At 38.8% G+C, this 288,358-nt stretch overlaps 6 protein-coding genes, 2 non-coding genes and 1 pseudogene across 28 annotated transcripts in view; 3 read left to right on the forward strand and 6 right to left on the reverse strand.

The window, feature by feature from the left end:
• Positions 1 to 9,993, reverse strand: part of ADAM23 (ADAM metallopeptidase domain 23) — a 127,387-nt gene extending 117,394 nt beyond the window's left edge. For 4 of the 5 annotated variants that reach the window (XR_009155479.1, XR_009155478.1, XM_058186321.1 and 1 more), the window contains exons 1-2: positions 7,779 to 9,993; positions 6,261 to 6,487 (exon numbers count right to left, since the gene is read on the reverse strand). Coding sequence is in view for 3 of the 5 variants with exons in the window: in XM_058186321.1 (XP_058042304.1) it covers positions 6,261 to 6,487; positions 7,779 to 7,971 (420 nt within the window). In the remaining 2 variants the exon portion in view is untranslated. The remainder of the gene's footprint in view (positions 1 to 6,260; positions 6,488 to 7,778) is intronic. The other variant, XM_058186344.1, reaches the window with a different exon arrangement.
• Positions 9,994 to 14,821: 4,828 nt separating this feature from the next.
• ZDBF2 (zinc finger DBF-type containing 2) lies at positions 14,822 to 43,168 on the reverse strand. Of its 8 annotated transcripts, none has more exons than XM_058186469.1 (7): positions 43,123 to 43,151; positions 37,516 to 39,383; positions 36,312 to 36,363; positions 36,116 to 36,167; positions 33,419 to 33,524; positions 31,482 to 31,609; positions 14,822 to 25,429 (listed from the first exon to the last, which is right to left on the reverse strand). In XM_058186469.1, the coding sequence occupies exons 3-7, from the start codon at positions 36,361 to 36,363 to the stop codon at positions 22,723 to 22,725; spliced, it is 3,045 nt and encodes a 1,014-aa protein (XP_058042452.1). In that variant the 5' UTR covers positions 37,516 to 39,383; positions 43,123 to 43,151; the 3' UTR covers positions 14,822 to 22,722. The 8 variants fall into 8 exon arrangements, with proteins under 8 accessions (XP_058042452.1, XP_058042444.1, XP_058042434.1 ...); XM_058186461.1 differs by lacking the exon at positions 43,123 to 43,151 and adding an exon at positions 39,628 to 43,116; XM_058186451.1 differs by lacking the exon at positions 37,516 to 39,383 and having other exon boundaries at positions 43,123 to 43,168.
• Positions 43,169 to 53,763: 10,595 nt separating this feature from the next.
• CMKLR2 (chemerin chemokine-like receptor 2) lies at positions 53,764 to 69,480 on the forward strand. Of its 8 annotated transcripts, none has more exons than XM_058186577.1 (3): positions 53,764 to 54,127; positions 58,158 to 58,199; positions 67,575 to 69,480. In XM_058186577.1, exon 3 carries the CDS (start codon positions 67,605 to 67,607, stop codon positions 68,685 to 68,687), a length of 1,083 nt encoding a protein of 360 aa, XP_058042560.1. In that variant the 5' UTR covers positions 53,764 to 54,127; positions 58,158 to 58,199; positions 67,575 to 67,604; the 3' UTR covers positions 68,688 to 69,480. The 8 variants fall into 8 exon arrangements, with proteins under 8 accessions (XP_058042560.1, XP_058042542.1, XP_058042552.1 ...); XM_058186569.1 differs by lacking the exon at positions 53,764 to 54,127 and adding an exon at positions 55,488 to 55,825; XM_058186581.1 differs by lacking the exon at positions 53,764 to 54,127 and adding an exon at positions 55,889 to 56,079.
• Positions 69,481 to 78,878: 9,398 nt separating this feature from the next.
• Positions 78,879 to 91,178, reverse strand: EEF1B2 (eukaryotic translation elongation factor 1 beta 2). The gene is made up of 6 exons (XM_058186620.1): positions 91,011 to 91,178; positions 89,787 to 89,909; positions 88,214 to 88,337; positions 85,848 to 85,914; positions 84,985 to 85,110; positions 78,879 to 79,072 (listed from the first exon to the last, which is right to left on the reverse strand). The coding sequence occupies exons 1-6, from the start codon at positions 91,088 to 91,090 to the stop codon at positions 78,918 to 78,920; spliced, it is 675 nt and encodes a 224-aa protein (XP_058042603.1). The 5' UTR covers positions 91,091 to 91,178; the 3' UTR covers positions 78,879 to 78,917.
• Positions 85,442 to 85,575, reverse strand: LOC131189391 (small nucleolar RNA SNORA41). Its single transcript, XR_009153005.1, has one exon. It is a non-coding gene; the product is annotated as a small nucleolar RNA SNORA41 (small nucleolar RNA).
• On the reverse strand, positions 85,983 to 86,058 carry LOC131189378 (small nucleolar RNA SNORD51). The gene has a single exon (XR_009152992.1). It is a non-coding gene; the product is annotated as a small nucleolar RNA SNORD51 (small nucleolar RNA).
• Positions 91,179 to 91,315: 137 nt separating the features above from the next.
• Positions 91,316 to 125,218, forward strand: NDUFS1 (NADH:ubiquinone oxidoreductase core subunit S1). 3 transcript variants are annotated; one of them, XM_058186520.1, is made up of 19 exons: positions 91,316 to 91,449; positions 98,219 to 98,286; positions 100,228 to 100,319; positions 105,700 to 105,807; positions 106,951 to 107,027; positions 107,302 to 107,383; positions 107,475 to 107,605; positions 109,320 to 109,509; positions 110,404 to 110,534; positions 113,860 to 113,974; positions 114,830 to 114,975; positions 117,069 to 117,197; positions 117,969 to 118,098; positions 118,199 to 118,359; positions 119,616 to 119,770; positions 121,147 to 121,322; positions 123,618 to 123,756; positions 124,106 to 124,174; positions 124,887 to 125,218. In XM_058186520.1, exons 2-19 carry the CDS (start codon positions 98,223 to 98,225, stop codon positions 124,976 to 124,978), a joined length of 2,187 nt encoding a protein of 728 aa, XP_058042503.1. In that variant the 5' UTR covers positions 91,316 to 91,449; positions 98,219 to 98,222; the 3' UTR covers positions 124,979 to 125,218. The 3 variants fall into 3 exon arrangements, with proteins under 3 accessions (XP_058042503.1, XP_058042512.1, XP_058042520.1); XM_058186529.1 differs by lacking the exon at positions 91,316 to 91,449 and adding an exon at positions 97,328 to 97,352; XM_058186537.1 differs by lacking the exon at positions 91,316 to 91,449 and adding an exon at positions 103,326 to 103,419 and having other exon boundaries at positions 98,253 to 98,286.
• Positions 125,219 to 129,583: 4,365 nt separating this feature from the next.
• Positions 129,584 to 184,319, forward strand: INO80D (INO80 complex subunit D). Its single transcript, XM_058186509.1, has 11 exons — positions 129,584 to 137,956; positions 149,293 to 149,390; positions 149,482 to 149,728; positions 155,101 to 155,852; positions 156,347 to 156,455; positions 162,360 to 162,584; positions 164,425 to 164,528; positions 167,672 to 167,805; positions 169,062 to 169,279; positions 171,675 to 171,832; positions 173,244 to 184,319. Exons 3-11 carry the CDS (start codon positions 149,511 to 149,513, stop codon positions 174,413 to 174,415), a joined length of 3,090 nt encoding a protein of 1,029 aa, XP_058042492.1. The 5' UTR covers positions 129,584 to 137,956; positions 149,293 to 149,390; positions 149,482 to 149,510; the 3' UTR covers positions 174,416 to 184,319.
• A 66,722-nt stretch (positions 184,320 to 251,041) lies between these two features.
• Positions 251,042 to 251,417, reverse strand: LOC131189066 (small ribosomal subunit protein eS24-like; annotated as a pseudogene).
• Between the last annotated feature and the right edge of the window lie 36,941 nt (positions 251,418 to 288,358).

Genomic DNA, 288,358 nt, shown 5'->3' on the forward strand with positions numbered 1-288,358 from the left:
TAGATATTATTGTTAGAAAAGGATTTTGATACATCTCATTTGATGCAAAATGTTCTCTTTGGCCCTTGAGTCTCTCAGCTAGTTTTGTGACTAAAGTGGGACTAGAATTCATGATGTCCCAGTTTCTATCCCAGTGTATTAATCACAACTCCAAGCTAGCCCTCTAAGATTAATTCATAGACAGTAAATGGCCTATGAAACCTGACATTTAGTATTCCATCACCTCCCTCTGTATATATGTATGCATATCATAATATATGTAAAAACATGTGAGAATTCTCAAAATTGTTTCTATCTTCCAACAAGCTTGGATACAACCTGAAAAATATTTTCTTAAAGATACTAATACTAATCAATATGTATCAAACTCTTCTTGGACTATGCCTTAAGGGAGTGGCTGGATTTGCTTATCCTAGCTAAGCCTTACATATGGTTTGGGTATAGCATATTGCACAGATCTAGCTAATGTGGTTTGCAAAAGTGTATGGCTTAGCATGTAAATGATCCTCTAAACCAAGGTGATGGCTCACCTTTTTGGTGCCGAGTGCCAAAAGCATTCATGACACACACATCCCAGTGCCCCACTCCCCGCACGTGTGTGCGCAACCCCTGTGTGAACCCTGCGCATGCAAGCACAACCCCCACATGCATGTGCAACTCCCCACATGCATGCGTAACCCCCCTATACTTTCCACCCCCACGGATGTGCGCATGCCACCCATGTGCACCCCGCACCCCGTGCATGCACACGTGTCCCACATGCGCCCCACCCCCTGCACATGCACGGCAGAGACCTGAAAACCAGCTGGCCGGCAGGAGGCATGCATGCACGTGCATACGTGGCGAAGCTGAGCTGGGGCGACAGCTCGCATGCCCACAGAGAGGTTTCTGCGTGCCACCTGTGCCATAGGTTCGCCCTCACAGTTCTAAACTCTTCTGAAGCAGTCTTAACCATATAAATTTATACTGGCTAGATATCATATCATCCCTTTATATCCCTGATATGATGATACCTTTATTAAACCAACTCAATGCTTCAAAATTGAAAACTTCCAACTTTAAAGTTATTCAAATCCTTCATTCAGCAAATCAGTAGCCAAAAAATAGGGAGGCAGAAATGAATACATTCTATGGTTCAGTAGCTATGCAGTTTCTAAATGATAAAAAAGAGAAATACCCAGGAATGCCTAAGCATCTTATATGCAGATAAAGTTTCATAGATCTTTCCTCTATTTTAAAATAATATTTGATGCTAAAATAATATTGGAATTAGCAGATTCCTAAAGGGAAAGCGTACTAAGGTTCCCAAGGGCTCACTTTGCATGCAAGCAGAACTATTGTGATGAACCCACTGGACACATTAGAAGCTGATAACTTGCCCAACAATGTATGGAGTCTAACTGATCCCTTATATATTTCCTTTAAGTAAAACTATTACAACTACAATTTTCCACATCCCTCCTGAAAAATGAAGAGTCATTAAGGAGTTTTACCTCTGAACTAGAACTAGCACTATTCTATCTCTTTGCTTCCTTATGACCCTCAGTAACAGGCAGCCATTAAGGAGTGTGAACCTCCAAGTAAATATAAGACAGTTCTCTCAAAAGTCAGAATGAAATTCAGTTCTTCAGGAATCTTTGATTCAAGATTCTATCACTGTTCCATTCACATTCCTATCTGCCATGTTGTCTATGGAGATTCTCAGTCATCCAAGTCATGGTTGTCCCAAAGGTGCTTTTTGAAGAGGCAACTAGATTTTCTGTTTTTTCTTTGAACACATTTTGCTTCTCATCCTAGAAGCTTCTTCAAGGAACTCTGAGAGTTGAAGAAGCTTCTTGGTTGAGAAGCGAAACATCTTCAAAGAAAAACTAGAAAGTCCATTTGCCTCTTCAAAAAAGCACCTTTGGGACTATCTGGCATGTTGCACCTCAGGCTTGTTGTTGGAATGTGATTCTAGAATTTCCATTGATCTCTCCTTTCCAACTTCCACCAGCTCCTCCTCATTAAAGTCAGAGAGTGGGTTATTTTTCAGGATTGAAATCATGACTCATTAAAACAGTCATTCAGATAAGTAGAGAAGCCCACAAAGAATAGGGATGTGATTCAAGGTGTTAAGAGTAAGTATTGATACTCAAAAAAGGAACTAAATGATATGAATTATTTCTCCAGGTTAGGAGGAATGAAGTTTCACCCTATGGGCAAACATCCAGTACTAAATACCTGTGTCTCAGTAGTATCCTTGCTCCCTCCAAGAACTGGAAAGGGCATTCAAGGGATGCCCTGCAAAGAGATTTTTGTTACATAAAAATGGAATGACAAATGAAGTTTGTTTATTAAATTTATTTATTAAGTTTATAAGCCATCCATCATGCCTAGGAAGAGTGAGATGAATGCTTTGCCCTGTAGTCAACAATGACTAGTGGAATAAACATTGCAGGGACTCCTTCCTTCCTTCCTTCCTTCCTTCCTTCCTTCCTTCCTCCCTCCCTCCCTCCCTCCCTCCTTCCTTCCCTTCCTTTTCACTCAGAGGTGACTTTCCTCCAGAATAGTGCATTAGCAGAAAACTTTTATCTGACACATATTTAGAGTTGCTTAACTCTGTCAAGCACTTTCTGCTAAATTAGGCTCCACTGACCACTCCTGTTGTCCTACCTCGATTAAAAGCTCTTAGAACTTAGTTAATCATACTATCCTCTTTCCATGTACAGAAGTCTTGGCATGTAATTAATTTAACAATTATATTAATCATATATTCTGATTGTCAGTTGCCACATTGAAAGCTACGCTCCAGATAATGAGTATTAACAATGCTGTGAGCTGGATTATTCTAGTTAACTTTCCCAAGACAATTTCATACGGTTTCTATACAGCAGGACTATGAAGTTAAAACATGGAAAATGCAGCAAAATATTGCAGTATTATGTCTTCCTTTTCAGCCAGTCAGGGATCTTTCCTGGATATATGCCTTTTTTCTTCTTCTTTATATTTACATTGGGTCTCATGATCAATTGCTCTTCCCTCCCCCATTTTTCTCCTAAATCATTAATGTAAAACTTTAAACGTGCAAGTACTTTTCCTCTATATGGATAATGCTTTTTTGGCTATATAAGGATTAACATTTGGAATACTTGCTATTAAAAGATGTAACAATTACTTCAAACGTTTTAGCTGCATTGGCAAAGCTAGATACTATTATATTCTTAATGCAGGCAGAATTAGTAACAATTATATTCTCAGTGCAGTAATTAATTACAGAAATACAAAAAAGCACTTGAAAGAGCTGCCTCCTTCCCTCCCTTGATGGGTAGAGGAAGGACACATAACTTGGGAAATGAGCAGTGCTATCCACAATAATTCTTATTTTTTTCATGATAGTAACAGCAAAGACCATACTGGAATAAGGAGGTGGAATTGCTGCAATTGCACTAATATAGCTACCAAGTATATACCAGAGAACATGAGAAACAGTATCTGTTTAATTCCAGGAATGAATTATACCTTGTCTGAATAACTTTCCCACAAAACTAAGCACTTAGTTACATTATTTTACTAATTATCTATTCCTCTTCATATATCTTGTACAAAATCATCATCTTTCATAAGAGGTGGGACCTTTTAGCTAACAAAATACCTGTATTTTCTTATTTCAGATAATGCTTTACACACAGTTGTGTGTTCAAAGGAACACACAACCGTGTTGTGCAGGCACTGGGTTCAAATCAACCTTGCACCACCTCTATTTATACAGGTAGTCCTCAACTTACAACCACAATTGAGCCCAAAATTTTTCGTTAAATGAGATATTTGTAAAATGAATTTTGTCCCATTTCACGACAGTTGTTAAGTGAATCACTGCAGCTGTTAACTGAATCTGGTTTCCCCACTGACTTTGTTTGTCAGGAAGTCGTAAAAGATGATCACAGGACCTTGGGACACAGCAATCATCATCATTATTATTATTATTATTTATTTGATTTTTATACCACCCTTCTCCCGAAGGACTCAGGGCGGTGTACAGGCAAAAGTAAAAAACAGACAATACAATATTCAATTTAAAATGCAAGTTAAAAAACTTATTATAATTAGCCTAAAAACTTTAAAATATATAAAAAACCAAAACCCCATTTAAAATTAGTAATAAGAAATTTAAAATCGATAAAACTTAAGCCAGCCCCGCGCGAGTGAAAAGATGTGTCTTCAGTTCGCGGCGAAAGGTCCGAAGGTCGGGTATTTGGCGTAAACCCGGGGGAAGCTCGTTCCAGAGTGTGGGAGCCCCCACACAGAAGGACCTTCCCCTGGGGGTCGCCAGCCGACATTGCTTGGCGGACGGCACCCTGAGAAGTCCCTCTCTGTGAGAGCATACGGGTCGGTGGGAGGCATGCGGTAACAGCAGGCGGTCCCGTAAGTACCCAGGCCCTAAGCCATGGAGCGCTTTAAAGGTCATAACCAAAACATAAATATAAACCAGTTGCAAAGCATCTGAGTTTTGAACACATGACCATGGGGATGCTGCAAAAGTTGTAGCTATAAAAAATGGTCATGTCAGTTTTTTCAGTGCTGTTGTAACTTTGAATGGTCACTAAATGAACTACTGTAATTTGAGGACTACCTGTATTCCTTCCTAAAAAGTCACTTCCAAAGGCTGCATTCTAGAGCTGTGTTCACTGAAACATAAGAGTCTATAGTAAGAAGAGAAAAATAATCTGGAAAGATCAAAGCAGCACAGACTCTTGAGAATGTCCTTCAAGTATACTGTCACTCTGGATTTGTCATTAACATTTATATGATCAATAGATATTAATTTCATGTTCTACAGTGTTGGTCCTGTAGAGATACTGCATATACCACTGGGAATGCCCTGTTTTCTTTATCTGACAATAGTTTCTTATGTTTCATCAGAAACAGCTGCCAAAGGTCTCCTGAGCTTCAAAATAATGGGTCAGGTGGCACACAGACTTCACTCCTTTGCTTACTGAACTGATTAATAAATTAAAAAATCAATTTTCTGTAACTGTCCATCTTGCCAAAGTCATGCATTTCTTTGGATAGATCTGTTTTGGAATAAGCCATATTAGTCCAAGAGTTATGAGTTAATATCAAGTATGATTCAATGAAAAGCACATCAAATTATCAATGATTTTAAAAACTCTTGGTTTTTAATTTGCATTAATAATATTATTTTAAAAATTAAGACGTTTCCTGTCTATTAAGAATGCATGTGGTTGGGTTTTCAATCCCAAACTAACCATAATTGTGTCCAATAACAATGTAACATATTTATATAATACAACATTGAGAAATAGCTATTTGACTACTGAAATACTACCTTTAGAGAGGAAATGGAACATCTATAAAAGTACTGCAATACATGATCTCATATCATAACAAGAGGGACAAATCACATTTGGCCTAATTATTACTTTGGGAAGAGATCAATAAAAATAAGACTCTAATACATAACATAAAATCACAACAGAGTAAATTCTAAACAGTCTTCTAAATTGCTCTCTTAGTAAGTTCACTCATATTGCTTTTCTCTACATATATAAGAACTTTGCAGGTCTTGATACAGCTAAGGTTAATCATTTAAACATACGACTGAAGCAATGACACAAGTGAATCGTAACTTATTTAAGTGTCATTGTTTTAAATATGGTTTAGGTTTTATTTATGGTTTAAATATGACTTAAGTTTAGCTACCGTTGTTTCCCTGAAAATAAGACATTCTCTTATATTTTTTGGAACCTTGAAATAAGCGTTTGGCCTTATTGCCATGCGCTCAAAAGACCGATTGGGCTTATTATCAGGGGATGTCTTATTTTGGGGGAAACAGGGTACATGAAGATGCAGTTTGTGTGTGGGGTGGTGGTGGTGGTACATACAGTTTATACACATCTACTAAAGATAAAGAATTTGGATCCATAACACATCAAGATCTCCTATACCTGTCACATGAAAGGTATTATTTACCATGCCCTTTCTCTAGTTCAAGTAAGTTGGTTAAAATGAAGTGGGGGGAAAATCTAATCCTCTAAAGATAATAGAAATTCAGGTTATATTCCTTTGTTTTATCTACAGTTCTGATACTAAGCTTCACAACTAACTGACAGCCATTCCTGGCACCTAAAGCCAATGCAGCAATAATATTACAGAGGTATTACCAATCTGCTGAATAGACATTCTTAAAGTAAGACAATCCCTCAAGGGACAGGACTATTTTGAGAGACTGTACTGGATGTTCCTTTTTTTAAAATTCTTACCTTACTGTGTTTTTGCTGGTATCTTGTCCTAGTATCCAAAATATGGTAGGGACTTTCAGAGTCTTTGTTCAAATAATAAATAAGTCTTGAAGGCAATGTGATTTCTTTTTGGAATGCACTGCTATAATTGTTATTTTTGCTACTACTATTGTTAGTCTGTTGAAATGCAGTGTCCTCATTTGCCAGTATGGTTTCTGTTTTTTCCAAAGTTTCATTCCAATGGATAGCTAGGGAAGACAGATAGGTCTACATTAAACCACAGAGGAACCGAACACTTTAAATAGGATGCTTTAAATTCTGTTAATTTTCCTTCAAAAGGATAATATTATTCCAATGATTTCAATATGACTTATTAAAACATTTCCCAGTATGGTATTTAGGAAAGCAATACAAAGTATTACAGTACTGCAGAAAGAATGACAAAAAATATTGGGTATTTAATACAATGTATTTTACATAATAATCAAAATGTTTAAAAAATCATTTTTCAGAAGGGAAGTTCTTTTAATGAGATCCCAAACACCATGACTCTTGTCAGTTTTCCTCAGAAATATTGATCAAAATCTGTGAATCAGCAAACTTCTCACAAATGGAATTCATGTGTCCATTGAAAATCAATCAATTCCCTTTACATAAGGACCACTTCTCACAAACTGTAAGAATGCAAATTCTAAGTATAGTTATTATACAAAATTATTTCAAGAAATTCAATTAGATTACTTTCAAAATAAACATTTAAGTGCTAGAGATCATGCAGAAGAAAATACATATTTCTTCATGCTTAAGAGTTCTCTTCACAGGGAGTTCTTTTTTCCATTTGTATATTATGTATGAGTTCTCAACTCAATTCTAAATATCTTTCCCTAAACAGAAACCCCACTTACTCTGCTTCAGATACTTCTTAAATAAGAGCCACAAAAAAAATGAGCATTCTGACAACCTGCCAAGAACATTTTGCTGCATCAGCACCTTTTGAGATCACATCTTGCCCATCATCATCATGTGCCCGAGTTTGCACCATATATCTATTATACACCAATAAAGAATCTTCAACATGAGAATAGGAAGTTTTCCTCTCTCTTCCTTTTCCAAACCCACGAAGGAAAAGAAAGAAGAAGAATTCGGTTGCAGTCACGATTAACAATTTGCTGCAGATGATGAAACAAAATGCTATCCTCGGGATAGAAACCAGTCAACGAATATTCTGGGGAAGCAGGTGTATGCACGTACTTATGGGTGGTGAAAGATCACGAAAGCTTCTCACTACAGAGAGCAAAAGACCGGGTGCTCTATGAGGTCTGTCACGAGCAGAAGACAGGGGAAATTAGGGGCTCCAAAGGGACACCGGGAAAGAGAAAATAACTAGATAACGGGCTTTGCTATTTATCTGCATTGGCATGTAACTCGAAAGGCAGCAAATAGCAGGTCGAAGGAGAAGAGGGCTGACTTCCCAAACACCATACACTGCGGAGGAAGGAGGGGAGATTCCAGCCCATTTCCCCCCCCCACCGCACTCACCGGTGTCCGCAATGACCCCCCAGCTCTCTGGGCGTCCACAGCAGAGCAGCAGGAACGCCAAAAGGAAACGGCGGAAGAAGCCGAGCAGAGGTAGCCGCGCCAGGCAGGCTGAGAAGGGAGCGTTAGAGGATCGGCGGTGCCGGCAGCTGCCAGAGAAGGGCTGCCGCAGAGAACTTCTGCCAGGCGGCTTCATGGCTCATAGCTTTGCGGGAGGGGGGGGGCAGGGCGGGCGGTGGTGAAGGGAGTCGCCTGCCTCGTCGGAATTGTGAGGAGCAGCGTGGGGAGTCGGGGGGGGGAGAGCGGCGGCACTGCCCCCTTCCCCCTGGAAGAAAGCGGCGGTCGAGCGGTCACGCAACGGCGGTCGCGGCACTTCTGTCCTCACATTGCTGGAGGCGAAGGGAAGACGCGGCGCAGTGACTCCGCTTTTTTGTTCCGCTGCTGCCGCTGCCTCCAGCGCGACACCTTCCTACCGCCTCCGCTCCATTATCTGCGGGCGCCCCTCCTGGGAAGAGCAGAAGCAAACCTCGGCGCCGCCTTCTTCCTCCTGCTGCTGCTGTTCCTGCTGCTGCTGCTGCTGCTGCTGCGGGCTGGGCTGACAGTCGCTCGCGCTCTTCTCGCCCTCTCTGCCATTCACCTTTCAATGCCCCGCGCACTGCACAGGATGACGTCGAGACCCGGCCACAGTCTTCCTCCCCCGGCAGCTGCAGCCCCTGCCGTCACGGGGCGGAGGGGGGGGGAAAGGGGGAGGGCACAGTTAAAAGAGCGCGCATGCGGGGGGGACGGGGACAGATGCTTCCTCCGGCTCTTGAGAGGACCTGACCGGGACGGGCGTGGCGTGGCGTGGCGTGGCGTGGCACGGCGGGGGCGGCGTTAGACCTAAGAGGCGAGCGAGAATAGCGCGGAAGGGACTAGCAGGTGTCGTGATGCAGCATCTCGGGCTCGGGAAGGGGACGAGCGGCGCGGCCCTCGGAGCTGCATGCGGCGTTCCGCCCGCTTCTTACCCGTGCAATTCTTGTCCCGACGTCCTCTCCCTTCGAGATTTGCTGCAGTGGCAAAGCCAAAAAGGCGGGGAGGGCTAGAAGGGACCTGCATTAATTTAACAGCTGAGATGGTCTCGAATCGTGCTGCTTCCGCCACTTCTCGGGACCATCAGTTACCAGATGTCGTTTTTCACTTGCAGTTGGCTCCTGCCTCTCCAGCCATGTACTGGGTCTTTCTCCTGAGTAGTTTCTGGCCGGTGAATAAATACTGTAATTACGAATAGATACCGCAAGCCTTGCTTAATGTCATTAGTGAACGAGAGGGCTGGACTGTAGAGGTAGCTGCTTTTTTTTAAAAAAAAAAAGGTCTAAAGAATGATTATAGGAGGGAGAAATGATTACGATGCAATCACCCTGGTATAAAAGTATTTATATGACTTCCCTTGCTGAAACTGTGATCTTCCTGACAACTTTTTTGTATCTCTTGTCATTCAGGCATTCTCTGAGACCCAATGAACATCATTTCAGGAGCTTGTAAGCAACTGCTTCTCTGTTTTTGCAAACTTGTGCTGCCGTCTTCATGGAAAGGATATTTCTAGTTACCTTGTTTTCTGACAGCCCTTTTGACTGTTTTTGATTTTTCCAAGTATCAGGTTTTTCTCCAGTGACTTTGTATTTACCTGTCACCTATTTAAGCTTTAGCATCAGTAGTAGTGCTTCCAGTGGTTTTATTTCATCTAGTTTTGAATGGTTTGTTCTTTTTGCTTGTTCTTCAATAAACTTACTCTGCACAACTCAAAAGGAATTTTTTTTCCCAGATTTGGCTTTTTTTAAAATGATCCAGATTTCACAGCAGCCACAGGCTTGGCGACAGAACCTGTTGGTCCATAAGACATTTCTTCACTTAAATGTTTTGTCTAATTTCTTGTCTCCCGAGCTATCTATTTCATGGCAATAGTCACCCTCTCTGTCTATTCTTGTAGCCTAGGAAGTTTGTTACTCTTGTAATTTCTTCACTTATTTGTATTGGATTAGTATCACCAGCCTCAGTGGAGAGGAGGGATCAAAACAAGCATGATGGCAGCTGTAATCAGAGCCCTGGCCTTTTTGTGTGTTAACATTAAATGAAGTTTTTTTTTTTAAAAAAAGGTGGGGCTTCAACTATCATCTTGCTGTATTAATCTTTTCTGCAGATGCTGCTGGTTAGCATTGTCCAGCTAACAGCTTCATATTTTTATTGTGCAGGAATTCAGTTTCTAAGCTCACTTTAATCTTCAGCAAGAAACTCCTTAAGTCTTCTTCATTACTACTTTAGATACCCTCAGGATTTTTGATCTTTCTCCGTAATTCCAGTTTCTATTTCTCATAGTATATTTTGCCAATAAATGTCACACAATACAATCTTCACACTGTCCTTTCCCAGTTTGAACCACAGTTGCTCTAAATTCTGTTCTAACGGCTGCTTTCTGCAACGCCTTCAACTGTCAATGAGATAAAGGATATCTACATTTTTGTAGCCACAGATTAAAAATGTCTTTGCATAACAAAAATAAATGGGCTTTTTTAACTGCCCTGCATTTTTCATTTGTCCTTGGATATTAGCAATGTGATTTTGGGTGAATCGGGCCTGGCACCAACCTGAGTTTTTTTTTGCTTTAGGGATTTGCATTTTGTTTTAACATGTTTACTCAGAAATAAATTCTACTTATTTCAGTTGTGTTCAGTCCCGGCCTACATTTATTAAAAATATGTTTTCTAGTCCTCTTCCTAACAAACAGGAAGCAGCAGGTGAAGCTAAGCAAGATCACATCAAATACCTGTACAATTAGCACAGGGGCCCCCCAAGGCTGTGTGCTCTCCCCACTTCTCTTCTCTCTGTATACCAATGACTGCATCTCCAATGATCCATCTGTTAAGCTACTGAAGTTCGCAGATGACACAACAGTGATTGGTCTCATTCGAGACAATGACGAATCCGCATATAGATGAGAGGTTAAACGACTAGCCTTGTGGTGCAACCAAAACAATCTGGAACTGAACACACTCAAAATCGTAGAAATGGTGGTAGACTTTAGGAGAAACCCTTCCATACTTCTACCTCTCACAATACTTGACAACACAGTATCAACAGTAGAAACCTTCAAATTTCTAGGTTCTATCATATCGCAAGATCTAAAATGGACAGCTAACATCAAAAACATCATTAAAAAAGGACAACAAAGAATGTTCTTTCTGCGCCAACTCAGTAAGCTCAAACTGCCCAAGGAGCTGCTGATTCAGTTCTACAGAGGAATTATTGAGTCTGTCATTTGCACCTCTATAACTGTCTGGTTCGGTTCTGCAACCCAACAAGAAAAACACAGACTTCAGAGGATAATTAGAACTGCAGAAAAAATAATTGCTACCAACCTGCCTTCCATTGAGGACCTGTATACTGCACGAATCAAGAAGAGGGCCGTGAAAATATTTACAGACCCCTCGCATCCTGGACATAAACTGTTTCAACTCCTACCCTCAAAACGACGCTATAGAGCACTGCACACCAGAACAACTAGACACAAGAACAGTTTTTTCCCGAAGGCCATCACTCTGCTAAACAAATAATTCCATCAACACTGTCAGACTATTTACTGAATCTGCACTACTATTAATCTTCTCATAGTTCCCATCACCAATCTCTTTCCATTTATGACTGTATGACTATAACTTGTTGCTGGCAATCCTTATGATTTATATTGATATATTGACCATCAATTGTGTTGTAAATGTTGTACCTTGATGAATGTATCTTTTCTTTTATGTACACTGAAAGCATATGCACCAAGACAAATTCCTTGTGTGTCCAATCACACTTGGCCAATAAAAATTCTATTCTATTCTATTCTATTCTATTCTATTCTATTCTATTCTTTAAGCCTTTTCCAGCCTGCAGTTTGGAACCTTCATCATATCTAGGACCATTCTTTTAATTTTCCCTCTGTTAAGTTTTGCTTAACATCCAACTGACACTAGAAACTTGGTGAAGTTAAACTGTTCAATATTACTTTTGAAATATGGACTTCTGAATGTCATTTTAATATTTTTGATTCTCTTAAGATTTAACAAAAGTTATATGCAATAATAGAAGATGCATTATGGCTCACTTTGCCCGCTCCACTAATCAGATCTTAACGCATTATGATGATGAAAATTACAATTGTCATTGGGAAGAATTTCTATGGTAAAAATGAATTGCCTAGAATGTTGTTCTCATTTCAGACAATACCTTTTAGAGAATTGATTCACTGTTTAAACAATGGTGAAAACATCCAATCTTGCCCTCTCTTCCTTTATTTATTTATTTATTTATTTATTTGATTTTTTTTATACCGCCCTTCTCCCAAAGGACTCAGGGCAGTTTACAGCCAATGGAGGGATACAGGAAAAGGGTTTCTAGATCTTTCAGTTGAATGGATTAGGCCAGATGGATCTCTTCCCATGAGAGAAGAGCATAGTCTCCTGGTGTTTCCCCACCAAAAATTGAGGCCAATGGTCCTTCCCTTACTCCTTTCTTGCCAAGTTTAACTTCCCTATAAGAATACCTATACATTTCATCTTTTCAGCACAAAAAGTGGGGGATGGCAAGGTTGTACATTGATTAAGTCTTAATCTTTCTGTCATTACTTATTCAGGGATTCCTAATGCAAATTGCCTCTTTCAGAGATGGCCATCCCCTGAAGACCATTACTTATGAATAAATTCTATTGATTGAGTAGGCAAAGTGTACCTGTATGCGGAAATGGATTGCTATCAGTTAAACTACGATCAAAGATTCCAAAATATATGAATTTATGCTGATTAAGGAATAATGCAGATGTTCATGATCTAAGATGAAGTACTTCTGCTTATAAAAAAAAACAGTTAACTATGTTGGGCCCTGCTTATGAGCTATGCAGTGAATGATATAATTTAATTGAAAATCTCAAGACATTCAGTTGTATTGACAAAAGAATCAGGAGGTTACATTTGTGAAATATGATTCTTGTAAACTTACGTTTTGTTGATTTATTGTCCTGCATCAGCTGAAGAACTCACTTTTAATAGGTGATATAAACAGTTTCATGACAATTTTAATATTTTGGACAGAGAATGAAAAAATGGTCTATCTACGTATACAGCTGGAATGCAGATATTCTATGCATTCACTTTATTCAGAAATTTATACTCATGCTTAATATCCATATATTTTGTATGTTTATTCTTCCTATCCTCAGAACCATTCTTGCAGAAACTCCTCTGTATAGTAATAAGGATTGTCATTATGCTCATCTAACATAAACATCATTAGTGATAAAGCCACTTGTTTCTCACTTTTTGCACCTGGTTGCTGGTAATTTTTTTTTTCTATCCACAGGCTGCTGATCAGTAAGCATTAAGAAATAATGTACCTACTCTGGTGACAAAGTGGGGATTTAAAGATCCACAGCATGTCTATTTGCCATGTTCTTATATAGCAATTTATTAATCTTGGCTATGAATATCAGTGCCGGGCAGAAAAATAAAATAAAATAATATTATCAGCAATAATAACCTTAGAGTAAAAGAAAAAACTCAGTCATCATTGTACTAACAATTTAAGGCATATTATCTGAAAATACAGTTGGTAGTAGTTTAGTCCTACAGTTGAACAAGTATGTTTGAGTGTGGGAGCAAGGGATATTTCTCCGTAGAGTTGCACAAATTCTCTTTTAAAGGAGAAGAATGTTGGTAGTTAAAATAAGCCACTCAACATCAAAGTTGAGAAACCTTTAAAAATAATCATTTATCATATAGTTGAAGAGGATATCAAAATTTAATGTTTGTGCCACCATTATATACATATTAAGTTTAAATTGAGAGCTTGTTAATTAAAACTGTTAATGTGGTTTCAAAGCCTAGTATTTCTTACTATTAGCAGTCTTTTATGTTCTCAATAATTCATTAATTAAATGGAAGTGAGTTGTGATTGCTTTGTCCTAATGTCTTAACTGCAGAAACCATGAAGTTCTGGAAGGAAACTTCAAAACCAGCTACAATCTGAATTAAAATATTATATGAATGGTAATTAGACACAAACATTAAAAAATTGCTAACATTTTTTAAAAGACGTAAACACACTAAATCTCACTGTTATATTTCTTCATGCTAAAAATACACTATACTCTAACCATTATTGCTAGCATGTCTTCACTTCATTCTAAACATGGAATCCATTAGTCTAGTCATGAAATGATTAAAAATATATTGTCTTATCCCAATAGGTAGCCCAGATGAGGAAATCAACTCCACAGAAAGGCATGCAAGTATTCTTATTATTAAGATTAGTTAGAAAACAGAATCTTGCAAATCTGATTGTGCCATATTTCTCTTTCTTCTACTCCAGTGAATTAAAGAAGGATCTGCCTGAGTCATTACCAAATATTATTTTGATACTCAGGACTTCAAAAATGTTTTCTTAAGTAACAGTTTTGCACAGCAAAGTCAACCACCTTACTCTCTGCAATATAGTTACAGGTTTTCCACAGTGTTGTCATTCACATTAACTTTTGAAGAATTGCTAAATAGGAAAGAAGACTCCCCGTTCAGATTCTGCCTATCATTTTTATCTAATTTGGTGTGACTTCATACCCCAATTTATTTTCACTATTAATTCCTATGTACCATTTGTCTCCTACATACATGTCTTATCAGCGACATATGAAACCTTGCCTCAATCACTCAATTCTCCTGAACAATGTGTATATTTTTCCTACTAAAGATCTCTGTTGATATTTTAGACTTGCCAGCAACTAGAGGTGTGCAAAAAGCACTCATCCTGTTTCAGCAACCTGGAGGTCTGGAAACACCAGATAGCTTATTCTAGGTCACCCTGTGCTAATCATACCATATATGTTGCCCAAATGTAGAAGAGATTTTGGTTAAAAGACTGTTGGTTTTTTTATTGATTTATTGCAAAAACATATTTGCACATCATGTGCAAAAACATACTGATTTATGTGTAAAAAACTTTTACATTTTTATTTTTCAACAAAATGGGATTAAAACCTGGCCGTAGGTTTGTATGAGAACAAAGTAGGACAATTTTAACTGAAAGTAGAGGTTTTGGATCTTTCTAGGCATCTTGAAAACTAGGTATCCTGCAGAAAACAGAAGTTCTTACACTGATTCATAGAAGTAGGGGGATAAGAGCCTCTCGCTGAGGAAGAGTGAGATATCTTAAGAAGAAAAGGCGCTGGTACTTGTTTCAGCAAAGAATCTGTTAAGTGACTGAATCTTTTTTAAGGGATTACAGTGGCTCACCTTGAGAAAAACAAACATTGATACAAAATGGTGAGGAAAAAAGTATCAGTAGGATACCAGATGGTATTTATTCTTATTTATGGAATACTGCTTGTTCTCTAGGTATGATAGCTAATCTATTTTGGTTCAACAGATCTAGCACAGCTGTTTTGTCAACATTTCCCGCTAGAGGATTAAAGAAAAATGCTTAGTTTGAGTAGTGCATACTGTCATCATTTTTCTGGTTCTCTAGATCAGAACATCTGAGTAAGGAAAACAGGAAAATAGCATGCAGAAGGCTTGGGCTCAGAAAAAGATATTACTTTCAAATGCTGTGCAGGAACAGACTCTTCTATTCATTGCCAAACAATAGATTAAAAAAAAACAGTGGTACAGGAGGTGGCCTCATTTCTTGGATGAGATTAAATGATCCCCCACATTCTTTTCCATCATTGTGTTTTATATTAATGAATAATGGAAAGATTTGTTTTTTTACTAGTTTCCTGCAGTGCTGCTCTTTGCAATCTATCTAGAATCAATCATTAGAATTAAAATACAGCAAAAGAAACTGCTTTAAACTCATCCTATCTTTGTATGTGTAAGAAAAGAGTTTCAGTCAAAATAGCATATATATCTAAAATCTTGCTCTATGAGATGGTTGCAGATTTATTACATAAATTCCTAACATCCCCAAAGCTTCAACCAAAAACTATCTACCATTGACCTCACCCCATTCCTAAGAGGTCTGTAAGGGGTGTGCATAAGAGCACAAGCGTGCCTACCGTTCCTGTCCTATTGTTTCCTTTCATTATATCCAATTAATATAGTTATTACATACACATACTTATATATATGCTTATACATTGTATAGTTATTTCATGCTTATGCTTATATATACTGTGTGACAAAATAAATAAATAAAAAAAACCTCTGTAATTTGAGGTAAGTATTATGGTTCACGAGAAATACTGTAGGAGAAAGACCTGCAATTATTTTAGAAAATGGAAATCACAGAATTATTCCAATTGCTTATGTTTGCCCAAGTTCTCCTAATCCAAGTTATGTTTATTGCTTTTTCAGATAGAATTTGCTGCTGACATCAACAATTTAAGGAAGGCTAGGGTGAGATTTGTGGCTATACCATACTTTGTAGATGTAATAAACAAACAAAGAAAACAAAATCAAAGCTCTCTAGGGATTTTTTAAAATTCTCCTGTGCTCCAACGTTGTCTGACAGGCTATAGCCTAATAAAGAAGTTACCTCAATGTTTGAAATGTTTCACAGTAATTCCAGTTCTATGGCAAATACTTCTTGCTTTACAGAATAGGCCAAGTCCATTCTGTGGCCGACAAATAATTGAAGACTTATTATCAAATCCTGTCTTCAGCCAACCATTTAGAAGAAAAATATCATTTTTAAAAATTAGAACTCCATCTTATTTCTTAGCTTTAGCCCTAAATTTTTTAAAAAAAAGATAAACAGTGCAGTAAAATTCAACCCGTACATGCAAAAGTTAAATGGGGAGGTGTGGAAATAATTCAAACACATATTAATTATACCTTAATATTCTTCCCACACATTAATATAAATATATGAGATAAAACAATTATGATTCTCCTGGACAGCATAAGAGATGAAATCAAACCACATATTTGAGAAAGCTTTATCTCTAACTTGACCAGAGCATAGCTGAAGAATGTAGGTCAGTTTCTCAGCTGCTATGATAAGCCAAACATTTTGGTATCAAAGGACCAACATCACAGATTTATCTTCCTAATGTTTAGCTATGGACATTCTGGTTGCATTCAATAAAAATACCACTACATTTTAGTGTTAAGATGCTGAAAATATATTTATCAAAGCAAGTTGTAGACACAAGTTAATTCTTTGATTTTTAGTTTTACCAATAACCCAAAATACCCCAGACTAGAAGAAAAATTCAGACATGATCACAACAAGTGAAAATAAGTTCCATTTTCTTCACCATTCCAAAAAGCTTTCGGGCATGTTATTTTAAAAATAATCATATATCATCTACTGAATAGTTCAAGATAATTTTCTTTAATTTGGGCTGAGGATGATGACACTGATTTCCATATTTTATTCTACCCTTGAAATGTTTTCCCCATGTCATTTTCAAACAAATTAGAGCTGAAGTATTTTTTTCTGGGACAATATTATATAATTTAGAGATAACTTTTCCAGGTTAATCTGAATGAGTCAATAACCGTTTCAAAGTTTGTCTATGGTCTCTTGCTTGAGTGTTTATTTTTGAATTAAGAAGGATCTAAACTGTAACTGAAATAGCTGAGCACATTCTGAAGTTAACTAATCACTTCTAATTTAATATATCAAAGTCTTCAGCGTGTATAGTTTCTGATTGAACTTGGTTTATAACATGTACATATACAGAGAATTTAGGACAGCTAAAAATAGAAGTAAAGGTAACAAAAGGTTGCTACTCTTTTTACCCATTGCATTCAGATTTTAAAATTAGCACTCCAAAAAAGATTATAAAAAGCTCAAAATCTTTTGAGTGTCTGGTAGGAATCAGCAATTTTAAGTATCTGGTGATATTCTTCAGTGACTTCGATTTCAAGTCAGATTTTGATTTTCACTTCTACTAATAATCATTTGATTTTTTTTGTGAGTGGAAAGCCTCATGATAAAAACATAAATTTGGAATTCAAACTCTACCACTCTGCGGATACTGCAACATTCGTAAAATGGTCATAAGTCACTTTTTTTCAGTGCCATTGTAACTTTGAATGGTCACTAAAGGAACTATTGTAAATTGAGGACTACTTGTATTACTAAAATGCATAAATGAAATGAAACAAATCTGTAATGTTGCAGCTAAGTAATTTTTAATTTTAACTGCATTACTTTTAGAGCACCTGTTATTGAACCCATTCTCCTAAACAGGATCATAACAGTCACCTAAGGCAAATGTTAAGAGTGGTTTAAGTCGGACGCTGATTCTAAGAAATAAAGTGTCTGTACTTTAAATATTAAAGATAACTTCAGTATATAACTGAATTTTACAGTATCTGGCAAAATAAAGTGCCATTTCATTCAGTGTGTAAAGCAATGATGTAATATGAGTAATTGGGGTGTACTCACAAATACCCTTCTCATCCATTTATTTATTCATTAAATTTATGTGCCATCTATCTTGTCCAGAGATGATTTTGATGAAACTGAAATAAATTCAGTTCAATTTAACTTCAAGCGTGTTTCCTCAGGACAAAAATGCTTCAATTTTACTGGTGCCAGGATGTTAACAACTATAGTATATTTGCAGCTAAGTGGCTAGGTTCCCTTGTAATAAATATATAAAATCCTCTAGAATCCTAGGTATATAAACATTGTCTATTAACCGTACTACCGATGTAGCTCTTTGCAGCTCTTCTAATGTAACTGACAATCTGCCTGTACTCTTTTTTTGGTATGGAGACTATACAGGTAGTCCTAAACTTGCAATAGTTCATTTAGTGATCTTTCAAAGTTGCAATGACAATGAAAAAAGTGACTTATGAACAATTTTCAGTTACCTTTGCAGCATCCCCATGTTCATATGATCAGAATTCAGATGCTTGGCAACCAGTTCATACTTATGACCATTGCAGTGTCCCAAAGTCATGTGATCACCTTTTGCCACCTTCTGATAAGCAAAGTCAATGGGGAAGCCAGATTCACTTAACAATAGTGTTACTAACTTATCAACTGCAGGGATTCACTTAACATCTGTGGCAAGAAAGGTCGTAAAATGGGGCAAAACTCACTTAACAAATGTTTCACTTAACAACATAAATTTTGGGTTCAGTTGCCATTGTAAGTTGAGGAGAACCTGTAATTAGCTGCAGTTATTATACATACCAACAACTTTATTAATGAATACAAGTGAAATCAAACAAGTTTTATTCATTTAGTAAATAAAGAGAAACAATAAAAATCAAGAAGTTAGAATGGAAAATCATTGCAAAGAGGGAGCCCTCATTTTTAATAATAGAACAAGAAGTTAAGACTGGTAAAACCAGCATTCTTCTGTTAATAAATTGCACAAAGGGTGAAAAATATGAAAAAATTATTTTGATCTATATTGATGGTAACTATTTGTGAAAATGTTGCTATTATTAAAAAGATGGCATTTCAACTTTGTTTAATCTATTATTTGCTGTATTATTTTGAAAATAACATATAGAAGTTTTGTTTTGCTCCCATTTTCCTCTAGAAGACATGTGAAGTGAAACCTTTAAAGCTTTTCTCAATCTGAATTTATTTGCAAAAATGTAATTGGGGAAATGGTTCCCTTGGGTACCCTGTAGATTCAATAGCGAGTCCTTCCAGTGGCAATGAGTCTTAGAACTGATGGCAATCTTTCAGTGAGCTCTTAAACAGTATCCTTTATGTTAGGATCCTAGAGATATCGGTTTAAAATCTCAGTTCTGACATTTAAATAAGAATGGATGAATCTACCATTTTGGTCTGTTCAGTTTCTATTTTCCAAATTATAAATTATCTTTCACCTTTCTACTACAGTTGGGTAAATGTAACAAAAGAACAGAACATTGATTTTAGTTTTTGTACATGTCTAGTGTTGAGATTTTTTTAGTGTTACATGCTTACTTTTTCCTTAACATAATTTAAAAGCTCTTTTCTTCTACATGCACTATATTGTGTACATTTTAATTTTCAAACTGCATTGCAATACCATGAAAAATAAATGCTGTACTGAGGTTAGTGGCATCAGTCTATAAAATTTGAATCAAACAAATTACTCTTCCATTCCTAAATTCAACACGTATTCATGCAGCATTGATAAAATATTCATTAAAACATTTCTATGGCTGCTCTCCTCTTCTTTGAAGCGAATCATTCATATAATATTCATTGTCAGAGAAGGAAAGGGGGCTTCTGTGTGCACGATGACAACTGTATCTTTCTTACATCCACAAGAGTCGTAAAATCCCCCAGGTATATGTATTCCAAAATTACTTGTTGCAATGTGAGGAGATGTAATTTAAGTCTGCTTAGAAGCTTTTGAGGCACAAATTCAGAGGTTCAGTCTGAAACCAGATGCTGGAAAGTAATTGTCTAGTATATGAGAGGATGGGGTAGGCACAATGTGGGGAATGAATAGCAAAATAAATAAATAAATACAATTAAGACGTATACAGAAGCCAACCTCCTAACATTTCAAAGTCTTGAAAGCCAATAAAAATATGAAACCGTGTTAGTCCTTAGTTAGAACACACGACAGGTATGCCCATGGCACAGGCACAGGAAATCATCTCGATGTTTACACAGTACGTTTTGGATTCTGATTTATTTATTAAAATGTTGAGCATTCCACATACTGTAATTGTATAAGATAATAAGTTAAAAACCTATCCATAAAACCAATGAACTGATAAAATACAGTTTTAACCAAAATATATTCTCTCCAACATTCACTTTACCAAGCATACACCATAATCTTAAACCCAGAAGTGAGGCATTTTCAAAAGTAATAGTTACAGACTTTTCAATTCTGCACAATTTTCTCCAAAAGTATATTCCAAGCTCTTTACAATTCAAAAAAATAAGATGTTAGACTTTTTCCTCTTTTAAAGAAAATATATAAATATATGATAATTATCCAATTTTTTTAAATATAGCCATTTTTTAAATATTCTGTTTTTAAAATGGCACTCTGTTTGAGGAACTAATTTATAAATCAAACACAAACATACAAATATTTTAAAAAATGTTTTAACATTAGACAGCCTGTGCCTTGTGCATCCTGAGGTTGGGAAAAATGGGAGCATTAAGAAAGCAGGATATATAGAAATATGTACAATTTTAGAATTGGAGAAGACAAGACAATGTACTCTGTCAGAATATTCACAAAAACTTACAGAACAGAATGTAAAAAATCAGCATGTTAGCTAAAATGACATTGCTACTAATCATAAATGCACCAGTGAAAATTTGCATATAAACACAAAAACTGTTGAAAAAAACTTTTGCAATAAAACTTTTATCAGGTAACTTGGTTATAAAATTATCAACTAAAGAATTTTTGTTTAAATACGTTTGTATTAGCATAGTATATGTCTGGGGCACCCATGATTACTATGTTACAACAGTTGGTGGTGATAGTATGCTGGAAGTAATATCCAGTATAACATTCCAAACATTTGAAATGTTTGAACAAAATAGTCGTTTTCATGTAAATACCTGTTGGAATTCTCAGAAAACAGAAATTCAATCAATCCAGATGGAGAATTTTTATAATATTATTTTATACAGGTAGTCCTTGACTTATGGCCACAATCGAGTACAAAATTTCTGTTGTTAAGGGGGAGATTTGTTAAGTGAGTTTCGCCCCATTTTACCACTTTTCTTGCCTCAGTTGTTAAGTGAATCACTGCAGTTGATAAATTAGTAACGTGGCTGTTAACTAAATCTAGCTTCCTCATTGACATTGCTTGTCAAAAGGTCACAAAAGGTGATCACAAGACCTCAGGATACAGCAACTGTGATAAATACGAACCAAGCAGCTGAATTTTGATCACATGATCATGGGGGTGCTGCAAAGGTGGTAACTGGAAAAACGGTCATGTCACTTTTTTCAGTGCTATTGTAACTTTGAATGGTCCCTAAAATGTTCTAAGTCGAGAATTACCTGTATTTAGAGTAACATATAACTGTTAGAAAAATGTTTTAACAAACATATTTATGCAAGCCAAAATAAAATAAAATAAAGTATTTACCTTTTTAAAAATTAAAGTTGGAAATCTATTTTAAACATGAAGTAGCATTTTTCAGAAACTTGCTTATATATTGAAATTACTTTAAAATGCTTTCACAACTATATTGTGAGATGAAACTAGGTAGTAATGCATTCTAAGGGCAGATTATGTGTAGAAATATTGCTTATACACAGCAATCTTGATTAACCATTCTGTATGATCTTAAAAATCAATTGTTCTTCCAGAAAAAGTAAAAAAAATCAAAAGAAAAAGAAAAAAAAACCTTTTTCAACAACAGCTTCATTCTAGAAGGACATCTGATACTTTTCAGCAGGTAACAAATATAGGCAGAATGATTTTGCATTTGTGATCTGAATTTAAAATACAATCACTGCATGATATCCAAATTTAGATTCCAGATAAGGTAAAGTTACTTCTTCAAATGCAATGCATACATCCTAAAACTCCATGTGCAATTTCTGAAAAACTGGTTCTACACAAGAGGAAATTGACAATCTTAACAAACAGCAGGAGTGCCCATTTAGTTCCACACTGCTTTGGGATGAGTTTTGACATTGCTTATTTTACCAACAAGATATCAAAGCCAAGCTTCATGTAAAAGATAAACTTTTTTCAATGACTGACACTGGTTTTACAAGGGAAAACAATGCTCTGCTTGAGAAAAATATATAGCAAACTGCATAACTGAGCTTTTACTGCTTAGAAATAGTTTTAACTCAACATGTAATATGCAGAACACTCACAAAGTAGCAAGATGAACTACTTCTTGACTAAGCTTACTGTTTGACCTTGAAATTGTTCCATTACTAATTCTGATGTATTATCTTGAAAAGCCATTCCCACTTTTTTCTCCCTTTGCAGCTCTCTTAAAGACAATCCCAAAGCAAATTTATATGATCTGAGCAACATTATTTCACAGTGCAAAAAAGATTCTTGTCTCTGGCCACTTCCCATGTCTTCACTTTGGAAGAAGTCCTTACAGAGGCTCTCTGCCTTTTTTCTGGAACACCCATTGCAGCTGCAGTGTTCAAAAATGTTCTTTTTGACTTCCTTGACACTGCCAACTTTTTAATGTCAGCTTTTTTTTTCTGAAGATGCTTTTTTATGGTAGTGTTCTTTGAGTGGTGCATGAGACTAGATGATTTAAGAGTACAAGATTTTTTTTTAATCTTTCCTTCTATTTGCTGAGTTGTACTTCTGGCTGGTTGTTTTCTACTGCCTTTCTTAACAAGGTCATGTTTGATAAAAATTAGCTCTGAAGTTTTTTTCGGAAACCCTGATTCTCTACTATTGATTTTTTTCCTCTGCCATGTTTTCTTTGGATTGTCTCTTTCTAAACAATCAGCAGTATGGGACTTCAAGGGACATTTGACTCTTTTCCTCTTAAATGGATTGAATTGAAAGTCACCTTCCTGTTGTGATTGATGTGACTTCAACGGTGAAATAAATAAGCGTTTACAGCATTTCTCTGAACAGTTATAGACCAAGCATTCTGATTTTTCGGATGAAATAGAAGGGTCTTCTGACTTATGATGATTTGAATTCCTATCATTCTTCTTAACACGGTCAAGCAAGAGAGATGCCGCATGGTTGTCTGGGGAATTGAAGGGTTTTGGTATATATTGGATATCAGCTTGTTTCTTCCTGTTTCCATCAAAGTTGAGGTTCCTGAATAGCTGTCGAACATGTGCTGGCTTCTTTGTTTTCCCCCCAGCTATGCATTTGGGAGGTGTTTTTAAAATTCGATTCGTCAGAGGATCATAATACTTAATAGAGGTTTGTTTGTACTTGTACCTTACAGAATCTTTGCTATCTGTAGAATTGTGACTTTTAATTTTGGGAATCTCTTCAGCCTTGTTCCTACATTGTTTCATCTCTGGACATGAAAGAACATAGACTAGTGTTTGTGGCTGTAAAGGGCTCATGATTTTGGTATAAGATTTAGGAAGCTTAAGAGCACATAATCTAGTTTTCATGGTAGGTGTTTTCTCATTCTCGGACCAAAGGAGGTTGGCCATCTGATCTTGTAGCTGATAGTCCTTCCTAATTATTTTTTGCTTTACTACCGGATAGTGTATTAAACTTGTTTGTGTGCCACGGCTAACCTTGACTACTTGGCATCTTGAGGCAAGGCGGCAAATTCTTTTTTTGGGATTCTTCAGGGGCTTTGGAACATGTATTTCTGAAGTTGCAGATAAGTTACTGAAGTCAGGACCATCACTTAGCCCATCAGTAAGTTCTGGAAGCCCTTTAGTGGGTCCAGCCTCTGTTCTGTTAGGTGCAACGACATTGATCCTCTCACCAGTCTTTTGAGGTTTTTTTCTCGGTGTACGATGAGCCAAGGGTTCAGTATCAAAATGGCAGCGGAAGCGGCCTTCTCTAAAATCCCGCACAAGTGCTTCAATTTTCATATCATCTTCGTACATGATCTGAGACCAGGTTTTTCCTACAAAGGAAGGAGGCACATGAGGCAGAGCTGGAAGAACTGGTTCTTTATTTTGAATTGAAATATCTTTTTCTGCTTCTGCTATTTGCTGCACTGAAACATTTTTAAAAATGGAGCTGAGTTGGGTCCCATAGTTTTCATCTTGTAGATTTACTTTAACTTCTTTCAGAAGTTCTAGATTTTTAGCAGCTGACTTGGATAGGTTTGCTTGTGAATCAACAGCTGCGTCACAATCAAAACTCATATCTGAACCATGCAGACTACTTTGATCCAAAAGTGACAGAATATTTACACAGGAATTTGTATCTTCTCCTCTGCAAGGCAACTCTTTGGGAGGAGGTTCATAACAATATTTCAAAATGACCTGTTCAATTATTTCATTTATAGAACTTTCAGCACTTGTGCACAAATGTTCTTTTTGTCTTGGTAATTGGGGAGCTGCTTGAAAATTCAGGGAATTGCTGGTGCCCACAGGTTTTCTTGCATTCCTGAGACAGAGGTTAATCTGAGTTTCATCCTGAGATTCTAAGTCATCTTGTTTTAAAAAAAGTTGACCTGAGATTAAAGAGCTGCCTTTATTATAGACAGGACTCTCATGAAAATATGAAACAGTTTTTGACAGGACTGGCTGTAAAACAAGATTTTTCTTTGAATTCAAAAATCCATCTTGGTTGCATATATCTTGGGTAGCTTGTTCACATATGTCCTCTGCTTTTACTGGATAGCTAATATTTTTTGAAAGTCTGTGAGGAGTGGATGGTACCTGGCTAACAGGTAATGGATCGGGTAAAACATCCCTAGCTGTAAATGAGACTTTCTGACCACTAGTCCCAAAAACTGTGACTTTTTGACTACTATTTTCAGTCAAAAGGTTTGTTGGACCAAGATTATTTACACTACTGGCAATATCCAGATTTTGTTGTGAAGCTCCTAGTTTGGAATGTTGTCCTCTTCCCAGAGTCTGGATAGGTAGAAGTTCTACAGAAGCCTCCTTCTGCTTTTCATGGCTCTGGGAAATAAGGCAGCCTGACTCAGCAGTGAATCCACTGTCAATGTTTGGATTTTCCACCCTGCTTGTCTGTCTCTCCTTCTGTTTGACTTCCATTGAAACAGCCGCCCCATCTTTTGCAAGAAGCTGGGAGTTGAATGGCATGTCATCGTAAGTTGGTCTAGGGAAAGGGAAAAAATTACACATCAATATTATAAATTACTGAACATTAAAGCAGAATGTGCAACTAAGAGATGAAAAGCCAGGAGAGTTAATAACACTTTAATGGTCCTATTACAGTAATATGACTAGCAGTACAGATGCAAACCAAACTGGCTTATAAACCACTCAGGAATGTACAAGTTTGAGCTCTGAATTTCATGGATTCATATGATGTTTAAATCCCACTGCTATATAATGGTGAGGCATGATAGGGAACTTTCAACATTCTGCATTATTGGGGAGATGGCACCATGATCTGCATAATTATTTTTTGTGTCAAATTTTTCAATCACAATAGTTAATATGTTCTGAGATACAAAAATCATGGTTCCTGTCTGGGTCCACATAAGACACCCATAAACTAACCAGATTAGTTGAAATGGCATGACACAGAAATCTGCAAATTAATCAACTACATTATAGATAAATCTATTATAAATGTATAAAAACCAAAAGAAAACGATCCTTCCATTCTCACTTGCATTTGTGTACAAAAATGTTTTTCAATTCATGACCTGTCTTTTCTGTTAACTAAATTGTGTCATTTCTGTCAACAGTCATTCCACTACAGGATACCATGGGATTTTAATTTTTAAAATCCTTAGTAAGTCAATTCTGCTGCTGCACTTCTACTCTTCAATGGTAATATAGTCCTTGCCCTATAATCATTTATTCAGTCACCAAAGTTATGAAAGTGATGAAAAAATAGATTTACGACAGTCCTCGGAGGTCTGGCTGTTCCAGCAGTCCCCCACCCCACCCTATGTGATGATTGGTACTGGGATACTTGGCAATCCATATGCACTCATGACTGATTGCCAAGGATCGCGCAATCACATGATGGTCATTTGCAACCTTTCCTGCCGACTTCCTCAGAAAATCAAAGCTTGCCCCACCTTGTGTTTGCACTGTGCTGGTCTATGACCCTTGCCACACTTCCCTTGCACCCTCACGTATCCCCTCACATCCTCCCAAATCTCTATGCACCCCACTCTTTTGCACCCCCCCAGACCCACACAGAGCCTCTTGTGCAATCCTACATACCCTTCCTGAGTTGAACAGTGCCACTTGCACAACCCCCTGCACCCTCCTCGAGCTGCATGGCCCTTCTCATATACCTCTAAGCATCCTCCATGCCAGCCACAGTACCTCTCGCGACACTTTTGATGACCCTCCTGTCTCATATGGTGCCTCTTGTGCACTTTTCTTGAGCCTCCCACAGACATCTTTACACCTCAACTTGTGCAGCACTCTTGTGCACACTCTCCAACCTGTGCAGTGTTGTTTTTTTTAATTTGCATTTATATCCCGCCCTTCTCCAAAGACTCAGGGCGGCTTACACTATGTCAGGCAATAGTCTTCATCCAATTGTATACTATATACAAAGTCAACTTATTGCCCCCCAAGAATCTGGGTCCTCATTTTACCTACCTTATAAAGGATGGAAGGCTGAGTCAACCTTGGGCCTGGTGGGACTTGAACCTGCAATATTGCAGGCAGTTGCTGTTAATAACAGGCTGCATTAGCCTGATGAGCCACCAGAGGCCCTTTTTAACACACTCCCATGCACCCTCTCACTCCCTTTTGCATCTGATACCTCCACTTTGGTTGTAGAGAGCCAGCAGGAAGTTGTCTCGCTTAGTGAATGTGGGATTTATTTAATAATGGAAACTGGGACTGTAGAGATTGCCAGTCCCAACTGTAGTTTAAGTTGTGGACAACCTATTTTTGTGAATAAATTATTACAATTAAATTTTAAGATTCTAGAGAAAAAATCAGTAAACATAAAATGTTAAAGATAATGTGAAAAATGTTACTATATGTATACACAAACACAGACACATCTATTCTTGTTGCCTCTTGAAATCTGCTCGATATACTGAATTTAAAAACCCGCTATATAAAACTGCAGCCGTCAGAAATATTTTCCACACCATCAGTATAGCACACCATATAAAAGCTCGAAGTTTTTTAAAAAAATCCTCCTTTAGTCGCCTAACTTTTATAAATAATATATCAAGTACCAGAGCAAAATACTATTTCAGTCATTAAAATAACCCATTCAGTGGCTGGTTGCTGCACGTTATTAATAGCCCAATGTTCATGTCAACTGAAGAATTAAATAGTAAGAAATACCAATAGTATCCTCAGAATCAATGCTCAAACAGAATTTTATGAATAGATTTTGAAAGGCAACTTAAAGCACTGAATCCTCACTTCCCAATTAATATTCCACAAAATGATTTAAGTTCAGTACAAAGTAACTCTAGTCCAGGTGAGGGTTGCAATTTGCCAGTTACATAATGGTGTGATGGAAACATGACAGAGATGAGTGGTGGTGGGGGGAGGGATAAAGGTTAACCTGGAAATCTCACTCACGTCACAGAAGAGAACGCAATACCTTCTTCCCCACGCATCTGCCATACCAACCTCTAATAGATGACTCCAGAGCTTAGCTTGGTCATTCAGCAAGTCCATCTCCTACCTTTAGAAAGGACTCGTCTCTCCCTCTATATAGCATTCTTCTCCATTTTCTGTAATTTTGCAATAATAGAGGGTGTAGATCTAACCAGGCTTGGAATTAATTTACTTCAGTGATCATAATATTGTTAAACAATATGTCCAATTTTGGCCGGGATAGCTCAGGCTGTTAAGAAGCCTGTTATTAGAACACAGTAGCCTGCAATTACTGCAGATTCAAGCCCGGCCCAAGGTTGACTCAGCCTTCCATCCTTTATAAGGTAGGTAAAATGAGGACCCAGATTGTTGGGGGGGCAATAAGTTGACTTTATAAAAAATATATACAAATAGAATGAGACTATTGCCTTATACACTGTAAGCCGCCCTGAGTCTTCGGAGAAGGGCGGGATATAAATGTAAACAAAAATAATAATAATAATAATGAGTTGCTGCAAAACAGAACTTACAATTTCCCTTGAAGGAAACCCATGAAATTTATATCAGGCTTATTTCTTACTATGATTAGAATCACTTATCAAATAAGTCAGGGTTAGGGCACTCTGCTATATAAAGAAAGGCAACTATTTATCACAATGGCCATTATCTGAATATCATGCTAAGCAGTTCACTTTTAGTGAGATATGAACCAACTTAGTGTTGTGGTCCGCCAGCAGCCTGCAACTGAGTCAGACAGTGATGAGGCTGAGGTGAGGCCAGGGCCATTGGGGAGTGAGGTATGGACTCCAGAGCCTCCAGACACTGATAGTAGTGAGGCAGAGGAACAGGAGGAGCCTGTTCTTAATGCACGCATGAGAAGAGCTGCCAGAAGGCAAGAGCTGCTCAAGCAAAAAGGACAACTCGGGAGCAGGGCAAAGTGATGATTGGCTCTTCCCACAAGGCTTAAAACAGACCAGCAACGGAGTTTGAGCTTTGCTGGAAAACAAGGTTGATAGCTTCGTCTACGTTTTGCATTTATTTTTGTGACTTTTGAACATTTGACAAGAAAGGCCTTTGGCAGTTTGCCTAATTGGACCAAAGTTTGTTATAGGACTGAGGAATTTGTGTTGGGAGGAATTTGTTTTAATTTGATTTAAATGACGCTGGGAATGAAGTAATTCTCAGCTGTTTGAATAAAGTTTGTTTGTTCTTTTCATGGACTGAGTTTCCTACTATCTACTTGGGCCTGGGTCACAACACTTAGCCTCTTCCTGGAAGACAAAGTCTTCTCCTCTTCTGAAGTTTAGTGCTTTCATTTCCACTTTTGTTAATGGAATTAGGAATTATTATTATACATGATCACATTAAACAAGCCAGCTTTAGAAATAAAACAGCTTGAAATTACTACAGTTTCATTCCAGTTACCATAAATAGAAATGGAAGTAAATGGAGGAAGGAAAATTATGCAAAGCCAGTAGGTTATGCTTATTCATATTGCACCAAAGCTTGGTTGACTATATCTCTACTGTTTTAAAGTAGGGATGTCAATCTGTTGTTCACAAATCTTCTAAAAGTTGCTATAAAATTTTAATTTTTATATGACCAAGTGGGGAAAAATTATATGGAGGGAATTGTAATAATGTATTTAATTTAACACTTGTCCTGGCACCACTTAGTTTTTGCAATGCAATTGCTAGCACATCTCTTAAGTGAAATCAATTATTGACACATGGCACTCAATACATAACTTCATACCATATACATCTTTTCTGACATTTATGTTACTATTAATTTAGAAAATAGTTAATAATATTGATTATATATGACAAACGTCAAATTCAGTGATAGTACATTCAGAACAAAGACACTAAATCTACTGTATTAATTAAACTAAGCCTTAACTATCACATCAGCATTTTATATTTGCAACTGCAAATGTCTTACTTTATAACTTTATTTTTTAGATCAAATTTTATTCCCTTCTCTTTCTCATTTTTTTCACTTTTTATTTTAGTTTTCATATATTCATGGACTGAAACAGATATGTAAATGCTCCTAGGTTTTTCAAATCCCAGTTGGTTTGTTTACTTGGAGTGAGTAGCAAATATTGAAAATATTCCCTCTGAGCCTGTAAAGAATGCACCTACAGTAAAGTGTTGGCTTAGCAACTAAAGCATCTCTGATTGAAAGTGTCTGCGTAGTGATTCCTCCAAATTAGAGGAATGGCTTTGCTCTAAACATCAGCACCATGTGATATTCAAATGGTTTCTTGACAAGCTTCAAATTTATTGCAATAGGAATATCCAAAGAGTAATTTTTCAGATGCCCAGGTCATGGAAGACTTTTTCCCTCAATCATATATTCCTTCGGAATATTTGAAATGCCATCCATATTTCAACAGCATCACCAACAAACAATGTTCTTTCTGGATTGCTTTTTAAGAATATGAACGTAAGCTCTGATATATTGATATCTTTCATATGACCAACCTAATTTTAAGTACTTTGGGTAAAACTTTTTATTAATTGCCAAGTTGTTGCTTAAATTGTTCAAACACAACCTTTTTTTCAATTTCATGGGGAAGATCTAATTTATAACCATCGGCTTTCTAACACAAAACTGAAGCAAAATGGTCATTAGAATAGCAATTTGTAGCTGGCAAGAAGACACAAGTCTTGGGTAAGTGCTAGGGAGGCGACTTGGTAAGGGAAGGGTGCTTCAGGCACATGCTACAGAGTTCAAGATCCTTGAGATCTCATACTCCACAGCAGGCTCCTTGGGGAAAAAAAGCAACCCGCGATTAGAGAGTACAGGAAACTCTCTTTCTGAACAAATCTTCTCTTTCCAATAATTGAACACACTGCATTTATCCTCCCTTCAACCTTCCTTCCCCATGTTGTCTGAATTAGCTGGTTCCCTCCCTTGCTTGGCCCAGCTCAACTGCATAAGGAAAAAACAAAAACAATGTTATCTAGATGATGTCTTCACACAAGGGAATTTAGTCAGTAGTTAAATCAGGCATTCAATCTGTCATTTGAACAGGCTGAAGAAGCATTTCATTCCAGAATATGAATTATTATTAATTCATAATAATTAATGTTTATAAGATTATAATTGTAGACTTCCAATGCAAAGGTGGCGGGCACTAGTCTCTGCAGTCACTAGGAGTTGAGCACAATTTAATGGTACTTATCTAACATGATGCGTCCATGATTTTTTCCAGGAAATTGCTATATTATCATCAGTGATAGCTTTATTATAATGACATCAGATCCTACGTTTTCTGATTAGGCATTTAAATAATTCAGCATATATGTGGCTAAAGGCATTAAAAACAGATGCTATAGTTTCTCCCTCCTCATCAAAATAGAAAAAAGGTATTTCTTTGGAGTAATGCATTTACTGACAATGAAAGCAAAATTAATGAGCACAAAACCACAACAGGTTCAATTTAGAGTTTTCTCAATTCTTTTACAACTTTTTTTCCAAGTTGCCTCCAGGTACAAATGTATTTCAGCTGGCCCAACAGGCTGCCAATTTAATACATTTCTACTTTAATATACTGGTTTGTATCATCAAATATTCAGATAGTTTAATGCATTGAATGGTTTTACCTGTTGTCGTGGTATCTAGAGGGATGATGTTGCAGAACATCTTGCAGGAAACGCTCCATCAAGCTACTTGTACCCATGCGATTTCTACAGTAACTGACAAAATGTCTGTGCTGGGAACTATATACATGCTGAAGATAAAGAGAAAAGGGAAAAAGAAAAGGGAAAAGTCAAACTATTTACTAAGTCTGCACTACTATTAATCTTCTCATCGTTCCTATCACCCATCTCCTTCCACTTATGACTGTATGACTGTAACTTTGTTGCTTATATCCATATGATTTATATTGACTGTTTCCTAATATGTTTGGATTGCTTATTTGTACCCTATACAAATAGGTACCCTATATCATTAAGTGTTGTACCTTATGATTCTTGACGAACATATCTTTTCTTTAATGTACACTGAGAGCATATGCACCAAGACAAATTCCTTGAGTGTCCAATCACACTTGGCCAATAAAATTCTTTCTAGTCTAAGAGACAAAAATAAATTCCAGTAATTGCAATTACAAAAGATTATAAGAAAAAATAATACTTTAAGAGTGATATTATTTGATGTCATGGAACTTAGAAACACTGGTCAAAAACCAACTGCAGCAGATAAACTAAGGACAAGACACCAAAAAAGAAAAAGAAAAAGAAAAAATGAAAACAATCCTACCCTATTTATGGGGAAAAAATAGCAGCAGTACCACAGTGTAAAATTTGGTTGTTAAAGAAGAATAAAAAGAATCATTTTTGTACCTCTGGTAATCGTAATCCCAATTCTCTAAGCATATTTGCCACATTTCATAGATTTTGCTCTTCAACACTAAACTACGTTACAAGCAAGTAAAGTAGGTAGTTCATCAGGAAAACCTAACAACAGCCTTTCCTGTAAGCCATCTTCCTACAAGAATCCCAAGCCCCTCTTGCTTATGGATCCTACTTGTCACTTCTTCAAAGAAAGGGGCTTGTAAAGATCCATATTTCAAAGGCAAAATGTGAACTGGGCATTTGAGAATTTTCACACACATCTACTGGCAACTGCTTAGTTTAGAACTCACTTGACACTCTCAGGAAAACATGGGTCTGATTCAAGGAAATGCTGATAGATGTGTCATACATGTCAACTTGTGCACCAAATCACCATTTTCCCTTCAAATATAGTCTTACAGGAAAGAAAGCGTCTTCTACGGATGAAAGGATTTGCAAGAGGGTAAGTCCATTTTAGACTGTCATAATAGAAGTGATACAGAAAAGAGAAAATTAAGATTTGTTTAAGTGAGGGACATTCCTCTTATCATAGCTAATGTACATATTTGGAATTTTTATTTGACTAACTATGCCTTTCTCAAGCCAATAACTTCAACACCTATAAGTTAAAAATACAAATGTAACCGCAAGTTTAGAAGGAACTTTGCTTTGATTTTTTTTAGAACTACTCTAGAAGACCAAGGCAATTTTTCTAGGATCTCTGAGAATTTTGAAAGCATACTGTGGATGCTCTCACAAAATTACTGTGATTGAAGTGCTTGTGTTCCTACAAGTGACTGTCATAATAGAAGTAAACAGTCATATGACAAACATTTAATCTGTTTAATTTTCCATTACTTTCTAGGTCTACCATATGATATTTAATGCTTCAGTGAATCTTTGGAAGGGGGTAATGGAAATAACTCAGAACAAAACACTGATCTGCAGCCATTTTTCCCTCCAGAAGTCATTTCCTTTTTGGGAGTGCAGAAGAATTCTAGAAAATAAAGATGGTATGAGGTTGTGCTTTGCAGCATGCATTTTTTTTTAAATTCAAGGATGGGGGAACGGGAAGAGAGTTTGGAGGCTACAAGGGAGATTTCCATGAGCAGTTTGTTTCTATAGGGAAAGCCTTAAAAAAGGAACTATTAAACCCTTTAGTGAGGTTTCCATATTCCAGAGTTAAATTTTTATTTGAATACCTGTTCCAGATTGCTGTAGGGTGCATGGCAACAGTTGCAGTAACCTTGTCTGTTCTGCATAACAGGTAGTTCAGTCTTTGACAGCTCTAATCCTTGTTTATTTAAACTGAAAAATATAAATTTTGATATAATTTATTTTCAGAGAGAATTATAAAGCATAGTAAATGAAACTAACTGCAGAGGAGGTTCCATTATTTAGAAATATCTACTGTATTAAAGAGTAAGGCTTGTGGGAATTTTCATTAGTTGTGTGATAGCAACACCAGGCATATGAGGCCAGTTAAATAATTTCTGTCAGTTTGAAACATGTGTGATGTGTTTCAAACTAACAGAAATTATGTAACTGGCCTCATATGTGTGATGGGGCCTCGGTGGCTCACATGGTAAGACGCTGGGCCTACGCACCACTGAGCTTGGCAGCTCGATTCCTGTGAGTGAATAAACTGTGTAGGGACAAGAAAGGAGCCTCCCCCAACTGCCTACCAGCATTCAGGCATCCCATGGGTAAAGATAACACCGCCTGAAAAATTCCTTTCACAAAGGCAGCTAGCCCCCTCAGTGATCCCTGCCTAACATGTGCCTTACGCTAAAAAGAAAAAAAAAGTGTGATGATGCCATTGTTCAAATGACACTGCGTGCAAATTCCATCATATAAAGGTTTGATGAAATGAGGTGTTGCATGCTCAGGTATTAAAAGGTGTTAGTGTACTATTACAACAGTACACTACTGTTATTACATTTTTCAATAGCCCAACAAAATTAATCAGATCTCACTGAATGTGCTGTAGAAGTTGCAGATGTATTTACATTCTTCTCAAATTAGAAGTTTATTTTAATTTCTACTTATATTATTTATACCTAATGCAAAAATTAAAATCAGCAAAACACCAAAATGAATTAAAAGACAATGAAAACCAGACAAAATACAAAAAAGATAACATATTTAAATAAATATTACACTGGATAAGAGAAGGAACCCCTCTCTTAAACAGAAAACTTGTTAATCAGTTTGTGAAATCTACCATATGAAATACCTGACACATACACACACAAAACTGGGAGTTTCACAGTTTAAATGTGGCCACTGAGAACCTCTCCTCTTCTAAATCATGCTGTTGCCACAGCCTAGAGAAAGGCCTCTACACTTTAGAATTTAGTAAAGCTGGTCTGGGGTGAGGCAGTCCATAAATTATCCTGAATCTAGTCTTTTTAGACTAGCTTTAAGAATCATCACCAATATTTTAAATTTGCCCATCATTAGTATTTTAAATTTGATAGTATTATTCCTTTCCTTAGTGAAGCATTGTGCATTCTTTGTACTCTTTTGACTAGATCTCCCCTAGCGGTCTTAAATTACTCAGAAAAGACAAATATGCATGCTAATTAATCTTGTGCTACAAACAATCTTATTTATATCTTCAAACAGTATAAACTGAAACTTTCCCACAAGGAATGGTCAAATAGATTTCATACATGCATTTGTCCATTACAGCAAATGAATCCAAGTTAAAGCAAATGCAACTGATTTTATCCCTAATATTTCACAGAAAGGTCACAGTGGACAACTGAGTAACCTGAAGTAGATTTTCATGTAATAGACATTTAAAAGGAGAATACCTCTGCTGCATTATTCTTCAAATGCAGTGATAGTGGCAAAATATAATTTCTTCGCCATACTCAGAACCAAGACATCTAACTTACATTTGTTTAGATTTGACCAACTTTTTCATCATCACTCTAGACTCAGCCCTGCTGTTTTATTGTCCTGAGTTTCTAGTAAAAACATCGTACTTTATTATCTACATAATTATAAAAAGTACAAGGAGTGATTATGACAACTATTCAAATTGTTTGCCTATGCTAGACAATGGTCCACCACTGAAAAGCATCACCTTTAATCAGGCAGAGGGAAGTTACTAACACAATAATGAAAAGCTTGGAAGACAAGTACAGCACACTTGCTGTTATAGCTCCTGTTTGACATTCATGATTACAGAAGAATCCACAGGAGGGTGACATATTTAAACAATTTGTGGGAGGGCTCACCATTTTATTATGTTTTTTCTTTACCATTCACTAACTTCCAAGTATCTTTGAAGTGGAGGACCAAGACAAAAAGAATACAAATTATCTAATCCATAATTCAACATCTCCTAGGACACAATCACCAAGGCAGTCGTTCTAAAATGCAACCGAACAAAATTTCACACCAGCGTAAGATTGAGTATTCTAGAGAAACAAACTTTAATAAAGGCAAAGTTCCAGAACAATTCATCCATCATAATTCCCCCTTTCCTTATGTTTACAAACAAAAATTTTATATGAATAAAAGCAACCATTCTCCTTTATGCTAATTAGCTCACATGAAACAGATTAAATCAACAACTACCACCCTTTCAACTGAGAAAACAAAACAGAAAATGCAACAAAATATTTAGACTTTTGATTGCCAGCTACACTGTCCTCCATCAGAAATACAGGACATAAACAAATTAATTAATAAAATTAATTCATCTATTTGCTATGAAAATGATTTTAAAATCACCATAAACATGATTATCTATCTGGTCAGATTAACCTAAAAAGATTTAACATTCCTAATTCTGCTAAATGAAACTTATTTTTGTATACTTTTTACTCATAATTTCTTTTCATTGTCTTCTCGAGATTGTTGATTCTACATGAAACTAAACTTACCTACTATTGCTGTCCTGCAATAAGGAACCTTCATTAACTTTCTTTTCCATACCTGAATGAAAAAAAATTGAAATAGAACATCAGTCTACATTCTTACTTCCCAGGTTTCATTTATCTTTCAGAACAGTAAAATTCATTTCAACAGATGCTGGAGATGTCATTTTTTACGTTCCTTCTTGTTGAAGAAGAGGCTTACCTTGTGCTGAACTAGCATTGGCTTCATCAGCTTGCTTATTATGATCAAACATCTGTAAAACAAAACAGTACAAAATGCTGAACATTAATATGTTATAATTTCAGGCTGAAACTAAACCACAGGACAGAGTTTTCCCTCCATTATATAACACTGTTGCTATAGAAGTTACATTAGTTGCTAATTTATACTACCACTGATGATGTTACCTAGTTTGGGTAATGACACATCTGCAAGAAAGCAGCCAAGCTCAGACAGCACCAAGGACCCCTCATTTCAACTCTGAGCTACAATATTGTCCTTTATTTATTTATTTATTTTATTTTATTTATTTATTTATTTAGATTTTTATACCGCCCTTCTCCCGAAGGACTCAGGGCAGTGAACAGCCAAATAAAAACAACTAGTACATAGACAAGCTTAAAAACATATTAAAAACTAATTATAAACTGGCCAAATTTAAAATTAACACTAAAATAAACAGTCCTAAAACCCCTCTTAAAATTATTACTAATTTTTTACAGTGTCACAATTGAGAGTGTTTTAACAAACTGTATCGCTGTTTGGTTTGATGGCAGCAGTGCCTCAGGTAGACAGTCCATACATAAGAGTGGTATGGACAGCTGAGATGATTATAGGAAGCTTGCTTCCTGCTATTCAGGATACTAATTATAAGCGCCAGGGTGGATTTGATTTAAATCACTAGTAAAAAAAAGGCTTGATTTAAATCAACTCAATTTAAATCATAATTTTTAAAGACTGTCATCTCTGTCCCACAGTGGCTTCCCCTCAGAGCTGCTGTTGAGTTACTGACATTCCCATTCACTTTAATGGGACGGTTGTTGATGCAGTGACACAACAAGGTGAGGGACATGGCGGGCAGCAGGTGAGTGGAAGCCCGCTAACAGGCACTGCCATGATGGATCTGAAATGACAGGTGCTCTTTAAATTAAGGACTCATTCTTGCTGATAGTTAGAATCTTTAATATTATTATTTGCAAACAAAATGAAGGTTTCCTATTCAGAATAATTTTTCAGGTTAGTAAAACAGCGATATCAGAGCCAATTTTAGGTTAATAGGTTAATCACACATAATTGGAGAACTACTCAAATTCTTTTATTTAATTAGAACAATAACATTATATTACATATTCTTGTATTTGCTTAAACATCAATGTTTAGTAGCTGAAATGCATAAACAAAATACCTTTGAAAAAACAAACAAAAGAACTTAAATTGAATATATCAGCTGGGTCCACATAAAAAAAACTTCAAACATGGTCTTCTGCAGCTCACTCATTTTCATCTTTGTTCTCTTGTTTGTTCATGATTAGGAAAAGAAAAAGAAGCTTTCCTGCTTTATCAGACCCCAAATGATTTCTGAGTTTAAAGTGAACAAGTCCAAAGAAAGAATATTCTGTCAATGCCAGTAGAAGTGGCCACTGTGGTTAAAAGTGAAATCATTACTTCAATACTTTCTGAATCCAAGTGCTTAAATGACTTCCACCAGTTCACTGGTGAAACTTTCTCATCAGCAAACATATATTTCTTGAATGGTTCCCCCTTAGCTCTGAAGTTCATTATAGTTGGCACTAGATATGGATAATTGCTGGATACCTGTGCCATGGCTGATTCCTCTTCTTCAGCACTTAAGGTTTGACCCTGGTACTGGATATTGATGTTTGCGAGAAAATGAGTTGGAGACAGTGCTTGTTCTATTCGCTTTTTAAAATCTTGTAATTTCTGCTTGTCAGTGTGTAATTCTGTTTTTAAGTGCTCTCACTCAGTTCCTTCCAAATTTCAACAGCATCAGCAATAAACCAACTATTTTTCTGGATTTTGTTTAAAGTGTCAGGGCTCCTATGGATGCCCTAATTAAATCATGATCCTCCCCCTCCAGCCACTGTGGGTTCCCATGGAGTCGACCTCAGCGTATCAGTTGGAATGTGCTTTGTTTTGACTAAGATACCAGTTCCTTGATGCAGCTGCAAAGTTTGTTTTCCCATCTCCCTTGCCTATGGCAACTTGAGAGCAGGCTTTGCGAGTTGACATAAAGCTTCAGAAATAGGTGCTCAGCATATGTTCAACATTTCTCTTAAGCCCATGTTGAGGATTTTTGCTGTGAAAGTGCCATCTATTTTTTTCTCAATTTTGCTCACAAATGGTCATCAGAATAGGCCAGTTTTTTATATATTGTTCAGAACAGTCCACTACAAAGTTCCATCTAACATCTTGTGGGAGCGTTAGCTTGGTTCCACCCGTTATCTTCAGATCTGATGCTGCAAAATGATTGTTATGGAAGTATTTAGCAATTTCAACATTACTCTTTATTTCTGGGACACAGAGGCTAGGAGGTGCATCAAATGAGCACTACAACCATATGTTATTAGCTTGGTAGTTTCTCCATGTTGTTCTAAATGTATTCTCATTTTGGACACATTTGCCACATTGTCTTTGACCAAACTGCATACTTGACATTTGAATTTTTTTCCGCATGTTATAACTTTTGCTGCTATGTCTTCTAAGTATGCTGCTGTGTGTGCATTTCCTGAAATATCAATTGTTTCTGCAAGGAATACATTCCCCTCTTCTGTTGTTATACAACACATACAATAAGATCCTTATGGACATTACTTCACCCATCAAGACTCAGGTTAGCAATTTTACCTTCTAGACTTGTTGCGCATTGCATAATTTCTTCATCATATACTTTATCCAGCAGTTTCCCTACAACATCTAATCTACTTGGTGGACTGTATCCTGGTCTCAGTGATTGAATCATATTAACAAAGTGTGGGTTTTCAAGCAAATGGAAAGAAGAGTTTGTTGCATAAACAAACCAAGTAATTTTTTCATCAATTAACTCTTTTTCTAATTTGCTGGTTTTTATCACAAACTTATCCATGGTGGTGGTTCCGGATGGTTTTTTTCTTTTAGGTGATATATTGCGGATATGTGTAAATGATGTGACTGATGCACCATCCTGGAGAGATAACTCTGAAACTGTAGAACAAGAGGATGGCGATTTAGAAAGTGGATAGTTTCCAGAATCTTTTATGTTGATGGTGGTTTCACCTAAACAAAAAAGTCAATGCTGTTATTTTATTATTTAAACCATGAATGCTTATTGTGAATTTCTCATTGTATTCACACACAGTACAACCTAAAAGGGAATATTCACATATTTCAACTCATTAGTTCTTTTTTAGCAATTGTATGCAGTGCCATGCAGTAACAATAGCAGATATATATTATTGCTTTAGCATACCAATACCCCATGGCAGTCTAAAAAATATGGTGAAATAAAAAGTATACCAACCTGAAGGTCCTGCCTCTTCAAACATGGTCCTTTCATCACAGCACTTCTCATGATATTATTTCATTCAGGCCACCAGGCCTTGCATCTCTTTGTTGCATTGCTGCATTTTGCATGCATACCTGCTTTACCCCCATACCTGCTTCACTCATAGGTAGAGGAACATCATTAAAATATTCCCAAACTGGGTCTCTTTTACGGCCTACTGCCATTTTGCTCCTCAAGGGAGGAATAAAGCACTTCAAGCTACATGCCGAAAGATCACAAGATTTAGAAGCTGCTTAGAAGGTTTCACTTTCATTTTTACTGCTTGCCCTTCCTCCTCACACTTAGAGCTTGATGGTACAGATGCATTTCTCTTCAAATAATCATACAGTTTGTAGTGTACATAGATTTGTAAAACAATGGGATAAAGGAATATTCCTGAACTGTTTTATGATTTATCTCATGGTTACTGTGAAATTGTGTGAATGCATCAATGCAGTGTATGTTACCTCAGCTTGCAGAGCTTGGATTCATTGAATAAGTTTACAAAAAATGTAAATATTGCAGAATATACAGCCTCGTGTTACATAACTAAGCTCCATTTCATGCTGAATAAACTAAATTATTAATGTACCTTAAATAGAAAACTACCTTTAGATAGATTTTTACTCCAAAAGCGTTTTATTAACATAAATTTGATAAAAATAAAAATAAAATCTGATTTAAATTTTTAAAAATCCACTTTTTTATTTTTAAAAAATCATCAATTTTTATCCACCCTGATAAGTGCTATGTGCTTAGAGCTCAAAGCATTGTTAGAGACCCCACACACCCACTTTACAGTCTTGTTTCTGTTTTTCCCCTCTGGGAGGAGGTTTCGAAGTATATCTAGCAGGACTACCAGATTCTGTAACAGCTTATTTCCCTATGCCATCCATCTGGTAAACTTGCAAGATTCATTTTTCTCGCCATGTACATGTATACATCCAAACTAGACTGTGTTGTTTCTCTGTGTCATATATGTGGATATATGCATAATTTTGTAATTATTTATTTTGTCATGTTTATGTAGTGTATGTTGGAGGTAGTGACCCTTTGAGAGCTGTATACAATGAAATTTCATTTTAATGTATGCCAATTAGCGTACATTCAAAATGACAATAAAGTTATTCTAAGTCTAAGTCTAGTTTATTTTCAGTGTAATCCAAGGTGCTTGTTAAACCCTAGGCATTCAATTCAGGTGAATAGAGATTACCTGCCAAAGGCAGTAGCAGAATGGACACAGAATGAGGCATTCTTGGTGCCTGCTCCTCTCCTTTAAGACAAGAATGGTCCCCTCTCTTACAGTCTTCTGGAGAATAGTTTAGAGCTAGCTTTACTGGACTTGTCTTTTAATGATTAAGCAGGAGAGAAAGATCCATGCCATTATTGTTTTATTATCACTGATGGTTGTACAGTTGATTGCGTTACTATACAATCTAGGCAGCTATAAAAACATACCTTTTGTTTATGTGACTGTCTAGACCAGTGATGGCTAACCTTTTCTGGACCTAGTACCCAAAGTGGGCAAAGCAGGGCCTGATTTAGAGAGGCCTTTAGAGGATTTAGGAAGTGGAATGGAATCTTTAACCATCTGCTTTTTGCCCATTAAAGGTTAGGGCAAAAAATGGGGGTGGGGTTAAGGTTCTCTTCCCTGAAACTCTCTAAATATAAAATACAGTAAAATAAAATGCCCAAATTTTGGTCCTACCTATTCTAAGGATGCATGTTTTACCTGCTCTACTATAATCTTTAGAGCATGATGGGTGATGGCTGTAAAAAAAGGGGAAACAAGTTACCCAATTATTATTACAAAACTCAAGTTCAGGACTGGGTATTCTTGAACAAGAACAGTTCTGCTTGAAGCTTAGGAAACACTTGTATAAACTTGAGAATTTTGTTTTCGTACAGTGCAATATATCATGTGAAAATATATTTTGAACCCAAACTTAAAATGATTCCTAACACATATCATTACTCTATGTTTTATTTTGAGTCTCTTTATACTCTTAAAATTCTATCGAAGGTTTATGGCACCACTTCAAACAACTGGAGACATGTTAACATGTATGTTTCACACAAGTCAAAAAATTCATATTTGAAATTACTTCATCTCTGTTCTTGATGTATTTTCCCATGGTTAATTGATTTAGGATTTAACTAAATTATCTCACCACACAATAAGTCAAAAGTGCCCTGGCTGTTTACATAATAGAGCTACAATTTAGTATAGTATTTTAAGCTAGTGTGTTGTATATAGAAAGTTCCATACAACTTATTTATAGCCTGTTTATCTGATACAATTTCATACATGCTCATTTCTTCATATGAACTGGAGTGGCTCCTATAAGCATCTACACAGAATAATTCAATAATAATTGAATAATGTCATGTAAAACCATACAACGCCAACAATACCTATGCCCAAGATATCCCACCTTACCCACTGGAATGAAAGTCAACTGAAAGCACCTCCTTTATGAAAGGGACACAGAAATAAATAAGAAAAAGGATGTAAATAGAAATTAGAATGATGGAAATGGGATGTAAACAGGCAGGCTGAAACTCTTTTCAATATTATACCAATTTCTAGGTAAAGATCTGTACTGGGGTGTTTACGATAGTTACATAAGCCTCCACTAATATGCCAAATCTTAGGTATAGGTATTTTATATTTTATATTTTATATGGCCTATTAAAATATTTAATCTGTTCCCTGCTGAGCAGAAAGGTAGACTCAAAAACATAAATGGCTGCTCTGTGGTTCTATGAAACCTACTCAAGTGAGTTGATTTTAGTATTTGGGTGGCATCATGGTTTACAGGTTAGCCTGGTGTCCAACTCTGCCTTATTCAACAGATAATTAGCCCAGCCATGCGAACACAGCCAATTTTTTCCAAAAGTTGGTGCAAATCTAAAACCAACGGTTACGAATGACCATAGCGCAAAAGAAGCTGCAGAGCTCTCATTAAAGGACACTGGCTGGTTCATACAGCATGCTAAGCCGTGGCCGATCACAACTGGTCAAACTACCTCTGTCGGGATGGTCACCCAACACTTAAGCCAAACCGAAATATAGATCGCATTACAGCTTAGCCTAAACCAGGACGTGTTTCGAGACAACGTTCATAAGCAGGAGCTGAAGGGAAATTGGGGTAAGAAAATGAGGGGCTCGGGTGCACGCGGAACTCCCCCACGCCCGCCCCACGGAGAGTAACATCTACGACTTCAGCGGTTGAACTCTCAGAGCAGACATTACACGGGGGTGTGGGGGTGGGGTGGGATGGGGGGGGGGAGTGAAAGGGTGCGCGCGCGCGCTCCGGAAGCAGCCAAGAAGCTCCGCCCCTAGGCGCGTGCATGGAAGGAAGCGACGGCATCGGGGTAATCTAACCGCTACTCTTTTCTTTTCCTCTATACCGCCGATTTAAGCGCCCGACCTAAATTGCCTGCCGCCCTGCTACGTTTGTTTCTTACCTCCATTGCGCTTCCCCCTCCCCCTTCACTGATTCAAAAGTGTCAAAAGAAAAAAAAAAGCACAACCGCAATTTCCTCTTCCGGGTTATCGGGAAGACACTCACTCAATATTCCTAGAGAGGCGCAGAAGGAATTTACATACAGTACTATTCCGCGTGGCTGGTGAGGAGCATCAAGCGCGTGCCGTCCGGACGCGTGGTTGGAAACTGCCACAAGACGAGCCGAAACGGTTACCCTAATAGCCGTTAGGGAGAAAGGAGCAGCGGTGCCTTCTGTGTCCCCAGACACCCGAATTGGTCCGAGAGGACTTCTTTTTGCCACTGTGGAAAGGGGTGTGGTTTGCACGGAAGAAGCTCGGCCGTGCTCGGCTAACCTTTTGGGGTTTACACAGTACAGCAGCTAAACCGTAGTTCACCAAACGCCCCTTGCAAAATTACAAAACATCCCGCCTTTTCTTTTCTTTGCCAGGTGTGTGACCTGGTTGGTGTATCGGCAGGAGACTGTAGAGAAGGAAGGGAGCGGTGAGCTCTCCCAGCTGCATCGCCTCGCACTTTCGGCTCCTCTTAACAGTTCCTGGTTCAGTTTGGAGATAAGCCTAGAACAGGGGTGTCAAACTCCATTTCATTGAGGGCTGCATCAAGGTTGTGTTTGACCTGGGGAGGGGGGGGCAGCTCGACGTCACTCGTTTCGGGTGTGCCTGTGGTGGCCCAGGCAGAGCTGGGGGGGATCCATTGTCTCCAGCAGAGGAAGGCAAGACGAGGGAGAGCTCGCTATCCCTATCAGGCCATGCTTATGACCCCCGGAGAGCAGCACAGGCTGTCCAGAGCCCTAGGCAGGTGAGGGCAAGTGCCCAGCTCGGCCCTCGCGCTCCCAGGGCACCGGGACCGCCCAGCCCAGTCCTGCTTCCCTGAGGGGGTGCCCGGCTGTGCTTACCACCACCTGGAGGCTGCTGCTGTTCGCGCTCTTCTTAGCCAGATTGCTCATGGTGTGTGCAGGAGGGCAAAGTGTGTGCATCAGAGGGAGGCCCACTCCCTCTCCACGCAAGGGGATCTGGCTTTGTAACCAAAGCATCCTCAGCGATAGGATGGGAGACCACCAGGAGAGGTCAGAAGGGGACAAGGGCAGCATGTGGCCAAGTACTAAGGCAGGACTTCCCTCAAAGACCTTCCCTTTCTCATTATTTATTCCTTCCTTCCTCCCTCCCTCCCTTTCTTTTTCTCTTTTTCATTCCCTTTTCATTTTCCTTCTTCCTTCCCCTTTCCTTCTTTTTTCTTCCTTGCTGTCTTCCCATCTTTTCTTTGTCTTTCCTCTTTCCCTTTCTCCTTTCTTGTCCCTTTTGGATGCTCAAATGCAAAAGGGAAACATTTCTCGATGCCTCCTTCCCTTGTGATCAAATGGCACTTTTGCTAGTAGTTTGTTTTGCCAGCACTCTGTTGTGTCTGCGTCCCCTGAGCTGGCCTCTTGCCAGAAAGTGACTCGGAAAGTGAGGGGGAAGGGCCATCAGGACTTACCACTGGAGCACCAGCTTCCCTGGCTCAGCTCCAGGAGCCAGAGGCAGGCCAGGTGGAGGAGATAAGGAGGCCTCTGTCCCCTGACTCTTCCCCCCCTGGCCACGCCTCCAGACCTGGCTGATGGCAATCAGGCCTGGCTGGACCCTAGGTTTCGTAGGCAGGAGAGGCGGGAAAAACAGAAGCAGGGGTGGGGCAGGCCTAGGAAGTGCTGAGTCACGGAGCCACACCATGGCTCAGTATAAAAGCAGCCCTGCTCCGTGACGAGCAAAAATTGAGCTGAACTATTTGATTCGTGGAGAAGTGAGCTGAACTCTTTGACTCTTGGAGAATTGAGCTGAACATTCGGCCTGGACTGCTGACTTCCTGGTTGCCTGGCAACCCCAAGATAAAAGGGAGACTTTGGCAGGCAGCTGCAGATTCCCTGCCAGGACTGATAGCAGCCGTGAACTCAATTACTGGCTCGTTTAGCCAGCTCGTGTGGCTGAGGCCGGGAGGGGACAAAACACACTCTGCCAGCGAAAACGGACCTCGGGAGGGGCGATTTTTGGCTGCAATGGCCTCCGACAGCACGCTGCCATTCGCCACCATGTATTTAATTCCTACAATACTTTAATTGTGATCGATTACAGAAAAGCTTTGACTATGTAGAACCCAATAAGCTATTGGGGGGGAGGGTTTGATCTTAGTGTCCCAATTCTGATCAGACTTCTCAGATCACTGCACACTGATCAGGAGACAACAGTGAGACTCTTTATGGTGACACATTGGTGCAGGATCAGTAAAAAAGTTAGACAGGGATGTATCTTATCACCATGTTCAATCTCTATGTACATTAATCACCCAGTGTGAGAAAACATGCAAAGGGAACAGAATGGCTTGCTAAATTCTGAGTGGCACAAATGTTTGGAAATTGTTTACTTTTCAGTTGTCATGTCAAGGAAGGAAGAGAAATTGAACACATGGTGACACCATAAGCATTTCTTTTGAGATCACTTATAATGCCCTTATGACAGTGATGGCTAACCTTTTTCTCGTCATGTGCTGAAAGCACATGCACGCGTGACCTCCACACATGTGCACGCGATCCCCTGCACATCCCAAAATCAGCTGGCTGGTGGGAGGCCCATGTGGTGGTGCTGAGCTGGGTGACAGCTCACATGCCCGCAGAAAGGCCTCCATGTCCCAGCTGTAGCACACGTGCCATAGGTTCACTATCACAGTCTTATGACTTTGCTAAATCATGAGTGTTTCTGTAAATCATACAATATGCTTTTAAAAAATTTTAAATTTTTCTGTCTAGACTCTAGAGCAGGGGTGTCAAACTCACAACGGACATTACGTGACGTTTTGCAACTTTTTCCCCTTTGCTAAACCAGGGATGGGCATGGCCAGCACGTGACGCATCCAGGCCATGGGCTGTGAGTTTGACACCTGTTCTAGAGGAACTTAATTTCATCTTTTACAGCAAGAATTTACACTGCCTGTAGAATTTTATGGCTAGTACAGAGGCAGAGAATGTAATATAAACTGTGTGTCAAGAGGTCTGACTTGCAGACAATTTATACTTGTTAATGGGCTGCTTATTACTAAAAATGGTGGATGATGTTCTCCTTCCTCAAGCCAACAAAGTATTAAAGCTGTGCATTTTTAAGATGCATCTGTTTTCAGTTGTTCATGAAAATATGTGGTTTCAATGGTTTGTCAGCTGAAGGAAGGAAAACATCATCCACCATTTTTAGTAATAGGCAGCCCATTCATAAATTCCAACACATGCAACTTTTAGTTAAAGGCAGACTTGGGGATGGATCTTGATCTTAACATAGGGACTTCCTGTATGTGTTCTGTAGTTGGATAAATAATCATACAAACAGAAAGGCGTCTTTTGCAATGGGTTTACTCTCCTCTAGAAGTTATTACAACACTTTACAAGAAAAAGGGAAACTCAAATTCCTCCAAGGAAGATAAAAGCTATGGAAGGAGCTTTCCCATATGCAGTCCATAAAACCAGAATAATACTGGTCCCACTACATACCAAAATCAGAGCAAAATTACAGACGATGTTCCAATGTAGAGTTATTAAAACATTCAAAGAAATGCTATAGGTCACAAATGCATAAATCTGAAATAGCCAAAGCAAGCTGTGAAAAGAATGATAAATCCTTTCTGTGGATGATCTATGATTTGCAGGTGCTTGAGTAGTCTTGTTGCTACCAGTGGTAGCAACAGAATCACTGACATCTAGGTTATGTCAAAGTCATTACTGTACATTTAGTATATTGTTGGCTAGACATATTTTTCTTTAAAAAATAAATTCTCAAATGCTTGTGTTCTTATAATGCCTAGTATCTATTTCAATATTCATAAATGATTATTTCAGTTACAGTCTTACTGAGGCTGAACACGATCATTCTGAACTACAATCAGTGCATATCAGAAACTGAACTAAATCAAATATTTGTGTTAGAAAAAGCTCTATATCTAGGATGTGATATAAATAAACATGGAATGAGCCAAAAGACAAAGATATAGAAGTTATGTCAGGAATTAACCTCCCTAAATCTGCTGCTGAACTAAGAAAACATTTAAGCATGGTGCAATTTCTTGGATGGTTTTGTATTACAATTGGCAGAAGTCCTGCATTCTTTAAATGAAATGCTCAAAACAGACACTATCTGTCACTAAGGACATGAATAAGTTGTTGTCAGGTGTATAAACAATGTTTAACCACATCCTCAGTTTGTGATAATCACTAGTGTATTATTATGAGTGCTGATGTTGGCAACTGTGTAATAGAGTGTAAGTTCACTAATGAGAATTGAAGCCAATAGCATATTGTTCCCAATCCAGAAATATGATGTGCCCAAGTTGCAAAAGCATGACTCACAGTAATGTAGCCATGTGAATGATTGATGGACTAAAGTTCTTCCAATTTTATGCAAACTAGAGTTGTGCACATTTAAAATGATTTGAAAGAAATGCAGTGCTTCTGTATTACTAATTAGACAACTATGTCTTTTTTCCAAACTTTTCTATTAACTTGGGAAAAAAGGTAGATACGCCTACTGTAATTAATAAGAGAATTGCTGGACACGTGAAAGATTCAAAGCACTTTTACAAAATAATTTTCAAAATGTACATAAACCTCATTCAGACAATAAGCCATTTGTTTCCCAGAGAATGACAGAGATGGGGTACAGGTATCAGTAATATACCAAACATTTTTCTTCCAGATTATGATTTGTAAGCTCTTACTTCATTCAGCCAAAACACTTGTTTGAACAGCTAAAAGGATAGTAGATGACCAGGCAAAGAAGATCAAACAAATCTGGAAAGAGTATACTGAAATTCTGCACAGTAAAGAATATCCAAGACATCTTTAAAAGATACTCTCTATTTACTAAAATCTCTAGTGCCATAATATGAAATGCAGTCTGTACTCGGGGCATTCCAAGTTGGAAGTCCATAGGAATTATTGGAATTTCTACAGAAGTCTGGCAAGCAACAGAAGAATTAGTAAAATTGGCTAACCAAATGATGGCAGCAAATCTGGAGAATAATGGTGAAAACAGATTGGAAAAGGTCAATCTATATAACAATACAGAAGTAAGAAAATTTAACAGAGTAAAATTACAGTATTCTTAAATTCACACATAAGCAATAAAATGGTTAGGATCATCCAATGCAGATTAGAAAACTATACGGAAAAGGATGTGCTATGGATGGCTTTAGAACAGGCCAAGGAAAGCAAGACAAAAAAGCCAAAGAATACCAAAAAGAAATATGATAACACATAATCAGGCAGATTCTATTCAACTTTTAAAAGTGGAAAGTCACATGACAGTATGACATGACTCAAAGCCTTTTTCTAATTAGTTTCTTCAGTGTAATGCCATTGCATCTGACCCACAACTATATTATTGAGCTTCATATAAAATGCTTGTCCCTCACATATACGCTACAGTCCTTCCACATAAATCCTTCCTTCCATATAAGACCAGTTGCTCTAACATCTGTAGTTATGAAAACCTTGAAAGGCTAGTGCTGTCCCACTTGGAAAACCATCACGGATCTGCTGTTAGTCCCCCTGCAATTTGCATACCGAGCAAATAGATCAACAGATGATGCTGTTAATTTGACCGCACTACATCCTACAACATCTTGAATCTCCAAAGACCTACACAAGGGTCCTGTTTATAGACTTTAGTTCAGCATTCAACACCATCATTCCAGACATTCTTCTAACTAAGCTAAACCAGCTAATGGTACCCGAACACACTTGTAAATTGATCATAAGCTACCTAACAAACAGGAAGCAGCAGGTGAAACTAAGCAGAATCACATCAGATACCTGTACAATTAACACAGCACTCACCCCCCAAAGGCTATGTGCCCTCTCCACTTCTCTCTCTATACCAATGACCGCGTCTCAAATGATCCATCTGTTACACTACTGAATTTCGCAGATGAAACAATAGTGATCAGTTTCATTCGAGACAATAATGAATCCAGACAGGAGGTTGAACAACTAGCCTCATGGTGCAACCAGAACAATCTGGAACTGAACACACTCAAAACCGTAGAAATGATGGTGGACTTTAGGAGAAACCCTCACATACTACCACTTCTTACAATACTAGACAACACAGTATCAACAGTAGAGACCAAATTTCTAGGTTCTACCCTATCTCATGACCTAAAGTGGACACCCAACATCAAAAATGTCATCAAAAACGCACAACAAAGAATGTTCTTTCTGCACCAACTCAGAAAGCTCAAATTGCCCAAGGAGCTGCTGATACAGTTCTACAGAGGAATTATTGAGTCTGTCATTTGCACCTCTATAACTGTGTGGTTTGGTTTTGCAATCCAACAAGACAAACACAGACTTCAGAGGATAATTACTGCAGAAAAAACAATTGCTACCAACCTGCCTTCCGTTGAGGACCTGTATACTGCACAAGTCAAAAAGAGGGCTGTGAAAATATTTACAGACCCCTTGCATCCTGGACATAAACTGTTTCAACTCCTATCCTCAAAACGACGCTATAGAGCAGGGGTCTCCAACCTTGGCAACTTTAAGACTTGTGGACTTCAACTCCCAGAATTTCTCAGCCAGCAAAACTGGCTGAGGAATTCTGGGAGTTGAAGTCCACAAGTCTTAAAGTTGCCAAGGTTGGAGACCCCTGCTATAGAGCACTGCACACCAGAACAACTAGACACAACAACAGTTTTTCCCCGAACACCATCACTCTGCTAAACAGTCTGCATTACTATTAATCTTCTCATCGTTCCTATCACCCATCTCCTCCCACTTCTGATTGTATGACTGTAAATTTGTTGCTGGTATCCTTAAGATTTATATTGATTATTTTCTTATGACTATCATTAAGTGTTGTACCTTATGATTCTTGACAAATATATCTTTTCTTTTATGTACACCAAGAGTGTATGCACCAAGACAAATTCCTTGTGTGTCCAATTACACTTGGCCAATAAAGAATTCTATTCTATTCTATAACCCATTTTTCTCAGAATGAAACATTTAAAAATATATACAGGCACATTCTATTTGCTGATGGAATTATTATTCCAGTTCAGTTGCAACACATGGGTAATATATATACTTCATTATGTCCATTCAGTTATCACTAAGTCATGAGCGCATGGTGGTCTGGTTCAGCCAATGTTTTAAAATCAGTGGAAGCAAGTTACAATGTTTAGCTAAAGAAAAAAACCTCAATTAAAAAAAATCATTGATTATGCCAGATATATCCTGAAAGAAAATTATAATGATAATTTATTAAATTGGAATGGTAAGTATTTAACATTATAGGTTATTTTCACTGACCTGTTTTCAAGTCATTTTGTCTAAAGTCTATCATACAATGGATCCTTGACCAAAATGTTATCTTGGATCTTAATTGCAAATTAAAAGAACTATAACTGATAATCTTACATGAGCAATCTCAGGGACACCTCAATCCTCCATTGTCCATATCAAAGGAGCACAATTAGGCAAAAACAAATCCATTTGCAACTAGTTCCAGAGCAACAGCAGTCTTCATAGAAGCAAGTTAAGGCCAGAGAAGGAAAGCACTTCTTTCAGCTTCATTCCTGTTCCATTCATCTCTACAACTCAAATGGTTTGGATTTTTGGTTTATTCTGTTTTGGTTTGATTTTTGCAGGTGAGGATAAATGCAAGCACACTCAGTGGAATCAATGTAATGTTATTGGTTAGATTTTCAAACTGTTATAATCTTATGACTCTCCTTGGTTTACAGAAATGAAAACAACCATAATAAGATGTTTATAGCACACAGTATATATTGTATATTTTATGATATGTATTATAACATATACAACATATTTTAACACATTATAAGTCTCTTTAAATCCAATGATTCTATGAAATATGATTATGAGATTATTTTCTTTTAATCCCAAATTATACATTGGAGAAATTAAAGTATATATCTGATTGGCTGATTGGTTTGTAAGATTTATAAGCCACTCAAACAAACAGCAAGAAAAACATACAGTTTTTGGCCCTTCAGATGTTGCTGGTATATAATTCTCACCATTGGCTGGACAACTGTTTTCCCCCCACCTCTTATTCCAACCTAGGATATGTTACTCTATGGCTTACTTTTCATGTCTCAGTAGACTGGTCTTTCTGCCAGTTATCATTTATTAAAGAAGCCACACCTTGCAGATGTTCCAGAAAATTATTCACAGCTTTAGTATTTCATTTTTTTAAGAAGCCAAGTGAAAACATGCCTGGCATTATATTGTGTTTTATGACACAGAAGAAAGCATTAGCTGGACATTTTTAAAATTACTTTCCATTTTATATGTCCCTGAAGGTTAATTTGAGCACTTAGGTCAGTATTTCAGCTGCAAATGGCTTAGCCTTGCTTCCTTTGATATACAGATTACATGCCAGGCAGTTTAAAATTATAAGTAAAAAAGCAAGTCCTTCAAGTTAATCTAAGCCATTAATTAATTGTTGATTAATGCTAAGAGTTAAAATGCCAGCAAACTGATGCTTATAAGAGAGAAGCTTGAACGGTGCTCCAAATCATAGTGTTACGTGGTCATACTGCTGAAAGGTAATTTGATTATCTTTTGATACTAAAGGGACGTGGAGACTACTTTTATATCTGTAACTCATTGACAACCTTGCTGTCTACATAGACCTGTCATGTTTATAAATATTCAAACCAAGGACTGCAAAAAGTAAATTTGGAGACTAAAAGTCTGTACAGGGAAACCTGGAGCTTGACTGGGTGGGGTGGACTAGCCTTATAATGAATGGCACCTGGAGAATTGGATGGAGTGATGGGGTTTCAGCTGAGACAATAATTTGAAGGCAGCAAAGCAATACCAAAACACCTAATTTGCTCCTATCAAATGGTCCTCCAGAGCAGGGGTCTCCACCCTTGGCAACTTTAAGACTTGTGGACTTCAACTCCCAGAATTCCTCAGCCAGCAAAGCTGACTGAGGAATTCTGGGAGCTGAAGTCCACAAGTCTTAAAGTTGCCAAGGGTGGAGACTCCTGCTCCAGAGTTCTATTGGGAAACTGGTCTCCCTATGATCTGTGCCCCATACAGTTTGACCATATTCAGATTTCCATGGAATTGGGAATTCATTGTACATAAATAACCTATGACTAATGGTTAGTCCATCAGTCCTTTATTTTGATCATTTAATTTGGTCAAATTTGCATTCAAAATTAAAGCTTAAATTATATCATTTTAAGACATAAGAATAAATGGAGTTTATGTTGCTAGCACAAATGAAGATAAAATTATCATCTCAATCAACTGATATATAATTTCAAAATCAATTATGAATACAAGTATACAAATCTGTAAGATGTATACTATTACATAAAATTACATTCAATGCTAAATGTCTAAATATAGTTAAGATATGATTAAAATAGTATATAAAGTCACTAAATTTGTAAAATCTATAAATATTTCAAACCTAGTATCAAGGTGTGACTAAAACACTTCAGGGTAGAAATTTAGATAGCACATAGAAAGGGATGATAGGAAATCTAAAGACTGGATGGTCATTGCCTTAATCAGCCAAATGGCTTCAATGCCTAAAAATGTAAATTGTGGCAAATAGTAAATAGTAAGGGGCGTGCATAAGAGCACAAACATGCCTACTGTTCCTGTCCTATTGTTTCCTTTCATTATATCCAATTAATATAGTTTTTACATACTTATTCTTATATATATGCTTATATGTTATATAGTTACTTTCATGCTTATGCTTATATATACTGTTGTGACAAAATAAATAAATAAAATAAAAATAAATAAATAAATAAAATAAAAATAAATAGGTATATAACATACTGTACAAAATAACATCTACCTTTGTAACTCTTAAAAGCCATCCTTGAGTACTTTTAACAGTAACTGTTAAAAGCCATCCTTATATACACTATAACAATTTTTTCTACTTTTAAAAAGAACTTAATTATGCATGCCCACTCTCACTAATTACGTGATAAGAAGCTTCCAAGCCTCTGTGCTATTTGAGTTTGAGCCTGGTTTCTTTTGGAGGCTTAGGAGACCTAGTAGTGTTTTGCGGAAGTTGTGCACATCAGGCTTAGAAACAAGGTCTGCCTATCTTTATATGAGCAATTCCCTTTGAATGATATTTTGTGTGACACGTTGGTGTGTGCTTTCTTGTATCAGTGTCATATTTAACACTTTTTAAAATACATATTTATAGTGACTGTAATAAGTTACAGATGAGAAAGTTCTAGGGCTTGAAATACTGCTTTGTTAAAAGCTCTGCCATTGCCAGCAATTATATCTGACTTCTTGATCTAAAATGGCTGAAATGGAAGAAACTCTGTTGATCAAGTTTGCTGTTTACTTCTGAGTTATTTTATAATGGAAGGTTTCCCAAGGCTTTTCAGAATCTCAGCCAACCGTACTGAAAACTGCTTTCATGAATTTGATGTTGATCCCAAATTTCAAACCCTTATTATCAGAGTATAACATGTGTACAATGAGATTGGCTGAACCTCTCATGATGCCATTTCCTTAGAGGGTTGTTGTTCTTGCATTTGTAGAACACAGTTTAGCAGAAGTGACTATAGATTACAGTTCACAACAACAACAAAATAATCTTGAAAATGGTCAATGGTCGCCAGGAACAAACACCTTGCAGTGACCCACATTATTTCTGTTGGTCAGATGGTTTCAGTTAGTTAGTGTTACATAAGAGCCAAGAATAGTGTCACTCAAATATTTGCCAAACTGATGATTTGTAAGATATGCAGACAACTTTTTTCTTTTATTCAGAATATAATATTGACTGCTTCAGCACTGTTTTTTCTAAAGAGGCCAGGAAAGAGGAAATTAAAATAATCCCTGCAACAAGTACAAAGAATTGTGATGATGAAAAAAATAATTAGAACAGCAGAAGAGGTTTAACTTTCTATTAAGGAGCCATCTGTTCTTTTAGGTAAGTGGGTTTTAAATTTAATAAGTTTAAATTTAATATATTAATGTTAATTTAGATTCTGTACTCAGTGAGTATATTGCCCTGAGGGAACATAATCTTTTGATGTTTCTAGGTGGGGAGTAAATCACATTGAGCAGAGTAAGATGTATTTCGGAGTAAACTTGTCTAGGATTGTGCTATCTCTACACACTATGAACTAAAGCAATCTCAGCTATAGTCGTAGATGTTTCTATGTAAAGCCAATTCTCACTGAAATCGTTTGGATTTGTTCCTAAATAAATATGTAAAGGATTGTAACTGAAGGATGTGAACATGCATTACATTCTTCTTCCCCTACTATCTCTTCTATTGCCAATTTCTGAATCCATAATCTGTATTTTTTTAATTTTAAAATATGCTCTTCGTTTATGAACTTCATTTATGAACTGCTATGATAGACCTTTTTGCTATTTTGATGCTACACACACAGTTTGAAAATCCTGTTATTACATGGTAATGATATGATTGATATTTGTATGATGCTGTGGGAGAAAAAACAGTATATACTGCAAATCTGTGACATGAACTTCCTTTCCTGAAAAATTCACTGATTAATCTGAAACAATGTGGATTTATTCTTGGAAATCTATTTTCCTTTCATTATAAATGCGCAGTCTTACTTCTGGAAAGATATAAATAACTAATAGCACTAACATTTTTAAAATGATCATCTTTTCTAAATGATGCCTTTTTAAAATATCAGAACTAAGCCTGGTTCTCTCCTGTTTTCAGTGCTTCAGGTTTGGGGATCAATGATCATGCAACCATCTACTCCTTTTAGGACTTTGCAAAAGTTGTGACTCCAGCTGAAATGTTACAATAAATAGAATTTGCTGAAAGGTCATGTTGCCAATAGTAGGATTTGAATAACAACAAAATATTTAATGCATTTAGGTTTGCAATTTTCTTCCAGCTATTTTGCAGCCCTTTATTATATTGAACATTTATTTTGTTTTAGCTAATATTTTCATTATTGGCAAATATGTTAACACTTGTATTGCTTTTGCAATTTTTATTTAAAAATTAATTTATAGTGTTTTTTATTTGTGTGTATATATATGTGTGCTCTAGTTAACTAAAAATAATACCTTTTCTGCTTACATCTATACAAGAAGATTATTGTAAACTTGTTGGAATGTGGTTATCAAAGTTGATAAAATTTGTTCTACCTTATCTTGCCAAGTGGGTGGATTGCGTAAAGCTCAAGATAACTTTTTGTGCTTATCATGTTAGAAGAGGCTTATTATTTCAAGATTTCATTTTAAACCTTAACACTGAAAACTCCTTAGCTGTATAGGTTTTTTTTTAGCTACTTGGTATATTCAATTCTGTGTGTTTTTCTTATTTGATATATGGCTATATATATAGTACGGCCTGACTTTAGTTGCAGGATACTGAAACATTTTTGTTTCATCTGAATAAACCTCTTGAAGGTTATTTTTGCTTGTCCATAATTGTTAGGATTGTGTAATTTGCCAGCACCCACCCCATCCCAGGGGAATGCCAACTTTGCCAAAAGAAAAAGCTATCCAGATTTCTTTCTGGCAATGTAGCATGTTGTGAACTAAAGAAGGGCCAGTCTTCTGCTGTTGAAAGAGCTCTAACAGGAACACATTTATTTTTAAACATTTTCCTGGAGTGATACCAGCACCAAAGCAGGTATGTTTGCATTGTTTTTGCTGATGTTGTATGTCTCTGTGTTGAGTCATTCAGAAGGATCAAGCATATAGCTGCAGACTGATGTAGTTTAGACAATGGATTATTTTTGTGCATAATATCCACAGACACATAACAAAGGAAATGACCATGAAAAGAAAGAAAGAAACATATTTACAGAGAAGAGAGTTTTCTCCTGAAGATACTTCTATGATAGATTCTAAAGAAAGCAACAGATCATCAGAACTCTGGAAAAAGTAATGTCAACATTTGTAGAAATTGCACCAAGTTATATACATTTGCCTGTTTATATTGCTTTGGAAATTATGAGCTCTTTCAGACCTTGCCTTTGCTTGCTAATATATAGAGTATATTAAAAAAAATACACAGAATCAATGTTCTGTGTCTTATGGTCTTGAGATCAAGACTATTATGTTGGTTGTTTCCAGTCGGTGGGGGTGGGGGTGGGGGTGGGGGTATGCGGTATGCATTACTGAATATTTTTGCAATTAGATCGTGTTTTTTTATGTATGCAAGTAGAGTTCCATTTCAGAAGCAAAATATATAAATTGTGCATTTACAGGAAATTTGTGAGGAATACTCCTGATTGTTAAGTGTTGTATCTACAGCAGAAAGTACACTTTTATTAGACCTGTTTGAAGCTGGGCTTCTTTGAAATTCAGCATAGCCAAGCATATATAGTAACTGGAAAAATTATTTTGCATGTAATTTTTTTATTTTTAAAAGACAGTACATATGGTAGACTCTCTGAGAACGCAGCCTATACTTTGATGTTGATACAGACTATATTTTGATGCATTCTTATTTGAGTAAAGTTCTACTGAATTAAATTACAATGGACCAATTTCTTTTTTTAAAAAGCAGAATTCTGCTCAATAAAATGTGTTGTGAATACATCTAGTACTTGTTTAAGAAGGTGTCCCTTTCTGCTAACAAGCTCCTGAATATTTTAGTTTTCATATAGTATTAACATATACTTTATTCTACAGTTAGATTTCTCTGATTTAAAGAGAAAGTTGGTGCAATCAACATAAGGCATTGTTCACATAATGTAGATACATTTCAGTCTGGTTTCAAGATGGGATTTAGTACTGAGACAGTTTTGGTGGAGTTTGTTGATGACCCGTGATAATCCCAGATAGTCAGGAAAACTCAAGAACTTAGAGAACATTTTAATACAGTTCACTGAGCGGACTACTTTTCTCCCCAAAAGAAGAATGTCTAACTCTTTCATCATTTATTATCCATTTTATTATATCTTTATACAAAATAATTACCATACAGTTTACAATGTAGAGGTTTTAAAATCCAGGATTCTTTTTTAAGTCACCAGGTCCGAATGCCATTAAAACAGCCTCAGAATAACTACCATCCTATTTGTAGTAAAGCCATACTTACTTATTTCTGGAAACCCAATAGATGTTATCGTTTAATTGAAGGGACTTGGGAGTATACCAACTCTGCAAGATCGAATTGGCCAGGCAAATACTATGGGAGACAATCAGTCCTTCAAGTAACCAAGTCCTATGCCACATAGGATTTTATAGATAATAACCAGCACCTTGAACAGCAACTGGAAACAAACCGGCAACCAGTTCAATTTGAGAAGCAGAAATGTTACATGGGCATAATGAGGCATACCCACCACTGCCCAGACATTGCATCCTGGACCAATGGAAGCTTCTGGGTGATCTTCAAGAACCCTGTGTAGAGCTCATTGCAATAATCAAGCCATGAATGGACTGGGGCATGTGTGACTGTCTGAAGCACCGTACAATCTAGAAAAGGATGAAACTGGCAAGCTGATTAAGCTCTATTAAAGGCCTTCCTTGCCACATTAAGCAAGAGTTTTGAGTCCAGGAAAACCCCCAAGTTGTATATCACCTTTGAATGGAGAAGTATAACCCCCATCCAAAGGTCACACTTCTCCATGAAGTAACTCCAGATCTGCATGGCCCAAATACCCACAGCCGTTTGATCTTAGTAGGATTGAGTGGAAGATGGTTCCTGCTCCCTTTGTTGAAGAGTTAGTGGTGCTACATTGAGTGTCTATGTGTGCATGTGTGTGTGTGTGTGTATTTGTGTGATAAAGAGAGAGAGAAAGAGATTTCGTCTCCATATGAATACCAAGAGACGGAATGATTCATTTGGCTAGGATTTTCTTGCTGTGGAATAACAGTGCAAAATATGAAGCTATTTCTCATTTTATTGAGGAAGTGCTTCCACCTTTCCTGTTGCTAAAGTGGAATCTGAACAGTAAAAGAAGAATGAAGAACCAGGAGAACATAATCTAATGAATTCTATTCTATTTTAGGGAGATTTTCAGGTGCCTTTTCCACCCAGCAGAATTAAAGTGGTAAGTGCCTTCTTCCCCAACCTCCATCTCTCAGTTTCTTTGTATGCTTTTGTTTGTTTTAATCTTTGTGATCTCGGACAAAGCCCTTTTCTTTCAGATGAAGACGCTTCAGCAGCTTTGAGTTTTGAGAAGCACTGCTTTTCTCATTTCCCCAGATGAGAAACTTGTTGGTTTTCTGTGATGTCATACTAGAGATTGGGGGCAAGTGCTTTCTTGTTTTAAATTATCCTTGAAAATAGAAAGCCAGAACAAGAGACAAAGAGCTGGTGTTCTCTTTATCTCTCTACCAGCTGTCTGAAATAATATGGTTTATTTTACCGCACCCTCATTAGCTTCCTTTTATGGAATCTAAATAGGTGAAATTTTCTTAACTTTGCAATGAGATCAGGAGATCAGGACTTTCTTTCTCATTCCCAGGTTATCCCCTTTTGTTTGCTATCACAATTAGTGAGCTACAGAAGAAACAATAAAGCAGAGAGGATATAAGGGCCAGAAAAAGGGGGAGGAAACCATGGAGAGTTACACAATGTAGAATAATCTTGTCTCTCAATTTAAAAGTGGATTTAAAGTTGTAAAGTATTGGAAGAAATGTCCATCTGGGTTCAGTTCCAAGTGGGAAGAAAGACACTGGAAACAAGAAGACTGTTTGGAAAGATAGTTTAATGGTGGACAGGACCACATGGTTTGAGGTCCTGGGCAAAAAAAGCACATGGGTGAGAGAGGGAGAGGTAGAGGGAGAGAGGGAGAGATTTATACCCTCTGTTGGGCTTTGAACTTGCTTCCTGTTCCTGTGTAAGAAATGTAACTCTGATTGGTTGTCAGACTCCCATGGGGCCAGGTTGAATATTGCTGGGTGATGATGTAATGAAGGGTCTTTGGGCAATTCCTATTATGGCTTAATGGCTTAGTCCTGGTTTGGATCTTGAGTGAGGGCTAATCCTATCACCCTGGAGCTGAAGGTCTTTTGTGTTGTAGATAAGCTGGCCCAGCCTTTGCCTTGTAGATAGGTTGGCACTAAAATATCTGCTGGTGGGGCAGGGAGCTGAGGCTCTGAGTCTGTCTTTAGAAACATGTTTCTCCTTTAGGGAAAATATAATATTCTCCTTTTTAATATTTCCTAGAATATTTCATTCTTCTAGGAGAGGGGTGCTAACTTCCTACAAAAGGGAATCTCTGTATGTTTTGAAGACTGAAAAGCATTTGGAATATGGTTTAAAAGAGAAGTTGTGTCATTGTCAACATCCTGCTTTTTTTAAATTTGTAGCTGATTCCCTGCTTGAATGTGCTATAACTGGCAGAGTAATCATTAAAAATAACAAAAGTGTCCTCCTTGCAAGAAGCTGCACTAACAAGGTATCCTTTGCTTATCCTTTACTACTTATTGTGAGGCAAATCCTATTGTGGGTAGGAATAAAATATAGAATAATAGAGTTGGAAGGGACCTTGGAGGTCTTTCAATCCGCTGCTTAAGCAGGAAGCACTATTCCCTTTCAGACAAGTGACTGTCAAGTCTCTTCTTAAAAGTCTCCAGTGATGGAGCACCTACAACTTCTGAAGGCAAGTTGTTCCATTGGTTGATTGCTGTCACAGTTAGGAAATTTCTCCTTAGTTCTAGGTTGCTTTTCTACTTGGTTAGTTTCCATCAATTGTTTCTTGCCTTGCCTTTTGGTGCTTTGGAAAATAGCTTGATCTCCTTGTCTTTCTAGGAGTCCCTCAAATATTGGAACACTGCTATCATTTCTCCTCTAGTCCTTCTTTTCATTAGACTAGACATACCCAATTTTTGTAACTGTTCTTCATACGTTGTAGCCTCCAACCCCCTAATCATTCTTTTTGCTCTTCTCTGCACTGTTTTCAGGGTCTCAACATCTTTTTTGTATTCTTCACTAGGCTATAAATCCCCTATTTACAATTTATAAAATTTAATTTAAATTTATAAATTTACAATCTACAGTCAAGCTTTGTCTTTCATTATTCTTAGCTACAGTGCTTTATGGGCCATCTAGTTATTGTTTTCATCTTTTAGTCACTATTATAGATATTACCTTCTTTTCATCCATGTTATTCTCATGACAGAAAGAACCAGAATAATGATTGTGTTAGATTAGGTTTAGCTTCATACATACATACCCATCACACTGTTTTCTTTCAGGATAAGCAACTTTATACAACACACAGAAAGTAAGTAATAAATAGTAAGTCAAAGATATTAAAATATAAAATAAAAAAGGAAATATAGCTAAATCTAATTTATACCAACATGATTCACTTTATCTTTCCATATATACCTTTCTACTCTTGTCAATCATTTTTGCTTTCTCCATATTCATACAGCTTTTATATTGCCTTTTTATTCTTAAACTTTCACCTATCTTTTTAAAGATTTCAGTTGTATGCAGCCATAATTTTCTCACTCTTCTCTTTCAATGCATTTGCTCTTCCTTTATATATTTGTTCTACAATTCAATTTCCATTCTGTCTGCATGACCAAACCATCCCAATGTACTTTTCTCATCTCACTCATTTACTTTGATATTCAGTTTTACATTTATTTAATATTAGTTCATTCTTGATTCTATCTCATTTTACTACAAACTATTTTCAGTAACCCATTCTAAGTGCACCCAATTTTTAAGTTCTCCACTCTTACTTCCTTTTAACAAAGTGAGGAGACATGCTTATGCACTGCCTTTTCCATTCTTCCTACATAGATCCCTCATATGTTTTCTCTATCCATTTTCCCATCTTTAATGAACATTCTAATTACATACTGAGTGTGTCACCATTTATATTTGACTTGCAATGGTACACTCTGTATTCCTTGTCAAATTACACAATTGCTTTAGTACTCAATTCTCAAGCAGGAGAACATCTTGCTATTTTTGAAGGTTTGCCAGTTCTTTACTTTCTTCTAACTTTTAAGAATTACTTCCATTGATTGCCAGTTGTGACTAGAATATATCAATACTTTAGGGATTGTAGCTAGAATTCGTTTAATCTAAATCGGTAGATTTCTGATACGGGGCTCATATATCCCACTAACGATTTTTAAAATATACAGTAAAAAAAAAAAGAATTAAAACTTAGCCCAATTAATAAACACAGACTTACTTTACCAGTACAAGAAAGCAACACCACAATGAATTGTCTTCCCTTAAAAGTGATCCTCCATTTAATAGCCAAAAGAAATGTAGATGGTTTATTTACTGTGGTGTTCCTCATACATTAGGCTCATGCCCTGGTATATACAGACCCCAATGAAGCAAACTGAGGCAGGAGAGGATCATTTAATTATGATTTATTCAGAATGTTTTAATAAAAAGGAGTCCTTTTCAAAGAGGGAACTCTAAGACCCAACTTATATTTTCTGTTATAGTTAGGGCACCAAGGGAAATTACAAAAGACAAAAGGATCCTCCCTCTTGCATAGAAAATCAGTTACGTGAAGTTAAGCATGTGACATATAATACCACATATGTTCATTTGAGTGAACTCTAAAGGACTTGTGAGCGTAACATTTAGGAAGTTAATGGGGGAAAAGTCATAAGATTATTTAGAGACCATGAAGAAGCAAACCAGATCTCAATCAACACTAAAGAGTTCTCTATCTTATTAGAAAACAAACTACAAACATTTTATTAAGACAAACATAATCCTATCCTAGCCTGATCTGAAGAGGAAAGACAGTTTATCTTGCAGTTTAGGAATATTAGAAAGTATCATTCATTCAATCCATACATACATACAGTAACAGAGGAAAGAATTTTCTACATTTCAGTATGCAATAATTTGATAATTTAAAAAGAAAAATAAATTAAAGTAAAAACAGGAAAAGAAGCCCTGAACCAAATTTTGCTTCAGTATTAGAAAATATATCAGTTTGCATTATCCAAAATTTGGATGCACTCCAACTGCCTAGGATTGTGCTTTATATCTATAAGATTGTACCTAATGGAAATTCTTTTCTCAAATATCAGATATTTGGAAATGTGTAGGAAAATATAGGGGAAACCACATGAGAAAATAATGTGCATATTTGTGTTTGTATATATGCATTTATATATGCATGTTTGTGATCCAAATGCCTGCCCTTGGGGCTAAAACATTGAAAATATAGACAAAATGGCAACAAGGCTGAGCTTCTTGCTAAGAATAGCAAATATTTTTTATTTAAAGTGACCAGTCGATTTTATTTTCACTGAAAATAACATTTATTCATTTTGACCCCAAAACTGTTTCCAACTGCAGCTGTTTAAATGACTTGCTCATTTTTACAATTTTTTTTCATGACTCATATGGGTGGTGCTGGTGCTTTGCGTAGAATTTACCCTCTTGGGAAGAATTACATGACATAGCTTGCATCCTGGACAAAATGTCACATTTTGAAAATACTTTCAAAAGTTATCTTTACCACAAAGCCATATACTCTCTTTGCTAAACAACATTCTTTAGCTTAATGCTAACATTTGAAAGAAAAAGTTTAATCTTCCATTTGGTTAGAAGATGCAGATAATGCAAGCTCAGTCTTAAAGCCAATATTGAGGAGAACAGATGAAGGAAAGAAAGACTGGAGATGAATGGGGAAAGTTGGCATTTGACATCCTTGGTGCCTTTAAATATGTTGAGGTAGGACTCCCGTTTATCCTACCGACATGGATATGACCATGCTGGCTTGGGATGATAACAATAGCAGAATGCATTTAGAGTCTATGCTGCTAGGTAAACTAGATTCACAGATGATGGCACTGGTATATTATATATAAATGTTATATTAATTCCATCTATATAACTGAGGAGATGTTCAAGAATACAGTTTCGAAAAGACAGCCGTTTTATGATCTTGAACGGTCACAGAAATGAAATAGTATCATATATAAATATGTGGACTAAAAAGTCCATAGCTGCACTGCTGGTGAGATCATGGAGTTCTGTGTTAAGTCAAAGACAGGATCAGCACAACGTTCAGAAATCTTTGTTCATTAAGATGCTGCATTTTCACTTAAATAAAGGCAAGGACTGCCACCCTTTTTTCTTCTAAGCCAGCAAGTGTGATTCTTCCTTTGCTCTTGCTCACCTTCTCAGTGGTACTGATGGAGGATTTGCAGTAGTTTGCAAGTCGGTCGTCAGTCTTGCTTGTTCTTTGTGCTTCAGGAAAGCTCCTTTTCCCTCTATGTACCAAAAAAGTGCTACTTGTACTTAAAATTATTAAAAATTCACCAATCTGTGTGCTCAGGACAAGCCGGGGGGGTGGGGGAGAGATTAGTGATGTTATCAGCATCAACTAGGCTATTCTGTGCATTGCTTCTACTGCAAATTTGCAAAACTTATAAGTTTATTGCTATGGGGGAAAAAGTCTGTTCCATGAATCAAAGAGAGAACATTTTAAAATAGCCCTGTTTCTGAAATTAAGCTTTGTTTGCAACTGAAGTTAATATTGACAGTGTGAAGAAATCTTCTAGTGGTGTTAATAGAATGGAGCAGGAGTGGCAGGACCATAGAATAAGAGGATATTCCTCATATTCCTAAGAGGACCATAAGGGGCGTGCATAAGAGCACAAACGTGCCTACCATTCCCTGTCCTATTGTTTTTCTTTTCTTCTTCCTATATATATATGCCTATACCTCCTAATATTTACTCATATATATGTTTATATACTATATAATCTTTTTGTATGATACTTATATATATTGTTGTGACAAAATAAATAAATAAAATAAATAAATAAATAAAAGGTTAAATTCCTCCCTGTGTGTTCCTGTGACTTGATCTGGCTAATTCCCTTCTTCACACTGAGGCTGATAAACTCAGGACATTATAACCACTTGGATGGTTTTTATTGTAAATTGACGAAATCTTGAAAGTCTTCAACAGCAGTTTTTCAGATCAAGTTATACTTGGTGTAATAAAGGCTGAGCTCCTCTAAGTTGATTATGTTTCCTACCTTCCTCTGTAATGGTCCTCCTCTTTGTTCTCAGAGTCTACTACACGTTCAGTCACACAGTAATGCATTCTGCCCAGCCTAAAGGCAGGTACTGATTTAAAAAAAAACATACCTACTATTCAGTTTGTGGCGTATTTGTTAAAAAGAAGAAAGGGGAGAAAAAAAATGTTAAAAATGTATTTATTCACTTCACTTGACTTTTTTCCTCAGGGCATTAAAAGTCAGAATCAAGTCAGGTGATTTAACCAGCTGAGTTGAACAGCAAATATGCTAAAAATATGTTCCTCTTATGTGGGGATCGTTTATTGCCAGGCTATATTCATAATGCAGACCAATGTACTGTAAGTAATATCTAAAATCTTGCCACTGTGAATAAAATGAAAGTATGTCAAGCTGGTTTTATTATTGATGTTTCCAACATAATTTACAAAATTGCCCTATAAAGTATTCCTCTCAATTCAGCAAGCTGTTCTTGCACATGCTGTTCTAAGTACATCTGCATTGCATGTTTTGATTATTTAGCAATGAAGTTAATTAAACTTAATGAGGTTGAGTGGCATATAGAAATTTTCAGTTGTATGATTCTAAATGCTTTCAGTGGGATGCATGACATCTCAAAAGCTGTTCTTCAGCTTCATCATTGAGTTAAATAGGTTTTATTTCCCAGATAGTTTGCATAAAGTTGTCCTAATCAAATAGAAGAGGATCCTTACAATTTAAAAATATATACTTCTATTGTATACAAATACAAATTATTTTAGAGATGGGAGCAACTGTGTTAAAGCGAGCAAAGCTGTAGCTCCTTTTTATGCTATGGTTTGTACTTATGTGGAAACCGTGTTTTGTTTTCACACATGCCCTGTGATTTTAAAATTAAGAAAACCATTCCTTTCACCCTGTAGGCTTTCAATTAAAAACATACATATTGTGTCAAAACGCACACCAAATTGTTTGGATAAAGGTGCCCATAATGGCCGTACATCCGAAAAAAAGGGCTTAGGAGATGAGGCACCGTTCACAGTGGGAATAAATAAATGCACATTATTTTCCCTGAAAAGTCTCCAGCATAGAAAAGGTGATATTTGGTTATAGCCTTTAAAAAGATATTGTAAAAAGTTATTTATTATTATTTATTTTATTTTATTTATTATATTTGTATACCGCCCTTATATTTGTATACCGCCCTTAACGTATGTTTTAATGACATGGTGTTCATAAAATATCAAACATGAGAGTTCCATAGCATTTTTCTATCTGACTTTCTATCAGGAGAGTTCTGTGGAAGGGAAAGTATTGTGGCAATTAATATATTATAAAGAAACATCTCTTCGTAATATATTGTTTCATTTTCCCAGATGGTAAAGAATTTCTATTTTAAACAATGTTGCTTTCTGACCATTTCAGTGTTTTTCCATGCTTTATCACTTTCGATTTCTCTTATAGGTTTTTGTAGGACAGCACCCTGTAGGTATTGACTCAAACACTTTTAACAAGCAATAGCCAAGCCAAGCTTCCCAACTCTTAAGAAGTGCTATGTTTTTTCATCTTGCGGTTTTTAGTGCAGGGGTTTCAGTAGTGCAGTTCTGTTTTTCCATATACATTGTTGTGACTTTAAGTCTGTTTTTTGACTCCTGGACAAGTACCTGCAGTTTTCTTGGGAAGATTCCAGAAATGCTTTGTCATTGCCTCCTTCCTAGGGCTTAGAGGGAATAACTGGTCCAAGGTAATCCAGCTGACTTTGTGCCCAAGGTGGAACTAGAATTCTAGAACTCAGAGTTTCCTGGTTTCTAGCCTAATGTCTTAACCACAACACCACATATTTTACAGAAAGGATGGACTTTCTCATGCATAGCTGTATTCTACTTAATGATACTTTGTGACTCTCAGAAGTGGGTCAATTCATATCTCACACCAACCCACAGATCAAGAAATAGAAACTACAAGCTGCATCCATTATGACTGGTTTAGTGGATGTGTGAACCAGTGGTGGGTTTCTAAATTTTTTACTACCGGTTCTGTGGGCGTGACATGGCTTGGTGGGTGTGGCAGGGGAAGGATACTGTAAAATCTCCATTCCCACCCCACTCCAGGGGAAGGTTACTATAAAATCCCCATTTCCTCCCAATCAGCTGGGACTCGGGAGGCAGAGAATAGATGAGGGTGGGGCCAGGGGTGAAATGCTCCCAGTTCGGACCGGATTGCATGATCCAGTAGCGATGATGGCGGGTTGTTCAGAGAACCAGTAGCAAAAATCCCTGCCCCCCCCCATGCCCAGCTGAGCCGTGTGATCAACATAGTTTTTTTTAAGTTTTAAAAGTAAAAAAAAAAGCCTCTGATGATCGCGTGGTTCAGCTGGGTGCTAGCCAAAAAATGGGGGGTAGGGTCCATTTTTCCTCAAGCAGCCTTCCCTGAAGCCCGCTAGCCAAAAAACAGGGTGTGTGGGGGGTTTCGTTTTTAGAGAGAAAGAGAAAGGAGGGAGGGAGGAAGGGAAGGAAAAAGGAGAGGAAGGAAGGACTAGGCACTAGACGCAGCTTCAGAGGATAATCCAGGGCTGGAAGGGACCTGGAGGTCATCTAGTCCAACCCTGCTCCAGCAGGACATTGTGAGTTTCTGTCTTTTGATCCCCCAGTCACATGGTTACATAGCCATGCCCACCCAGTCACATGATCCCCTCACTAAGCCACACCCATCAAGCCATACCCATGGAACTGGTAGCAAAAAAAATTAGATTTCACCCCTGGGCAGGGCCAGTCAGAGGTGGTATTTACCAGTTCTCCAAACTACTCAAAATTTCTGCTATCGGTTCTCCAGAACTGGTCAGAACCTGCTGAAACTCACTTCTGCTGTGAATCCTGTCAACATCACAGAGAACATTGGGGGAAAAGCCCTGAAAGGAGAGATAGGCAGATTCTGTGACAGCTATTCTGTCTGTTTTTTTTTATTACTTTTTTTTTCTCCAGATACAATGGATTACAACATCCATTTATAGAAGTGCCAATGAGATGCAAAGCAAAGTGTTTCTGGGAAATATATACAATGATGATAACAATAGCAACAATAATAATTCAAATCCTAAGCAGAAGTCATTGGCATAAAACTCTTTCCTCAATTGGACTCATGCTTCCAAGGTACAAGAAATCTTCATTGCCCTTGGACAAAACATTAGATACGATCATGAACATGAGGTGGTCTAAATGAACTGTGTCCTGTATTGTTATGTTGGTTATAGTTGGTGCAATGATACCTTGCTGTTTCTTGATACACTGCATTCCCATATCTTTTAAATGAGACTCCATCTACCATGCAGATTATTTGAAAACTGCTGTACAAGGTTGAATAATGGAGCAGCATTTGTAAGCCTATAGATACCAGCAAGTTGCTTGAAAGTACCACTGTTATACTTGTAACTAGCTGCTCTATCCCTTTTCCTCCAGATCCAAGTTCCCAGGAGACAGAGTGTGGTCATGTCATCAGCTGACTTCCTGTACCAAGATAACTTTACTGAATACTTTGAAGATTATGAGGAAGATGAGCCACTTCAGGCCCAGGCCTACCTCAGTCATGCTCGAATTGCTTCTCTTGTGCTACAGATGATGGCTTTTCTCTTAGGAGTACCTGGCAATGCAATAGTTATTTGGATCATGGGCTTCAAATGGAATAAGACAGTTACATCCATCTGGTTCCTCAACTTGGCAATTGCAGACTTAATCTTTGTTTTGTTCTTGCCCCTATATATTGCATATATCATCATGGGCTTCCACTGGCCTTTTGGGAAATGGTTGTGCAAAGCAAATGCTTTTATTGCCTTGCTCAACATGTTTGCCAGTGTCTTCTTCCTGACAGCAATCAGCATCGATCGTTATGTCCATCTGATCCACCCTGCCTTCTCCTATAGGCATCGGACACTTGGGAATGCCTGTATCCTGGTTTTACTCATTTGGATTTTGGCTACAGTTCTTGGAAGCCCAGCACTGTATTTCAAAGACACACTTATATTACCCCAAAATGTCACCATATGCTATTACAACTTTCACCATAATTTGGATATTATTTTATTCAGACATCACACACTTACATGGATAAAATTCATTTGTGGCTATCTCTTTCCACTTTTAACTATGATTGTTTGTTATTCCTTTCTGGTCAGCCAAGTTAAAAAAAGTACAGTGTTAACCTCCAGCAGGCTGTTCTGGACTATTCTTGCGGTGGTAGTGGTTTTTTTTATTTGCTGGACCCCATATCAAATATTTAGCATTCTGGAACTGGCAGCTCATCATAACATCTCTTTGCATGATTTGCTTGAAAATGCCATGCCTCTTTCGATTGGCTTGGCCTTCATTAATAGTTGCCTGAATCCTATCCTTTATGTCCTTCTCAGTAAGAAGCTCTCATCCTGCTTTAGTGTGACATTCTCAGAGTTGGTCAAACACACCCTGTGGGAAGTCAGCCGATCTGCTACAGTGAGCGATCACGGTCAGAATTCCCTGAGTCTGCAGTTGACTGAAGTCCCAGTGATAGAACACCCTCTGGAGGAAATTTTGCAGTGACTGCATTCCTCTATGTAAATTAAATTCAGTTTAGCACCAGATTAATATACAGTATGGCTGGATACAAATAAGTAGACAAGCATGGTAGATAAGCTTTTTACAAATTCTGTTAAAATCTCTGATTTCTGACAGAGCTCTGAGAACATATATGACTCTTTTGATTCCTGCCTCAACTCTAATCAGTCAAATAGGGATGAACATTAATGCAGCTTAGAACAACGTAAATGTACGACTGAAGGCCCCAACATATCGCTTGCGGGTATGATAACTCAAAGCTTCTGCAATTAGACTTTTTCACTAATTATTCTTTAGGAGTTATAGGGGAGTAATTTCAGATTGGAAAAGTAGAGCAATATAGAATAATCTTTGCTTTTCTATTGGTTTCAACTTTGTGAACTTTTCTAGGGTGAGGCTAAAAATGTTAGCAAGAGAAACACATCAAGAAGAAAAGAGACATTCTGTATCATAGTATTGTCTTATTTTTATCATTCCTCAAAAATAAAAAAAGGTATCAGTGGGGAATTCAGGGCAGACTAATAGTCCTGTTCTATATATGTATGAGAAAGTGTTATGATAAATATTGTCTCTTATGCTATCTAAAATGCACAGTGTTACAATATTTATAGTAATATGGTACAGTACTACATCATAGTACTATACTAATACAGTACTATATTTGCCATGCTTGTAGTACGGATGAAAATGTACAATGTAAGCACAATTTGATCTCTTCTTTTGTTACTGTTGTTGCTTGGATATAGGCATTTACATATATTAAAGCACTTTTCTGTTATTGCTTTTAAGGTGGTACCTGAATTTGTAATCTTGCTTACAAGGTATCTCAATGATTAACATTGCTAATTATGTTACATATCACTAGAGCTGCATACAGAGGTGGTATTCAGCAGGTACTGACCAGTTCTGGAGAACCGGTAGCGGAAATTTTGAGTAGTTCGGTGAACCAATAAATACCACTTCTGACTGGCCCCACCCCCCAATCTATTCTCTGCCTCCTGAATCCCAGCTGATGGGGAGGAAATGGGGATTTTACAGTAATCTCCCCCTGGAGTGGTGAGGGAATGGAGATTTTACAGTATCCTTCCCCTGCCACGCCCACCAAGCCACGCCCACGGAACCGGTAGTCAAAATTTTTTTAATCCCACCACTGGCTGCTAACATTTTTCAGGGCAACCTATGATTAAAATGAGACATTTATACATGAGGTTTATGGGCCATTAAAAGGTTTACATGCACAGAAATCTATGTGAGAATTTGTATTTTAAGAAGGAAGGAGTATGCTAGTATCTTTTGTCATAAAACAGAAGGAAAATGGTATTTATAAATAAAGGGGGCTTTTAAAGCTCGAAGAATAATAAAATAGATAAGATGTAATCATAAACATTAGAAAATAGTTTACAATGCCACTACCACTTATGATTTTCTTATAGCACTGTGAAATTTCTTTAGATGAAGCCCCTCCCCGATTCACTGGATAATTTTTGCCTTTATTCCACATCTGTTGGACCTTTCTTTTGAGGCCATTCCAATTCTAACGTTGCTCCTACTATGAAAATGTTCCAATACAATTCAAAACAGTCCTGAAGACATGTTCACCACTGTGGAGTTCGAACTACTGAGAACATGCATGAAACATCATTAGCCAGTCAGTGCGTGCCGCCATCTGATCAAAGGAGAATGTTGACTTTAGCCAGTCTTCTGCTACAAGCTACTCCAGAGTCCAGAACAACAATATTCCCTCTCTCTTCCACACGTTGAATAAAAGAAATAAAATAAATTGCCAATGTCTTCTTTCCCATCATGCTTTCAGTACACGCGTTTGTTTGGCTACAAGCATTAACAGTCAGCTGTTATAACACAACAGTAAAAGAACAGTATTAGGCATTTTACACTTAGATGGTTCTCTCAGTGGTTGAAATGGAGAAAGAGGAGGAAGAGAGACGAACAAGATGCTGAAGCTCTACTAAGAGGAGTTGCCTGTGGTCCAGAAGCTAGGGTTAGGTAATATCAGAATTCTGGGCAATGAAAAAGCGGAGCACCCACAAGCTCCGCTGAGACATAATGTGGCAAGCAATATACCAGCTTTGTCCAGTTTTAAATAAGCTGCCACTGAGTTGCTCCTCTGCCAGACTCAATCCTTATATGATACGAGAACAAGTTTCAAAATGTGATAAAGCCTTCATGTGGAAGAGCCCTTCTTTTGTTCACCAGTAATTTGCTTACTTGGCAACTCTTCCTTCAGTATATGCCACACATACAAAAAGGGATAGAAATTTGATCTCATGGTGATGGCTACCATATCAACTCTTCTTTTTACCATCCTCTTGCAGGTGATCTATGTGCTCTTTGCCTCTTGGCTTTATTGCAGGAAGAATAATAGAAGAGGTACTGATGTCATCAGGACTTCATTGCTTAGGATTGCATCAGGGGTGGGTTCTACTTACCTTTACTACAGGTTCGCAACGGGAGCATGCACGGAGAGAACCAGGAGCAACCCACCACTGGATTGCATCCTATGTGCCCAGAACCATATTTCCATCCCATTTGTAAAAATAACTTTTATGTGTGCATTTTTTCCATATTTTATTTCGTGGAGAAGCATGGTACAAAAATGTCTGGAAATTTCCATTGTTAACCCAATCACTGCAGTTGTTAAGGAAATCATGCAGCTGATAAGCAAATCTGTCTCCTCCATTGACTTTGCTTGTTTGAAGCTGGATGGGAAGGTTATAAATGATGATCACATAAATTGGGACAGTGCAATTAGTACATGCCAGTTGCCAAGCACACAAATCTTGATCTTGTGACCATGGGGATGCTCCAATGGTCATAATGTGAAAACCATTTATAAGTCATTCTTTTGTAATGTTCAATGGTCACTAAACAAATTTTTAAAGTTGAGGAATACTTGCATGCTGTCTGTTCATTCTAGGATGCAGTTATGTTCCCCAGTTTATTATGGTTTGGTTGTCTTGTTTTCCTTAATTAATTTTAGACTGATCTAAGAAATATTTCAACAGATCAGTTTCTATTTTTTCATTTTATAGCAAGATATCCATGTTCAAATAAGCATGACTACAATTACATATTTTTTTGCTCCCAAATTCCATTTTCCTGAAGAATATATACCGAGAATGCATGTATAATTATAATTATCCTTGCAATTGTCCTTGAATAGAGTGGAACGATAATAAATCCATGACTGAGACACGATGACTTTGCCAAAACAAATCATTACTCAGAATGGCAAATGACATTGAAGCATAAGAATGTCTTTTGAAAATCTTAGATGCTTTGACCACCTACCAAGTTGGATGATCACATTCTATTATTGATGACAGATGTTTTAGTCCAACACCCAGAAACCCACATTTGGAAGTGGCTGGATTAGATTAACATCTGTCATCAGTGCCTGAACTCAACATCACTACAAGATGACTTGATGGATTATGATAAAACATGATATGATTCCAATCCTAACCTAGGCTTCCTCAATCTAGTATCTTTCAGATACGTTGAGACTACAACTCCTAGACTTTCTCTGTTAATTCATCATATTCTATCTTCTATAGATCATCCAGATAGCTATGAATTTCATCATAGGGTATTCAGTTTTGAGAGATTCTATGCATTTGAATGCACATTTAAGCAAAGAGACATAATGGTAGAGGAGTTGTTCCAGAGCCCTTCCTTTCCATCCATAGTATGATTGCCTCCCTAGTTATATACCATTTGAGTTAACTCTATCAATTGATCCTTAGTGGACTGCTAGCAGAAAGCTTTGGAAAGAGTCAAATAGCTTACTCATTCCTTAAATCTAAAAAAAAAAATCATTGGTGTCAATGTCAAACAATTTTATCCCCAATCATATTGAAAGTATTGTTAACCACTTATTTTATGTCTTCCTGTTAAGAGATCCATAAGTTTATATAGTTTGCTGGGATAGATATCTTCTTTGAGATTTTTTTTTTTGCTGTTTCAGGTCTCGGGGGAGGGGGGGTACAGGGGAGGAAGCCAACAAAATGCTGAAGCAGAGGTATTGCACCTGCTTTTCCACGTGATTCAACTCAGCACTTTTTTTTTTTAGAAAAACACCTAGGATGCTAACTTCCAACCCTCTCTGTCTCAAAGTAAGATTTTTTCAGCAATGTGCAGATGCAGTAATTAAAAATAACGTGCAAACCAAGCAGTTTAAAGTCTCTTTCCACAAAGCAGTCAATTTACATTGTTGTTCAGCACTAAAGGATTATATTGTGTATTATGTGGTACACAAAATTACAGGGTATGGTTTTTGTTTTAAATTTGATTACTATTTTAATTCCAAATTATAAATTTGGGAAGTTCTACACTGCTCAGAGTCAGTATGATTATATGGTCTATAAACCATACAAGTAAGTAAGTAAGTAAGTGAATGAATGGCTATATTCACCAATTCCGAAAGAACAAAGTTTACTTTCATTTTGATTTTGCCAAGGTTCAAGTTGCCAAACCTAATGGTAAAAGGGGAAACAAACCCCAGCTTTAAGAACATCCAAACAACCCTGTGAGTAGTTTTGGAGACAGCACTGACCATCTCATTGCACAAACAGAAGAGAGCTAACCTGTCACAACACCATGAAGCAGACATAAGCCTGGACTAGAATTGGTCTTTTAGATAGGATGTTTACTTGCAACCATTTCAAAGTGGCAGTTCCCCATCTATAATAGTAACAACAATACTGCAGAATAGAAGAGAAAGAATTGGAGAAAATCACAAAATACAAAGTCATGCAAAGAAAACAACTAGGCCAAAAGAAGATAGTACCAATACTAATAGGCCCCTCGGGTGCAATCACAAAACAATTGGAGCACCACTTGAACACCATTGACAAAATCACTGACAATTGCAAAAGGCAGCTTTTGGAACAACTCACTTCCTGTGATCCCAGGTTCTCGGGAAGGACTTGATAGGTGGATAAAAATGCCAAATCTGGTCTGAACATCTGGCTGATTATGCGACAAACTATAATACTTCATTGACTACCCATTAGGGCCTATTGGAATAGTTCACCATCTATGCCTTCCTTTCTCTACGGCCATCTAAATAGTTTAATGATTGAGTGGACATGCAAATTCAAGTCTGGCTTCCTTGATTGAATACAAATTGTTGAAATGCTGGGTTGATTTTGATTTAGCTGGCTGAGGCAAGGAGGAGGAGGTAGTGTTTGCTTCATGTAGACAACCATTGAGGTCTTTGAGAACAGATACCTATCCTAATGAGCCATGAACAAGTATGGAATTTTAAAATAGCTAAAGGCTAGAAGGAAAAGACTGCACACTAATTGGTATTGACTGTAAACTAACAGGAGGATTAATCTATCCCACCTAGGACAAAGTCTGCAGTCAAATGATACTGTCTTTTCTTTTTTAAACAAAGTCTTGTTATTTAAGATTTCAAATTCTCTTAGCTAACAGGGTATGAATAAGATTTAGATGGAGATACTGAATTTTCTCCTCAGGGCAACTTTCAGATTTCTTATGTTTATAGAACAGAAAGGCTGGGATTTTTTTCAAGCCAAATGATTTACCACTGAACATTTGTGAACATTGGAACATTTGTGCCTTTAATTTCAATCACTTGTTTTGCTTTCAGTCATTGAGAAACTTTATACTTGGATTAATATACAACAATTTTAAATTTATTGGATTTGAAATGTTCCAATGAAAATGCAGTTGCAGTACAGAGAACCTTTATCAAAAGAGTGTGCTCAATTATAATGTATTTGGAACCACCTAGGTATAAGAGCAGCAGTGGAATCACAATCTCTACCTGCAGAAAGTAAAGATGATGACTTTGATGGAGATGTGCAGAAAGTTAAACAGTCTGAACTATAATTCCAGAATTATTGAGGTAGTATTCAGAAGTATCTCGGGCAAACACCACCCTAATTCACTGGAGTATAAGGAAGAGAAGAGCTCAGACTTGCAAGATTCTGTTATTATAGCCAATTTCAATAAAAGTAATTTTAGCTTCCCTATGAAGTTGATTTCTTTGTGTATCTATAGGGCTGACACCACCTGTCTGATCACAACATTTGAAGTTCAGCTATCCAGTGTAAGATTTGGGTCCAGGAAACCATCCGCAACCAAACTCTTCTAATGTATCTAATCAGATGTGACATTAATTATATAATTAGTTCAACAACACTGGGGATGGGGTGGGGAATACAAGCTTAACTAGCAGGCCCCCAACAATTCCCCAATAAATACTTAATATTGACTGTCACCAATCAAGATGAATTTGCTGATACTGTTTTGTCTATTTAACTGTGGAGTTCTACATCTTCGAATTTCTTGCTAAATGTCCAGAAGCAGGTAATTTAATATAACTTCTACCTACCTCGAAATAGAAGAGACAGCTGAGTAACCATGTAGACTTGTGTGTGGGGAAAATTATACAGCAAGTTCTTTTTAAGCCAAAACTGTAAAATGGAACGCAGGGCTGCATAAAACAGATGTTTTTTGACTGCAAAGCACTGCATCCTAAGTGTTCCAGCAAAATGATTCAGATCGACTTGGCAGAAAAAAATGTGAGCCAATATGTGTGTTCCGTTTCATCAAAACAAAACTTGAAACAGGATTTCAGTGTTTCACCCTGGGGCAGGTGTCAGCAACCTGCTCTTTGGGCCCTCTGCTGTGGTTCCATTGGGTGATCCCACCACTGTTTGGCCCCACCCTTCCCAGTCACTCCTTGCCTAGCCTGAGAAGATAAGGGCGATGGTGGGGGATGGAGAAGCGGTCAAGGTTGATTCTGCAGTGCCTCACTCTTACTGGAGCTTCTTCTGGCCCTTGCTGGTGCTGGGTGTGCCTCAGTTGCTTGGGGAGACGCGCAACCTGCTCTCCACCCTGAGTCTTTGGCTTGTGGCATTACTCTGCTAGAGGAGTAAAGCTCAGAGGAGCAGGGAAAGGGGGCTGACCCTGGAAAGAGGGGGGAGATAGAAGGGAAGAGACACACACAGGCAGAGAGAAATAGAGAAGGGGGGAGAGATGGAGGCGAAGATAGAGAGGGAGAGATACGGGGGGGGGGGGAAAGATATATAGAGAGAGGGGGAGAGGGAGATGTCAAAAGGGTTTTGTGGTTCGTGTTTTTTAACAACTGGTTCTCTGTTCTAGTGACTGGCTGGGTAGGCATGGCAAGGGGTGGTGATCATGTGACTGGGTGGGAGTGAGTGACATCGAGCTTGCCACACCCACACAAGTTTTGTGGCTCCCCGTGTGTTCTTTTCTGTGAGAAACAGGTCCAAATGGCTTGAGTGTTTTAAGGTTGTAGACCTCGGCCCTGGGGGCTTGCACACAAATCCAGGCAGCCAGTATCAGCAGGAAAGATATAGAAAGCTGGAGCTTTGTTGCCCAAATTTTCTAGCTCTAGCTTTCCTTGAACTCAGTAGTACAATATTATTTGCCCTGTGTATACTATATGCTAAATGAAGGGAACATAGATTACTAGTAGAATGTCTGGGTTTTGAGTCTTTTTCAAAAGAAAGAAAAGTCCTTTCCAATCAGTTACATCCTCTAGAGCAGGGGTGTCCAAACTACGGCCCGCGGGCCAACTGCGGCCCACGGGTCAGTTTTTATTGGCCCGCAGCAAATTCTGAAAATATAATTGAATATGGCCCGCCGCCTTCACCATTCTGCGCTGTTGCAAAGAGGGTTGGGGCAGTTCAGCCGCCGAGCAGCAGGGGGAGCTCGCGCAGCAACGGAAAGGTGGCGCCTGCGTAGCTGCGCCGCCAAAATGGGCGACTCTGAGGATGAATTTCGGTGGCGGGATCCGCTGGAGCGGCGGCGGGGGGAAGCGGTGCGCGGGATAGGCACAGGCGCTGCTCCCGCCGCCGCCCCGTCCATCCCCCCGGAGTGCGGACTGAAGCGAGGCGGTGCCCCTCGGCTGCCCGGGAGGAAGAGGCAGCGGGAGGCGGACGGAGAGCCGCTGGTGGTTCCGGCCAAGTTCCGCTCGGAGGCCGGGCCAGGCGGGAGGCGGCCCAGGGCTGGTGAGTCAGGCGGGAGGCGGGGAGTGGGGGAAGAGGCTGAGGGATCGCCGCCTGGGAGCCACTGACTGCCACCTGCTCTCCGCCTAGAGGCGAAGGGCCACGGAGGCCGCCGCCCCGCTGCTGCTTCAAGGGCCGGAGGACGCCAGCCGCGGACTCAAGGTCCGGGCGGCCCTACTGCTTTTTGAGGCCCCGGCCGCGCCCCGCACGCCCCCGCTCCCCACCAGCTGCTGCAAAAGGGCCCCGGGTAATGCGAGGGCGGGCTGGCTGTGGGAGCTGAGCTGCTGACGGGCACCCGGCCGTAGCTCCTTGGGAGGCCGATCAGGTGCGTGGCTGCGGCGGCGTCGGGCTCTTCTCCGGGTCCTCCTTCCCTTGGGGGCAGCTGAGCCGTCGCTCTTTGCGGCGTTTCTGTCCCCGGAGCATCCCGAGGCCGAGTTCGCCTTCAATCCAAATATTACATTAAAAATCAACATAACACAAACACACACGTACACAAACATAGAGATACACATGCACATATATATAACTCACACACATATAGTATACTTAAGCCTAAACTGTGCATAGGGACTACCCAGACGGCTGAAAAAAGTGATTTCTGACAGGTTCTCACACTTTTGACTGGTCCTCACACGTACAACTATCTTTACATTTTGCACCCTATCTTGTAACCGTGGTGAAGAGAAGCAGTTGTGAAATGAGTGATATGGTTGTTAAAAATGCTGCAATGGGCATAAATGTGAGGATGGTCATAAGTGTGAGGACTGGTCAAAAATTACTTTTTTTAGCCCTCTGAGTAGTTTCTATGCCCATAGCCACATCCACTCAGTCACGAGCAGTTAGCCACGCCCACCAGTCACATGACCACCAAGCCACACCCCAAAATAAGCCACGCCCATTCGCCGCCCCCCCCCCCCCCCCGCGGCCCGGGCCTTTGCTTATTTTTCTGTATTTGGCCCTCACTCAAAAAAGTTTGGACACCCCTGCTCTAGAGACTAAGACATCCAGGCAGAAAGTATTCAATTCCAGTCAATCCATTAAGTTGTTTTTAAACTGTTTTAAAATATTTTGCTTATGCTCAACCTTACCCCAAAAGAATACGGAATATGGATTTCTCCTTCACTCAAAGATTCATCTGCAGTGGAGATTTCTGCATTGGGGAGGGGGGGCAAGAGAGAGAAGGCTGTTCAGGACCGAGGCCCACACAAGGACCAAATTCAAATCAATCCTTGCCTGTCTGGATGCCAATATTTACATCTTAAATGTAAAGTACATTAACAGAACAAAGAAGTAATCTTGAGTCATACTTGCATCCTTGCTCAGAAAATTCTTTTTGCACTTTCAGTGCCAAAGGGATAGACTGAAGAAATGCAGTAAACAGACCTCAAAGCAACACTTTCAAACATAGCTTTGCACCAAAGCATACCACAAACTGCTTCAGCAAGATCCAAAAGAGCATACATCCCTAAGATTAGGACGCCAACTAGTAAAGCATTTAAAAAAAAAAGCAAGCCACTCAAAGGCTCCATGGACAGACATAAATGGATGCAATGCTCAAAAGGCAAAGATGAACAAACACCATTAAAGAAGCAGAAGCAGCCAACCAACCAGCCTTCCATCAGTTTTCAAATGCATTCCAAATCAAAAACTCTAAAGGTACCTATCAATAGCATAGAAGACAATAACTAAACTTATGCTAGCTTGTGGGACTGAGGTGTTCATGTGTCATGATAATTATGGAGCTTTCAGAGTCATTATGAAATAGCTGATGATCCAATTGCATAGTGGGTTTAAGTGAATTCTCCTTAGATGGTTCATACATACTATTAAATCTGAGGGGAGTCTTATGAAATAAGCCATCCTCTGCTGTTCACCCATCTAACTTTTTAAACTCCTCCATTTCAGTGCTTTCAATGTCAGAGCAACTCACTATGTCAGGTAAAAAACTATTCAATTAATTAGAGGGGATTTGGTTCACCAGTGTAAAATCACAACTTGGAATTCCTTCCAAGATAAGAGTGGGACTACGGTAGAACCACCTTCTATCTCTGAAGCGAAGAATTCAAATTACAATATTTCCTTTTAGCCTACAAATTTCAATTGAAAACTCAATTTTTTAAAGTCAAATAGCTGAAGACAATAAATCACAACATTTCTGCTGCTATAGTTTTATTCCAGAAGCTACCACAACTTAAATTTTGTTGAAAGCTGCCACATCCATTGATTGTACATAATCTTCGAATGCAGTGATCTTCTCTTCCAACATATCAGTTCCAACTTTATCATCTTCAACTACACATTGAATTTGAAGTTTCTTTATTCCATAACCAACTGGAACTAGTTTGGCTAGAAAGATAATAAAACAACTGTTAAAACTGGTAATCTACTCTATGTTTATCCCCTATAATAGCTATTCAGTGTGGATAATGTGTAGAAGCAAGCATTCAGGAACTTGAATTACAGCTCCACTCATACAGAGACCCCCCTGAAATATAGCAACTAAGAAGTGAATTTAAAAGGGGGGAACTTAGATAGTCCCTGACATTCATCATTTTATAGGAGGACTCTAGCAGCACTCTATTTAGTTATGTCTTTTAATAAAATGTGTTAGTCTGGAAAAGTGCCACCAAGCTGATTTATGGCAATAATTTATTGCTATAAATGATGACTGTTGTAGAGACACAACCTTTGTCCTACAACATTCATCATTTAAGTTTCAAATGCTGTAGTAAACTTAGGTAATTTTCCTTCTTGGAACCTTTTAATAAACGTAAGTGCATTGAAGACATATGCAGGAGCAGCAATAAGCAATAAACCCAATTTAAGGTAACGTGCTAATGGCATTGTTGTTTGCAAGGAGGTAGGGTAGTCTGGTAAATTTAAAAGCTGTTTCCGTGTCGGTAGATATATACATTGTGCAAAAACAATGGAGAGATGAAGAGAATGATACTAGTTCACATACATCTCCTATCAGGTGCAAAGATAACTTTTATTTAAGAGGTTCTGTAGGGAAAAATAGGAACACGGTGGCTCAGTGGTTAAGATGCTGAGCTTGTCGATCGAAAGGTCGGCAGTTCAGCAGTTTGAATCCCTAGTGCCGCGTAACGGGGTGAGTTCCTGTTACTTGTCCCAGCTTCTGCCAACCTAGCAGTTCGAAAGCACGTAAAAAATTTAAGTAGAAAAATAGGGACCATCTTTGGTGGGAAGATAAGAGTGTTCTGTGTGCCTTTGGCGTTTAGTCATGCTGGCCACATGACCACAGAGACATCTTTGGATTGCGCTGGCTCTTGGGCTTTGAAACGGAGATGAGCACCGCCACCTAGAGTCAGGAACAACTAGCACATATGTGCGAGGGGAACCTTTATCTTTACCTTTTTTATAGGAAAAAATAATTTATTTATTTATTTATTTTATTTATTTTATTTTGTCACAACAATATATGTAGGTATCATACAAAAGATTATATAGTATATAACCACATATATGAGTAAATATAAGGAGGTATAAGCACATATATATATAGGAAGAAGAAAAGAAAAAAAACAATAGGACAGGAACGGTAGGCACGTTTGTGCGCTTATGCACGCCCCTTATGGTCCTCTTAGGAATGGGGTGAGGTCAATAGTAGAAAGTTTTTGGATAAAACTTTTAGGATTATGGGAAGAGACCACAGAGTCAGGTAAAGTATTCCAAGCACTGATGATTCTGTTACAGAAGTCATATTTTCTGCAATCTAGATTAAAGCGGTTGACATTAAGTTTAAATCTATTAGTTGCTCTAGTATTATTGCAATTAAAGCTGAAGTAGTCTTTGACAGGAAGGACATTACAATAGATGATTCTGTGAGTTAAACTTAGGTCTTGTCGAAGGCGACGGAGTTCCAAGTTTTCTAAGCCTAGGATTTCAAGTCTGGTGGGATAGGGTATTTTATTGGTTTCAGAGGAATGGAGAACTCTTCTTGTAAAATATTTCTGGACACGTTCAATTGTATTGATGTCAGAGATGTGGTGAGGGTTCCAAACAGGTGAGCTGTATTCTAGAATTGGTCTAGCAAATGTTTTATATGCTCTGGTTAGTAGTGTGGTGTTTTTGGAAAAGAAGCTACGCAAAATTAGGTTTACAACTCTTAGAGCTTTTTTTGCTATGTAGTTGCAGTGGGCTTTGGCACTTAGATCATTTGACATGAAAACTCCAAGGTCTTTAACGGGATGGGGGTCGTCTGTAAGGTAATGTCCATCTAGTATGTACTTAGTTTTGGGGTCTTTTTCCTATATGTAAGACTGAGCATTTGCTGGTTGAAATTTGGAGCTGCCAATTTTTAGACCAAGCAGTTAGATGATCAAGGTCGTTCTGAATGATAGAAGTATTGTCTGTGGTGTTGAATAGTTTGACATCATCAGCAAAGAGAACACAATTACTTGAGATGTGGTCTCAAAGATCATTAATGTATAGTATAAAGAGTGTTGGTCCAAAGACGCTGCCTTGAGGAACGCCACTCTTGACAGGAACAGGATTTGATAAAGCATTGCCAATTTTGATCACATGTTGTCTGTTAGACAGAAAAGCAGATATCCATTTGTGGAGGGTCCTGAGATGCCATAGGATGTTAGTTTTAGGGGAAGTTTATCGCATACTACTGAGTCAAAAGCTTTGCAGAAGTCTATGTAGATTGCATCTATTGATTTGCCTTGATCTAGATTTGAAGTCCATATGTTTTGCAGTGGAGAAGTTGTAAGTTACATGATAATTTTTTCCTGAAACCAAATTGTTTGTTGGAGAGTAGGTTGTTAGTTTCTAAGTGTGAGGTAATGGATTGGTTGATGATAGATTCCATGACTTTGCAGGTGACGCAGCAAAGGGAGATCGGTCTGTAGTTTTCGACTAAGCTGGGGTCTCCTTTTTTGAAGATAGGGATGACTGTGGCTAGTGACCAAAGTTTGGGAAGAGAACTGGTAGTGAAAGCTTTATCAAAGATAATACTTAGGGGTTCTGCTATATTAATGGAAAGTTTTTTTAAGAAGTATGCACATAGTCCATCGGGTCCAATAGAAAGCGATGGTTTTAAGTTGTGAAGAGCTTTTCCAACGTTGTCTTCTGTGAAATCTATATGAGTTAAATCATCATAGTCATTGCTGGTTCGTTTGTGGAATGTCGGATATGTGTTATCGGAGTTAACAAAAACTGAGCCAAAGAAAATGTTGAAGAGGTTTGCTTTGACTGTTTCGTCATTGCATTCTTTGTTGTTAGAATCTTTTAGTGGTGGGATGGATCTTGAGTCTTTAAGTTTATTGTTGACAAAATTATAAAAGGCACGATTGGAATGTGTGCAGAAGGTTCTCTTCTTGCTTGGTGTGGTAATTTGTGCATTCAGTTTTATTTGGTTGCATATGTTTCTGTAGCGGTTTTGAAATTTGTAACATAGCCTTTTTGTTTCTTTTCCAGAGGATTTTTTTGATTGAAGCTTTTTATTGATATGGGTAGTTTGTTTTCTTGGTCATGGTAGTCATTTGTGGTACATATAGTTTAATGACTCTATTGATTTCAAGTAGGAAGACTCTATAGTGGTTTTCAGCGGTTATGCAGGTTGCAAACAGATTTTGCCAGTCCAGAAATGAAAGATCGTTGTTTATAAGGTCGAATTGGCTTTTTGAAGTTGTAGTTGGGAGTACTGTTATGACGATTTAAGTATGGACGTATATTGAGACGAAAATCAATCATGCAGTGGTCACTGTTGGAAAAAGGTTCTTTAATTTGTAGTCCGTAAATTGAGTTTGAATTGTTGCAGAAGATGACGTCAAGGCAGTTGTTGAGTCTTGTATTGTTAGTTACAAGTTGTTCAAGACCTAGGTTTGTAACAGCGTTGTATAGTGTAGTATGGATTGGGTCAGTTGAACATTCATTAGTTGTCCAGTTAATGAGAGGTAGATTTAGGTCACCCAGGAAGATGAGAGGATATGGGCAAGAGGTAGCCCATGTTAGCATTGAGGTTAGCATATTTGCATGGGTAATGTCATAGTCAGGGGCTCTGTAGCATAGTAAGAATCGAAGAGTAGTGTCAAGGGATAGGTCGCATACTATAGTTTCAGGAAAAGAGTTTATGTGCTACTTGGATATTTTTTAGATTCAGTGACTTTTTGTAAAAGATAGCCACTCCACCACCTCTTCGGTTTTCACGATCTGATCGATAGACTTGATATTCTTTGTTTGAGATAATGGAGTCAGGAAGGGATGAGTTCAGCCATGTTTCACAAACAAAAATGATATCAAATGTGCCACTGTTTAATAAGAGGATCAATTCAGGTAATTTGCTTCTTGCATTTATCAATTTGCATTTGAGATCTGAAGTGATTGGTGTTGAAGAGGTAAGGGGCGTGCATACCTAGTTTTGGACGTTAGTAGGTTGGGGGTTGTGTACAACAGACGGTTGTATAGATGGTTGGATGGTAGTTTGGTTGTTGGATGGATGATTAGATGTCTGGTTGGGTGGATTGTTGGATGAAAATTATATAATTATATATTTATTATAAATTATAATTATAAATATATAATATTTATAATTATATATATATATATATATATATATATATATATATATATATATATATATATATATATATATATATATATATAATTATATATATTATATAAAAATATAGAGGTGAAAATTCACCTCTATATGCATCTCAGACTCTCAAAGAAGATGTGATAAGGTACTGTAAATTACAGGGCCATCAGAATTCAATGACCTAGTTTAGGAGCTCTGGTGGCGACCTAGTCTAGGAGCTCTGGTGGCGACCTAGTCTAGGAGCTCTGGTGGCGACCTAGTCTAGGAGCTCTGGTGGCGACCTAGTCTAGGAGCTCTGGTGGCGACCTAGTCTAGGAGCTCTGGTGGCGACCTAGTCTAGGAGCTCTGGTGGTGCAGTGGTTAGAGTGCAATATTGCAGGCAAACTTTCCGACAGCCTGAGTTCGATTTTGACAAGACTCAAGGTTAACTTAGCCTTCCATCCTTCTGAGGTCAGTAAAATGGAGACTCAGGTTCTTAGGAGCAATATGCAAATAATGCTGACATTATAAACCACCCAGTGTGCTGTGAAGCACTATGGGTGGTATATAAGTCTAAATACTATTAGTCCACAACAAGGCCAAAATTCCATTTTGGGGTACTCAGTAAGAAATTTGACTGGCTCTACTACACCAGTTCTCAACAATAAGCCCATGATTTTGTGAAATGGAAACAATAAACTCTATGAACTTTTGGGGACGTGATTTAAGAAGCAATTCAACTATACATAGATCTTATGCTTATTACTCTAAAAGTCATATTTTTTCTATCTCCAAGTGATTACTTACAAGATCCCCAGACTAAGCCATCAGCCTGAATGCTTCGGACACACTCCTCCAATTTGGACATATCTGTCTCATCGTCCCAAGGTTTTACATCTAATAAAATGGATGACTTGGCAACCAGTGCTGGTTCTAGAATGAGACTTGAGAACGTCCAAGACACTTCCAATCTTACACGGGAGAAAACCCGAACAACCAAAGACCTCTCTCTCTCTCTCTCTCTCTCTCTATATATATATATATATATATATATATACACACACACACACACACACATAAAAATAATAAATATATATATAATTATAAATTATATAATTATATATATTATATAAAAATATAGAGGTGAAAATTCACCTCTATATGCATCTCAGACTCTCAAAGAAGATGTGATAAGGTACTGTAAATTACAGGGGCCATCAGAATTCAATGACCTAGTTTAGGAGCTCTGGTGGCGACCTAGTCTAGGAGCTCTGGTGGTGCAGTGGTTAGAATGCAATATTGCAGGCAAACTTTCCGACAGCCTGAGTTCGATTTTGACAAGACTCAAGGTTAACTTAGCCTTCCATCCTTCTGAGGTCAGTAAAATGAAGACTCAGATTCTTAGGAGCAATATGCAAATAATGCTGACATTATAAACCACCCAGTGTGTGCTGTGAAGCACTATGGGTGGTATATAAGTCTAAATACTATTAGTCCACAACAAGGCCAAAATTCCATTTTGGGGTACTCAGTAAGAAATTTGACTGGCTCTACTACACCAGTTCTCAACAATAAGCCCATGATTTTGTGAAATGGAAACAATAAACTCTATGAACTTTTGGGGACATGATTTAAGAAGCAATTCAACTATACATAGATCTTATGCTTATTACTCTAAAAGTCATATTTTTTCTATCTCCAAGTGATTACTTACAAGATCCCCAGACTAAGCCATCAGCCTGAATGCTTCGGACACACTCCTCCAATTTGGACATATCTGTCTCATCGTCCCAAGGTTTTACATCTAATAAAATGGATGACTTGGCAACCAGTGCTGGTTCTAGAGAAACCAAAGAATAACTCAATAAAAGCAGGTTGTTTTACATAATTTCAAGAAGTTCTAGCAATTGCCAAAGTAGTGCAAGATTGGAAGATGTGGAGAGACCTGGTCCAGAGAATTGCCAAGAGTCAGACATGACTGAATGGATAACATCATCATAGCAACTGTATTGTAACAAATTTCCTTACACAACCTAATGATAGTATTCAAAAAAATGTTATTGTTTCTACTTAGAAAAAAGCTAAAAGTATCACACACTAAATATTTAAAACTTCTCAACTGCAAAATAAGATTAAATTTATTCAGCACAGGAGAAGAATACAAGATATGATATTGTTCGTTACACCAAAACTCTCTTCTCCTGGTTGGGAAAGGAGCATTCTGCAAGCGTAACGGCTATTTTCCCACAGTTGGAATCCTGCAACTGCTACAGCACAGAACAGTTTCAGGCCAGTACCTGTGGAATCACATATTTGCTATGAAATCAGTATTTTACCATTGACAGAAAAACACCTAATTTAAGCAGGATGTTGTACTACTTCTATAGTCCTGGGAATTTATCTTCACCTGTATTCAGACATTTGAACTGTAATGACAGACTTCAAATCAAAGCAATACCTGCAGTAAGAAATATATCTGTAATACTTATACGCAGTGATTTTAGATAGATTTTGGTTAATCTAGGAAATAATTCAGACTAAGTAAATTTAAGGAGTGCTGAAGGGCTAATAACTTACTTTTGGCCTTCTTTGATTCATACTGAGCAAGCCGTTCCTCCCTTAACTTTTTTGCTTCTTCGCTTTCCTGAAGAAATGAAGAAACAAAGTTAAATAAAATAAAGCAATTATTTCCTTATCAAGCTCAAACTCAACTGGATCTTTCAGAAAAACAAATCATCATAATTTCAGACGAAAGATAGTGATTTGGTTTTATTCATCATGTCATCAATTTAAAGCTTTAAAAACGATATTTTAATATTAAAACACCATCTACAGACAACTTTAATATGCATTACAGAATATAAGGTAAAGCCTCCCCTCAAGTGGGGCATGATTCCTGATTTCATGGTTACTACTACATGTCCACAGTTCTCTTGACAAAAACACAAAACTGCTTTGCAACTGCTATCTTCTAGAACATTTTTTATTTGTTTTCCCAGTCTAGACTACTGCCCTAGGCTTTCCCAGAAGTCATCCATACAAAATTTACTGTGATTTAAGCCTACTTAGCTTTTTTAAAAGTCAGTAAAGGTTGGAAAGATTGTGCTATCTACCATAGTTTTACAGAGTAAAGCATTATCTAATGATTTCTTAGGTTTATACCAAGTGTTTCCACTAAAATATAGCACACAGACAAAAAAGGCTAACATTAATATACAATAAATTCAAAAATAAGATAAAATTAACGTAACTGCAAATCTTAAGTTACAACACAACCCATCAATTAAATGGCTAAATAAAAGATTGAATTATTTTGCAAAGTTAAAGGGTTTATTTTTCATAGTCTAAAATCACCTATTAGGGAAAAACTGTTGCCCAATATGATCACTTGGAACCAGCTATTACCATAAATTATTGTTCAAATGTACTCATATCTGTCATTATTTTGTAGTGAAGGAACAGCTTAGGATCTAAAAGACTTCTCAAAACGAGCATAATCCTTTTATTGATATATAAGAAACAAAATATTCTGGATACAACGAAATTCTAACAACTTCAACGATTACCAAAGGCCCAGATTTATCAGGTAACCCCAAAAGACACTATGGCCAAATTGCATTGAAGGCCACAGAAAGTTCCAAAACGAATAAAGCCACATTCCAATGCACCACTCTTTTCATTCACCAAACAAATTTTTATTTCACATCCTTGTTTAAATCCCAAATGAAATTGATTTAGACACTCAAGTATATCTGAGATACAATTGCAAAGCTACCTTCTTGGTCGTATTAGACCACAGTATATGGTATTTACATTTAGCATATTAATTACTAAATTCTACTGGGTCAGTGGAAAGCTTTTTTAATAACCATAAAGCAGTAACAGGGCCAGTTCCATTTTCATTGTTAGGAATGATTTAAAAACTAGCAACGCTAATTTCCTTCCAAATCTTATATCCCTTTGCAAGATATAGGATCTGAAAGGAATCTCAATAAGATAAACTGACTCGGTTCAAAACTGTAGGCCAAATCTGCCAGATAATGTCAAATTACTAAGTCTTCTTTGCAGCGCCCTCATCTCCAGCTCCAAGTGGACTCTGTAGTGTGTTTGTCTCTAAACTAAGTGGAAACAATGTGTCCATTTTGCTCCAGTGCCCTCACTCTCAGTTAAATGAAGGAATGACCTGGCTCTATTGGGAGTTCATGCTGCTTAGAAAAAGCAAGCCTGAGTTATGTGAGATAATTTATATTGGTTGTGGCTTCAATTGTAAGATGAAAAAGTTACATTTTTTTCTTAAATAACTGAGATAGTTATTAGGAGCCATTTGGCTCTTGAGGTGAAACATTTTTCCTCACACACCATCCCTACAGAATTTCATGTTGGCAGCCAGTCTAAGGCTATCAAGAGAATGGTCCTTCTATAGAAGAGAGTATTTGTAACTATGTGGTCCTCTGTGCTCTCTGAGCTTGTCTGTTTTTTTGCAGAGGTATCACTACACTACTAGCATCATCATTGGTAGTAGGAAATAGGGTTTGCTCTCATTTAAATTGATCTTTCTATGCAATAGATTTTACACACAACAGTTCCTCCTTCAGACCACCAACCAACTGAAAAGAATTCCAAATCAACCGTGTACCTTGCTTCACACATGGGGCTGATATGATTTAGGGTTAGATGTGATTGTAATGGCAAACAGAAAATATTAAGCTGGGCAACCTCTGAAGGAACTTTGAAATCCTTCAACTAAGAAGCTAAATATATTCCATTACAATTCTGTTATGTGCAAGCTAGCCCAACTGGGCAGTATTGTAGATAGTACAATAAACACAGTGTTTAAACCATTTAATCTTAACTGCATTATATTCTATTACATAATTCAATTAACTTCATGCTGCTTTTTATGTAAGCCCCACACAAAATTAACAGGAAGAAGCTTGGGGTACCTCATCTTCATCAGAACCAAAAAGGTCAATGTCATCTTCATCTTTGTTATCTCCACCTGTGCCTGTACTGTCTTCAACATCTGCAGGGCCATATTTTCCCAAAGCTTTCTTCACACCAGGCAGACTAGAAAACAGACGGCATTTAATTGTTGACCATAAATTCCTATTACTTCAATGTGGTCCAGAATAAAGCTGTAGAAGTGCAGCCTCCCTTTGCCAACCAATTAACAGCTGTCCTTAAACATACTGACATTTCAAAGGTAGATGCCAACTTCATAGGCACCTGATGCCCTGCAGGCAAACTGCAATTTAAATGGTTACTTATAATGTATCTCCAGCACAGGTTTGAGCATCAGTAAGTGAGACTTGCTGTCATTGATTCAGCTAACATTGCCAGGTGCCTTCAGAGGTTTTTATTTATTACTAAATATAAAATCAGATTAAATAACATTTTCTGAAATTGGGAATTTTCTAAATCTACTTACATAAGATTTAGTTTATGTGGATTATGAAAGCTTGTTTTAAAGTGTAAGCACTCCATTTCTTGTATAGGTAATCCTTGACTTATAATCATTTAACAGAAAATGTCAGTTTGCCAGAAAAATCAGTTATGATCTAAATTTGAACTTACAACTGTCACCCTAGTCCTGCAATCATGTGATTACACTTCAGGCATTTGACAGATAGTTTGCAATTATGTTTTTTGCTGGGTTTTGGCAAAAAATGACATTGGTTAAGTTGGATTCCTACTTGCAACAAGTGATTCAATTTATGACAACTGAAAAAATAGTTGTAAAACTGAGTCATGTGATGACTTATGACTGCAACAACTTACAACAGAAATTCTGATCCCAATTAAGAACTACCTGAAAGTTTATAATGCAATTTGTTCAATGGCATTCATCAGGACAAGTGAATTACAAATTTAAAACTACCCAGTTATATAAATACTAATATAGAGATCTTACTTTCTTAGAAATACAGAATGGTGAATTTTATATTAATGGCTACTATACAAAAGTGGGAAATATTTAAGTTTCATTTTGTTCAGAGAAAAACATATTCAGGTGAGCAAGCAGGCAAGGTTCATGCATGTTGTCGTCTTTTTCTCTTTGGAACTCTCCATCTTTCCAGTGCCTTCTCCCACCCAGAATCATTTTTGATAGCGAGATGGGCAATATATAGCCTATCTCAATGCCTTTTCTCCCTTGTCACAATCTCAGTATGATACACTCCAAGGAATCTCCATATTCCCAAATCTTCCCTTCTCTCCCTCCCCTTATCCACCAATATCCCTGGTCTTTTCCCCATTCCTCTCCCAAACTACTTCTGCCTGGATTAAAATAGCCCTGGTGTTCTGATCTAGACCAGAAGAGTCCAACATCTACATTTTTGGAAACATGGACCATCCTCGGCAGCTTCCTATGCAAAGAATATTTTCCATATCCCCATTGGAGAAATACCTCAAACTCTAGATTTCTGAAAAAAAAATTATATTTCTGTGATCTTCATCTGAAACACAAACTGTAGGCAGACCAGAAACAGAAATGCAAATAGCAGAAATGAGCCTCACCTTGCTTTTTGTTTTTCATAAGATTTAATGTGGTTGTACCACCGGAGGGCATGGTATAACTCGGAAGGAGGGGATGAACCAACTGCTTCAAATACAGCAACATCTGCCTGCGATGGAATATACCTGCAGGAAACATAATCATGAATTTTAATTAGCAAAGCCACTTTAACTTACCAAAGTCTGTACCATAATAACTATAAATTAAACACCAATCGTATGGATTCTATAGTAGCTTTGCAACTTTCACTTTTGGGAAAATTACAGTGGCTGAACTTGTTAACAGTTGACACTAGGTGGCTCTTCAGATGCAACTGTCTGATGGGAACTAGCAGACCTTTCCCTTTCATATCCAGTTCACTAACGTTTGAATAGAGCAACTCTGTCCTGGGGTTAAATTGTGACCTTCAGATCTGGTTCTTTACTAGGATGGATTGACCACAGCCATAATGTATGTTCATACTGAAGTAGATGGATTAAAAGAAAAGAGGAGCAGGAATTCCTTGTCAAAAGCAATAATTTGAAGTTGCAGCTTCATTTATATCTGACATACCTAGGTATGTGTGTTTGTGTATTAAATCTACCAATTAACCTCGAATAAAAATTGTTCTGTGCCACTGACAACTCAGGCTCACAAACTAGTTTCAATTCCCCCCTTCATTCCATAATGTTTCATTAGCTATAATCAAACTAGCTAATTGCAAAGTTCATTTCCAACACAACCTCATTTAACAAAATAGACCTGACATCTTCCATAGGACCTTTTGAGATGCAGAAGATTTCGACCGAAATCCCTGCTGGGCGGTCTTTCATTAGCCAATTCATTCCCTTCGTGGAGCACGTTCTCAGCAATAAAATAACCTCAGGTTTTCGAACAACGAAACCAAGGTAAGGTAGATAAAAAACATGTTGAACGTTGCAGGGATGATGGCGATGAGAATGATGTTGAATTTGTTATAATGCAACTACGGCCCTTGCCTTCGATATTTTTATAAACGAGTGGTAAGAAGAAACGCCCGCTCTTTTACTCTTTATCTGATCGCATGGTGGCTATTAAAGCTCCCAGCCAGGCCTCACCGCAGGGACCCTCCCCCAACTTTACTTGGGAAAGCGTGTCAACGAAGGGCCTACAACGCCGAGAGCGAGCGGAGAAAGAAACGCTTTTCTCATAGGTTTCCCTCGCACAGCAAGACAAGACGCCAGAAAGCTGCTGTCTGGGCCCCTCACCCCTCGATGTAACTTTTATCTGCCAAGAAGGAGTTCAGGAGCTGCAGGCCGGAGGCAGATTTCAGGTCCCCAAATCCCATGATGGCGCCGAAGTTGTCAGTTGCAATGGGAGGAAGAAAAACCTCCAGCCGGCAACGTCCCACCAGCACACCGCCGACCCAAAGAGGACGCGTCTCTTCTCTGCGGCGCTTATATACACCACAACGGATCCTTCCGCACGTACTTCCTTAGCGATAATATCCTTCCGCCGCGCACGCCCCTCGTTTTTCCCCTCTGCCCTCCAGAGAAAGTCGCGCGCGTTTTCCGGCCGGTTTTTCCTGGCGGCCGGAAATTACCGAGCGTCTCGCGGAAATTGCCGACGGCACCGCCATTATTTTGCTGGAGAGAGTGTTAGAGGGGAGTTCTGTTTTGAGGTCGAGGAGCCTCCCCGGCCGCGGAGGTAACAAGGGGGGAAAAAACGGTGGCGGGCGGTTGGTCGAGCGAGCGAGAAGGCAGTCCCTTAAGGAGGGCTTCCTCCGGGCGCTGCGAAGGAGGAGGCGGGAGGGGCTTGACGGGGACGCCCTTGACCGAGGTCTACCACCTTTGTGGACTTGCTTTGTTTTCTTTTTGCCGCCCCTCCCGCTGCCAGTGGAGAACTCCGTCCTTCCTCTCACCTGCGCGGTCTCCTCCTCCATTGGTCTGTAAACGCAACGGGGCCCCTTCAGGGAGCCTTCGGTGCAAACCGGGTTCCTAAGCGCGTATGAAGTGTTATCATCACGTGGCAAGGAGCGCGCAGGAACCCCAGAAGGTTAGAAAGGACGGAGAGGTCGCGGGGATGTGCAAGTGCAGTTCAGCTCATCGAGCTCCGTCTGATTCCTTGTTAATTCAATACGCGTGGTGTAGGGCAAGTCTACGAATCAGTTTAATATCTTGATTTTAAAAAAAATACACATTCAGCAATCTAGCTTTAAGGCTTCCAGTGAAGCCCGCCCCCCGTAATGTTACCGTACTGTTCTTGCGAGAGTCACCGTGCGATCTTGGTAACGTTTGTGCGTATGTTTAATTAGATTTTGGTTTTAGCGTGTTCGGTGTTACAATAGCAAATGTTATCCGTCCTGGCTCCTGAAGGCTGCAGCTTTTAAAACCAAAGTTGCATTCATTTTGCACCGAGGTTGCTGGACTGTTTACCATATGTAGCTACCTAAGATTGCACGGTTGCCCCCGGAAGTGTGCTGCAGTCTGTTGACAACCAAGCTTCTTTCCATTAGAAATGTTTATTGGCAGTGCTTATGCGACTTGCTCAGGACTGACATTTACCTGGGGATGTTAGTAATAATTGCCATCGAGTAACAGGTCCTATTATTTTATATTAAGTAACAATTACAAAGCCTTTCTTAACATTTTTTCAGTAGCAGAACAGAAGTTTGAAAGGGGTGCCATTTAATTAAACTGAATCCAATACTGTTTGAATTGAAACTATAGATACTGCTTATGTTAATAAACATAACATATTTAAAATTCCTTGTATTTTATAAAAGTTGCAAACAAAATCAATAGTTGTAAATACTCAGTTTCACCCACTTGTTAAAAGTCTGGGTGCCTTCTCTTGCTCACGAATTCCTGATTCTTAAAATTTAGGAATTCATAGGACATGGTGTTAGCTGAAAAATATATCTCTGAATAGAGATTTGGATTTAAGATTTTTGGCTCAGTTTCAGAACAACTGAAGATTTCAAACCATCAAATCTATATAAAAAGGTTGAGCTGCAGTCTATAAATTGATTGTGATCTAGAGGATATTGCTATGAAAGTGTTAGCTATTCCTATTGGGACAATCTTAAAATCATTGTTTGGATTGTAGTGTATTTTAACTATATATGCTCACAGTACCTTGCTATTATTAAAAAGACACTTGTGATGTGTAAAGTACAGTGAAAAAATGATTAACAGAGTTGGAAGGGATCTTGTAGGTCATCTAGTCCAACCCCTGCCCAAGCAGGAGACCCTACACCATTTCTGACAAATGGCAGTCCAATCTCTTCCTGAAAGCTTCCAGTGATGTAACTCCCACAATTTCCAAAGGCAAGCTGTTCCATTAGTTGATCTCACTATCAGAAAATTTCTTCTTATTTCCTGGTTGAATCTTTCCTTGTTCAGTTTCCATCCATTATTCCTTGTCTGGCCTTCAGGTGCTTTGGAAAATAGTTTGACCCCTTCCTCTCTGTTGCAGCCCCTCAAATAGCTATTGTATCTTCCCTGTCCTTCTCTTCACTAGACTAGCCCTGCCAATTCCTGTAACCGTTCTTTATATGTTTTAGTCTCCAGTCCCCTTATCATCCTGGTTGCTCTTCTCTGCACTTTTTCTAGAATCTCAACATTTTTTATAGTATGGTGACCAAAACTGGATGCAGTACTCTGGGTGTGCTCTTACTAAGGCTTTATAGAGTGGTATTAGTACCTCACTTGATCTTGATTGTATCCCTCTGTTAATGCAATTTAGGTTTGCATTAGCTTTTTTGGCTGCCACTGCACACTTCTGGCTCATATTTAGCTGGTTGTCCACTAAGACTCTCATGATTTCTCTCACAGTTACTATTAAGTCTAGTTTCACCCAGTCTATATGTTTATGTTTGGTTTTTCTTGCCTAAATGTAGAACTTTACTTTTCTCTACATCGAATTTCATTTTGTTGGATAGGGCCCAGTGCTCAAGTCTGTCAAGATCCATCTGGATCTTGAGCCTATCTTCTAGGGTGTTAGCTATTCCTATACTAGGGTGTTAGTATTATCTGCAAATTTGGTAAGTTCCCCTTCTATTCCCTCATCTAAATCATTTATGAAGATATTGAAGAATACTGGACCTAAGATGGAATCTTGTGGTACCCCACTGCTTATTTCCCTCCATGTAGACTTAGACCCATTAAGGACTACTCACTGAGTATGGTTTGTCAGCCAGTTGCGAATCCATCTGGTGGTGATGCTGTCTATCCCACTTTTTCTAGAATCTCAACATTTTTTATAGTATGGTGACCAAAACTGGATGCAGTACTCTGGGTGTGCTCTTACTAAGGCTTTATAGAGTGGTATTAGTACCTCACTTGATCTTGATTGTATCCCTCTGTTAATGCAATTTAGGATTGCATTGGCTTTTTTGGCTGCCACTGCATACTTCTGGCTCATATTTAGCTGGTTGTCCACTAAGACTCTCATGATTTCTCTCACAGTTACTATTAAGTCTAGTTTCACCCAGTCTATATGTTTATTTTTGGTTTTTCTTGCCTAAATGTAGAACTTTACTTTTCTCTACATCGAATTTCATTTTGTTAGATAGGGCCCAGTGCTCAAGTCTGTCAAGATCCATCTGGATCTTGAGCCTATCTTCTAGGGTGTTAGCTATTCCTATACTAGGGTGTTAGTATTATCTGCAAATTTGGTAAGTTCCCCTTCTATTCCCTCATCTAAATCATTTATGAAGATATTGAAGAATACTGGACCTAAGATGGAATCTTGTGGTACCCCACTGCTTATTTCCCTCCATGTAGACTTAGACCCATTAAGGACTACTCACTGAGTATGGTTTGTCAGCCAGTTGCGAATCCATCTGGTGGTGATGCTGTCTATCCCACTTTTTTCTAGCTTTCCAAGAAGTAGGTTGTGGTCTACTTTGTCGAATGCCTTGCTGAAGTCTAAGTATATTATGTCCACAGTATTTCACTGTTCTATTAATTTAGTCACTATGTTGAAGAATGAAGTAAGATTGGTTTGACATGATCTGTTTTTAACAAGCCAGTGCTGACTGCTAGTTATTACTCTTCTTGTTTTTAGATGTTGGCAGATCTGTTTTTTTATTATCTTTTCCAGTAACTTCCTGGGTATTGATGTTAGGTTGATTCGTCTGTAGTTTCCTGGGTCTGTTTTTTCCCCCTTTTTTGAAGATGGGAACCACATCAGCTCTTTTCCAGTCCTCTGGTAAGTTCCCTGATGCTTCAGAATGTTTGAAAGATGTAGTACAGTGGTTCTGAGATGACATCTGCCAGCTTCTTTAGAACTCTGGGATGTAATCCATCAGGTCCTGGTGATTTGTATTCATCAAGATCAGACAGGTGTTCTCTTGCTATTTTTTTGCTTATTTTAACTTTTATTTCTAGTCTGTCTTTGGTTGGTTGGGCTATAGTTTCTTTTTGTGTGAAGACCGAAGCAAAGAATGAGTTAAGCAGCTCTGCTTTCTCTCTGTTGCCTGTTACTTCCTTGCCATCTTCTCTCTTTAGTGGACTGACTGTTTCCTTGATTTTTTTCTTGTTATTTATATGTTGGAAGAAACTTTATTTAATTATCTTTGACTTTTGTTGCAAGTCTTTGTTCATTCTGAGCCTTTGCTTTCCTGACTTCGTCTTTGCAGATTCTGACTATCTGCTGATATTCTGCCTTAATTGTGTGTCTCTCTTACCATTTTTTTGTACTTGTCCTTTTTGTCTTTCAATTTGTCAGAGAGATTTTTTTGCAGCCATGCTGGTTTCTTCTTGGATTTCTTGTTTTTCTTTCTCAGTGGTATTGTGCTGGTCTGGGCTTTTATGATCATACTTTTCAGAGCTTCCCAAGATCCTTGAGTTGTTTTCCCTTTTAGCAGGGGGAGCTAGGGTGTCTGGAATTCTGAGGACTAGTCATAACTTCCATTCAGTGCTTGTTGTAACTTCAAACACTCATAAGTCTAGGAATTGTCATAATTTGTATCCTTGCCTCTAGCCATACCTCATACAGCATTCTTTGCTAATGGTAAGAACACAATGCCATTTGCATTGGTATTGTATCCTTACCATTCATTTTGGATACATTTTGGCCTATTTGCCATAAAAACAACCAAAATTCAGTTTTATCCCAACATGCTTACATTAATAATATGCAAGCTAGGATGTCTATTCTAAAGAATATCTTGCAAGCCAATGTACTGTTGCCCATGTCCCACCAATTATGAGGTTTATGTAGGAATGCTCAGGACTGAGTTTGTATCTGTTTGTATACACATGCATATATGGAGAACCAGTTGAGTACTGGTTAAGGCACCATGTTAGGAACCAGGAGACTGGGAATTCTACTCCTACTTCAGGCACAAAGCTACATAGGTGCCTTTGGGCCAGTGACTTTTTCTCAGTGTTAGAAAGCAATGACAAACCAGTTCAAAAATATTGAAACTTGCAGGGACCTTTAAGCTGATGTTCCAGGAAAGACAGAAAGTTCTGTTGGAAGATATTGAAAAGATTCTCAAAGAAAGAGAGAGATATGAAATATATATATACTGTTATATATATAAAACACAAGACATACTATGAAATGGGATATGGGCAGTTATATTGGCAATGTTACAGAAGTGGTTTGCCTGGATTTTTTTTTAAAATCCTAATTTAGTCATATATAAATTGTAAGAAGAGCAGTATAGTAGGTTGAAGTTGGCCATTGTGAAAAAGAAACTCCTGGACTAAGATTGGCCTCAGCTTCAGGCAGCAGGGATATTCTTAAGACTTTATGTTGTAAAAATGAAATCTACACTATTTTATTATTATAGTTCTTAATTCTAAAAAAAATTCAAATTGTATCAAATAACTAAAACAGTGATTATAGAATTCTTGATAAGTGAATACATTGTGATTTAAATAATTGAACTTTCCTGGCTAGTGATGCTTATATTTAAATTGATTTGATTTAGATTTACATTTAGTTTTTGCATTCTTCTTCTTTTGCATTCTGTTTAACCATTTTTATTCTCTATATTGGTATAATTGAAAACTTCAACTTTCATTTTAGGTCAAAGTCAATACACAATGTGAAGTGGGAATAATGCAAAAATATTGGGATTAATTTAAATATGACCTGGGGGATTAGTTTCAGATTTTCATGGTAATTTTTTTTTTAAATCTATCATCTATATAACGATTTTCACTGTAAATATAATGACTGGTAAAATTGAAGAATAAATGATGCTTATAGCTTAGTTCATTAGGCGACTATCAGGTTGCTGAAAAGCTTTCATTTATTATTAGGTTTTTATATGTAAGCTGGATTGGAAATGGATAAGCGGACATCCCAAGCTAAATAGGCTAATACAGGCTAATAAGTAAATTTATTGATTAATGAAGTCACTATGAAAGGCTTCCTGTGATGATGATGATGATGATTCCTTCCTTCCTTCCTTCCTTCCTTCCTTCCTTCCTTCCTTCCTTCCTTCCTTCCTTCCCCCCCCTCTCTACTTTCCTTCCTTCCTTCCTTTCCCCCCCTCTCTCCATACATACATGTCTTATTTATAGTGAAATCAAAGGACAAATTTGTGTACCCCTCCCCCATCCTCTAAATAAGGCTTGAAGGAATTTTTGGTAAGAAACAGTTTCTATTTTCTCATGTTTTCATAATAGACTGATCTTTTTTCTACTGATTTAAGAACTGGGGCCTATACTCAGTTCCGTTAAGGAGTTTGAACTATTGCATTGTTTGTTGGCTCAAAAATTGCAGTGTACTTAAAGCAGATTAAGAAACCTTTGTATCCATGCACCCTTTTGAGAACTTTGCATTTTATTCTTTAGAGTAAACAGAATAAGCAGTGGTAAAGACAGGCTTCTTTATTCCTCTCCTTAATTATTTGCCTCAGATATTACTCTGATGTTGCACCAGATTCTCTCTGTTGAATGATTTGTTTATAGGTAATAGTCCAGGGAGTTTCTGGGTTGTAAGAGATATGACAATAAATGATGGTATGGTTTTTCTGTACATTATTGGATTGTCTTTGTGAGCATCCCCATGGGATTCAGAGAGAAGACTGATGTATAAACTTGTGGCAAGTGTCAGAAATGACACAGCATGTCCTATTAACTCCAGATGACTGTTTTTCACACTTATGACTATTGTGGCATCAGATACTTGGCAGCTGATTTCTATTTATGATGGTTGCAGTGTTCCAGGATCATGTGATCACCTTTTTCGACCTTCTGACAAGCAAAGTCAATGAGGAAGCCAGATTCACTTAACAAGTGTGTTACTAACTTACCAACTGCAGTGATTTATTTAACAAGTATGCCAAGAAAGATCATAAACTGAGCACTACCTGTATATATCCCCATATCTGTTCCATGGTATTCAAATTGCCATTATAAGTTTGAATTAAACTTAGGTTCTCACAATTTTAAATTATAAAGCTATTGCTTGAACTTCCTCTTATAGGGCTTTTCCTAAAATTTATTTTCAGCACTATGTTGCGACTCCCTGCTATCCACAAGACTCTCGTTGGTGTTACCCGGACTACTACAGGATGCGGTAAGTTGACTTTCTATTCAGATCCTCTATATGATGATTCTCCATGTTAATTTTCATTATTGAGTTTGCTAATATCATATTTTTTCATGGGTTCTATTATTGATAGAATCAGCGATTCCAAAATGTAATTGTTGCTTTCTTTCTTGGATTTGGCAACCCTCGGCCCATCCCAGCACCTCTCTAGTGTTAGGATTCAATTACAAAATGTTGCTCCTTGAAATAAGTGATGATGTGTATTCTCAAAGCCTGGTTTAGTGTACACTAGTTTGTAGACGTACATTCAGTTTCTCAATTTGGACATACTACTTGATTCATTCTTGGTCTGGACACTCGTGCTTATTTATTTGTTCAAGATATTAGCTCCAGTCCTTTGTCAAATGAAAATTTGGACTACTACCAGCTTATAGCTATTTTTGAAACATTAAGAATATTGAAACCAGTTCCAGAGAGCTGAAATTGTTGCAGTGGTTTCCAAGCTACTATTTATTATAATTAAGGGTAGTGATTTTATCTCTTTCATTTTGCATAATTTTTGTATGATAGGTTGATGAGAGATCTGACTTGGCATGTATTACTGAGAGCTTGGGGGTGCAGAAGGAGGAGTCTCTTGGAAACGTGCATATCTGGATTTTGAGTGCAGCATCAGCCAAGATCCCAGGGCAGGTGTGATGGAGTAGTTATGGTTATTCAGGATAGTTTGTTGGTGTTAGTCCCATCAGACACAGAAATCATTTCCATAAGAAGATTATGAAATCTTGACAGAATCTTGCAAATCTATCTTTGCTGTACCTCCTCTCCTTTCTTACAATCCCATGAATTAGGTGTCTAACTTACAAATGTTATCTGTCTGTTATGGTCTTAAGAATTTTCCCCCCCCTGTCACTTTGAGCTCGCGAATCTTCATGAAGGTTGTCTGCCTTAGTCTCTACAGATGGCTTTCAGGGACATTGCTCAGAGGTAACCAGATGTGATAATGATATTACCCAGCTATACATCTCTGCCCTGGGTCAACCAAGTGATAATGCTGGAGTGTATGGAAACTATAGGATCTCAATGTCTCAAAGCTATAAAGCCTGGATGGAGAAGAACACATTTTAATTCAACCCTAGAAAGACTGAGTAGCTCTAGGTTTTAGGCTCTCCTGGATCCAGTGACTTTTCTGCTTTAATTTTGGAACAGTGGCTTGTCCAGGAAGTTTTTGCAATTACGTGTGCCAATTTTTCCTAAATCAGGAGGCAGTGCTCACAACCACTTGCAACTTGGTCGCCTCCTGAGGATTAGTGTAACACACTACACAGGAATAATTTTGAAAATCATCTGGAAACTTCAAATGGTCTAGAATATGACAGCACAACAATTATCTCATTATGCCCATGTCACATCTTTGTGAACTGCACTGGGTCTCAATTTGCTTCTGGGTGCTGTTAAGTGTACTGATTATTACCTATAAAGCCCTGGTAGATGTGGGACAAGATATCTGAGATATCTTACAACCATCATCTCTACTCATCCCATTAAATCAGGCTGGAGGGGCATACTCTGAGTCCCATCGATCAGAGACTGTTGTCTAGGGAAGCTCCCAAAGTAGGCCTTTTCTATTATAGTATCTGCCCTCTGGTACACCATTCCCCTCACACTGAGATCTAGCTGGCACTAACTGAGCTAGTATTTCAGAGTTTTAAAGCTTTAAAAACATGGCTATTGTCTCAGATATGAAACACAGGAGGTTGGGATGGGTGACAATTAGATGGCTGCTATGGTTATGGTTTTTATTGTGACTTTAAAAAAAATGGTTAGTCACTTAGAGTTGCTGCTTTTGAAATGGATGGCCATATAAATGTATTGAAATAAAATAAATGATACATAATAACACATACTTAAAAGATGAAATTGATTATTAATTATTGCATTAAATAATTATCTAATTCTGTTTTATTCAAGCGCGCACCACTTCTACAGCGGCTAGCAACCTGATAGAAGTTTTTGTTGATGGTCATTCTGTTTTGGTGCCTCCAGGAACCACAGTTCTTCAGGTAGAATGAATTTATGCTCTGCATAACCCTATGTAAATATTTGTATTGTTTCATTCTTTTAAATGTTGCACACATACACAATCCTTACCAAGATTTGTGACACCAAATTTTGGTGTATTACAGTTCACCTCTCCAGATTGATGAAATAAATACTTGTTCTTGGTTGTTTTTTTAGTATTTGATGTATGTAGCCAGGGAAGTCTATAATCAGGGTGGATAAAATAAAAAAAAGCAGATTTTTTTTTGTTTAAATAGGATTTTTAAAATTTAAATTGGATTTGTTTTTATTTTTATCAAATTTATTTTAATAAAATGCTTTTGGAGTAAAAATCTATCTAAAGATAGTTTTCTATCACCACAGTGGGCAAACTAGCTTTGCATCAGCTGGCTAGCAGCGATGAAATATAATCCCCTATTATAGGTTTGGACGGCAAACATACCAATACTCTCCCGTCCTCTTTTCCCCATAAACACTCCCTGAGATGAATTGGACTGAAAGAGAGTGATTAGTCCAAAGTTATCCATCAGTTTTCTTGTCTCAGGAACTAGAACTCAAGTCTCCTGGTTTTTAGGCCAATACCTTAAACCCTACACCAAACTGACTCTCAGTCTTATAATTGGGTGAGAAGGAAGAGTGAGGAGAGAAGATAGTAAAAAGTGAGAGAGAAAATTAAATAAAGTTAAGGAGATAATTACTTACAGATTGTTAGGTTTTACAACAGTTGAGCATAATAAAGACTTTTGAATTGCTCAATTGATTTAACACATGTAATACAATAAGAACCTTTTGTCTCTATGAAATAGATTTATAATTATTTAATTATAAATTTATATTACAATATTATTTATTACAATTATATATTGTTAGGATAACAGTCCTTCTAAAACAGTTTACAAGCAATTGAAACAATTTAAAAGAAGTGCAATATATTTTTTAAAAAATGAAACTTACAGGAATTTTCCCAAGGGAGAGTTAGTGAAAAATGGTGAGAAGTGGGCACAGGGAAGAGACCGAGTGACCAAACTTCTATAGGGATCTCGGCCTTTTTCCATTCAGGGATCTTTCCCACAAGACAATTAGTGTTAAAAATAATGTTGAACCTCCGAATAAATTTTAGCTCAGATATTTCATCATTATATCTGAACCTGTTATCTCTTTGCTCAAGGATCACCAGCTTCAGATTGCTAATATAATGTACTGGAGAAGTGAAAATATTGTCCCACTATTTTTTTTAAATAGTATCATTTACTTTTGCTCCGTTGAGATCCTGTTTCTGTTTATGACACACCCAACTAAAATGCTTTGTTATAGGACGTTTATATAAAAAAATATTTTTTTGCACTTGTGTCGAAGGCACCAAGGCTCTTCCAAGTTGAAAGGATTAGCCTATATGACAAAATTACTAGTAGTAATCAGTTTGTTTCAAGTACAAATTGTGCTTATGTAGCCATTAATAAGTTATTTTGCATTGTCCATAGAATTACCTTGTTTCAAGTTAGTGTAGGATGAAAGTTTCTGATTCGGTTAAAATTAATGCTCTTTTATAATGGTCCAGTAGGTTAAAATTAAAACTTCAAGCTGAGCTTGGTTCTTGATGATGTCATGGACATCTTCATTTATTTCATTCTTTTATTGTTAATAGCACAGTATGGAAATGATATTTTGCCAACAGTACAGAAGAGTTGCCTTTTTTGGGATATTTCCCAACTTTCCAATAAGATATTTTCTGTAGTCCCCATCTAGCTGATCTGTTCCTGTTTAACTTCCAATATTGACAGTTCTTGCCTTTTGCTTTTAAGTGATTGTCCTTCAAATATTCCATATCTTAAAAAGGTTTTAGATAAGGTTGTACTCGACATCTTTCATATCTTAAGTTTTTTAGTAAGAAAAAACTAAAATGTTCCATTTTCAGGAAATAACTATGCCTAGGCAGCTGTGACTCTCACCCTTCATTTTTATTGTGAAGGAGGCAAATGTTAAATGTTATTTTACTGTAATTACTTGAAAAACTATAGGCTTTTTAAAAAAAGATGTGGGGCTCCTAGCATCTTAACAGATGGTACTATAACTCTGGAATTTGTAGTTTTTATTTACTTATTTCCTTTTAGCATCATTTAGGAGTATCTCTGCATACGTGATTAATCTGTATTAATCTACTGGTAAAAATTACTTGATACTGCGCAATTATTTTTGTGCTATCCTCTGGTCTTTCAATAAATTTATGTTAATTAGATAATTTAGTACAAAGTAAATATGTACCTTTCGATGATCAGTCAATATGTCTCAAGCATATTTCAAACAGGTTTTTATTTATGCCATTTGATTATTCCAAACCACTGTGTAGCTTTAATATTAATGAAACATAATATATGGTATAATTATTGGAAGGCACATAGGAAAGAGTATCTATTGCTTTAAAACTTGGTCCTTGTGATTCAAACAATGGTTTGATGTTGCTGGATTTACACATTGTGCTAATGTAAGTGAATTCTTGGTTCTGTTTTACCGTGTTGGATGGTTTATAAGTTATGATTTATGATTTAATGTGCATGTGAATTGGCACACCATTTTAAACTGTAACTTGTATGAGAGAATAAAATTAATTTTATAGTGAAAAAAATGTTTTGTAATTTTTAAATGTATAGGCATATTCTGCAAAAATGTATTTCTTGATATAGAGAATTATTAGAAGTAAAAATGTTTGTAAATTAACTTTGACTTCAAGATTTTTTATGTATATATCTATGAAGGGAAGTAGTAATTACTCTTTTCTGCATATATTTTGGGAAGTTTTTGATGTTCAAAAATAAACCTGTTGCATTTAAACATTCAGCAACAATCATGAGCTGAGTTATTTTATTTTTAACATACTAGTTTCTCTTTTTCTTTGTCCCATATTCTTCCTCTAAACTTTTTGCGAATTTTATTTTCAATTGTCCTTTATCTGTAGTTTTTATTTTTGCCACTTCTACAAATAAGGAGAAAGCACAATTTCTTTAATACAGCAACAGAGATAAAGCAGCTTCTTCCATGGCTGATCTGCAGAAGGGGAGTATTATGCAGTTGCCATCCAGAGTTGCATCTCTTCTCTGAATTTAGGTGAGAATCGAGGGAAGAGAGCAACAAAAAATAACTCTCCTTTGGGTCAAGCCAAACAATCTGGTGACTTCATCTATACTGTCATGTAGTTTTGTTGACAATGTCAAACAGCAAATTTCTTTACACACACACAGACACAGACACAGAATGCAGATTTTATATAAATCCTGATTGAGCATTTATTTCTATAGTCTGACATTTTGAATGAACTTAGGTGTTCATATAATGCTATCATCTTAAGCAACAAATTTTTTTTCCTGTGTATTGTATAAAATTCTTAGTACTGAAAAAACAATGTGACAGAAAAGACAATCAAGGAAATTCTAATAGCTTCCCTGACTCTGTGTGTGTGTGTGTTTATGTGTGTAAGTGTGTTTATGTGTGTGAGGGGGGGGAGGGGAGAGAGAGAGGGAGAGAGAGAGAGAGAGAGAGAGAGAGAGAGAGAGGCATCACATTTGCCAATTCTTTAGATGGTATTGGCCTTTATATGCATTGATTCTTCTCAAGAACCTAGGATGTCATAATGTGTCAGTGTAGTACATGTGCAGTTGACAAAAGGCGATGGAAATTTTTGTTAAAGTGCAGATTTTTAAAGTGCTGTCCAATATTTTTTGGTATGCTACCCAGTGTACAGATAACCACTGGGACCATCATGGTCAGTTTTGCTGTAATATTTCAATTTAAGTTTTCTGATCTTGATACTTTGTGATCTTCTCCAGTTGTTTAATTCTATTCTACTGTCTCCTGATATCGCTACAAGAATTATCCACACTTTCTTCTTTTTAACTACAGTTAAAACTGGTGAGATATGAGCTGAGACTTATTAGTTTACATTCAGAAGTCCACAGTATTTTAACTTGCTCATTTTCAACTACTTTTTCAATTCAGTGTTCCCAATTTTTCGTTACTGGCACATGATAATTTTGACAGATGTTCCATAACACAGCAACTATGTTATGTTATTATTTGTAATCAGTTTGCGATTTTACACAAGCTAAGTATATGATGTACTATTTCTTCTGTCTTTTTGCACAATCTGCACTTTGAATCATTTGACAATTATTTGATATTAATATCTAATGCAGGGGTGAAATGCTCCTGGTTCGGACCGGCTCGCGGGATCCGGTAGCAATGGCGGCTGCTGGTTCGGAGGACCGGTAGCAAAAATCCCTGGGCCCGCCTCCACTGCCTCTGCTGATCCGCACCATCAGTAGAGGTTTTTTAAAAAAAAAACTTTTAAAAGCCGGTTTTTCTTCAGCCGAAACATGCCTTTAAAAGTAAAAAAAAAGCCTTTGAGGATCCCGCCTCTCAGCTGAGATCGGCAGAGTCTTTAAACTTTAAAAAAAAATTTTTTTAAGTCTCCTCTGGAAATCTCACCTGAGTTCCTCATCAGCAGAACCTTACTTGTACTCTTACTACATGTTTTCTACAAGTAAGAGTAGAGATTCTAAGGCACTTACCTGATTACTAATGAACTCATGGCTTTTTTCCCAGCCCCAAAAGCAGTTTCGCTTTCAGCCCAGACAGAATCAATTGCTTAGCTAATCTTTTTCCTCAGTGATCAACTAATGCTGGCTGGCTTTGCTGGCTGAGGAACTCTGGGAATTGAAGTCCACAATAAAATAAAATAAAATAAAATATTTGTGCAGCTTTCTGAGATTTGGTGTGTTTCTGTAGTGTTTCACTCTAACTACACAAACACACAAAATCTCAGAAAGCTGTATGTGGCATTTTGTGTGTGTGTGTGTGTCAGTTGTGTTATGTGTGTCTAAAGTGTGAAAGTTGGTTTTTGAGCTTTTTGTGGCTGTGTGACGTGTGAAGTGCAGCTGCTTTTACATTGTGTGTGAGTCAGTTGTGTTGTGTGTGTGTAAAGTGTGAAAGTTGGTTTTTGGTACCTCTTATTGTTTTTTATACTTTGTTTATTATTTTTATTATTTATTGTTATTGGCCATGCCCACCCAGTCATCTGACCACCAAGCCACGCCCACCACTTAAGCCACGCCCACAGAACCGGTAGGGAAAATTTTTAGATTTCACCCCTGATCTAATGTGAGGACAGCAGTATAAAAGCCTACTCTGGTCTGGAAGGTACATTCTAAAGTTTAGAGTGTCTACTATAACTTTGTTATAGTTGTATTTTTTATAGAAGATTGAATTTATTATCGCAAGCCAACTGCAAAAAATGAAAGCAAAGAAAAAAGCTACATTTAGGAATGTTGTTTTTTATAGAAAAGCATACAACTTACACCTTGACATTCTCTCATTTTGTTTCATCTCTAGGCCTGTGAAAAGGTTGGAATGCAAATTCCTCGCTTTTGCTATCATGACAGATTGTCTGTGGCTGGAAATTGCAGGATGTGTCTTGTGGAGATAGAGAAAGCCCCCAAGGTATTTGTATAAATATATTTTCTTGAAATTGAAAAAAAGATTGAGGTATAGAATTTTTGATACATCTATCACCAGCAGTTGCTTTCTGATATGTTAAATGTTGAGTTTTCCTGAAATCTATTCACAAAAATTTAACTATACCATGTGTCCCTGACAATAAGACCCTATCTTATATTTTTTGAACCCTGAAATAAGTGCTTGGCCTTATTGCCATGCACTCAAAAGCACAATTGGGCTTACTATCAGGGGATGTCTTATTTGGGGGAAAACCAGGTACATGTTTGCTTAAATTACTTCAAAAGTTGCAATGGGCCTTTAATTTATTATTATGATTGAGAAAACCCAGTTCCCATGTAAAGAAAGATTCTCAAGAGTATTATGAGGTGTGCAGAATACAAACTTTTTTCATGTAGTGTATGATTAGAATTAACAGTCAGTAGCAAAGGTCCAAATCCTGTCCTTCCTTACTTGCAGAACATAAGGGTGTTGTAGGTTTCCCTGGCATTACTTGTTATTGACCAAAATCAGATGATTTTAGAAAGGCCATAAACAAAGCAAAAAAGCCATTGCTATCACTGCTTTTGTTGTTCCTGCTTTTCCTGCATTTTGCCTTTTGATGTGACAGTTTTGGTTAATCATTGTATAACCACTGTTAGACCTGCTCTCATATATATTTGACTTTAATATTGGATTGTAAAGCTTTTTTGTCAGCAGACTTTGTTAAATTGTGTGTTTTGTTTTTTATTTATAGCTATCCATTACACAGGCAATCTTCAGTTTTAATGTTATGGGAATGAGAAATCCTATCCAGTTTCTTTACAATAGTCCTTCCTACTTTATTCTGGTATACTTACTTCAACTAAAAATCTTTTTGTGCTGCATTTAAAAAAAAATTTGGTCAGAAAGGAAATATGCAAGATTCCTTCAATATTTTGGTTACTATTTTTAAAGCTCTTGAGACTTTACAAAGTTTCTTTGAAGAGCGGCTGACCAGAATGTTCAACAATATTCAAATCTGATAGCACAGTGGAGTTATATAGAATATTGGCCGTAAAACACCATTATGTTAAATTATTGACATTGTGTAAGCATATACAGTATGTTCACAGATACATTAGTGAAATATCCTTGTAATGGTTGCAGCCGGTTGCTGCTTGTGCCATGCCAGTCATGAAGGGTTGGAACATTCTGACAAATTCTGAGAAGTCCAGGAAAGCAAGGTAAGCTACCTCTTACTGCAAGCAGTTCTCTGCTGGCTTACATGGAAGAGCTGTCTTTGTATATTCTTAATATATTAGAATAATTTCAGAGAATTGGATTTCTCCCATTTTTTCATTCTCCATTAAAAAAGAAAATTCAATTTTTAAGAGGAAGGGGATATACTGTTGTTAGCAATAGTAAATAATTTATTTGTATTTCATATAATTTTCCAATGTTTTAGTATTAACTATCATATTGAAATCATATTTGTTTTTAAACATGGATCTACAACAGAGAAGGTGTAATGGAGTTCTTGTTGGCTAACCATCCATTGGACTGTCCCATTTGTGATCAAGGAGGGGAATGCGACCTTCAGGTATTATTCCCTAGGATATTTTTAAAATACTATTTGAAGAAAACTGTTTCTCAGCCACATGAGTTGGTTTGCTTTTGTTAATTATCTTTAGGATCAGTCAATGATGTTTGGCAGTGATAGGAGCAGATTTCTGGAAAGCAAACGTGCAGTTGAAGACAAGAATATTGGTCCTCTTGTAAAAACTATCATGACCCGATGTATACAATGTACTCGCTGCATCAGGTAACTGCTGGGTACACCAACAGACTATAATATGCTTTGTGAATAGGGGAAACCCATACATCAGTATGTAATAACATTATAAATTTTTTTTACCAGGCACAGACATTCAAATGCATAAATAGACTTGTTTTCGGATCAGACTAAGAAGACAATAGTCATCATTTGTTCAGATGAACAGTGAGGTTTCTGGTCCTTTTTTATATTTAGTTATGATTCTTATTAGAACCATTGGCCGACAATGATATAACATTAAGTGCAAGTAGCACTTGCAGAGTTTATTAACTCATATGTCCTTTAGAACATCATGTTGCATTGCTACCTAGGACTATTGATTGAATAGCTATTAATCAAATGCCACTTGTACAGAAGAAAAAAAAGAGTTGTATATAGCAGGCCCTGGGCTAGGAGCAGCTCTGAAAGTTAAGGGTTGTTTTTTTAATGTGTGAGTTTTAATATTCTGACTTTCTAACCCTTAATTCCTCCCCAAATAAGAAAAAAAATGCTTCCATGTTTAGGGAAATTCAGGATTTTAAAGGGATGCTAGGCTTAAAATACACATTGTATTTTTAAAACATGCCAAAATGCAAATAACGTTTTTTAGAAGTTTAGCTCTGCTCATTTCCAGGGAAGGCTCTAGTACTATTAGCTGTGAATGGAATGCTGAGAAGGGGTTTGCAAACTGCTACTACAGCCAAAGGCTTTGGAAGCAGTTTTGGAGCGTCTGCAGAGGTTGCTACCCAATGCAGTAATTTTTACTATGGCAGAAGAGAAATGATTAAATACATAAAGTGTTAATCATATTAATGGTATTGGATGAATATACTTTAATTTTTTATACATTTTGCAGCTTGTCTCCTAGCATACTGCTCAAAAATTAGTGGGTTCCTCAGCCAAAAAAAGATCTTATGTGATGATCGTCAAATAAAGAAGTCCTCATTTAGTAACTGCTTAGATTAGTGATGGTTCGCAGTTACCACAGTGATAAAAAAGTAACTTTGTGACCAATCCTCACATTTATGACCTTCACAGTGAAATGCAGCGTTGAAACCAAACTGTCATCTGGAACTTCCCATCTATACTTCAAATAAGCTCCATTTTACGCGTTTGTCGAAGTAAAATTTGAAGAACTTCAAATGTAGCCATAGAAAACAATGGAAAGATTGTTTCACTGTACAAAATAGTCTCTTTTCTATTTTACATTTCAGATCCCAAGAATAGATTCATGTTGAATAGTGTGCAGAAAATTTGACAGAAGAAGAAGAATCCCACTATTGAAGTTTTCCTTCATTTTCCTCATAAGCTTTGTTTATTTACATATGAGGAGCCTGATTGATAATCTTATTCTGCATAGTAGATTTGCTATATAGTCTGCAGAGTTCCTAGTGTGGATAGGTTACTTCAGCCTATGCACAACTAGCACTCTGAACTAGGCCTAGACACCCAGCATATCAATACAGCTAGTATAGAAATGATATTATGTTGATTACTTAGTTTTTGGAAAGCAGTAAAATTCATAAGTTTCATACCAGTTGAAGCTTCTGAACATTTTTAAAAAGCATTATCATGAAGAACACATTATAGTGGCTTTGATTGGATGTAAGAGAGTATGAATGACGGTAGAAATGTGAATTTTTTCTAGCTTTCGAATCAGCTGGTTCTGATACAATCTGTGGTAACCTTCTGTGCCTTATATGTTTATGTTTGTCTTTACCAGATTTGCAAGTGAAATTGCAGGAGTTGATGATTTAGGAACCACAGGAAGAGGAAATGAGATGCAAGTTGGCACTTACATTGAAAAAATGTTTATGTCTGAATTATCAGGCAACATAATTGATATTTGTCCAGTGGGTGCCCTTACCTCCAAACCTTATGCTTTTACTGCTCGACCCTGGGAAACAAGGCAGGTATCTTTGCTGATATTTAAAAGATGATATTACATTTTATAGTGTCTGTCTTTTATTAAATGCCAGATAACAAGGTTAATCTTTGAACCTTGTATCCTCTTTGAATATTTTTTTTAATTTGAATTTATATCCCGCCCTTCTCCGAAGACTCAGGGCGGCTTACACTGTGTTAAGCAATAGTCTTCATCCATTTGTATATTATATACAAAGTCAACTTTTATTGCCCCCAACAATCTGGGTCCTCATTTTACCTACCTTTTAAAGGATGGAAGGCTGAGTCAGCCTTGGGCCTGGTGGGACTTGAACTTGCAGTAATTGCAAGCAGCTGTGTTAATAACAGACTGCTTAGTCTGTTGAGCCACCAGAGGCCCTGGTGAATATTGCAAAAATCCCAATAAAAATGAGCTAATACAGAAAAATTTCTTGCGGAGTAGGGATTATATAGGGAGGTTTTTCTTTTTAACTGAGAAAAGCAGTTAAATTGGAAGAATTTGTATAATATTAGTTCTTTTAGAACAATATATGGTTAATATATGTGATGACATTAATAATATTATTGTTATATTACATGAACCCTCTTGGAAGTAAAACACTCATCACTTACTATTTTGTTTGGATGTATCCATTTCCTTAGGATACAGCCCAGAAGAAAGAGGGAGGAGAAAGAAAGGAGAATTGAGACAGTAATGAAACAAAGGGCAGCCTTATGCAAAGCTATGTCTTGAATAGTTTCTATTTCTGGCTGTTAGTTTCTAGGGTAAAACAAGGGCAGGCATGGGCAATATTGCTGATCCGTGACCACGGTTGTTGCAAACGTAGTATATGACTTAAGATCTATTATTAAAAATTAATAATGCAATTACTCAACTAGTTTGTGTGCTTTCTTTTAGGAAGACAGAGTCTATTGATGTTCTTGATGCAGTAGGAAGCAATATTGTGATAAGCACACGAACTGGAGAAGTGATGAGAATTTTGCCAAGATTACATGAGGATATCAATGAGGAATGGATCTCTGATAAAACAAGGTATATTTTATAATTTACTTTCATCTCATAAAAATGTATATATTTTTATTTTTTATAATATGTGCTGGAAGTTTGAATGGGTTTTAGAACTATTTCTAAAATGATACTTTCTGGGGTGCATGGAAATAGCATAAAAATCGGTTTCTATAATCTGGATCATAAAGGTATTATTAGTCAAAGAAACATCACTGTTTCATTGAAATTATTCAAAGTTGGCTGTGGTCAGCAGGGTTGTTCGTAAAATGTTTAAAACAATTTTTAAGTTGGAAAAATTTTAAGATTATCTTTTTGTGGTGCTTTATTACTTATACTGGCATTTTGACTATAGATGAATAAAAACTGTTAGTGAATATAACAAAATAAGAGAGATGGCTAAATTATTTGATGAGAGAGAGAGAGATCAATAACTATATATTAGTGAATGGAAACCCCTTATAGATTTCTGCTGCAAAAAGAGGAAAATGAACTTGTGATTTATGAGTTTGATGATTAGAAAGGATAGTTTATTGAAAAAAGGAAATTACGATGTAACATTAGAAAGAGGGGATAAAGTATAAAATATCTATAACTTTTTAGAAGATCGGAAGCCATTTCTTTAGTACTTTTTTTCCCCTTCTCTTCCCCTTTTTATTTTTTTACTTTTTTTATTCTGCTTTAATTCAAGGTTTGTACTATTTTTAATTCTATTGAAAAACTTGAAAATATTTTTCAAAAAGAAAAACTATTTGTCATAAACCTGCATCTTCAAATGTTTGCTAAATTTGATCATTAACACCTGCTTCCAATATTTTCCCCCAAACAAATGTGAAGCTGACAGGCCTGTTATTTCCTAGTTCTCCCTGTGAGCCATTTTTAAAAATTGGAATTACATTGGCCATCTGCCAGCCCTCAACAGAGGCCGATCATAGGAGACATGTTGCATATTTTAGTTAGATGATCCCCAGTTTCAACTTTTAAGTTCCTTAATAACCCTTGGGTGAATACCATAAGGCCTTGGTAATTGGTTGATGTTCAGGCTTTTAGCACTTCTCTATTCATCACTATTGAGCTCAGTTCAGCTGATCCCTTCCCTGAAAACAAGAGATCATGATTAGGGATCTTCCCCTATTTTTCTCCTATGAAGGCAGAAGCAAAGAATTATTTCAGATTCTCTGCAATTTCCTGTTCTCCTCTTAGCGAAAGATTCCTTTTTCATCCATGTGGCCAATAGCTTCCCTGGCTAGATTCCTGCTTCTGGTATATTTGAAGAATCTTATATTACCTGTATTCAGAATTTTGGTAAAAAATCCTCATTATTATTATTTAGCCTCCCTTATTGTCATTTTGCATTTCTTTTGCTGAATTTATATTCCTTTTTATTTTCTTCATTAAGGCAAGTTTCCACTTTCTAATTGAAAGCTTTCTTTACACTGTCAGTTAACTTTAGAGGCCTCTGCTTGGATTTTGGAGCCAGTTTTTTAAAAGTAAGCTTTATTTATTAATACAGATATAGACATGAGAATAGATAGAAATACATGTTCATTTTCCTCTTTTGAAAAGTACATCAACGGTACTCTGCTTGTTGTATAAGTAGTCCTCAACTTATGATCACAACTGACCCCAAATTTTCCATTGGTAAGCAAAACAGTTACCGTATTTGTCAGAGTATAAGACATACCTTTTTCCCACCTAAAAGGGGGTGAAAATTTGGGTGTGTCTTATACACCGAATATAGCCCCTCCCACCCACTGATCCCCACCCTTTGGCCTCTGCCTCTGAGCATTTTACCTCCTTGCAGCAAGCAGCAAGAAGAAACAGCCCATTTCAGCTTCAGCAGAGCCTGATTAGAACAAGTTGATTGTCCCCGACTCTCAGCTGAGATTCTCAGCAGCAGAGGCCCGCACAGCAATAGGCAATGGCAATCCCTGCAGCCTCTGCTGCTTGCTGCAAGGAGGTAAATTGCTGGGAGCAGATTTTTTTTCTTGTGCTAATCAAGCTATGCTGAAAATGAAATTAAAGCAGGCTGTTGGCTGCTTGCTGCAATGAGCCAAAATTGCTTGGGAGGCAGAGGCAGATTTCTCACCAAAAAAGGTAGGTGCGTCTTATACTCCAAAAGATACGGTAAGTGAGGTTTCCACCCCATTTACATTTTTAAATGTATCACTGCAGTGCTTAAGTTAGTAACCCAGTTGTTCAGTGAATCTGGCTTCCCCATTGGCTTTGCTTGTCAGAAGGTCATAAAAAGTAATCACATGATCTCGGGACACTGCAACCGTGTAAGTTGCAGTGTATCCAAAACATGTCAGTTGTTAAGCATCTGAAATTTGATTATGTAACTACGGAGATGCTGCAGTGGTTATAAGTGTAAAAAATGGTCGTAAGTCACTTTTCCAGTGCCATTTGTGACTGAACAGACACTAAACAAATGCTTGTAAATTGAGGAATACTTGTATTGTTATATATTAAACTCTTAGTTTAATCCCTTTATTTTATTTAAAAGAAAGATGTATTTAAAAACAGATATTACCCATGGAAGAACAAGTAATTACTGAAATTATTTATTACTATACTTATTACTATAGATAAAAGGTATTAAGTATATTAAATTGTTTTGATACCATATAACCAGTATAAATTTAAAATTATCCCCACTATTTTTATTATAAATATTGAAAATCATGGTATTTTTAATGTGTTCTTGCATTGTACCGAATAAAAAATAAAAAATAAATGTGATTTCATTTTGAATTTGATCTCTAAAGGATATGTATATCTTTCCAATACTTATAAATTTGAAACTGATGGGCAGATTATTTTTTAATAGACTTCCATACTTTTATCAAGCTTCTTCTTATCTGCTTTTTTTAAGTTTATATCCTCATTTGTGCCCCTGTATCATAAGTATCTGTGGAGCTAATTAGCTGGGCCAGCTCCTTCCCATATTGACATTCTGCTATTCAGGGATTTAATCTATTCAGCTAACACACAGCTTGCTCTATGTGATATTTGGAAGAGAAAAGTTGCTTCTATCATTCAATTCCTATTTTTGAAATCCCACATAATTCTGTAGAACTTAATATGATATTGCCTCTTTCAATGTTTATTTATTGCACTCTCAGTTAGTTTGAGTACATATATTTCTCTCATTGATTTCTGAGCACTACTTAACAGTAGGTCTAATATTGCCCCCTCCCTTATGACCAACTGCTCTAGGATGTGGTCATTTATTGATACTATAGAGAAGTAAATTTTGTGCTGAAAAAGTTTACAAAGTTAGCAGTGGTATTGGTAGATATGTATTTCAGCTTCAGTTGCTTCTATAATCAATTTTAACTTTGCTTTTCAGATTTGCTTATGATGGCCTGAAACGTCAGCGACTTATTGAGCCAATGATAAAAAATAAAGAAGGGCTGTTCACTTATGTACCTTGGGAAGAAGCCTTGAGCTATGTAGCAACTGCGGTAAGCAAATGGACTTGATAGACTATTTAACACCACTTCTAAACTTGATACACATTTACTTATGAATTCTTATACTTTGAGGAATGCTACTTTTCACACTTCAAAACAAGGAGCTTATTTATTTAATTTATATGACTATTTGCATGTTTTGAGTGGCATATGCAGTTTTAAAACACAAGTAATAATCACAGTCTTCTTCCATTCATAACAATTAAAAGCTACATTAAAAAACACAATAATAAACAATGGCTACATACAGTGTAACTATTTAACAGACTCCACACTTCCAAGGGGTTCCCAAATCCAATGGCGCATCAACGTTTTATGGGCCTTCCAAAAGACCGGCATGTTGGTTGGGGCCAATTTCACTATGCGTCTGTGTGGTGGTGGGGAACTAATGTTCCAGAAGATAGGCAGAGATAGGCAGATAGCCATGGCAGAGAAAAGGCTCTTTTTCTTGAACCCATCAAGGGAAGCTCCTGGGCCAATGGAACCAGCAACATGCTCCTTCTGCTGAAACTAATGGGACTGATAGATGAAATTGAGGAGAGGCAGTCCATCAAACAACCTGGCCTGATGACATGTAGGGCTTTAAAAGCCATTTTGTATTATGTCTTGTGGTTAAATTGATAATATAAAAGTATTTGTGCATCATAGATTTAAAAAGCCCTTTTGTCTCAGATCTCAGAACCAATTTATATTTATCACTGCAGAGGTGCAGCTTTGCAACTGTATGATATCTCTGTTTTATGATAATTATTTTGTTTCCCTGAGTTATCTTAGGAAAAATAAATTTAAAAAAAAGTACAGTGGTGACCTAATGATTGTTTTGTGGTATTTTGTTTCCTGCTGCAGCTTCAGGGGAGTCAAGGTAATGAAGTAGCTGCAATTGCAGGAGGATTAGTGGATGCAGAAGCACTAGTATCACTCAAAGACTTGCTGAATAGAATTAACTCTGATAATATGTGTACTGAAGAGGTTTTCCCTACTGCAGGAGCTGGGTAAGAAAATGTAACTAGAGTGATCCCAGTAAAAGAAATGGTAATGGAATATGTTGAGAGAACTTGGGAAGATTAGAAATTTGGACAGTAAATGAAATTCATGTAGGTTCCTCCAGTCCTTATCCCTAAAGGCTTCTAAATAGTCTACATCTAGCATTAAATCCATAGTTCATAATTGGAAGCATATTATAAAAATTGAAAAACCCTTTTTCTAGAAAAAAGGTAAACATGCTTCTTGTTGTTTACTGGCTGATAAAACAGCTACCCCAATACCTGGATGAAGCCGTCTATCTAGACCCGTTCCAGTCCGGCTTCCGACCCGGGTACAGCACGGAGACAGCTTTGGTCGCATTGGTGGATGATCTCTGGAGGGCCAGGGACAGGGGTTATTCCTCTGCCCTGGTCCTATTAGACCTCTCAGCGGCTTTTGATACCATCGACCATGGTATCTTGCTGCGCCGGTTGGGGGGATTGGGAGTGGGAGGCACCGTGTATCGGTGGTTCTCCTCCTGTCTCTCTGACCGGTCGTAGACGGTGTTGACAGGGGGGCAGAGGTCGACTGCGAGGGACCTCACTTGTGGGGTGCCGCAGGGGTCGATTCTCTCGCCCCTTCTGTTCAACATCTATATGAAGCCGTTGGGTGAGATCATCAGTGGCTTTGGGGTGAGATACCAGCTGTACGCTGATGACACCCAGCTGTACTTTTCCACCCCAGGCCACCCCAATGAAGCTGTTGAAGTGCTGTCCCGATGCGTGGAAGCTGTACGGGTCTGGATGGGGAGAAACAGGCTCAAGCTTAATCCCTCCAAGACGGAGTGGCTGTGGATGCCGGCACCCCGATTCAGTCAGCTGCAGCCGCGGCTGACTGTTGGAGGCAAATTATTGGCCCCAAAGGATAGGGTGCGCAACTTAGGTGTCCTCCTGGATGAACGGCTGTCGTTTGAAGATCATTTGACGGCCGTCTCCAGGGGGGCCTTCCACCAGGTTCGCCTGGTTCGGCAGTTGTGCCCCTTCCTTGATCGGGATGCCTTGTGCACGGTCACTCATGCGCTCGTTACCTCTCGCTTGGATTATTGTAATGCTCTCTACATGGGGCTCCCCTTGAAGTGCACTCGGAGGCTTCAGTTAGTCCAGAATGCAGCTGCGCGGGTGATAGAGGGAGCTCCGCGTAGCTCCCATATAACACCGCTCCTGCGCAGACTGCACTGGCTACCTGTGGCCTTTCGAGTGCACTTTAAGGTTTTGGTTACTACCTTTAAAGCGCTCCATGGCTTAGGGCCTGGGTACTTACGGGACCGCCTGCTGTTACCATATGCCTCCCACCGACCCGTACGCTCTCACAGAGAGGGACTTCTCAGGGTGCCGTCCACCAAGCAATGTCGGCTGGCGGCCCCCAGGGGAAGGTCCTTCTCTGTGGGGGCTCCCACACTCTGGAACGAACTTCCCCCGGGTTTACGCCAAATACCTGACCTTCGGACATTCTGTCGCGAACTGAAGACACATCTTTTTATTCGCGCGGGGCTGGCTTAAATTGAATTTTATTAAATTTTAAATTTTATAAACTAATTTTAAATGGGGTTTTTAGTTCATTGTATACTTTTCAGGCCAATTTTAAAATAAGTTTTTTAATTGCATTTTAAATTGTATATTGTACTATCTGTTTTATTTTTGCCTGTACACCGCCCTGAGTCCTTCGGGAGAAGGGCGGTATAAAAATCAAATAAATAAATAAATAAATAAATAAATAAAATAAAGAAGAAATTAAGATTGGTACTGTGCAGATATAGTAGTTCGTAAATGTTACTTTTAAGTGTCAAAGCTGTATTTGAGTCCTGATGACACAGTGGTTAGAATGTAGTATTGCAGGCTAATTCTGCCCATAGCCTGGAGTTTGACCCTGACGGGGCTCGAGGTTGACTCAGCCTTCCATCCTTGTGCTAAAATGAGGACCACATTGTTGGGGGCAATATGCTGATATTTGTAAACATCTGTAAAGCACTATGGAGGATGGAAGTCTTATTGCTATTGTTATTCCTATTGGAGTGCTATATCACAATTATATTGTTTATGATTGTTTGTGCATTCTATTATAGAACAGACCTGCGGTCTAATTACTTACTTAATGCCAAGATTGCAGGAATAGAAGAGGCAGATTTCCTACTTCTGGTTGGCACCAATCCACGCTTTGAAGCACCATTATTCAATGCAAAAATTAGAAAAAGGTTTGTTAACTTGTAGTGAAATTGATTTTCTTTCTGTGGATTGGGAGGTACATTGTAAGAGGTACATTCTTTTTATCATTTTTATCTTGAACATAAACATGATCATAGAATCAGAGCTGAAAATAATTCTATAAGTTTCTAGTCCAACCTCCTGCTTAAGACTATTCAAACTCCACTTGAGCATGTAGCATAGAAGGTAATTGTGTTTGCCAGTATGTCAGTGGCTGACATAAGATTTTGACATATGATGGGGATTGTATGATTCTTTTATATTCTTTAATGCAGTTTCCCCAAACTAGCTGCCCTCTACATGTTTTGGCTTCTAGAAGTCTTAACCATGGCCATGTAGCCAGAGAATTCTAAGATACATCTGGAAGCTGGCTACATTGGAGGCAGCTGGGCTGACAAACAGTATCCCTTAAGCCTGTAATGCCAAGGGGGCTTTTTTTTTTTAATACAAACGGATGCAAATAGGCACATTTCAAAGATAAAATGCTATTTCCAGTATAAGAATCATTTGTTGCAAAAGGAATGGACCCCTGCCTGAAGGTCCACTTGTTTCTGCATGTGCATTGTACTTAGTTTTTCTTTTGGGAGAGAAATAATGCTAAACTATGGAATGTGCTCCCTGAGTTCCTAGGTTCCCTGCTGCTTAGAAGGAATTCAGAAACTTCTGTAGATAGGCAGAAAAGTACAAAAATAAACTCATTCCATATAGCTTGCCTATATATTAGAAGACCTTACATATTTTTATGCTTACTCCTCTTTCAGCTGGCTACATAATGAGCTAAAAGTGGCTCTCGTCGGCAGCCCAGTCGATTTGACCTACACTTATGAGCATCTGGGAGATTCCCCACAGATACTATTAGACATTGCTTCTGAGAAGCATCCATTCAGCAAGGTACTTTAAATAATAAACTCTGGTTTTATCTCTAACTTTTCTTACAAAATTACAAACTATGGAGTGATTTTTCACTCTCATTTCTCATTATTTATAAAAGGTCCTGAACCAGGCAAAAAAGCCAATAGTGGTGGTGGGCAGTGCAGCACTGCAGCGTGATGATGGAGCAGCCATTCATTCAGCCATTTCAAATATTGCACAGAATATTAGGACAAAAAGTGGAGTAGATATTGACTGGAAAATTATGAACATTCTTCATAGGTTTGTCCAAGCTCATTTACTAGTTTGATTTCTATCTCTTATACTAGAGTCATAAAAATTTCTACCATAAAGTTGTTTGTTTATGTACAATTATTTTTATACTGCTTACCCAAGTGGTTTACAACTCTAAAACAATAAAAATTGCAATAAAAGGAGTTGCCAATAAAAACCATAATAGTTTATATGGCCAAGCTCCCCATTAAAATACTGATAATCTCTTATAGTGCTTTCTTCGTTGAAAGCTCTGTGAAAAGGCATGATTGCAACTGCTTTCCCAAAAGATAATAGGACTGTGACCAAGCTCATCCTGGCTATGTTCTCAAAGGAACAAAGACCTAATCTTCAGCCTGGAAGCAAACCAGCAACCAATGCAATTCCTATAATACTAATGTCACTATGATGTATTTTCAGACTTGAAAGATTTTGTAAAGGGAACCTTTCAATAAAGGTAAAACTGGTATCTGGGTCTGCTTCTTCTCTGGACAAAAAGGCTGACAACTACTCTGGAGCCAGATGGCTTCTAAACAAATAATACGGTAGCTTTGTTTTGTAGGGTTCTTTTTGAACCTATTCTGTTTCAGCTACACTCTTGAGTCGCTAGGCACTGGGTCAGGACTTCCTTGTTAACTACAGCCATCTGGCTAAATTATAAAATAGAATTTTAAAAAATGAACAGATTATTAAAATTACTGATTTCCCACTGGGGTGAATAAATTACAGTAAATTGGGCTTAGCTAAAATGCCTAATAATATACTTTGAATACATTTAGAATGATCTGAACATTTTTTTAAGAACTGAAGATGATTGAACTCTTCATATAAACTACACTTCTAAATTACATGTTTGACATACATTTTAATGTATTAAGCTCGAGTCTAGAAAGTAGATAATGTAATTAGAATAAGCTTTGTCTTTGAGGCTTTTAGGATATTTCATGGCTATGGATCTGAACAAGTAATCCATACCTTTCAAAATTTTTGAGATACAAAAATCTATTTGGAGAGAAGTTATACTTAGTTGAAAGGGAATGTCAAAGTTTCCATTAACTCATTTTGTTGGGTCCTTTTCCAAAATGCTTTTACCAAAGATAGTAAAACAAACCAGATATAGGAAGCTTTGTTCTTTTCAATAAGACATGGTTCTGCAAAATAGGAAATTGTTCAAAAATATGCGTACCTTATGGTCAAGTGTCAAAGGGTTTAGGGCTTATCAAGTTTGAGAATGCTGGCTGAAACAATAATCTCTTCCTCTACAGAGTGGCAAGCCAAGTAGCTGCTCTTGACCTAGGTTACAAACCAGGAGTAGATGGTATCAGGAAGAACCCGCCTAAAGTACTCTATCTCTTAGGGGCTGATGCAGGTTGTATTACCCGACAAGATTTGCCTAAGGATTGCCTTATCATTTATCAGGGTAAGTAATATCACTGCAGTACTTTGCTTTGCATTTGACTTAGCAATAAGCTAAATCTGTGTCTGATGTGCATTCCAACACTACTATGGATGATAGATACATATAAATTACTGTTTTGAATAAAACAATGTATATTTCAAAAGTTCTGTTTTGAAAACTTGTCTCAGTGGCATAATTTTGAGGGTTCTGTTACAAATATGGCAATTGAATTTTGATTGATAGTTCTGCTTTTTAAAAAAGAACTGGGATATATATATATTTAAAGAAAACAATTATTTGTTTTCTTTAAAACAACAAACACAGGAGTTGAGACCAGTCATGTCACTTCTGTTTTTGGTTTAATTTTTTTTTTATTGAAAAAGTTTTACAATTTTTTCCCCCCATACATCCCCCCTCCCCCCAATTCTAACCCTTCCCCTCCCTCTTTCCCCCATCCCCTCCCCCCCTTGACTTCCCAGAGCAAATACAGGGTATCTAATAATCATAAACTAAAATATGCTAATTAACATAAACTCCCATCCCTCTTTTTGAACCTCAACTCCCCTTTTCCATAAAAAAGAAGAAAAAGGAAAATATTAATACTAATACAATTACATTCCATTCATTTAAAACCTATTTAGTATTTTGTTATTTCAATCCAATATTTTTTTAAAAAAAACAAACCATCTCCATTATATATATCTTTCAAAAATAATCTTTCAAATATGCTGATAATTCTACCTTCTTATCTAAGTCCATTAAGTTTAAAGTCCAATCTTCTATAATAAACAATATCCCATATTCCAATGTTGTAATATCAAAAAAATATTCCTCAGTATACCTTATAATCCATCATATTTGTATATCCATCATACATAATAATAAACATCATCTTTTCTTATATAATTTTAACATTTACCTCATATTTTTCCCCATATTCCCCATACTATAAATTTCTAAACATTTTACATCCCATTTATCATACAATCCATAACTAATTATATTTCTTATCCCTACACAATATTACACTATCAAAGGGTTTCAATATATCTTATATTCCCTCAAATTGTCCGGATAAATAGTAGTATACAGTATAGCATGAATTTAGAATAAATGGATCTGTTGGAAATCTATGAAACTGGAGATTTGTTGCATGAATTATTTGAATTCATTTTTAAGTGGACGCATAATGTACATGTAATATTAAGTCAGAATTAAATATTAAAGACTTCTATTTCAAAAGCGGCGTCTTGAAAAGAACCACTCAAACTTTGCAATACTTATATTAACAGAAAGGTTGTAGCTAAAGAAATAAGTGAGTTGCAAAATTACAAAGCCTAATATAAAGTTCAGTGAGAAATTAAAAGTAACCCCATGGCTGTTGCAATCTTTTTCAGGTCACCATGGTGATACTGGAGCTTCTATGGCTGATGTAATTCTTCCAGGAGCAGCTTATACTGAAAAGACTGCAACCTATGTAAATACTGAAGGCAGAGCTCAACAAACCAGAGTAGCAGTGACACCACCTGGCATGGCAAGAGAGGACTGGAAAATTATTAGAGCACTCTCTGAGGTACTGTAAATGCCCTAATCACTGACTATTTCCCAAGAGATTGAATTAACACTTGAGAAAATGAGTTGGTTATATTTAGGAGTTGAAATCATGAACTTTCTAATTTAACCAATCTTTAAAAAGTAATTGATCACAAAATGCACAGAAAGATCATAGTAATATAAACTATATGTCTTTAGTAACTGTATTTTCTGGAATTGAGAGATTTGAATGTGAAAATTATTGATTTGTATTTAAAAGCTTGTGGAGATTGGACAACTGAATGTGCATTTTGACAAATGATTCTATAGAAAAAGCTGGGTATAATCTATGTGTTTTGCTTTACTGTATCGGGTTACAATTGTTTCATGCTGAATGGATACTATTATATTTTTAGGCTAAATATTCTAAAAAAATATTTTTGTGATACTACCAATAGCAAAGATAGCAGGTTTGCTTTTTTACATCTCTTGTGCCATTCAAAAGAAATATATTTTGCTACCTTGTTAAGTTGCAAAATACAGTAATCTTAAATTGTTAATCCACATGGAATGGCTACAACTGCAACTTCTAAAATTACAATGCATGTAGAAAATATTCAGACCTCCTTCACTTTTGTCAATTTTGTTAAGCTGCAGCCTGATTCTACAATGGTTGAAATTCATTTTTTTCTCATTAATCTACACTCAGTCCCTCATAATGACAAAGTAAAATCAGAAGTTTAGAAATGTCTGTAAATTTATTAAAAAGAAAAACCTGAAATATTACATTGGCATAAGTATTCAGACCCTTTGCACCAACACTTGAAATTTAACTCAGGTGCCATCCATTTCTCTTGATCGTTGCTGTCATGTTTCTACATCTTGATTGGAATGGACCTGTGGTAAATTAAATTGATTGGACAAGATTTGGAAACACACATCTCTCTATAGAAGGCCTCACAGCTGACAATGCATACTGTAGCAGAGCAAAGCCATGAGGTCAAAGGAACTGCCTGCAGAGCTCAGACAGGATTATCACAAGGCACAGATCTGGGTAAGGCTACAATAAAATTTATGCTGCACTGAAGGTTCCTCAGAGCACAGTGGCCTTTATAATTCTCAAATGGAAGAAGTTTGGCACAACCAGGACTGTCCAAGAGCTCATTGCCCGATCAAACTGAACAATGGGGAGAAGGGCCTTAGTAAGAGAGGTGACCAAGAACCCGATGGTCACTGACTGAGCTCCAGAGATCTTGTATGAAGATGGGACAGAGTTCCAGAAGGACAACCATCACTGCAGCCATCCACCGATCTGGGTTTTATGGTAGAGTAGCTAGACAGAAGCCTCTCCTCAGGGCAAAACATATGAGAGCCTGCTTGGAGTTTGCAAAAAAACACCTAAAGGACTCTCAGGCTGTGAGGAACAAAATTCTCTGGTCGGATGAAACCAAGATTGAACTGTCTGGTCTCAAATCTAAACATTATGTCTGGAGGAAACCAGGCACCGCTCATCACCTGCCCAATATCATCCCAAAAGGGAAGCATGGTGGTTGGCAGCATCATGCTGTGGAGGTGTTTTTCAGCAGCAGTGACTGGGAGACTGATAAGGATTGAGGAAAGCTGAATCGAGCAAAATACAGGAATATCCTCAATGAAAATCTGATCCACAGAGCTCAGTACCTCAGGCTGGGCTTTTCAACATGACAATGATCCTAAGCACAGAGGCAAGACAACACAGAAGTAGCTTAGGGACAACTCTGTAAATGTCCTAAAGTGGCCTAGCCAGAGTCCAGACTTGAACCCTATTGAACATCTCTGGAGGGGCCTGAAAATGGCTGTCCACCAACAGTTGCCATCCAACCTGATTGAGCTTGATAGGATTTGCAAAGAAGAATGGCAGAAAATCACCCAATCCAGGTCATAAAGTTTGTCACATCATACCCCCAAAAAACTGAGGCTGTAATTGCTGCCAAAGGTGTTTAAACAAAGTACTGAGTGAAGGGTCTGAATACTTATGCCAATGTGATGTTTCAGTTTTTTCTTTTTAATAAACTTACAGACATTTCTAACTTACAGACATTTCTAAAATTCTGTTTTCACTTAGTCATTATGGGATACTGAATGTAGATTAATGAGACAAAAAATAACTCTAGAATCAAGTTTAACAACTCTAGAATCAAGTTGCAGCATAACAAAAGTAAAGGGGGTATGAATACTTTCTGAATGCACTGTATATAATTTTGGGGAATGTATGATGCAAATATGGATATCAACAAAAAGAAATATATCCACATTGGATCTTGAATGTCTTTCTTTCTCTCTCTTCGTCATTTAGCTAACTGGTGTGACTCTCCCTTATGACAATCTTGATCAAGTGAGGAGGAGATTAGAAGAAGTGTCTCCTAATTTGGTTCGATACGATGATGTGGAAGAAGCCAACTATTTTATTCAAGCAAATGAATTGTCCAAGTTATGTTCCATTATACCATTTGGATGTAAAAACCTCAAGATAGTTACTTTTCATATAAACTATTATTATTATAATTATCATTGATCTTTCTGCCTTAAGCTTATATAAAATAACTATTGTACAACTATTGTACAATAACATGTTAAGTTTAGGTGGTTTGTAAGTACTCTTTCCATTACTTTCTCCTGGATTTTCCTTATATCTGTTTTAAAAAATGTTTTTTTCCTTTTGTCTATCTTATGAAACATTCCAGTATATAATGAATTCTTTGGGTGTTTTTGAGATCCAGCATACAGATATCTATTGCGTGAAATTTGCTAATATTTGCCATTCTTTGTTTAAATTATAGGTAGTGAATCAGAAACTTCTTGCTGATCCTCTTGTTCCTCCTCAGCTTACAGTTAAAGACTTTTATATGACAGGTAACAATAATCTTCATGCATGCAGAATTCCTTGTATAATTAAGTAGCAAACAAAATGTGCTTTGCTTATACTTGAAATATTTGACTACTAAAACATTAGTTGTTCATTGATTACTGAGTTAACAAATTCTATTAAGCCACAATATATAAATAATTAGACATACTAAGCCATATAGCCGTGATGGCGAACCATTGATGTTCCCGCGTGCCAGAAGTGGCAGGCGAAACCATCCCGTGAGGTATGCACGGCCCTGCTGGTCTTTGTGCGTGCGGGAGTGGCGATACCCGGAAGAGCAGCAGTCCATCGCGCATGCGCAATCCGGCACCCAAACATCTGGATGGAAGCGTGCCCGACGAATAGTTGGCCATCATGCATGCGCACAACGGCAACCCGGAAGGTCGGGTGCCAGCCTGTGCATGTGTGCCGGAACGCCGCTCTTCTGGGTTCTGCCAGCTGACCGGTGGACGTGTGATCACAGGAACGTGAAAGAGGAGCCAGCGAGGCTGCACATTCTTCGCGGGATGGTTTCGCGTGCTGCTTCTGGCACGCGTGCCATAGTTTCGCCGACACTGCCATATAGGATGGTTTATAAGCTTTGGTGGCTGGATTTTACAGAGCGTACTAATTCAAAACCAAATTATTTCAGTTAATGCATAACCTATCCAACAAGTCAGACTTTTAGAATGATAACACCAATGTTTATATTTATAGATCCAATAAGTAGAGCTTCGCAGACAATGGCTAAATGTGTGAAAGCAGTTACAGAGGGCGCCAAAGCAATTGAAGAACCCTCCATCTGCTAAAGAATGAAATCCAGAGTCCATCAGGCACTGTTACGATCGACTAATATTTTTAAATAAGCAACTGTTTTGTGGTCTCTTTTTGTTCCTATTTTCTTTATGGAAACAAGTGAAAGTTATTACAACCAATTCTCTAGCATGCATTGAATAATTACGTTCAGCACCATTTATCATACATAAGACATTATGTATTCTGAATGTGTACAAGTTGGGTGTAAAATTAAAAATATTATTTAATCAAGACTATTAAAAAGTAGTGTGATTCTTCAATAACCAACATATATATTTAAAAGAATTCCCAAGTGGATAGCAAATTTTCAACAGTGAAATTCAAGATAGCCATCTTCCTGCATTTCAATGTATTCTTAATTTTTAAATTATTAGCAGGTGACAGTGTGTCACTCAACATACTTGAGATTATTTTATAATTACATATAACATTTATTCAAAGAAATAAATTTTGTCTAAATCCTGTTGATTTTAGGGGAGGTGCTTCAAGTCACTCAACTAGCCTGGACTAATCCCTGCAGTACTCTTGGCATCAATTTTAGAAGTACTTTGCCACTGCCTTCTTCCTAGGGCTAAGAGAGTGTGACTGTTCCACGATCACCCAGCTGGCTTTGTGTTTAAGGCAAGACTAGAACTCAGTCTTCTGGCTTCTAGCCTGATACATCATGATTCATCAATACAACAATATTCTCTCCTTTGAATGGATTCATCTGGAATTCTAAATGCACTGAATAGTGATATAATTACTGTACTTAGATCATTCCAGAAACACAAACCAGAATGATATGGTTATGTAATATATGGATTTTGAAGCAAAAAATTCTCCAGAGCTTAAAAGTTAGCATCTGCCTGCAATTTCTGAAAGCAACCACCTCTTTTTCTAGGAGAACACATCTGTCCTCTTCCTTTGCTTTATGCTCCCAGGAAAAGATGAGTTTGGTTTAAGGAACTGCAGACAGATGTGTGTTCCTGAATAATCTCCATGTTCAAAATCCTGCAGCAGTAGTATAAATAGTTCTTAAAACAAATGTAAGAACATGCAACAACAAAAAACCCTATCTGTCCAAATATTCCTACCCAATTTTCACACTTATGACTTTTTTTTTCATCATTAGTTATTCTGAAGTAATTTATAATAGACAAAAATAACTTGCATTGAATAGCCTGCCTATGAAATACAATCAGAAGTGGTTCCTTAAAGATTATTTTTTTTTCCAAAAAAGTTTTTTATTTCCATTTTCCAACATCATAATAATGTACAATCTGATATCCATCATTGATCATTATTTTTTTATTTATCGGACCTGTCTGACTGCCACTTCCTTTCTTCAATCTGCCTCTACCTTCTACTACTTTCCCCTTCCTTCATCTCCTTCATTTTACTACTTCCTCTCCTCCTTCTCCACTCCTCCCTGCTTCCACCCTTTCTAACCTTCTTATTCCCCACCTCCTTCTCACCTCTTCCCTGCCTACTTTCTTCCCTCTTCTACTCCTCTCTCCCTTTCCTTCTAAAATGGCAGTCGAGCAGCCCCAATCTCATTTCAAATTTTAATTTCATATCATCAATCGTTACTGTACGTTGATAACCATTCCATATGTCATTTCCACCCTTCTCCCCCTCCCTCCCCCTCTTCCCCCCTTCCCCGCACCCCCCCGGACTTCCCAGAGCAAATACTGGGTATTATAACCAACAATCACAAGCTAAAATATACTAAATATACATAAACTCCCACCCCTCTCTAAAACTTTAAATCCCCTTACAATAAAAGTGAAAAGATAAGAATAACAAAAAAAAGAGAACAATACAAATACAATCTTCCCTTCATAGATTACTTCTTACAGCATTTTTAAAATTAGTCCATCTTCCCAAATTCAAATTTTCTCCACTTGTATATTTCTTCAAATTTCATAAGTCCATTTCTTAAATTACAGTCCATCTTCTCGAACTCAAATATTCATCACTTATATTCTTCAATTGTCATAACATTTACTGTCCAATCTTCAAATATTACTCCATCAATCAAATATCATTATGAATAAAGTCTCTTAGATACAATATTTACTTAACTTCTCAACTTTTGCTATCTATAGATTTATATCCAAGGCATATCAATTAAAACAAATGATCATTTAAATTACATCCAAAATATAATAATAAACAATTAACATCATTATAACCACAACATTATCTAAATTCATAAATTTTTATTTCCATCCTTCAAAATTAAATAATATCTTCCCATAGGTTTATACCTTACATATAATAACAAAAATCCTATAATTTATATCCTAAACAAATCAATTCTAAAAATTAACCATAATCATCATATTCACATCTTAAAGATTCCTCCCCTCTCCTATTCTATTTTCCATCATCTCCAGACCAGTTAACTTAGCATCTAACAACAAAGAATTCCCACTCTTTAAAACATCAGTGTAAAAATTTCTTGCTTTCATAACTGTATTAAGAAAATACTTTCTACCTTTAAAATTTACTGACAAAACCATTGGAACTTCTCATCTAAAATATATTTGATGTTTCTTAAACTCATCCACTAAAAAAGCAAATTATCTTCTCTTTCTTAACATTTTAGGAGGAATTTCCTTTATCATTTTTATATCTTGTCCCATTATTTGAAATTTATTTTTATAAAAGGCTTGCAGAATACCATACCTAACCTTTTTAGTTGTAAAATAAATAACCACATCCCTTGGTAATCTATTTCGTCTTGCCCACCAAGAATTAACACAATAAATTCTTTCAATATTAATCTCAGTCTTTAACTTTATTAAGTTCTTCCAAACTATCCTCCATCTGAACACAAGACCTTAATATTTGTGAAATTGCATCCTTTACCACCCTTTATCTGAGCAAAAGCAAAAGTAAAAATCTCTTTTAAATTTTCCTTCCTACCTTCCTTCAACCCCCTCACCCTTATAGCATATTCCATTAATCTATATTGTAATATTACTCTTTCTTCATCTGCCCTATCTACCTTGACCTGTATATCTTCTATCTTATCTAGATTCCAGTTATTTTGATCCTTTTGAATTTCCTCTATTTTCCTTTGCAACTCTAAATTAACTTTATTAAGTTCTTCCAAACTATCCTCCATCTGAACACAAGACCTTAATATTTGTGAAATTGCATCCTTTACCATTTTCATTTCCCTCTTCTGCTCTTCCATCATTTCCTTAAAATCCAACATCTCTTTCTCCATTTCATCAAATTTTTGATCTATTTCTGAAAGATGAGCCTCCAAAAACTCCTGTAAAAAATTCCTTAATTCCTCTTTAATATCTTCTTTTAATTTTCGTATCTGAACTGAAGAAATTTCAAAGTTTTTAGTAGCTTTTGGTATTATTTGCTTGAAAGCCATTTTTAAAATATATAACCTACCCAATAGCAAAAAAGAAAAAAAAAGGACAAAAAAGAGTTAAAAAGGGAAGATTCAAAAGGCTTTTCTTCTAAATCACTATAATTCCAAAAAAAAAGAAAGAAAGAAAGAAAGAAAGGAAAAATATAAATCATAACGTTTTCATTTCTTCCATTTAATCAAAATCTTCTCGTATACCTTCTGGTTCCAAGCTGGCTATTAATAAGTATTTCCTTAACTTTCGTTTCCAATACACAAATCGCCATGTGCTTGCATTCCACAAAACGCCATTTGCTTTCTTCTCTCCTATCTTCGCAACAAATGTATCCTCTATTAGGGGCTTATAATCTTCTTGCAAACAAATGCTAGAACTCCAGTTTCTGCTCTATCCACGTTACAATCCATCACAAATCCATTTCTGTCGCGGAGATTGGACGCTACTTTTTTTCTGCCAAAAGGCAGATGTCCACCGGGTCCGGAGCTTCTTTCAGGCTTTGGAAGGAGCACTCCCCTCAAGCCTCCAGAAATTTTTCTGGGGCTTCTCTGGGGGGCTCAACTTCAGCCCGAATGCTCATCTCTTCCTCTTCGCCTGAGGGAGAGGTTTTCAAGCCGCCGGACAGCTGATTTGCGCTGTCCTGGCGGCTCTACGGACTCACGGGGTTAGCGGTCTGAAAAAGACCGTCATTAACGAAGCAGAGCCAACCGGAAGTCACTTAAAGATTATTTTATATTTAAGAAACAGTAATTCAAAAGTTATGCTGCTTTGTAAATTTTAATTTATATCCTCTTTTTATGCTATCCAAAGAGAAAAGGCTACAATCAATAGAACTGATTTCTGAAATCTTATTTTTATTTCAGATTTTGGAAGATTTTAAATTCCCTGAAGCTGTTGGGAAGGAGATTAAAAACTGTCTCACTGATAACCTTGTTCAGAATACATTAAAAGAATATTATTTTGTTGCTCCATCACTATTACCTAATTAACCTAATCCCTTATGTTTAACCTTGGATTAAGTTTATTCAGTAAGCTACAGCATAGCTAACTTTCTATACAAGCTTTTTGCTATGAACTCTTGGTTACATTCATCATTCTTGTGATCTAAAAAAATACAAAAGGGCTTAGATTGAAATCAATAGACTGGTCCCAGGAAAACCCTATTTCAAATCTGCATTTGTTTATACAGCTCTGGGAGATTTGTCCTTTATTTAGAGCAGGGATGTCAAACTCAAGGCCAGGGGCCATATCCTGCCCGCAGGGAACTTAGATCTGGCCCACGGGGCCACCCTGGAAACAGCAAAGGATCAGCCCGCAGTACCTCTGTCAGCGAAACCAGAGCTTGAGAGGGCTATGTATGGCCCTCGCAAGCTCAGTTTTCGCTGGCAGAGGGTTGCAGGAGGCCGTCACAGCTGAAGACAGCGCTTGGGAGCCCATTTTTGCTGGCAGAACTCTCAGGCTGCCACAGGTGCCCGATACAAGTGATGTCAAGCTGGCCATGCCTACCCCAGCCATACCTACCCCAGCCCCCCCAGGTCAAACACAACCCTGATGTGGCCCTCAATGAAATCAAATTTGACACCCCTGATTTAGAGGATTTAAAAACTTCACTGAATTTTGAAAAAGATTTCCAAAGCAGGAAACAACCAAAAGCAATGTATGCTATAAAGGCTCAAACCAATAATTAATGTCTAAGAATGATATAAAGCTTTTAAACTAAGATAGAGGATAATAACCAACCAGTTTGCAGTTCACAGTAGTAACAGAATAATTGATCATCAGGGTGGACAAATGCCAAAAGCTTTCAAATCTTGGTGACAACCGTATCTTAGGGATATATGCATTGTGATCTTTAAAGTTGTCACATAGTGGTTGGCAGATGCGGTATCCATCAAGTGTCTCAGAGTCGCCTTGAACTGTGAGATGGGCAGCAAATAAATTTGATAATAATAAAAATGTCAAATCCAGTCTGAATATCTGGCTGACTGTGATGAACCAATAATAATGATAATCTTCAAGAATTATACTTCGCTAATGGGTGAGGTACATAATAGAACAGCATTCTATAAGATACTCAATACTGCATGCCAGAGAAGACTTTGAATGTCTTTATAAGTACCATGTTCTGTAATAAAGTGATAACCAATGTACCTTCAGGACAGATACAACGTTAGACTATTCTCTTCATTGCAACATAAAGTCTGAATTAAGCTTGATTAGCATTGACTTCATGGATACATCTGTATAGTTTTCTTGGAAACAAACAAAAAATATTTCCCAGGATGTTTTTTTCAACTTTCTAGTTTAGTTCATAGCACTGGAGTTTCCAGATAGTCTCCCACCAAAGTATTAACCAGATTTTCAAGATAGCCAAGTTTTGCCAGGTCCTCAAATGAACACGGTTGCAATTTTTTGCAGTAACTTCAGCTCTCAAGCCAACATCAGTTTTGGCCATATTATGATTGTGATTATGTTTTCCATGCAAGATACCACTTGTACATACAACGGAGGTGGTTTTAGTATTTAATATTTAGTGTTACAAGGTAACATACTTGTGTTGTGCTCCATTAGCAGTCTACGGAGCTGGCAACGGAGTCGGACAGTGATGAGGCTGAGGTGAGGCCAGGGCCATCGGGAAGTGAGGTGCGGACTCCAGAGCCTGACAGTAGTGAGGCAGAGGAACAGGAGGAGACTGTTCCTAATACACACATGAGAAGAGCTGCCAGAAGGCAAGAGCAGCTCAAGCAGAAAGGACAACTCTGGAGTAGGGCCAAGAGATGATTGGCTCCTCCCATAAGGCTTAAAGCAGACCAACACCGGCGTTTGGACTTTGCCGGAAAACAACACTGTAGCTGCATCTTCTGCTTCGTCTTCTGCTTCGTCTATGTCTTTGTTTTTGTGGTTTCTGGACATTTGCCAGGAAGGGCCTTTGGCAGTTTGCCTAATTGGACCAAGGTTTGCGAGATAACTGAGGAATTTGTTCTGGGGAGGAATTTGTTTTAAGGATGCTGGGAATGAAGTAATTCCCAGCTGTTCAAATAAAGTTTTTTTTTTTTTTTCACGGACTAAGTTTATTACTACCTACTTGGGCCTGGGTCAAAACAACTTGATCTTTCAGTGGAGATGCATTCCTATCCAAAGGAAACAATTGTCCTAATTATGGGGAAACCATAAACTATAAATTTTACTCTCATGGGTTGATTTACTTACTCGCTCCAAGGTCCCTTCCAACTGTTATTCTACTCATTGAACCTAAAACCTCTCAATACCATATTTACACACAATTAAAAAGAAACAATAAAAATGCTAAGGAGACAGACCAGAACACATTCTCTCCAAAAGCCAACACCCTGGTAAGGAGGGATTAACCTCAAGCAAGCAGAAAACAATGCTCTAAATCCATGACGGCAAACCTATGGCACATGTGCCAGAGATGGCATGCAGCACCCTCTCTGTGGGCACGCGAGCCATCATCACAGTTCAGCTCCGCTGCACATGTGCGTACACTCCTGCTGGCTAGCTGGTCTTTGGGTCTCTTCCGCGCATACACTGGGGGCGGGGTGTGTGGGGGGCCACATGCGCATGCATGGGGGGTACATATGGGGGGGCTCACACGCATGCACTGGGGAAGAGGCACGTGGGGGGGCCACATAAACTGCATTTTGGGGGTTTGGCCGTGCACATGCAGATTTGTGCCTGCATGTGTGCGCTTGGGCACTCAGTCCAGAAAAGGTTAGCCATACTGCCCTAAATGAAGGAACTATCAAAGAGAACTACCACATCCCTACCAACACTAATAGGGCAAGTTACTATATATTCAACAAACCCCACCCTCACTAATATGATGTTATCTAGTTGGTTAATGAAACATCTACAATCAAACAACCAAATTCAGAGAGAACCAAGGACTTCTTAGAAGAGCTAAGGCTATAAAAGGGTGAAATGTTAAGTAAGGAGGAATAGATATCTCAACTTCCCCCTCCAGCTATATTCCACAGTTCTTCCCAAAGTTTGGGTCCAAACTGGTATCATATGTTCATCTTTCTGCTACAGCACTAACTTAGTATGTGCCTGCTGTTTGCCATTCATCTTTACTGCTAGTCCTTAATCTACTATCATAAAGAAGCCTGCCCATTATGGTTATAAGTTGTGATGATTCTAAAGGGGTCACCATGTCACAGGATGCATTTTTATGATTTTTTTGCAGTGGTCATTAAGGAAATCCATTATTTGCTAAAGGCCGTTTTTTGCTGAAAACCAATAGCAAACACTAGTTTTCACCAAAAACATTGTATACTGTGGTCACATGAGGATGTTACAAATAGCCGTAAATGCAGGCTGATTGCTGAATGCCCAGAATACAGCCATGTGACAGATTTACCCTTCTTAGTTGTAGCCCAGAACAAACTTTTGAATGTCTTAAGTTGACTTTCACTAAGGTTGTGTTGCCCATTAAGCCATGGTTTAATCCCAACTGGCTGCATCTCCACAATTCACACACCACAAATCATATTGCTAGAACAAGCCAAACCCAATGAAATACAGGGAGTCCTCGACTTATCATTTAGTGATTATTTGAAATTACAACAGCACTGAAAAAAGTGACTTATGATCACATTTCACACTTACAACCGTTGTGGCATCCCAATAAGTCACATGTTCAAAATTCAGACGCTTGGCAACTGGTTCATGTTTATGACAGTTACGACAGTTGCAGTGTCCTGATGTGGTGATCACCTTCTGCAACCTTCTGACAAGCAAAGTCAGTGGGGAAGCCAGTTTCATTTAAATTTTGAATTTGTTGAATTTTGTTGAATTTTACTAACTTAACAACTGCAGTTATTGTCAAGAAAGGTGGTAAAAAGGGGCAAAATTCACTTAACTTAGCAACAGAAATTTTGGGCTCAATTGTGGACATAAGTTGAGGATTGCCAGTAATATAGGTTCATGCAGGGTGAACAATGTGATTTAGTTGTATGTTAAATATTGACCTAATATGGTCATTCATTGAACAGACAGTCCTCAACCCAAGCAAAGTCAATGGGGAAGCCAGATTCACTTAACAACTGGGTTACTAACTTAACAACTGCAATGATTCACTTACCTACTTTTCTGGCAAGAAAATTTGTAAAATGGGGTAAAACTCACTTAAAAGTCTCATTTAGCAACATAAATTTTGGGGTCAACTGTGGTTGTAAGTTGAGGACTACATGTATTCATTGGTTTGAATGTTCTTTCTTAAAATCTACTAGCGAAAAACACAAAAGTTCCTTCTGAATTAAGAATCTGCTCAAAATCCTGGAACTAAAATACTGTAATACTGATGACAGTTGGAATAAAACCAAACTCACCCCAGGAATGCCTACTTGATTTTGAAAATATTTGCAAGGTGCAACAAAAAAAAGAAGAAGAAGGGGAAGAGCTTGTTAAGGAGATAGAAAAGAATGAAAAGTTTCTTCAGCAACAAATATTCAGCCTTTCACAATACACAATTTGTAAATTAGATAATTTACGTTTTAAAGTGATTAACTAATCAAAAGCTTTTACTGAGGTGTCCATATTGAGTGATATCAATAAAATACACGATTGATCTAAGCTTTACTTAGGTCCAAGACTTGATTTTCCTTTTCTGTTCAACTGAAATATAACATAGCAAATATATAGTAAGAAAAATATGAAACATATAATTACAAAGTATATTTATAAATTTATATAATAAAAATAAAAACCTATATATTTAAACATATATACAAATGTGGAATTTTAACCAATTTTTTCCTTTTGACTTTTTTTGTCCTTCTGTTCAATTATATCCAATTCTTAGAAACCACCTGAACAAGTCCCCGCAGTTTTCTGGGCCAGATTTCTTCAGAAGTGTTTGCCATTGCCTCCTTCCTAGGGCTAAGAGAAGGTGACTGGTCCAAGGTCACCCAGCTAACTTCATGCCCAAGGCTGGACTAAAATTTACAGTCTGCCAATTTATAGCCTGATGTCAACCTTTACACCAAACTGGTTCTCCTGACTTAAATACCAAGGTTAAAATCAGGATGTTTCTTGATTATTGTTCCTATGTATTTTCAAAAATTGAGTGCCTTGCCTTTAAAAATATGTAAAACATTTTATGCTACATTGAAAAGTTATTCTGAGTCCTTTTAAAACCAATTTTTTATTGTGATACACACCAAAGAAGCTGAAAATGTGCTTGTTTTGATTCAAAATTAATCTGTTCATCCTCTATCCTTCAAAGTGGAAGCTCATTGCTAAAATCATTTCTACAAATATCAGAATACTTTTAGCTACAACCAACATGGAAGACTGGGCCATCACTCGCAAATGGCTGATGAGCAACACTCATCAGTTGGATCATATTCAGAGTCTCTTTTCTCTGAGTGAGTCATACTGGGAAGAATATGGTAAATGCCACCTGAACTATGCACATTAGATAGTGACCCAGAGAACTGCTTATCTTAATGATACAGCCTGGATTATCTGAATGATGCACACTGGACATGATCACTTGAGTGTATCAGAGTAAAACTTCTAGTTGCTGCACCATAGCTTCCCATGTGCTCTTTATCCAACCTCAATTAAATAGGATTTTGCACATCCTCCGTAGCCCTCCATCCTGTCACACTGTTCTGTTTTCATCTTGTCAAACTGGTAGCTGCTACCAACTCCATCCACACATACCATATGCTCTGTTACCTATAGCCCATGCTATGTCATTTACATGTGGGGAATTCTCTAAAGAGCAAATAACACCCTAGAAAGAAGTGTATGATTCTTTGAAACTGGCTATTAAATAAGCAATTGCTCTCCCTGGCTTCCAAAAAGATTCTTTGCCATGATAGGTTATTCATTCTGTTGTCTACAAAAAAAATATCAGGTAATATATAGGTACATTTTCAATAGACTCCATTATTGAGTAGATTGATAGTTTTATGTATAAGTGCTATTGGGTTCTCAATGCTGAATTTTCAGATGCATTTAATACAAACATTGTGGGTTCCTACCTAACAATTGAGAATAGTTCTGCATTTTGCAAATAATTTTGACTTTGCTATTGTAATCTTAATGCTATTCATACAAGACTGATGAAGCTGCATGATATTTGTTTTTTGCTCACAAACTTGGCTATTAGGTTTGTGCTTGTCAATCAAGGTGCTAAAACCTGTGCTTGACCTTCTGCAATTGCTTCTATGGATTTGTTTTAATGTTTAAAGAAACATTTAAATACTCTTGACCAAACAGACCAGCAGGTAGCAGTTAGTATGGACTTCTACACCATCCATTCTTATAACCGTGGAGTAAAAGAAAGACAATCTAGAGTTTTCTGAGAATTTAATCAACTTTTTTGAGTTTTATTCTCTCAGAATATAGCCAATCCAAATCTGAATAGGGCAGACTTGAAGCAAAATACACTTTCCATTTTGTCCAAATAAATTCTCCTTTTTCTTGCCAAGCAAAAACTGAGCCTGTCCTTTAAACTACATGCTAGCTTTGCCAAATTAAAATATATGGAGGCTTTATATGAGAAGCTCACATGGAAAACCTGCACTCTTGTGTAGTAATCACTGAGGTATCAGCAATGTAGCTAATTTTAGTATTTTTCAACAAAATATCATGATATAGATGACAGGGTATTACTTCTATACAGTACCTGTACCTGTACCTATACTGTACAGTACAATACTTTACTTTGTCCATTTTTAAACCACAGTAGCTTAACAATGGTGAAAAACATCCAGTTATCCAACATGGTAAGGTTGCCAAATTTTTAAATGAAAGAGAATAAATAAATGCATTGAAGGTTCAGTTAAATGTAGGATATAATAAACTGTAATAGAAAAAAAATATAAATTTACAGATTCTAGGTTCCCTCTTGTAAAATGCTTCAATTATGTATAATACAGATAATCAGAATGGTCCATTTTAGCTTCAATCTGACCATTCTGCAATTCTAAGTTATTTATTTATGAAGTAGACTGGCCTTTCTAAAGATCAAAGATAACATACTATCAAGGAAGGCAACAGAACTGTTGCTAAATATTGAAATATTTCCAAGATTAGCAGATAATATTGCCAATAGTTGGGAAAAAATATTTAATACTAGATTCACTCTGCTATGTTTACAGGATAGTAATCTGAAAGTACGTGTATAGTACATGCACAATGGTTCATAGAAATCAACAGAAATTAAATTAATTATCGATTTATGATTGCAGGGCCCAAATCAAAGAAACTGAGACATTCTGAAACATAAATTCAGGACTGATATAACGTAAGTTCAACATTACAAAGATAATAGAATTTTTAACTATACAATTAATATAAAATTCAGTGAGCCATTTTCTAGGTACTTCCTACTATATAAGATTATAATTTTTCTGTTCCCTTGTTCAATTTAGCCTTTACAGTATCTTTTACAAACTCATCATTTATTACAGAGCCAACTTCCTATTGGGTCAAGTTTTTTCCTCTCAAAAATAGAAACTTAATAACTTTCTCAACTTTGAAAAAAACATGTTTTGTACTTCAGTCAAAACACAGTCCAAACTTATACAAGGGTTAACACTCTGATAAGCAGTCTATTAAATGTCCAACTCCATCCTTAAAAGTTTTTAAAATCAGTTTTGTTTACCCCTTACACTAACTACTTAGAAATACAGTAGCCTGGGAAAAACATATATATTGCATTTACTAATATTTCATTATTTTAATCCTTGGTTTCCTAAAAACCTATTTTCACCACGGAAAGTTTAATTCCTTTAGCTTACCTTGAGCAAAAAAGATCCAGTTCTGTCAAAATAATCCAATATCAATTTTAGCTATGTTATATATTAATCATTCCATGAGAGATTTCAAATTTTCAGAATTATCTCTCACATAGTTTTTACTCACACATTCGACTTCATTCCAGAAATATCACACATAGCCCTGTTTTTATTTTAAAATAATACTTGAACAAAAACTTCTTGAAAATTTTAGAATGAAATTATTTCATTCTAAGGTGCACTTCAGCTTCAAATGAAAATTGCTCCACAAATCATACCCCCTTCGCCCTGTATCTCTCTAAAAAACTATTTTTGATACATCACACTTCATAAAAACGCGCTGTACTTTTCTCCCTTTTTCCTCTTCTTCCTCCTCCACCTTCTTCTTTCTCTCTATACTACCTCCAAGATGGTAGGAAAGTTGTTGTTTTGGAGGGCAGAGAAGCCGCTCTCTGGTGTTATGTCCTCTCAGTGCCTGTAGTGGTGCTGTAGGAGGCTGCTCAGCTCTCTTCTTGAGCAGCCCCAACAGCCCTGCCTTCTTTGCTGGAGAATATATTCAGGGATTCCCCTTAATAATCACCTACCCTCTGAGCACTTTGTAGTTTTAAAATAATAAAGAGCTCCTGTTCAAAGCTTTCGTCTCTTCTAAAAGCAGGAATCTTTCTCCTCAGAGCCAGGGGGGCAGCAACAGCAGCAGCTCCTCAGCACTGAAGCCGCTCCGAGCCCATTCCCCGGTCCCTCTGCTGGGGAGGAAACTCTGGTCTGTCAGCCCAACAGAGGGAAAGGGGGGAGAGGAGAGAGGAGAGAAAAAAAAGCAGCTGGAAAGGTAAGCCAGGCCCGGCCTCCATCCCCGGGCTCACGTAGAGCGGCAGGCGGCGCTATGTCCGCAGGGCGGGCGGCCGACCGGGATACGCGACGCCGGGGATTCGAAGGGGCGCTCTAGGCCTCGAGGGGGACTGGTGGGATTTTGGAAGCCGCGGGGTGCCGCGAAAGGAAAAGGGGGGCGAGGCGGCCTCTTACTCGTAATGGTGGGGAAGAGGCTCCAGGTCGGGCCGTCTTAGGGGTAGCGGGGGTGCTGAACCCAGGGCAGGCCTGTGAGTTCCCCGCCCCCGCAGGGTCCCGCTCCGGCGCCCGGCGGGCCAAACCCGCCAAGATTAATGCGGGTTCAGTCGAAATCCTCCCGACTCCACGTTGCTTTGGGGTTCGGGGGTGGCGCTTAAGCCCGGGAGTGCCGGCCAAGGCCCTGAGCCGGCCGTTGACGGACGGACGGACGGGTGGGCCGGTGGGGGGGGGAGGTGGCAGCGGAGAGCCTGGGGCAAGGAAGGCGAGGAAAGGGGTTTCGGCGGCGATTATTGGGATAAAATATCACGCTGGACACTATTTTGGCCGCGTTCCCCGCGTCCAGCTTCTACCGCGGGTGGGTGCGCCCCGGCATGGTTCGGGGAGCGCGTCTTCTTGGGCCCCCGCCGCCGGCCTTTAAAGTTTAATTTGAGGCATCGGAACCTTCGATACTCTTCGAAATCCCCGTCCCTTTTCCTCCCGACTTTTAAATTCCACCCCATTCTGAAACGAGGGTAGGAATACTCTGCGTCCCTTGCTAAATTGCAGAGAGTGGTCTTCTCCGCCTTCTCCACGCCCTGTAGCCCACTCCGTCGCCTCTCCTTCGAAAGTCTTAAGGTTAATTCTCATTTAAACTTCGGCTCGTGGAAACTTTCCGAAATGCCCCCCGGCGCCCGTGAGCCGATTTAAGGTCCTGGGAAACGGGAGGAAGGGAATTTTGCTACAGGGCTGTTGCAAGGTCCCTCCAGAAATACTCTGGGAGTGTTTGTTTTAGGGCATTGGAGCCTGGGTGGGGAGGGGGTGGGCAGGACTGCTGCCCACCCAGCTTCCTACGCTGGGATTCTGTGCAGGATTACTCGATCTTCCCATTTCAGGAATTCCTAGGTGCTGTCACGCAGAGCCCGGTGTTCATTGAAGGCACCTAGTTTTGTGAATGAGTTGTAGGGCAGCTCATGATCTGTCCCCTGGTCTTAAGAGGGTCGGCCAATAACTGTTATGCCAAGGCATTGGGTCCAAAATTTCTTCCGCCAGACAGGTGGAAGGGATTGTTGAATTAGTTGTTTGGCCAGTGTTTTTTTTGGAGGGGAAAAACCTTCAAGAGAAAGTTGGAACAGCAGATCATTCAGATTAGTTTGGAAAGTGAACCTGCCATTGTGTCTGGATAGTTGAGTGAGATTACCTAGACAAAATTCAGTCCTTGAGGCTGGAGTCTGTATCCACACAGAAATAATGACCATGTTTCTGGACCGGTTTTAGGAAAAGTTCTTTAAATTAGTCCATCTAATCTAAACTAATTTAAGTGAGGTCTTGGTGAAGATACAAATAATTGTTCATACAGCTCTGTCAATCCAAGAGAACTTTGGGCTTCTGTTTCTCAAACTCTAGCTTTTCAAATCACACATGAAACAATTTCTGAAACTGAGCTAAATTTGAATCTGTTATTTGTTGAAAAAAGATTTTTATTAAGTTTATTAAGCAAGTGCTTGCTTAATATATTATGGTCAAATTTGCATGATTCCTAGATGAATGCAGGATATTTCTTTTGGGGCAGAAATCTAAATTCAATTGCAAATCACTCATATAAATATTCTTTTATTAAACATGTACATAGTTGTATTTCAGTATGGGATGCCAACATTTAAAATATTTTTTATTAAATAGAATAGCAGCAATTTTGTCACACCTTAAAATGGTAGACTGAAATTGTAGCTTAGATCTTTTGAGCCTATTTCACGATGGGAGGATTTTATTAAAAATTATTGAACTGTAGAAAAGTGAGCTGAAGTCAAGATCGAAATTTGAACTTTCCTAAAATGAAGTTTATTTAAAGCAACACTTTTAACTGACAAGAAGTATTAATTTTGTTACAATTTTTGGTCATTTATGAATCTTTCAGAAAAGATTTCTGGTCCAAAGTAGTCTTTCTACTCTTCTATTACTTAAGCTTAAATATTGCAATATTTAGTATTTATTACAGAATAACAACTGATGTATTATCAGTTTTCCCCATTTCTACTTTCCAGTGGCATATTAAGATGTGTTTATAATTTTTTTCAAATAAAAGAAAATGCATTGAATAAAACAACTGTTTTATTCCTCTGACCCCTCAGAATCATTTTTATACTGTTGCAATTCTTTTCTCAGCCTCCATGTGGAATGGGTTGCAATGTATCTAATCAATAGGGGAATGCAAAAATTGGCCTCAGCTAGCACCTTAACCCCATCTTCAGTTTTTGCTGCACTTTAACTAATTTCTCAGTCCATTTAAAGGTCAGTTGCAAAGAAAGCTCTTTTGCTGTAGTGTGAGGCTCATAAAATGGCATAGGGAGATGGCAGAGTATAGAGTAGGATGAAGCAAGAGATCTTCCCTGCTACCAGCCTTCAGCACTACAGTTGCAAGACAGTATTGGCATCACAGCCAGTAATTAATTGGCTCTCCTGCTCAGTTGTGAGAATGGTATGTCCTCATGCAGATATACCAGTGACCTGCACGGAGAGGTATTCAGAGTCAAATTTAGATGAAGTTTTTGGGTTCACAAAACTGAAAATGCTCTGAATGTAACCAGATTTAGCAACTCATGTAATTATAATTGAGCAGTTCCTTGAAACAAGGCAAACAAGTAACAATGCTCAACATAATCCTAGTAGCATTATCAGGACTCTGTCCTAATACAAAATTGTTAAGTAAAGTTCATTAACTAAAACCTAGGTACCTAATGACAATATTTCTTTCTTATGGAGTTTTTGGTAATATTGCTCTGCTAGTCCATCTGATTGCAAGAGAATTAAGATCAATTATGAACACTCTCATGATTACCGTACTTTATATTTTTGTGAGCTCAGGTGAATATGATTTAATATTCCGTGTAGGTGCTTGTATTTAGCCTGTTACCTTCAACATCTGCCTGTATCAGGAGAAGAATTTTTATTAAAAAATCTACTCATAATAAGAACTTCATGGCTCAGAAATAATAATGCATTTATTTCATGATTGTGACTGGTCCTGCATTTGGTATATGTGGATGAAGGGTGGGGGTGGGGTATTCTGAATTGGTAGATTATTATTCTCCTAAAGCACAGAAATACATGCAGTACAAGAATTTTAAGACAAAATGCTTTTTTTCATTAATAGGACTATTTTAGAAGAAGGAATATGTTTCATTGATAAAACATCATTCTGATATCATGGATAAAAAATCTAGCATATACTTCATTATGTGGGTGGAGTCTGAATATTTTGGTACTAAAACTATCATTTTTAGAAATATGGAATTGTGGCAATCTCGATTCTGTATTTTATTTTTTTAATACCTTGCAATGTTGAAATATAGAATTAAAGACGATAATGAAAAAAATCTTGCCTGGGCTAAATTAACATCTTTCTGATATGTGGGAGTTAGTATTAAGAACAAGACGATATGAGTCATTTTCATTCTGATCCTAAATTCATGTGAAAATAATTTGTACAGGTTTCAGTGGAACCTATTCTAGCTGCACATCCAAGGCTGGGACTGAACCACATTAAACATCCTTCTGAGTAAACTTACATGGGGTTGAGTTACAAACTTTTATATAAAATCAATTTATAAGTGATCTAATATTTGTGTAGAAGAGAGAATTTTAATGATGGTGTTGTCTTAGTAGATGTTTTTGAAGCTCTCTCCTATGAGCCCAAAAAACGAAGGAAAAGCAATTGCCAGTTCATATGCATGAGCTCTTGTTATAGATTATACAAAGAAAACTTTTATATGGGAGATTAACTTTATATCTGCTATGTAGAGGTACATGACAATGATATGATAAAATCTTCATTAAATTAATAGTCATTAAATTAATAATAATTGATACTATGTGATTTTTAATATTAATCTTTGTGATGTGATATATAATAAGACTTTTATCTTAGTACTGTAACTTTATTGAAGTAAAATGTCTGGTTGCCATCCTATGCATATTATTAGACAGTGAGGATTATTGATTTCAGTGAAACTTGATTCTTAGTAATATGGTTAGAATCAAGTTGCTAGAAACATATTGTAGCATTTGTTGTAATATGATAAAATCTAGCATTATATAAGGAAAAGCTAAAACATTTTCTTACTTTTTGTATTCTTCACATTTCCTTAAAAATACAACAAATTATAGTGCTGGTAGAAGCATTATCTTTCCAGTGGGAAAACTGGACTGGATTTTACTATATCTCAATTTGTTACCTTATAAACAACCCATAATTATATGTGACTTGTCACTCTGCTAGTTGTGCTACTTTTATTCAAAGAAATGTCCTAGAAAAATTGATATTTGTGAAGGTGGCAAACAGTAGATTCAATCACTTTCCAGATTCAGAGGCAAAATGAGGTAATTCAGAGCAATGTCCTGAGATTCTATCAAGCTCTCAGCCTTAACAAGGTTTTATAAGGTCTTAGTTTGTTCTTCTGGAGTTTGGTGGCACTTCAGATGCCATGGCAGCTTCACCAAAGTAAATAAAAGCTTAGTATTTACACTTTCAGGCTGCCTATTAAACTTATTTTAGAAGACTATCACTCAAAGATCTATGCACCAAATTTTGTAAAATCTCAGTTTTTTCTTACAACTTTTTGTTTGGACATTTTATTTGTGTGTTCTCTTGCCTTAACAAAGGACAGACGTTTATAACCACTGGCGTTTTCCTCTGCTAAAGGGTAAATGTCTATTTTTCTGAATCTTCCTTTGGATGTAGGCTTTGATCCTTCTCAGCCGACTTTTGGAATTACAGTACTTGGGCTCAGACAGATCGATTCTGAATTTCTGGGTAGTCTCTGCATACTAAAGTTAGTTTGTGTGCCATTCTATTTCTGAAGGTTCTGAGCAGCTTGAAATAGTTAATGAAGAAACAGAAAGTTAAAAATAGGAAAAAAAGTAATATTAATAAAAATAACCCACAAGGAATACTGCAACATTAATTCAAGAATAATGGCATGCTTCATAGATTTGTCCAAATAGAGGGCAGCCTGCAGAGTCAGACCAGAATCAGACCCCAGCTGTTATTTTGTAACCCCTTACAAGATCTGAATTCTTCAGAGACAATTTTTTGGCTATTTTTTATAAAGCACCACAGCCGTACAATTCCTTTAACTTGCCCTAAATTCTGAAAAATTGCTCACCTGTATCAAGTGTTGTGTCATGATTGGACTTTGGAGGCCTAAAAATAAAGTTTAGTATGTAGTTCTTTTTTTTTTTAAATGTAAACTACAGTTGAAAAAAAGGCTCTGTTTTACAGCAAAGATAACCTCTAAAAGTAATCCTTTTTCAAAAAGATCTCCAAATCACCTCTTTACTTGATTGTTTATATTATAAAGATTCTGTTAGAGTTGTGAGCATTTTAGAAAACAGCTGACAGAAGATAATTTTGTAACAGTTTTTAGTATAAGAATTGTAACCTTACTTATAGGTCAGAAAATGAGAGTATACTATGTTTCAAATATTGTGTTAAATGTATTATTTTGAAATATATGTATTTCAAAAGATAGTAAATGATACATTTTGAAATCAGCAGGCTGTTTTCAGTAGAATAGGAAGACATTTGTAATATACTTGGTCCTTCAGAGAGTATTCTCATTCAGAACAGGAGATTTGAAAAAAGTATCCTTTACATTCTTTTACATCCTTTACAATGCAATTCTTCTTAGGCAGAATTAGGTAGTATTAGGTGTAATTGAACCTTTTGTGAGATATCCTGTGCCAAATTTATATTGAGATAGAGCTGATTATATAAATGGAATAATTATAAATGCAGAATGATAAAACTAAGAGTCATTAATTCCCATAGCATTATAAATTTTTGATGTGTGATGTCTATGTAAACAGCAGACAGGCTCAGTCTATTCTAAATGAAAGAAGTTTGTAATCTTAGGATTTTGTGCAGAAAGGAAGGATTTACATCACCCAAAATCACACTGTAGCTGTATGAACAATGGTGGAGATATGAGAGGGTTGGGAAAATGCCTTTCTAAGAGTGAGAAATCAGGACATAGTTTGGAGCGTCTTAACATTTTATTTATTTATTGTTTATGTGATTTATATAGCTGTCATCTCATCAAGGTGATTTTAGGAAGTGTAGAGAAATTAAAACCAAAAGAACAATTAACAATTTATAAAACATAAATACAACCCCTCCTCCTTAAACCACAGAAATCATGAATTAGTGACTGAAAATAAAAATTTTCTCTGTCCTTTCTGAGGTATCTGATATTGGAAATGTCATTAGTAGGGAGAAGATGGGGGATGGATTAGCATTTTTGAATAGACAGCAGTTCTTATTCAGCCCCAAAAAAGCTTCTGGAAGACATAGATGGGTATAAGAATGCTCTTATTTGAAGAAGATTGATCTAAAGTATAGCAAAGAAGCTTGTACCTATTGAACAAGTATTGTCTTTGCAGTTGTTTTAGTGGATGAATGGCTAATTGAAATAAGGATGTGATCCTTACCAGGTAGGCACAATTGTCAGTACCAGTGGAAAAGAGTCACTTACGTGAGATGCATGACTGTATAAATTGAATAAGTAAATAAATAAATAACACAGTGCTTCAGTGTTTACAGGAGTTGTTTCTGTGCTTTAATGAAGGAACACATAAAGAAAGATTTCACCCATAACTTGACTATGTAGAAGAAATTGAAAATTAAAAATAGTCAAAGTAATAAAAATGAACAGAATCGACACTCAGGGAAATGTACAGTATATAAAAAGGCAAGAAACTGAGCTCCTTGAAGCAAGAAATTTCTAATTATACTTTGGAATCAGAAAATGAGATTAAATAGAAAAGATTTGATTCTCATCATTTCTTTTTTAGTTTATCCCGTGTGTGTGTGTATTTATATATTCCAAAAATCTCAGAAGTTTTTTTTAATTAGTGGAATATTTGTGGTGTTTTTTTTCTGTTCAGTATTAACTCTTTAGTTACCTGCTTCTCCTAAATAGGCAAAAATGAAGAGATGCTACATTCCTTGGTGTGCAACTGCTTTAGTTTCCCAAATCTTTTTTTTTTTTCCTTTAGAAAGAATTAGAAAAAAGAAGCTCTAACAATTTTAAAAAATGTCCTTTGACTGTTGGGATCAAGGTAGATGTGTCCAGAAATTCTTGCTCAGCCCTGATGTTCTTTGATATGTGCTGTCTCCATGCTCTTGGGGATGCACTGCACCAGTTAATCCATTAGCAGAGTCCAAATGGCATTTTGGCAGTGCAGTATACTGAGAGAATATATGCCTCTTTGTTTACCAACTCTTCTGAAAACTAGCTTAGAGCTGCACTCTTTCTGTGCAGGCGGACCTGCTGAAGGTGTTGTAAAATGGCAGTACAGGTTCTCCCCGTTGAAGATTTTTGTTTGTTTGTTTTGCAGTCTCAAAAGGCAACTTGGGCTGGGATCTGCTGTCCCCATTAAAATATTTCATTCAACACCTGCCTCTTCTTTACCAATCCCTAATAGTTTTCAAAACTTAGAATAATCTCTCCACCAATAAGAAAGAAAATGCTAAATTACACTGATGCCTTTATTCGTACCTTCACAATGCTCACTATAAAAAGATTGTTGCTAATTTCCCCAGGGAATTGTAGCAGTGTGAAATAAATCCCTTTTCTGTATCCATGACTTCATCACATCAGAAGAGCAGTGTTGTTTCTCTCCTTTCTTTCTTGCATCACTAAGGCCAGTATCACCAAGCAGCCGTACTAGCCCAATTGCTCCCTCTTCTGCAAAACAACCCTCAGAGCTATGCAAGTGTAATAGCTCCTCCTGGGCATATAATTTGGACGTGGGATTTAACTGGGCTGTAAGGGGTTACAGCATCAGTTCTGACTCAGTCTTCGGGTTCCATATAGGATATAACATGAACTATTAGAGGAACTATGAAGATAAATAAATGTGCATGTTTAGTAGACCAAATTGGAATGGAAATAGGATTGGAAAGAATAAAAAAATTGAAAGGTTGGGGATTTAGACTGGAGAATTAGCTAAAGAAAATCTTAGTAAAAATTACTCCACTATGAATGAAGAATATACACAAAAAAGATTTGGTATAAACTTGGAACAAGGGTCTAAAATAGCTAAGATAACAAGAAGAAACACCATGAAACATCCAGATCTGCTTATACCTATCCCTTGGAAAGGACTCAATAGGTAGATAAAAATGCCAAATCCAGTCTAAACATCTGGCTGAATAATAATAATAATAATAATAATACATACCTGTATCAAAAAAGTCATGGGAGCACAAAGTTGAAAAAGTTATTGAAAATGAGACAGTGAAGATCTTGTGGGACTTTCAAATACAGACGGATCATCATTTGGAACATAACACGCCAGATATCATGGTTGTTGAGGGCTGAAGTATACAGTTTATTGATACCGCTGTACCAGGAGACGCCAGAGTCAAGGACAAAGAATTGGAAAAAATCACACAATATCGCGCCCTGGCCATCAAAACCACATGGCTATGGATGAAACATGTAACAGTGATATCCATTGTGATCAGGGCTCTTGGTATCATGTCCAAGAATTTTACAAAACGTTAAGAAATTGCAGCTTCCTGCAATAAAACCAGTGGAACTGCAAAAAAGCGCTACTCGGAACATCATATATTTTAAGAAGATACTTGGTTGATACCTAGGATGCTGGCAGCAACCCATATCAACCATTAGCACCAGTCAATTGTATTTGTGACATTTTTAAATGTTCAGTTGACTGAGTTTCTGGTTTAATGAATAAAAGAAATAATAATATAATATAATAATAATATAATATAATATAATATAATATAATATAATATAATATAATATAATATAATATAATATAATATAATATAATATAATATAATATAATATAATATAATAAATATCCTCCCTATCTATGGTAAGGACTCGATAGGTAGACAAAAATGCCAAACCCAGTCTGAACAACTGGCTGACTAATAATTATAATAATGTGATACATTTTTAAATGTTCAGTTGACTGAGTTTCATATTTAATGAATAAAAGAGATTATAATAATAATCTACAATGTCATGATTGAGTTTCCAAAATCATACATTGGAAGCTTTGCCACAAGTTTGGGTTTGAATGCAGCAAAAATGACTGGGAACACCAAATTGACAAAGTTCTTGAAAATGAAAAGGTCAAGATCTTGTGGAACTTTTGAATACAAAAATACAGACATCTGGCCCACAGCATGCCTGACATCACTGTTGTGGAAAAGAAAGTCTGGTTCATTGATATTGCAATACCATGTGATGCACAAACTGAAGAGAAACAGCTAGAAAAAACAATGAAATATAGCAATCTGCAAATTGAAGTTGAGCGATTATGAAGGAAGAAATCAATGATTGTACCAATAGTAATAGAAACCCTTGGAGCAATACCCAAAGGGTTGCCTAGATACATGAACATTTTGAACTTACCAGATCTGAGTACTCTTGACTTTGCACAAAACCACCTTACTCGGAACTGCCTATATATTCAGACGTTACCTTGACAGCTCTTAGGTCCTTCGTTAGGACTTGAACCGTTAAGTTTTTATCAGTTGAATTGAATTGAAGATTAAATAAATGAATGAATGAATGAATAATAATCTCCACATTACCAAGATAGTGTCTAACACTTTCATTGGGAATCTGACCCTTTAAAAAAGTAGAAACTAGAGATTTGGTGACAAATTGATCACTGTAATTATAATCGAGACCTGTCATTTGTTCAGTTGAGTTCCTTTCTCTTCTGGCAATTTGGAATTTAGTAATAGAAGTATATAAAGCCTTGTCCTACTGTGAAGAAAACCTTTGAAGAAAGATTCTTCCAGATTTGTTTGAATAGCTTTGTCAATTTAGAATCCATTCAAATCCTGTATATATTTCTATTACCTACGGTTAATTTTGCAGATATACATTGGATTGCTATCTGCAAAATGTTGGTATTATAACAGTGAAGGAGCAGCATGATGTAATATGATATCCATGCTAATGACTTTCTGCCTAGCAGTCAGTACCTCAAGAGATAGTGGTAGAATGCTTCTAATGTTGTTTAAATGTTTTAAGCAAAGGGTCCTCTTTTTTTAAACATGAATGTTTTCCTTTTGTTTCTCTTAGTTTTTCCCCCTTTGCTTACATGATTGTGTAAGCAAGTTATACATAGATAGTTTAATTTGATATATGCTTTATGGTACTCAGATCAGAATTGTATTCTAGATTTAAACTGGAATTTGTTGACTTGTGGATACCTGTTCTAAGCACAATGACTGGTTTATTTATCTGTTCAGATGAACAAATAGCTGATATATACTAACACATGTTTATTGATGTTATTGTTTCATAAATCAAAGGTTTAAAGTGCTAAGCAAATATGCTTGTTAGCAAATACTTTAAACCTGAAACAACTTAGGCAGCCCAAGAGCAAGTAGCATGGATAATTATTCAAAAAGTAGCTGAACATTTTTCTTTTTAAAGCCAACTTTTTAAAGGTAAAATATATGATTAACCTCTGTCCTGTGTTTCAGAATTCACTAGTAAGTTTAGTTGGGTATTTTATATTTGATTTCAAGCAGAAATACATATATTGATCCCCAATAGAGGAAACGAAAATCATTTAGAGCTAAGAAGAGGTACTTAACGAAACAGTTGAGCCATTGCCCCTTGTTCCATTTATTATCCAATGAAAGTATTATTATTTAAAGAAACATTTCTGGAAATCTATAATAAATCTATAATACACTAATTTGCATATGATGCAATCTTTAAGTTGCGGATCTGTGGTTAAAGGGCTAAAGTTCAAGGAATCTGAAAGTTGTGTTGCAGATGGAACTAAGGACCCAAATACATTTGCCCATAATTGGAGGAATTCAGTGGAACAAGCTGTCCTTGGGAGGGTTCATGTTATCTGAAATATATTTTGCATGTAAAGATTTAGATAATTATTCTCTGATTAATGGCCAGGCTAGCTGCATCTTGGGAATTAGAGACCAAAACATTTTGGCAAGTATCAAGGTACCTACATCTGAGTACAATTAGGTTTTATGCTATAAGCAGTGTAGCTCGCTCAAATGTATTCTTTGATATACTTTTCCTGTGGTTTTTTTCTTAGACAATCTATTTCATCTTGACTCATCATCATTCCAAGATAGTGGCATCTCTGGGGCTCTGGGCGCTAATGTTAATATGGTACAGAAGATTTAAAATTAGGTAAGTCCTGATGTTCATATAGATTAACATCAGTATGTGTCAGCAGCTTCTCCTTTTACAGTTTAACGTTTTTGTTGGTGTTTTCTTTCAGCTGATGTTCACAAGAAAAAGAACCACGTGATGTATGAAGGCAAACATATACACTTTTCTGAAGTAGACAATAAGCCGTTGTGCTCCTACAGCCCCAAACTGTGTAAGCAGAGGCGGTTAAATGGCTACGCCTTCTGTATCAGGCATGTTCTGGAGGATAAGACCGCCCCTTTCAAGCAATGTGAATATGTGGCGAAGTACAATAGCCAACGCTGCACCAACCCCATCCCTAAATCTGAGGACCGTAGGTAAGTGACAGCAGCAACACTAAAACAGCATATCCACAAGATAAGTAAAGTCAATAATGGAAGCTACACTACAGGATCCTTTAATTCTTTATTCCACTCATTTCTTAACATCTGCATATCAAATTGATTTATATTAATAAATATATATTAAAAACTAATAAGGGGGGGGTTAGCTATAAAGAATTTAACAAGTTCTTCTAGTATTTCAAATGGGTCAGAACTTGAAAGTGCTGCTGGTCCAAAAATGTGTTAACAAATGTTGTATTTTTGTAAATATTGCCATTGGGTTATATCTTTTATCTTTTAACACAGAATATGGACTTCATCATCCAGTCAAAAGTCAATATCCTTACTTCCATCCAATTTTTCCATATTGCACCCCCCTTTTCAAATGTGCAAACAATATTTTTGAATGTATGCATGCAACCATGAAATCTAGTGTAATTCCATGAAAGCTTAGTACCCATGTACACAACCTGCTGTGCTTAAAAAACTGCAGAAAGAAAAAGTAAGAAGCAGGCATGCTACAGCCTAAAGCACCATCAATATAAAACACCTTTTTATTTCTAATAAGACTTCTAGATGCCATAAAGGCTGGTTAGGAAATTTAAAATGGTGGGAGGCTGTAACCTAGTATTTTACTTTTGCAGCCTTTTTCTGAACAGGCAAGTTCCCTATGACTGTCATTTTATGAATATAAATACAATGTTCTATCTTGGACCATATATTTTTCTGAACAATTCAGTTTTCCTGTTTTAAAAGTTATTTGCTTATCTAGTGGCCTGTTAGTTGTTAGTTCTCCTTTCAAGTGGCTAAATATATAAATAATATTGAAATATGACTTTAAATAATGCATATTTTCCAAAAATATAAACATTTCTTGAATTCCCTCAAAGGGAAGGTACACCTTAAATTCTAGCTCAATAGTATTTGACGTACTGTATGTACGTATACAGCAACAAACAGTGGAATAAAAGGATTAATTGATCAGTAAATTAATGATGGACAACTTGATTTGTTCCCTGCTACAATATGAGCAACTTACAATGGTCTCCTTTTCAAGATACACACAGTCCTCTAATGGTTGTTTTGCTTAGTGACTGTTCACTGTTGATATGAATGTGATGACAAAGTAACTTTGTGAGGAGTCCTTGTATATACAACCTTTGCTAGTCTGTAAAGCAAAAGAAAGTCGACGTACGATCATAAGCACAATTGCAGTTTCACTTAATTCCTGATTCCCTTTAACAACTTGCCAGTTCCAGTTGTGGTCACTAAACAAGGACCACCTGTCAATGGATAGCACTGAATAACTTTGTCTCATTCTAGTTCTTCAGTGCAGTGCAGATAGGTTAGATCTTAAAACGGATAGTGCAACTGCTCTGATCCTCTCTTACCTCTTCTCTTAAGTTCTTGTATTTTGCTTTTTTTGTGGCCTGCAAGCCTTAATAAGGTGTCTCTAAAACGATAAAAGTAAAAAGAGGGGTCAAAGAAGTTAAAATCAAATGCTTTAATTTGTTTATCAGTCCTATTCCAAGTATATACGTAAGATAGGTTTTTGTACAGATCTGGTTTCTCCTCAAACAACAAAATTTTGCTCTGACATTTTAACAGACAGTGACAATTACTGCAAGTGGGAGAAGTGTGAACCATAAAGAAGATTTTGCACCAGTGCCACTAAACTTTATTTTTGATGTTGTTATTGTGTGTGTGTGTGTGTGTGTGTGTATTTCTAAACAGCCCAGCCATTCTGTTAACGGTATTCAAAATAATATGTATCTTTAATTCTGTGTAAATAATCTGAGACTTATCTTATACGTGTTTGTATATACTTGCATTACAAATATTTTCTGACAACAGCAGTGGAACTTATGGCCTTGATGAGGCTTGAAATGTTGGAGGCACTTGGCAGTACTTCTTTTGTAGCAGGCAGCAGTGTCTGGAAATGGTGAATGGATTGACTTTAAAAAAAATGCTCCCAAACTTCAGACAACTGTCTAGCAGGCTGCATGCGGTCCATGGGCCATATGTTGATACAGACACATTCTGGCAGCTGACTGTCTTTTCCAAGGCCTTCATGGCCTTCAATAACACCAAATGCTATTATGCAATATATTCCTGGACCATTGGTAGTAACTCCTAAAAAGAGAATCTATCCACCACTTCAGTATTTTCACTTTCAGTTCTGAGGATAATTTCTGTAGCTATTGTCCCTTATTTCCTTGTTTATATTTAATTTTATGGATTTTTTTTTCCATTTGATTTTCATTGTAAGGTTGCACATCCTTTGTACTTTCAGCTAACAGTAGTGTCATCAGCTAGTGTGCAAGCTATTCATACTTCTTCATCCAGTTTTTTAAGTCCATGCTCACCTTCTAATCTAGTTTCCCTCACTATATATTCAACATCTACAGTACATAGAAGCGCAGACTGATGTCTTGGATTTTCTCAAGTTTCCTGTATGCATTGGCAGTAATGTCTCAAATTCCTCAGTCTTTCCTAAGGCCAGCTTGAAATTTTGGCATCTCCCTTCCATGTAGGGCTTAATTTGTGTTGGATGAGTATTGTTTTGCTAGCATGTGAAATTAAGGCTATTGTACAGTTTTTGTACATTCTGTTAAGTTTCCTTTTTTGATATTGGAGAGTTGATTGATTCTTCCAATCTGTAATCCACTGTGTCATTCTCCAGATTTCCTGGCATAGCATGGTTAGAACCTTTATCGATTCTTCTATGGCTAGCTCTGTTTCTGTGGGTGTTCCATCAGTTCCTGTAGTTTTTCAGCTTTTCAGTTAGATCTAACTGAAGAGTGCTAATCTAGAATAGAATAGAATAGAATAGAATAGAATTTTATTGGCCAAGTGTGATTGGACACACAAGGAATTTGTCTTGGTGCATATACTCTCAATGTACATAAAAGAAAAGATACGTTCATCAAGGTACAACATTTACAACACAATTGATGGTCAATATATCAATATAAATCATAAGGATTGCCAGCAGCAAAGTTATAGTCATACAGTCATAAGTGGAAAGAGATTGGTGATGGGAACTATGAGACGATTAATAGTAGTGCAGATTCAGTAAATAGTCTGACAATGTTGATGGAATTATTTGTTTAGCAGAGTGATGGCCTTCGGGAAAAAACTGTTCTTGTGTCTAGTTGTTCTGTTGTGCAGTGCTCTATAGCATCGTTTTGAGGGTAGGAGTTGAAACAGTTTATGTCCAGGATGCGAGGGATCTGCAAATATTTTCACGGCCCTCTTCTTGATTCGTGCAGTATACAGGCCCTCAATGGAAGGCAGGTTGGTAGCAATTATTTTTTCTGCAGTTCTAACTCCATCTTCTAACATTAGAGGTTCTTGTAAATAGAAATACCTTCTAAGGTATCTTTGATGTTGACATTTCTACTGTATGGGATTTTAGTATAGTTTTTTTTTTCATTTTTGTTTGGTGCTCTTTTAATCTATTCTTTAGCATACCAGCTGAAGATTTGAACCTACTTTTGAGTTCAGTTAGGGAATTGCTGTTGATAAAAAAATCAGCTGTTATGATAGTGGCTGAAGCTGATAGCTTGGAACATAGCATGCCAATCCTATTCAAATTGGTTATCACTTTGTATGTGATATTAGAGAGCCTAGGGGCATTGAGCGATATCATGGTTGTGTTATTTGTTACATTGGTTGGTTTTTATCTTGCCTGTTATATGTCATTTATTAGTTTGTTATAGTGTTTTATCTTGTTTTAAAACTTTGGTAGCCACCCAGAATCACATAATTGAGATGGGCAGCCTATAAATTTAATGAATTAATGAAGGAAACAAAAACCAGCATGTTGGATTAGTTATAGAAACAAATCAATAATTATTGGAAATAATATAGTTCAAGTTACCAGGGGAAGATTCCAGTTACATTTTGCATGAGCTGCTTTGGAACTTGCTGATGTTTTTAAACTATGTGTAAAATGAATTACAATCATATAACTGGAATAATTTTAACATGAATGAATGAGCCTCCATTAAATCTTATTCCAGCTATCTTATCTGATAAAAGAGGTTCCTGGCCATCTTTGCCATTTGATCATCCAAGAGTATATCCTAATGAAAATATGGTGTCAAGGGACAGTATGTTCAAATGTAAAACATTTTTCCTCCAAGAAGTCTTAAACTATATGTTCCAGACGACAAGTTGTATTTTCATCATAGTGTTCCTGAAAACCAGTAAGAGCAGGGAAATTATAATTCTGTGATTGGTGTTGTAATTGTCAAAATGTAGTAGAAGAATAATTGAATCTACTTCTAAAGTTAAACCTTACAAGACAAAGTCCAACCAAAAAATTACAGCATGTTGTGTGTGTGTGTGTGACTATCTGTAGTTATAGTGTCTTGAGACCTGGGCTATTCTGATTCATTTAGCTCTGCTTGCAGAATAGTGTAGAAGGAAACTTTCAATGGAGTACAAAAATGATGTTAGGCTTCCTGCTTCCTGCTTGACTGACTGACTGACTGACTGACAGTGCTGCAAGTGGCTGTTTATTCGTTCATAGAATACTGATAACAGGCCTCTTGAGTACAGGATTTTAAAATCAAGTCTGAAAACTGAAAATGATGGGAATCAGGTACTCTGGTATCTCACCATCTAAGGAGTTTAAGGCATCATACATAATTCTTTCAGTTCTTCTATATCTATATCATCACACCAATCCTGTGAGGATGGTTAATTTATAAAAATGAGAAGTATAAGATTACCTGGTAAATTTCATTGTGAGTAAGGGGGTGGGGGACTGAGCTGACCCTGCTCCTAGTTTATCAGACATCAGTATATTGTATTGCACAGTTTTCTCTTGGAATTGGTAAAGTTGAAATGATAGACTTTTCCGTTCTTAAACAATTTTCTGTCACAGGCTATTAAATTAGACAATTTTTACACTTTTCTTCATTTCAAGCATAAGCCTGAAGTGTTAGAGAATTAAGTTTCCACAATGTGTTAATTCTAACACAGCTATTTTTATTAGGATATGAAAAAGATTGTCTTAAAAGATTTCTGTTACATTTAAATAATCAGTCCCATCCTCCCTTACAAATGGGCATCATTTAAATATGCAGACTATAACTGCAAATGTTCAGAGCTCTGGATAGGGTAACTGTTCCCATAAAATGTTTACTGTAATTCAAATTTTGCTTCCATTTTTGAAGAGTTGAGCATGACAGTTTACATGTCCTTCACTGAGTCTTCCCGCAAATATAAATAGAGTTTTTCCCCCCTAAATTTTGGCTTGACTGACAAAGTGTTGATGATTAGCTCTTTCTTCCTGATTCTTTTCAGACATAAATATTGTGAGAAAAATACATATTTTTTGCTTTTGCTTTTCAAAGGTATTGCAACAGTCACCTACAAGTTCTTGGCTTTTTACCGAAAAAGGAGAGGAAGAAAAAGAACGATCCAACAGAAGACGTAAAAGTTCGGCACCAGATGGATTCAATAGCCTTCAGCCTGACAGTTCCTCCATTGGCTTTGAAGATGCCCAATGGCCTGGATGGGATGTCCCTCTCTCCACCAGGGGCCCGGCTTCCTCTCCACTACTTGGAAGCAGAATTGGAAGACCCCTTTGCTTTCAATGAGGAAGATGAAGAGCTCAAGAAAGGGACAGCTGTGAAGAAAAAGTTGCAGAGCAAATTAGCCCAAAACCGTCAACGCCAGAAAGAAACTGAGATTCTGAAAGTTCGCCAAGAGCACTTTAGCCCCGTTCCTGCACCTTTGCAGCAGCAGCCTTTGCAACCACAGCAACATGCCCATCTCTCACCTATACCAACGTCTTTAAAGCCAGCAGTGCTCCCACAGGGCTTAGTCTGCAAGTCACCTCAACCTCAGAATACCAGCCTACCAATGCAGGGAGTGGCACCCACCACACACGCTATAGCACAAGCCAGGCAGTCGGCCAACAAAAGACCTCTGCCTCTCTTGCACCCTACTAAAATTCATGCCCCAGACCCACCCAGGGCTGACAGGATCCTAATGAAAGCCACAGCCTTCTCCCCATACTCATTCTGTAGGAGCCGGTTACAGAGACTGGTGAAACTGTGCACTCAAAAACGTCAGCTGGATGCTGATCTCTTTCCACATTTAGGTAAGTACAGAAGTATAGCTGCATTTTTGTTGGGCGTAAACGATCGGTCATTGTAGGTGACTAAATTTTAGCTTTGGTTTTAAATTGGGTTTTACTATTTATATCTGATTTTAAATATTTGGCCTTTATAATAAGTTTTTTAGTTGAATGTTTTATTTTGTATATTTCTGTGTTTTTATATGGCTGTACACCGCCCTGAGTCCTTAGGGAGATAGGGCGGTATAAAAATACGAATAAATAAATAAATAAATAAATAAATAAATAGGTGAGCAAATTAATTGGAGGAACATTGGGTCTTTTCATTTGTTTATTGGGAAGAATCAGGTAATTCCATAAAGGAATGTCTCAGTATGCTTCCTCAGAATATACAGGGTACGTATTTACTCATTACTATTTCATCATAAAGTCAGACTTTTATATCTTCTGTCCTGGAAAAGAAATTCAGGAGCACTTGAATGTGGCTGAAGACACTCATCTTCTTTCTCCCTTTTCAGGGTTGGACTGGTCTGAAGACAGTGGAGAAGAACTGGAAGAATTAGATCAAACCTCTCCATACCAAGTTGCATGGTCTATCCGGGAAGCCCTCAGATATGAAAGGAATGAGTGAGTACACGAAGAAGGGCAAAAGTAATACAAAATAAAATACGGTTTTTAGATGCACATTCTGATGTAAAACATAGACATTAACAAAGAAAGATGGTTAAACTGGTTTTTGAAAGTCCTAAGCACAACTCACATTAGTTCTGATTCTATTTGATGCTTATATATTTAAGATGTAATACCTCAATATAACTGACCACTCAGAAAGATCTGTGTTGAATGTTAAACCATTGTCCCTTAATTCTGAATTTACATAATTTGTATAGTTACATAATTGATGGTATCATTTACAATAAAACTCCTTTTAGTGGGCATTAAGTGAAATTTAAATGAAAAATGCCCTCTGTTGTATTCATAGTTTGTTCATTGAGGCTATTAAATGTTTGGTACTAAAAGGTTATTCTTTGTTCAGCCAAAAGCACAAAAATATTGTTTTTACATTTCTTGTATTTTGATTGAAATGAATCTTTTAACAATATAATTTACTGAGCAGATGGTCCCATTTGCAAAATTTGCAAAACATGATTCAAATAATGCTGAAATTTGTGATCCGAATCACAGATTCCTAGAATTGAAAGTGACTTTTGAGGTTTTTGTGTCTAACTCTGATCAGTGCAAAATCAAAACTAAAACTTCCCTGCTGGATGGAAGTCCAAATTCTGCTTGGATACCTTCAATGAAGGGAAGTCCACCAGTTGTTTAGGTAATTGATTCCACTGTCAAATTGGTTCATAGTTAAGAGATTTTAAAACATTCACTTTTATTTTTTTACAAATATAGCATGCTGCATACTCCCACAATTTTAGGTGCCGTATTGTCAAAAAATACAAAGTAGCATAACAACTTAAGTAAAATCAGATTGGTAATTAAATAACCCATATGAGGTTCTACATTTAATCGAAATAACAAAACATAATGCTCTTCTCAATGGAGTTTTTATAATTGCTTGTGGTTCTGGTCTGTTCCTTTTTTAGGAGTATGGATTTGAAAATCATTCATATGAATAACTGAGTTGCATGCTATTACAAATGAGTAAAGCTGTTACCTAAGGACAGATATTTGTAAAAACCATTGCTAATAGATTGTTGTGTTGGATGTGCTGTTGGAAAGAAGATTATCAAAAGGGTGGGAGATAGAACTGTATATGATATTGGGGGGACATTTATTTACAACAATTTGTCCTCTGCTCTTCCAACGTACTCTGCTATAGCTCATATAAAATTTCAAATATAATTAAAATAATTAATTAAATTTCTTTTATTAAAAAAAAATTACCCATAAACAGGTGGAGATATACTACTGAATGATGGATAACTTTCTTGAGTAACATGGGAGAGAGAACTGAGTACTGTGATGCCTATACAGGAGTGGCTAAGGGCTCATTTGCTAATCCCCCATTGTTACAAACTATCTTTATAGGTAGGAATATTCCCATAACTTCCAGTTATCACAGATGGTCCAGATGATATCAAAATTTTCCTGCAAACACAGTGTCTGATTTTTGTTGTTGATGATGATCAGCCAAGTGTTGATCTATTGATTGTGACAGGAATTGATTGGCTGCCTGGTCAACCTAGCATGACATTGTAGGCTAGAGTGAGTAACTCGTCCAAAGTCACTCAGCTGGCTTTCATGCCTGAAGTAGTACTAGAACTCATAGTTACTTGGTTTGAAGCCTGGGGCCTTAATGATTAAGGCTGTCAAAAAAAAATCTAAAATATTTAATCAGATAAAATCCACTGAATCCACAGAAGTAACTTTGTTGATTACATTGAAGTAGGGAAATCACATATGGGAATATTATAAAAGGAGGCTCTTACATTGCCCATCCAAACCAATACTTTTCCTGGTAGATGGATGCACTAGATTGAGGAAGACTGACAGAGGAAGTGGTACTGGGTGGTTGCATGACGAAAGGAGAATCAATTATTGCTTCCACTGGCAGGAAAAGTAGCTACAAAAAAGCAATCCCAATATCTCAACCAACATTTAAAGCAGCAAAGTAAAAATAACAACAGACACAGGTGGTAACATTTCTCAGATGGTAAAAGCTGAAAGAGTTTTAATAAAAGCACCAACTGATCCTTTTAGGAGAACAGATTTCATAAATAGAATATAACAAACTGTCTCAGTGGTTGCTACCTTACAAGATAGGAATTTCTAAAAACAATATAGTGCATTGCCATTTATATGATTTAAAACAAGAGCACGGACTTGAGTGGACATCCACTTCATAGAATAGAATAGAATAGAATAGAATAGAATAGAATAGAATAGAATAGAATAGAATAGAATTTATTGGCCAAGTGTGATTGGACCCACAAGGAATTTGTCTTGGTGCACATGCTCTCAGTGTACATAAAAGAAAAAGATACCTTCATCAAGGTACATTTAAAACACAAATGATGGTCATAGGGTACAATTTAACACTTAATGATACAACACTTAATGATAATCATAGGGTACAAATAAGCAATCAGGAACAATCAATATCAATATAAATCATAAGGATTACCAGCAACAAAGTTACAGTCATACAGTCATAAGTGGAAAGAGATTGGTGATGGGAACAATGAGAAGATTAATAGTAGTGCAGATTTAGTAAATAGTTTGACAGTGTTGAGGGAATTATTTGTTTATCAGAGTGATGGCCTTCGTGAAAAAACTGTTCTTGTGTCTAGTTGTCTGTTGTGCAGTGCTCTATAATGTTGTTTTGAGGGTAGGAATTGAAACAGTTTATGTCCAGGATGTGAGGGATCTGTAAATATTTTCACGGCCCTCTTTTTGATTCGTGCGGTATACAGGTCCTTAATGGAAGGCAGGTTGGTAGCAATTATTTTTTCTGCAGTTCTAATTATCCTCTGAAGTCTGTGTCTTTCTTGTTGGGTTGCAGAACCAAACCAGACAGTTATAGAGGTGCAAATGACAGACTCAATAATTCCTCTGTAGAACTGGATCAGCAGCTCATTGGGCAGTTTGAGCTTTCTGAGATTGGTCCGGCCAGATTTCACATTTTTCATCAGGCCTGGGACAAGAAAGTAATGCAACAGTTGTTTACTCAGAGATGCTAGCTATTGTGAATGCTAGCAAATGCTGTTCCCAAATGGTTGGATATGAGGTCTTGTTCATGATTTAGGGTATTATGGGAATGCTGCAATGGAACTATGCTCCTAGCAGCATGACAGCATGCCTAATCAAGTAGCTGGATTTCATTATAGAGTGTGTGGATTCAGCCAGAGTATTAGTATTGGGTGATTTCAGTCTCCTTTCCCTGGGGGACCTCAGGAATTCATGGCTCATAACAAAAATGGATTTGTCTCAGATCCTTACTGCCTGGCCCCAAACAGCTAGGTACATTTTAGATCTGGTATTTACTTCAGATCCATTGTACAGTAATCTGGTTTTGGGAGATTTTTCTGCGCACTGTAATGGGGTTTCCTCCTTCACTGCCTCATGAAGATGGGGTTAACTAGAGCCACCAACTTCTTCTGAAGATGGACTCATTAATATGGCCCTCCAGACAGCAGATTGCCAACAGGAATAGTGGATCCATTTGTTTGGATAATTTCTTTGTAAGTCTGTTGAATACCTTTTGATTTCTAGAACATAGAAGGACTCAACAGAATTACCATTGATCGAGCTCTTGCTATCCATTGATCCTTTGCAGCTCCTTTGGTTCATTGAGTTGTCCCACTGAGTGGGAAATGGAGCAGGTAAAGAGATGCCTGGAGTCACATTGCTAAAAAAACAAGAAGCAAAATTGATCAGATGCAAGAAGTGGCAAAGGTGGCAAAATATAATGAACAGAAGGATGCAAGCAATACCCTTCTTGCACCTGGAAAAGTCTCTCTAATCCTTTTGGGAAAGGATGAATCAGAAGATCTAGTCAGTGTTGGTGGTGATCATTTGACTGAATATTTCATTGCTAACATCGCTCACATTTACTTCAAGTTGGAAGCCAGATGGACAGATTTTAACAAAATACAGAGATGATGTCATGTGCTGCTACGTTGGAAGTTTTTCTATCTGTAGTTCCCCCAACTTCTGCTGTCTTAGCTCAGCTCAGTATGTTGGACCCCTGTCCATATGGCTAATAAAAGTGACTAAGAAAGGGATAGGGTTGGATCTAGGTTATAGTTAATGATCTTCTGAGGGAAAAAGAAATTAATCCCTTAGAAGGGCAGTGGTTCACTCATTCCTTGAGAGGGCAGGCCTGGATCTAATGAAATTAAATAACCACCATTCTAATTAATCGTATCTTTGTGAGGAAGGTTATTGAGAAGATTGTGGGGTTGCAATTGCACTTTATAGGGGATACAGATTGTTTAGAATCATGGAGGTCAGATTTTACACCTCAGCATTGGAGATAAATGACTTTTAAGAATGACCCGTGATGAGATTTGAAGGAGAAAGTCCTCCTTGATCTTTTAGCAGTTTGCAATAAGGTTGACCTTTGGACTATCTATTGGGAGTTGGGAGTGGGGGGATGATATTGTAATGATTTGCCTCTTACCAAAGTAGGTAGGTCCAAATGGTGGTTGCAGGGAGGAATGAGATCCATATGCAGTTCATTACAGAGTGCCTTAGTTTTCAATCCTTTTCATTATCCTGCTTAATATCTACATGGAACCACTCAGAGTGGTCATTTATCTCATCAATATGCAGATATTATCTCCATTCCAGGCTCATTGGGAGATGCTATGGAAGTCATGACCTAATGTCTAGAGACTGTCAGAGTCTGGATGGAGAACTCAACCCAAACAAGATGATGTGGCTACTGATTCAAAGCATTGTTCCATCTTTGACTTTTGTTGGAGCTGTACTACTGCAGAAAGACTGAGCTTGCAAATGTGGGGTATTCTCCCCAAAAAGCAGATGAGGCATGACCACAGGGCTTTTGTAGAGTTTATTTATTTATTTTATTTATTTATTTGATTTTTATACTGCCCTTCTCCCAAAGGACTCAGGGCGGTTTACAGCCAACATAAAAAAACAAATTTATAAATAGAATTAAAAACATTTTAAAAATCTTATTCAATTTGGCTAACCCCATTTAAAACTATAATAAAGAAATGATAAAAAGCCCCAATTAAAAACCGTAGTGTATTAGGCCAGCCCTGCGCGGTAAAACAGGAAGGTCTTGAGTTCACGGCGGAAGGTCTGGAGGTCGGGGAGTAATTGTAACCCCAGAGGAAGCTCATTCCAGAGGGTAGGTGCTCGCACAGAGAAGGCTCTCCCCCTGGGAGTCGTCAGCCGACGTTGTTTGGCTGACGGCACCCTGAGGAGATCCTCCCTGTGTGAGCGCAGAGGTCAGTGGGAGGCTATCGGCGGCAGCAGGCGGTTCTGTAAATAGCCCGGTCCTATGCCATGGAGCGCTTTAAAGGTGGTAACCAACACCTTGAATTGCACCCGGAAGACCACTGGCAACCAGTGCAGTTTGCGCAGGAGAGATGTTATATGGGAGCCACGAGTAGCTCCCTCTATTACCCGCACAGCCGCATTCTGGACCAGTTGGAGCCTCCGGGTGCTCTTCAAGGGGAGCCCCATGTAGAGAGCGTTACAGTAGTCCAGGCGGGAAGTGACGAGGGCATGAGTGACCGTGCATAGGGAATCCCGGTCTATGAAGGGGCGCAACTGGCGTATCAGGCGCACCTGATAAAAAGCTCCCCTGGCGACGGCCGTCATATGTTCTTCTAACGACAGCCGAGCATCCAGGAGAACGCCCAAGTTGCGAACCCTCTCCATAGGGGCCAATGACTCGGCTCCAACAGTCAGCGATGGAACTAGCTGGCTGTACCGGGATGCCGGCATCCACAGCCACTCAGTTGCAGCTAATGCACTATTTGCTGGAATTGGAACAGGACGTAGGCTATTTTATCAGCTTTCTCCCTTTCTCCAATCTTACAGGCTTGATGATGATTATGCCAGTGGCAGGAGAACCCGCATTTCCCAACTTTGCACTTACTTTCAGCAGAAATACAAGCACCTCTGCCGCCTGGAGCGGGCAGAATCTCAACAAAGGAAATGCCAACATACATTCCGGAAAGCATTGTTGCGGGCAGCAAACAGAGAACCGGAATATGCTGGGCAGCTGATTCGAGAACTCCGTAGAGCTTCATGTCCTCGGACCAGGTGAGGGACTTTCCCATACAACTGCAGCAACCTAATTCTTGGGAAATGCAAAATAGTGTTTTAATGGAACTTGGAAAATTTCAGCAACAAAGTACAAGAATCAAATCTTCTAAAATTATTAATTTGCCTCTATGCTTTTTCTACCTGAGAATAATCCCACATAGCAAATTTATTCCAAATTAGGAGAGACAGAATATTGTTAGTTAATTGCCAACATTGGTAATAGTTCTGAATTCAGATTGATTCCAGGTCTTACTAATAAAGTCTAAATGCCAGAATAGAGTATTATGGGCACAGGGGGCTTTTTTCCATAAATGGCCTTGGAATGGATTAATGGCATCTAATGCTGATGCTATCCTTCTTATTTCATTATGTCCCTTGACATGGGTAACATTTATCAAGATATTTCTGGTCAAGAGAGGTGACTCACCTACATCAGGAAATAGAAGATACTTAAGGCTACAATTTGGGGTTCCAGCTCAGTCCTGGATTTCAGAGTTGGAGTTTGGTTGGACAGGTTCAGTTGAGATGCCCGAGGCAGGGTTTTGTAGGATTATCTGTTGTGGTATGCTCATATATGAGCTTCCAAGTTACACTGGTTTTCTATTGATTTCCGAGTGCAATTCAAGGAACTGGGTATCATCTTTAAAGCTCTTCATAGCATAGGATCTAGCTGCTTGTGAGTTCACCAGTTTTTGATTCATCTGATTAGATCAGGCAAAGTGGGCATGTTTTGGGTCCCATCAATAAACAAGAAGGAGAGAGGCAAAAGGAGAGAGAGAAACCTAATTGGAATGATTGACTCAGGTGGCTTCTGAAATTGAATGGATTTTGAATGAACAAATAATATCCCCAGAATGCATTACTTAGTTTTTCAAGGAGCGTGCATTTCAGTCCGAAATTTCAGTCCAAAATTGTTTAAACCCTATTTTCCTAATCTGGTAAAGAGCCAACTGAGAGTGCATCTAACTTGATTGAGTTCAGTTTATTAGTCATCAGTTTATCCATTATCATTATTAGGTACCAGCTCACCACTTTGAGAGACTTCTATTTAGATGTAGAAGGTACAACTTGATTTTCACTGCAAGTGTACTGTTTTTTTTTATTTCAAAATCAATGATTACATACAGTTATTAAAATATACCAGACACTTGTGACCCTAATACTGCAAATTCTATAGTGGAATTAATCTCATTATTGATATCAAAACCACTAAGAGATCTGGGAATAGGAGTATAGTCTGATATATTAGGCTGACAAAAGCTTTTTGGTCACAAATCTAGTTCATGTAAATAATATGTGCTATTTTGCACATTATACACAGATTTTTTTTGATATTTAAAATAATTTAGTCTCATTTTATTTGTAAAGAGACAGATAAGAATATTGAAACCCTGATCCTTAACTATTGAAAATTTTAATTAACCTGTCGTCCCATAATAAATGCTTTATATTTGTATGTGTGTGTTTTAATAGAAAAACAGCTTCTCAGGACTTGTATTTTGTGTATACAAGCTTATTTGTACTCAATAGGAACAGAAAGGTATTTATTAATTATTTTAATTATTTATTATATAGAGAATAGATACACTGGATGTTACAAAGAGTGAAATATCTGTGTTATGCAGTGTACTTGTCTATTATACATGGTAACATCTACTAACTAGAAAGAAATACTGACACCTTCTTCTGTTTGTGAATGTTTTGCAGGTTGGATAAAATACTTCTGTAATGTGAAAGTAGACATGAACAATAATTAAATTTTAAGATTTTTGATAAAACTGTTCTAATAAACGTGTGTGTGTGTGTGTGTGTGTGTGTGTGTGTACACCTATTTTAGCTCAAACCAAGTGAAGCAGAGGGAAGCATCACCATGCGGTGGAACCACAAAGGGTGAACCATGCACTAACAAGGCTCTTCCATTCACTAAACATTGTTTTCAACGTATCCTTTTCATTATTTCTCTGTTTATTTGCGGGGGGATAAAAGGGATGAATTTTGGTATATTTTTGTTTTCAGTAAATAGCTCTTGACATCTGTATTTGGTTGTACTTCTTTTGCACTGTGCATTAAGAGAGCAGATTGACTTCCAAAAATAGGCCAGTATAATTGATTTATAAGGCAAGAAAGCCTAGTTAGAAAATTAAGCCTGCAACTTCATACTTAGAAATAGTGAGTATAGCATAATTTTGTATGATTTTAATGCTAGTTATTGGTTAAAATTTCAGCGTGTTTTTTTAATAGATAAAAAATAAAGATAAAATGGTGAATGCATTAGCTGTAGGAGTAGATAAGTTCTGCTAATTTACTAATATTTACTGTATCGTAGCAAATTTCTATCTGCTGAATCTTCAAGACTCTCAGTGATTTAAAATATACTAAAATACAGCAAAAATCCAAAGAATAATAAAATATTAAAAGATAATACGTAATAATAACAACAGACATCTATATAGTAGCAAATAATTCTTTCTTAAAGATAACCCAGAGAAGCTTCATCTTTAAGCTTCTAGAAAGTTATCAGCAAGGGACCCGTGCTAATTTCTAGAAAGAGCTTGTTTCATAATGTAGGTGTTGTGATGTGGAATTTTTTTTTAAACATGGGTTTATCCTTAATTTATATTCTTTCTAGGCATGAAAAAACTGACAATTATAAAGTCAGGAATGTAGGCAGGAATGACAACATAGAAATAAGCTTGTAGATGAAATAGGAATAAAATAGCATACTATACATAATCATAATGCTGAAATGTTTTAAAAATCTGGTCATGTAAACTACAGTACTTCTAAATTAGAGTTGAACATGTTACATGTTAGCACAATCTACAGACTTATGGATTGTACTTTGTTTTCATTAGAAACCTAAAGATCAATAGAAGATAGTACAGAAGAAATATACTTAGTATACTTATACTTTTAAGTATGTGTTCTGAATCTCAAGATCTGTTTTCAATACCAGTAGTAAATGGAGCATATGGCACTGTTCCTCATTAGGACCTTCTGTTTGTCTTGCCTTCTTCATTTCAACAGACTGTAGAATGGGAGAGAATCACTTGCTGTTGATATTAAAGAAGTTAGAAATCCTTCCAGATACCCTGCAGATCATGTAGAGATTTTCATTCCATCCTTCACGCTTATATTCACGCTATTCTCCAAAGCACCTGAGGGTAGAACAAGAAGTAATGGGTGGAAACTGATCAAGGAAAGAAGCAACTTAGAACTAAGGAGAAATTTCCTGACAGTTAGAACAATTAATAAGTGGAACAACTTGCCTGCAGACGTTGTGAATGCTCTAAAACTAGAAAATTTTAATTTTTTATATGCATTGAATTACTTTACATATCTGGCAGCCATTATCTAAAGTATTGTCTGTACAAGTAATCAATCCCATGAACTATATTTATTTGTGCAATTACCATATTTTTCAGAGTATAAGACACAATCCCCCCCCACAAAAGAGGGTGGAAATGTTGGTGCATCTTATACACTGAATATAGCCATTTTTGGCCGCCTGAAGCCCTGCCCAGCTCGTCCCATTTTTGTGGAAAACGGGCCTGTTTTTCGCAAAAATGGGTGTTTTTGCCCTCCCCCAGCCCCCAGGAGCATTCTGCAGGCCTCCCAAATCTCCTGCACCCCCCATTTTTTGCAAAAACAGGCAAAAAATGGGGCACGCAGCGGGTATGGGAGGCCTGCAGAGTGGTCCTGGGGGCCGGGCAGGGCAAAATCCTTTTTTTCCCTTACTTACTTCTTCAAAATCTTGCGTCTTATAGTCCAAAAAATATGGTATTTATATCAGTAAATCAGCCTTTCTTTCACACATAATAGATTTTATCATCAAGCTCAGTGGTAGTCAATCTGGTCCCTACCACCCACTAGTGGGCGTTCCAGCTTTCATGGTGGGCGGTAGGGGTTTTGTCCGATACTGGAACACTTTCCTTTTTTTAAAATTTAATTGACTTTTAAAAAAAATTTCATAGCATTATTTAAAAACATTTTCATTAGGTTTTCATAACATTTCCTGTGACAATTTAAATTTCTGAAAATATACTATTTGTATCGCCCGCGCATAAGTTTAGTTCACGTTATATAAGCGAAACTAAATGATGCTATAGTGCGACTGCAAACAAAAAAGCCTTGTCCCAGAATAGCCTGTGCATCTCCCCCCACACGACCCAGCTGTAACAGACAAGCAGAGTTGGTAGCCGGTGCCCCCCGCCAACCCAATCCACGATACGCAAGAGGTATGTGCAGATGACGATACACTTTATAAATCACCATTACGGTGGAACCGGTGGGCGGTTAGAAAATTTTACTACTAACAGAGATACAAAAGTGGGCGGTAGGTATAAAAAGGTTGACTACCCCTGATCTAGCATGTCTCCCCAAGCTTATGGTTTTAAACAATCCCTAGGCATTAGTTACATATTCCATATTCTTACTCATTGTCTTGCTGTACTGGACATAGCACTGCTCATTTTAGTATTTATTAAATAGAGAAAGACATGTTAAATATTGAACATATTTTTATGACCATGGAAGTGAAGCAGTATTGCATGAAAACATAATTTTGAAGGAATATGTCTGCTACAAATTGAGCAAGGAAACATAGCTAGAGAAAGACTAAAGAGACTACTAGCTATATACTTTTTATGAGCAATCTAAATTCAAATTCAGAATCCTATTTATTGATTTTCTCTCTATCGTCTTTTAGAAAGGCAGGATTTTTTCAGTTATATCTTCTATAAATGATAGAAATCTTCCTTTTAATATATTATCTAGTTTCCCATTAGTTCATTAGAAAATAATCTACTGATTATATTCTGTCTTCCTCTGACAATTCTGATTAAGAATTTTTAGGAAATGAACACTGGCTCATTAGCAAAGTAACTAATTCAGTAAACCCATCTTAAGACAATAGAAAATCATTGGCAGTTCTGCTAAAAGGCAGTCTGCTATTAAATCTTCCAAATTTTGAAATACAGAAATAAATTATATTTAAAGTTGTGGAGTTTTAAAACTCCTTGAAAATAAACTTGCCCCTAAATCTCAACAATATTGCATATTATTCTTTAATCTGGTATATATAGATATCCTCTTGAATCGATCGCAGCAACTTTTTTCAAGTTGTACAGCTAAGTTTGCTGATGGACAGCAATGCTCTGTGCCAGTTTTTGACATTACACATCAGACCCCCTTATGTGAAGAACATGCCAAAAAAATGGTAAGTACATTTGATAGTCAAGCAAAAAAACAACAACAACAAAGCAAAGAAAAAAAACCCCATACACATTCAGAGCAACAGAAGTTGTAGCAAACCAACAAGTAAGCACTAAGTGCAGAGTTTTCCACTTTTACAGTTCTTTTCAGAAGGCTGTAAAATGGTTTGCCAATTATGATTAAAAATAATAGGATTTCAACTATCTTACTGAGCTAACCAAAAGGATTATGGGAAGGTACTTAAGCTTCCTGTCATAGTTTGATGCAGGCTCCACTTAGTCAGCTTTCCTACATTTCAAGACTTCTTTCTTTATTACAGTCCCTTAAATGTTTGCAAATCTAATATAGACAAAGACACATAAATCCTGAATGTCTACCGAGTTTCTCAGTCATCCAGGTCATGGTTGTCCCAAAGGTGCTTTTTCGAGAGGCAACTGGCTTTTTCCTTGAAGACGTTTCGCTTCTCATCCAAGAAGCTTCTTCAGAGCTGAAGAAGTTTCTTGGATGAGAAGCGAAATATCTTCAAGAAAAAAACAGTAAGTCCAGTTGCCTCTTGATAAAGCACATTTGGGGTAAATTCTGAATATTATCCTAAAGTTATTTCTCATTAGCTGTAACAAAGTAGTGATGTCTAAATTGTTCTGAGTTCAAAATGATTGTTTTCTAGTCTGTTTTGATAAGTTTGAATTAAAAATGTTGATGAGTTTGAAATATTGTGTTTGGGGCCAGAAATATTTCCAAAATGATTGAAACTGCCTGCTACAACTATTTTTAACTTGAATGGGACATTTTGAATTAAAAATTGATATTCAGATAAAAAATGTTATGCATACTCCTATTACATAGCATATTTATGGTATTTTCCATTTGTTCTGATAAGCAGGACCATTTCGATAACAGCGTGATATGCTAAACTGACTAATCCACTTGACAGAAAAATAATCTGATTATTTGCAACTTTAGCCTCTCTGAGACATTCTTTCTAATGATTTCAATATCATTATTTTTCTAGCCTTCAAATACCTGCAGAACTTATTTTAAATTAACATTTATGCTATTATGATTACATTTGGAAATATTTTAGCCTCTTATGTATTGTTAGTTCTCTTGCCCTTGCTATTGGTGAAAATGAAGTTTATGACCGGTTTTTCACATTGTCAGATAATCTGTCTGAATTTTGTGATGTAATTATACCCTTGGAATCTCAAGAAAAAGAAACAAGAAAAATATTTGTTAATGTCTTCTTTCCCACTCTGAAAGGATAACTTCTTGAGAGGAGACAGCTGTCGTAAAGTTCAACACCAGCAGCAGAAGAAACCCAGGAAAAAAACAAAGCCCCCGGCGCTTACCAAAAAACACAAGAAAAAGAGAAGACGAGGGCCACGGCGCCCCCAAAAGCCAATTCCTCCTGCTGTACCCCAAGGAAATCTTATTATGCCCACCAGCATCTCACTGCCAATGGAGATAGCTCATATACGGTCAGTGCCCAGCTCTGAATAAATATACAGAACATATTTTTTTTTTTGCATTTATATCCCGCCCTTCTCCGAAGACTCAGGGTGGCTTACACTATGTTAAGCAATAGTCTTCATCCATTTGTATATTATATACAAAGTCAACTTATTGCCCCCAACAATCTGGGTCCTCATTTTACCTACCTTATAAAGGATGGAAGGCTGAGTCAACCTTGGGCCTGGTGGGACTTGAACCTGCAGTAATTGCAGGCAGCTGCTGTTAATAACAGACTGTCTCAGCAGTCTAAGCCACTCAAGGACCCTTACTGTACCTATTATATTATTTGTTTAAGAATACAGGTAGGCCTCCCTTACTGACAGTACAGTTTAGAGATCATTCGACAGTACTGAAAAATGAGACTTATGAGTGGTTATTGAAACTGCATCCATTGCATCCTGCTTGCAGTCTCATGATTGCAATTCGGGTGCTTGGCAACTGGCTCGCATTTACAACAGTTTCCATTTGCAGTCTTCGCAGTTGGCTTCTGATACGTCAAGAAGGAAGCCGGCAGGAACTTGCAACCTACAGCGATATGACATCACACTTAATGACTCGCGGTGGTTTGCTTAACAACTGCAGATAGAACTGATGACTTAAGTTGGCACAGACATATGACATTGTACTTAATGATCATGCCCCTTAGTCCTGGAGTTGCTGGTTCCTGTTGCAGTTGTTAAATGAGGACCCTCTGTACTGGAAAAAGCAGAACTGTAGTTATGCAGCGATTATATATGTTTATGTGGTTAATGATTATGGGTTCTTAATAACATTGATAGTGCCTCAGTTTATTGAGATGTAATATAGCAACCTATATAATATAACAAACTCCTAAATGTTACAAAATCAACAAGTATGTTCACTGACATGTACTAGTCCTGAAAGCAATCATTGTAGAGATTTTTGATGCTCTACATTTCTTCTGGATAGAAACTACTATTTATCTTGTAGCTTAGTCTTAAATTCTAAGATAATTATTTTTTCATCAGTTCCCATGAAATTCTCCTTCTCATTTAACTTGGAGAAGTTAAAATAATACTGCCTACTAGCATTTCAAACTGCATTACATCTCAGGAATGGAGCTGATATTTAAAAAGTGGTATTGATTTCTCTTCTCCTGACAATGTGCTGTCTGATCACTAGAGGTCCCGTGTCTATCAAAGAAAGCTATTTGGACCCATGCTGCAAATGGTATGAGTGATGGGTGTGTCCCATGCCCCTACTTTTTAAAGACATACTATATTTCTACCTGCTTCTTAAAGCTATATTTAAATTCCTCTTGTCTAATGATATGAGTGGCTGACAGTGTTACAATCTCTGACACAAATGTAGGCAGTGGTCTTTTTTGTGTCAGTCTTTAGTTCAGCAGTCTTTCAGCTCTGATGTCAGCCCAGGGTGCGCGCTATTGGGAAAAAGAAGAGAGAGATGGCTTCTCACCTGTTGAAAGCATTTTCTAGTGTTAGGATTCTGGTGTAGCCATATAAGTTCCTCTTTTCTCTTCATGGATTTAAACTGTATTGGGGGAACTGTATTGGGGAAACTGCCCCTTTCTAGACCGGGATGCCTTGTGCACAGTCACTCACGCCCTTGTGACGTCTCGTCTGGACTACTGCAATGCTCTCTACATGGGGCTCCCCTTGAGGGGCATCCGGAGGCTACAGTTAGTCCAGAATGCAGCTGCGCGGGTGATAGAGGGAGCCCCTCGTGGCTCCCGAGTGACACCTATCCTGCGCAGGCTGCACTGGCTACCTGTGGCCTTCCGGGTGCGCTTCAAGGTGTTGGTGAACGTCTTCAAAGCGCTCCATGGCATAGGGCCGGGCTATTTACGGGACCGCCTGCTGCTACCGAATACCTCTCACCGACCCATGTGCTCTCACAGAGAGGGACTCCTCAGGGTGCCATCGGCGCGACAGTGTCGTCTGGCGACGCCCAGGGGAAGGGCCTTCTCTGTGGGGGCTACCGCCCTCTGGAACGAACTCCCCCCAGGACTCCGTCAACTTCCGGACCTCCGAACCTTTCGCCGCGAGCTTAAAACTCACTTATTTATCTGCGCTGGACTGGGTTAGGTTTTTTTAAATCTATGGGTTTTTAATGGGTTTTTATCCTAAATTTTTAATCTTAGCCAATTTAATAAGTTTTTTAATTGTTTTTTAATTGTATTTATAATGTATTGTGTATTTTTTATCTGGCTGTGAACCGCCCTGAGTCCTTCGGGAGAAGGGCGGTATAAAAATTTAAATAATAAATAAATAAATAAATAAAACATTTGAAAAGAGACACAGACTGTTTCACCATAGCTGGGTGATCAGCACTGGATCTGGTTCTTCACCAAACCATTTGACTACCTTCCCTGTATCTTAGGAGTCCCTCCACACCTGAGCTGAGTACAGATGAGCTGCCAGATGATATTGCCAATGAAATCACAGACATTCCACATGACCTGGAATTGAATCAGGAGGACTTCTCTGACGTCCTGCCACGACTGCCTGATGACTTGCAAGATTTTGATTTCTTTGAAGGTATCTTCTTTTGTTTTTACATAACGTTCAGTGCTGACAGTAGGCGCCGCCCAAAGCTAAGTTGTAAGATAAAAGGGTGACTTGACGTTTTGGAACCAGTTGCATGATTTCAAAATCAAATATATTGGAGAAACTGCTGAAAGATGGGAATGGAATAAGTAAATGGCTCAAGGTTTGTTCCAATGTTGCTTGTCAGATAGATGTTATTGTTCCCTACCTGAAAGAAATCAGCTTTGAAGTGATGCGATTTTACTACACTGGTCTTTTCTGCCTCACAAAACCATATTATATTTTCTTCCCATTTTAAAATGTAGTGTTTTAATAATGTAAAGGGATTTTGACAATATTAATGTTACGCAGTTTTTTTATTTTTACATTTGTTTCTAGGTTTGAGGTTCAGTTGCTGATTTTGTTATTTACAAAAGAAATGTTAAAGTTTATGAATGTAAAGAAGGCTAAGTTTTAAAAAAGGCTTACAAACAAAACGCGGCTCTGAATAAAAACTAATTGCAACTGTCCACTGTGAATCTTACAAGTTTGCTATTACAGAAAACTGTCTTCCTTGAAGCACATTTCCCCCTCCCATGTACTTTCCATGGTAATAAGAACTTTCTCCAAGTTCTTTTTATCTCCCCCATTTCAGAAAGGTGACAAGCACAAAAAGGCTTACTTCCCCAAGGAGGTTTGCATCAACATCACAATTTTCACTTAACTTTTACTTTAATGTCACATTGGAATCTGGATTTTCTTTTAAAATGTCATTGAATGTAATGTTACATATATTTTGTTCTGCTGTCTTACTTAATTTTTATTCAAGGACTTCATACATTTTATTTAATATTAGCAGCATGCATAATTATTGAAAAAATGAAAGATAATAAATAGTATAAGTAAATCAGAGATTAGTATAGATATTGCATGGTTTTTGAAATATCCGAGAGTGTATTTCTCTTTTATCCTTTTATATGTCAAAAGGTTAGTCTAAATAGATCTGGCAAAACTGTGTATGCTGCATCCTGATAATTAACTATCCTTATTGTTAATAGTGAAAGCCAGTATGATATTCTGGTTAAGCTTCTGGAAGACCCAGGTTCTAATCTTCCCCTAGGCATGGAAATCAACTGGGTGACTTTGGGACAGTCATTGTCTCTCAGCTGTACACTGGAGAATTGGGGGAAAAAATCTGTCTACTAATTCTCTGATCTGGATTGGCTTCCCATTGACACGAAAATAATATTTGCATTTGGTAAATCTTGGAGGTTTTTCTTTTGCAAACCACAGATTTTGGAGTTACCTTCTACAATTGGTTGACATCTCTGCTACATTAAATATCTTAACAGCTTGTCTCAAGGTATATATAAGAGAGAGGGTAATTTTGTATTTATTTTTTTTGTTTTTTGTTTTGATGAAGGTAAAAACGGAGACCTCCTCCCTACCACTGAAGAGGCAGAGGAACTGGAACGGGCCTTGCAGGCTGTAACTTCTCTTGAGTGCCTGAGTACTATTGGTGTGCTCACTCAGACAGATGGTGTACCAGTTCAGGAACTATCGGACAGAGGAATAGGGGTGTTTTCCCCAGGTGCTGAAACTTCAGGAATTCAATCTTTGAGCCGAGAAGTCAATGCAGATCTAGGTGAGCTGCTGAATGGGCGCATAGTACATGATGACAATTTCTCTAGCCTGGATCTTGATGAGAACTTGCTCCGTTCTGCTACCTTATCCAACCCATCTACGCCCCTGGCAGGGCAGATTCAGGGGCAATTCTCTGCCCCAGCCAACGTTGGCCTTACTTCGGCTACTCTGATAAGCCAGAGTGCGCTTGGGGAGAGAGCCTTCCCGGGACAGTTTCAAGGACTTCACGATGGCAGCCATGCCTCCCAGAGGCCACACCCTGCCCAGCTGCTAAGCAAGGCAGATGACCTAATCACCTCACGACAGCAATACAGCAGTGACCATTCACACTCCTCACCCCATGGAAGCCATTATGACAGTGAGCATGTGCCATCACCTTACAGTGACCATATAAGGTCCCCCAGTTCCACCTCTTATTCTAGCGATAATTTGGCAGCTACTTTCTCTACTGAGATGCCCATCATAGCACAGCATCTGCTCCCATCGCAACTGGAGGTGCCACTTAGTGGGGTGGTGAATCCCAGAACTCACTGGGGGAGTCTCCCTGTAAACCTTGGTGACCCTTCTCCATTTAGTAACCTGCTTGGTGCAGATGGACACCTCCTTTCCACTTCCCTGTCTACACCGCCTACTACATCGCACTCAGAGACCACCCAGCCTGCCTTCGCCACTGTGACCCCCAACAGCTCCAGCGTGCTTCCGGGGTTACCACAGACCAGTTTCAGTGGCATGGGTGCTGCATCTTCTGAACTCATGGCCTCCACTTCTCCTAAGCAGCAGCTCCCACAATTCAGTGCAGCCTTTGGCCACCAACTAAGCTCCCACAGTGGCATTCCCAAGGACCTGCAACCCAGCCACAGTTCCATAGCTCCTCCAACTGGCTTTGCAGTAACAGGTGCCACAGCTACAAGTACCAATAATGCATCAGATCCCTTCACCACCTCCAGCTGAGTTTGTCTGCCTGTGAATGACAGGCAGCTTGGGTACCTTATGTAACCATCATTGCATCCGCCACCTCCTTTTCTCTTCCTGGTTTTTGTCACCCCCTTCTTTTTAAAGACTTTTTTTTTAATTTAAAACAAAAAGAGGGGCAAATGTCCTGATTCAGTACAGACCAGGGTTTTCCTGTTAAGCTCTGCTCTAATTATCCTATGTGCTGTTTATGTATTGGTGCTCATTTATTTCTGGCAGGTTGCTGTACTTATCCAGTTAATACTCAGTTAGGGAATACAGCACAGATACTGGATGTAATTGATTTTAGTCAAAGAAAGGTGAAGATGTATGTAATTGACCTTAGAATCAGAAATGAGAAGATACCTCAAATAAAATAAATGCAAGTTCCTAAGGTTCAGATTGGAATTTCAGTCCTATTGGCATCTGGGGAAGAAAAGGAAGTTGCTTTATTTTTGAAGGTGTGGGTGGATTGAAAGTCAGCCTTTTTAATTTGATAAATGGGCACTAAAGAATTAAGCCAAGACCATAATCCAGTTGTTAATTCTGTCATCTTAACAAGTGGGCTCTTGACCTCTTCTGTGAGTTTAGAGGTGTGTTTGTGTGTGTAAGTATATAGATGGATAAATGGCAATTCTTTTCTTTCTTGTCTTGAAGAAGCTCCTCAAACTAGTGACTGTTCCTACTATACATATATATACATACATACATGTATGTGTGTGTATGTATGTGTGTGTGTGTGTGTGTGTGTGTATATATATATATATATATATATATATATATATATATATATGTATATATATATATATATATTCATTCATTCATTCATTCATTCAAGTCTATTAAATAAGAAAATTGAGTAAGTCAGATTGTACTTTTCTAGTATTACATCATCATAATTTTCCCCAATCTTCTCATAATCCAACTCAAGTATTCAGGATCTGTTTTGCTCTGTTTTGTTTTGCTCTGTTCTGTTGTGTTTTGTTTTGTTTCCGTCAAATCTATATATGTTAGAACTGGTGGAATTATTTTGCATAGTAATTGCCACCTACAGATATTTAAGTCCCCTTAAAAAATTTCTACAGCAGTAGAGAACCTTCAGTGTACTTCATAATATTTTAGAAACAAGTATGTATATTTTGGGAAATCAGGCATGGGAAAGAACCAACATGAAGTTTTTTTTTAAAAAAAAATTACACAAGGCATTCTTTTGCTTTTTATCATTGCTTTCCACTAATGTTGGATTGTTTTTAAGGTCAGGTATTCTGTTTGTGTCTTTCATGCTCTTAATGCTGAAGACATGCAACTATCCAACTGTAAGGAGTTTGTCAGCATAAGGCTGCCTTCTCCATGAAACGCTATTTATCAATCACATTCATCATTATACCTACTTCTACCCACCCCCATCCACACTTTGTATTTGTGATTTTGGTTCTTCAAAAAAATAAAATTAGATTATGCATTTTACTTGTCATGAAGTCAGATTCTTTTCAGTGGAAATAATCCTTTCTATCTGGAGTTTCCTCCCGCCTTCATTGGGGGGACATGGAAACATGGCATGCCATTCTTAAGAACAGCCTTTATTATATGTTCTGGCTGAAGGTTTAAACTGTACATAATTGCATCTAATTTTATAATATATTTTAAAAAAATTGAAGAGAAAGCACACTTTAGTATGTTGTTTTTATTGGTTTTAGATTAGGAACAGAAGCTCTGATTTTTCTTTGAGAGTGAATCAGCTATTTCCTACAACAGATTTGGAATCCACTTTCACTGGTGCTCATGTGTGAAATCTGACACAGGTCCTTTTGCTCTCAAAGAGTCTCCAGGAATTGCCTGTTGATAATTAGAATTATTGCCTTCTTGGAAAGAAAAAAAAAAAGCTGTGCTGCTTATTATTCTGAAAAGATCAGGGAGTTAGGAGTTTGCCCTTGAAAAAAAAAATAGGTAGCTGAAAACACATTTGTGCTTTGAACTTTGTGAACTCTTCCCGCTTTCCCTGCATTGAAATTGACTTGTATAATAAACATCTAAGTGTGATAAAAATATATTTGTAATGTAAATCTTTTAAGTCCTGTGAAGGAGCTGAAGCAAACCCCCTTACCTCTTCCTTAGTGCATAGTGCATTGGGACATGAGGAACAGTTGTTGCAATGCAATCTCTCCCCTCCAGGCCTTCCCTTTTTGCTGAACAAAGTTTAATTCCCTTTCTCCCCTACTTTTCACAAAATCCGAAGAACTGAAATTATTTCCTCTTATTTGGGGGTATGATAAAATGCTGATCAATGCCGGTTGGTTGCCTTCTTCCCCATATCTGAAAATGTAGCAGGATTGCCAGGATCCAATGAAGTGGGTATCCAGCACACCTTTCCTCCCACATCTTCCTCTGAAAAGCTGCTTTTAAAAGTCATGGGTGAGCAGCATGCAAGACCATAATGTGGTCAATGGAAATTGGCCTGTTGAAGTCTTTCCTTATCATCCTCACTGCCTTTAATAAACAAAGGTAACTAACACTGTTCTGGGATCTGGGTTATATTCTGAATATAACCAAGGGGCTGTGCTGGGTCAATTGTATTACCTATTGTGATAGAAATGAATGATCCCACCCTTCCTCACACACACAAGGTTTGTGTTTCTATTCTTTCCTAGTTTATGGGCAAGGATGAATCCAGTCCGTTTTGTTTCCATTTTTGAATATCCACTTCTTCCGCAACAAAGGTTATTTGTTGATGGTGAACTTGGCCTGCTTCCTTTAACAAGAGTTAAAATAAATAAATAAAAGTACAATAGACCCAAAGGGGAAGAGGAAGTTTCCGAAGGTGTTTTGGGAACCGATGCAAGTGGGAGGTGGGAACAAGGGAGGAGGCTTATCTCCCCCATCTCACCGCACCCCATCTCACCCCACCCATGATCAGCCATGGTCTAATGGGAAGATTAAACCCAATAAGGGGAGAATTCTGGATATTTGGGCAGGTTATAAGCAAGGCTGTCTTAGTGTAAATTAAAAACAGAAATTCAAACTAGGGTTTCTGATTCCTTAAGAAATTATCATTGTTGATAAGAAATGGATTCAGCAACAGCTCTTGTTTCTCCTTATCACTGTTTGTTATTCTTAACCCTCGCTCTTGTTTATTGCCTTTTGAAACTCCCCTCCAGCCAAAAAAACCCTACAGTTCAGAACAATCAAAGTCTTCAAATGAATTTCAACCAAATATAAATTTTTCATGTTGCACTGTAGATTGCAGTTTCCAACTGAAACTTCTTGGGAAGTTTCATTCACAGGTTTTGTTTTATTTTGTACATTTCATGTTTTCGTGAATTTCTTTTGTTTTTCTGTTAAGGGGCCTGAACTAGCATCCAGTTATATGATATGTGTCATAATCAAAATATATTTCATGTGTGGTGAAGGCAGATAATATGACAGAGTAATATTCTTTAAACGGCATTTCCCTGAAAAGTAGAAATGGCCCTTGAAGAGGAGGGACCAATTTTGCATTTTTTTGGCATGTTAAGAAAATAGCTTGAAAATAATGCTTTCTCTGAATTGTGATGCTCATGAGAAAATTCCAAAATGTTTTTCTCCTTAACAATCAGTTCTTATTTGATAAAAAAATCGTACAGTTTTTGTACATTGATGTTGGAAAAAGCTAAAACAAGGCTTGTGACTGAAAAACAACTTAATTTATTTTTGTGGCAAATTGATCTGTATAAATGGTGCCTTTCTTCCCTTATTTCTTCCCTTCTTTCTTCCCGTTGCTGTTCTGGTTGTGTGCCACTTAGCTTTCAAGTTGTCTCCAAGTGATAGGATTTCTAGAAAAGCAAAGGAAAGTATTGTAGCCTCTGGAGCATTGCCACTGGAGGGCAGCAGGTGGAAAGATTTTTTTTCCCACTGTAGGGAATCTGAGATTTATGGACCCCATATGTAGTATCCAGTTTGACCTGAAATGTGTGTGTGAGAGAGAAAAACACTCAGGGCTAAAAATAAAAAAAAAGAATGAAAAAAAGCAATTCTGTTATACTCGTAACTCATTAAATGTGCAAGCCTATATGTATATACACCTTTTCACACTCTAAACATATGAACTGGATTCATATGTTGAGCTTGAACAACTAATGTGTGTCTTTACCTTCTAGGAACGGTGTCCATTATTAAATGTATAGGATGGTAATATTCCCAAATCTGTCTTGCCAGAAAAGTGCACAACTGCTTTGTGCCATAGACTGGGCTGAGTTATCTTGAAACAACCCTTGATTTGCAAAAAGAAAGAAACCAGGGAATGGATCTAGCTTGAAGAAGTGGACAATTAGGTTGTGTATGGAAATATCTGTTTCTCTTGAGAGAATGGAGTTGATTGTGGACCAGTTTCTTTGAATGGTGATGCTGATTACTAACCAGTTTGGGGCATGTCTCAGGGACTCCATACAGAAATAAGAGCAGGTAAAGTATTTTTAAGCAAGTAAATTTTGCAGAAATACAGAATATCATCCAAGTATGAGCACTAGAAGGAAAAAGCCATGTTTATTTTTGCAGCTCATAAAGAGAGGTGTGTGTTTCTCTGTGTGTTAGCGTGTATGTGTGCGCGTGTGCGCATGTGCATCATTCTCTTGAAATGGTGCTGAAGTCCAACATACACAATCTTTTCCTCTGCCATGCTCAGTTTAAGCTTTTCCTCTTTGTCATACCAAGGGGATTCAGAATATCTAGGGCAGGTTTTGGGGTGTTTTTTTTTAAAAAGTAAAAGGTATATTAATTTATGCTTTAACATCACCTCATAAATTATTTATACTAAAAGTTATTGACTGTAATGAATTATGCTACAAAGGTGTTTTAGCTATAAAAGTATATGCATTAAAAAACTACATCCCCATCCCCTCAAATGAAACATCTTTTTACACTGGATGTTTGCTGTGACAAGGTGTACAATTATTCTGTGCTATCTTACAGGTATAAATATAGAAATAAAAATATAAAACATAAAGTGAAAGTGTTATCTTGTATTGCCAAACATTCTTCTTCTTGTCCCTTTGGCACTCTGATTTTTTCTGCAATAATCTCTGTAACTCTGATGATGAGTTGTTTTAGTTACAGTGGGGGGGAAAAATCAGACGTTTTGCATCTTAAAACTGTGAAATGCATTCCAGTTTGCTCTGCAGGTTGGATGTTCAAATGGAAACACATCAGTTCTAGAACCCACAGTGTCTTGCCTGAGAATGTCTTTCTTTTTATCTTCATCACAAAGGAATTCCCACTGTGTCTTATAAATAGAACCCATATATCTTGTGTGCATTTATGATACAACATACACAGAACACACACAACCATATGTATAAATACCCATTGAGGGAATTGTACATATGATATATGAATGTTTCTATAGTATGGGAGTCACCAATTTTATGTTGTTTCTAGAAAAAAATGGTCACTAATGATAGAGGGTATTGTGGAAATACGATTGCTAGATTGAAGTTCATTTTATGCTCTCCATTACGCAAATAAGCATATGGGATTTTGGCTTGTTTCAAGGCTAACTCTACTATCATGTTTTCTCGTTTATTTTCTGTTTTCAGAATCCAATTGTACTGAGCCCTGTTAAAATGACAGAAAATGCTGTATTTCCAAGATAGCTTTTTAATATAAATAAATAGATAGTACATTAATGGGATGCTGATTAAGGAGAGTTTAAGGTATTCTACATTTGATAGGAACACTGAATGTGGGAATCAGCTTTGCAAAATTTAGAAGAGTTTTAATATTTTCTGTCTCTGATTTTGGAACAATATACTTAGTTTGTTACTTTACATGTGCAATGTGGCTTCTTATTTTCATATTTGCTTTTCACATCAATATACTGTACTTGTGAAAGGGGATTGGGTGCTTGAAAATCTTGTTTGGTGGCTTTTATATAGAAATAATACAGCTTTTTACTCCCAAAGATGGCCACTCTGGTAATTATTTTAGCTACTGTTCACTTTGTATTTTGAAAGGAATGGCACGGTTCTCACTTGGCTCAGTGCAATTTTAATTCTGACTCTCCTTTCTTTAGCATATTACCTACCTCCCCCCTTCATTTTGACTAAGCACCAATACTGACCACAACTACAGCTTATCTAGATTTTCCTCCTCAATAAAATCTGAACTTATTTTAAGCCTCATTTCAGGTTCTGATTTAAGGACACTTTTCATTAGCCTTATTAACCACAGGTAGCAGCTGAGTTAGAGCATCAAGTGAAATTATAGCATTGCACAAACCCCTTCCCGAGAAGGACAGCTGTGAGGAAAGAAGAATAGACATTTCAGTCTGCAACGCCTCAGAAAACATTAAAAATCATATTTACAAAATTTATTGTTGGCAATTTGCTTTTACCAAATGTCTAAGGTTTTCACTTCTCAAGAATCAGGGTAGTAACAGAAAGTGAGGGGAGATGGAACAGAGCAGAAAAATTCTGAAAGAAGCTAAGCATTCCTTTGTGCTATTAAAAGTTCAAGAGTGGGTCAAGCCAAATCACTCTCTCCACCATAACCTCTTGCCTGCAGGACCTACTAGTGACAAACTCCTTTGGTCCCCAACCTCCATTTGGAGATTGAAAACCTCACAACCACAATCGATTACTTCTTTGGGGACTTCCTCTAATTGGGATGGCAGTACAAAGGAATTTGGAGTGGGTTTCTTGCTCTGCCATGTGGGAAAGTTGTTAGGAGAAGCAGTGCATTTTCAAGTTTTGCTTATTTTGGTTAGCAGGGTATCTGCACCAGTCTTTCAGAGTAGATAAGAGACCAATCCCAAATATTTTTGTTTTGTTTCCTTTCTCATGTGGATGATATATGAACGGCAATACCCAAATTCAAAGGAGCTCTGCCTTCAGTGCTGTGTGTCGTGTTGTGTTGCTATAAAAACCACGGCATTTACATTAAACCTTTCCATCCTAATTTATTTTGTTGCACATATCTCTAGCATACTGTTTTTGAAGAAAGTTTGCATTTCAAAATAGATTTTATAAATCAACTTTTATATTATACACACAGAGGGAATTGGCTGATTTTCCTCACTGGTTTTTTTTCCCCAAGTATGTTTTAGGGAAATCATTCTTTGTACATATGCATGCAATGTAAAGGGGGAATTGTGGGTTGCTAATAGTCTTTGCTTCCTATTAGTAATGAAAATGGGAAGTACCAGAGTAAATTTATTTATGGAAAAGAATAGACTTATGTGTATATGTGTACAGAGAGAGATATATCAGACGTGGCAGCACTTTGCTGAATGTGGAATTGCCCTTTGTACAACACGTAACATTAATGTGAGATTTTTCCATCTAAAAATATGTGCTTATTTGTATCCATATGCTAAGTATACATCTAGGGCAGACATACAGAATATATTGAGTACATGTTTGGGGGAAAAAATACGTGTGAGAAGGTAAAATTGTCATTACATCTGAGAGGTTTCGATGATTTAGCTTACTATTTGTTATATTCTTTTGTTAATATAGATTCCTCTAGCCACGTGTTGGCTTTTGTTTCTGGTAAAAAAAGTCATCTACAGTATGATTTTGACCCATTTTCTCTCACTTGAGGACTTTTAACTACGGTAATTTTCTTTTATTAATTTATCAGAATGGACCTCTCTTTTGTTACTTAATAATTTGCCAGTTTGTTCAAACCTTTCTTGGCTGGAGCAGAGCTCCTACAGTCAGAGCTAACCATTCCTTGATGCTCACCCCTAACTTCTTTAAACAGATTATTTGGTGGACAGTTACTTTCTGTGAATTCCTTTCTTGTTTATTATACCAAAACATAAACTCTTGATTTGTTTTTTGTCATGTTCATTTCCACATGTAACAAACAAACCCTAGATCTTTGTTTTATCTTTACATTCCTAGTTCTTAAAATTCCCAATCTTCTGCTTCTCAGAAAATCTGAAAAGTTGATGCTTCATGGAGTTTAATTGCTATTAAAAATGTTTTGAAAAAGATAAATTTTTCATAGTAGAATGGATCTGTACGTAGCCAAAGGTTTGCTTAAATGACCCAAAGGCAAGCCTGCACTAGGTTGACTTCAGTGCACACAATCAGCTACATAATGAGGGTCTCATCTGATTGCTGAAATAGGTTAATTTTCCATAGATAGGGGAGGAGATGTGAGGAATGAAAACTTTTAGAGCATTGCTAGTTATCTTGCTATATGATGAAATATTTGGTGTCTGTTCTCTCATAATCCCTATTCTTTCAGATCTGAGATAATTTTGAGCCTAGGAATCTTAGCAGAATTAGATACTTCAGTAATATAGAAGCTCCGTTGAAATTTAAGCTCAGTATGTCGTTTGGTCTTCAGAATCCAAAATGTCCCCATTTTAACAATAATAATAAATGATGAAATCAGTTTGTTTCCCTGACAGGAAAGTATAATATCCTCAATATCCATGAACAATTCAAGAATTGGTATTTGTAGGGCTAAATATTTCTGTATATGGTTGCGTATGTACATAACACACTATTTCAGGGCATAAGTAAATAGATATAGATATGTATGCAATATATATATTATATATATTTTCTCATTCCACTCTGCATTCATGAATGTGAAATAGAGTGTAGACCATTATATGAATTTTGATTCAGTTTTGACATTTAGCAAACTGCTGTTCCCTTTGGTGTACTTAAGCTGCACTTTGCAGTTATATGTCATAAATGAAAGAAAAATATTTATAATACTCAAAAGCCATTTGAAATTGTCTTTTAGCAAAAAGAGATCCGTTTATTAAATGGTACCCTATGTCAGATAGGGAAGGTGCCTCTTCCTAAGTGTGGGATCCTGATGATTGTAATGTACTGCCTTTTTCTTTTAATCTTATTTTTAAATTAAAATTGTAAAGGTTTGCATTTTCTCTAAACCACTTCCCTACAATCACCATGCTTCCATCACTGTGCATTTGATACCACTGGTGTCATGGAGGAGGAGGTACATATTTTGATGCCTCTGCAGGAAAAAAACAATATTGCCTCATTGTTCTATCATAATGAACCATCTTTTTATTCATTGAGAAGTTCTTCACTGGGAATGACTGTTTTCAAAATAATTTCTCAAACTTTTGTTACTTATTGGGGAAGGCGGGGGCTGGGAAAAGACTTTTTAATACATATCATTTATGTAACTCTTCGTTGGTGTCTGAACTGAATTACTGCATTCAGATACAGAATGTGGAGAGGTGGGGATTTAAGAATCTGAGTTTAAAATATGTGTAGGTTGAGCAAATCCAAATATTAGACAAATTTGGAAAAGAGGAGACCTTCAAATAGATTGAATGCCAGTCAAAAACAGTCATAATGTACATCAGGGGTGGGCTGCATTTACCTTTGCTATCGGTTCACTCGCGTGCGCGCCACTTCTGTGCATGTGCAGAGCATATTTGACGATATCCGGGTGGGTAGGCGGAGTCTCCCGCCGCCGCTGCTACCGGTTTGCCTGAACCGGTAGCAACCCACCACTGATGTACATTCTGTTTCAAGCCTAAGTGGGTTTTTTGTGTCCTTAAAGGCAAAATAGATCTGCTTCATAACACAGAATTTGTGAGAATTATTTGTAAAACACGGAAGAGGCTGCAGTGAGAAAGCCAAGCTTAACCAGGCATTGGGGAAAGTACAGCTTATTCATGTTAATTTGTGACCTTCTGAGTGATTGCACAGTGGCAAGGATTCAGAGTTTCATTCAGATGTTGTTCCCATCTCAGCACTCTGGTTGCATTTTTCTTTCAAGTACATTGTCTTAAAAACAAAGGAAATCTTTTTTTAACAATTAAAGCTTAGAATCTTAAAGGGGATGTGAGCAAAGCTGATATAGACAAGAAAGCCACTATGACATCCAATCTCATGATAAACATGGGTAGGGACAATCAAGAACATTTAATTGTATCCCAGTATGTTCCAGCATGAATAAAGAAAACCACATTTTCACACATTTACTGCTGGAAAACTTCAAGGCAACATCCTACATGGAGGTGAGATTGATACTTGTAGTTTCCCTTTAAATCAAAAGGCCCACATTTTCCTCATATTCTCAATGAATGTATTGTATTATGGTTTTTTAAAAAGACTCAAAAATTGTAAGAGGGGTCACCTTTGGTTATCTAGTCCTTGTTTAATTGGGTTAAGGTTTTTTGTATAGAGAAGTTTACATTTTTATGTATATTCTTGTGTAAAAAATGTAATATGTGTATAAAACACTGTATGTATTATCTGTATATAGTGTGAGAAAATGATTTTCCCTTTCTTTTGGATGTATTAATAAATCTTGCTGTGAAGAAGCTTTGGTTTATTTAATTAGGATAACATTATCATCTGAAGGTATATTGTTCTATATTGCAACACATGGTGTGTGCATATTGTGCATACAAAACAGCCTACATAAATGATGATATTGTCTAGAGCTATTTATCTAATTTTGAGAACATAATTTTTTTGTCCCTTTCAAAAGGCAGATTTCTGGCTGTCAAAAGAAGATCTTAGAAACAAATAGGTAAATTTTATGTACTTAAGCGTTTCATAATGCAAGACTGATTAACTAGGACAGCTATTAAGAGATTACTTAAAGCAAGAGGCATATGTAATAAACTATAATAATACTAAATATATTTTAGCAAGATAAATAAGCCTATATGAACAAATAATAGAAATATTTATATATTGTCTTGTTGATTCCTATTTCAGAAGTTGGGGATAGAGATAAGGTAATGAACAGAAGCTGTGGATGAGATGGAAAATATTTAAATTTGATGCATAAAAATAAGCATGAGACTAAATTCTCTTTTTCTATATGATTTAAAAATAAAAGCAAACAACAGTACTGTTTTTTATATCTCACACCATACTGCAGTTTCATTTCTATCATATCATATCCTATAGAATAGAATAGAATAGAATAGAATTCTTTATTGCCCAAGTGTGATTGGACACACAAGGAATTTTCTTGGTGCATACTTTTTATTAACTTTTATTAATATTATTAACTTTTAGTTTAGCAGATTCATATTTTTTCCATGTTCCTTCTAAACTTCCCAAACTTCCCAAACTAAATTCTGCCTAGAACTTAAGGGAGGGGTAACCTGGATTTACTTAAAAGTGGAATGAACCTTGCACTTTTGTGGAACTTAATTTGGAAAGATTTAAATGGATGCAGGAGACCTTTTTATTCCAGATCGGTTCTTTCAAACATTTCAGACACAGAGTTACGGTAACTGAAATGTTTCCACCTACTCTTTATTACTCCTTCATCACATAAGACCATAGGAAAAGGGATCACTTAGAAAGTACTTTGGAGAGTGTAGCAACAGTTTAATTTTTATATATTATCAACTTTATTTTGAAAGAAGAGCAGCTATTTCTAAATTTATTTTATGACCAAATAGATATGCCGTAAGATCAGATGAGCCACTGTCTTCTAAAACTGAAGAATTTCCCTGCATGACCTTAACTTTTTCATATTACTTTAATATTAGCTCAGTGGTTAGAAGGCAGTACTGCAGACTAACTCTGCAATCCTGATTGGCTCAAGGTTGACTTAACCTTCTATCCCTCCAAGGTTGGTAAAATGAGAATCCAGATTGTTGGGGGCAATGTGCTTACTCTGTAAACTGTTTAGAGAGCGTTATGAAGCACTATGAACTGGTATATAAGTGTGTTGCTATTATGATTACTAGGATAAGAAGTGAAGTGAAAGACTCCTTTGAGTCAAGCTGGACTCCTGGGGTTGTCACACCAACTGAGAGCAGTGTGCAGATCCAAAGCAGAAGATAGGATAGGGAAATGCTCCATCCAGCTATGAGAAAGGGAGGATTAGGAGAAGTGAAAATAACTAGGCCGTAATAGCTCAGGCTGGTAAAGCCTGTTATTAGAACACAGTAGCCTGCAATTACTGCAGGTTCAAGCCCGGCCCGAGGTTGACTCAGCCTTCCATCCTTTATAAGGTAGGTAAAATGAGGACCCAGATTGTTGGGGGGGCAATAAGTTGACTTTGTAAATATACAAATAGAATGAGACTATTGCCTTATACATTGTAAGCCACCCTGAGTCTTCGGAGAAGGGCGGGATATAAATGTAAATTAAAAAAAAACAAACTATGGATAAACTATAGAAAGCAATGCTTGGCCCTGTCTGTTTTTTTTAACCAAAGCCTGACCACTTCTAGAGTGTGATCACTAAAGGGAAACTTATTTTATTTTATTTTATCAAATCTCTACACTACCCATCTTGTCTAAGTGAGCTGAAAAAGTTTCCTAAAAGCTTATTTATGCAAAATAATGGCTTCAGGTTGTTCATTTGCTGTAGTTTTGGGACTTGCTGAAAGACTGGCCCATTAATTTTCGGTGATGTGAAAATAAATTAATCTTTACCATTTCATTTAGAACTTTAAATGAGGGGCCTCTGGTGGCTCAACGGACTAAGTCTGTCTGTTATTAACACAGCTGCTTGCAATTACTGCAAGTTCAAGTCCCACCAGGCCCAAGGTTGACTCAGCCTTCCATCCTTTATAAGGTAGGTAAAATGAGGACCCAGATTGTTGGGGGCAATTAAGTTGACTTTGTATATAATATACAAATGGATGAAGACTATTGCTTAACACATTGTAAGCCGCCCTGGGTCTTCAGAGAAGGGCGGGATATAAATTCAAATAAAAAAAAAATAACAACTTTGTTTCAATAAACAAACGTATTTCATTTATTGATTAGCCTGATTGTCAACATCTTAGTCAGACAGCATAGCATGGCTGTGATCAATTCACAGCAAGGCTTCTAATGGTTAGTAGCCAGGTCTAGAAGCAATCGGATCCAAAGAGAGGTCTTTGCTTGTACCAGCCATCTGGAGAACCTCCATTTGAAAAATGTAATCATACCTAAGGTGACCTCTTTATTCTGTATATTTTCTTGCAATCTGCCCATCATTTTGTTGTCTCACCTCATCTTTGCGGCAAGTGATATTATGATTACCAGGATAAGAAGTGAAGTGAAAGACTCTCTTGAGTCAAGCTGGACTCCTGTGGGGTGTCAGCTGCATTTCCAACATATCTCTTATCTTGAAAGCTTTCAGACCGATGTCAGCCATCCCAACCTGGTCAGTTAGGAAAGAAAGATTCCTGGCCCATGATTAGCCAAAAGTATACGTAACTAAAGCCAAGGTGGTTATAGAAGAGGGAAAGCTGGATCTGCTCGTAAAAGATACAATTAACTTTCCCTTACTCCTGGCCAGCCCTCCAGGTTATCAGTCAATGTCCAGTCAGATGTTAACAAATTATTTGGAAAACAGTCCCTGTCTTCCTGTGTTCACCAGCTCTGCATTCTTTTGGTGTGATCTTGAGACTGCTGGTGTTTCCCACAGGATGGTGCTGCTTGGTTTTGTTTCCTCTGAGTTCTCTCCCTGTCACCCTATCCCCCACTGCTCCCTCTCCCAGTTACTGATGTCAGGCTGACAGCTTGCGATGCATAGCTTAGCAGAATGGTAGCCATGACAGAGCTTGTTATATACAACAAACTTATTTTGGATTATCAGAAATTATCATGAAATGTCATTAATGCTGTCTGAACAGTGAGATTCTGGATTCAGATCTATATTCTCTTGAGGCTAGATAGGTACACTTTATGCAAGCATGCAATGTACTGATGCAACTTCAGCAGCTTCGTGATATGAATTAGGTGGGTTATGGGATGTGGCAAGATACCGCATTCTCTGCAAAATGGGAGAGGGCGGAGAAAACAGTCCTGCAGTAAGGAATTTCTAATGAAATCACACTGCAGCAGAGTTGGCAGCATGAGAAGGAAAATGGTACTTTCAGCTGTCATCTCTTGAATAGGGATGCTAATGCTGTTTCTGTTATTTAAGCTCTTAGCCTGTAATCATCCCATTTCTTGCCAGACAGGAAGTATCTCCAGTTTTATTAATATTATTGCTGAATTTGTAGTTTTTGAAAAGATGCTGAATTGACATCCTTGGGCTTTGACTAGCATTTATTAAATAAATAGGAGAGATTTATCATCTTTTATACACAAGACTGCCAGTAAGCAGCAACCATATTCTTGCTGGAAAAATTATTTTTTATTTTGCACCAAAATCCAAATTCTGTGAAAATAAGAAAGAGTAAAGTAACTTTATGGTATACATTGTATAAAGTAATTTTATGGTATGCATTGTAATTCTGCACTTTGCTCTGAACCAATACAGGAAGTTTGGAAAAATAATGTAATATTTCAGCCTGATTTCCTGATAATAAATCAAAAGCAGATCCCTTGGGCTTTCGCCAAGATTAGAAAAAGAGACTCTGTGCCAAGAAAGTTCCATTAAAAGTCCAAGAAGATCAGGAATGCCCTAAAAGACACATTTGTTTCTGTAACTATCCAGGTTTGTGGGTAGAGAGGGGGCATAGATCCATTTGTGCTATGTGTTGTGGGGAGAGGGTAATCATTAAAGTTGTAGGTATGTTGTTGTAAAAGATGTGGGTAACCAGAAATGGACTTCTTTTGCAGACGCTTGTTGCTGGTTTGTCACTAGTTAAAGTTTTAGACACTTGTAAACATGTTTAAAATCTTATATATATATATTTTTATTTACATTTATATCCCGCCCTTCTCCGAAGACTCAGGGCGGCTTACAGTGTATAAGGCAATAGTCTCATTCTATTTGTATATTTACAAAGTCAACTTATATGGATGTGGGATCTGGAAACCTAAAGAAAATGCATGTTGCTTGATGTACCTGTTAATCAATTGAGATGCAGTGGAGATGCTCTCTTGAAGGTCCTGCAACTTGATGTGTGGCAACTCATGGGAAGCCATTCTCGATACAGTCATCCATCCCTCTTCCAGTATGGCTGGCACCAAGCCATTTAACCTTCCAGTGCTGGTCTAAAACACAGTGTACAGCTGGGCCTTTTCAGTTAAACAGATGATGTAGTTCTGATCCGGTTTGGTCTGGTACTATGGTTTCAAGTTTTAATAGGGTTAAGGTTTGAATTGGGTTTTTTTTAAAAAAATACTTGTTTTAATTATAATTAACACTGTCGGACTGTAACAGTGACCCATAAATGATCTCCCACTTTGGAATTGTTTAATGATGAAAAAAGGAGCCAAAATAAAACCACAAATAAAAGATTTCATCCAAAGAAACTGAAACACATGACACTGTGTTGTAACAACAACTGTGCAATAGATGTTACCGGACTGGGAGCAAAACAGAGCCCAAGGACCTCACATTTTAAATTGCAGTACATTCAAGTTATTGACACAAGCAATGTGCTTGCCAGTAGCTGTGAGTTTTTCTTTACAGCTTAGCAACTTTCTGCACTCCGCCTCCTTCCAGCAGTGTTCCTGCTGCCATGGCTAGCTGACATCTCTTTGTCCCCTGAAACAATGCAGGGCTGCTACCACTTCAGCCTCAACAACTTTGAAAAGATAAAATCCTGTGTTTATCCAGATTTATCCTGAGGGTTTTTATCAAAATATATATTTTTAAAACCTGTTATTACTCCTGTGTTTCTCCACTATTTTCTTTCACACATTTTCCTAATGTTTAGGCAGTTTTCCACCACGTACTTTCTTTAATAGCTTACCACAAATACACCAGAGGATCAAGCATGATGCTGCATCATGGATACAGGCTCTTCAAGCAGATGCCCCAGGATGATCACGCAAGTCAGACTCTGTAAGCTTTAATTTCATTACTTTCCAAGCTTCTGTATTTTTAAAAATGTAAGCATATGTTTGTATGATAAATTTAAACAGTGTTAAATATATTAGCTTAGGACAGATTTTTGCCCATTAATTGAGGAGAGGTAAAGATGTGTATGAAAGTTTTACAACTTTCAGCTCACCTTGACTTATTGGGTCCTTTTGACAAAACATAGTCATCGGCTTATTTTATCCAATTATATTTAGATGTTCATGTTTGGTAGTGTACATAATTTCTGTTATGAAAAGATGTACAGTGATTATGCTTTTGATGGCATATATCCAGGGGATAAAGACTGCTAATCACATAGCTTCCCAAAATGGAAAATATGGAAAGAGATTTATACAATAACCCATCTTGCACATAATCCTGGATAGCCAAAAAATCAATAAACATATTAAAATACATACACACAAAAATAAATACCCCCTTCCCCCCCCCCTAAAGTTAAAGAACATCCTGTTCCAGTCAAGGAATTATTGTAGAAACTAATCAAGCACAGGCTAGATATTTCTTGTTCTTTACTAAATCTTTATTTTCTGCTATCACCCCAAATGGTAACCTTTCTTTATATCCACATTTCTAATTAAAAGCTAAACACTGCATTTAACTGGCTGAAGATCTTTTAGTGATGATCAATACAGTTAACAACTGAAACATGCCAGCAACATAAAAGTACCAGTGAAATGGCAATTATTCCAGGGAACCATGAATGATAGGGTGGCAATTACTGCAGGTTCGAGCCCGGCCCAAGGTTGACTCAGCCTTCCATCCTTTATAAGGTAGGTAAAATGAGGACCCAGATTGTTGGGGGGGCAATAAGTTGACTTTGTAAAAATATACAAATAGAATGAGACTATTGCCTTATACACTGTAAGCCGCCCTGAGTCTTCGGAGAAGGGCGGGGTATAAATGTAAACAAAAAAAAAAAAAAAAGAACTCATAAATCTGACTCTGAGATTTCATGAATGGTTCATTTGCTTTTTAGGATGTCTCTGGTGTATGATGTGATAGCCTGAGTGAGGCTATATCTATGTATGTGTGCATTTCTGCCCGCTTCCATTTCATAAATCCACACGTTCCTCTTTTGAGAGGACTGAACTCTAGTCTCCTTAGTTCATGTTTGCTGTTGGTGTGTTAATAAAGGGTCCTGCTAGTTTAGCAGAGTGCTATGAATCAGAAGCATCACTTGACTTGAAATAATGAGAGGGCTGCTTTCCTTCTAAATTGGCCACTGAAAGACAATGAGATTGGTAAACTATAAGGGCCTCCTTCTGGAAATCACTGAAGATCAGTAGTAGAGGCAAGACTGCTATTTTTCATGTGTGTGGCACCGCTAACCACCAAAAGCATGACAGTCACCTGGGAGTGTTGAGAGACAAACTGGAAGATAACGGTATAGGTGGTCTGATCAAGCCAAAGTACAATCACTGCCAGCCTGATTAGATGCAGGGCTCAATCAGCTGAAAGCTATTGACTTTCCAGTAAACTGAGAGGGAGGCACTGGGCTGAGTTACGACCTTGTTCACTTAGAAAGCTCGTCCTTGTTACCTTTTTTCTTCAGGAGCTATATTGGATCTGCTTTATAAAAAACATTTCTGTGGTCATATTTTCTTATTTCACTACAGTTTGTTCAGTGAATTGGCTATTTACGCATCAGACTAATCCATAAGCCATGGTTTAAGGCCTCACCCAGCACACAAGGTACAATGTGACTTATTTGGTTTTGGCCTAGGATCTAAGTTACTCCAGAATAATTGTTTATAGGCTTGTTTACATTCCAAACTGGTTTTAATAATAACTTCTCATTTCTGAATCTTGATTAGGTTTTTCCTAAATTGAATCCTTTTGTCTTGCATTTCTATTCCCACAATCCCCCCCCCCCCCCGCAGTATCTCAGATCATCTTGGTGACATCTCCATTGTTCTGGTGGTTGGGTTGCAAAGATGGAGCGTTTGCTGCAGGCAAGACCTGGAAAAAAAACTGGAAGGGGAATGGGGAGAGGAAACACAGAGTTACAAGTTTGCTTTTGTGTGGAACAAATAAAAGCAGGGCAAGTAAGAACAGTTTTCAGCACTGCAGGGTTTTATTTATTAGTTAACAGGTGCACAAGAAGACCACTTTCACTAACAAAAGTCTTAAACCTAAATATTTCCTACTCATATTAACCTTCTCTATTATCTACACCTCAGACCTTTCTTTTGAGCTTACTGCCTGGTTTACAGAATCTTTAAGGAAGCTTCTAATGGCTTTGTGTACTAAATCAAACAATTACATAGTCTCTTCTAATATTCATGACTACTTCTTACCTTAAGTGCTTTTAAAACCACTTCAGCTGCTTTAACTCGCTTTCACTTTCAGTCTCAATTTTCACACAAGTTTTTTTGTTCCGCCAGCTCTCAGCAGATACTCTGTTTCCATCGCTCAACAATTCCTTTTAGGCTAGGTTAACCAACTCTCTCTCATATTGTTATTGTGGCCCTGGTTTTGGCAGTGTTACAAGACTGCTCCCTTCCTCCAAGCTACTCTCTATCTATCTTCTTATTAGCTTCACAAAATCTCAGCTCCTGGTATTCACTGTCCCATCTAATCTTCCTCCTTGTTTCTACCATCTGATAGTGAAAGTGAAGTCTCCATATATAGGAGCTTCATCAGGAAGCTCCCAATTCTTCCAACCAAAACCTTGTTTCGGTTGGAGTCCTACTTATCAGTTATTTGTGGAAATTATTGCCTTGATTTTCAAAAGCTTTATTGTTGGTTGGTTGTTAGAATTGTTTTAAAAATTGGTCACATTAGTTGCCTGCCTAAATCTTTTCATTTTAGGACAACAAGGAATTGATGCTTCTAGATTAACTAGCTGGCTTTTAGTTTTCAACTGGTTATTTGGTCCATGTTCAGGTAAGGTTAGGCAGAGTGTAGCGTTTCATCAGAGAATACAAGTATCCTCCAAAGGACCTAAGACAAACAAGACCACCCCTCTTTCTGAAATAACCTTCCAATCCTTGATCCTGTAAACAAAGCCCATCTGAAATTAGTTCTGCTTCAAACCAGAGGAAAACACAAACTAGTCTAAATTCACATGCCTGAACTGTGTTTTTCTTGGCAATGTTATCAAAGGCTGAGAAAGATCTGGGAACTGTGTTTTGCTGCTGGCTAGGGGTCAAATCCTGCTCTTCTCATTTTAGTTTATGCTGGTGACATTACTGAGAGAAGCTGGCATGAAATAATATACAATTATTGCATAAAGCAATCTGTTCCAGTTTTTATTAACAGAAAACCATCATGTATATTAATGAAGGTCATTCTTAGGTAAAGATGCTAATTGTTAAAATAATTTTCCATTATCTTTCTAATATGCAGAATTAAAAAAATCTAACTGGGTATAAACAGAAGTTTCAGGTGCCTTGAAAAGCTATCTTTCTTAAGAAAGAAGGCCTACATTTTAGAAAAGAGAGTGAGGAAAAGTTCATATTTTTTCCTTATATGTAAATTTTGTGAAAACTATCTTCTTTAGTCATATATCCCTTTCTGGGCATTTCAAAAAACCTTTATAACAATGTTTAATTTCTTATATCCTATTTGCTTTCATATTTTTAAACAGAAAAGTAAGTCTCTAGCTATTCCACACTGATACAAAGTGATTTTTGAGAGTGAGTTTAGTGTAGTGGATAAGGCACCAGACTAGAAACAGGGACACCGTGAATTCTAGTCCCACCTTATACACAAAGTCAGCTGGGTGACCGTGGGTCAATTACTCTCTGTCAAGTCTTAAGAAGGAGGCAATGACAATCCATTTCTGCAATGTTGCCAAGAAAACTACAGGACCTGTCCAGGAGGTCTCTGAGAATCAGACCTGACTGAACAGAAGAAAAAATAATAATAAAATGCTTTAAGGCATTATTCTACTTATTTTATTATTGTCTTATTATTCAAGACAATAATAAAACCAGATGGCCTTCTGGAAGTCTAAGAGAGGAAAGCCTATCAGATTGTTGGGTGGGTGGGGGAGTAGGGGTGCCCACAGAAAAAGTACGGAAGAGGCAATTGGCTCTAGAACAACCTGCTGCAACCAACTCACCACTACCAAGTCACCAACTCAATGCTGCCAAGTTGCACATGGCCAACTTACCATGGGGGCAACTTGCTGTGGGCAGCCAGAGGGAGAACTGAGTGGCAAGTGAGCGAGTGGGTGAGCAGAGAGAACAGAGCAACAGTGGCAGCTGGGGCCTTCCCATTTTCACACACACCCTGCCACTGTGCCACCACCAACCTCCAGAATGAAAAGGCCAGAGAAGGTGGCAGCAGCAGCAGTGGGCAGGGCAGGTGGTGGGACGGTGGCAGCCCAGGGTGTCTCATTTTCATGCACCTGCCACTGTTCTGGCCTTTGTCTGGAGCTGGGGCAGCAGTGGTGACAACAGCAGTGGTGGGGTATGTGAAAATGAGATACCTCCAGCTGCCACCTTCCAGCTGCCCACTCTGCCCACTGCCACCATCCCCAGCCTCCTCAGCCTGGAGCTCTGTGAAAATGGGAAGCCCTGGCTGCCACTGCTACTCTGTGCTCTGCTCACCCACTCGCTTGTCCACCACCTGGCTTTTCTTCCAGCAGCCCATGGACGTGTGGAGTTGTCCTGCGGCAAGTTGGCAGAGGTGACTTGGCGGTGGCAAGCTGGCAGTGGTGAGCTGGCCATGCCAAGCTGATTGTGGCAAATTTTCCCATTGCGGAGGAAATTGCCTGCCCCTTTATTGCCCATGGAGTGGACTTTTAGGTCTCTCCCTCTCTCTCCTTTTTCTCCCCCCCCCCTTTTGGGTTAGAAAGGAAAACTAGCAGAAGTTTTCTCAGTTTCACTTAGAAAAGAAAAGAAAGAAGTCCAGTTTCACTGGTATAGTGGTGGAGGTCCAGGGGTACACTAGTCTTCTGAGCTTGTCCTAGCCATTGGCACACCATTAATAAACCATTGGTCGCATACACAGATATGAATCGAATAATCAACGAATGCCTCAATGTGACACTTATTGGTGCCAGAGAAGGAGCCCACATCATGCTCGAGAACTGCATTGCAAAGAACAGCAGGGTTCATACTTTATATGAGCATCTTCCTCACAGATGGCATCTTGAAAATGGTTATGGAGAGCAGCTCCACACAGTACGGTACTAACTGTTGAATGCAGGATGCTGTAATCATATCAGACCAGCAACAGCCTCTGAGTTGGCAGGAGGGATCCAGAATTTATAACCGGGGTTGTCAGCTCCATATAGTAATCAATAGGAGTGCAAATGTTGCCTGGATCAAAATTAAAGGACAGCAGAAAACTGCACAGTTGGCTTCTGCTGATGCAAATTAGAAAGCACCCATTTTGAAGCAGGGAAGCATGATTGCAGGCTGCCTCTGCACTGGGAGAGAGGCAAGCTGAGAGGGACAGTGATTGTTCAAGCCTCTCAGTACAGCCACTGAAGCACTGCCCATCCACAGTTGGTATCCCCCTGCACACTGGGTTGCCACCTATTTTTGACCCTTCAGTCTTCTAAGAAAATAGGGGAAAGGACATTGGATTCCCATTCTTTTGTTTGGGGAAGAAGATGTGTGTTTGTCCTGATCCACTGAAATATTTTTGTGAAATATATCTTTAATTAATTAATTATATCTTAAGATGCAGCATTTTGCTTTTCATCACTGCACCCTAACCCTAACCCATCTCATATATGTGACTCTGCATGAAAAGAAACAAACAAACAGCACAGCAAATATTTTTAAAAATAGTAACAAAAAGCATTAAAAACGTTGGAGGCAGTAAAAACCATAAAACATAATTTGATGAAGAGCACAGTCAGTTTTCCTAAGAACATAATCCTTTTAGAGATTCTGTACCCAAATTACTTGAATATGTTGTTGCACTTTTGCCAGTTTTTTGTACCTGTCATTTTGAACCACACACACACACACACACACACACACACACACACTTTCTTTTCCTGGGGAAGAAGCATTTCCTCTGCTCAAATGATGCCTGTCCAGCAAAAACACTGCCATTTCCCAAAAGCAGACACACACATTTCTTTCCATTTATCTTGTCACGAAATAGACTTTTCTCTATTACCACGAAAACTCCTAATTTGATGGCTCTAATGTACAGAATAAAAGATCTGATTTAGTCTTCAAATATATTTTCCAAAACTTGTTATATATGTGTAGCTGTTTTTTGCCCTTAAATCTCCAGTTATCACTAGTGTTGAAGTACAGCGAAATAGGCAATATCTGCAGGAATTTTGCTGGTGTCATGTACTAGATTGAATGCGTACAGATATAGTGTGATAAATGCTGACTAAGATCAGCCAGCCACACTTTCTGGTCTTTCTGACCTATTGGGTGACAATCTTTGGAATCCACAGCCAGTAAGGTTATGCTCAGAGTTTGGTTCAAGGTATGGTAGGATGGATGTTACATTGGAAAATGTAATTTTTGAGGTGCACTTTAATTTACACACCAACAAGCCTAAATCTCTCAGAATGTACAGAACTTACTTCTGAGGGGAAACCCATTAATTAAAGCTGTGACCTTGTTTTGGATCACTGTATTTCTGTCATTTACCATGAAACGTAAGAGATAAGTGAGGAAGAAATACAAATTAGTACAATAAATGCATTTCCCAGGTTTCAGACCAATGTATTTTATTTCTGTGAGAGCTTGTACTTGGAGATGTCTGGGGGTGGGGGGTAGATGCAGTATCGTTTACATGTGGTTCATGTGCTGAGCCACTGAACAATATAATTATCAGAGAGACACTTATATGGTGTTAAAGCCAGAGGCAGCCATCCTTACAAATCAATGGGATTCAAATTAGTTATGGTAAAATGACCTTATTCATTTTAGTAGTGCTTTTGCTCTAAGCAAACCTGATAGGTTGAATGAAATCTGAAAGTTATCTCAGATAGTTTTTCATCCCCCTGCTTTCATTGTTTTCGAAAGCCAGGACTATACCACAAAGTCACAAGAAGGTTTAAAATGCATTTTCCCACAGTAATAGGTGGTGTGGGAGTTTGGAAAGTTGTAGCGATTTCAGTGTCAGTGTTTTTGGTGGAAGGTACAATTTCCCAGTAGTATTAAAAATCCATTATAGAGGTGAAATGAAAGAAAGGGTAACATTTTGCAGCACTAATTTTAGTTATGCAAAGGCCTAGCTCTCTGGAGAAGGCTCTATTACTGGAAAAAAATGGAAAGAAAGAAGAAATGGACAACAAGCAGCAAGGTGGATGGACTCAGTAACGATGGATGCATCATTAGAAGTTAAGAGACAGATCATCACAGAGATAATCTTTACGGTCACTAAGAATCAACTATGATTTGATGACAAATAATCAAATGCTTCAGTTGCAGACATTTACAAGACTTTTCAGCTGAACCACGTGAGTTTGTGCCTATAAAAAAGCTTCTGAGGTACAATTCTATGGAAATCTCATTACTCTGATCATGTCATGCGTCACCTAAATCCTAGGTGTCCTTTTAATTCTTTGATCAGATGCAAGATTTTCACTCATTTTTAGCACCCTCCATAATGCTAGCATACTTAACCATGCAATTTTACTTCTTGTGATCTTTGCTCAGACATGTCTTCATCTTCTTAAAGGTCTTCTGTTTCTTGAAATTATTCCACAGCCTTTCTTTCTCTCTACACCTGGAATTGCCTATGAGAGTACGTTATGATCATTCCTCTTTCTACTTTTTTTCCTTCCAAGAAACCTTTTAAACAATAACGTTGTCTTGTCTCCCTACATTTCAGTTAATAGATACATAACACAATTGCACATTCTTCCCAAACAACTCTGCTTCAGTCACCTATTCCCCCATTTTCTTAAGCTTATTTTGGATTTTAAATTCTGTAGGGGTCTCCAACCTTGGCCACTTTAAGACTTGTGGACTTCAATTCCCAGAATCCTGGGAGTTGAAGTCCACAAGTCTTAAAGTGGCCAAGGTTGGAGACACCTGCTTTAGGATAAGGAGGATGTGTCAGATCTGAATGTGGGTTTTTTGGGGGTGTGTGTGATAATATTTCATGTACCTGGACACAGTTCATAATATCAAGTTTACCCAGAGATAATTTGCCTATGCTCACTGGAGATGCTTCTTGATAATTTTAGTGTATTTATGGGCCAATCATTCCACATTGCTTGTTATGCATGTTCTTACAATTCTTTTCTGAATAGGTCTCAATTATATCTAAACCTGCTAGTCCACTACTGGGCCAAGAAATGTTTAGGGAGTGATGGGATAATTTACGTCTGCCTGATTTATGTTAGAGTAGACAGGGTAAACAGTAAACTGACAAACATGTCAGACAAGCTACATCAATCACAATATGCAAATATATAACATCTGACAGGGAGTTGTCCAAAGTTAACTAAATACCAGGCATAATAGAGAGCATAATAAATAGCTGCGGAGTAGAAATAAAATACTTACATTATATGGCCCATTGTGAAACGAAAGGTCACTCTAGATCATTAGAGACTGACGGAACAAGTCTTCTGTAAGGTTACTTTGGCTGGCAAGCCATGATCTAGTCAGCCAGAGAACTAGAGGAAATATTTTAGTTTTATTACTCAAATTGAGTAATGTCAATTTGAGTCAGTGGAACTCAAAAATGTTTACCTTTATATTGATTCCTTCTATATTGGCAGCTAACATAGCATATTTGCTATCAACTCTATACATTTTTGTTTGCTTGCTTTTAATTGCTTTAAGCTGGCTTTAAGAGGTTTTGGGATCAAGAATGAACATCCCATAAAGTCCTCATTAATCAAACTACCATACCATTTAAATGTTGTCATGTTTATCAACGTAGGGAAATTTTCATTGCAGATATGGCAATTATTAAGCATGACTAGGGCAATTTTTTGATGAATTTAACACTGTTTCCTAGAATTTGGTGATACTCCTCCAAGTTGCACTTCCCTATAGCAGATAACTAACCGTTTTTCTGTGTTCTTAAAAAAAAAAGCTTTTCCCATTAGCAGTATTTTTATCTTCTTCGTGTTTATGTCGGTTGATTGTATCATTCACTTGCAATAAGCTAAAGTAAGATTGTATCATTCTGCTCTTTCCCCCTTCCTTTAAAAAGATGGGCAATTGATTATATTGTGGAATGCATTAGATCAAGAAGAACTTGACATGACTTTGACCAACCTGAACACATTCATAAATGAAAACGAAAATGAGTTTGGTGTACTACCATTTATAGTAAAGCACAGAATCTTACAGAACTCTAGAATAATTTCCTAGACTGTATTAGTGGCCAGAATTTGAAGCATTCTTCCAGAGATGATCAGAGAAATAACTCTGAAAACAAAAGTATAAAAATGCATCTGCTTTGGTATATTTTTAAATGTATTTGGTATACTAAATCTTAACTGTGGAAAACAAGTATGACTAAGACCATTCTCACTGTTAGAATAACACAAGAGAAGGTAATTTGTTAGCAGCTGCTGTTCTCTCCAGCTGCATTATCAGAATAATTCTCCATACATTTTTCTGTGACAAGCAGCATGAAGTTGATTATGGGAGTGGTACAGAAAAGAAAAGACTTGTAAGCAGAGAGTTACCATCTTGACTCTCAGTGGCCACACTGTGTTCCATAACACAGTCATGGAAAGCTTTTCAAACTTGGTTTCTAATAGCGTAGATTTGATGCTGGAATGTTTGCAGTCAAGTCAGTTTCATGGGAATATGGGGCCTGTAGTACCTGAGCACTCTATTAAAAAAAAATCATGAATCATGCATGTATACAATCAGTCCAGATCCAGCCCCCAGGAAACACACAGGTTAAGTAGTAGTAGTGCAGAAGTTCTTACTTTGCACAAGGCCTTGCTGCCATTGGTCAATCCCAATACAGGACAGTTCCCCACCTCACCCACCCCACCCACTCCCAGTTTCTTCCAGATGACTTGGATGACAATTCCTGGAATTCTGGCAAGTTAAAGTTTAAAACATCTGGAGGACACCAGGTTGAGGAAAGCTGAAACTGGAGGAGAAAGACAACTCTGTAAAAAGTAGGTTCATCTGCCATTTGCCCTTCTGAATCAGTTCTCTTGTACAAGGGCATTGTTTGCCCTGCATCATCAGTGTAGAGAGTAATACAGGCTCTAGCCCCATGCTCCATAGATAATTATATTAATTGCATCCACGAATTAAGAAAAAGACAAGAGTTCTTCTACTAAGGCTTCTATCTGTGAACTCTCTAATTAGTAATCAGTGTCAGGATTTGCAGGGAAACCTGTAATCAAGTTATCTACGTACACATCATCAAATGAGAAATTATTGAACTCATTAGATATATTCAGTCGTTGTTAGGTATAATTTTGAAGAACTCTTTAGGATGTTATTAGATCTTATATTCAAGTTTCATTGGTATGAGCAAATAGGTCAGCCATTAGAAGCCTCATTATCTTTTTTATGAGTTACAAGTACTGGAAGAGTTGGTTCAGAAGTGCCCTATGAACACATGATCATATATAATCTCTTCACCTTCTGTTGTCACGTGACTATTCTTTGTGCTATTTGATTGCTCCTTATGAAAAACATTAACATTTCTATTAATATTTACTCTGTTACTGAAGGAAAATAAGCACAAAGTAACACTCAACTATGATATTATTGTCTGTTACATTGGCATGCCTAATACATTAAGCACTGTAATCATATCAACCAATGAAAAAGGGCAAAAACAGAAACCCAAAATTAAAAATATGGCTCCCAGTTCAGTGGGAGTCTAAAATATCTCCACTTCAAAGATTCTAACTGAATTGTTGTTAGTTGCAAAGTTGTGTCTGACCCATTGTGATCCCATGGACAACATTCCTCCAGGCCTTCCTGTCCTCTACCATCCTCTGGAGTCCATTTAAGTTCACGTCGGCTGCTTCAGTGACTCCATCCTGCCACCTCATTCTCTGTTGTCTCATTCTTCTTTTACCCACAACCTTTCCCAGCATTAGGCTCTTCTCCAGTGAGCCCTTCCTTCTCGTTAGGTGGCCAAAGTATTTGAGTTTCATCTTCAGGATCTGACCTTCTAAAGAGCAGTTAGGGTTGATCTCCTCTAGGACTGACTGGTTTGATTGCCTTTCAGTCCAAGTGTTGTGACCCAGGCCCCAGTAGGTAGTAGGAAACTCAGTAAGTGTAAAAACAAACAAACTTTATTCAAACAGCTGAGAATGAAGTAGTTCAACTAAATTAAAGCAAATTCCTCCCAACACAAATTTCTCAGTCCTATCACCAACCTTGGTCCAGTTAGGCAAACTGTCAAAGACCTTTCTTGGCAAAAGTTCAGAAGACATTGATAGACAATAAATGCAAGAAGACAAAACTATCAACGTTGTTTTACGACAAAGAGTCCAAACGCTGTCGCTGGTCTTTTAAGCCTTATGGAAGGGGCCAATCATCTCTTGGCCCTACTCCCGAGTCGTCCTCTTTGCTTTAGCTGCTCTTGCCTTCTGGCAGCTCTTCTCATGTGTGCATTAGGAACAGGTTCGTCCTGTTCCTCTACCTCACTACTGTCAGCCTCTGGAGGCTCTGGAGTCTGCACATCACTCCCCGATGGCCCTGGCCCCACCTCTGCTTCCAACGCAGAGCCCTCATCCTGGCTTTCCCCAGCCTCCAGGACTGGCCCATGCTCTTCCTCAGCCTCATTGCTGTCTGACTCCGTTGCCAGCTCCGCAGGCTGCTGGCGGACCACAACACCAAGGGACTTGCAGGATTCTTTTTCAGCACCATAGTTCAAAGGACTGAATTCTTGGGCGCTCAGCCTTTCTTATGGTCCAACTTTCACAGCCGTACATTGCAACTGGGAAAACCATAGCCTTGACTATACACACTTTTGTTGGCAGGGTGATGTCTCTGCTTTTTAGTATGCTAACTGAATTAAAATGCTGCAGATATTAAAACACAACTTCTGAGCTTTTTCAAGGAAGAGCTCTAAAAAAACATCCAAGTCTCTATTGATCTCAGAGTTCAAGGAGATCTATATATGAGGTGGCAATCCTTTAGGTACTAAATTCCCAATTTGTGCAAACCTTTATAGGCTGAAACTAGCACCTGGGGACTAAGATGCAATTCAGATGGAGAAGAACAGCTGCAATATATTCATACTCCTTTTAATCTCTCAAAGCCTAACTTTAGGATGGGGGGGGCAGCCTTCTCCCTGTCTCCTTTCACTCCTGGAGGAGGTGGGGGGTCCTTACTACCTTGGAACCTATTCTTCAACATGGTAAGAAAGCAAATCTAGGGGACACATACAGGACATTAAGCTCTGTTTGTCAATCCAGTTAAAAGTCTCCCATATTTAGATAAATGCCTAAACTTGATAAGCCTTCCTTAGCTATTGATACTGTCGCTGAATAGCTTGGGAAGCATTCTTGATTTTTTTTAATGAACTTATTTGAGAGACAATTTGGTGTAGTGGTTAAGGCATCAGACTGGAAACTGGAAGATCACAAGTTCTGCTTTGGCCTTTAACACAAAGCTGGCTAGGTGATCTTGGGCGAGTCACTCTCTCTCAGCACTGGGAAGCAGTCAAGGGCAAACTACTTCTGAAAAATCATGCCAAGAAAATTGCAGGGACTTGTCCAGGCAGCCTCTGAGAATCAGAAATGATTGAACAGAAGGGAGAAAAATCCATTTATGTTCCATTTTTTTAAACTAAATGAAGTCTCAGTGACACTGGCCTTGTCTTGGCCACAAGCCATGATTTAAGCACCCTTATCCTGCTCTTTTCCATACTCCAAAATGCTGTTAGTGAGAAATAGAATAGGGGAGCACCAAGAGTATCAGGACAATGCACCCTTTGCTGATTGCTTTTCCTATTGTTACAGCAAGGGCTGGCTTCACCAGGGAGAGATGCCTGTGTAAATCCAGTTGTGTTAGTTCAGTATTTTGGGCTTTTTGTTTTGTGTCTTCAAGTCAATATTGACTCCTGGGGATTGCCTGGACAAGTACCTGTAGTTTTCTTAGCAAGGTTTTTCAGAATTAGTTTGCCATTCTTCCTTCCTAGAGCTGAGAGAAAGTGACTGGTCCAAGGTCACTCCGCTGACTTCCTGCCTAAGGTGGGGCTAGAATTCACAGTCTCTTGGTTTCCAGCCACTTTTTCACCACTATACCAAAATAGTTCTCCTTAAGTCTACTAAAGTAATAAAAATAGTTATATAATCTTATGAATAACTTTGCGGGCATTAAATGGTTCGTGGAGTTTTACTCACCTGGTAAACCACTTTAGCATTAAATTCCCAGTGCTTTTTATGAAGACACCTAAAATCAATATTTGTAAAAATCCTAAGCCACCTTGTCTTCTGCCTTCCCATCCACTATAGAAAAAAAGGAAAAGAAAATAGAGGAAAAGAGTATTGAACTTTTTAAAAATGCCACTTTTTTTCCTCAAGAAAAAGATAAAAATATATATTTTTGGCACTACACCATACACAGTATTGGTGGTTACATGAATAAGGATGGCACTAGCAGAATAAAAAAGATGAAACAAAAGTTGCTTTAATTGAAACAAAGATAATGGGAATAGATAATGGGAACAGGTGCTGCTGGGGCGCTGAGGGTGGCGTCCGAGAGAGGTGTGGTCCCCGTTGTGTGGCCCCCACCTCCCGGAGTGATTATGATCTGTTACGCCACATTGTGCCACGACGATGACGAGGATAAACGAAAACCTGGGCCTTGAGAAAATCTGGACCTGGACTTGGACCTGGACTTCGACCCTAGTTAGAGTCCAGGCGGGACCCTGGTAGCCCATGTCATTGTAGGATCCCTTTTTTCCCTCCCCCCTCTCCCACAGACCACCCTTGGATTACCTATGTGGGGTTGGTTAACTGACTGGACAAAGTGGTTCTTTTCCATCTGCCGTCTAAGATCTGATTCTCTGACTGTTCTCTCCCGGAAGGTTGGCATTGTCATTTTGCCATCTTGACCGGCCATGATGGGTCTGCTCGCCAGATTTCTATTATGTGGACATTTTCAGCGGCTGATCTTCTTGCCCTGCGAGATTCCCCTCTCTCGTGGGTTTGGCCCTCTACATTATCGAGGGCCCACCTTGAGGACGGGTTTTGGAACCCCGAGAGGTGGCATGCCAAAAATAGGAGGCTTAGGGGATTTTTAATTAATTGTTTTAAGCGTTTTTTTAAAGGGGAGTTTTAATGGGAATTTTAAGGGGAGGGTGGGAACTGACAGGTTGGGGTTGGGGGGTGGGAGGGGAAACCTGTCGGGGAGGGAGTGTTCTGTTTCCCTTCCCCCAATACTCCCAGCAAAGAGTCAGTCAGAGGCCTCCTTTTCTGATTTATTTACATATATATAAATGTCCTGGCCACGTCTACCCACGGGCCTGCCAAGTTTCTGGAGATAACAAGGAAATTACAGATAAGGCCAGAATTACTCATGAATATATTCTTCCGTCCATTGATACAGTTTGCCCGCGCAAATTCATTGCTTTGTCCAAGACAAAAAACCAGGAAGTCCCGCCTCCTATTTATAGTCTCTGCAGATGTCACTGCATGACAATTATGACTTGGCTTTATCCCAATGCTGCTTCTGCTGCGCGCGCCGGTCATGCCTGCGCAGTCTTGCATCACTCCAAAACTGTTCTTGGGGTGTTGCCAAATCAGAAGAAGGCTCCAGGGATTCAGGCCTTGCTGGCCCCTCCTCCTCCCTTTGAGTGGGTGCCAGGGAGGGAAAGGGCCCAAGAGAAGCAGGGCTTGCCAGGTCTTCTCCCTCACTTTCTGAATCATCCGAGTCCAGGAGTCTGGGTCCAGGAACCTGGGTCACAACACTATCCCTCACCGCAGGGCCCTTCCCCTGGGGCTGACGATCGGGATGCGGTCGGGCTGGAATCTGCTCATGGAAGGCCCGCACCAGGTCAGGGGCATGAACGTCGGAGGCATCTACCCAGGAGAAATCAGTCCCGTATCCCTTCCACGCGATCAAATATTGGAAACGACCCTTCAGCCAGCGGGAGTCTCGTACGCTGTGGACTTCGTATTCCTCCGACCCGTCCTCGGCGACAGTGACGGGTGCTGTTGGGCACCGAAGGGGACTCGGTGTGACCTCAGGAACCAGAAGGGACCGGTGAAAAACGGGGTGGATCCGCATGGATCGTGGCAGGGTCAGTCGGTAGGCTACCGGGTTGATGACTGCCTCGACAGGGAACGGGCCGATGAATCGGTGGTCCAACTTCTTTACCGGGCGGTCGGACGGGAGGTGTTTGGTGGAGAGCCACACCCGGTCTCCAACTGCCAGCGGGGGCGTTGCCCGTCGGGAGCGGTCGGCGGACCGTTTGTAGTCCTCCTTTGCCCGATTCAGCTGCTGACGTACCAACTGTTGGACCGCATGCAATTCCGTCAGGAAGGTCTGCATTTCGGGAACAGGAGAGTCCGGTGGTGCCAGAGAGAAGAGCTGCGGATTGTACCCCACATTGGCAAAGAACGGGGTCATCTGAGTAGAGGTGTGCTGAGAGTTGTTAAAAGCAAACTCCGCCAGGGACAGGTAATCGGCCCAGTTGTCCTGTTGCTGGTTGATAAAGCAACGGAGATACTGTTCCAGTATACCGATGACCTTCTCTGTACCCCCGTCGGTCTCCGGATGGTGCGATGACGACAGACACACCTGCACCTCCAACGCAGCCATCAGGCTCTTCCAGAAGCGAGCTGTGAACTGAACTCTGCGGTCCGAAACCACCCTGTCCGGTAGACCATGGAGGCAGAAGATGTGCTGCAGAAAGAGACGGGCCGTTTTTGCGGCTGTGGGCAGTCCGCGGCATGGGATGAAGTGTGCCATCTTGGTGAGCATGTCCACCACCACCAGCACCGTGGTGAACCCAGAGGACGGCGGCAGGTCCGTCAGGAAGTCCATGGAGATCGCCCCAGGGTCTGTCGGGTGTCGGCAAGGGCTGGAGGAGCCGGGAGGGCCCCGTGGCGGCCTTGGCTTGCCGGCACGGCACGCAGGATGTCACGAGGCATGTACATCATGCCGCACTGGGCCACCAAAGGTCCGTGTCACCAGGTGGAGGTCTTGAAGAACCCAAAATGTCCTGCTGCAGGGTTGTCGTGGCACTGGGTCATGACGAGGGCTCGGAGTGGTCCTGTGGGCACATATAATCGCCCAAACTTGAGTAAGTCCTCCTCCAAGGTCCAAGGAGACGTGGGGCCCACCTCCGCTCTCCTTTGCTGCGACCAGGCGTCCTGGCGCTGCGCCTCGCACCTGGGCCCGCAAGTCCACTGGCTCCCGTGCTGCGGCCAAGGCTTCTGCCGGCAGCACTGTCCGTGGAGGAAGGGGTCCTTGGCGCAGAGGTACTCTGGCTTCGGGACAGGGCATCCGCCCTCCGGTTGTGACCGCTGGGAATGTAGGTCACGCGGAAGTTGAACCGGGCAAAAACAACGACCACCAGATCTGCCGCTGGTTCAACTTCCGAGCTGTGGTGAGGTGCTCGAGATTCCGATGGTCCGCTCGACCTCCACCTGATGTCGGGCCCTCCAGATGGTGTCGCCAAGCCTCGAATGCAGCCTTGATAGCCAGCAACTCTTTTCCCAGATAGTGTAGTTGCGCCGGAAGGATTGAGTTTCCGGGAGTAGTAAGCGCAGGGAAAAAGTGTGCCGCCATTCGCCGGAGCCTGTAGCAGCACCGCTCCCAGAGCCACATTGACGCGTCCATTTCCACCAAAATAGGCCCGAGCGGGTCGGGATGCCTCAGGATGGGTTCCGTGACGAAGGCTTTCTTGAGGGCTGTGAATGCTTCTTGCTGCGGGGGACCCCACCAGAACGCAACCTTCTTCCTGAGGAGCTGGGTAAGTGGAGCCGTCAGTGTGGCGAAGCCCAGGATGAAGGTCCGGTAGTAGTTGGCGAAGCCCAGCAGGCGCTGAACATCCTTCACCCGACGAGGGGCTTCCCAGCTACACAAAGCTTCTACTTTGCATGGGTCCATGGCTATGCCCTTGGGCGAGATGATATGCCCGAGGAATTCTATTTAAGTCCGGAAGAAGATGCATTTCTCCAGCTTCGCATTGAGTTGTTGCTCCCGCAAGCGTTGCAGAACCAGACCGACGTGTCGAAGGTGGCTTTCCCTGGACCGGGAGTAAATCAGGATGTCGATCAGGTAGATAACCACAAACCAATCCAACATGTCTCGGAACACATCGTTCATGAAGTGCTGGAAAATGGCGGGAGCGTTGGTCAACCCAAATGGCATGACAGTGTATTCGTAGTGTCCGTATCGGGTGCCGAATGCCGTCTTCCATTCGTCTCCTTCTCGCATCCGCACCAGGTTGTAGGCCCCCCGGAGATCGAGCTTGGTGAAGATCGTGGCCTCCCGCAACCTCTCCAGTAGCTCCGGGATGAGCGGTAGGGGTAGCGATTCCGCACCGTAATGGCGTTTAGCCGGCAGTAATCACAGCACAGGCGCAAGTCCCCTGTCTTCTTCTTCACAAAGAGGACCGGGGCCGAGAGAGGGGACTTTGAAGGCCGGATGAACCCTCGGGCCAGATTTTTGTCCAGGAAGTCCCTGAGGGCGGCCAACTCGGGCTCCGACATGGAATAAGGCGTCCCACAGGCAGTGGTGCGTTGGGCAGAAGATCCACGGGGCAATCGTAGGGCCGATGCGGGGGTAGTCGGTCCGCCTCCTTCTCGCTGAACACGTCGGCGAAGTCCGTCAGCTCAGGAGGCAAGGTGATGGCAGCGGTGGGGACGTTCTGGCCGGCACAGGTGTGGCGGATGTGGTCGACGCACTGCAGACTCGGGAAAGAGATGGCGTTCCGCGACCAGGCCACCTGAGGATCGTGGGTCCGAAGCCAGGCCATCCCAAGGACCAAGGGAAAATGAAGGTCCGCCGTGACATAAAACTGGATCGCCTCCTCATGGTCCCCAATAGCCAGGCGCAAAGGCTGGGTGGCGAATTTAATGGGGCCGGACACCAGTTCTCGTCCATCAATTGTCTCTACCCTCATCGGAGGGTCCACCGGAACCACGGGGACCGCAAACTGGGTCACAAAGGCCTGGTCCATAAAGTTTGTTGTGGCCCCTGAGTCCACCAGCGCATGTGCCTGGAGCCCATCCGACTGGTTCCCCAACCATATCCGTGTGTCCAGAATCAGATGCCGAGGGGGCCCAGAGTCTACTTCCACAACGTCCAGTGGGGGCTTAGTACGTGCCCGACCTAGGGTCTCAACCGGCTCCCTGGTTTTCCGAGGAGCTGAGGGAGATGAAACGCCGGAAAAGACACCTAGAGAGTGTCTGGAGGGCCAGCCATTCTGAAGCTGACCGAACACTAGTTAGGTCTCATATTCAGACCTACTTAGTGGCTCTGAGGGAGGCCAAGCGGGCCTATGTCTCTACCCTCATTGCACTGGCAGATAACCACCCGGCCTCCCTGTTTAGGGTGACTCGCTCTCTCCTTCATCAGGAAGTGCGCGATGATCCCTTACAGGGTTGTGCCGAGGACTTTAGTAAGTATCTGTACGATAAAATCGCTCAGCTCCGGGACGGTTTGGACCAAAATTGGGTAGTCTCAGGCGAAGTGACGGAGCCGAGTCTTGTTGAGTCCATTTGGGAGGAGTTTGATCCTGTGTCTCCCGAGGACATGGACAGGTTGCTGGGGTGGCTGAATGCCACCACATGTTTATTGGACCCGTGTCCCTCCTGGTTGGTACTGGCCACTCAGGAGGTTACACGAGGCTGGCTCCAGGGAATTGTTAACGCTTCTTTGAGAGAGGGGGTTGTTCCCACTGCCTTGAAAGAGGCAGTGGTGAGGCCCCTCCTCAAGAAGCCATCCCTGGACCCAGCTGTTTTGGGAAATTACCGTCCAGTCTCCAACCTTCGCTTTGTGGCAAAGGTTGTTGAGAGTGTGGTGGCATATCAGTTACCCCAGTACCTGGATGAATCTGTCTATCTAGACCCGTTCCAGTCCAGTTTCCGGCCTGGGTATAGCACGGAGACGGCTTTGGTCGCGTTGGTGGATTACCTCTGGCGGGCTCGGAACAGGGGTTATTCCTCTGCCCTGGTCCTGTTAGATCTCTCGGCGGCTTTTGATACCATCAACCATGGTATCTTGCTGCGCCGGTTGGAGGGTTTGGGAGTGGGAGGCACAGTTTTGCGGTGGTTCTCCTCCTATCTCTCTGACCGGTCGCAGACGGTTATGACAGGGGGGCAGAGATCGACTTCAAGGCGCCTCCTGTGTGGGGTGCCACAGGGGTTGGTTCTCTCGCCTCTCCTGTTCAACATCTAAATAAATTGGGGTGAGTTATCAACTGTATGCTGATGACACCCAGCTGTACATTTCCACCCCGGACCACACCAATGAAGCTGTCGAAGTGCTGTCTCGGTGTCTGGAGGCCGTGCGGGTCTGGATGGGGAGAAACAGGCTCAAGCTCAACTCCTCCAAGACTGAGTGGCTGTGGATGCCGGCATCCCGGTACAGTCAGCTACAACCGCGCCTGACTGTTGGGGGCAAATCATTGGCCCCAATGGAGACGGTGCGCAATCTAGTTCTCCTGGATGGACGGTTGTCTTTTGAAGAGCATTTGGCGGCTGTCTCCAGGAGAGCTTTCTACCAGGTACGCCTGGTTTGCCAGTTGCGCCCCTTTCTAGACTGGGATTCCCTATGCACGATCACTCATGCCCTCGTCACCTCTCGCCTAGACTACTGCAATGCTCTCTACATGGGGCTCCTCTTGAAGAGCACCCGGAGGCTCCAATTGGTCCAGAATGCAGCTACGCGGGTGATAGAGGGAGCCACTCGTGGCTCCCATATAACACTTCTCCTGCGCAAGCTGCACTGGCTACCTGTGGTCTTCCGGGTGCACTTCAAGGTGTTGGTTATCACCTTTAAAGCGCTCCATGGCATAGGATGCGGATATCTACGGGACCGCCTTCTGTTACCATATGCCTCCCACCGACCGGTGCGCTCCCATAGAGAGGGTCTCCTCAGGGTGCCGTCAGCCAAACAATGCTGGCTGGCGACCCCCAGGGGGAGAGCCTTCTCTGTGGGGGCACCTACCCTCTGGAATGAGCTCCCTCACGGACTCCGTCAACTTCCTGACTTCCGGGCCTTTCGCCACGAGCTATTCTTCCGAGCAGGACTGGCAAAATATGAGTTTTAAATTGGATTTTAAATGGGGGTTTTATATCATGTCTTTTATAGTTTTAATTTAGCCAAGGTTGAATAAGTTTTTTAAATGGGTTTTATTGTATATTGAATTGTATTTTTATCTGGCTGTTAACCGCCCTGAGTCCTTCGGGAGAAGGGCGGTATAAAAATTAAATAATAATAATAATAACAATAACAATAACAACAACAACAACAACAACAACAACAACAACAACAATAATAATAATAATAATATGTTGCAGGTTACAGACACATGGGCAGAGATATTGGCATATCACACCATGAAATAATTATTTTGTGTTCCATCTTTAGAATATTTACTTCAGCCTTTCACATATTCTACCCATAGGAGTAGAGTACATATAGAAATATGAAGACACACTCTGCTAGAGAGAAGTTCCCTAAATATGGGCTCCAGCATGAGTCCGATAGCTTAGAAGACAAAACTTCTGGTCCCAGTGACTGACCCAGATTGGATCCTGCAGAAATATGAAGGCCCAGAAGTGATGTTCAAGGTGCTGGTAATGACCTATAAAGCCTAAATGGCATGGGGTGAGGCTATTTGAGGGACCATCTCTTCCCAATCACATTTACCTATCCATCAGGATGGGCATGTTGTGAATCCCATACAGAAAGGAATTAATGGATCCAGGAGGAACATCCTTTCTGCTGTGGCACCTGCCTTTTGGAACATCCCTTCCCCTGAAGTCAGATTGGCCCCAATCTTGATGACCTTCCAGAAGAGCCTGAAAACATGTTTGGTCGCTTGGCCTTGGGATCTGGTAGTGATGGCATGGAGGTTATAAAATACTTGTATTGTTATTGAGACTGATTGTACCCTCCCTACATTATTCTTAATGGTTCCAATAATTTTTATTGTTTCATTTTTTTAATGACAGTTAGTTTTTAGTTTTGTTATATTGTTTTGCATTTTTAATGCTACCACTCACAGAGAGGGACTAATAAATAAATAAATAAATAAACAAACAAATAAAATAAACTTTCTGTGAATGCTGATAACTTATGGCTGGAACCTGGGAAAAAGAGCGTGCCTTTGAGTGATTTAGAGCAGGGGTCTCCAACCTTGGCAATTTTAAGCCTGGCGGATTTCAACTCCCAGAATTCCCCAGCCAGCAAATCTGGCTGGGGCATTCTGGGAGTTGAAGTCCTCCAGGCTTAAAGTTACCAAGGTTGGAGACCCCTGCTTCAGAGTAGATAGTTTCAGGAGAAAATAACAATTTACATTTTTTCCCCAGACCCAGGTTTTATACAAATACCAAACTAAGTTACAAACAAAATGATTTAATTAAACTGTCTGTCTGAGTATGGGAAATGCATATCCATTAATGGGGTTCTGGATTTTGCTTTAATAAAAGTCATGGATCACAAGAGTGAGTTGCATAGAGAAAAGCCCAAAAGTGAGCTTTTAAATCTATCTCTTTCAACCAAGGACTTTTTTTTTTTAAAGAATGAACCAAAAATTCTATTTTTACAGTCAAGTTGCTTTGAAGCAGGGGTCTCCAACCTTGGCAACTTTAAACCTGGAGGACTTCAACTCCCAGAATTCCCCAGTCAGCTTTGCTGGCTAGGGTATTCTGGGAGTTGAAGTCCTCCAGGCTTAAAGTTGCCAAGGTTGGAGACCCCTGCTTTGAAGGTACAAGGTCTTCTAGCTCAAGTAAACTTCTCCAGTGAAGCTTCTGGTTTCAGGGAGATCAACTGGGCTGAAGGGATTCACGGTAAGACAGCTGGTTGTTCAGTGATAGCGAATGCATAAAATCAGGCCTTGGATATTTCCTCAAGTTTTTTAGGTAACTCCTAAAAATTGTGCGTTTGAAATAACTTGAGCCAACCATTTTTTTCAATGAAGAGAAGCAGACAAATAATTTCTAATGCAAGAGCGATTTCTACATGATCAGGAGGGCTTTGAGGAAAGTAATAATCTCAGAAATGTTCTTATCTCCCCGGAGCTCAAGACTCAGATTGTTTAGTTCTGCATTACAGTACAAAGAAAAAAGTATTCCAGCAAGTCAATAAGTTGAACTTTAGAATTCTTTCAAACGTCTGTAAATTAAGCCTATAAAACTGTCCAGAATCTTTCCTTTCCTCTGCTATCTCAAGTGAGGGTATGAAATGAGTATGAGAGGGTGTTCTTAATCAACACCCTCTGGCAGAGTCTGCAAAGGGGCAGCCCAGGTAGATACGTTTCAAATGGAGTACTTTGATACAGAATGCTCCTTGCCAAATGATACAGCATAGGTATGAACTTTGGCAGAATAATCTTCTTGGCAATTAACTTATTGCTGGAACACTGACATCAGGGATGTCGGAGGATAGAAGTTTAAATCAGATGTGGCAATTTCTCTAACAGAGGTTTGGAAAGTTCAAAAAACATCTTGTTCTTCCTTTCAGAAGTAACAATTTTTAGGAGTTATTTTTATAGAAAAAACATTAAATCCTATTTGCACAATAACTTCAAGTGATGAAGATGCCTCTTATGTCTGCAGACTGATCCAGCTGAAGGGAAAATCACTGATATTTCCCCGCATCCCCTTTCATCTGATGTTTTCAATCTGCAGAAAGGCTCTCAATTCATCTGCTGTATTTGCAAACATTTGCCGTTTTTAATCAATGCCATTTCTTTTTGTTGTTGTTGAATAAATCCTCAAAGGGAGTCACTAGCTCTCAAAACTTTCTTTTTCATCAGATTACCAATCTTAAAGAATCTTTTCCTTTTGCAGGTTGCAGTTTTGCAGGTTGTACCCTATATTGATTTTTACATCTGAAAATATAAAAGATCTTCAGTTTAAAAAAACCATATGAATGCTAAATTTCTGCAATCTCCCATAATTATCTCACCCAATCTGCTAATTTAACCCAGGCACGATATACAGAAATATCCAGAAAGCAAGGAGTTAATACATGTTGGAGAAAAAGAGCCTACTATTTAGTTAACAAAGCCTAAAAAAAGCCTTGCATGGTTTGGTAGTGGGAGGACGAATAAAAAATTATTTAACAATCAAACACTGGGAGAAGATTAATTATTTATGTATTCATTTATTACATTTATATCCAACATTTCATCAGGAAAAGCTGCCTAGTGTAGCTGGAAGATCAATAAAAGAGAGACAGTCTCTGCCCTCAAGCTTACAATCTAAATAGACATGACTCAGGGGAAGGAAGAAATAACTTGGGGACAAGAAAACAGGAATATTGTTTTTATGCAGTTTTATCAACTATATTGAGAAAGTGGTTTATCAGTACCTTTTTCTAGGAGGTTTTCTGACTTCTCGGTCTAGGAGGGGAGAGAATAACTGGTCCCAAATCTATGTCTAAGAGAAGACTAGAATTTGGGTCTTGTACTCTCACTCCAATGCCTTAACCACTACACCATGTTCTTATTACAAGGTTCCTCTACTTTTCCGCTAGGATACCTGATAGAAATGCACTGTTGGAGGACCACAGAAAGAGAGGAAACATGATGGAATTGGTCATTCAGGAGGATTCATGGTGCACCATATTTTCTTCTTTCCCTCATTCCTCTCTTGCAGCCTAGTAGAGTTTGCCCTGTCTTATTTGTGCTAATTGCTGAGTAATAGGAACCAGTCAAAGATAGCAAGTTTGGTGTGGTGGCTAAGGCACCAGGCTAGAAACTGGGAGATAGAGAGTTCTAGATCTACTAAGTCACAAAGCCAACTGTGCCAGACACTCTATTTTAGCCCTAAGAAGGAGGCAAGGGCAACTCACTTCCAAATTCTTGTCAAGAAATCTCCATGGCTTTAACATTGAGCTGATGGTGCACATGCCATAGTCATACACAAACAACATTTCCTCTTATGAGATGTGAAGAAGAAATAAAGTCTTCTGGGGCCATATGCTTAGCGTAAGACTTTACAACATGTAGACCCATGCCAGTTTGAAAGCAGTTCCAGAATGCTTTGCTCCCAGAGGTTCATGTCAAATTCTGCCCTCCTAAGACTGGACAAAACATTATTGATAGATAGTTGCATTCTAGTAATGTATTCCAGCGGCAGCTAGGAAATATGTATAGATTATAAATAAGGAGAGATTTCTCATTGTTTTCCTCTGCTGTTTGTGTGAGGAAGTGAGATTGGTGACAGGAGGGAAGACAAGTGGTGAAAATGATTATTACTAGATTTTTTATCTCACCATTTAAAAATATATACAGTAGTCAACTCAAAGTGGTACAGGGACATAATAGAGCTGCCTCTTATTTCTCCCTGAGAATTGAGTTGGAGAGAGAAGGTGACTGGCCTCAGATCATGCAGCCAACTTCATGCCTAAGGGGGACTAGAACTCACAGTATAGCATTTTTTCACAAGTAATCCAGAGGTGGGTTTCAGCAGGTTCTGACAGGTTCTGGAGAACCGGTAGCGGAATTTTTGAGTAGTTCAGAGAACCGGTAGTAAAAATTCTGACTGGCTCCGCCCCCATCTATTCTCTGCCTCCTGAGTGCCAGCTGATCAGGAGGAAATGGGGATTTTACAGTATCCTTCCCCTGGAGTGGGGTGGGAATGGAGATTTTACAGTATCCTTCCCCTGCCATGTCCACCAAGCCACGCCCACCAAGCTATGCCCACAGAACCGGTAGTAAAAAAAATTGAAACCCACCACTGGAGTAATCCTACCTATCATTTGAAATCCACTAAATGTGGCTCCCATTTGCAAGAAATTCAGTGTGCATATATACTACTAAAACTTTCTGTAACCTTTAACTAATTTACAAAAAGCATCCCAATTTTGAGAAGCAGGGCTCCCGTGGGATTGAAATGTGGCAAATATGTGATTGCTTCAGTGCTGCTGCTTTGCTGCCTGGAGGTTCAGTAGTTCAAGTCCTTCCTTGGCCTCTGGAAGTTGGGTAGACTGGCCCCAGTATTAGCTGCTGAAGGGTGATCATCCACAGTCAAGCTGGCAGGAAGTTGCTCCTGTTCCTTCAGCTTTTTTTTTTTTTTTTTTGGTTGTTGTTGTTGCCATTTTTCATTCTATTTCTCTGCTTACACAAGGCAATATCTTTGAAATGATGACCCAATAGGTCATGGGTTGTCTAAATTTACATAGATAATATTCAACAGTGAATTTGAGGTTGCCAAAATTCAAACATATATTTGACAGTGAGACACTCTATAATGAGAGTATTTCACAATATGTTTTAATCATCTGATTGTTGCATTCAAGGGCTACACATTCATTTTAAAAATTGCAGTTGTTTGTCCTAAAAATATACAATGCAATCATTGATTTTTAGAATAATCCTTAAATGCTGTTTCGACAGACTAATATCTATGCCAGTTTGTTTTCTATTAAATGCTGTCCACTAGATGGTACTCTAAGTTAACAGACAGTGAAAGGAGTAGTCCAACTAATCTGTTCCTTGTAATCTCCTATCTTCAATGGCTAAAATCCCCCTTTCGGGTCACCATGGAAAGACTCTCTCTTTCCAAGTATCACAATCACAGAAATGTGGGGATCTATGAATGTGTGTTTTAGAGAATGAAGAGTGAGAGATATGGCAATAGTGGTTCTGTTGTAATCATTCAATTGATGCCTCGTTAATGTCAGTAGTTGATGGAGTGAAACGTATCTGCATGCATTTTAGCAAAATATTAAGTAAGTCATATTGTGTGATGGACTTCTGCAGAAGTACTCTACCTAGATGCCTTCTAGGTTGTGTCAGACTTAAACCTATTCTAGTGCAAACATCAAAGGATTCTGTTGCTGGTCTATAAATCAGGCTGCCTGTTGCTTTTCCTTATTATAGCTTTTTCCATTTGCTATAAACTCACTCATTTTGCTTCTCTGTTGGGTATTGCTGAGTAGTATTGTATATTTATTTAAAACGCAGTAAACAAGAAACTCATATATTTTAACGTTATGGAAACCACCCAGTGATCAGGATTGTTAATATAATGTGTGTGTTTTGTAATCCAGCCTGGGAATGTTTATTTTCATAGTGCTCTCACCGGAGTTCTTGCAGAGTCCATTCCTTATTAATTTCATGCTAACCTTGATTTTCTTAATGAGCCAGATCTTCACATCAGCCTAAGCACAACACAGAGATTCCACTGAAATCTGAATTACATGCACAAAAAAGGCTCCCAAGTTTAATGGCCCAATTTCACTGCTCAGCTCTGCATAGCATAGCATAAATATGAGCATGATAATAAACAGGTACTGCTATTTTTATCTAAATTTTAATGAGACATTTTAGATATCCAAAGACCTAACAACACTGCAATTCTGCCATCGTTCATATAGGCTATCATCCTGTGTAGTTTGCTCCCCACTGAGGTAACAATAAAAATAAATAAAATTTAAAAAGTGATAAAATGAAATACAGCAAAATATGTAAATAGATGAACTGAGTTTTCAAATTTCTTCAGCAGTGTTGATAAATTTAGAGTTAGCTTCTCACCTGGCACATGTTCCTTGACTGCCACATGTAAATATCATCTGTCCTTGTTGTACTTACTTATTTGCAATAGATTTATAAACTGCCCCATGAGCAAGATGCTGAGCAGTTTTAGCATATTAGGAGGTTTCTGCTCTTCAAGTTTGAGTATAAATCATTTCAACCTTAGAAATCAGATACAGTATATGGGTTTTTAAAAAAACCTGAATATACAGCTGTCGGCTAAATCTAAGATCAGAATAGCTTGCCTGTGGCAAGGAGAGATGTTGGGGGAGAAAGAACAGAAATAAGTGGTTGCTTGGTGGGTTTCCCAGAGGCATTTAGTTGGCCAGTTGGAAAACTGAATGCTGAAGCTTTTAACCTACTACCAAGATCCTGTTCCTAGAGATACAGGATTTGTTTCAGAACCCATTTCATTTAAGTTGGCAATTTGGTACTATGGCTAATAGGCTTTTCCTTGCTGATCCCCAGCTAAAATCTACAAATGCTACCTTTACCATCTTGTGACACATTTCCACTTCCCTTTTTTGACCTCTACAGGCCTCTACAGACCTCATATGATATATAGCATTCTTATATGGTAGTTAGCAAAGATGTAAGTTAGGCCCTTTCCCCAGCAACCATCATGATATGAAAATAGGAATTCTGTGCATGTTTTTATTAGAAAGTTAACAGAATTTAATACAAGTGAGAATGCAAACCTCATTACTTTTCAAATTCCATATTCTAGAAGCAGAAATGTGCTCCATTTCTGGTTGTACAGGGATTTATCCATGCTGCTGTTGAGGTTATTTTTGCAATAATGTGGAAATGTTTTCTTCAAATATGTTTTTCCCCAACTCCCTGCTAGTTCTGGGCTTTCCTTCTATCCAAGTAATAATCAGGTCTAACCAAGCTTAGCTTTTCAAGGTCAGACAAAGACAACTAAATGCTGCCAGCCGCTGTGACACAATCAAAGGCGCTGCAGCCCATGGGTATTTTTCTTTTAGTGGCTTTTCTTCACCATCTGAAAAGGATTGCCATGTTTTGCTTTGATTCTGCTTTGAGGGGAAAGAAAAAAGAGGAGGCTGCTATCAAAAAGTAAACAGCTGAAGGTTTCCAATACAAATGGGAGAAACTTTCCTTGCTCCCCCCCACCCCCCTATGTCAGGTTATTGTGAACTTTACAAGTGGTGGAGATTTTCAGAAAACCACAATTTCAATTGAAAGGATCATCTGTTGATGCTGAATAACTCCATTTTCACAATTACAGTCGGGTACTGTACAGAAGACAGTCCTCTCCGTGAAGGGCTGTCAGTGGATTCTCCGATGGAAGGTGTCCCCTGTGTGAAGAGTTGTTTCATCCAACACCAGTTTAAAAAATAGAGAGGCCTCCTAAGAAGCCATCAATGTTTTGTCTTCCTTCTGGGTACTCAGGATCCAAATCCAATTTTCTCATCTCGGGACCAGGGGTGGGTTTCAATTTTTTTTACTACCGGTTCTGTGGGTGTGGCATGGCTTGGTGGGCGTAGCTTGGTGGGCATGGCAGGGGAAGGATACTGTAAAATCTCCATTTCCTCCCCAATCCAGGGGAAGGATACCGCAAAATCCCCATTTCCTCCCAATCAGCTGGGACCCGGGAGGCAGAGAATAGATGGGGGCGGGGCTAGTCAGAATTTTTACTACCGATTCTTCGAACTACTCAAAATTTCCGTTACCGGTTCTCCAGAACTGGTCAGAACCTGCTGAAACCCACCTTTGCTCGGGATGCTTTCCAGCATGGTGTTTGGTTTGAGCTGAATGAAAAATGAAAGCAATCTTAATTGTTGAATTCCAAATCCAGAGAAAAGTACCTTTTTCTTCCAATTTGTCTATTAAGGAAAACTAGGTAAGTAAATCAGTTTATTGTTATAAACATAAACATAAATCAGAACAATGTGACCTAGCATAACCTACAATAATAAAATTTAGAAGTGATAAACTGAGAAGTTATAACCGCCCTTGCTATTATTTTTGGTTCCCAGACACCCTTTGCTCTATCATTCTGTCTTAATATTGAAATTAAAAAAATAAAATAAAGAGAGGCCGAGTTAGAAAAGAGGGAAGTCTTCAGAGACTTAGAAATTTAAGAGTTGAAACTCTCCTTTTAATCATGCATCATCACCTGAAAGTTATACTCCTAATCCCTGTAATCTCTTATAGGTGTGGATTTATGTTCTTATTCAAAACAGGCCTCTTGGGTGCATGCTGACTAAGGCCTTTCTGCACTTACCATGTAAGCTGCTCATGTCCTGTGCCAGTTTGACACTAAAATGGCATTTAAAAATCCTCTCTGAATTAAGAAACTTTAGCAATAGCTTGCAAGGTGTTTGGTCTGGAATGTGTACGACTAACATCCTTCCACAGAACAATTCCTGCTGCTGTTTTAGGAAAGCAATTGCCGGTACTTTTCCTTTCGGTGGGCAGTTATTTTGATCATATATATTTGTGCAACTATGTGCAAGTCTATTTAACAAAACATTAAATTTATTTTTTTAAAGGTGCTCACTATACCTGCATTGTGATGTTTTAACTATGTACGTATAAAGCATCAGAATCAGGGGTGAAATGCTCCCTGATTGGACTGGATTGTGCGATCCGGTAGCGATTGTGGCTGGTAGTTCGGCGATACCACCCGCCTGGGAGTCATTACTACCTGGTTTTAACCAGGAAGTAATGTGACTTTTATGCATGTTTTGCGCAGGCGCAGGTCTGCACGTACATGTGACACGTGCACGTGTGTGAGCAAAGTGAGTGCATGCATCCGAACCGGTAAGGAAGGTAAGTAGATTTCATCCCTGATCAGAATGTATATGCATTTATGCATTAAATAACTTTAAAAAAAGCCTTATTCTACTCCTTTTTAAATCTTTTAAAGTTCCTTTTTTATTATTTTTCTTTCATTCCATGATCCCTTGCACTTTTTTTTTTAAAGTGCTTTGTTTCATTTCCTCCCCAGTCATCTAAGGTGCAAAGGTCCTTTTCCTGAATAGTCCAAAGAACTTCTGGACTAGTTGGCAAACTGAGGATGAAATTCTTCTATTTTGGGTGATTAGGAAAAAAAAACCAACGAGTGGTCATGGGCCTTTTTAAAAGAAGTATGGGGAAAAAGAAAGGTCACTTTGATGGTGAGTGGGGGAGAAAAATAATGTCTGTATCTGCCCTTGAAAAATGGGTCCTGGTCTACTGGTGACGGAGCAACCAGGCAGTGTGAATAAGCCCTATATACAGTATTCTTGAAATGTTTCTCTAGCTGAAGAAGACTGAAACTTGCTCTTGCACAAACCTGAAACTTGCACAAACTACTCAGGCTTAATTTTAGAAAAGGTTATAGAAAGAGGCCATGAAGATGATGATGTTACCTAATTAGGGTAATGAAATGTCTCTGCAAGAAAAGAAGCAAGCTCAGACAGTGCCAAGGACCCCTCATTTCAACCCTGAGTTACAAATATTCTCCTTTATTGAGGCCAATATTACAAAAGGAAGTTTAATGTAGGGAACATTTTGGACTGTGGAAGCAAAGTTGATGATGGCACTAATTTCAGGGAGCAGATAATGCAAAGGGTGCTCTGGTTCAGTGGGATTTGAAGGCTAATGGCAGTTTTCTTAGCTATTCACCAAAATGCCAAGATGAGTGCTGAATTCTACCTTTTTGGAGGAGAAGGAAATATTGACACTTTCACAAGGAATCTAGTCTGGGAGGGAGCTCCTGGAGAAGGATTGATTACTCACTGGTCACAAACAGACCATGCCATTGCTAGCTATTGTTATTAACTTGAAGAACATGGAATGCTTGCATTCACTAAAGCACAAGCATTATTATTTATTACATAAATGCATACAACATGGAATACAGGTGGTCCTTGAGTTACGACCAAAACTGAGCCCAAAATCTATGTTGCTAAGTGAAACATTTGTTAAGAGAGTTTGCCCCATTTTACGTCTTTTCTTGTCACAGTTCTTAAGTGAATCATTGCATTTATTAAGTTAGTAACATGGTTGTTAAGTGAATCTGCATTCCCCACTTTTTTTTAAAATTTATTTACATTTATATCCCGCCCTTCTCCGAAGACTCAGGGCGGCTTACAGTGTGTAAGGCAATAGTCTCATTCTATTTGTATATTTACAATGTCAACTTATTGCCCCCCGCAACAATCTGGGTCCTCATTTTACCTACCTTATAAAGGATGGAAGGCTGAGTCAACCTTGGGCCTGGTGGGATTCAAGCCTGCAGTAATTGCAGGCTGCTGTGTTTTAATAACAGGCTATCTTACAGCCTGAGCCACCACGGCCCTGACTTTGCTTATCAGGTCAAAAAAGCTGATGACATGGCCCTAGGACAATGCAAACGTCATAAATACGAACCAGTTGCCAAGCACCTGAATTTTGATCATGTGACCATGGGGATGCTGCAACGGTCATAAGTGTGAAAAACAGTCATAAGTCACTTTTTTCAGAGCTGTTGTAACTTTGAATGGTCACTAAATGAACAGTTGTAAATGGAGGACTCTCTATACACAGCAATTTGACTACTCAATTGGTAATGAAAATAAGTATCTGTAGCACCAAAGGATTGCCCAACCCTAAAGCAAGTTATTGGGAAACTGTTGCTGTACCTGATTGCATGTTACTATTACTATTTTCATTTTTAAAAAATACATTGGCTTCATTTCTGAATCTACTTCCTGCAATTCAAAAACATCTCCTGGGTATGTCTAACGGAATGGATATTCTCACACGGAACAAACTGTGTGCGTTCTGTTGCTGCATGTGGGATCCTCTGAGTGGAATTCTAATCCAACACAGCCATTAGATGAGAAAAGCAAGCCCTGCCCTACAATTTGGCAGAATGAGAACAGGAACCTCAAACAGCAGTTCTGAGGTGACAAGAAAGGATTGCTTCACAGCGAGATGGGTAGCATATACAATTAATAGATAAATAATAATTCAAGCTGACCAAGCACTCATACTCACACTCCACAGGTTTCTTGGGACGCGTGTATCTTTGCTAGTTTGTCCCAGACAGCAATAAGACTTAGGAAAGTGATGAATGGGGTGCTCTTTTTTTCAGGGCCTAAGCCAGTGGTAGTCAACTTGGTCCCTACCGCCCACTAGTGGGCGTTCCAGCTTTCATGGTGGGCAGTAGGGGTTTTGTCCGATACTGAAGCACTTTCCTTTTTTTTAAATTTAATTGACTTTTAAAAAAAATTTCATAGCATTATTTAAAAACATTTTCATTAGGTTTTCATAAAATTCCCATGACAATTTAAATTTCTGAAAATATACTATTTGTATCGCCCGTGCAAAAATTTAGTTCATGTTACGTAAGTGAAATTAAATGGCGCTATAGTGCAACCGCAAACAAACAAGCCTCATCTCAGAATAGCTCGTGCATCTCCCCCCACATCACCCAGCTGTAACAGACAAGCAGAGCTGGTAGCCGGCACCACCCCCCCAACCCAATCCACGATCCACAAGAGGCATGCGCAGATGACGATACACGGCACATTACTGTGGAACCGGTGGGTGGTTAGAAAATTTTACTACTAACAGAGATACAAAAGTGGGCGGTAGGTATAAAAACCTACCCTAAGCCAGCAGTTCTCAACCTTGGGTCGGGACCCCGTTGGGGTCAAATGACGATTTGCCAGGGGTCGCCTAAGACCATCGGAAATATGGGAAGTATACTTGCGAGTCGAAGAATCGCGCTCCAATGGTTGACTCCACAAGCCAGCTGCAGGCTCTTCAAATCGCTAGCTGAATTCGGCTTCAGGCGCGATGAATTAAAAAAGAGAGAAATCCTTGCTCTGATGCAGGGGTGAAATCTAAAAATTTTCCCTACCGGTTCTGTGGGCGTGGCTTAAATGGTGGGCGTGGCTTGGTGGTCAGATGGCTTGATGGGCGTGGCCAATAACAATAAATAATAAAAATAATAAACAAAGTTTAAAAAAACAATAAGAGGTACCAAAAACCAACTTTCACACTTTACACACACACAACACAACTGACTCACACACAATGTAAAAGCAACTGCACTTCGCACTTCACACTTCACATAGCCAAAAAAGCTCAAAAACCAATTTTCACACATTACACACACACAACACAACACAACACAACTGACTCACACACAATGTAAAAGCAGCTGCACTTCACACTTCACATAGCCATAAAAAGCTCAAAAACCAACTTTCACACTTTACACACACACAACACAACACAACTGACTCACACACAATGTAAAAGCAGTTGCACTTCAAACTTCACATAGCCATAAAAAGCTCAAAAACCAACTTTCACACTTTACACACACACAACACAACACAACACAACTGACTCACACACAATGTAAAAGCAGCTGCACTTCACACTTCACACTTCACACAGCCACAAAAAACTCAAAAACCAACTTTCACACTTTACACACACACAACACAACACAACACAACACAACTGACTCACACACAATGTAAAAGCAGCTGCACTTCACACTTCACACAGCCACAAAAAGCTCAAAACCAACTTTCACACTTTACACACACACACACACACACACACACACACACACACACACACAATATGCCACATACAGCTTTCTGAGATTTTGTGTGTTTGTGTAGAGTGAAACACTACAGAAACACACCAAATCTCAGAAAGCTGCACAAATATTTTATTTTATTTTATTTTATTTTATTTTATTTTATTTTATTTTATTTTATTTTGGACTTCAAATCCCAGAGTTCCTCAGTCAGCAAAGCTAGCCAGTTGATCACGAGGAAATAGATTAGCAGAACAGATTGAATCTGTCTGGGTTGAAACTGAAACTGCTTTTGAACTGGAAAGAGAGCCATGTTCCTCAGTAATCAGGTAAGTGCCTTAGAGTTAGAATCTCTACTTTTACTTGTAGAAAACATGTTTTCTACAAGTAAGAGTACAAGTAAGGTTCTGCTGTTTTTTACTTTTAAAGACCTGTTTCTGCTGAAGCAAAACCGGCTTTTAAAAGTAAAAAAAAAACCCCTCTGCAGATGGTGTGGCTCAGCAGAGGCAGGGGGGGCGGGGCCAGGGATTTTTGCTGCCGGTCCTCCAAACCAGCAGCCATTATCGCTACCAGATCGCGCGATCCCCTCCAATCCGGGAGCATTTCACCCCTGCTCTGATGTCTCCCTCTCAAGCCAGCTGCAATCACTCCCAATAGCTAGCCTAATCTGGCTTCAGGCGCAATAAACTTAATAGGGGAGGAGTCTCCGCTTTAATGCCTCCATCCTCAAGGCAATCGCAAGCAGTTCAGATCGCTAGCCAATACGGCTTCAGGTGCGATAAATTCAAAACGAAAATAATTTTATGGTTGGGGTCGTCACATTGTGGGGAATTGTATTAAAGGGGTCGCCACATCGTGGGGAATTGTATTAAAGGGGTCGCAGCACTATAAAGGTTGAGAACCACTGCCCTAAGCAGTCTTTTCTGGATGACTTTACTAGAGTGCAGAGAAGAGTAACAAGAATGATTAGGGGGCTGGAGACTAAAATTTATGAAGATCGGTTGCTGGAATTGAGTATGTCTAGTCTAAGTGAAAAGAAGGATCAGGAGTGACATGATAGCAGTGTTCTAATATTTGACGGGCAGCCACAAAGATGAGGGGGTCAACCTATTTTCCGAAGCACAGTAAGCAAGACAAGAAACAATGGATGGAAACTACAGTAAACAAGGAGAGAAGCAACCTAGAACTAAGGAGAAATTTTCTAACAGTGAGAACAATTAACCAATGGAACAGCTTTTGCCTTCAGAAGTTGTGGGTGCCCCATCTCTGGAGGCTTTCAAGAAGAGACTGGACAGTCACTTGTCTGAAATGGTATACATTCTTCTGCTAGAGCAGGGGGTTGGACTAGAAGATCTTCAAGGTCCCTTCCAACTCTTATTCTATGTTCTTTTATCCCACCTTGCAGGGCTCTCAGAGCTAGCTTACAGCAGCCCCCTTCCTCATCAAACAGACTGCTTGAAGCAGTCAATTTCCAAACAATCTTCAGCTCCAACGCTAAGCAAATTGGAACTGCCACATCTCCAGTGTCAATGGATTTGGATTAAGTTATTTTCAAAGAAATCTTTTTCACTGTGAAGTTTTGTGTTGAGCTAAATTTTAAATCATGTCTCTGCCTGCCCTCCCCTTTCTAAATAGAAAACAAGATGACCCCGAGAGGCCAGGATATGCTTTCTGGAAATGTGCTTTTTTGTACACCATGCTGCTCCTAAAGGTGAGAAAACGTCATTAATGGAACTGCAGCAGGAGAGCTGTGGATTGATGTTCCATTGCTGAGCAGGAAAGCATTGCCTAAAAGCTACCAGTCGAATGCCACCGTCTGTTATCCGAAATCAACTCTGGGCTCCCTTTATCTTCCAGCTGTGTTGAAACATCATCAAACTGGCTTGTTAAGTAGAACCTAGTAAGTGTTTTTATTTATGTGCTATTCTTTCCCCCCCCTTTTCTTTAAATGCCGCCCTCCCCCCAATGTCATTTCTTCTGCCTCTCAGAATCTGCAGTTTTAGAGTTAAAACAAGTTTCTCCAATGGAGGAAAAAAAGAGGGAGTACAAGCAGCAATATCTGCAGTGGTATTGCAAAAACAAGATGGTGGGCCCACTTACAAAAGAGGCAGGGCTTGCACTGCAACTCCCTAGCCCACCATAATGCCCTTTTTATTGCACACATGGGTGCAAGAGGACTCTGGGTTCTCTCTCATATGGCATGATTCATATTATGGATGAAAGAGTGAAATTCCACATCATTCAGTGCAACTGTGCATTCATGCAATATGAATATAAGCCCACTAAGTTTTCAAGCTCCCTAATTTAGATCCATAGAAAGTTTCTCTTCTATTTTTTTTTAAACCCTTCCTTCTGCTCGTATTTCTCTTCAGGGAGCTGTCAGTGGAGAGACCCACATCTCCCTGACATACATTCCTGAGATATGCCGGCAGCAAAGAAATAGAGATTTGAATTGGGTAGTTTTATTTTATAACAATCCAGACAGTTCTGTTTAAGAAGTTGACTTTATTTAAGTCTCTTTCCACAAGCAGGTTTTTTTTAGCCATCTGTAATGAGTGGCAGGAAAAAAAGTTGATTAAATTGTTTTTTTTTTAAAAATGAAGAAGTAAAGCTGACCAGCAATACGCTTATTAGTGGCAGGCTTTGGAGATGAGGCATGTTAGCCTTTTCCTTCTGTTTAGCCACATCTCTCCTGGAAGGGTGGTTGTCTGTAGATCCTCATTCTGGTCATGTCACTTTTGGTCTTGACCTTTGGCAAATTGCTCCACCTGTGCTGTTTTTTTCTTACATTTTGTTTTGCCCATTTTGCTGCTCTGACAGTATTTATATTATGGCCAAGCCACCAGAGGAAGCTTTTCTGAGCTGTTGTGGCTTAAAAGAGTTCCTCTGAGAAATCACTAAATTCCAAGAACTTGGTTTGAACTCATAAGCAGGCTGTGTGTATTTGGTGATTTAGGGTAAGTGCCAAAAAGCCATCTAATTTTGTACTGGGCACCAGTGAGAAGCTTAACATTCATGGTATTCTCCCTTTCACACTGATACGTCTGCCTGTGTGTGCGTGAGCACACACACACAGACACACACACAGAGGTACGTGGATTTTTTTTGCCTTTAGAGTAATCCAAAGAGGCAACAATAAAGCCCTGCTTGAAGAAGGTGTTATGAAATAAGAGCCTTTCTAAATGTCATGGTGACTGGTCCTTTTCATGATTAGTAGGAGTGAAATTGATATACTTTCCCCTCACAAAATAAGCTTCCCATTGGCACTGGTAATGAAAGCAAGACTTTCTGAGGGTAGAATTCTGGTAAGCAGAATACCAAAATGTGTTTTCATTTTACACATAGAATACTGAGCCCTGGGATAAAAAATAGTAAAGTCCTAACTGAATGCCACACCACTATTTATATATATACTTTAAAATATAGCCTTACTGTATGCAATAATGTCTCTCTCTATGAAAAAGTTTATGCATTATTATTAATGCCTGCAGGCTAATAATTTTGGTATTGGAATGGGGATCAATTTTATCCTATCGCAAATAATGATATATGAATTCAGCCCTCATGCAGGACGAAACAGCTTCATTTTTCTGTGGTGCTGGGGGCAGGCTTCCATCTGTTTCAAATCCCTCCTTGCACTAACAGCTACTTTATCCAATAGTTAGTGTGACTATTGGTATGGAAACGTTAGTGGAAGCTAAGATGGGGATTCAGCCTAAGGGAAAGAAAACAACATATCACTCTGCGATAGCCTGAAAGATATGCCAGGCAATGCAATTTCAGCAAGGGAAATCCACATTTACAACTAATTTTGAGAGGCAAGATTCACTGTGTTTCCAATTACTAGAAAAACAAGGTTCTTCAGCCAAGCTCTGCTCATTTTGCTTCTTTCCAAGCTGTGAAGTGCAATGGGCTGATTTTATTGAACACCTCATCAGCCCTAGTTGAGTGCTTAATCAGTGCTGCAAACTCTTGAACAAGCTATAGACATGTCTGGTATTGGAAAATAACGACTCTTTTGTTTCAGCTTCTTAACTGTACTTAAGATGTGAAGGGAAGATTAACCCTTCATACAGTACTGGCTGCTGATTTATTGAAAGGAGTTGGAGAGCTGCTTCCTACCAGAGCCATTTCATAGGTTGTGTCAGAGGGAAAACATGATTGAGCAGTTGTGAGGCACTTTCTTATAGCAAATATGCTGGGAAGAGAGAGACAGGCATGGACTGTCATCAGGTATTGTCTAATTTCCAGTGAGAACAGACTCAGCTTCTTAGGAAATAATAACTATGGTTCATTCAACTGAAAAAATGCAACTGAGGCCTAACTGTCCCATTTGTGCAGTAATAGCTCAATAATTAGCATAGCACAAAGGTTAAGATGTTAGACTCTGGAGAGTTCACACCTTCTCTTGACCATTCTTAGCTCAACCATCTTCTCTCTATAGAAACCAGGGAGAGAAGATGAGCTCTTGAGCTCCCAGAGAAAAGGCAGGAGACAATACAACAGAAAATAAAATATTTTTCTGTGCTGCCCATGGCTAGCGTTAGATCTACGGTTCTGAACTCTTAATTAATGACTGTCCTTTATCATCATAGAGTCCTACTGAATGTAAGCAAGGAGTATCTCTTTAGGAGACAATAAATTCAGCAAATCTCAAAAACAAACTGTTGGAAGAAATATCCATCTGGGTTCAGTTCCAAGTGGGGACAAAGACACTGGAAACATGGAGGCTGTTTGGAAAGATGGTTTAATGGTGGTCAGGATCACATGGCTTGAGTTCCTGAACAGAAAAGGGCTGAGATCCTGTGTGCTCCCTGGCTTTATGCTTTTTCTGAGCTTTGAACTTTCTGGGGCACAGGAAGAGTATCCTGATTGGTTGTCAAACTCCCAGGGGGTGGGGGCCTTAGCTAGCCTTGCTGGCTGATGTAATCTTCCCAGGTGCCATGTGGTGAGTTTCAGTTGCTAGATGGGTTCTATTATGATGCAGATGATGGTGGCCCATTGAGAAAGGTGGGGAGAATGAGTTTCTACCTCTGACCCATTGACAAAGGTGGGGGGAAGTCAGGAAGCTGCTTTGTCTTTAAAACATGTTTCTCCATTTCTCATCCAGGGAAATATATTCTGCCTTTTAAAATATTTTCTAAAATATTTCATTCTTCTAGGAGGGGGGTGGGTGCTAAATTCCTACAAAACAAACCGTCCAATTGATATAAAGCTTTGAAGGATAATTTGTGCACTGCAATTTTCTCAGCATGCAGCATTATATAATGTTTGGAACATGATATTTATAAAAATGTGCGTTTCAAAGAATACACGTTTTTGTAAAACATTGAACATATTCTAAACACCCCCCCCAAAAGCTAAGCACTGTTTCCTCCATATGGACTAAAATGAAATCTAAGTTGGGGACTTCCAACTTCCTGGCATAGCAGTTGGGTAACTTGAGAAAGACAATTTAGGTTTATTACATGGAATCTAAAAAACTCATGTTCTTGAAGACCTACTGTCCCTGCCATTCTGAAAGGCAAAACTGAGGCAAACAGGCAGTTGATAATTCCCATCAATTTTTTAATCTGCATGTGGAAATGTAGCAGCATGTCTTAGAAGCATTTTACATTAGCTGTTTGGTGTCCTATCCAACCATCTGTCCCTTGACCATAGATAGATTGATGGAACTTGTAATTAATATTAGTTATTGAGCTGGATTCTAACATTTTTGCAGTGCCTGGAGGCTGTTAGGGGCTGGATGGGGAGCAAAGGGTTGAAACTAAACCCTGGCAAGACTGAGTGGCTCTGAGTTTGGGGTTTGTTGGCTCAGGGAGAATTGCGACCTCTGGTCTTGGATGAGGTGATACCAACTCAAACAGACCCTGTGCTCACCTGGACTCACGACTCATGACTCCTGCTCGAAGAGCAGGTGGTGGTTGTGGCCAGGCGAACCTTTGCACAACTGCGGGTTGTGTGCCAGTTGCACTTTTTCTGGACCAACAATCCCTACTCACAGTCCCTCATGCCTTAATCACTTCTGTTATGACCCAGGTTCCTGGACCCAGACTCCTGGACTCGGATGATTCAGAAAGTGAGGGAGAAGACCTGGCAAGCCCTGCTTCTTTTGAGCCCTCTCCCTCCCTGGCACCCACTCAAAGGGAGGAGGAGGGGCCGGCAAGGCCTGATTCTCTGGAGCCTTCTTCTGATTTGGCAACGCCCCAAGAACAGTTTTGGAGTGATGCAAGGCTGCGGAGGCGTGACCGGCGCGCGCAGCAGAAACAGCGTTGGGAGGAAGCCAAGTCATGATTGTCATGCAGTGACATCTGCAGAGACTATAAATAGGAGGCGGGACTTCCTGGTTTTTTGTCTTGGACAAAGCAATGAATTTGGGCGGGCAAACTGTATCAATGGAGGGAAGAATATATTCGTGAGTAATTCTGGCCTTATCTATAATTTCCTCGTTATCTCCAGAAACTTGGCAGGCCCGTGGGTAGACGTGGCCAGGACATGTATCTATGTAAATAAAAGGAGAAAAGGAGGCCTCTGACTGACTCTTTGCTGGGAATATTGGGGGAGGGAAGCAGAACAACTTCTTGTCTTGACTATTGCAACATGCTCTATATGGGGCTGCCCTTGAAGAGCATCCGGAAGCTCCAATTGGTGCAAAATGCAGCAGCCCACATGGTTATGTGCAGAGCCCAGTGTGCACATGTATCATCTTTCCTGCAGGAGCTGCATTGGCTGCCAATTTGCTTCCAGGTGCAATTCAAGGTGCTGGTTGTCACCTTTATGGCTTGGGACCAGGTTATCTGAGGGACCGTCTCTTGCCGGTCATATCTACCTGACCCATCAGAGTGGGGAGGCAGGGAATGTTGTGGGTCCCATCCCCTAGGGAGATACACATGGTGAAACCCAGAAGAAGGGCCTTCTCCGTGGTGGCTTCCTCACTCTGGAACATCATCCCCCCAGAGATTAGAATGGCCCCCTCTCTACTACTCTTCTGGTAGGCGCTGAAGACCTGGTTCTGCCAGCGGGCCTGGGGAACCCACAGCAGGATGGAGCCCATTAAATGGCTTGTGTGAGGTTGTGTCGATGGGGCGGGGAGTGATTTTATTATATTAATTTATTATATGACTCTTTTTTTATTAGTTTTATTCTTTTTATATGAGGTTTCATATTCTGTAAGCTGCCTTGAGCTGCCACGTGCAAATAGGCAGCAATTTAAATTCCCTAAATAAACAAAAGACCCAAACAAATAAACAAATAAATTTTGGAAACAGTATATATGCATATTTATTTGAAGTATTTTCATGCCAACCACTAAAAGCTTCTAGGTTGCCACCAATGCAAGGGAGGTATTTACCTCACCTAAGGCATCTCCTCATTGGATGGCAAGCTGCATGGCAGAGTTTTCTCCTCAAATTCTTTGCCATTGTCTGTCCATTAGCAAGTTTTTTTTTGTTTTTGTTTTTTTAATTTGCATTTATATCCCGCCCTTCTCCGAAGACTCAGGGCGGCTTACACTATGTTAAGCAATAGTCTTCATCCATTTGTATATTATATACAAAGTCAACTTATTGCCCCCAACAATCTGGGTCCTCATTTTACCTACCTTATAAAGGATGGAAGGCTGAGTCAACCTTGGGCCTGGTGAGACTAGAACCTGCAGTAATTGCAAGCAGCTGTGTTAGTAACAGACTGATTTGATGCAACAGCAGTGCTGCCTATGTGCAACCTATAAGTAGACCCATTAATATGCACCCACATTACCTGCTGAAATCTAAGACCTCAGGAAGATGCCCCCACCACCACTTCTGCCTCTTTGCTTTGTCATCCTGAGTATATACCAACGTATTCTAATGTTGTATTGATGTTTCATTGGTCTTAGGAGAATATACTGATTAACATTGCCTATCCAAGGTCTTGCAGCAGAGGACATTTTAATTACTCCCTTCTAAGTGCCCAGAGGACTGAGTTATAAGGAAGATTAGCCATACACCAACAAAGTTCTGCAGGGGCAGAATAGAAAGTTTAAGGGAAAAGATGCATCTAATCCAAATTACAATGGCATGGTACATTTAAGGCTGGTATCAGGTACAGGGAAAGAGTAGGCCTTCATTACTTTTTAAAAAACAGATCTGATGAGAAGGCTGACACATTCTCCTAGTAGAGGAACCTAGCCAGTTACTTTTTGTTGTTAGTTCGAAATCGTGTCCGACCCATCGCGACCCATGGACAACATTCCTCCAGGCCTTCCTGTCCTCTACCATCCTCTGAAGTCCATTTAAACTCATGCCTACTGCTTCAGTGACTCCATCCAGCTACCTCGTTCTCTGTCGTCCCTTTCTTCTTTTGCCCTCAATCTTTCCCAGCATTAGGCTCTTCTCCAGTGAGTCCTTCTTTCTCATTAGGTGGCCAAAGTATTTCAGTTTCATCTTCAGGATCTGGCCTTCTAAAGAGCAGTCAGGGTTGATCTCCTTTAGGACTGACTTTTTTGTTTGCCTTGCAGTCCAAGGGACTCGCAGGAGTCTTTTCCAGCACCAGAGTTCAAAGGCCTCGATTCTTTGGCGCTCAGCCTTTCTTATGGTTCAACCTTCACAGCCATACATTGCAACTGGGAAAACCATAGCCTTGACTATACGCACTTTTGGTGGCAGGGTGATGTCTCTGCTTTTTAGTATGCTGTCTAGATTTGCCATAGCTTTCCGCCCCAGGAGCAAGCGTCTTTTAATTTCTTGGCTGCAGTCCCCATCTGCGATGATCTTGGAGCCCAGGAAAATAAAAACTGTCACTACCTCCATTTCTTCCCCATCTATCTGCCAGGAATTGAGAGGGCCAGATGCCATGATTTTAGTTTTTTTGATGTTGAGTTTCAAGCCAACTTTTGCATTCTCCTCCTTCACCCGCATCAAGAGACTCTTTAGTTCCACTTTGTTTTCTGCCATTAGAGTGGTATCATCTGCATATCTGAGGTTATTGATATTTCTCCCAGCAATCTTAATTCCAATTTTTGATTCATCTAGCCCCGCCTTTCTCATGATGTGTTCTGCATATAAGTTAAATAGACAGGGTGATAGTATACAGCCTTGCCGGACTCCTTTCCCAATTTTGAACCAATCAGTGGTTCCGTGTCCAGTTCTCACTGTTGCTTCTTGACCTGCATACAGGTTTCTCAAGAGACAAATAAGATGGTCTGGTACAACCATCTCTTTAAGAACTTGCCACAATTTGTTGTGATCCACACAATCAAAGGCTTTAACATAGTCAATGAAGTAGAAGTAGATGTTTTTCTGGAACTCCCTAGCTTTCTCCATGATCCTGCGTATGTTGGCAATTTGATCTCTAATTCCTCTGCCTCTTCAAAATCCTGCCTGTACTTCTGGTAGTTCTCGCTCCACATACTGCTGGAGCCTAGCTTGTAGGATTTTAAGCATAACCTTACTAGCATGTGAAATGAGTGCAATGGTGCGATAGTTTGAACATTCTTTGGCATTGCCTTTCTTTGGAATTGGAATGTAAACTGACCTTTTCCAATCCTGTGGCCATTGTTGAGTTTTCCAAATTTGCTGGCAAATTGGGTGTAACACTTTTACTGCGTCGTCTTTTAAGATTTTGAATAGCTCAGCTGGAATACTGTCTCCTCCACTAGCTTTGTTGTTTATCAGATTTCCTAAGGCCCATTTGACTTCAAATTCTAGGATGTCTGGCTCAAGGTCAGTGACCACCCCATCGTGGTTATCAGAGATGTTAAGCTCATTCTTGTATAGTTCTTCTGTGTAATTTTGTCACCTCTTCTTAATCTCTTCTGCCTCTGTTAGGTCCCTGCTATTCTGGTCCTTTATCATGCCCATCTTTGCATGAAACATTCCCTTCATAACTCCAATTTTCTTGAAGAGATCTCTGGTCCTCCCTATTCTAATGTTTTCTTCTATTTCTTTGCACTGTTCATTTAAGAATGCATTCTTATCTCTTCTAGCTATTCTCTGGAATTCTGCATTCAACTGGGTGTATCTTTCTCTTTCTCCCTTGCCTTTCGCTTCCCTTCTTTCCTCAGCTATTTGCAAAGCTTCCTCAGACAGCCATTTTGCTTTTTTGCATTTCTTTTTCTTTGGAATGGTTTTAGTTGCTACCTCTGGTACAATGTTGCGAACCTCCGTCCATAGTTCATCAGGCACTCTGTCTATCAGATCTAATTCTTTAAATCTATTTGTCACCTCTACTGTATATTCATCAGGGATATGATTTAGTTCATACCTGAGTGGCCTGGTGCTTTTCCCTACTTTCTTTAGTTTAAGCCTAAATTCTGCAAGAAGAAGCTCATGATCTGAGCCACAGTCAGCTCCTGGTCTTGTTTTTACTGACTGTATAGAACTTCTCCATCTTTGGCTGCAGAGCACATAGTCAATCTGATTTCTGTGTTGACCATCTGGTAATGTCCATGTGTAGAGTCGTCTCTTAGGTTGTTGGAAAACAGTGTTTGCTTAGGGTTGTTTTTGTTTAGTTAGGGTGGCACCAGTGGAGTAGCAGGCAGAGGTGAATTGTAGGCAAGTGAAACAGCCTCAAACCTACAGTGACCTGGGTCGCCACTAGATGTCAGCAAATGTAGTAACAAAACTCTAAATGTTGCTGTCTGTCATCTGTTGGTCAGATTTTTTTCAGCCTAATTCTAAATCTACGAATGGCACTCCATCCTGCCTCCATTTGTCTATAAGAGCTGCTTGGGTGTGGAAACCCCAGTGAATAGGTCTGTTCCTCTGATTCTAATCAGGAGCAATTCAGCTGGTGACTTACGTTGTGAAGGGGGTGCGGCATCCGACAGGTTTGCTTTTGGACTCTTGCCCTTGCCTCAGATGGAGATGGATAGGTTTAAAAACAATATGTGATGATTTCCTGACTATCAGTAATATTTTATTTCATTTTTCAAAGACGATGGCCAATAGATTTTGTTCTGAATCAATGTTCCTCTTTTTATAAAAATGCATGTGCAATTATGCACAATATGTGCATAAATCAAAGATGCCTTTTTCAGAACTAATGAAGCAGAAATCTGTTTTTGCTAATTTAAGTGATCTTCCTGTTGACTAAGGAATTAACAAAGGAGAGAGAGCGAGAGACAAGAAAAACTGGGCTGGGAAAAAATAGCAAAAAGAACAAAAAGCTTTGGCTGAAACAAAGAAATGTATTAAGTTTTAGCCACTGCTTCACAGCAGTACTGCTTATAGCTCATCAACAATTTATTTTAACAGCAACTAAAGCTATTTCTGAATTGTTACTTTTGTTGGAAATGATAATCTGCTTTTCCTTGAAACACATTAGAGTTTCGAATCATAATGTTGGATAAAACCAATGTGCCAGATCCCCCATCTGAACATGTTTGCTCATGGTGGTAAATATTTTGTAGCATGCTGATCTAATTTGCATGCCACGGGGAGTCACAGACTATGTTAAAACAGTTTAGCAAGTCAGTATGCATATAACATTAAATTAAACCCAAGATGCAACAAGAACTTTCAGTTGCCTAGCCAGACCTTTTGGACTTCTTCCTCAAAGGTGGGGGACTAGCATCCTTGTTCCAGAATTAAATCAGCTTCACCAAATGGGGAGTCAGGATTACAGAGGATTCCCCAGAACTGAAATTTGTATTTCAGAGTTCAGCGATACATACGGTAATTTCTTTAGTGGTTTCTGGACAAACATATTTTGTAGAGTTTTATGTTTCAGAAGGTTACACTACAAGAACAAATGCTGTAGCTTATTAATTAATAATATTAGATTAGAAATGAATAATCTCTTTTTTTATTAGCTGCCAGATACCATATATTCTCACTTTGGTGAGAAGGTAACAGCGCTCTGTGTGTCTTTGGTGTTGAGTCATGCCGGCCACATGACTACGGAGACATCTTCTAATGCTGGCTCTTCGGCTTAGAAACGGAGATGAGCACTGCTCCCCCTAGAGTTGGGAACGACTAGCACGCATGTGCGGGGGTGTGCCAGAAAACATCCTACATTTGCCCATATTCATATCCACTGTTAATATTAATACTGGTAACACCAAGCAGAGTCATAAGGATGGCTGGTTTCAAAGAATATACTATATTAGCCCTAAACAGAGTTGGGTATTTTATGTTTCAACATAGTGTAACAACTAAACTATGAAATTAAGCTGTAGTACAATCTATTTATTTGAGCAAAGCATAACAATTTTTGTTAACCATGTTTTAAGTTTGTATTTATTTCTATTACTTATATAATTATCATGCTTTTCTTTAACCTACTGTATTTTGTATAAATGAGTCCCATATTTCATTATGCTTAATATTATATATACTTGCACAATATTTGTATTAGATAAGTATACTTTACACACGGTTGAAACATTTACTGTTATAATGACATATTATACTTTGTTTCCTTTTTTCTTCTTCTGTTGTATTTTAAAACTTTTTAAAAGCATTTGTTATGCTCCCCCTCCATTTAATAATGTATATATTTTCATCATAATTATCTTTGTGGTTTGTTTCTTTTTTCTTTTTCTGTTGTTATTTTTTTAAAAAGGAAAAAATAAAACCTGGTTTAAGGTTTGATATGTTGTGTGAACCCAACCTGAAAGCTGAAACTGGCTATTGATATGTATTTGTGGAGTTATGGGGATTAAGACTGGAGTGCAAGATTCTTTTAGTAGATAAACAGACTGTATTCAAAGGGTGGGTGGGGGAATAAGCTATTATCCAAGGTTTGCCAGAGAAACACTCTACTACCCCTCGGGAGCTTTATATATAACCTTAGTGATTCTTGTCATTTGACTGGAATTCTAGAAAAAAAAAACTTTAGAGGAAGCTGGAATTATCAGCCATTCACAAATAACTACTATTGTTAATAAAGATGATGCATGATAATCTCAGTATGCAGGTTAGATATCATCTAAGTCATCTATTGGCCCAAATCCCCATCTGGAAAGAAATCAAGCAAAAATATATTTTAACTCAATTATAACTTCTATAGCAATTCAGGAGTTCATACACTAACAAAAGAATGCATTTTTCAGTTCTCCCCACCCTCTCCATACCCCATGTTGGCTAATAGATCCTTTAAGCAGATGCTGCTGCAATTCCCTTAATGACACCAGTAGACTTACAGTCAGATGCAAACCATAAACTAAAAACAAGAACAACAACGATCTATATGTAGAAGCCTTGAAAACCTAGACAAGATGGGAAATCAATGGAAATATAAAAAACATGTAAGGATTATCAAATACTAACAGTCATTTTTCATGCCTCTGGATTTTGGAAGCCACGTTTTTGCATAAGTTATTCTCTTTTTCCTCTCTAAGCTAAGAGTGGTATGTCTATAACTGCAGTGCTTAGGAGTTTTTGAAGTCAAGATTATAACTCAACCATTAGACAGTTCTCATACCTAGTTATTTAAGAAGTTTGGGGCCTTTATTCATTTAAATCAATTTCTTAGAAGCAACTTGATGGTCCTAATCTTATGAAAAGGTTTAAAGTTTCCCCTGTCCAGTTGTGATTGACTCAAGGAGGTGGAGCTCACCTCTGATTCTCAGCTGGGGTACCCTGCATTGTCTGACAGACATTTCTGTCATCATGTGGCCAGCATGAAAATACGGAATGCAGTTACCTTTCCTGCCAAAATAATATCTATTAATCTATTCACATTTGCATGTTTTCGAACCGCTAGGAACTGGGGTGAATAACAGGAGCTTGCACAGTGCTTGGGTCTCGAACCCAGGCTGTCAGCTTTCCAACTGATAAGCTCAACTCACTGTCTTAACTGCTGAGCCATCACGTCCCCTCACTTAGGCTTATATTATATCAACTGTTTTCCAGCATTAGGATTCTAGGTTAGCCTTAACGGAGAGCACATCTAGTCTTTAGGACAGTTTTCAATCTTTTTAGAGCAGGGGTCTCCAACCTTGGTCCCTTTAAGACTTGTGGACTTTAACTCCCAGAGTTCCTCAGCCAGCTTTGCTGGCTGAGGGACTCTGGGAGTTGAAGTCCACAAGTCTTAAAGGGACCAAGGTTGGATACTCCTGTTTTAGAGAAGACTTTGATGATAAGAAACATTGCTCAATATTACTTCATCTATATATCTATCTATATTATTATTCAGGTAACATAAGTATAGAACAAGTAGGATTCAGTTTCCACTTTCTTTGCGCCCACGGGAGTTAGGAGAGATCCTGTTCCTGCACAACATTTGTTCAATATTGTTCAAACAAATCATAGAGCAATCTTGACTTTAGCACTCTTCAGCTCTTTTCTATCACTGCTACTGGAGGGAAAACATTGTAATATTCCTGAATCTCAACATATCTGTCTTTTGGAACCGATGAGATAATAATGCAATGCGCTATGGATTTTGCACTGTCAGCTCTACAGGGACCAACACTCTATTTACATAATGCCCTTTTAAGCACAAATGCTGGGTTAGGCACTGGCCTCTCATGTTACTTTTTTTGCTATTGGATCAATACGAATCAGTTTCTGACATTTTTGCTAGGCTCTATTCAGCTGTTATTTCAGTTAACTAAAGAATGGAAGTTGTAGTAATCGTATAATGCATTTAATTCAAGTGTTGGTTTAGGCTCAGGTTTGGGTTCTGTTCACAAGCTTTTATTTTGGTTGTAGACCATCGCAATACTGTTCCCTTTATTATAGAAACATAAGAATAATTATATAAATTGCCTCCAACTAGGAGTGTTCTAGATTTTTGTGGAGAGAAGACTTGAAAAACAGTAACTAAAATGTCCTTGCCTCTATGAATAACTTCTCTTTCTCATTAGAGAACCTGTAAGTTAAGAGGTGAACTTACATTATTATTATTATTATTTACATTTATACCCCGCCCTTCTCCGAAGACTCAGGGCGGCTTACACTATGTCAGCAATAGTCTTCATCCTATTTGTATATTTATATACAAAGTCAACTTATTGCCCCCAACAATCTGGGTCCTCATTTTACCTACCTTATAAAGGATGGAAGGCTGAGTCAACCTTGGGCCTGGTGGGACTAGAACCTGCAGTAATTGCAGGCAGCTGTGTTAATAACAGACTGTTTTACCAGTCTGAGCCACAGACTGAGCCATGAAAAAGAATGCAGGTAGGCATGGCAGGGGAAGGATACTGCAAAATTTCCATTCCCACCCCACTCCAGAGTGAAGGATACTGCAAAATCCCCATTCCCTCCCCACTCTGGGACCAGCCGGTTCTCCGAACTACTCAAAATTTCTGCTACCAGTTCTCCAGAACCTGTCAGAACCTGCTGGATTTCACCCCTGGGGTAAATGCATCTCAGAAAAGACTATGGTAACTTCTCTGCTCTGGGATATGTCATCGATAGCCACCTTTACCTTCTCATGGTTTCCTTTCTTTAAACTGGATTTATACCAGGCAACCCTTCAAAGAGGGCATAGCTTCAATTCTTTATAAAAAAAGAGACATCTGATTATTAGAAACATGCATAAAATTGGCCAAATACTGAATTCCCATGGGCTGCTTTGGATGGACACTTTGACTCCGTAAGGTGAAGTGAAATCTGGATAACAGACTGGAACTTAATCAGGACCATAATGAATCTTCATATATATTTCAATACATCAAGGTTGGCACTGGATCAGCAAAAATCTATTTTACATTTTCTGTAAAAATGTAAAGAGTAGGCAGAGAACTAAGTGACTGACAGCTATTTTTTTTAATCAAAGGGGCTTAATCATTAATTATTAGGGGCTTCTCAAGCAAGGAAGAATGCTGAGTCTTATATGATCCGTTGTCCATAACTACTATGTAATTGCATTTCAAAATAATAAAAATTCCAAAAGGAGGCATTTTCCATTTTTTGCAAATACTAAAATATTAGAGGAACCTACCTGCCTCCATGACATATAATAAAATTAATCTCAGAAGAGTCTCCTTTTGCAGAACTCTCTACTTTTTGTTCAAAAATACCAAAATTATAGACATTGTACATCCATCCAATATTGTTTGACAGACACATTTCAAAAAGTAGTGGGAAAGACCAAGACAAAAATTAAACTGATGGTTAGTTTAAGCTGTAATATCAGCACTATGATATTACATGATGATATACTATTATAGATAGCCAGCTGAGGCTATCCTAAAGATGCTTTGAAATCTTAGCCCAGTGTCTTGAGAGTCTGGAGGGATCAAAATGTTGTGACTCTGGCCCCTGAGCCTGTCCTCATGGAGGAGGATGACTCTGAGACTGATGGGAAGGAACTGACAAGGCCTCCCTCTCCAGGACCCTCCTCTCTGGCACCGCCCCAGGTTCCAGCTGCAGGCCAGGAGGAGGAGCTGACAAGGCCTCCCTCTCCCAGACCCTCCTCCTCCCTGGCAACACCTCAGGTTCCAGCTGCTGAAGATCAATCTTGGATTGACCTGAGGCAGCGACGAAAAGATAAGCGTGCGCAGCAAAGGAAGAGGTGTGGCAGGCTCAGAGATTGCTGAGTCACTGAGCCACACCCCACAGGGGATAAAAGCGGGTGGAGTTGCCATCTGGCCCTTGTGATGGACAAAAAGCTACCAAGTGTGAACTTCAGATCAGTCGTTTGGGAGTTAAAAGGCCTGGACTATGCAAAGGATTTTTCTGTGAGCTCTTGGCAATGGATTTTGGACATGTGGGTTTCTGTCTCTGTAAGAAACTCGGAACTTGGCAGGCCTTTGCACTGTCGCTGCCAAGTCTGTCGTCCACAACAGAAAGTCAGGTCTGTTGTAAATATAAAGGACTGTGGGACACATGTCTCTGCATCTTCTCTGTGAGGTGGGGAGGGGGACAGAACACAAAATAAGCCCAGATTAAATCTCTGGAATTAATCTGACTTCATTCTGGTTGCAATCTTGGTTCTGAGAGAAGTCAAAATCTCCCTAACGAAGCAGATTCACCATATGAGATTCCTTCTGAACCTATATCTCCTGCTAGAACAGCAGGTGAAGGCTATGGCCAATTCTTTGCCCAATTGCAGACTTTTTTGAACTATGACTTCCTTGCAACAGGTAAGTTGCTATAACACAACCCTATGTGAGGCTGGCTTTGTAAATTATTCTGAAGTTTCACTGAGTCAAGAATACTCACCTGCAAACTGGAGATAGCAGATTCAGGCATAATTTCTACATTGCGATTACTGCATTGGCTTCTGGTTTGCTTCCAATTCAAAGTGCTGATTACTACCTTTAAAGCCCTACATGGTTTGGCCCTGGGTGATCTTTAAGGGAAGGAATGCTGAGGGAGATGAATGCGATGAGTTTGGTGACATACTTTTCAATAGCTGCCTCCCTCCTCTTGAAACATTCTGCCTCCTGAGATAAGGAATGCTCCCAAATTCCTGGGTTTTTTTCCCCCTGGAAGACTTTAGAATATCTTTTTTGTTTGGCAGTATATTTTGATGCTGATGATATTGTGATAGCTTAATTAGGGTGTACATGGTTTAAAATACTGCATTTTTATTGTACAGTATGGGGAAGTACCGTGAATCCTGCAGCCTATAAATAACTATAAAAATAAACAAATAAACCGGCAACTGCAGTGTTAAGCCTATAGCAGCTCCATCCATCTCCTGAAGAAGAAATGAACAGAGCGATCCAGACAGGGAAACTTTATCTCTAAACTAGACATCAAAGCAAATAGCAAATCTTTTTCTTGCCATCCAGATGCAAATTCAAAATGTCCTTCTTCATTACCAGCTATATGCAGTCCTAACCCTTTCTCATTTTTCGATCTCTGTCTTTTTCTGTATGCTGAATCAAAGTGACATTCACCCGCCCTTGAGCCAACGGAAAACTACACCCGCATATAATTTGCTACCCCCCCACTGCCGCTCCCTCCCTCCCTTCCCTATTTTGGGTTGAGGTGAAATGGCACTTATTTACTTATTTACTCCAATAAATGTGAGGCCTGTGAAGGAGAAGGATTGAGGATTTTTTTCTCAGCTGTTTCCCTTTCCTCTCATCCTGAGCTTATGAAAAAATATTTACCAATCATTCTTCTTAATGAAAGATGGAGTCAAGCTAGAGGATTTAACCATCATGCTCCCAGTTTTCTGCAAGTGGTCTATGTGAATGCATCCAGAATGTGCCTCAGTGACAGGTAAGCAGTCACGGTGGGGGTGGGGTGTGTGAGAAGAAAGATTGGAGAGGAAGCTGAACGGTCCCACCACCAGCCAACTGTATTTGGAGCTCCTTTGGAAAAAGCACTAAATGGCTTAATGGGAAATTTCCTTACCTCCAATTTCTTTAACTTGAAGTGTATTAGATCTGAGTTCAAAATCAGCCTCCAACAAGCCAAAGTTCTAGAGAGAAGTACCTTTCTAGAAACCTGGCAGTAGTGGTTTTCAAATCCTGGTGCTACTGGGTTGCTATTGGTACTATGCGGTGCTTCTGTGCATGCACAGAAACTTCTGCACATGCACAGAACATTTTTGATGATGTCTGGGTGGGTGGGTGGGTGGAGTCTCCCACCACCGCTACCAGTTCACCCAAACCGGGGCGAACCAGGAGCAACCCACCACTGAAACCTGGTCTTTCTTGCTGCCCCAACAGAATTATTCAGGGGGAGTCCGCGGACCTCATGGGCATTACGGAGACCTGGGTGGGCCTAGGGGGGGGTCCCCCTTGTTGAGTTATGCCCTCTGGGTTTCCGAGCATTTCATCAACCGAGGGCCCAAGGTAGGGGTGGAGGGGGGTGGCGGTTGTTATTAGGGAAGATCTAGAGCCGAGGGAGGCCACTGTTCCTCAGATTGCCGGTTGTGAATCCCTCTTTATGAGGTGGGGCCATAGGAATCAGTTGGGCTTGTTGATCATGTACCTGGCTCCTTGCTGCGTGACCACAGCCCTACCCGAGTTGTTGGAAGTACTTGCCGGGGTGGCGGTTGAGACCCCCAGACTTATAGTCATGGGGGATTTCAACTTGCCATCGACCGGCTTGTCATCCACTGCAGCTCGGGAGTTCCAGGCTTCCATGACGGCCTTGGACCTGATTCAAGTAAATGATGGCCCTACGCACATGGGAGGAGGCACGCTGGATCTAATTTATATCTCTGGACAGTGGCTAAATGATCTGGAATTAGATGATTTAGCAACAGAACCGGTGTCATGGTCAGATCATTTTCTCCTTCCCCTGGACTTTCGAACTGCCACCCACCATCGCAGGGAGACGGAACCAATATGCTGGTTCCGTCCCAGGCGCCTGATGGACCCTGAGAGGTTCCTGACGGAGCTTGGGCCATTTCCTGAGGATCTGGCCCACGGCACGGCTGAAGAACTAGTTGTGGCCTGGGAACAGGCCGCGGCTGGAGCTTTGGACCGTGTCGTGCCTTTGCGGCCTCTGACCCGGCGCAGATCACAGCCGGCCCCTTGGTTCTCCGAGGGGCTGAGGGAGATGAAACGCCAGAGAAGACGCCTAGAGAGTACCTGGAGGTCCAGTCGTTCCGAAGCTGATCGGACACTAGTTAGGTCTTATTCTAAGACCTACCGAGTGGCAATGAGGGAGGCCAAGCGTTCTTACGCCTCCACCCTCATTGCGTCGGCAGATAGCCGCCCGGCCGCCCTGTTTCGGGTGACCCACTCTCTCCTTCATCAGGAGGTGCGGATGACCCTTTGCAGGGACGTGCCGAGGAGTTTAGTGGTTATCTATACGATAAAATCGCTCAGGTCCGGGATGGTCTGGATCAAATTGGGATGATCCAGGTGAGAGGGCGGAGTCACGTCTTGTCGAGATTGTTTGGGATGAGTTTGATCTTGTGACTCCCGAGGACGTGGACAGGCTGTTGGGGAGGCTCCACGCCACTACATGTTTACTGGACCCGTGCCCTTCCTGGTTGGTGCTGGCCACACAGGAGGTGACACAAGGCTGGCTCCAGGGGATTATCAATGCTTCTTTGTTGGAAGGGGTTTTCCCTGCCGCCTTGAAAGAGGCGGTGGTGAGACCCCTCCTCAAGAAGCCTTCCCTGGATCCAGCTATTTTGGGTAATTATCGTCCGGTCTCCAACCTTCGCTTTGTTGCGAAGGTTGTAGAGAGTGCTGTGGCGCGGCAGCTACCCCAATACCTGTCTATCTAGACCCGTTCCAGTCTGGCTTCCGACCCGGATACAGCACGGAGACAGCTTTGGTCGCGTTGGTGGATGATCTCTGGAGGGCCAGAGACAGGGGTTATTCCTCTGCCCTGGTCCTGTTAGATCTCTCAGCGGCTTTTGATACCATTGACCTATGGTATCTTGCTGCGCCGGTTGGGGGGATTGGGAGTGGGAGGCACCGTTTATCGGTGATTCTCCTCCTATCTCTCTGACCGTTCGCAGACAGTGTTGACAGGGGGGCAGAGGTCGGCCGCGAGGCGCCTCACTTGTGGGGTGCCGCAGGGGTCGATTCTCTCACCCCTCCTGTTCAACATCTATATGAAGCCGCTGGGTGAGATCATCAGTGGCTTTGGGGTGAGATACCAGCTGTACGCTGATGATACTCAGCTGTACTTCTCCACCCCGGGCCACCCCAACGAAGCTGTTGAAGTGCTGTCCCGGTGTTTGGAAGCCATACGGGTCTGGATGGGGAGGAACAGGCTCAAGCTCAATCCCTCCAAGACGGAGTGGCTGTGGATGCCGGCACCCTGATTGGAGGCGAGTTATTGGCCCCAAAGGAAAGGGTGCGCAACTTGGGTGTTCTCCTGGATGAACGGCTGTCGTTTGAAGATCATTTGACGGCCGTCTCCAGGAGGGCTTTTCACCAGGTTCGCCTGGTTCGCCAGTTGTGCCCCTTCCTTGATCGGGATGCCTTGTGCACAGTCACTCATGCTCTTGTCACCTCTAGCTTGGATTATTGCAATGCTCTCTACATGGGGCTCCCCTTGAAGTGCACCCGGAGGCTTCAGTTAGTCCAGAATGCAGCTGCGCGGGTGATAGAGGGAGCTCCACGTAGCTCCCATGTAACACCACTCCTGCGCAGACTGCACTGGCTGCCTGTGGTCTTTCGGGTGCACTTTAAGGTTCTGGTTACTACCTTTAAAGTGCTCCATGGCTTAGGGCCTGGGTACTTACGGGACCGCCTACTGTTACCTCATGCCTCCCACCGACCCGTACGCTCACACAGAGAGGGACTTCTCAATGTCGGCTGGCGGCCCCCAGGGGAAGATCCTTCTCTGTGGGGCTTCTACCCTCTGGAACGAACTTCCCCCTGGTTTACGCCAAATATCTGACCTTCGGACCTTTCACCGCGAATTGAAAACGCATTTATTTACTCGCGCGGGGCTGGCTTAAATTTTGTTGTTTTTTTAAATTTATATTCCATATTTCTAAATTTTATATGAATTTTAATGGGTTTTTAGAATTTTAAATGTTTTAAAGTTTTTGGCCAATTGTGTAATAAGTTTTTTAATTTAATTTTAATTGTATATTGTATTGTTTGTTTTTACTCTGGCTGTACACCGCCCTGAGTCCTTTGGGAGAAGGGCAGTATAGAAATCTAATAAATAATAATAATAAATAATAATAATAATAATGATCCTGAAGGACAGAGGCCAGGGGCCAGAAGCAAACGGAGGGAAGAAGTGGGACTATACCAGCATAATGTGCCCAATTGGTATGAGTCTGAACCAGGCCCTTGGAGTCACCTGACTGCACCATCAACATAACCCAAATTATAAAATTACATTGGTGGCCGCATACAAAGAAAACCTGTATAAAATGTTTTACAGGTAGCATATCCCACCCACAAGATTGGCAAAAATTAGTAAAAAATATTCTCCAATTTGCTGGAAATGTGAAATGGAATTAGGAACATATTACCATATGTGGTGGGAATGCCAAAAAACAAAAATAAAATTGGCAGCAAATAAGAAACTGGTTAGAGGAAATGTTAATAATCAAAATCGAGGTCAAACTAGAATTTTTCTTATTGGGTATGATGGATGACAAACAAGATAAAAGTGTTAATTATTTAATATTGCACATACTAACCACAGCAAGACTAACATTTGCCCAAAAGTGGAAGTGCAAAGATGTACCCTCGAAAGAAGACATAATAAATATGTCTTCTTCCGAGGGTGCGCAGATATGTGCAGAGATGGATAGACTTACCCTAGAACTTAAAGATAAATATGAATCAAGATACTAGGAGGTCTGGAATAAATTTTATGATTGGCTTGAGAGGAGGAAGAATGCCAGAAAGTAAGAATAAGGAGTGTCTGGAAATGTATATATCAATGTATATTGTAATTATGAGGGTAGAATAGTTATATTAAATATGTATAGAGTTGTAATAGTATGTATAGAGTTGTATAACATGGTATATACTTGATATAAATAGAATTAGGAGATATGTAAACCTATATATAAACTGAGAACATATGACATGGTAAATTAGATTTGACATAGATGTTAAAAACCAGAGACGTGGAGCAAAGTCCACTGTTTTTGTTTTGTTTTTAAAATTCAATAAAAAATATTAAAAAAATAAAAAAACATAACCCAAATTATTATAAAACAATCTCCCCTTCAAACAATATTTGGTATTAAATGAGCCTGTTTTTTTCAGAGCATTTGGAGAGTCAAAGGGTTTGCTAAAATCTGCATGAAGATTCTAGTTGACTCCAAGCATCAGTAAATAGAAGATAGTATTATTACAGTAATCTTCTGAATTTCTCAAACTTTCTCTGAATATCAGGCATACTGTTTCTTTAGTTCCCCATCTCTTTGCATTAGTTGCTTCATTGTTTGCAACAGGTCCACATAAATGTTCACAACTTTTTGGGATGTCATTTTAACTCTTGTGACTGAGTAAATGCCATCTGCTTTAAAAGGCCATAGTTTGCTATGATGTTGTCAATGTTCCAACTGACGAACCCAACCAAAGCAAGCACGGCCTTGACAATCCAATCTCTGAATGCAAACTTTATTAAGTACATCATTTCAGCACAGATGAGGGCAAAACCCAATCTGGCTAATTCCCACGCAAATCCACATAATTATAGATTCTCCCTCCCCCTATTAGACCGAATCACATTGTCCAATTGAATCTTATTGTATTGTTATGGGAAAAAATCTTTGGATTTGACAAACACCTGCTGAAGTGTCCTTGGTTCTCACAGCTGTCTTCTTGATATCTAGAGCTTACATTCCATCTCCCCTGTTCCTTTCTTCCTGGGTTCATTGGCAAGCTGAGAAATAATAATGGCTGCAACAGCAAAAGTAACTTTGAAACTTGACAGCTGTATCCTGTTGCAACGTATGTTTAGTGACCCAAGCCAACCACCAGGAAATTTTGGAGATGACGGATACAGTATAATACAGATTCTCAAATGAAAGCTGTAGTTATTCCACAATGAACACTCACTGCGAATACTCAGATTCTGAGTACTGTTAAAGTACAAATGATGCATTTGTATAATGCTGTGACTCCCAGTTTTAAACTTTCACTCTCCATGGAATGAAAGTGAGTGGCTCAGGCTGTAAGATAGCCTGGGTGGCTCAGGCTGTAAGATAGCCTGTTATTAAACACAGCTGCTTGCAATTACTGCAGCCCCAAGGTTGACTCAGCCTTCCATCCTTTATAAGGTAGGTAAAATGAGGATCCAGATTGTTGGGGGGGGGGCAATAAGTTGACTTTGTATATAAATATACAAATAGGATGAGACTATTGCCTTACACAATGTAAGCCGCCCTGAGTCTTCGGAGAAGGGCGGGATATAAATGTAAATAAATAAAAAAAAAGTACATACCTGCATATATTAGGACCTCTGCTAGGATGCTGGGATTATTCTAGGAATGTAAAATCAGCCAAAGCAAGGCAGTAGCTTTTTCTGTTGATGCTCAGCAGAACCCCACCTGATTTCTTCTAACCAATACAACTGAACTCCTTCACATATTTAGGAGAAAATGGGGAGAAGCCTCTTGTCTGCCATTCTCTTCCTTGCCACTGAAAGTTCATGAACATCTGAGTGCAAATCTCACTTCAATAGTTCTACAGTCATCACTTGCTTAGGGGCTATTTACATATGGCCCATAATCACCATGACTACATCATAGCCAGTAACTCACTGGAACATCTCTGGGAGACAAAGCTGGAAAAATATAATTATACATTCATAGATGTGCAAATATTTTTGTAAACTGTTAGACTTTCTGTTCTCAGTGGCTTTCAAAAATAATAGTTTCTCAGCAGACGATCAAAAAATTGATGCATCTTGTCTGGTTTGCATAGTATTCTTATTAATTCAGAATAAGGTTGGGATTCTGATGTTCACAGATCAGCATGCACGCAAAAGCTTGCATATATATTTATGGAACTCTTTATGTACTTTGTGTGTACATGCGCGTGCACGGGCACTTTGAAATCCTCTTCTCTGACATATTGCTCTTCAGATGAGTTGAAATGGGAACTTCTAAAATTCCCTGCTATGGTACTTGTCTCCAGTAGCTGAGAATTCTGGAGAACCTCTCCTCCATCCCTTGTTGTAACACATCTGAATAGGATGAAGCTGAGAAAAGCTACGGTGAAATCTAGTCCATAATAACTGCAAGGTAAGGCATCCTCTGGAAGGAGATGAGGCAAATAGATTTGAAACAACTTGCAGCTCCATTGACAGCTGCTCTAGTTCCTTCACTTTCAGTGAATAAAAAGAGACTTCCAGACAGATATAAGTTTTTCATAGATAGTGTTACTTTTCAAACTATCCATGAAATTCATCCAAAACTGTGAAATAGGAGTTGACCATGAATAATCCCATAATTCCACAGAAGAGCTCTACTGGAACAGTTTTCTGACAAGTATGGCTGGGAAGTTTGACTTCACATATGTTTACAGTTGCTCCTGCATAGGCTTGTGGGGCAAACTGGAAAAGTGCTTAGAAAATAAACTTGATGGCAACCCCAAACAAAGAAAGACCTGTCCATTTTGGACGTAGTGCCTTTCCCTCCATTATTCTGCGATGAAAAACCTTGTGCCTGGCTAGTATAAACTATAACTTTCACACATATGTATTGAGCTCTGTAATACTTCCAGCAGATAACTTCATGAACAATATGAGAAATGAAGTTTATTTTTCAATGCAAACAAAACTGCACATTATACGCCAGAGATGAAAAATGGGGTTTTCTAAATTTTTAGTAGTTGATTAATATTTAACTAACAAAAACATTTACGCCCTGCACTTAAATTTACAAGGACATAACATTTTGCTCTAAAAGCATAAGTGTAAAGACAGATGAGTCTGGAAAAGGAAAGCATTCATACACTAATTCTTATTTCTATCAGGATGCTAGTTTGTCTGTCCTCCATAACCCACTGGAATGGCTGTGGAAGAAGCAGAATTACATGAAACTGACTTCATAGGAAGTTCCTGATGGCCTTTTCTGCAATCTGGAAGAATTGCAGATGGAATTCTGGTGGAATGAACAGATCATTCTGTTGGAATTCGGTGGAATGAACAGATCCCTCATACAGTAATCACAATGACTGGAGGCAATTTTGTACTGCATCCTTAAGCTGTATGTTTCCTGTGCTGTCAGAAATGAAGCCAGCTTTCCTGAATTTCAACATATCCTCCGTTTTTACTCCAGTTGTTCTATTCAGATTGCACTAAAATGCTCCCCCACAATTGCTGGGCTCTTCTGCTCCTTTCTTCTTCTATCCATAGTAGCATTGCATGTGCAAATTATTTTCCTTTCTGGGTACAGACAAGGCAACAACAGTTTTACACAATCCTTCCTGCTCCTAGACTACAAAGGAAATTGGGCAGAACCCTTATTGATTTCACCAAGTAAAAAAAGAAATGAAATAAATGCCTAATGTTTTGATGTTCCAAATCTATTTTTAAAAAAGTTTAGACTTTTGTAGTAGACAGTGCAGCTGCCCAGTACATAATGGCGTTCAAAAGCAGAAAGCAGAGACTGGGAGAGATATACCTACCTGAAATTCACCAGCTAATTGGAATGGAGACATTTGTGTAAAATGGAACAAAATGCAGCAAGGAACCAGACTGCTCAGCTTGTTTGGGGCAGGGCCAGGAAGCCAAAATAAACATCACCTTCCCAGCAGCCTCAGAGTGTACTGAGGATGACATCATCAGTTCCCATTTCTTGTCCTTTTGGAAAAAATAGTTAGCTTGTCCATGGGTGTTGAAGCATGTGACTTGATCCCAATAGAGTCCAGCAGGATCTGAAGGCTACAGATTTCAAACTCTATTATCAACGTGTGAGAAAGCGATCTTTATCAGATCCAGTATGAACTGATCTGATTTGAATTTTATGTGTTGTGAAGTTAATTACCAAGTGAAATCATGAGCTTTCTTTCACTGAATATGGCATGAAGCAATGGCAGGACACTCTGTTCATTTATTGGGGATGATTTCATTTAAATTTATTTATTTAAATACATGTACAGACACATAATCATGGTAACTTACATGTGGGCATGAGGATTTGTTTTAAATTGCAAGTTAAACAGAACAGATACAAAATACAAATAGAAAACGATGCATTACCAGCTGCCATGAAAACAGTAAAAACAGATTGATTCATCCATCTTTCCCTACACATTATGCCACTAACTGAAAATTGCGAGTTTTCTAATGTTTTGCTCCATTTGGTGTGTATTTCAGTCCTCCATAATCTCAGCCAGTAAAATGAGGGCCATGTGAAGGAAACAATCCAGGTTGAGAAAGTGTCTCTATTGTGTTAAAAATATTTGAAGGCAATCACCACTGCTCTGGCCTACAAAAATATAGTCGATCTGTGCAATGAGGAAGCGGCTCTGCTTCCTATCCTTTATCGTATTAGCAAAGACATTTGTGATTGAACCACTCCAGACAGATGCCTGAGGCACATAAACATAATCCCTCTTTTGAGGGAAAGGTATCTAGCAAATATGACATTTGTATAGAAAATCTAGTTCAAATGTGGCTTTATGTCATGGGAGAGATTATGCCCTTGCCAGTCAGATAAATTCAGGAACTGAGCTTCAAAACAAAAAACAAATTAAAATGAAAAGGAATCATTTTGTGGATCCCAAAGAAAGGGAAAAGGCAAATAAACGTGTGTTTTTTTTAAATTAATACCAGGGAACATACCTAATATTCTTTCCTCCTATTTTTCCCACAACAACATTGTTTGGCTGAGAAAGAGACTGGGCCAAAGTCACTCAGCTGACTGTGTTCCTAAAGTGAGAGTAATTACTAGACCAAACTGGCTTTATGATGGCTTGCAGAATCAGTGAGTTTAACTTTTGCTTATATGTTGAATAACTATGAGCCAGTGGTGGAATTCAATATTTTTTATTACTGGTTCTGTGGGCGTGGCTTGGTGGGCATGGCAGAGGAAGGATACTGCAAAATCTCCATTCCCACCCCACTCCAGGAGAAGGATACTGCAAAATCTTCATTCCCACCCCACTCCAGAGGAAGGATACTGCAAAATCCGCATTCCCTCCCCACTCCTGGGGCCAGCCAGAGGTGGTATTTGCCAGTTCTCCAAACTGCTCAAAACTTCCCGCTACCCGTTCTCCAGAACCTGTTAGAACATGCTGAATTTCACCCCTGCCATGAGCTTATTTTTGCTTCCCCCTCCTGAATTCCTGGTAGATCAGTTTATTGTTGCTGGTAGCAGAAATAACTAAAAAGTTATTTCTGAGGACTATTTAAGTAGTCCTCAGTGGTCTATAAACGATATTCCCCAGAAACCTATTAAGTATATTTTTTCTTTCAGTTTTTATAGAAATTTATTCATAGAACTGACTTATCAGTACAACCTTCATAGATAGTATGGTGTGTTACTTCCATTTCCCTGTTTTGTTCCTTGGTTGGATCACTTGCCAGCCCTCACATTTGCTTTAGCTGTTCCTCTGACCTTTTTTATCCCATTATTATGCTTTTTGAGTTATTTTCTTGAAGTCTTTTTCTTTTCATATCAACCATTCCTGGTTTATTTTTCTTTGCATAATCCAGAGAATCATACAATCAATCGCCAAAACCTATTGTCTTCCCAGCACTAAAACAGATCCGGAAGCCAAAGTAAAAAATGACATCTGGTGTGGTCTTGTACATGTTCGCCAACTTTTTATGGATTTCTCTTTTGGCTACAGTGGCTTTTCTAGGATGAAGATCATCAATTACCATCTGTTTATGCTGAAGCAGCCGTTTGTCATGAGCTTCCTCGTTGTGATGGTCACCATGTCATGCATCTTGGCAGCCTCCCTCATTCAGGGAATCAATTTCCCTGAATGAGTACTAGAGGAAAAGGTGTGCTTCACACACTCTGTCCTTCTTGGGCTTCCTCTTGAACCTGTCATGTCAAAAGTGCCACCACTCAAACTGAAGATCAGCATGATCTTTTCAGCGCCACCTTTTTTGTCCATACCTAATAGCAGCTGCAATTGGCTTGTAATGATTTGGAACACACTGAGACCAGCAGTGGTTCTGGTGTCTTTTCTTGCTTGGTGCTAGGGATCACTGATGTAAGCTAGGACTATGGCCACAACATTTATAACAGTCTTTCCTAAACATGCCTCTGCAATCCCCTATGTTTTGATTAGCCCCACAGATGATATTTCTCCTCAATAAAAGCTTTTAGTTTTTCCTTAGTGCTCTACCTAGACGTGGAAGTCTGGTGCTTTACCTCTGATTGCACAATAGCATCATGAAATATGTAGGAAATCATATACTTTTCATCAAAGACTTTGTTAATGGGATTGGTTGTCCCTTGGTTCTTCACAGCATCATCAATAACTCTGCATGTCTTAGTGAATAACACATATTGTCCTATTACCCTCATCATTTCCATCTTGCCATGTTGGAAAAACACAAGAATGAACTGATGTTAGCGGTCTTGCCTGCCTGCCTGCACAGAAGAATAGATTAAAAAAAAACATGTCATGATACCTATTAGAGACAAGCCAGAAATTTATCAAATATTCTTAAAATCAAAAGCAAGAGGAAATGTTTGGAAAATAATTTCATCTGCATTTACCTTGGTTTCTTTGGCAGCCATTTTAAGATTCAAATGAAAGAGAATCAAATTTCTCTTTGCAATTCATGTGTAACACCAGTTTACAGAAAGGTTGAAACTGGAACTGAAGGGAAAGAATGATGTTCTTTTTGACCTTCTTAAATATTGCCCTGAAATTATCTGTCTATTACTACCAAGGCTTCCCAATATGCATATTTCAGTATAAAACTGAGTGGCCCAAGTATCCAACCTGACACCTTCAATGATCCATAGAATTTTTCAGAGACAAAGAAACTCCTTAGTTAGAGATGTTCTTGTGCAAAAAGGATACCTAAAAGTAGAACGTTGGAAGATCTTCCTTTTATTCTACCTTAACCCAAGTAAAGTGGTGCTCTTATCTCACTTTTTGGTCTCTGAAATGGCATTTTTACAAGGGCACCATTTTGCTTCCTCATGATATGATTTTTTTTACATTGCTTCAAAGATGCTTGAACCTTACTTCTGAAGTTCAACAGCAAACAAAAGCCACAGGGAAGCATTATATGCTCTATTTCTTGAACTAGAAAAATAAAGCAAAAAGCGTGGGGATATGCCTGCCACAATTTCTTCTGCCCAGTTCTCCTTAATTCACTTGCTTTCTGCACTGCAGCCTCTTCTGAAAGAATAGTTTCTTTCTAACAGCTACAAATATATATATATTGCTGGAGCGTTATTTCTATTAGCTGAAACTGGAAGAAAGAAAGGAATATTTTGAGAAGAGCTCAGTATGAACTAGTCCAATGTTAAATATGATTCTGGCTGGAGCACTTCATAGTATTCCAGGTATTCAAAGAAGCTTTACAGAAGATCAGAAAACAACAGCATCTAAAGCAAGGGCAAGATGGCATCTTTACCTCATATCAGGAGCAATCATTTTGCACTGTTATTTGAAAAACGTTGAGCAGTAGCAGTAAACTAAAAAAAGAAATATATTGTTCTTAGACCATGAGCTCATGTTTTTCTGCAGGAAAAAAATAGTAAGTTCTGAAAAAAACATAGTGCCTCTCAGAAACGTTTTACACGATCTGCAGCTGGTGTGTTCAATTTCATGCTAGTCCAGGTTAGAGCAGACAACCACAAAAACATGAAAACATCCAGAAAGTAGTTCCAAAGAATGCAACAAAGATGACAAAGGATGTGGAGAAGAAAAGTTTACAGGTTTTTAAAATAAGACAGAAGGGGTCTGAGAAGAAAGAGAGACCCTGGTTTTATTTCCTCACAGATGACTAGTTGGACAGTTGGCGACCAGGCTCTGTGCTAAGAGGTATATAATTAATAAATAAGATTAATATATAATATATAAATACCAGATGACTATCATTACTGTTATGAAGTTAGTTACTGCTCACTTAGTTAAAGCCAAACTCAAAACTGAAAGTACTCTTGATGGAACTGCTGAGGGTTCCTCTATATCACTCCTTACTTAGCAGAACGACATAGATTACAACCAAGATGGCCATCAAGAGACTGCTGTAATGTGCCATTTGTCTTCTTAACAATGGATTCTCATGCATACGAGATACCCTGTAGCTATTCATAAGGGAGTCAACTGCTCCCCTAAAAAAATGACATCATCTTGTTTAACATGGTTCTTCTGAAGCCCCCTTGTAAATTTACAGCCATCAGCAAAAAACACATTAGCCTCAAACAATGCTCATTCCTCATAGTAACTGTGGGATTACAGCAGGCAAAAGGTGGCTGCCTGTTATGAAATCTGCATTCCATGCACATAACTGTCCTGCTCTAGCTGTGCTGTAACTCAGTATTAAACTATACTTAATAAAATCCATATTGCGAACGGCTGCTTTGGCCAAAAGGGAGGTATGTAACATTGCATATATATTGACTTTCGCTGTTGGTCAATGCCAAGATTTATAGTCTCTACAGGTAAATATTGAGTGAGGCAAGCTGTTACTCAGTTATGTTTGCCTCAGTCAATAAATCCAGATGTTGACTCCCACAGAACATCTCCTCCATTGGTTATAGTGCGGCCTGTGCTAAGTGATGCCATTCAAGCAGAAAAGAAGTCTTGAATCACCTAACACAATGTGGTTGTAAGAAGTGATATTTAAACTGGACCCTGTTAAAATATTTGAGTAATCCATGAACTGCTTGGGCAGATCTGTAAAAGGTCAAGCTTTACCCTTGGTACTGTTGATTAACTACAGTAAAAATAGATCAATATTTCAGACACTGTCAAGGAAATAATCAACTCTTTTGTACAAAGACAAGACAAGAGTATGTTTAGGCACACATTCTCTGATTTTCATGATTTCAGTCCACCCTATGATCAGAATCCAAATATTTTGGATGATTCTGAACTTTTTCTACCTCATTTTGTACCTTCCTCTAATGACCAGTTACTCTTCCTCTATAACTATCATGAAATTATATGTGAGTGGGTGGGAAACCCTCATTATCTAGAAAAGTTGCTTCCATTGAATTAATGCAAATCATGGCATAATACTGTATTAGCAGAACAAAGCCATTTTATCATAAACCTAACTCAGGGAGTAAAGTACCTAAGAGCCAAGATAACAACAACAACAACAACAACAACAATTTTACAAAATACATCAAGAAATTGCAGCTTCCTGCAATAACACCAGCGGAACTGCAAAAAACTGTGCTACTCGGAACATCATACTTGGTTGATACCAAGGAAGTTGGCGGCAACCCATATCAACCATCAGTACCAATCAATGATATGTGTGATACATTTTTAAATGTTCGGTTGACTGAGTTTCATGTTTAATGATTAATAATAATAATAAGCTACAAACAGACAATTGGAGCAAGCATGAAATTGTATTTCAGTGGTAGAAGAGAGCATTACCTATTGATCCTTCCAGATGATACTTTTTTCTGTATTTTTTATTGTTTTTATATTTACATTGTTCAAAGTCATGAGAGTTGGGTGGCTTAGAAGTTAGAAGGATGGGTAGACAATAGAAAATAAATAGATAGATAGATAAATAGATAGATAGATAGATAGATATAATAGATAATAAATAATAAATAATATAGAGATGGCTCCTCCCTCCCTCCCTCCCTCCCTTCCTGAGTTCAAGGCAATAGCAATAGCATTTAGATTTATATACTGCTTCACAGTATATACAGCCCTCTCTGAGTGGTTTTATAGAGTCAGCATACTGCTCCCAACAATCTTCGGAAGGATGAAAGATGAATCAACCTTGAACCTGGTGAAATTTGCCAAATTGCAGGCAGCCAGCAGTCAGCAGAAGTAGCCTGCAGTACTGCATTCTAACCACTGTGCCACTGTAGCTCAGTGTACATAAAAGTCTCACATCTGCTATTTTTTCCACAACAGGAACTCTGCGAGATAGGTTGTACTGAGAGGTCTATCTCAAAATCATTCAAGGATCTTCCGTAGCAGAGGATGAATTATATATATAGGTTTCTCCACTCCTAAACCAATGTTTTACTCTATATAAATAGAATTTGGGGAACTTCAAATGGTGCTTAGGAGCAGATAGGTCAGCTATTAGATTAAAAGGTACCACTTTAAGCTAAATAGGTTCCTCAACCTCTATGAAAAATACCTGAGGACATCCCAAGTGACATGATTTTTGAGGAAAAGTTATTTTGTACCCATATGGTATGGTGTCTCTGAAACTAATCTTGGATTCAGTATAAAGTCTTCACAGTTGGAGTGTTGCTTTTTCATAGACTACATCTGGGTTTTCTTCACTTATCTCCAGACATTATGGAAACCAATCTTATCCAGGTGGATAAGAGAGTTTTTAAGATATTAGTCATCAGTTTTGACCTATGTGGAAATACTGCCAAATATTTATTCTCTTGAAGATTAAACATTTGTATTAGCTTTTCACTTAGACTATTTCTCTGACTCTAATATTTCAAGCCCATGGAATCTGATTGAGTTTATGTGACATATGCAGCTCAGTTATTGAATTAAACCAATCTTCTGGGTTCTTATAGAACATTGAACTATAAACAAACCAAAGAGATTGAGTTCATGCATAAATCAGCAAAAAACAAAACAAAATATTTAAAACAACTAAGCATTTTATGCAAATGCAGCCGTTGGGACTTTCACTGACCAGATCAAATATGTTTTATATATGCAACCTTTGTGTGACAGTCTCTTAACTATGCATCATGATTTGGCAAAGGGACAATGACTTTCCTGGTTTTGCAGCAGATTGAAGGCTGAGAAAGCATGTCATTTGCTAAGTGATAATGCATGACTGGTGAACGGAGAAAGATATTCCAACATTTGATTGGAATAGAAAAAACTTTTTTATGTCACTTTCCCACATAGGAAGTCAAATTAAAGCCTTGGAATGTACAGTATGGCTGCCATTAAAATACACATTGTGATTTTATTCAGCTCAGTTCTGCAAACGGCTGACGTTCAAACTCAAACAATGTCTTTTGGAAGCAGTATCTGAATTTGCTCTCGTCTCTTTTTCTCTAGCCCACTCAATACTAGGCTGATGCAGAAGCCTCAGTTTGGCACACAATAATCTAACCACATTGAAAATGCATAACAGCTGGCACTATGTCAGAAGGGGCAGCCAGAGGGAAGCAAAATCTCAGACAGATGGATGAAATGCTTTGAAACAGTCTTATAAAAAAGGTGCCAAACTAGCTTTCCTCAACATTATCTGGTTGTTGGGAAACATGTTTGCACCTCTTTATATGACAAAGTGCATGGGCTGCTATATATATGTCGTGGCCTTTTGATAAGGAGTTAAATGAAATGACTTTTTTAGCTGAGGTTCTGTGAAAAAGAAACAAGAAACTTTACTTTTTAGTTCACTTGCTTTCTTCCTACCTCAAAAAGTCCTCACAGAATGAAAGCAGCCATGTCACAGAGGTAAAAAAAACCACTAGAAATGAGTCTTAATGGCTAATCTGCTATATTATCCTTGGTAGCAAATGTTGGCATGAAAAAGAACGTTAATATGAAAAGTCCCATCTGTATTCTGAATGCTTTTTCACAGCACATCTTCCTGAACATTTAAATTAGCTATAGGTATAAATTTACAGATAATCTACTGAAGATATATAACTGATGTGTCTTCGAGAAGTTCAGAGACAGTGATTCACCCATCCCCAGGAGAGACTAGTTCAAATGATGAGTTTTAAAGGAGGGCAACATTTTCCAGGGGAGAGAACAACCCTGATAGCTGCTTTGGTGCATAATTCAACTGAAGCAAATAGCATATTAACACAGATATTCCCATATGGGCAATTCTCCAAATGATATGATATACAGGGAAGGATAGCTAATGTTATTTAAGGACAGTAACAGCATCGCTTTGTGTTGTGGTATTTTTGGACTAGATCACTTTATTCATTGCCTTATAGATGTACAAATTAGAACTTACTCACACATACATCCCCAGGTGCCATCGCTTAAATGGGTTGTCCCATTCACAATCAACATTCATTCAGATAAAATTGCACGGACACTTCAGTTTCCATTGTTTTCCCACAGAACACTGGAGAAATCAGTGGGACCCCCACTTGCAGTACATCCACACATGGAATGTTAAAATAAAGATTGTCAGGAAAAAATCATCTAAAAAACTAGACTTTATTAATGAATTATAAAAAAACTAAGAGAAACATCCTGATTTCTGTAATGCAGGGGTCTCCAACCTTGGCAACTTTAAGACTTGTGGACTTCAACTCCCAGAGTTCCTCGGCCAGCAAAGCTGGCTGAGGAACTCTGGGATTTGAAGTCCACAAGTCTTAAAGTTGCCAAGGTTGGAGACTCCTGCTGTAATGCATAGTTTGGTTGTAAAAATCTGAGCTCATGCTGTTCTGAGGGATTCAATTGAACACCCTCATGTATTCTTCAGGATCTACTGCTAGCGTATCCACCCTGCTTAGTTCCGGCTAACCATAGAATTCATCAGGAATGGGACTGGTGGTAATCTGAAGAAACTAGGTATATGCATTTGTTCTTTTGACAGAAAAATAATTGTGATTCAAAATTTTATCTCATGCATGGGACAAACCTATATGCATCATCTGTTTATGTGTATCACCTACTCATACAGCCCAACATGCAAAGGTCACTGTTAGTGCATACAGGTAATCCTCAACTTACAACAGAATTCAAAATTACAACACTGAAAAAAGTGACTATGACCGTTTTTCACATTTACAACTGTTAAAGGATTCCTGTGGTCATATGATCAAAATTGAAATGCTTGGTAACTGATTCCTATTTATGATGGTTGTATTGTCCCACGTTCAAGGGATCCCCTTTTCCAACCTTTTGACAAGCATAGTCAATGGGGAAGCCAGATTCACTTAACAACCATGTTACTAACTTAACACCTGCGGTGATTCACTTAACAACTGTGGCAAGAAAGATTGTAAAATAATTGTAAAATTGTAAAAAAACTCACTTAACAAACGTTTCACTTAGCACCATAAATTTTGGACTCAGTTGTGGTCATAAGTTGAGGACTATCTGTATAAGTGAGAAAGAGAAGTGCAGGAAGAGAAAGTCAAAATGACTTTACAGTCCTTCATAGATGGAAATGAAAAGTTTCTGCTAAATTTTTAATAAAGAAACGTACTTTGTTTTCTTGAGACTCCTGTTTCTCTTCTAGATTAGCAGTGCATTATTGACACAAACTGCAATAGATGGGCCTAGTTTTTAAAAACTAAACAGGAACTTTGGCATAGGGATCCTGGATTTAGCTGAGATCAAGGATTTAGCTGATTGTGAGTAGCCACCAGTCACTTTTTTTAAAAGGATAAAGCAGATTCATGAAAGTTTATTCTTCATTGCAGGAAATGATATGCTCCTTGCCAGTTGTAGCTGGTAGTAATTGTATCTTACAATTACACTTACACATACTTAGATCATGTGAAAAATATTGAAATTGGTGTCAACCATCCTCTCATTCTAGCAATCATATTAACTTACCTTTTTGCACATTACCTGGAATGTGAGACTGAAACTTGAAACCTGCCAGATTGCTTTCATACAATTTTATCAGAATACAAATTACATCTGATAAGTGACCAAAACACATTACAATCTTGTTTTCATTGGTAAGAAATATATAATACAATAAATCAATAAAAAGTCCTAAAAGGAAGCTAAAACACTTTTTGGGGGAAAAACCCCCATCACTTTAAAGGCAATCTCCCATATTAGAGAGAATAAGATTGTACAAGCTTCAAAAGTGATTTGAAAGGAGTGCTAGGGCTCTCATGCAAACTGAGCTCTTTTCTGCTTTTCATCAAAACAACTCGTGTTTTCTCAAGCTTTTGCATGATGATATCCAAAATGGACATGACTGCTTGAAGATTCAGTGTCATAAATCACCTCCATAAAGCAGTTCCTTTGTTGTTCCTGGTTCTGGCTGCATTCACTAGGAGTAGAAAGGTGTTGTGTTTGCACAAGAGCTGAAGCATGTCTTCCAAATAATTTTCCAAACCTGTATAGCCTTTTTTTAAAATTTTATTTTGTCACAACAGTATACACAAGCATCAACATAAAACAACAACACATCATATAAGAATATATATGAGCAAAAGTATGCAATAACTATATTAATTTGATGTAATGAAAGGAAACAATAGGACAGGAACTTTGTGCTCTTATGCACACCCCTTATAGTCCTCTTAGGAATGGGGTGAAGTCAATAGTAGACAGTTTTTGGTTAAAGCTTTTGGGATTTTGAGAAGAAACCACAGAGTCAGGTAGTGTGTTCCAAGCCTTAGCAACTCTGTTACAAAGTCATATTTTCTGCAATCAAGATTGAAGCGGTTAACATTAAGTTTAAATCTATTGTTTGCTCTTTTATTATTGCGATTGAAGCTGAAGAAGTCTTTAATAGGAAGGACATTGCAATAGATGATTCTATGTGTTAAACTCAGGTCTTGTCGGAGTCGGCGGAGTTCTAAGTTTTCTAATCCCAGGATTTCAAGTCTGGTGGTATAAGGTATTTTGTTGTTTTCAGAGGAGCGGAGAATTCTTCTTGTAAAATATTTCTGGACGCGTTCAATTGTATTAATGTCAGAGATGTGGTATGGGTTCTAGACAGGTGAGCTGTATTCAAGAATAGGTCTAGCAAATGTTTTGTATGCTCTGGTTAGTAGTGTAGAGTTTTTGGAAAAGAAGCTACGCAAAATTAGGTTTACAACTCTTAGAGCCTTTTTTGCTATGTAGTTGCAGTGGGCTTTGGCATTTAGATCATTTGATATGGAAACTTTTAAGGTCTGAGTTTCATCTACAAGTCTGAGTTTCATATCAAAAACTAGGTCTGAGTTTCATATCAAATGAGATCATTTGATATGAAAACTTTTAAGTTCTGAGTTTCATCTACAGGTAAGAGATGGCACTTTGTGGGAAAATTTTGTTGCAAAAATTATCCCCTGCCCCTACATACTATCCTACCACTATAGCAGGAAGTTCTAAGTGAGCAAAAATGGGGCTGGCAAGCAAAATGATTTCCTGATCTAGTGTTCCTATTTCAGCTCAAAAGTCTTTAACTTGCAGCTACACTACTATTAACCCAAATCCATAATAAGGGCAATGCAAGGTAATGGTCACTGGATTAGTATTGATTGTTGACAATAATAACTTTATGTAAGTTGATTGTCTCTGTGGGGTTGTGGGATGTACCTAAACTTATTACATGACACCCTTCATTCCAAGAAGGAAAACATACCCTAAAAGCCAGTATTTGAAGAAGAAACAGCATGAGAAATAAAGAACACCCCAAAAAAGAATTTTCTTCACAAAAATTGCAAACACGCACTCCCAGAATGTACCTCTTGATTAAGAAATATGAACAGATGAACATTTGATATTCAGTTGACTGCTCTGTGCATAGAAGGTGGGTCAGTCAAAAGGCAAATTATACTAATAAGGATGATTTTGCCACAAATCAAGCAGGATCCTCTCTGCATTATGCAAAAGAAAGAACACACATTTTATCAGAAAACATGTAGGAAGCCAGAAAACAAGTATAATGCTCTCAGCATACCTCCCACAATTGCTTTTCAGACTATTCCCTTTCAGAAAAAGGAACAGCATGCAAAGCACTGAAAAGGACTAAGTACGGGTAAGTAAGTAAAGTCTCAAAATAAAATCTGTATCAGACTAACCCTCAAAACCATCCTTGCTTCCACCATCCACCGCACCTCAACCTGCCTTTTGTTCTTTCAACTTCCCATCTTTCTTTCAGAAATCTCTTCAGTTTCATCCAGCCGTGACTCCCTTGGTCTTTCTTTCCTCTTCACCCATGCAGTCTTCCATCATATATTTGTTTTATAATTTGATCCTGCACAGCCTTTTTTTCACTTCTTCATTCCAACAAGTATCCTTTTGCATACTTCTGTTAGCATAATTCCACCCATTCCTGTGGCATAATTCTTTTCACTCTGTTCCAATCAGCCTCCATGGTCATTTAATTTATTTTCCATTCATTCTGTAAGGAAATGATCTACCTTCTAATATTTTTTCAAGTAGGGCTCACCCCTTCTCTTTCTGCAGTTGTTTTACTTTCATGTTAGTCTTATGTTTCTTTCATTTCTTCCATATTAATTTTTTTCTAACATCCATTTTTAACACTACTAATTAAGCATCTGTCCCACATTTGGAATCTCTTGTCAGCCTTGTATTCTTGACTAACTCTCGTAATCTTTCATCACAAACAATCAAATGAAGCAAGTGTTTCACTTTATTCATTTTCCTTGTTTATGCATAAAAACGTACGCCTAATCCACATACTTGAATCAGACTTTTTTTCTAATTCACCAATCACCACCACTCTGATTTATTCATCTCACTGCCACCTATCCATTTGTGTCACCTAACAGAATAAATTTTCCCTTGATTTGCATTGATTCAGAATGCTGAACGGTTTTTCCCAAACTCACCCCTTGCTTTTTCATTATCACCATTCACTAGAGCGTAATATGCAACTATCAACAACCTAGGCATTCCTTCTTTCACACAAACACAACATTCCTGAGTAACACCAATTCCTCTTTTTGGGCATATATTAAAGCCTTGTCATTCATAATTAAATCTGCACCTTCACTTCTCTGCATGTATTTACCATCAGTTTACGTTCATATTTTCAGTGACTGTTCACAGTTACAGTGAAACTAAATGAGAGGGATTTAGAACTGATCCTTGGAATTCCGGCCATAACAGCATACAGGTGGCCACAAAATTGAGATCCATCTGCTTAGCACCTGGCTTACAGTTATGACATTGTAGTCAAACAAAGTCATGTGATTGTGATTTCCAACCTTCCTTACTGGCTTTCCACAAGCAAAGTCAATGGGAAATCTGGCAGCAATTCAGAAGTTGTGATTACATGACATTCTCATTTAATAATCCAAATGGTCCTCATTTAACAACAGCAATTGGGATTGCTAAAACTGCTGTCATTAAACAGTATCACATGACTTCACGCTCTATCATCATGTTGCTTAGTGATGGGAATTCTGGTTCCAATTGCTTGTCATAAGATGAGGACTACCTGTAGTCAATTGAGATTTTTTGAACAATACTTTTTAGTTAGACACAGGTGTGTAGATTATGTTACCAAACCTTATAGTACTTCATCCTTTTGATAGACACAGTACCAGTCAGCTGTGGCATACTTGAGTGATATATTTCTCATTTCTCCTAATTGCTGTGTATGTTTGTCCGCAAGCTTGTGTAAACAATGCATTAAGAACTTTAGTTGACCAGATTATGTGGGTTGAAGTTAAATACCCAGATTCACTTCCAATTATTTGAGGAGATTTTTAGTAAAGCAAATTTAAGGAAAGAGCTACCAAAATATTTTCAGCATATCAATTGTCTTACTAGAGGCAAGAATACTTTAGAACACTGCTACAAAACATTAAAAGATGCTTATTGATCTTTACCATGAGCAGCTGTGGATCACTCTGATCATTGTATGATTCACCTTATACCTGCTTACAGACAAAAACTTAAAACCATGAAACCAACAATTAAATCAGTGAATACTTGGACTGAGGAGGCAAAGCTAAAGCTACAGGCTTGCCTTGACTGCACTGCACTGATTAGAATAAGTTTGAAGATACCACTGCAGACTTGGATGAACACTTATTGTTCTTTTGTGAAGACTTATGTGTGCCAACCAGAAACCTGAGAATATACAATAACAATAAACCTTGGTTCACAGATAAACTTAAGCAGCTATGTCGTACCAAACAGGAAGCCTACAGAAAAGGTGATAGAATGCTGTACAATCAGGCCAGAAACGTGTTAACAAGGGAGATCAGAGCAGCACAAAGAAGCTACTTTGAAAAGCTAAGGAATCAGTTCTCAACAAATGAACCAGCAAACATGTGGAAAACTCTTAAAAATATCACTGGTTACAGCAAACCGGTGGATTCCATGGTGAAGGAAATCAACAACTGGCAGATGACCTGAATGTGTTTTACTGTAGATTTGAGAGAAAACCACTGCCACCCATCTCCACAATCCCCATCAACATTAGCCAAGCCTCCTACAACTTACCCATCCCATTGGGCCCATTACCTCTGTGATTACAGAGAATGAGGTGCAAGGTCTATTTCAGAGACAAAAGCCAGGAAAAGCACCAGGCCCAGACAAGATAACTCCTTCTTGCTTAAAAGCTTGTACTCAACAACTGGCCCCATCTTCACCCATATCTTTAATAAATCTCTAGAGTTGTGCTATGTTCTTTCTTGCTTCAAATACTCTACTATCATCCCAGTGCTGAAGAAACCCTTAATCAAGGAACTGAATGATTTCAGACCGGTTGCTCTAAGGTCTGTAGCTATGAAGACCTTTGAAAGGCTAGTGCTGTCCCACTTAAAAACCATCACGGATCTGCTGTTAGACCCCTTGTAATTTGCCTACCAAGCAAATAGATCGACAGATGCTAATATGACTCTGCACTACATCTTACAATATCTTGAATCTCCAAAGACCTATGCAAGGGTTCTCTTTGTAGACTTCAACTCAGCATTCAATACCATCATTCCAGATATTCTTCTAACTAAACTAAATCAGCTAGCTGTACCTGACCACATTTGTAAATGGATCATAAGCTTCCTAACAGACAGAAAGCAGCAGGTGAAACTAAGTAAAATCACATCAGATACCTGTACAATTAGCACAGGAGCCCCCCAGGGCTATGTACTCTCTCCACTTCTCTTCTCTCTATATACCAATGACTGCATCTCAAAAGATCCCTCTGTTAAAGTACTGAATTTTGCAGATAATACAACAGTGCTTGGTCTCATTCAAGACAACGGTGAATCTGCATACAGATGGGAGATTGAACAACTAGCCTTGTGGTGCAACAAGAACAATCTTGAACTAAATGCATTCAAAACTGTAGAAACGGTGGTAGATTTTAGGAGAAACCCTTCTATACTACCCTCTTACAATACTAGACAACACAGTAACAACAGTAGAGTCCTTCAAGTTTCTGGTTCTATCATAACTCAAGACGGAACCTATACGTTGGTTCCGTCCCAGGCGCCTGATGGACCCCGAGAGGTTCCTGACGGAGCTTGGGCCATTCCCTGAGGATCTGGCCCACGGCACGACTGAGGAACTAGTTGTGGCCTGGGAACAGGCCGCGGCTGGGGCCTTGGACCGTGTCGTGCCTTTGCGGCCTCTGACCCGGCGCAGATCTTGTCCGGCCCCTTGGTTCTCCTAGGGGCTGAGGGAGATGAAACGCCGGAGAAGACGTATAGAGAGCACCTGGAGGTCCAGTCGTTCTGAAGCTGATCGGACACTAGTTAGGTCCTATTCTAGGACCTACCTAGTGGCAATGGGGGAGGCGAGGCGTTCCTACGCCTCCACCCTCATTGCGTTGGCAGATAACCGCCCGGCCGCCTTGTTTGGTGACCGCTCCTCCTTCATCAGGAGGTGCGGGATGACCCTTTGCAGGGACGTGCCAAGGAGTTTAGTGGTTATCTATACGATAAAATCGCTCAGCTCCGGGATGGTCTGGACCGAAATTGGGATGATCCAAGCGAGGGAGAGGAGGTACGTCATGTCGAATCTGTTTGGGATGAGTTTGACCCTGTGGCTCCCGAGGACGTGGACAGGTTGTTGGGGAGGCTTCACGCCACTACATGTTTACTGGACCCGTGTCCTTCCTGGCTGGTACTGGCCACTCAGGAGGTGACACGAGGCTGGCTCCAGGGGATTATCAACGCTTCTTTGTTGGAAGGGGTTTTTCCTGCTGCCTTGAAAGAGGCGGTGGTGAGACCCCTCCTCAAGAAGCCCTCCCTGGACCCAGCTATTTTGGGTAATTATCGTCCAGTCTCCAACCTTCGCTTCGTTGCGAAGGTTGTAGAGAGTGCTGTGGTGTGACAGCTACCCCAATACCTGGATGAAGCCGTCTATCTAGACCCGTTCCAGTCCGGCTTCCGACCCGGATACAGCACGGAGACAGCTTTGGTCGCATTGGTGGATGATCTCTGGAGGGACAGGGACAGGGGTTACTCCTCTGCCCTGGTCCTATTAGACCTCTCAGCGGCTTTTGATACCATCGACCATGGTATCTTGCTGCGCCGGTTGGGGGGATTGGGAGTGGGAGGCACCGTGTATCGGTGGTTCTCCTCCTATCTCTCTGACCAGTCGCAGACGATGTTGACAGGGGGCAGAGGTCGACCGCGAGGTGCCTCACTTGTGGGGTGCCGCAGGGGTCGATCCTCTCTCCCCTTCTGTTCAACATCTATATGAAGCCGTTGGGTGAGATCATCAGTGGCTTTGGGGTGAGATACCAGCTGTACGCTGATGACACCCAGCTGTACTTTTCAACCCCGGGCCACCCCAATGAAGCTGTTGAAGTGCTGTCCCGGTGTTTGGAAGCCGTACGGGTCTGGATGGGGAGAAACAGGCTCAAGCTTAATCCCTCCAAGACGGAGTGGCTGTGGATGCCGGCACCCCGATTCAGTCAGCTGCAGCTGCAGCTGACTGTTGGAGGCGAGTTACTGGCCCCAAAGGATAGGGTGCGCAACTTAGGTGTCCTCCTGGATGAACGGCTGTCGTTTGAAGATCATTTGACGGCCGTCTCCAGGAGGGCCTTCCACCAGGTTTGCCTGGTTCGGCAGTTGCGCCCCTTCCTTGATCGGGATGCCTTGTGCACAGTCACTCATGCGCTCGTTACCTCTCGCTTGGATTATTGTAATGCTCTCTACATGGGGCTCCCCTTGAGGTGCACTCGGAGGCTTCAGTTAGTCCAGAATGCAGCTGCGCGTAGCTCCCACGTAACACCGCTCCTGCGCAGACTGCACTGGCTACCTGTGGCCTTTCGAGTGCACTTTAAGGTTTTGGTTACTACCTTTAAAGCGCTCCATGGCTTAGGGCCTGGGTACTTACGGGACCACCTGCTGTTACCGCATGCCTCCCACCGACCTGTACGCTCTCACAGAGAGGGACTTCTCAGGGTGCCGTCCGCCAAGCAATGTCGGCTGGTGGCCCCCAGAGGAAGGTCCTTCTCTGTGGGGGCTCCCACACTCTGGAATGAGCTTCCCCCGGGTTTACGCCAAATACCTGACCTTCGGACCTTCCGTCGCGAACTGAAGACACATCTTTTTACTCGCGTGGGGCTGGCTTAAATTTTATCGATTTTAAATTTTCTATTATTAATTTTAATTGGGTTTTAGTTTTATATATTTTAAAGTTTTTTTTAGGCCAATTATAAAATAAGTTTTTTAATTTGTATTTTAAATTGTATATTGTATTGTCTGTTTTTTACTTTTGGCTGTACACCGCCCTGAGTCCTTCGGGAGAAGGGCGGTATAAAAATCGAATAAATAATAATAATAATAATAAAGACTTAAAATGGACACCTAACATCAAAAACATCATCAAAAAAGCACAACAAAGAATGATCTTTCTGCACCAACTCAGAAAGCTGAAACTGTTGTGACCGAGGCCCAAGTAGTGATTTCCAAACACAATTCAGTCCTGAACAAACTTATTTTATTAAAACAGTTGAGAATTAATTCATTCTCAGTTTAGTCCAAAACAACAAATTCTTTATAAACAGTCCTTTGGCCTTATCACCAACCTTTGCCAAAGGCTTTTCTTGGCAAAACCCCCACAAAGTTCAAGAGACACTGACAAGAAGCAATGGAATTCAATGTTGCTTTTCCACAAAAAAACCCAATGGCTCGTTGCTGCTCTTTTAAGCCTTATGGGAGTGGCCAATCATCTTCTGGCCTTACTCCCGAGTCATCCTTTTTGCTTCAGCTGCTCTTGCCTTCTGGCAGTTCTTCTCATGCATGCTCTAGGAACAGTGCATGTTCCTCTGCCTCTTTGCTGTCCACCTCTGGAGGCTCTGGAGTCCTTGCATCGCTCCCAGATGTCTCTGGCCCCATCTCTGCCTCTGACACAGAGTCCTCGTCCAGGCCTTCCCCTGACTCCAGGACTGGCCCATCATCTTCCCCAGCCTCCTCACTGTCCAACTCCGCTGCCAGGTCTGCGGGTTGCTGGCGGACCACAACAGAAACTGCCAAAAGAGCTGCTGATTCAGTTCTACAGAGGAATTATTGAGTCTGTCATCTGCACCTCTATAACTTTCTGGTTAACTCTGCAACTGAACAAGAGACACACATAATTAGAACTGCAGAAAAAACAATTGCTGCCAACCTGCCTTCCATTGAGGACCTGTATACTGCACAAGTCAAAAAGAGGGCTATGAATGGGCACAGAATATTCAGGAACCAATAATGTTGGAAACATGGGAGAAAATCTGGGTTAGAAATGTTAAGTTTACACAAGCACAGAATTTAAGGGAAAATTTTTATAAGATGTTTTATAGATGGCACTTAGATCCCAAAAAATTATCACGTATGTATCCTAATATCCAAGTGAAATGTTGGAGGTGTGATTGTGATGATGCTACATATTTTCATATTTGGTGGACTTGCAAGAAAATTAAGGCCTTTTGGATAAGAATTTGGTGGATTATTCAAAATGTACTGAAGAAGAAGATAAAGTTCCTGCCACAATTTTTCCTTTTGGGAATTATAACGGATTGTACAGGGATTGAGACTAAACTGATTCTGAATTTAATAACAGCAGCAAGACTGTTGATTGGACAATACTGGAAGAAGAAGAGGTACCTACAATAGAAGAATGGATACTGAAAGTCATTAATTTGGCTGAGATGGCTAAAATCTCAGCTTTTTTAAAAGACAATACGCAGGAAAGATATTTAATTGAATGGAAAAAATGGATTGATTATCTACAAAACAGATATCAGATTAAGAAATATCAGATTGCCTTTGAATAATTAGAAAGTTATTTTATTTAATGGGGAGGGGGTTGGGAGATGAAAAGCTTTGGATGAGGTTAATTGGATTGGAAGGGAAAATTTTATTCTATGTTTGGTTTATGTATAACAATACCTTGTGATTGACCGGGAAGCCGGGGAAGGAGGGGAAGGGGTTTTCTGGGAGGGAGGGGGAAAAAAAGGGGCGAAAATGTCTTTGTTTTTTTAAAAAACTTTTTCAATAAAAAAAAAGGAGAGGGAAAAAAAAATAAAAAAGAGAGAGAGAAAAAAAAGAGGGCTATGAAAATATCTACGTCCTGGACATAAATTGTTTCAACTTCTACCCTCAAAACGACGCTATAGGGCTCTGCACATGAGAGCAACTAGACACAAGGACAGTTTTTTCCCCAAATGCCATCACTCTGCTAAACAACCAATTTCCACAACACTGTCAAATTATTTACTAAGACTGTACTACTATTATTCTTCTCATCCTCCCTAGCTATAACCATGTTGCTTGTATCTTTACAAGTTATATTGTTTTATTGTTTCCTAGTATGATTTGATTGCTTATTAGTATCATATGACTATCATATTAGTATCATATGACTATCACTAAGTGTTGTATCTTATGATTCTTGATGAATATATTTTATTTTTTCTTTATGTACACTGAAAGCATATGCCCCAAAGTCAAATTCCTTGTGTGTCCAATTGCACTTGGCCAATACTCTACTCTACTCTACTCTATTCTTTTCTATTCTATTCCATAGGTACAACAAAATACCAGTTGTGTGAGTTGCATGCAAGCTATGATCTCTAATCAGCAGGTGGATTTGCAAACCAACTTACTGTTGCCCAGATGTCACCAGCTAGGAGGTATGAGCAGCATATTGATGTGCATTCAGGTTGTTCTGCCAGTTATAGTGCAATAGTCCTAATAATGTTTTCTATGTAGTATCTCCATTGCTGTAATAGAGTAATTTTCTACAGTAGTTTATGCAATTTGCTAAGGCAAACAGTATTCTTCAAGATGTATCCATAATAGAGTTTTAGGACTGACACACAATTCTTGTGCTTAGGTAGCATTTTCTCTTAGGTAGAAAATGCTACCTAAGGTAGAACCTGAAGCTCTACCTTTAATGGCTGGAAAGAGTTTTGAATGTGGATTCTCTGCGCATATTCCTAACTCTAAAAGAAGCAGCATCTGCTGCAGTTCACTTTCTGCCCACTTAAGCTGGCTGCTCTAGTATCAGGCAGACCTTGGCCAGAAAACAAGCCTCTGAAGCATTTAACAGCAGGCATTAAGCTAATCTCCAGGTGGAGTAGCTATTAACTTTGGTGGGGACTCTTTTTGCCCCGTGCCAACTGTTGGTTAATAGAAATGCCCTATTTAGCAGCTCTCCAGGTCGGCTACAGCAGAATGGCCGAGGGAAGGCAGATGACTGGAATATTTTATCTTGCTAGCTAGAATACACTTGGGTTACTATGGTGACCAAGGGATGATGCTCCTTGGAGTTTGCTACATAATTCTTCAGAAGAAGGATTTAGGGATGCAGAACAAAACATGGCAGGGAAGCGTCAACCTAATAAGTTGTGGGTTGAAAGGAAGCCAGGTTGCTGCTTAGACTCCATGGTGTTTGTCCATGTGGGGGCCTGAGAAATATTTCTGCATGGAACCAGGGGCCTGTTCATTATACTTTGGCTTGTTCTTTCAAAGAGCCCTTTACAAATAGTGCTCTTTTCTCACCTGGGCAGAAAATGAACCTTCCATCCTCTGAAGAGGCAGATAAAGGGGAAGATTTCTCTCTCTGCCCCCCTTTAAACAACCTCACTTTCTAGCTTCTTCATTATAACACTGATGGAAAACAGCATGAATATTGAAAAAGATGCCAGAAAGGATCTTAAACTACCCCACAGTGTTTTTATTGAGCTGTCTGAATAGCCACTAAAGAGAGAGGCTCGTTAATCAAAGCAACAAGTGTTCAAGGGGGGAATTGCTGAAAAAGATGTAACTCAAGGTTTTTCCCTCTCTCCCCACCACTAGTATCTTCAAATAATTGTCTTCTCCCCTATGCGGTTGCTTAACATTGAAGTTGGTTCTTTTCTTCTTCTTTAACAAAACCCAAGTCCTATAGCTAGTAAGGGGAGTATGGGAGGAGGAACTCCTTTAAAAATAGGAGGAGGAGGAAGAGGAAGAAAGCAGCAATATTTGCCATTATAAGAAAGCACAGTTTATGGTTAACGTGGAGTGCGGAAAAATATCTCATGCAGAGATTGATTACGCATGCTGCAATTGGCAGCTAGATCACATCTCCTGGCATGCAGCTGAAGTTAAGAAGGAGCAATTTATATGTGGTCCAATTTGTAGTATGTCTGAAAGCCTATCATTGACACTGAAGCCTATTTGACTATGTGATGTATCTGAAACAGGCGCTGCATCCCAGAGCACATTATGTGACATCTAATACAGAATTGGTTGAGAAGGCTGAGTCTCACACAAATTGTCTAGAAAGGAAGTATTTATATTCCACACACAAAGGTCTATTGCAGAGTTCCAAAATCTTTGATCCATGAAAAAATATATATATTAGAATATCCTCATTTGGAGCCCCTCATCATCCACCATGTCAAACGTGCACCTTAGAGGAAATCTGCCATCACAAATGAAGGACTGGTGTGCACAGCTAAATTTATTTACATGTAAATCAAGCAGAAAAGAATTGCTGATTAACAAAATTGGATGTTAGTGGTGTGAACATGTCCACTCAGGCTAAATGCAAAATGTTTAAAAAGTGACCCGTGCTCATAGGTTTTATTTTTATTTTTTTCTGGTACAGTGGTAATCGTGGATGTGCTCCATACACAGTGTGGTTATGTTTTCAAGATGAGCTGGGAAGGGGTATGGATGCAGAGAGTGTTTTTGTCTAGGAGGAAGACTACTGAGAGCTGGTCTGTCAAGAAGCTCACAGTGCCAATTACTCTTTCACAAGGTTGTTCCGGAAACAAACAGTCGAGAGACAGGGAGAGAGTGCAGAAGTTTAAAAAAAAAAATACAAAGACATATTGCATCTCTGGAGGCCTAAGGAACATTTCCTGACTAAATAGCGAGCCTAAGAATATTTCTCTGGCCTTCAGTGCTGTGATGTTATCCTTTAAAAAGTCTTCCATTGGCCCAGCTGAGAGTAAAACATAACCTTTTGATGGTTTTTTTCAAACTCTGTGACTGAGAAACACAAGAAGCACTACTGTATAGAAAATATTATGTTGTGGTTAGGATGAAATCAGTGTAAAACACTGAAGCCACTAAGTGTGCATTAACTTAATAGGGCCGTAATAGTTCAGACTGTAAGGAGCCTGTTATTAGAACACAGTAGCCTGCAATTACTGCAGATTCAAGCCCGGCCCAAGGTTGACTCAGACTTCCATCCTTTATAAGGTAGGTAAAATGAGGACCCAAATTGTTGGGGGGGGCAATAAGTTGACTTTGTAAATATACAAATAGAATGAGACTATTGCCTTATACACTGTAAGCCGCCCTGAGTCTTCGGAGAAGGGCGGGATATAAATGTAAATAAAATAAATAAAATAAAAAATAAATAAATAAAAAAACTCTTCTTTTCAGTAGTTGTGAGAAGCAAAAATCCTTCACGCATTATACCTTTGTTTAGGTTTTCAGGGGTGGGTTCTATTTATCTTTACTACCAGTTCGCAGTGGGATCGCGCACAAGTGCTCACTTCGCTTATGCTTGCTTCCGCGCACATACAAAAGCTTCCTGATAATGTTGGGGTCAGTGGGCGGAGCCTACCCCCAACATTTGCAACATTCGCAAGAACTGGCCTGAACCGGGGGCAACATACATTTGCCTAAGTAACAAAAGTTAAAAACTCCCCAACATTCAGCTCAACTTTTGTGGACTAAGTGGATGTATCCATATAGTATATAGGAAAAATATGGAAGTGATTTGCCATTGTCTTTTTTTATTCTTTTTTAAAAATTCCCAGGATAGTTTTAGCCTGGCTTACCTTGTTATCTCCCATATAAATATTAAGTATTATGCAATCTTGTTTAATGATTATAGAAAGGACTTTGATTCTGTTGATTACATCAAGCTGTGACATGTACTAAGACAACTGGGAGTCCCAAAACTTAATTTTCCCATGAGAAACCTATATACATGTCAGGAAGTCACAGTATGGACATAACTTAGCAAAAGAAATGAGAATACCATGAAGGATTGGAGAAACAAGAAATATTTATTTAATTATCTGCGCAAATATGTACATCTTGGAATTTTTGGATCTTAGGATCTTGGAATTAAATATAAACAGCATCTTATGGGGAAAGAAAGCTATTCTGGCTTTTGTAAACCAGAACAAAGATAAATTATGATTTTAGAAACTGAAGACTACAGAGGACTAAGGATTCTAAACAGAAAATTTTAAAAAGTGTGTTTTTTAGGCCACCTAATATTGAGATTTACAGAATGACACAAAACATTATAATGTCAGAAATATTAAAGGAGATCTTTAAAGACTGGAGCCAGAAATTAGTAAGTACAGTATCAACACTGTCGGTGATGATATGTGCTTCTATGGTTAGGCTATGTCTAAAAGATTTTAATGAAGACATGTCAGATGTGGAACAATTTTTTTTGACATGACAGAGAAAATACTGAAAGTGGAACTACAAATGACAGACCAAGAGAATTATTTGGAAAAAGGTGCTTTACTAGATATAAAAAGAAATTTGTTGAAGTTTTAAAAATTTAAGGAGAAGTACAAATAATAAACCAAGATACTGACTTGTAAAATGTTTTCTTTCTGAAAAATGTTGGATCTACAAAAGAGGATTATTAAATTCTTGAAAAAGTCTTTTCAATAGGATAAAGCAGAATTAAAGAGGAATCAAATCCTATGACAATATTTGATTGAATTAAAGACCATTAAGAGATAAAAAGAAAGAATATGAATTGGTTTATTTGATTAAGGTTAAAATACAACTTTTTTTCTTGCAAAAGTTTGGCAACTCTGTTTGAACTTTTTGCTGGCACCAGAAAAGTTGATGTTGTAAAAGTTGCTTATAGATAAGGAATGGGATAAAGAAACATATGTTTGTAGCTTTATGGGGGGATGAAAAATTATTAAATTTGTCTATACTTGTAATGACATTTGGAAATCATGTCTTTATATATTTCTTTTGTTTATTATGTTTTTTTTCTTTTTCTTTGTTTCCTGTGAAATCTGTCCTTGAGCCTCTCTCTCTTTAGGTCTTTATGGATACCCGGTAGCAATAGCAGTAGCACTTAGACTTATATACCGCTTCACAGTGCTTATACAGCCCTCTCTAAGCAATTTTACAGAGTCAGCATATTGCCCTCAACAATCTGGGTCCTCATTTTACCCACCTCGGAAGGATGGAAGGCTGAGTCAACCTTGAGCCTGGTGAGATTTGAACTGCTGAACTGCAGTCAGCGGACAGTCAGCAGAAGTATCCTGCAGTAGTAATGCATTCTAACCACTGTGCTACCACATGCAATTCAAAACATGGAGGAGAGCTCTGGCTATCTAAAGGCCAGTGAAGGATTCCCCGAACATCCCCCTATTCAACACAAGCCATGATACCCTGATTGTGTAGATGAGAGCTCTTTGACCCACGTTTAATTGCAGGCAGAATCATGGTTTTTAAAAAACACTTTAAGCCATTTAAAGCTTTTTGGCTGAGTGTGAATGATTCACACACTTTAAATGAGCACTTCCAGTGAATCAGTCATCACAGGATGCTCTGAGGTCAGATTTTAACAAAGGGGTGCTCTCTGGGTGTCTGCAAGGATGTTGTCAAGGCTGCCCCCTCATTGAAGGACACTGTCTCTCCCAGCTCCATTAGAGACTGCACAACAGGTAGAAATGAACAGGTGCCCTCTGTGCACTTCACAGGAAGGGTCACCTGTTAACTTTTATGCATGGAGCAGTGAAGGCTTCACTGCATATAAAGTCAGACCATAAAACTTTTCATTGCGACCTTTTCAGCTGGGAGATTTTCCCATTAATCAAGCCACTCATCTTTGTGACCCTACATTTCTTCTGACAAGGTTTACTGTTGCTGTGTTTAATGCCATGTTTAGATTCAGATGGTTTGCTTGTTCAGGTAATACCTTACCTCAGAAATGATGATCAGATCTTGGTAGTTTGGGGGAAAGAAGCCACAAAACGCCTTTTAGGGATGATTATACATAATGACAACTCCCAGCCATTTAATTGTGTGTGGAGGAAGACATTTCCAGCTGCCCATTGAAAACTGGAACTAACTTGACTTTGCCTTAATGAGCCTTTTCTTTTGCCAGTGGTCTGTAAAGCACGCGCTATATCAGTAAGATTCCTTGATTTTTGTTTTGTTTTATTGATTTATGTAGTAGGTGACCATGCACCCTTCAGCAATAATATCCCAAGGGACCATATAATAAAATGTAGCTCCCCTCAAAGAACAACAAAATCTCTTATTGCTTAAGAATTAACTGCATTTGGGATAAACATTGTTTCAAAGTGTTAGCATCTCTCTCTCTCTCTCTCTCTCTCTCTCCCTACCTCCCTCCCTACCTCACACACACACACACACACACACACACACACACACACACACGCACAAAACACCATCTTAACAACATTCTTTAATGGTACATTTAAAATGCCATGAATTTAGAATCACCCCAACTTAGACAGTGCTAACAACACCTGAACCATGCTGCGACACCAACAGCTGTTTGAGCCTATTGCCAAATAAGCAAACATGTTAAATAATAGTAGTACAGTTCCTGTGACTCAGTACAAAATGGATCTTCAATGAATTACAATTTCTGGACTACTGATTCCAGTCCATAGCAGAACAACCTGTTATTTCCTCTTAAATGAGGAGAATTTTGGCATTATTAGGAGAATTAACGAGGCAGGAGACCAGGATAGTGACAACAGCTCTTTACTATATGGTGAACCCAGCAGCCCGGGCTGGGAAAACCCTCTCTTTATATACAGTTTAGCCAGGGGCTTTATCCAATCAGCAACGTGCTTTTTCCCGCTCAGTTTTCCCTCCAAACTCTTAAAGATACATTACACTCCTTCCCTCCCAGAGAACACTTTACCCATATTTACATAGAATTAACATCTTATTTTTCAACGTAATCACGCAAGTAGACTGGGCGTCTCCTGACTCTTTCGGACCTGCGCAATTCATTTTCTGGGAGTGAGTCGAGCTGACCGGAGGGACTGTTTGTTCCTCTCAGCTCCTCCTCTGCCATCCGGCCCTGGATTATTGCAGAGTCGTCCCTGCTGTTTTCAGGAGGAACCGGTTGGCGTCGCTGGACCTCCTGGAACTCAGATAAGTCCCGCGTTTGCCCGGGTTTGAGTCAGCTGTGGATTCAAACATGGATAGTCAGGGCCTGTTTCGTCTGATTCTGATTTACCGTTATCGTTTCCTTATTTGGTCTATGTGGCGCTTCCATACCCGGCCATCCTCTATCTCTACTAGATATGATTTTGGTCCTGTTATCTCTAGGATTTTCCTGCTAACCAGGTCGGGCCCTCGCTGTAGTTGTGTGCCCACACTAGGTCGCCTACTGCCATCCCTCTTGTTTTACCGTGTGCCCCTTTGTAACCGTCTGGTGTGTAGTTTGGGTTTAAACGGTCTAGTGGGCACCTAAGCTTCCGACCCATTAATAGCTCTGCCGGGCTGCGGCCAGTTGTTACACAGGGGGTTCTGTGTTGGACTGCTAGGAATGTATCGATTTTTGTTTGCCAATCGCCTGGCCTGATTCTGGACAATGCTTCCTTTGCGCTCCGATCGAAACATTCTGCAAGGCCGTTAAATCGCAGGGTGGAAAGGCGCCGAGAGGACATGCGGATGCCCTCCTCTGCCAAGTACCCTCAAACTGGGTTGCCGTGAATTGCGGGCCGTTATCGGAGACTAAAGTGTCGGGCAACCCGTGGGTTACAAATAGGTGCCGTAGGACTGAAATCACGGCCTCGGCTGTCATGGATCTCATGAGAATGATTTCCAGCCATTTGGAGTAGGCATCGACTACTACCAGAAAGGTTTGGCCGTGGAAGGGGCCGGCAAAATCGACATGGATCCTAGACCAGGGCCCTGGGGTCTCTCCCATTCCCGAATCGGGGCCGTTTGGGGTAGCGGTCTGGACTCCTGGCAGGCCTGGCATTTCCCTACCCTTTCAGCAATTTCCTTGTCCATTAGGGCCACCACACATAGCTTCTCGCTAGACCCTTCATTCTCACGATCCCTGGGTGGCCTTCGTGAAGGAGATCCAATACCTTTTCCTCAATTTCTCCGGGATCACCACTCGATCCCCCCATAGCAGGCACCCCCCTTGAGCTGAGAGTTCCCCACGTTTTTTTACAAATTCTTTAGAACGCTCGCCCGCAGCGACAACCTCTTTGTACCCAACCAATTACAGTCCTTATTGTAATGTCCTTATCTGAAGCCGAGCCACCTCTTTGGATGTGACTGGGCCAGAGTCCAAAGAGTCAATTAGCAGAACTGGTGTCCCGGAGTGGGGTCTTGATAGTCTCTGGTAGCGGGCATCTGCTCAGGCGTCTGCATGCCTAATTCCTTCCTGGCCGGTGTAGTAGTTTGTAAGAATACGCTGCCAGGAAGATAGTCCATCTGGTCAGTCTGGGCGAAAGTGCCACTGGCGTTGGGCGGTCGCCTGCCAACAGGCCTAGCAAAGGTCTATGGTCCGTGATGATTTCGAAATCACGACCAAATACATATTCATGGAATTTCTTTACTCCGGAGACTATAGCCAAGGCTTCCTTATCAAGCTGGCTATAATTCCTTTCAGTTGATGACATGGTTCGGGAGTAGTATGCAATAGGGGCTTCTGTGCCATTTGGCAACCTGTGGCTGAGCACAGCCCCCACCCCATAGGGAGATGCATCGCAGCTTAACACTAATGGCAGCGTGCCATTGTATTGGATAAGGAGGCTATCACTCGATAGGAGATTCTTTACCTTGAATGCCCTAGCTTCCGCCTTTCCCCAAGACCATGCAGCCGTCTTTGCTAGTAATTTATGCAGCGGCTCGGCTACTGTTGCCTTATTGCTTAAGAATACCGCGTAGAAGTTGACCAGACGTAAGAATGCCTGTAACTCCGTTTTGTTCTTTGGAACCGGGGCCTTCCTGATGGCCCGTACCTTGCTTTCAGTGGGGTGAATCCCTTTCTTGTCTATCCTGTAGCCTAGGAATTCCACCGATTCAACCCCAATCTGGCATTTGTTCAGCTTAACTGTGAGACCGGCAGACCGGAAAATGCCCAAAACTTTTATGCCTTACCCTAATTCCTCTAGATTCTCAGCGGATACCAGTACATCGTCAAAGTATGGTACCACCCTGGTAGTCCTGCAATAGCCGCTCCATTAGGTTCTGAAATAACCCTGGAGCCACACTAACCCCAAACTGTAACCGGGTACACTTAAAAGCCCTCTGTGAGTCACAATTGTCTGCGCTTGGCTGTGCTGCTATCTACAGGCAGCTGTTGATAGGCTTGGGCCAAGTCTAGCTTGGCAAAACCTGCCCTTGCCCCATTGAGTGCAGTAAGTGCTGTACCACCGGACGGGTAAGCACTCTTTGCAACGCTTTGTTAAGCGTTGCCTTATAGTCAGCGCAAATCCGGACCGACCCGTCCGGTTTGACTGGGGTGACTATAGGGTCTCCCACTTAGCATGGTCAACTGGCACTAGAATTCCCTGGTTTACTAGCTTGTCCAGTTCCCGGTCAATCCTGGGCTTTAGGGTGACGGGACCCTCCTAGCCTTTAAGCGGATAGGGGCAACTTGGGGTCTAAGTTAAAGCGAGATAGGGGTCCCGTGTACTTGCCCAGGCAGTCTCTGAACGTCCCCAAATTCTTTCATGAGTGCGTCTTTGAGGTTGACTTCGTTTCTGAAGATTCCAGTCACTCCATGCCCAATGCTGGAACCAGTCCAGTCCCAACAAGCTTGGCAGGTCCCATCGACTATGGTGATGGGCAGAGTTTTCTTGTATTGTCCATACTCGGCGTGGACGGACGTTACCCTCGAACAGGGATGCGATTCCCTGGTAGTCTTGTACCTTTAATTTCTGTGGTTGCAGCTTGCGCTTTGCGATGGCGGGTAAGGCTCTCACGAGAGTGTCCCAGGACATGATCGTGATCGATGAGCCTGTGTCCACCTCAATCGGCAGCACCCCTCAATCTTTGCCTTTGTAAAGATTTTTTTCTAGGCGTGTTGATCGTGACCCACTCTCACGACAGTCTGATTCAACCGCCTTTTTGAATTGACCAATCACGGGCCGCTTGCGTTCCAGCGCTGGTTGGTCGGTTTGAATTTTGGCGGGAAGGTTGGGGTGCTCGACAGACCTGTGCTATGTGCCCCTTCCTTTTGCACCGCCGACTCGCATCCTTAAATTTGCATTGTTGTCGTTGGTGTTGCCCTCCACAACTCGCGCAGTCACCCGGTCTTCTTTCTCCGGCCTCGGTGTGGAAGACTCCTTCCTCCTCCTCACCGTCCGACTCGGCCTGGACCTCTTCATTGTGGACCGGGGTTGATTTCGCACCAGCCGTTGGTGCGACCTGCTTTTGTAGGGTTTCCGCCGCTTGGGTAGACATCTCGTGAGCCCTGGCTTCATCCAAGGCGTTTGCCAGCGTTAGTTGCTTTTGGACAGCAGCCGTCGCAAGCGGATGTCCCTGACCCCACGAATGAGTTGCTCCAGCAATGCCTCTTCCAAGTCTCGGTACTCGCAATGGTTTGAGGCTTTCCTCAGGGCTGCCATGTATCGCTGATGGACTCGCCTCTTGCTGTCTCGCTCCCTGAATTCGAACCGTTGCACATACTTGGATGGCGTTGGTGCATAATGGGCTTTCAATAAAGTCTGCAGAATCTGCCACGGCACCGACTGTACCGGCGTTGGCTCTGCCAGGATTCTGCGGTGTCGAAAACCTCTGGACTGCAGTGGCTCAGGAAATACGCTCGCTTCCTGTTGTCTGAGACTCCTTGAAGTTTGTTCGCCTCGAGGAAACACTCGAAACGAGCCATGTATGACCCCCATTTTTCCTTAGCTGGGTCGAATGGCGCTGGCGGTGTGTAGCTGGACATCGCTGCTTTCCGCCCCTTGTTTGCTGGGTTCGCGTCTTCCTGGTGACTTCAGCTTTTTTCCTGGCGCTCCTAGCCTCGAGATCCCATCCTCGTCGCCAGTGTTAGATTCGGGCAATAACGAGGCAGGAGACCAGGATAGTGACAACAGCTCTTTACTATATGGTGAACCCAGCAGCCCGGGCTGGGAAAACCCTCTCTTTATATACAGTTTAGCCAGGGGCTTCATCCAATCAGCAACGTGCTTTTTCCCGCTCAGTTTTCCCTCCAAACTCTTAAAGATACATTACACTAGCCTTGCCATTCAGACAGCTAATTGGCAGAAGGCTGGGCTGCCCACTTTATTGGCATTGACCCTTTCTTACAATTTATCGGAACAGAACAGTCTTCTCTTTAGATCTCCATATAAAAGATATATAAAGATAAAAGAAAAGACATATAAAACTTGCCCCTTAAAAGACACAACACAATGCCATATGTTTCATATTCAAGAAAGGCTATGCCTTACTGTTTGGGCAAAGTCACCTTTTGCAGCACTACAGAAAGAGGCAGGCAGGGAGGGATGGGTCAAAGGAGGCACATAGAAGTTTTGGGAAACTCCTTTTGTGGTGGTCTCTATTCCAGAAAAAGACCCTAAGAAACAGCATGGAAACAAAGTGTCAAATCAGATCCCACTCATTTGTTCAGTGGTTCTCTTGTGATTTAGAATTCAAGACTGAGAACCCTCCCCCCCCAAAAAACAACAACAACAACAAACCTGTAGAAAGCTTTCACAGCATCAGGAACATGATAGGAATTCTTAGCTCTGCTACTTTCATATACTTTTGTTCAATGGGTTCATCCATTAGACTTCAAATGAGAGATCTTCCTGGGAATCTCTCTCCTAGAAGAAGAGATTCTTTCTTAAGAATGGTTTTATTAAACGATTTTACAGATAATTAGAAATACACTCAGAAAAAGAAAAAATAGTAAATATGAAAAAGAAAAATGGAAAGGAAAAACAGAGAGAAAAGATGATACAAAAAAGAAAAAAAAGGTAAAAGAAGAAAAAAAATGATTGTAAATGGATATGGATCTGTAGTATGTGTTTGTGTGTATGTATGTGTATATGTTTGTGTGTGCAAACTTCCTCCTCATGTACACACAATCCTAATCAAACCTCCATCTCCATGATTTCATCATAATTCCCTATAACCTATTCTTCCCAATCATCAAAATCATAAGTCACAAAATCATTTTCTTTCTTATGCAAAAAGTCCATACAGGGTTTCCAACCATTATGACTGTCAAGAATGACCTTTCTCTAATCAAAGAAGTCAATTTGAGTGTAGAAAAAGAGATTCAAAGAAGACGAGAAGATCTTCACATCAATGGATAAGAGCCTTTTCCTTCGGCTGAATTAGGGTTCTTTCTTTGTCCTGGAACTGGCAGAATCCTGTGCTGATATGAGATTGGTTGGTTAGCATTTGTACGCTGACATCAGATATGAAAATCCTGTCTATGCTATATGTGAAGAGAAATATTAGAAAGGGAGCCCATTTCCACAATAGTGTTCAGACACTACAGCCACCACACTGTTGATGAGTCAGTAATGAACCAGACTTTTTTTTATTTATTATTGAGTGAAGCAATAAGATGTTATAGAATTAATATGGAAAAGGTGATGGGGAGTGAAAAGGGAAAGGAGGGACCAAGTTGTTACTCAATACCTCTTCCTAACCCCTACTGTTTACAGGACTCTTTGTATATGCAGAATAAAGAAATCAGCAGTCAGTGAAATGGAATACAAAGGGAGGGGTCAAGGCCTTGCCCAGGTGACACCAATATGCATAGCTGGGGAGTGAATTGGGAATCTTCCACAAGCAAACCATGTAGCCATGGTTCTGTCCTCTCTGAGTAATACTGTGAGAGTTTTGGTTTTAGGAATTTTTTTATTTATTTAATTTTGTCACAACAGTATACATAAACATTGTCATAGTAAAAAAAGAAAAACATATCATGAAATATAAGTAAATATAAGTAAATATTATGTAATATTATATAATATTATATAATATAAGTAAATATAAGTAAAGGATATGCATAGCCATATTAATTAGATATAATAAAGAGAACAATACGACAGGAACGGTAGGCACATTTGTGCTCTTATGCACGCCCCTTATAGTCCTCTTAGGAATGGGGTGAGGTCAATGGTAGATAGTTTTTGGTTGAAGATTTTGGGATTTTTTGTAGAGACTATGGAGTCAGGTAATGAGTTCCAAGCATTAACAACTCTGTTGCAGAAGTCATATTTTCTGCAATCAAGTTTGAAGCGCTAAGGCTTCTGGGTGGCGCCATCTTTCTCGCTGGGTGCCAATTTATGGCACTCCGCATTGAATACCGTAAAAGCCGGATTTAACAACTGATCGGCTGTAAAGCACGCTATATCAGTAAGATTCCTTGATTTTTGTTTTGTTTTATTGATTTATGTAGTAGGTGACCATGCACCCTTCAGCAATAATATCCCAAGGGACCATATAATAAAATGTAGCTCCCCTCAAAGAACAACAAAATCTCTTATTGCTTAAGAATTAACTGCATTTGGGATAAACATTGTTTCAAAGTGTTAGCATCTCTCTCTCTCTCTCTCTCTCTCCCTACCTCACACACACACACACACACGCATACACACACACACGCACAAAACACCATCTTAACAACATTCTTTAATGGTACATTTAAAATGCCATGAATTTAGAATCACCCCAACTTAGACAGTGCTAACAACACCTGAACCACGCTGCGACACCAACAGCTGTTTGAGCCTATTGCCAAATAAGCAAACATGTTAAATAATAGTAGTACAGTTCCTGGGACTCAGTACAAAATGGATCTTCAATGAATTACAATTTCTGGACTACTGATTCCAGTCCATAGCAGAACAACCTGTTATTTCCTCTTAAATGAGGAGAATTTTGGCTTGACAGCCTTGCCATTCAGACAGCTAATTGGCAGAAGGCTGGGCTGCCCACTTTATTGGCATTGACCCTTTCTTACAATTTATCGGAACAGAACAGTCTTCTCTTTAGATCTCCATATAAAAGATATATAAAGATAAAAGAAAAGACATATAAAACTTGCCCCTTAAAAGACACAACACAATGCCATATGTTTCATATTCAAGAAAGGCTATGCCTTACTGTTTGGGCAAAGTCACCTTTTGCAGCACTACAGAAAGAGGCAGGCAGGGAGGGATAGGTCAAAGGAGGCACATAGAAGTTTTGGGAAACTCCTTTTGTGGTGGTCTCTATTCCAGAAAAAGACCCTAAGAAACAGCATGGAAACAAAGTGTCAAATCAGATCCCACTCATTTGTTCAGTGGTTCTCTTGTGATTTAGAATTCAAGACTGAGAACCCTCCCCCCCAAAAAACAACAACAACAACAAACCTGTAGAAAGCTTTCACAGCATCAGGAACATGATAGGAATTCTTAGCTCTGCTACTTTCATATACTTTTGTTCAATGGGTTCATCCATTAGACTTCAAATGAGAGATCTTCCTGGGAATCTCTCTCCTAGAAGAAGAGATTCTTTCTTAAGAATGATTTTATTAAATGATTTTACAGATAATTAGAAATACACTCAGAAAAAGAAAAAAATAGTAAATATGAAAAAGAAAAATGGAAAGGAAAAACAGAGAGAAAAGATGATAGAAAAAAAAAAAGGTAAAAGAAGAAAAAAATGATTGTAAATGGATATGGATCTGTAGTATGTGTTTGTGTGTATGTATGTGTATATGTTTGTGTGTGCAAACTTCCTCCTCATGTACACACAATCCTAATCAAACCTCCATCTCCATGATTTCATCATAATTCCCTATAACCTATTCTTCCCAATCATCAAAATCATAAGTCACAAAATCATTTTCTTTCTTATGCAAAAAGTCCATACAGGGTTTCCAACCATTATGACTGTCAAGAATGACCTTTCTCTAATCAAAGAAGTCAATTTGAGTGTAGAAAAAGAGATTCAAAGAAGACGAGAAGCTCTTCACATCAATGGATAAGAGCCTTTTCCTTCGGCTGAATTAGGGTTCTTTCTTTGTCCTGGAACTGGCAGAATCCTGTGCTGATATGAGATTGGTTGGTTAGCATTTGTACGCTGACATCAGATATGAAAATCCTGTCTATGCTATATGTGAAGAGAAATATTAGAAAGGGAGCCCATTTCCACAATAGTGTTCAGACACTACAGCCACCACACTGTTGATGAGTCAGTAATGAACCAGACTTTTTTTTTTAATTATTGAGTGAAGCAATAAGATGTTATAGAATTAATATGGAAAAGGTGATGGGGAGTGAAAAGGGAAAGGAGGAACCAAGTTGTTACTCAATACCTCTTCCTAACCCCTACTGTTTACAGGACTCTTTGTATATGCAGAATAAAGAAATCAGCAGTCAGTGAAATGGAATACAAAGGGAGGGGTCAAGGCCTTGCCCAGGTGACACCAATATGCATAGCTGGGGAGTGAATTGGGAATCTTCCACAAGCAAACATGTAGCCATGGTTCTATCCTCTTTGAGTAATACTATGAGAGTTTTGGTTTTAGGAATTTTTTTTTATTTAATTTTGTCACAACAGTATACATAAACATTGTCATAGTAAAAAAAGAAAAACATATCATGAAATATAAGTAAATATTATATAATATTATATAATATAAGTAAATATAAGTAAAGGATATGCATAGCCATATTAATTAGATATAATAAAGAGAACAATAGGACAGGAACGGTAGGCACATTTGTGCTCTTATGCACGCCCCTTATAGTCCTCTTAGGAATGGAGTGAGGTCAATAGTAGACAGTTTTTGGTTGAAGATTTTGGGATTTTTTGGTAGAGACTATGGAGTCAGGTAATGAGTTCCAAGCATTAACAACTCTGTTGCAGAAGTCATATTTTCTGCAATCAAGTTTGAAGCGGTTGACATTAAGCTTGAATCTATTTTTTGCTCTTGTAATATTGCGATTGAAGCTGAAGTAGTCATTTACAGGAAGGATATTGCAATAGATGATTTTCATGAAATTCATGAAATTCATGAATTTCAGTTCATGCTACTGATTTCACTGTTCCTGTGCTATTTTTCTGGGGGGGGAAATTTCCCGGGAATCAATAATGCTATGAATTATATATTGCAAGCATTTACCTGGTTATGGATTGTCTAGTTTGGCAGCCAACTCAAACTTAAATAGGAAAGACAGCAACATGCAAACCAGCTGGCAACTTTGTTAATAGGCTATAACTTTGTTTCATTGATTGGAAGGCCTAAGTCTCTTGTCTTCAGGAGTCTACATTGCTGCTGTTGGAAAACAATCAACTTTGGCTCAGTTGCACTTAAAATAAGTTTGAGAATGAAAAGCCAAATTTTAATCCCAACATACACTTTTGTCTTGATTTGTTTTATATTTAAAACAATTATTGCATTACTTTAAAAAAAAACCCACCAATGTGTTATGGTGCAGTGATCCAGGATTAACGATCTGCTTGAAGTGTCACTAAAAGATTTCTTAATGACAGTGTTCACATAATAGGAGCACGGGCACTGGGAAGTTGCTTTCAAGCTGTTTATTGTTTACCAGTAATATTGTTTATTAGAAAGAAAAATTCATTAGATGCTATTTGATGAGAACGTCAAGCTGTCCTGAAATCTCTGTTCCATGCAGATTTAGTTATTACAGCTAACTGATATCATCCATATTGATGCTGCAGCCTCTCGCCACGTATTCCAGAGTATCTTTCTGGAAATCTTGATTGTCTTGAACACCTGATTTTATATATGTTGGAATCCACCAGCTCACCCTAGCACCCTAAGATTTCTTCTGAGAAAATGGATTTAATAGGTTCCTATGCAATGATTGGAAAAGGCATATACATTATCTTTTATAATCATGTCTAGCCAAAATTAAAGCCTACCTGAGCAATAGGATGCAAATGAGACAGTTTAAGAGTAATGTAGAGGGAGACTTCTGGTGGCTCCGCTCTCTCCGAAGGATGCCCTAAGGGCGCCCGCGCTGGGATTCTGTAAAAGCCGGCGAAAACAGTGGCTGAAAGTACCTTCCCCGGTAAGGGGAAGGGAAAGAGCAAGAAGAAGGAAAGGTAAAGCTCTCTCTAGAGGCCCCGTTTGGGGAACTCGAAAGGGAAAGTTCCCTGGAAATCCTTCTGCACAGCTCCAGCCCCAGTGTGTCTCTGCTTCTGCAGACAGAGAAGAGAGCGACCATTTCTGCTTCAAGTGATTGTTATGGATATTTATAAGCAGACGGAATAAACACAGGAGATCAGTCACTTAAATTGCAAGTATTAAATCTGACTTCTATTTTAAAAAAAAATTTTTTTTCTCTCATCTACAATCAACACAATGAAATAAAATGGCGTTTACTTGTTGAGAAAGTGAAACTGAATGGAGATTTTATCTTATTGTACTGGACTGTGGATTGTTGGATTATTTTAGTTTGTTTAAGTATTTTATAAGGGGATTTTCAGCAAGAACTTTGCCATGAAGTTTTTTTCAGAAGAATGGATTCGTGATTTTATACAGGATTATACAGAAAGAATGTATTTAATTACTCAAAAATACGAATTGGAAAAAAATGGAGGCGTTTTGGATGAGAGTTTGGAGGAAATTAACCAATGTAATCAGGACTTGGAATATGGAATGGAGGAGATAACAAAAGTGGATAAATATGAAGATAGGATCCTGAATAAACAAGTTGATGTAAAGAAGCCTTTTTTAAAAAGTTTGGATGAAATGCCTGAATTTGTGCTACAGGAGGCTGTCTCCCGAAATGGAAAAATTCACAGGGTTAATGCTTTCCAAGAGTTCTCTTTTCGGATTGAGGAATATCGGCAGTAACTCGTGGATTCTTGGACATAAGGAACTATTAGGAAATATTGTGACTGACTTTTCAAAAGGAGTAATGAAGGAAAGACAGAGACTAATGCATCAAAAAATGGCAAGAGACAAAAGTATCATCCTTGAAAGAATTTTTTTTTTGAAATATTAACAGAAAAGATATTAGCGTTCCTGAAAGACAATACGTGAGGAAGATCTGGAAGAAATGGGTTGATTATATGTTTTATAACTATCATAAAAGACTAGATATTTGGATTTATACTGGATTTTGACGAGGAAGGACTAAAGTTGAATAGATATTGTAATTTCCCTGTATTGAAATTTTATAATCTGTTGTATTGAATTTTAAATAGAATATTCTCGAAAGATCTTATGTAAGAAAGACTTGGGGGGAAAATTATATGGTTATAGAAGCTATAAGGGAGATATTCTCTGAATTGGATTGGATTTTTATGCTTTAGCTGGTTTTAAATACTTTAGGATTAATTTGTTCTATTGATCTATATATTTTATTACTGTTTATTGTTAATTTTTGAAGGATTTTGGTTATGTAAGGAGGAAGTCAGAGCTAGAGAGGGAAAATTGGTATAATAGTTTTGGGGAAAAATTTTTTTTTTAGCATATGTTTGTTTTATTTTTAACTATACCTTGTGCTTGTTCCGGGAAGTCAAGGGGGGAGGGGGTTTGTGAAGGGAGAGGGGTTGGGGGGAAAGGGGGAAAAAAATTTTGTAAAACTTTTTGAATAAAAAAAAAAAGAGTAATGTAGAGGGAAATCGCTGTCATTAATTACGTTAGGTGATTGGACTTGAGAGACTCCCAGCTGAACGCAATAGATATTACAGGCCCGTCTGAAAAGTGGGGGGGGATGTTTTCATCCTCTATTAATGTGTGTGCAGCTGGATCACACAACTATTGGCGCTGTTACTTCTTCTGATCATGGCTTGGTTTGCTTGAATTTGGTCCACTAGGATCTCAGAGTGAGATACCTTTATGCTGCCTCATTGGATTATGAAGATAAAAGTGTATAAGGACCAAAGTCTACAGTTCATCTCACACTCCATGTACAATTGCACTTGCTGTGGTACACCGCTATTACACAAAATCCCAAACCTTCTGTATAAATACTGATGGACTCTAAGCTACTAGTGACTGATCAGAAAAGAAATCTTAGGGCTGAATTCATCATGACACTGCTGGGAAAAGGCTAACTTCATGTTAGGGTTATTAAGAAGGAATTTCAACTAACATTGCTGGTGTCATAACACCTTTATGCAAAGCTGCAACATTTGAAATAGAGTCTGCACAATTAATCACTGGATCTTAAAATAATAAAAAAATATTGCTACTCTTGAAAAAGGTAATTTAGATGACCAAATGGTGGAACAACTCTTACATTACCAAATACAATTTATATAAATGTCAACCTCAAGGCTTGCCCTCACAATCAAATGTATCCTAATAATGTTTTGTATACAATTTGTCCTCGTGATATTGCCCAGCCCATGGAGTTAACAGTTAAGTGAATCTGGGTGAGTGTCGGTGAAATGTCATGGGGCCCTTGATGCTATATTTTTTCCTAATGTACCATCTGAAATATGGCTGCAAGGCAATGCACTGAAGTGGTAAGAGAGGAGAAATAATGAAATAGACCAGAATGCAGCTAATTCACTTCTCAGCTTTTTTAACTGGCATTCTAGGCATTTTTTCAGTAACTTCATCTCCTGCAAACTCTCAATAAGCCAAGGAACAATCCAGGATTGGCCACAGAGGTCCCTTGCGGCTGAGTTTTCAAAGGTCTGGGTCATTTCACAATGCCAACAACAAACCAGGCCCTCCACAGA

This window comes from Ahaetulla prasina, chromosome 1 (genome assembly GCF_028640845.1).
Source record: "Ahaetulla prasina isolate Xishuangbanna chromosome 1, ASM2864084v1, whole genome shotgun sequence".
Lineage (NCBI taxonomy): Eukaryota > Metazoa > Chordata > Lepidosauria > Squamata > Colubridae > Ahaetulla > Ahaetulla prasina.

What these genes read in the sequence shown, in the direction of transcription:
- ZDBF2 (XM_058186444.1), bottom strand. Translation starts at nt 39,678, where the DNA reads ATGAGAAGTGCTGTGATGAAAGGACCATGTTTGAAGAGGCAGGACCTT. An exon ending in CCTACAGCAATCTGGAACAG is followed by an intron (nt 31,610 to 33,418) that starts GTATTCAAATAA and finishes CTTTATCTTCAG; the next exon opens with CATGTATATAGTTCCCAGCA. An exon ending in TCTAGATACCACGACAACAG is followed by an intron (nt 25,430 to 31,481) that starts GTAAAACCATTC and finishes CCCTTTCCCTAG; the next exon opens with ACCAACTTACGATGACATGC.
- CMKLR2 (XM_058186549.1), top strand. Translation starts at nt 64,419, where the DNA reads ATGTTCCTCTTATGTGGGGATCGTTTATTGCCAGGCTATATTCATAAT. An exon ending in ATAATGCAGACCAATGTACT is followed by an intron (nt 64,482 to 67,574) that starts GTAAGTAATATC and finishes CTTTTCCTCCAG; the next exon opens with ATCCAAGTTCCCAGGAGACA.
- EEF1B2 (XM_058186620.1), bottom strand. Translation starts at nt 91,090, where the DNA reads ATGGGATTTGGGGACCTGAAATCTGCCTCCGGCCTGCAGCTCCTGAAC. An exon ending in GATAAAAGTTACATCGAGGG is followed by an intron (nt 89,910 to 91,010) that starts GTGAGGGGCCCA and finishes TGTTTCCTGCAG; the next exon opens with GTATATTCCATCGCAGGCAG. An exon ending in TATGAAAAACAAAAAGCAAG is followed by an intron (nt 88,338 to 89,786) that starts GTGAGGCTCATT and finishes TCTGTTTTCTAG; the next exon opens with TCTGCCTGGTGTGAAGAAAG.
- NDUFS1 (XM_058186520.1), top strand. Translation starts at nt 98,223, where the DNA reads ATGTTGCGACTCCCTGCTATCCACAAGACTCTCGTTGGTGTTACCCGG. An exon ending in TGAGCTATGTAGCAACTGCG is followed by an intron (nt 113,975 to 114,829) that starts GTAAGCAAATGG and finishes TTCCTGCTGCAG; the next exon opens with CTTCAGGGGAGTCAAGGTAA. An exon ending in AATGCAAAAATTAGAAAAAG is followed by an intron (nt 117,198 to 117,968) that starts GTTTGTTAACTT and finishes CTCCTCTTTCAG; the next exon opens with CTGGCTACATAATGAGCTAA.
- INO80D (XM_058186509.1), top strand. Translation starts at nt 149,511, where the DNA reads ATGTATGAAGGCAAACATATACACTTTTCTGAAGTAGACAATAAGCCG. An exon ending in CTCAGATATGAAAGGAATGA is followed by an intron (nt 156,456 to 162,359) that starts GTGAGTACACGA and finishes CCAATCTTACAG; the next exon opens with GCTTGATGATGATTATGCCA. An exon ending in ATGGAGATAGCTCATATACG is followed by an intron (nt 169,280 to 171,674) that starts GTCAGTGCCCAG and finishes CCTGTATCTTAG; the next exon opens with GAGTCCCTCCACACCTGAGC.